Source organism: Acomys russatus, chromosome 22, assembly GCF_903995435.1.
Source record: "Acomys russatus chromosome 22, mAcoRus1.1, whole genome shotgun sequence".
NCBI lineage: Eukaryota > Metazoa > Chordata > Mammalia > Rodentia > Muridae > Acomys > Acomys russatus.
In genome coordinates this window covers 27286399-27573301 of record NC_067158.1, presented here as the reverse complement: position 1 = coordinate 27573301, position 286903 = coordinate 27286399, and the positions used below count along the sequence as shown (strand labels likewise).

The 286903-nt window shown below is 50.7% G+C and overlaps 3 protein-coding genes across 6 annotated transcripts in view; 1 reads left to right on the top strand and 2 right to left on the bottom strand.

Annotated features, from left to right (window-relative positions):
• Afap1 (actin filament associated protein 1) overlaps nucleotides 1-81940 on the bottom strand; it is a 111191-nt gene extending 29251 nt beyond the window's left edge. The window contains exons 1-10 of one of the 3 annotated variants that reach the window (XM_051165315.1): nucleotides 81782-81940; nucleotides 40941-41069; nucleotides 40501-40595; nucleotides 30740-30848; nucleotides 27701-27912; nucleotides 25032-25211; nucleotides 12937-13038; nucleotides 12173-12254; nucleotides 6882-7031; nucleotides 179-390 (exon numbers count right to left, since the gene is read on the bottom strand). In XM_051165315.1, the coding sequence (XP_051021272.1) occupies nucleotides 179-390; nucleotides 6882-7031; nucleotides 12173-12254; nucleotides 12937-13038; nucleotides 25032-25211; nucleotides 27701-27912; nucleotides 30740-30848; nucleotides 40501-40595; nucleotides 40941-41067 (1269 nt within the window). In that variant the 5' untranslated portion in view covers nucleotides 41068-41069; nucleotides 81782-81940. Of the gene's footprint in view, nucleotides 1-178; nucleotides 391-6881; nucleotides 7032-12172; nucleotides 12255-12936; nucleotides 13039-25031; nucleotides 25212-27700; nucleotides 27913-30739; nucleotides 30849-40500; nucleotides 40596-40940; nucleotides 41070-43939; nucleotides 44069-81781 lie in introns of those variants that run through there. The other 2 variants (XM_051165314.1, XM_051165316.1) reach the window with 2 other exon arrangements.
• A 6717-nt stretch (nucleotides 81941-88657) lies between these two features.
• Ablim2 (actin binding LIM protein family member 2) lies at nucleotides 88658-216031 on the bottom strand. Of its 2 annotated transcripts, XM_051165394.1 has the most exons (22): nucleotides 215862-216031; nucleotides 173553-173696; nucleotides 169875-170058; nucleotides 164630-164745; nucleotides 161921-162047; nucleotides 159093-159186; nucleotides 148794-148881; nucleotides 144769-144827; nucleotides 141210-141266; nucleotides 139742-139819; nucleotides 136233-136382; nucleotides 132338-132458; nucleotides 130543-130641; nucleotides 125249-125350; nucleotides 124601-124654; nucleotides 115550-115602; nucleotides 114785-114923; nucleotides 106529-106590; nucleotides 100456-100510; nucleotides 99063-99070; nucleotides 98789-98869; nucleotides 88658-89214 (listed from the first exon to the last, which is right to left on the bottom strand). In XM_051165394.1, the coding sequence occupies exons 1-22, from the start codon at nucleotides 215869-215871 to the stop codon at nucleotides 89101-89103; spliced, it is 1995 nt and encodes a 664-aa protein (XP_051021351.1). In that variant the 5' UTR covers nucleotides 215872-216031; the 3' UTR covers nucleotides 88658-89100. The 2 variants fall into 2 exon arrangements, with proteins under 2 accessions (XP_051021351.1, XP_051021350.1); XM_051165393.1 differs by lacking the exons at nucleotides 88658-89214; nucleotides 98789-98869; nucleotides 99063-99070; ... (4 more) ...; nucleotides 130543-130641; nucleotides 141210-141266 and adding an exon at nucleotides 133711-133743 and having other exon boundaries at nucleotides 114768-114923.
• A 32842-nt stretch (nucleotides 216032-248873) lies between these two features.
• Nucleotides 248874-284717, top strand: Sh3tc1 (SH3 domain and tetratricopeptide repeats 1). Its single transcript, XM_051164732.1, has 18 exons — nucleotides 248874-249271; nucleotides 253969-254211; nucleotides 256697-256771; nucleotides 259050-259177; nucleotides 260109-260214; nucleotides 261477-261623; nucleotides 262267-262477; nucleotides 263526-263602; nucleotides 264317-264512; nucleotides 268407-268540; nucleotides 269771-269815; nucleotides 273077-274756; nucleotides 278421-278601; nucleotides 280111-280261; nucleotides 281416-281538; nucleotides 282015-282165; nucleotides 282996-283192; nucleotides 284343-284717. The coding sequence occupies exons 2-18, from the start codon at nucleotides 254016-254018 to the stop codon at nucleotides 284598-284600; spliced, it is 4056 nt and encodes a 1351-aa protein (XP_051020689.1). The 5' UTR covers nucleotides 248874-249271; nucleotides 253969-254015; the 3' UTR covers nucleotides 284601-284717.
• Nucleotides 284718-286903: the final 2186 nt, after the last annotated feature.

Here is a 286903-nt window from a genome sequence, read left to right as displayed (position 1 = left end):
TGTCCAAAAGGGAAACCCAGAAGACAACACAAAACAGAGTCTGCCAAGAGAGGGAAGGGGCCAGATCAAAATCAGACCCCGCGGGGAGCTTGGGTCGGTCTTCTGTAGAGGACCTGATCATGGTGTTGACAGATCCTGTGCGCACCCCTCCAGACAGTGGCCCCAGGAATCCCCATACCTCTAGCACAGCCACCTCCTGTCCATTTCGAAGCAGCCGGAAAGTCAGCGGATGCTTGGAATCCAAGCCCGGGATCACCTCGCAGCCACGGAGAGGGATGGAGGCAATGTGGGTCTTCAGGTCAGCCCTGTCCTTGTGCAGAACGAGCTTGCTGTCCTTCACTCTACACCAGCGCTCTCGCCAGCGGCTGTTGGAGAGCACATTTAGGTAACCTACAAGGAGAGGATGCCACAGCTCAGCCTGCTGAGGAAACCAAGGTGCCAGTGGGACCTACCCATGTCCTTGTCCCAGGGAAGTGCCATGCATGAAACAGTGCTCACGTCCAGGTTTTAAATGCTCATAAGGAGAGAATAGTCACTATTACGCAGTTAGCCTTCAGCAGGCCCTGGAGGCTCTTCATGGGTGCAGAACCCATTTCCTGGTGTAAGAACCAGTGTCAGCAGTGTAATGTTTATGTGGGAACCTGGAAAGCACCCCGAGACAGTGACAGTGGATGTGGGATGGCTAGCAGGGACAGACAACTGCCTGCATGTAATGGATGAGAAATCGCATGCAGAAAGATCTAGCTGCAAACCCTGTGAAGACAGAGAAATAAACGTATCTGAAGATGAAAATTCTCCAGGAAGTGGGAGGGCTGGGGAGTGGTAAGCTCCCAGCCGGATGTGTTCCAGCAAGTGACGGAACATGGCTGGTATGAGCTCCCCACCCACAGGCCCAGGGCCGCCTCCTGGTCTCTATGTTCCATCCCTGCATGTGGAAGCCAGGACTTCATCTCACAGGAAGACTAACCCAGATGAGCCCTGACTGCCTAGCTCAGGGCCGGGGGGTGGGGGTCGTTCCTGGTGTGTCATAGAGAGGTGTGATGTCACATGTGACAGAATTACAGGGAGAATTATTCCCTAAGGGAGAGAGGAATCATCAAGCACAGGAAAATGACAATTTGGGGCTGTCGTAAACACAAAGCATGTTTTTCTAGAAGTACCAAGGCAGGAGTTGGAGGTTCCGTGGTGACGGCAGTGACTGTGACAGCTGTGGCCACTATGGCCTCCAACTGTCCCACACTACAGACACTAGCACGCAGAGATTAAGAAAGGATGAGACAGTGGGTAAGGGTGAGCAGCAGGTGAAAAGAACGGTGGTGAAGATGCTGGGTGTTACTCAGCCTCGGACAATTCCTGCACATGCACACTCACACATTCAGTGCCCGGATGAAGTTTCATACGTCTCTGATGAATATTTTCAAGATAGTCTCAATGACTACCCTCATCTGCAAAATGTGAGTCTTCATCTGGATGGAGGTCTCCTGGGCCCACACACCCTAAAGTGCATCTCTTGCCAAACACAGACTGCCACTGGCCACACTAGTTAAGGAATCTTTGAAGTCACAGACACAAAGACAGAAGCCTGTGGGCTCCAGAGCAGGGGACTCACCCCCTCTCTTGTGTTCAGGCAGCTTTTAAACTTTTTTTTTTTCTCCAAGGGCCACCTAGGAAGGAGAAAGCACCCTCAGACGTGGGGTGCCCTACAAAAGGCCACAGTCAGACCTGACGCCTGCATGAAATCAGAGACAGAAAGGAAGACTATTCCCAGGACAGCTGCAGGCCACGCCTGCTCTTCATCCTGTAGAACACTGCAGTTAAGTGATGTCGTTCTTTTCAAAAGGCTTTTAATGTACAGATGGAACCATTCTGATTTAGTATTACTTTAAAAGAAAAGGGAAAGTGCTGCTTCAAGCTGCGGTCAGATGAACATCTTACTGGAACTGTTCACTCTATCCTGAACGCCATCTACAGCAATCAATCACGCCAAAGACTCAAATGCTGGACCTCTGGGTAGACGTCACCTGTGTCAACAGAACCTAAGTGTTTTCTGAGCACAAGTCCACAAACAGGATAGTAGGAAGCCCTCGAGTAACTTGATATACTCCGTAGGCCGGGCTCACACATACACGGACTGTTTAACCACTGTTAAAGAGCCATCCTCGCTAGCGAGTGGAGGCACACGCCTGTGATCCCAGCATGCAGCAGGGAGGGGCAGGGGCAATCAAGAGTTTAAGGCCAGCCCAGGCTATATAATAAGATCCTATCTCAGCAGTAACAATGAAACAGAAACAAAGAAACTAACCAGTGTGGTAGCACACACATATATTTTCAGTTCTTGGGACTGGGAACTGGGGGTAAGAGTGTCCAAGATGAGCCTGCATGACACATGAGATCCTGCCTTGAAGAAAACAAAAACAAAAAACAAAAAACAAAAAACAAACCACTGAAGTCTAGGGCATCCTGGGCTTCATGGACCTACCAGACAGGGAAAGGACACGTCCAATGCTGGTCTGCAGAGCCAGCTGCTGAACTACCCTGGGCTGGGCCTGGGCAAGGATTAGAAGGTATCACAGGACCTCCAGTGACCACACTGTGGAGAGCCTCAGACACCAGGGCCAGGCAGACAGCCTCAGACACTGGCCTGAAACAATAACCCAGGGGCCAGAGCCAGGCAGATAGTCTCAGTCACCATCCTGGACAGATAGCCTCAGACACTAAAGCTGGCAGATAATCTCAGACCCCAGACCAGGAAGACAGCCTCAGACACCAGGCCAGGAAGATAGCCTCAGACACCAGGCCTGGAAGATATAGCCTCAGACACCAGGCCAGGAAGATAGCCTCAGACACTAAAGCAGGCAGGCAGCTTCAGCTAGCAGGCATTATGTCAGAGGTGAGAACAGCGAGAGACTAACACAGGCCTGGGGAGTTTAGCAGCAACACCCCTGAAGTGCCCATGACTCTGATTTAGGGCTCACAGTGGGGAGCTGCTTCACCACGTTGCACACAGCTGTCTCAGGACACCGTCCACCAACAGAGCAGACAGCACCCCGGCTCTGCAGTGCTCTCTCTCCAGACGGAGTCTGGCCACAGTCACCAGATTCTGCGGCTTTCCCAACATTTCAGCCACAGATGAGTGATTGCATGAGACAGGTCCTCCCTTAATTTAGAGCATGACTTCATGGGGCATTACCATATTTTAGTACATTCTTGGGATTTAAGTTTCAGAGAGAGAGAGGGAGGGAGGGAGGGAGGGAGGGAGGGAGGGAGAGAGAGAGAGAGAGAGAGAGAGAGAGAGAGAGAGAGAGAGAGAGAGAGAGAGAGTGAGTGAGTTTCCTGTTCACATAAACAGGAAGCTCACAGACATGTCCATGGTTCTATGTTTGTCACCTGGCCTCCATGGTTCCCCACTTTCTCAAGAAGGGGGTTCCTAAGTTTTCATCTTCTTGGGGGAGGAAATACTGAGATGGACGAGGCCAGGCAGGAAACGGCAGAGCGGCCCAGGCAGGGATCTAGATTCAAAGGATGAGTCCCACTCTTGGTACCAACACCAACACCCTTTGCCTTGCTGAGGGGGATCAGCCAGCTTTCTGAGCTGAAGCAGCCATCCGCCACCAGAGGGCACCAAAGTGCAGCCAGGACCTGAAGGCCTGGACTCCAGACTGGCGCAGAGACTGTGGTCTTCAGGGAACAGTTGTATGAGGGTTTTGTTGTTTGATTTTTCTATTTTTGTTTTGTTTTGTTTTGTTTTGTTTTGTTTTGTTTTGTTTTAAGACAGGGTTTCTCTATGTAACAGCCATGGCTGTCCTGGAGCTCACTCTGTAGACCAGGCTGGCCTTTAACTCACAGAGATCCACCTGCCTCTGCCTTCTGAGTGCTAGGATTAAAAGTGTGTGCTACCACTGCCCAGCTTGGTTTTTTTGTTTTGTTTTGTTTTTTATTTTGTGTTTTTTTTTTTAATCCCACTTACAGTAATGTGCTAACACATCTTTTAAAAACTGGGTAATATCAGTTAATATTTTAAGATTCTTTCCACTCCAAATGCTACAGAAAGGCAAGAATAAATAAGGTTTTGTTAGAATTGCAAAGTTAACTTTACAGGCCTGAGATTGTATGTTTTTCACTCGAAGAGCCTGGCAGGGCTGATGAGTGGGTATGTTTTGTTGACTTTAGAGCATGGCAGACAAGCAATGGATAGTGACAGCAACATAGCTCAGTTCACCTCCCACTCTCACAGAAACCATGCAACTGCTGCTGAAGCCCATGTCCCAGACAAGCAGCCTGAGTCCCCAAAGCAATGAGTGGCTTTGCCATAATGTGCTGGCCTCATGCTGGGTGATGGGGACACAGCAGCTCAGCGACATAATCTAGTAATGCCATGGGAGGTTTGGACAAGTCTGAGCTCCCAGGTGGGGAGCAAGAGGAGGTCTTTATGCTTGTGCCCAGGATGGTGTGACTAGTGTAAGGTGTCTGTGTAGGGCAGATGGGCGAGAGGACAGAAAGGAGGAGAGCTGGACGGAGGGTGCGTTTCCAGGGTGCACAGCTTTGCTTATAGAGTAACAAGAGCCCTGGGGCTTTGTCAGCCCTTGGAAGGCCAGATGAAAGCCACCATGGCTGTGGAGTCTGGGTATGTCTCTTGAGTATATCACCTGGAGGGCTGCAGAAAAAGCTGCCTAGCCCAACACTAATGCACCCCTCAAAGGCCTCTCAGGAAGATGGAGACAGCGTGTGAAACAGCCTAGCTCCCTCTGCAGGTCTGCTTCCCAGCCCATGAAAGCCCTGCAAGAGCACTCGCAGGAAACCATAGCACCTCATCCAGCATAAGTAGACTACAGTGCACAGACAGGCACCAAGCTCAGCTCAGTACCTCCAGGGAGACCTTTTCTGCCTGCTCAGCTGCTCTGCCCTTCTGGCCCATTTGCTCAGTTTTGTCTCCAGGCAGCTGCAGGGGCTCAGCTTGGCAGGGGAGGGGGAGAGGGGTGTCAGTCCCTCGGGCCTGAATCCAGCTCCTTTCCTCTGCCGAGATCCCTGCAGCTGCACTGAGGGGTTGAAATGGCCATTGTTCCCTGTCCCCCTGGTGAAGAGCTGTGGTGGCACTTTTAGAGCTGTGTGACAGAGGGCACCGTCTCAGCGGAGGCCAGAGCTGTGTGTGGCAGATGCCTCAGGCTCCTGCTCTCAGGGTCACCCATGCTCTCAGGAAAATGAGCAGCGTGGAGAAGAGCCACTGTGTGACAGCAACAGTGCCAAGAGAGCAGGCCTCTGACTCGCCTGCCTTGTGAATGCGCAACCATTCCTCCTAAAAAGCATCTCTACCTCTCACCAGGCCTTTAATCCCAGCGCTCTGAGACAAAGGCAGGCAGATCTCTGTGAGTTCAAGGTTAGCCTGGTCTACATGGTGAGACCTTGTCTAAAAAAAAAAAAAAAGTAATTTCTATTTCTATTTGCTCCACTGACCTTCAGCAGTTGGGGAGAGGGCGAGGGCAGAAGCAAAACTTACTTTAACTCCTGACTGCTGTCATCACAAGGGCTGATGACAAAAGCAGGGAAAAAGACCATGTCCCCAAGAGCTCCAGGAAGATAAAGGCTGGACAGGAGCAGTGTGGCAGTGTCCCCAGGCCCTCCCCCACTCTGTCTCTGGCTGTTACACAGCCAAGTTCTCTCCTCATGGAAAGGACCATGATAGGAAAACCAGCATTGCCAGCTGGCCGGATTCTGTGTCCTCCTGTCCCCAACAGCCACTTGATGGGAGACTGTCCAAGGATCTGGGGTGCACCTGGCTCCAGGTACCTACAGAGGCTAGGATTCTTTCTCGATTCAGGCCCCAAGGAGGGTGCTCAAGGGGTCAGAGGGGATTGTAAACAGAATAACTTTGAGTGAAGAAATCATGCGTTCACACTTACGGGAAGCAAGGCTTGTAACAGCAACACGCAAGGACAACTACAGCCCATTCCTGCTTTTGTTTTGTTCTGATATAGGGTCTTGCTATGTAGCCCTGGCTGGTTAGTACTCACCACATAGCCCAGGCTGGCCTCATTGGCAGCAAACCTCTATGTTTCTGCCTCCCCAGTACTAGGATTGCAGGCATGTACCCCCATGCCAGGCTCCAATCTTGATTTTTTTTTTTTTTAAGGAAGGAAAGGGTCAGGTGGTAGAACACTCACTAGCCTAGGACATCTCCAGTGCTACAAAATGAAACAAAGTCAAAAGGCCAACACTTCTTTCCACTTATGAAGTGAAAGAGCAACACAGTTCTCCTAAGTGTGGCTACTGGGATCATGACAGTATGATGTCACTTCCGCTCTCATGGAGGCTGTACCCAACAGCCTGACCACAGCCTGACTTAGATGCTATGCTAGCACCCTCCGCCTCTTTGCTTCAGGTTGTAGCTGACTGATACACATGCATTCCTCTGGTTCATTTCCTTGTCTGGTTCCTCTCTTTAGCCCCCTAGGCTAGACACCATGGTGTACAAGACTGGCTTGGTGGCTGCTACAGACCACATGCTTTGCCCAATCCCTGACAAAACAGCTACACACACACACACACACACACACACACACACACACACACCAGAAGATAACACTGTGACTGTGAGATGACCAGCTGTCTCTGGATCTGCAATTTAAATCCAAGGTATGGCTTGAAGGAGACTCGGTTCTAGAGCTTTGGCCTGTCTTGTTCCTGTGTTCTAGTCTGGAAACACTGGAGTGGACCTGGGGAAGGTGTTGTCATCCAACAGACAGCATTGGTTTTTTCTTGAATGAACCATGGAGAACATCACAAGGCCCTGAAGACTGCTATACTAAAGCGGAAACCACTTTCCACAACTCAGATGGTCCCAGAGCGCATCCAGGGACCATCTGCTAGCACACAGAGGGTCTTACCACAGGTGGGCACATCCTCCTCTGCTGATGACGTCTGCTCATCTGTGGATGGCTTCTTCTTTCCCAGACCAATGATCTTGGTAATTTTCTTCCCGGTGACCTTGGACACAGTTCCCTTGGCCTCTGACTTGGAGGTTTTCTTCCTCTTCACTGTCAACACAAAAGTGTGTCTTAATCATTCATGTCAAATGGGAAAATTACAGCATTAATCATCAGGCATTTCTTTCTCCCCAAACTGTTACCATTCACAGGAGCACCTGTGATGAGCTAGCTGGGGGTCCAGATGTTGGGGTGGTAGAAGGATATGGCTGCACTCATGAAGCGTGTACTCCAGGGAGGATCAGGTAATGCACACATGTGCATACAGGCACGTGTGCATTACCAGACATACATGACATGCTCACAGCAACAAAGGATGGCATATGATGACCAGAACCCTACGGAGATATAAGTTACTAGGAGAATAGCGGAGCGGTCTGATGGAGCCTGCCCAGCGTGGGCTTTTACTGACTGTTCAGACATAAAGAATGAGCTCTGTCTGTCTCAGAGGGGGCAACTCCCTGGCAGGAAGATAAGTTGACACATATCACCAATGTGGGAAAGATAGAGGGGCCCAAGGAACAAGGGCAGCTGGTCACATCTGACTGACTGACAAGGAAGAAAGGGGAAAAATGGGTCCTCGGTAGGGGTCTGTCTTGTCCATTTTGGACACTACTCTGAGCTTTGCTGTGCAGAGCTCTCAGACCAGCAGCCAATACTTTTCAAGCTGTCGTCTTCCATTTGGCCAGGACGGTGATGGCTAGGAATGAACTATCAACATATAAATCTAGGAACATTTTCTACAAAAAGAAGTTTTGGCTTCCCCTGAAAAAACAGAAGATCCTGGAGATCCTGAACTCGCCCCATGCAACCTCTTGGTATCGAGCCCACGCAGGGTGGAAATGGTTCCAAGTTCTGACATAGGGCTGTTCTCATCTCTCCACACCAGGTCATGGGGGTGGGAGCTGACTGACAACTGGTGTCCTGTATCTGCTCCTACTCAGGCTTGGGCTGGGACTCAGAGAAGCCAGGATGGATGTGTAAGGACACACTGGGAGCTGAGGGACCTGACCCTTCCACTCAAGAGCAGCTCTGGGCAAGGGCTGGCCAGCCGTCTCAGTCCTGTGAGAGAGCCATGCACTAGAGCCAGAGGCCAAGGCCCTCTCCCAAGGCTCTCCTCCACTGGGACACAGCCCTACTGAGGTGCAGGTTCCGCCTCAAGACCAATACAGCGTCACCCCGCTGGCTACACACAGCTAGCACAACTCTTTTTGTGTTGACCGTTTAGGCAATACAACCCTTTTAGAATGCAGGGGGCATCTAGGCTCCCTTCTCCTTTCTCGGGGACAACTGAGGCCCAGCACACCACATGGAATCATTTCAGAAACAAGCACCCCTCTCTAATCCTCTCTGGCGAAGAGGAGGAAACAACCCCTGTTCCTACTTCCACCCTGCCTACCCTGATAAGATCTGGGGAATTCCTGCCTCTGCTCTGGTGTAAAAGCAAGGAGCAGCGAATGAGGAAAGAGTTGTGATTCTGTAACGAGAAGATGAAGCCATGAAGAACTTGAGGGCAAACATAGCATTCTGTACTGAACGGGCCTGGCCTGGCCTCGCAATTCTGACCCCAAGAGTGACTGTATTTGGAGACAGGAGTCCTAATAAAGGTTAAATGAGGCCACACAGTATGAATGATCGATCCAAAAAGTGATGCCTTTTTATGGACTGTGTGTGCACAGAACATGTGAGGACACAAGCCAGGAAGAAAGGCCCCCAGGGACCAGCCATGCCTGTGGCCTTGATCTTGAGCCTCTGCTGTTTACATCCCAGCCTGTAACACGTGTCTTTACAACACAGACATTCTGACTTATTTTTAGTTAAACAAGATTAAGGCCTACTGAGATCTTGGGGAAAATAGCCCTGGGAACGTCTGTGCACCTCCCTTTTCCATGCTCCTAGACACACATCTACTTACTGAGTAGTGAGAACCCATTCAAAGCCTTGGAGGAAAGAACCAGTTCTTCCCCCTCCACCAGATAAAAGCCCAGGGCCAGAGAGCTGGGTCATTTCTACCAAGCTAGACACAGTGGGTGGAAGTGACAGTGTTTGACTCCATCAGAGGCTCACCAGGCACCTGCAGAGTGAGGTCATTGCCCCCATTCCCAGGTGAGCTGGAAGGGCAGTGGCTGGAGACACTCTCCTCAAGGCTCTGCCATGAGGTAACACCACCACATACACTCAGGCAGCAGGACTCAGTGAGGGTGGCATTCAGACTCAGCCTAATGGGGACCAGCTCCTGCCAGCAAAGGGCTTGCTGGATTCCAACCCCTAAAGCAGAGAGTAACCATACCCTAGGCCATCCTTGGAAGAAAGGTCCCTATGTAGAGACATGACAGAAAAGCCATCAAGGACATTTGGAGTCTATTCAGTGGGAAAGGGGCAGGAGTTAGCACAGTAGCAAGTTCAAAAGTCAATAGAGAACTCTCAAGTCAGTGAGGTTACACGCAGAACAATGGAAGGGTTCAGAGAGTATAGATGGCCAACACCAATGCCCTGGTCTCAGAGGCAGAAAGGGAGCGTTCAGTGTATGAACGTCACAAACCTAGGCAGCCCGCTTTCTCCTACAGAGATGGAAATGAAATGGTTTTCTGTCTAGTCTAGGGGAAGTAGGGGTGGGAGAGGTGGTGTCATCCGACCTCTGGCTCAACAAGTCCACCCACAGGCACCCCACATTGAGGACGATGTCTCAAAGGCACACAGCACTGGCTGGGGGCAGTGCAGTTTCTCCAGTCTAGGACGTCCGTCATCTCTCCCCACATCTGCTATAGGATGGTCACTGATTCCCCAGTGTCTACACGGGGGCTCATCTTGAAAGAAGAAATGGGTATCTCAGAGCAGAGCTTTGATCACTGCCTTCTCTGGTGAGGCCACAGCATGCAGGCAGAATGGAGATGCTCAGAGTTCCTCTGTGTCCACCATAAGCCCATCACAGAGGGCCAAGCTAAAGAGAGCTCAGCTCACATCTCTCCATCGCAAGTAGAGAACAGTAAGGATGGAGAACAAGGGTAAGAGGAGCTCACGGTGCATCTGGACCACGAAGCTACTTTGTGATCGTTGATGAGCAGCTATAATATACAAAGCACCATGTCTGACAAAAGGAAAATGTGTGAGCCAGGTCTCCTGCTCATCCCCAAACACACAAGGCTGTTTTTGTCAAACAGAACAGGAGGAGCTGCAGAGACAGCTTGGCGATTGAGAACATGTACTTCGCCTACAGAGGATCTGAGTTCAGATCCCAGCACTGACGTCATCACTCACTGACACTGATGTCATCACTCACTGACATCAGCATGCACCTCTAACTCCAGAAATCCAACACCATTTTCTGCCTTCCATAGGTACCTGCACACATGTGTGTATACACTCACACATAAGGGTGAAGGGACCATCTTGCAGCAAATAAATAAATAAATAAATAAAAACAAAAACAGCCCAAAAAAGGAAGGAGCTAAAGCAATAGTGGAGCAGGAGCCTGGAAACTGCAGGGTGTCCCACCTCAGAGCAGACATTAAAGATAGCTTCCGGCTCTGAGGTCTTCATTATGTATAACATGCAGACTGGTGGTAGCTTCCAAAGGGCAGGACAAAAATTACAGTCAGACCAGACTGTGTTGGAAAACCACAGAGAAGAAACAGACAGTGTGACCTTCCAGTGTTAACTGCCGCGGTGTCTGGGTTCCTGGATTCTCAGGCCTGGGACAACTGCGGGCACGGCGCGTGATTCATTCCCAGGTAGGAGCACTCATTCCACGGGAGCCACACAGATGAGGGCCCAGGCACCCTGAGCAAGGTCTGGGGTCCACAGAGCCCTAGCTCTCTCCGCATGCCCTCAAGTCACACTCCTCACTACAGTACACACTCAGGAATAAAATGGCCAGCCACACAATGGGGGACAATCTATGGGAAGGAGACATTTTATAAACAGCTCACAGGAAGAGTATGCAGAGCCTCCAAAAGGTCAATGACAACCCCATAGTCATATGGCCACAGGATCTGAGGTGACATCCTACCAGGGAGATGAACAGACAACGGGCATGTTAAACTGCTCACCCACTGGAGAGGCCACAGCTGCCTACCACCACACATCTGTGCAATACCAGGTGAAGACTGCAGGCCAGACAGGGACAGTGGTCCCATGAGAATGTATGATCTTGCAAGCCCATTCTGAATAGGTTCCCTGGGGGACATGGAGTCACATGGGACAAAGGTGACAGAGAAGAGTGTGAAGGAACACTGGGGTGACAGAAATGAGCTCTCATACTCTCCTTTCTCTCCTCTCTCCTTTCTCTCCCTCCTCCCCCTCTCTCTCTCTCTCTCTCTCTCTCTCTCTCCTCTCTCTCGTGATTGTGCTGATGGCTACATGCTGAAGGTGTACATTAAAGTTCACAGAACTGTTAAGTCAAAGTTGGTGGGTGTTACTGAACATCATCTGTTTTGCTATAAAGTCAAGCTTAAAAACAAGAGATTAAATCCCTGCATATCCGTGTTCACAGCAGTTCTGCTCTCAGTGGCCAAAGGTCAGAAGCAACACAAGTACCAGTGGTAGATGAATGGTCGGCATTCCATACGATGGAGTATTATTCAGTCTTAAAAAGGAAGGAAAGGCTGACACAGACCACAATATGGACAAACCTTGAAGACATCAGACTGGGTGAAGTAAGCCAGTTGCAAACGAGCAAGTGCCACAGGATTCCACTGGCACAAAGGCCCTCAGTGTGTGGAGTCCATATGATAGGGAGTAAGTAGCCTGCTGATTGCCATGGCTAGGGAAGGGGTGACAGAGTTGAGCTTTATGGAAACAAGGTTTTGATTTGTGAAGACAAAAAGTTCCAGAGATGGATGCAGGTGATGGCTACACAGTGCTGTGTGTGTGTGTGTGTGTGTGTGTGTGTGTGTGTGTGTGTGTGTGTGTGTGTGTGTGTGTGTGTTATCTACAGAACACTTTAAAGTGGTTGAAAATTATAAATTCTGTGGCATATGTATCTTTTATGGTTTAACAATAATTTAATTCAGGTGGGAGGAGCAGAAGGTTCTGGGCTGGTGCAAATCAAGTGACCTTCCTTGTGTTCCCGGAGAACAGAAGGTGGTGGCACCTGCACGGCTGAAGCACAAAGGCTTCACACACAGCCACACCTCTCACTGCACCTGGCTTTTTGAGCTCAGGTCATCTTGGCATGTGTGTTAGACTCTTACCTTGTTCTTTTCCATTACATGTAGTAACTCCATTTTCCACGGCACCTTCTCCATCAGAGCTGGGCCTTTCTGAAGACAGTTTCTATAAGGACACAAGGATCACGTTATTCCCACAGTGGTCATACAGGCCTGGGGAGGCATGGTAGAAAGTGAAATGTCATCTCAAAAGTCAAAGGACCCCTGGACCGCATTCTCGGCACTCTGCAGGCAGCACGCCGGCACGGAGCTGCTGAATGCTGCAAGTGGACACACCGCATTCAGACAGCACTCAACAGCCACAAGTGGACCAAGCCATTCACTCCTGTAAGTCCACATCTTCATCCACCGCTGGCAATAAAACAGGCCACGGAGTCTATGAGATGACTCCTTGGAGGTCAGCCCAAAGCAGGCACTGAAAATGGACAGATGTGCCCACTGAAGTGCTGTACCTCTCACAGCATGTCATAAAATGTTATTAAAACTAGCAATTATAAGTGAAAGGATGGGAGGGCTGGAGAGATGGCTCAGTGGTTAAGAGCACTGCCTGCTCTCCTAAAAGTCCTCAGTTCAATTCCCAGCAACCACATGGTGGTTCACAAATGAAAAGATCAGGCTTTGAGGTGGCAGACATGAAGGATACCCTGGCTAACCAATACATTGCATACATGTATTGAAATGAAATGTCTCACCAAGTCCCCATAAATATATATAATTAACTGTATGCACAGAAAATTTAAAAAAAAGCTAACAAAGAAAAGAGCTGCATGAAAGCTGGCATCCCTCACCTTCTCCAGTTCTGTCTTGTTCACGGGGGCGCTGGCACTGGGTGGTGGAGAAGACTCCGGATCCACGGGGCCGCTGCAGCCACTGTAGGCCTCTTTGATCACCTGTGGGAGTGAGACACAGTCTGAGCCTGCCCAGAGGCAGGGGTTCTCAGGTGCTGGGTTGAGTCCTACAGACAGGGGCCCTACAGTGTAGAGGGGGAACTAGAGGGATCAGCAGTACCCAGTGCTTAAACTTGCATGGACGTGAGCTTGTTTGTTGATTCACTCATTTGCTCTCCAAACCGTGTGTACAGTCCTGGCACTAACCAGGAAAATGCACTCCAGATTCTCTCTGAGGTTCTCTCCCACATTACTGAGATGTCATCAGAAGCAATAAGGGTTATCAAAAGACCGAGGGACTGGAGAGGTTCTCAGCAGTTAAGGAATATGCACTGCTCCTGAAGAGGACCTTAGTTTGGTTCCCTGTACCAGTACGGTGGCTCACAATGACCTGTAATTACAGCTGCAGGGGATTTGACTCCCACTTTTGGCCTCCTCAAGTGCCTGCATCCACATACACATACACATAATCATGGCTGACAAACGGAAGAGCTACAAGAATAAAGCATGGTCCTTTCACAGGAAGGTGTCAGCTACAGTAGAACAAAAGGAGTGGGTGCTGTCCCAGGCTGTGAGCTGAGTGCCACACGAATCTGGCCATGGCAACTGACAGAAAGGCTTCTAGGCAGAGGGGACAGGTGTTCAAAGGCCCTGCAGTAGGTGGCAAGTGTTTAAGGAAACCCCAGAGTGCTGAGTGTCTGAAGAGGAGAGGACGGCCATAGGGTATGGATGGCAGGTGTAGGAGCCCAGTTGCATGGCCCCCTCGGGTCTGGGGAGGAGACTAAACTTGGTCAGTGAAAGGAGAGATGGGGGCTGGAGAGATGGCTCAGAGGTTAAGAGCACTGGCTGCTCTTCCAAAGGTCCTGAGTTCAATTTCCAGCAACCACATGGTGGCTCACAACCACCTGTAATAAGATCTGGTGCCCTCTTCTGGTGTCCAGAAACACAGGCAGACAGAACACTGTATATATAATAAATAAATTAAAAAAAAAAAATTTAAAGGACAGATGGAAGGAGTGCAGCATGAGAAGAGAGGGACTTTCACCTTGGCAGAATAATGAACCATTCTGAGCCTGAGCTGCCGCCTCCTCCTCCCAAGAACACAAATGTTATGTTCTGGATATTTCTGGTCTTCCAAATTTGTGCTGAAAAGCAGCTTTGGCATGGGGAGGTTTTGGAAGGCAGCAAGATCAGGGGAGCACAGACCTCAGAGAAGAGCGTCCATGCCCTTTGTGTATAGGACACAGCAGCTAAGAATCTATGATCCAGATTTGACCCAAGGGCTCAGCAGACCTGTTCCAACCACTTTGCCACTCAGCTTTCCCAAGGGAAAATAACAATGCACACAGAGATGGGAAGAGCCTACAAGGCGCTAAAGCCTTGCTGCAAGGCATTCCTTCCACAACTTCTGAGGGACACTTCACACCCTGAAACCTTGCCTTCCCTAGGCAGCAAAAGGGAGAAAGATCAACTTCCCTCACTCCTACTAATGCTAAGTCCTTCAGGTTCCCCTTTCTTCTCCTGCCCCAGGCACTGACTAAATCTTCAAGTGACAAGTGCATTTGCACTACGGACAAGACCGTCCTTTCTCTGGGGAAGGAACAGACTGAAAGAGAAAAGTTCTGAGCTCCCTTGTTCAAGTCCCGCTCCCCCACTCATCATCTGAGCAATGCTGAACCTCTTACAAAGCCTAACTCTCTTTAGCTAACTCCCACAAAGCAACACCCAATGGTACTGGGAAAGGCTGTGGTGGGCACCCCTGTGGTGGGCAGCCTCCGAGAAGCATCCCAGCCAGCACTTCTCCTGTACCAGGCCCCCAGTAACCTCAGCCTGTAATTGTAGCTTTAACTAAGGAAGTTTGGCTACAATTACACAAACAACTCCTGAATTCGATGAGCTTTTCATTCTCACCAAAGCCTGCCCTCCAGACAGTGGCTGCAAAGGTGTGGTCTGGAACAGCTTTATTGTCCTCTGTTCTCTTTTTTTTTTTTTCCTGCCCATGGAAGAACCTTGTAGTAGCATGGTTTCACCCATTGCTGCCAGCCCTGGTGGAGGCAGGTGCTGTACGTATGCATATGTGTCTGCCTGTCTGGACGGCTATGTGTGCGTCTGCCTAGTGTGTGTGTGTGTGTGTGTGTGTGTGTGTGTGTGTGTGTGTGTGTGTGTGTGTGTGTGTGTGTGTACCTGTCTTTGTAAGTGTGCTGCTCTGACTCTGTGTTTTCCTGTCTGCGTATGTGTGTCTGTCTGTGTAAGTTTATGTGCCTGTGTCACTCTGTGTGTTGTCCCCTTAGGACACATGCATTCTCTTGACTCAGCATAGCTCATCCTCCAGAAGGCAGCCTCATCTCCCTGCTCCAGCCACCTGCTCCATACAGGCTGAGTCCTAAATGTCTCCAGATGCCATCTGTTGAAGCTTGGTCATCACCTAGGACTTGATTAGGGAGTGATGAAACCTTAGGAGGTGGCGCCTAGTAGGAGGAAACTGGGTCACTAACTTGAAGGGGCTGTTGTGACCCTTACCTCTACCCACTACTCTCTTCCTAACTGTACCAAAGTAAAAGGAGCTTCTTCCACCACTGGCTCCTGCTGTGACCATTGACCCTGCCATAAGCCTGAAAGCAATGGGGCCACCTAACCATGGTAAACTTGCCCTCTTTCAAAGTGTTTCACTCAGGCACTTTGTCACATTAGCTGACACACCCTCTAAGGTCTGGATACTTTAACATCTGACCAGAGGTAACCAGGTATTGGTGCATGAGAACAAGCTCACAGCATCTGTCGCTCATAGCAACAACTTTCTGTTTTGTTTTCAGACAGGGCCTCACTATGTAGCTCTGGCTGTCCCCGAACTCACTATGTAGACCAAGCTGGCCTCGAACTCATAGAGACACACTTGCCTCTGCCTCCTAAGTGCAGAGGTGGGTGCCATTAAAGGTATGTGTCCCTATGGCCAGCAGTGAGAACATCTGAAGGTCTTATTAAAAGGGAAAACATGCAATTAATACAAACTGGACCTGGTATTTTCTATAAATTTTTTAACTGAACCAATTTTAAAAAAAACATGGAAAGAAGAGACTACACTAAATAAAAGCCACATGGAAAAGTCCACTAGTCCTTTACCCTGATGTCAAAAATAACAAAAGTATAGAGAAAGAAGACAGCTGGCATCTTCACACCTCAACCTCTTTTTTCTAGACCAGGCCTTGTTTCCCGGAGGAGGAAGATGCTACTTGGCCACCAGAGCTGGCTTGTGACAACTCTTCCCAGGCTCCCATGGGTCCACCTCACACACTCACAATATTCAATGCTGTACCTGCTTCTCCCATGACTCATTTCACTCTCACCTAGAACTCAGGTCCCCCATGGAACCGAATCACGTGTTTCTCAGTGCAGGGATGGGCATGCAGCAACCCAGAGAGACCCAGACATCCCCCTGGGCCAGCCCAAGTGCACAGAAGGCAGCTTGGCATTGTGAGACTGTCTTTACCTAGTCTCAAGACCAACCTGGTCAGGCCACAGAGAAAGCACCCTAAGAGAAGGTGAACACAGCTGGTCTTGTTCTCATGGGGTTCTCACCAGTAAGGTTGCTTCATTCACTGTCCTTTGGGCATCTCCCAAAAGCCCCTGCAGGGTCCATTTCAAAATGAAAAGCAAAGGCCCTGCCACTCAAGGTGCTTGGTGACCTTTTAAGTATATGTCCAGGTAAAGGGTAGTATGAGAAGGTCGAAGTGTACTTATAAGAATGGGACTTGAATTGGAAAAGCACAACTCCTCCACACAGCAAAATACTCTGTGGTATTTTTGTTTGCTTTTAACTCAAGCCCTCCACCCCAAAAACACAGGCTCTGCACATTTTTATGGAAACCTGATCGTTCAGCTTCTGGGAACGCTGGCTCATGTCTTGTGTTTGACCTCTGCACAGAGGCTCGTGTCTGCAGCTTCTGTACACACATGTACATTCATGTGGATAGACACACACACACACACACACACACACACACACACACTTCTGGCAAGGGCTGTGGATGATGGCTGCAGCAGGCAGACAGGACACATGGTCTGCTCAGGCTTCCTGCAGAAGGATGAAGAGTGTCGCGTGCTGCTCAAATGCTGCCATGTGCTTATCCTACTTTGCAAAGGCAAGTAAGTTCTGACTGAAAGATTTATAATTGTCCTGTTAACTATTTCTAAATGTCTATGCCTGGGTCATAAACCCTGAATGAGCCTTGATAACAGCAGGCTTGGGTGGTGAGATACTTACTTTGGTTTATAAAATGACAATGGAAAAGCATTTCCATAGGAACTCACAGTGACAGGCTCACTCAGTGGGCAAGTGTCCCTACCCACTGTGAGGCCATGGTCTCAATGCCCAGGTAGAAAGAAGCCCTGGATCCTAAGGTGTGTTCCTGGGGCCCCAGGGTTACTTGCTAAGACACTGTATTTGAAGAAGAAGAAGAAGAAGAAGAAGAAAAGAAAAGAAGAAGAAGAAGAAGAAGAAGAAGAAGAAGAAAAGAAGAAGAGAGAAGAAGAAGAGAAGAGAGAAGAAGAAGAAGAAGAAGAGGAGGAGGAGGAGGAGGAGGAGGAGGAGGAAGAGGAGGAGGAGGAAGAAGAGGAGGAAGAGGAGGAGGAGGAGAAAGAGGAGGAAGAGGAAGAAAATTTTAAAAACTAAAATAATAAATAAAACGGAAAGTAAGTCATATTATTAAAAAAAATCAGCTGATCCAAAAGCTTATTTATTACATAACTGACAAAAACCAAGAAATTCTGCCAAGACAATGAAGAGGACACAGTATTTCATCGTTACCACACAGAACAGTACATAAAACCAACCACCACCCTTGCCCTGACAACACAAAACAAGCTAGAGACCAAAAAACCCAAAACCAAAAACACAGTCATAGCACTTTTCAAAGTCATCTGAGCACGGGCATGCTGAGAAGCCACAGTGAAGAAAACCCTACAGATGAAGGGGCCTTGGAGGAAAACGGCTCCTCCTGGCTGGAATAGGTGGTAGTGGTGGTGGGGGGTCCCAACCAAACTTAGGTGACCAAGGGCCTGCTGGAGCCAGTTCTCACCCTCAGGCCTCCCATCTCTCCTGAGAGGATAAAGAGGAAAGGCAGGCCGGAAGGAAGTAGCCAGAGTCCTGAGATGCAGGGCATGTCATTCAGTGAAGCTATCTGTTTTGCCAAGGAAGTTCAGACGCCCAGCCAGTGCCCATCAGGAAGGTTCCGGCTTCCAGGATCAAAGGAACACCAAAGTCACAAGCTGAGGCTGAGCCTAAAGCAGAGAGTCTGGCAGGCTAGATCTAAAAAGACCTGTAGGCTGCTCCAGAAAGCTGGCCACTTGTCTAAAGCACATGAGAGACCTCAGGCCTCTTGCCAGCTCTCCAGTCTCCTGCCGTGCCCCTGTGAACACCCAGCACTCGTTCTGAAGGCAAGAGTAGTGTGAAGCAAAGCAACATGGCCACAAGTCCATAGTGCCCAAAAGAGAGGAGCTGTCAGGGACACATCTGGCTCTGGAGAAATGACAGAGGCCCTCTCTGTGGTTTCCTTACACATATTCCAAAGCCTATGCAGACTCCTGGGGCAACACCAGAAACAAATCTAGAGATGACCCTAGTACCGGAATGACCAGACACTGAATCAGCTATGACAGATATGCTGAAACAGCCAATGAAGTGGAGGGTGACACAGACAGATGGAGTTTCAGACAGACATGATAATAGAGATCGATGGGAAAGTGACAGAATGGAAACTCGAGTCCAAGATTGGAGTGAGTAGGACAGCACACTGGGCCAGACGCTTCCAACACGGGAGGCAGGCACTGAGGAGCATGCAGCCAGAGGTGACGAGCTGGCCCTAATGCTTCCAAGCCAATGAAAGACAGAGGCTAGACAAAGACCAGGACGGCTTCCCTTCACACCAACACCACAGGGTCACCTGCTGAAAGCCTAAGAAGAAAGCAGCTTTAGACTTTCCAGTGACAGTGACATCAAACCTGGGAATAACGGCTGTGGACAGGGCTGGTTTCTCAGGGAGCAGAGGAAGATGGTGGCTTACACACTACCTGGAAGTCCACTTCCAGAAGGCCTGCACTATAGGAAGTGGAATTTCAAATTGTTCCTACTTGACTAAAAAACCTTTACTTTATGTTTAATTGTGTGCATTGTGTATGCAATGTGTGTGTATGCACATGAGTGCAGATGGCCGTGGAGGCCACAGGTATCATATCCCCCTGGAGCTGGAGTTACAGGCAGCGGTGCGTCCTCTCACATAAGTGCCTCCATCTGAACTTGCAAGAGCAGTATGTGTGCTTAACCACTGAGCCATCGTTCCAGCCCCTCCCATATAAACAAAACAAAACACCAACTTCTTTGATGTAAGAGGAAATGTCACAGGACAGAGGCTCACATCTGAGCGTGAATGAAGAGACCCAAAACACCAACATCTTTGACGTAAGAGGAAATGACGCAGGACGGAGGCTCACATCTAAGCATGGATGAAGAGACCCGGTACAGACCCAACTCTGTTTCCCGTCATCTCCTCCTTGGCAGGAGAATCAGGAAAGAGTTCACGGTTCTAGACACTAAAACAGAAGTTCCCCGAGAAGAGCGAGCTAAGCAGGGAGGCATGCCGCAATCCTATCGGCATAGGGCAGCATTTGGGGCATTAGAAAAAGAGAAAACGGCAAACAAACAAACAAAAAACCATACAGACCTTTAGGCTCCCAACCATTCTGAATTTTTCAGCATCTTGTTTTTTAAAATTTCCACCAGCTCCATGGTTCAGCAGGTAAAGGGACCCACTGCACAAGCCTGACAAACCTCCCAGAATCCCACGGTGGAAGAAGAGAAATGACGGCTGTCCTCTGACCTTCCACATGAACACCACAGCATATGGACACACACACACACACACACACACACACACACCACCACCACCACCACCATCACCACCACCACCACCACCACCACCACCACCACCCCACCATCACCACCATCATTAAAATCATGGTTCTGATTATTGTTTTTTTTTTAAATCATCTGTATTATTTGTAGGCCTGGCTAGTAATCAATCAAGACACAGACACTTGTTATATTTTAAAATAGCCTTAGTAAACCTGGGGCAGGGCAGATCTCAACCCTCTAATCTACCTCCCATAGTGGGGCAGGCATGGGATCCCTGCCTTAATCCATGCCATCTGCTTCTAATAACTTTTATCAAGCTGCCTCCCATCTATAATCCCAAATACTTGTTAATGTTCTTCATCTGGGCTGGATTCTCCATCCACGCCACGGGCCATGTGCTTCTCCTCCAACTAACCCATGGCGGCCTTCCTCTCTTCACTTCAGGTCTTTCTCCTCTCTTCTGGTGGCGGTCCTTCTTCTTCCCAGAATTCCTCTCTCTCCTAACCCCACCTAGCTCCTTTGTCCTGCCCAGGTGGGACGGCTTTTTATTAAGTAAAAGGTTGGTCTCAGAGACAGTAAGCACTAATTAGCACCAAAATACATCAGAACACCCCCCAACATCTGATAAGGTAACTGATCTAGCGATGGACTTGGAAGAAACTAAACTATCTTGGGCTCTGCTAGGCTAAGGCAGCTATGAACCTATGACTGAAACCCTTTTGTCACCAACTTTCATTGTTTTATTAGCATATGTTAATGTTAATTATACACAATAGATTTCTTAGTGAGCTGTCACACATGCATCTAATTTTTGCCATACTCCCCCTGCTGCCTCCTCTCCCTCTCTCCCCCTGCTGCCTCCTCTCCCTCTCTCCCCCTGCTGCCTCTCTCCCCCCTCCTGCTGCCCACTCATTTCCTAACTTGCCCCTTCTAATTCATGTCTGTTTTTTCTTGAGACCTAATGATTTTCATCAGAGTTAGCAACAGAAACCTAAGTAATACAAGAGCACAGGCGTGGGATCAGTGGTACACCACTGGAGAAAAATGCCCCTTTCTCCCCAGGTAACCATTAACTGCCCCTAGATCCTCAGAAAAAGCATGGAGCATCGCAGCCTCCCCACTGGGAGATCTTAACTATAAATCCTCAAGGAGCCACAGGGCTTTGTGAGCCCCTCCATCCTCCCTCTTGATCTTGCAGTCTTCTCGCCCCCTCTTCCACAATGTTCCCTGCATTTGAGGAGGTGATACAGATACCTCACTAGGGCTGAGTGACACTCAATCATTTGATTCTCATTTCTAGGGCTTCTTGTGTTCTGGTACTGCAGAAATAACAGCGCAAACATTAAATAAAGTAATCAATTCAAACTCCTCAGAAAAAAAAGATTTTCTGCCTTGTATTATTTACTTCCCTTGTAAGAAATGCACTAAAATTAAAATTCTTCCAATTAACTGCCATTCATGAGTGGAGTCATCACACTATAATTAGCTAAGTGCCTGAGTTTGTAAGTCGGATGTGAGGTTATTTCACTCCATCAGCATCTTGGAAGCACATTGTTTCGCTGGTCTGTTCACCAGATGCTCGAGGACTCAGGGTGACTTCATGTCAGATGTACAGCAGTTAGAGCTTGGCGTGCTGAGGACCTAACGCTGCAGAACAGAGGGCAAACAGGACCCAAGGAGGACCAGGGCATCTCACCTGGCTTTCCTTAGTGAACAGAGGGCACCCACCATAGAAAGTATCCAGCCAGCCAGGAGAGGAACCCAGAGAAAGAAACAGTCACCAGGAAAGTTGCTCACTCCACAACTGTTCTTTCTCCTTTAGGGGACGGACCAGCTAAGATTGCAGGAGGGGAGGGAGTGGGAGATGAACAGAATTAGGGTGCATGATGTGAAATTCACAAAAAATCAATTAAAAGTATTTTTATAAAATTAAAATTAAAAAAACACCTTAGTTGCTGGGAATGTGGCACACGCCTTTAATCCCAGCACTAGGGAGGCAGAGGCAGGCAATTCTGTGAATTTGAGGCCAGCTTGGTCTACAAAGTGAGTCCAGGACAGCCAGGGCTGCACATAGACACCTTGTCTCAAAAAAAAAAAAAAAAAGTTACAGAAAAATCACAGGGTGGGAGATAAGAGAAAAGTGCCAGCTGCCCATCATTCAAACAAGAGCAAAGCTCCAGTCAAACCAGAAAGCCGACCCTGATGGGTCCCCGAAGATCCTTGCAGCACGTGGCCTCAGATTCAACCTCTCAAGAGTCGGATGAAGCTGCTATAGTGGCAGGAGATTAGGAGGCCATGAGCACCTGTGGTGAGGAGTGTGAGGACCCACATTAACAAAAGCTGGGTGCAGCACTGTGTGCTTATGACTCCAATACTGAGGAGGCAGTGAGGTGGATCCCTAGGACTCACTGGCCAGCTAGGCTAACCGGCTCTGTGAGTTCCGGGCCAGTTACAAGTGGGAGGCCCTGTCTCAGAAAAGAAAAGAGGAAGGTGCCTGGGGAATGGGGTCTGGGCTTATCCTCTGTGGCCTCCACATGCACATGTTGCAAGTGTCTCTGTCTCTGTCTCTCTTCTCTGTCTCTGTCTCTGTCTCTCTCTCATACACACACATGTGCACACACACATGCATACACATGCACGCACGCATGCAGATGCAACATGAGTCAGTGAGATGGAGGAGCCTCTGTAAACCCTGAAGGCTCTGGAGCTCCTGGCCTGCAGCATTGTGAAGCTCTCGGCCTGGAAGGCTACACAAACTCTCAAGAGACATTCCTGGGCCTGAGGCTTGCAGAAGGGGAAACCCAGGGGGGAAAAAAAAGCTCTCTTCAACCTCAGTGTCACAAATTTCAGGCAAACCACAGGCGTTGCTGACAGAGTGAAACAGGCCACCTCTGTGTGATTCCCAGGGCAGCCAACAAAGCCTCATCATGGGCCTGGAGTCTGACCGTGTGCTCCTGGGAGCCACAGGGAGTGGAGGTGCACGGTTTCTGGGATACGGTGTGAGATAGTTGATCTTCACTGTCCCCTTGCCTGGTTTGGGCATGTGTGCTTGGGGATTTTTCCAGAGAGGGTTAGCTGAAGAGAGAAGACTCACCCTCTAGAGTAGGCTGAAGGCCTGACTGAATAAACAGGAGAAAGAGAGTTGAACACCCGCACTTGGCTCTGCTCCCTGCCTATGGATACACTGGACGCCTGTCACCACGCCTTCGCCACCATGACATGATGGATGAGAACATCAAACTGTGAGCCCTTCCTTCCTTCCTTCCTTCTTTCCTTCCTTCCTTCCTTCCTTAGGTCACTTTCGTCAGGTTATTTGGTTACAGCAGTGAGGAAAGTGGCCCATAAACTGCGTGTCACAAGCACCATGATCATAAATGCCCAAGAAGACCGCACCGCCTTGCAGCCCTGTCCTCACCACAGGCCGTGAAGAACTCAAACCTTGGCAAGACAATTAGGTGTGCACAGCTTCTTCCTAAAGGCAGGAGGAGCAGCTGTGGTTATGGAATCTCTTCCAAGGGCCATGGAGCGTGCAAACCCAAAGGAACCATGGGATCGTATTTGTTGTAAATGGGAGGGTTAGGGTTATGCGATCTATGCCCAATATTGCTATAAGGATTATCTCAATGTATTTTCTTTCCAAAGACCATGACCAGCAAGGGGAGAGAACAGACACAACAGATAAGGGGGTTCCAAGCTCCAGCAAAGACCAGGGTCAGAGCCACCATGCCCATGTCATCCAGAGGTAAAAGCCAGACCAGCATTTTAAGAGAAATCTAAAACTATAAACGAGACATTTCTAGATTGAAAAAGAAACAGTAGAAATTCTAGGGCTTAATACAGCAACACTATTGAGGCACAGCGTTTGGGCTGTGGTGGGGTGATGGAGTGGAGGCCTCATGGTTGAAATTAATGCCCATTGGTGCCTGCATCACAGAAACCACATGAGCACATTCTCACCAGAGACCAAATGCGAAGGCACCTTGACTACACTTTCCAGCCTCCAAAGCTCAGAAGTAATTGCTGCTATTTAAGCCACCCCAGCTGGGGCATCTCAGCAGGGCCGCCTGAGCAGAAAAAGCAAAATTACAACACAGTGGCAGAGCCCCCGCCCCCCCCCCCCCCCCCCGAACAGACCAGAAACAAGGAAGACACAGCAAATTGAAGCGGACCAAGAGAAGCCAGAACAAAGGGGAGATAAGGACAGAGCAGACGAAGTAGAAGACCTCCCATTGAAATAGTGTTCCTGGGGATGGAGGTTGGGTCAAAGCAATACTGAAAAAAAAAAAAAAAAAACCAAGAAGACAGATGGACAGCCTCTTGGGACAGACAGCCTCCTGCACAGGGGAGTTAGGCGAGTGGAGATTCTACCAATGAGTGTTCACTGTCTAAAACAAGACAAGGGCTGGAGGGACAGCTCCGCTGTTCAAGGCTGAGACTCACAACCAACCTTCCAAGCAAGCAGCACTAACAAAGGGATGGCTCAGCTCGGGGGGCAGGGGGGGTGGAAGTACTTAACACCAAGCCTAACTACTTAAGTTTGATCCTGGAGAGCCGCACAGTGGGTGGGGGATAAAGAATCAGTTCTCTGCTGGAGATGCCTTAGCGGTTAAGATCATTGACTGCTCTTCTAGGAGACCTGAGTTCAAATCTCAGCACTCCTACAGCAGCTCACACGTGAGAGATTTGACACTCACATAGACATGTATGCAGGCAAACAAAATAAAACAAAAACACCAATGCACATCACATGAAGGTAAACACATTTTTAAAAAGTCAGTTTTCACAAGTTGTCCTCTGATTTCCACATGCCTGCCATGCCAGGTGTGTATGCATGTGTGTGTATATGTGTGTGTGTGTGTGTGTGTGTGTGTGTGTGTGTGTGTGCATGTGCGTGCGTGTGCGCGTGTGTGCAAGTGCATGTATATATGGGAGGAGGGCAAAATTAAAATGTAACTTAATTTCTTAAAAAAGACAAAACTGTTGGATTAATTATCTATCCAGGCTTTCGACGAATTGTGAGTCAAATGAATAAGGGCCCAGGAAGAGGTCTGGGAGTGAAGGCGGCTCAGAGCCAAGGCACACGGCCTACCTTCAGCCACTGCTCAGCCTGCTCCTTGCTCTGGACAGCGAGAACCAGAGGGTCTGTGCCTTGCTGGGTGATCTTCAGCTCATGTTTCTTCTTCTTGCTGTCCCTGGGGAGGTACGTGATGCTGCAGCCTTGCAGTGGCAGCTCCATCTGAGGCTGCTGGTCCTTGGAACTTTTATAGCACTGCATGGAACACAACAGACCAATTAATGCCTTGAGGACATGCCACCAGAAACAGCCTGCAGTGCTGGCCAGGCTTCAGGAGGTGTTGGGACAGAGGGGATGGCTTAGCAGCCAGCTAACAGATGTGACGATTCCAGAGTCTGCTGCCTATTCACTCTCCTACATCTGGCACACACAGGTGTGTTCAGCTGAAGTCTATGGAGTGTCCAGGACATGACTGAGAAGACACTAATCAAGCCTGTGTTCCACTGGAGCATCTCCATAAAATTACACCTACCTTTATGTGAATATGAGATATATAAAAGGACAATTAGATCTGATGGAAGTGTGTAGACCTACTGTGGGCAGACAGTGTACTAATGAAGATGCTTGGAGCTGGAGAGATGGCTCAGCACTTAAGAACGCACACCGCTCTTGTAGAGAACCTAAGGTCCATCCTCAGCACCCACCTCAGTTGGCTCACAACCATCTGTGACTCCCGTACTGTCTGGAGATCCTGGGAGAGGCAAGGCTGGGCTGCCTCCAAACAGGACTCTTCCAAGACTGGCACTAAGAGCCTGAGAAAGGGAGAGCAGGCAGAACTCAGCTCAAGTGAAAAACATAGGGAGCCCACAGGCCCTGGAGCTGGAAGGCCCCACTGGATCTGCCCATGAGGCTAAGTGACTGACCTTGACTCAGCACTAGATTCAGGCGCCCTGGGGAAGAAAGGTGAGTTGACTTCAGGATTCCTTCAATGAAGGCAATTCTCTCAGTGCTATCCATCAGCTAGAGAAGTGGTACTTTCAGTCGGGGGGGGGGGGGGGGGGGGGGGGGGGGATGGGGGAGGCAGTGTCTGGGTGGGTGCAGAATTGCCTAGGCATGGAAATAAAGGCCTAGGTATGGAGTCAATAAAGTAGGTAGCACTGATATCCATAGGAGGCCAGGCAAGACGCTCAAAGAAGAAAAAGCATGCATTTTCTCATCTGAGTTGTTGACTCGTGGGTTATTTCTGAAGGAAAGTAATACACATACACACACACACACACACACACACACACACACACTACCACCACCACCAGCAGCAGCAGCACCAGCACCAGCACCAGCACCACCACCACCATGCCTGGCATCAGCAGCAACAACAAAGCAGCTGCTTTAAGCCAAATGTGGTAGTTCTTACCTATAATCCCATCCTTCAGGAGGTGGATGAGAAAGGGTTGAGAGCTCAGATCTAGTCTGAACTACATCAAGAGTCTGAGGCTAACCTGAGCTACCAAGTTTCATCTTGCATTTTTGCCTTGCATAGTGTTACTCTCATTTTCTATTTATTTTTCAACAATTAATCTAGTCTCTATGGAAGCCATTACCATCAGAGGACAGAGGTTAAACTGCAGAAAAAAAGCAGGAGAGAGGACAAACTGGTGTGGGAAAGGGACCAGGGTCCTGGGCCCCAAACTGCTGACTCTGTATCAGCCCCAAGGCTGCCTGCAGTGGGAAACAAGCTGCTCTTTTACATGAGACTTGAATGTATTTTAAAAACATTTTATATAGCATATTGCCATCTTGCAGCTATTGCATCAGATTATAAATAAGGGCTATGTTAATATTTTTCATGCTTTAAAGTCCCCAATGGCATCATTTTTGGCATATTCTGTATTTGGAAGAAATTCGGGCCACACATGTGGAAAAAATATGCACTTTGTTTTAAAAGGCTGAACAAAAAATGAAGTACATCCAATGTCCTAAGAGCCTACGCAAGTAAAATACCCATCATTCACTGGGGACATGTTCTCTCTCACAGTGTTATCTGCTCCACTAAATGTGAGGAAACAGAAACTCAGATTTTCTGCTTTACTGACTCACTTTTGAGTAATTGTTTCCTGAGGTTAATTTGGAAGACAAAAAGCAAAAAACATACAGTAAAGCTCCTGACCCAGTGACCAGCCATGGTTTCTAACGGAAGAGGGGGTGGGGCAAGAATGCAGTTGCCAAGGCTGCTTCTCCTTCTTAGAGCCCCCAAGGGGACAGCACGTGTGGCCCCAAGCTCAGACTCCTCTACACACTGCTACTGGATTGAATCCACCTTCCTGTTCTACCTAAACAACAACAAAACAAAACAAAACAAAACAAAAAAAACACTTGGAAAACTTCTGGCTTTCCTAAAGAATGTCCTTACCCTCTCCCCTCCCCTAGGCCCCCCCACAGGCTCCAGGCCTCCGCAGTGACCTGGCTGGGAGGAATTTACTGACTCACTACAAATGAGAAAGTCTATCTTGCAGTTTCTGGCAAGTCTCAACGCTGCTTGTTTCCACTGACACAAGCCACAGGCCCAGCAGGGTAGAAGGATTTGGGTGTGGGGAACTGTAAGCCATCCCTGAAAAAGTGCCAGCCTGGCTGGGCCGGGCAGGGACCCTGGCTCTCAACAAGGTCCTGGTAGCATCTGCATGTACCAGCTGCCATCCTGTACTTCAGACAGCCAAGGGTGGCGCAGCTCCCGCAGGTCCCCTCACCAGCAGTTTGGTGTCCTTGATGACGCAGAGCAGCTTGGTCCACTGGCCAAAGCGTTTCTTGCGCAGCAGGAAGGCACAGATCTTGGCGTCTTTCACCAGGTCCATGGAGGCCTCCTCTGAGGGCCACTGGTGCCGGGTTTTCTTCCCTTTTCCATCCTCCTCCTCTTCATCATATGACTCATAGGAACTGCTCATGGCCTCGGAGTCATAATCTGTGAAGGAGAAAAGGGCAGAGATGAGAGACCACCGACCTCCCAACTCATTTCACCTGGCCGCATTTCCAACCACTGTGGGCTTCAGTGAGGAACGTCTTCCCGCCCTGGCCCTGAGGATGAAAACAACAAGACTTGGGCAGTGGGAACTCAATGAAATGCTTCAAATGCAACAACTAAAACACTGAGATTTATTTTTAAAATCTCTAGAGTCTTTCACATGGACAGCATGATGTCACCCCCACGGCAGCATTAACTGCACTCCGCCTAGGTTGGCCACTCACAAACCTTGTCCACTCAGAGTCCCATGCACCTCTTTATCTGTCCTTGATTAAATACCCCGCCCCCAATCTTTCTGCTGACACTGCCATAGACCCTTTAGAATGCTTGGAATCCACTAGAGGTCACCTCTCCCCACTGGGTCACCTTGGATCTGTAGCAGGATTTGTCCCATCTTTCTGACAGAACAAATCTCACTCAAGGACACAAGAGCTCTCAGGTTACAGTTTCTCCACACATACCCTGCTCTTTCTTCCCTAGGGCTCTCTGCACATACCACAAGTGGTCCCCACCTTCTTCCTTGCTGCTGGGGTAATGTGTGCTCGTGTTTTAACAGTAAGAGAATGACTTCCTCTGGACAGTGTCATGGGCTCAAGAGTGATTCCCTGGTACTCACGTGCCGAGGTCCTCCAGCTAACATGGCTGCATCTGATAAAATCTGTTACCAATATGGCTAGGACCATTTTTTAAGTGTAGCATCCTAACCCAAATGGGAGTGGTGAGAGAGAAAGACAAAAGGAAAAGACAGGGGAAGAAAGGAGAAAGAGAGAAAGCTCACTGTCGAGACAGGACTGAGGGCATGGCCAGAGGGAACATCTCTGAGTTAGGCCACCTGTAAGATAAACCACTGGCAAGATGAGCCAAAAATTCCAGCATTTCCCAAGCATTTCAGCATTTGAGCCTCAGGGCCTGAGGGTGATTTGTGGCAGCAGCCTGAGCAGGACAACACAGCACACTGGATCAAAGGCCCTTGTGATGCCACACAGGGCCTAACAGACTCCTCACCATGCACAAAGGCCAGCTTTTCATGTTAAGCTGTGAGCCTGGAGAAGGGGAGACCATCTTGTTGCATGTGACAGCTTAATCCCAGCACCTAACAAAGGGTGGGAGGTGCGTGGCAGGTGCACAGTCAAGAGAAGCAAGATTCAACCACAGGCACAGACAGATCCTTCAGAGGGATGGTGGCACATTCAGGCCTGGAGCAGCAGGGAGCGGAGGTGACAGACACTGCACCTGAGGGAGCAGTATCAGGCCTGAGAGTGGAGGGCTGGGACTATGCTGAGGGTGAGAGACCAGATGCTCTGAGAAGTGCTAAGGATGCAGAAATGAGGGTTTGAGTTACACACTACGGAGACAGAATAACTGACAGGCCAGGCTCCTCCTGGCTCCCCAGACCAGCAGCTTTCTCCCCTCCTACACACCAGCATGTGACTGCTCCCAATGTCTGAACAATTCAACTTTCATTTTTATAAAAAAAAAAATTAAGGAACTAAGCCTTGAATTGCCCCATTTTCACATTCACTTCAAGGGCCCCAAAGCCCCAGTGACCGTGTGGAGGAGACCATAGGGCAAGGCAGAGACGAGATGGCCTCTGACCCAAACATGATGGAGGGAGCACACCACAGAGGCTCACGCAGCTGTGCCAGACCCTGGGAGAACGAGATTGTCATCCAGCCCCTGGAGAAGCCGCAGGCAGCCAGCCGGAAGTCTAAGAAGGGTGCTAGAAACAAATGCATCTGGGAAACACCACAGTTTCCAGAGCGTGTGGCCACTTGGTGTTGGCAACAGTGTGAAAGCCAGCGAGCAGCACAGGGCAGGCGGTGGAAGACAACACCGTTAGCCTGGGCTCTACTCTGCCCTAGGAGCCTGTTACAAAGGCAGCTTGCACTAGGACAGAGTGCTGGCTGTACGTTGACACTTAGAGTCTTAACCAAGAATTCTGCAGAGGAACAATGTGCCATGGTACACATATGGAGGCAGAGGACAACTTGGGGAGTTCATTCTCTCTTTCCACTACGTGGGTCGTGGGGATCACACTCGAGGGTCATCAGATTTGATGGCAGGTGCCCTACACTGACATCTTTTATACTCTTTTTAATGAGTAAGTACTTAACAATGAAAAAGAGTTTTAGAGCTGAGCACAGAAACACAGGATGCCATAGTTTAAAGCAGCATCCTGCTGAGAGGTCACAGGGCCTGACACTCGGAGGGAGGACAGTACAGCATCGGTAATGAAATCTGAATCCCAGGGGTAGTTAGAGAAGGTAACAGTGTGCATCGGGTTTAAAAGGACAATTACTGAGGTCAGCATCAGGAGCTGGAGGACCATGACTTGAGCAGAAATTGTCCAGTAAAATCTGCCCTCTCCACCACAGAGGAAAATCCTACACCCAACAGACCACCTGGCAGAAACCTCGACCTGCAGGGTGGTGTGCTCCGTAAAGACCAAGAAAAAACAGGATGGGGCACATATGGATGGCCTACACAACCACTTCTCTTCCAACCTCAGGGACCCACTTCATCTGCCCACACCCAGCTCTGGCACAAGGTACCTCTGACCTGACTCACCGGAAGCTGGAAGAAGGGACTCTGAGGGTCTTCCTTTCCCCAGGCCCGCCCTGTATTCATGCCCTTCCTTAGGTCCCAGAGCCATTGCCCCTACATTTCTGTGGTGGTGTTCGGGCCCCGCTTCCTCCATGCCCAGTGCCTTGGCTAGCCACCACTCCCGTGAATGAAGGGACCACCCGGACGGTCTGTTGCCACTCACTTGAGGTGATATACTCCGGAGCTTTTCCAGGACTCAGTGGCACGGCTTCCTCGTAGTAACCCTCCGGGAGAGAGGACGTGGGTAAGGGTGGAGGCCCACTGTCAGGAGGCTGAGGGTAGAAGGAAAACCGTGCTGGATTAGAGTGGCCACTGGAGATTCAAGGTCACCAGGACCTGTACCACTTTCCCTGCTCATGTCCAAGCCCCAGCCTCAGCCTTCCTGGTCATAGAACACTCAACTCTTCCCAGTACCTAGAGGGAGTCCCACCTTCCCATGAGGACATCCTACCTGATGTCCTACTATTGGCCTGCACTGCGAGCCATCAAAAGCCTGTCCCCAGATCCATCTGGGGATGACTCATACCTGCCCTCTGAGCTCCCCTCCAGCTGAGGCAGAGCCTGGGTGGCCCTCATCATCCTCATTATGACCCCTGGACACTCTATGGCTAAAGAATAAAGGAAGTGTGTACCCAATCCCAGGTATTCCTCGCAGTCCTGAGTAATGGGGATACAGCAGTGCGGCTCCATGAACCACTCCTGGCCTGCCACTCTTTGGAGGCCATGTCTGCTCTTTACTTAGGCCATCCATCAGAATTCCCTACCAACACAGGCTGTGCCACCATCTGCGCTACAACCACCAGAGACATAGGGGTCCCTCAGACTCAGCCCAAACCAGATTCTATCAGCCTGCAGGATGCAACTCAGATCTCCTCTTCCCAAACTTTCCTCAAGACTAATCCATACCAGCCTCTTCTCTGACATCCGTGGGACCCCGGTGGTCCTTGCCCTTCCTGGCTCTTCTGGCACAAGAAAAGGACAAGTGGAAGGAGATGTGATGTACCAGGGCCCCTGCTCCCTCCCTGCCTGGCAATGCACCACAGCTTCAGTGCTCACAGGTCCCAGCAGTGAGCCTGGATGGGAACCTGGCAGGGTGGCTAACAGGTAGCCTCACACTGCACAGATGCAGATAGCAAGGCCCAGAATCTAAAGCAAGCTGCTCAGAATCAGACTTGCTCTTGCCACGGCTGGGTTTTCAGACACCCGGAATCTACTAAAAACCACTTTTAAAATCCCCTCCTCCTATATGCAGCTAATTCACACTCTATGTTCTGTAAATAAGCAGAAGAAACAGAGTAGAAGTGACAAGCTCCATCCAGCTCTAGGTCGTGGGCTTTGTTTTTATTCTTATGCAAACCCTCCAGAATGTGACTCCATCGCTTTCCACTAACTCTGAATCCAAAAAGTCCTCTGTGAATGACTAATGGCCACTGCACACCCACCCTACTTCCTCCTCCTGCAGCTGGTGGGAGGATTGAGTCCCAGATCAGCTAGCTGATGCTATTACCCAACTGCCCAGGCCTGTTCCCTGCAGAAAACAGCTTCCATTCCCTCCTACCCCGACTTTGTTCCCTGGAAGGCCACCACCCTGCCATCTATCTGCAAGTTAAAGGACCACCTTTGTAGGCAGCCATCACTTGCTGGAGAGGATATACTCCAGAGCTGTCCCAGGGCCCAGGCTGGCTCATCTAAGGCCGTCCTGGCCTCTTTAGGGGACTGTCCTAAGAAGGGACCTGTCATGCTGGGCTTGGCACTGGGAGAAGCTAGCCATCCAGCCTGGAATCCGGGGGCTGCCTTGGGGAGGTGTTTTGAGTCACTGTGTTTTGTGCACGAGAAGGCAGGGATTCATTCCACCCTCCTCTGAGTGTGGTGAAACTGGCTGCTCATACCTTGAATTGTTCCAAAGAGCTGAGTCAAACTGATGTCTGTATGTATTCAGGTCAGGCCTCCCTCCAGGGAGTGTGCGTAGGGAAGAGGTGAAAAAGACCAGCAGATACTGGCTGGGGTGGGGAGGGCAAGGAGGTGGGAGGGAGAGGGGGAGGGTGGTGAACAGACACAGTCAAGCCAAGGACATAGCCTTCAGAGACACACTTTAGACCTCACAATTCTACCTCTAGAAACACACAGGAAGGTTCTTTTGGGCCAGTGAAAAAAAAAACAAGCTCAAGAAGTTCAGCAAAAGTTTCTGGAAAAACATAAACAACCATTACAAGAAGAACGCTGGCCAGTACGGTGGCCCGGCAGGTGAAAGCACTTCTCAGCTTGCCTGCTGTAGCGAGATAAACACCATAGCCAGAAGCCGCTTAGGGGGTTGCTTATTTCAACTGGCAGCCTACAGTTCACCAGGAAGAAAAGTCAGAGCCGGAACCTGGAGGCAGCACCTGATGCACAGGCCCTGGAGGAAAGCTGCTTCCTGGCTTGCTCCTCAGGGCTTGCTCAGTTTGCTGTCTTATACTTCCCAGAACTGCTTGCACAGGGGTAGCACCACCTGCAGTGAGCCAGAATCTTCCACATCAATCAATAAAGAAAATGCCCTTACAGACTTGCCTACAGGCTGATCTTATGGAGGCATTTTCTCAATGGAGGTTCGCTCTTCCCAGATGACCACAGCTGTGCCAAAGTAACAACAACAACAACAACCTAACCAGTACACTGTGTAAGCCTGACAGCCTGAGTATGATTCCCCAGAAGCCCCAGAGGCAGGGGAGAATCTGTCCTCTAGTCTCCCCATGCACACTGTGGCACTCACACACCAACAATAATGATAAGTAGAAATAGCTGGGCACGGTGGCACATGCCTTTAATCCCAGCACTTGTGAGGCAGAGGCAGGTGGATCGCTGTGAGTTCGAGGTCACCCTGGTCTACAAAGTGAGACCAGGACAAAAAAAGAAAGAAAGAAATTAATTTTAAACAAGAAGTTTAAACAGCAGGGCAGCCTGGCTTCACTGACTTGAAAACCCCAAGTCAACACTGGCCAATGAAAGACCATGGTAGGCCTGAGTGTCTCTGCTTAAGATGGCTGCTTACCAAAAGTGTTAACACAAAGTTGTCTTTCTTTCGTGTGTCTGAATAGAGTACATTCTTAATACTTATCACTTTAAAATATATATATTTCATTTTTTTATTCCGTGTGTGTGTGTGTGTGTGTGTGTGTGTGTGTGTGTGTACCCACCTATAAATGCCATAAATGCCAGTGCCTGCAGCGGGCAGACCAGGGCAACGGGCCCTCCTAGCTGGAGTTACAGATGGGTATGAGCTCTCACTATTATCATTGTGATATTGAGTGGAGAAAGGCTGGGGAGTGGGGGACACTGAGTGATCAGACTAAAACTCCAGAGTCCATACCACCACATCCAGACCCCAAAGGAGACATACCCTACACCCCATCTTACCTAACACCATTACCCCCACACACTCACCTCACAGCTGGAGCTCTGTGCCCCCCCCCCCCTGCCTATAGCATAACCTCATACCTCAGGTGGGTCTTCTTATGAGAAACACAAGAGAAGCCCCAAAACAGACTGTAGCTGAGAAAACATGTTCTGACCCCAATTCCACACATACAGGGATGCATCCATGTTGCTTTCCTGGTCCCAGAAAATCAAATCAAATCAGAGTTCTCCCGAGAGCTGTCCCACCCCAGCAATGGATATGCTTGGCAGCATAGAGCGCATGTCATAATCTGAGTTTCCCTGGCCAAGGGGATTAGAATGTGGGGATTAAAAAAATGGGTTAGAAAGGGCTGGAGGGATGGCTCAATGATTAAGAACACTAACTGCTCTTCCAGAGGACTTGGGTTCAATTCCCAGCAACCTACACAGCAGGTCACAACTGTCTGTAACTCCTGTTCCAGGGGATCTGACACCCTCACACAGAAATACTTGCAGGCAAAACAAAAAACAAAAAACAATGTACATAACACTAAACAGTTAGAAAACTGCAATCAATCAATCAATAAGTGTATGTTTCCATCCTAGAAAAGTACAATCAATCAATCGATCTCAGTCAGTAGAGCATGACTCAGACCACTGGACGGACTTGTCCCGACCTGCTGGGGTTCGACTAAAGTTCGGGAGGAGATTCACCTGTATGATAGGATAAAATACAAGACACAAAGAAGGAGAGCAAGTCTAAACATTGATCAAGCTCTCAAATTTTATTAGTCAGGCAGCAGTATTTATAAGGCAGAAGGCAGGGAAGCATATTGCTATAGCAACCCAGCTGTAGGCTATCCCAAAACTCAGGGAATTCCGGGCAGGGTCATGACGTCCTGCCACACAGAATTATCTTGCTCTATCTTTGTCTAGTCTAACTGCTGAACCATAACAGGGTCAGCTAGTTTCTGGTGAAAGGCAAGCTCTGGGAAAAACAGAAACAAAGGTGCAGGCTCTGAAAAGATGGCCGAACATTGGCCATATGGCCTATTGTCCCCAACAACTGATCAATCAATCAATCAATGTATGTTTCCATCCTAACACCAAGAATTCCAAGTGAGCACCCAGTCTTGTGAGATAGTCCTTAGAGTTGACCATTCCACCCGACTGCTCTCCGAACAGCTTCCCACGCAGCAGTGACTCCAGCAAGAGCCAGCACACATTTTCTTATGCTTCCTCAGCCTTAACCTGCAACAGTGAAGAAGCTGAGCCCCTGGGTCAGCAACCGCGTGGGAAAGCAGAGGGGACTGCAGAAGTGGAATCCAGCTGCACGCCTAGAATTCTGGAGTGAAAGCAAGAGAAACACTGGGCAACATGGGGACAACATGCTGGGATTCTTGGAAAACAAGAGATGAAAGGGAGCACGGGGTTCATATCCACTAAATGGTCTCATGTAGCTACACAGAGAGTCAGTAGCTCTGGGTCTGACTCTGTGACTTCCAGTGCCTAAGTTCAACACATCATCACAAAGCATCCCATAATACCATCTGTCAGACAATATAAGGGTGCCACAAGGATTGGGGGGGGGGGCAGTTTGGGGAGGGTAATGTGAAAGGCCCCAGGCTCAGTCAGAAAGACTGATTCAAAGCGTTGTTATTTTACAGAGCACAGAATGGTGGCTATCAATGGATGGGTGAGGAGCCGAGGATGGGTGGTACTTAGTGGGGACAGAGGCAATGTGGGAAGATGAAATAGATGGAGGGAAGGCCACAGAGCATGGATGTCACTAATGGCAACCAAGTGCACACTTAGGAATGGCTAAGAAAGTAAGGTGTGAGTGGCACACCCCAACACGTGGGGAATCCATGTCCAGTGAAGTGCCTGCCCTTCCAACTGTTCAGCACTCACTGCAAAGCAAGTACAACTAACTCAAGAGCTGCACACCTTGGGGAGAAGCAAACCCAAGAGCTGTCCAGAAAAGCCCAGCTCTTCACAGAACTGGTTCTATTACACGTATGCTTGCTTGGGTCTGTAGTACCCCTGAGGACATGGGCATGAGTGCCAACCATGCTGTACATGGCACTTGTGTTTCACGGGTCTTCAAGGGCCCCCATCCTCAGGCTACACCCCCCAATCTCTCAGGAGCACCTACACTGGCTGGTGGTGAGCACCCACACTGGAATCTCCAGTTCACACAGCCCGCCCTGGGCGACAGGCATGTTTACTTGGAGATAATTTGAGAGCCAGCGGATGCTCCCTTGGTTTCTGAGAGCAGCAGCTATGTAACAAAGCTGAGCCTTGGCTGGCATTAGTAAGCAGTGTGAAAAACAAAGAGAAGAAACCGGGTGCAGTGGCAGCACACACTTTTAATCCCAGCACTGGGGAGGCAGAGGCAGGCAGATTTCTGTAAATTTGAGGCCAGCCTGGTATGAGCCTGTCTGAAAAGGAAGGAAGGAAGGAAGGAAGGAAGGAAGGAAGGAAGGAAGGAAACATAAGCCATCTTCAAATGCTTTAATTTTAAGTTACTTAAAAACTGACAAGAGATACGAACTGCAGAAAGCTGATGTATTTAGGGTACGCCAAAGGGAACAAACAATTTAAAAAATAATAATCTTCTTAAGTAGTTTCATTTCTGTTGCTGTAGTAAAATATCATGGAAAACAACAACATCGAGAAGAAAGGGTTTTCATTTGACTTCACTTCCGGATTTCAGCCAAGGTCACCCATGTGCCTTCTTCAGCTCCAGCAGGACTGGCACACACAAATTCTAAGTCACCATATCACCCCACATGCCCCTGGTCCAATTCCTGATCAAGTCCTTGCTCGTCTCTGAAACACAGCTGGAACACTGTCCTCCTAACTCTCCCACCTTCTAGGTCCCCCACCCGCCCACCTCCACCAACACCCCTGCAAGAACGGCCCATTAAGCTCTGAGCATCCAATGGCTTTCCAGCCAAAAATTCCAAAGCCTTCCAGAGTCTTCCCGAAAAGCAACGTGGTCATTTTATCACAGCAGCAAGTATTTATAGCAACAGACAGAAGGCGGTATTTGGTGTTACAAGCCACAAAAAGGCAAAAACCAGAACACAATATCAGTTTGTGAACATGGGAAATAATTGCAGCTGGTATAAGTCACAGATGCTGTGCTGTGATTTTTGTGTTTTTCCCCCTCTGTGAGCAGGACACATAAGCCAGAGAAACCCGCCCCCCACTAAGTTGGCCATGGTGTTTATCACCACAACAGAAAGCAAACTAGGACAGACACCATGTTTTCTCATAATAAACTCACAGCTCCTGCTGTCAGCCTGCCCACCCATTACTGTGGCCTCCTCTGGGCATTACCCACCCAAATCCCAGGATCTACCACTCACGGGTACTGCATGGTTCTGGGCACGTCTGGCTCGCTCTAGGGTTTCTGCCTTCATCTGGGGGCCCCTCTGCCCACTATGGTCTCCTTCCCATTCCATTCTAACAAGAAGCAAACTCACCACAAAGTCAGTCTGTCAGGATCAATGGTGCCTGACCAAAAAGCTAGCCCAAGGGCAGACTGAGCTGAGTTTACTGACTGGCTAGCTCATTTGACAAACTCAGTTTTCACTGACAACCCTAAGAAAGACAGGCATGGTGGAGTATGTTTGTGATCCCAGCACTGGGGGGAGGCAGGAGGATTAGAAATACCAGCCCACCCTGGCATATACAATTAATTCCAAGTCAGCCTGGGAGAGAGAGAGAGAGAGACAGAGACAGAGAGAGACAGAGAGAGAGAGACAGAGACAGACAGAGACAGACAGAGACAGAGATAGACAGATAGTCAGAGAGACAGAGAGACAGAGACAGACAGAGAGACAGATAACCAGAAACAGTCAGAGAGACAGAGACAGACAGAGAGACAGAGACAGTCAGAAACAGTCAGAGAGACAGAGAGACAGAGACAGAGACAGAGGAACAGAGACAGAGAGCTGTCTCCCCACTAACCCCCCAAAACTCTCATAAAAACATACTAGAGTGCCTTGGCCAGTGCTGAACTGCCAGGTGTTGGCGCAGATATCCTCTAATCCCTCTGCAAAATGACCAGACTGGTGACCACACAATGTTAAACGCTCATGGCCGGCAGACTGTTCTCTACAAGTGCCGACCAACCTGTCACAGGGTGAACTGGATTAGAGGGGAAGTCCACAGAAATGCAATGGCACCAAGTGTTAACCCATCAGTGGGGAATAATTTTGAAACTGGCATCCCAAGGGCTCCTCTGTCCCTCAGGGTGGCCCAGCAGGACGTGCAGTCCAGGAGAGACCAGCTGGAGGCTACACAGGATAAACTGCACAACGCCTAGAACCACTGCTACTGTCCTGTCTGTTTCTAGGTGTTCATTTCTCCACGTTGATCCTGAGACACTCCCAAGACACAACATGTGACAATGGAATAGAAGGCACCACACGTTGGTCTGCCACAGAACATTACATGTTCAAGACTAGTCTAGAGTGAAAGATTTAAACCAGGAAATAGTGGAACACTGACTTTCATCCAGCTCATATTTCGGGAAAAACAATTTACCAGTAAAAAAGTACTGACATTGTTGGATGAAATACTTTTAGAATATACTTTCATGTAGCTAAAAATAACAAACAAAATAATAACAACAACAGCAACAATGATAACGAAACTTTTCTACAACAGGAGGGAAAAGAAAGCAATAATCAAAAATAAGCTTCTGGCCGGGTGGTGGTGGCGCACACGTTTAATCCCAGCACTCGGGAGGCAGAGGCAGGTGGATCACTGTGAGTTCGAGGCCAGCCTGGGTCTACAAAGCGAGTCCAGGATAGGCAAGATAACATAGAGAAACCCTGGCTCAAAAAAAAAAAAAAAAAAAAAAAAAAAAAAAAAAAAAAAAAGCTTCTGGTTGGTAAGATGGCTTCCAGATGAAAACAATGCCCTCAAGCCTGATGACGTGAGTCCCACATCCTGGAAGGAGAAAACTGACTCCTATAAGTTGTCCTCTGACCTCCACACCCTTCCCATGGCACAAGTCTGTACAGGAGCCCAAGAACAGGTCCAAGCCTGTCAGGCTCCCACCTGTAGGCCATGCCAGACAACAATTTCCACTTTCCCTGCTTATCAAGTAACCTTCAGTAAACCACACATCCTCAAGACCTTTTTTCAAAGATTGGTAGCCACAGCCTCACTTGCTGTAAAGCAGTGGTTTTCAACCTCCTAACATTGTTTCCTTTGCTTTGTAACTGTAATTTTGCTAGTGATATGAATTGTAATGTAATGTAATTATCTGTGTTTTCTGACGGTCCTGACCCACAGCTTGAGAACCACTGTTACAAAGTGTTTACCATTATTTTAAAACCACACTGTGGGCTGGAGAGATGGCTCAGAGGTTAAGAGCACTGTCTGCTCTTCCAAAGGTCCCGAGTTCAATTCCCAGCACCCATATGGTGGCTCACAACCATCTGTAATGAGATCTGGTGCCTTCTTGTAGTGGGGGCAGGCATACATGTGGGCAGAATGCTGTACAAATAATTAGTAAATCTTTTTAAAAAACACACCCTGAGGGCTACATAAAATAACAGCTGCCCCCTCCCTAATCTGTGGCTACCATATTCTATATAGTCTTAGTTGTCTATGGTCAATCAAAAGCATTATGTGGAAAGTGCTATAAACAGCCAACCAACAGCACGCTGCTATGACTACTGATTATTATTAGTATTCATTATTACCTTTAACATCTCACTCTGCACAATCATAAATTAAGCTTTTCTGATGTCTGCACAAACAGAAGAAAGCAAGGTCAGAGAAAGGTACAGTGCTGGGCAAGGGACACCGTGGGCAAGAGCCACACCGTGAGGAAGAAGCAGGGCTGTGGAGACAGATAAGGCATAATCCTGCCTCTTCCGACTCAGACCCCCCCTCCCCCACCACCTCCCACTCCCGCAGAAAGAATCCAATGACCGCATACCCGACAGCGCGAATGCAGAAAGAGCGCAGCGAAGTAGTCACTTTGCCCTCATTTGAATAAAGGCCAGATTCTCCTGATTAAGCAAGCTGTGGAATGTGGAGATAAAGAAAGACCTGAAGGGAGATGGCAGAGGTGCAGGAGGGCACCTCCAGTTTGGGAAATATAGCAAACAGAGAGCCCTGAACACATTGAAATGCATGAATTCAATTGAAATGTACATTTTTGGAATGTGCACATTTTTCTCTATTAAGAAAAAAAAATATTGCCCTGGAACACAGGAATGAACATCAGAGGTCACCCAGAAAGAGAGTCGAGTCCTCAAGCTCCTTGGACATGACACCGCCTGCTGAGTCTTCTGATTTCCCTTCACCTGGTTTAACAGATTGCCAAGAACCTGTGTTTCCAGGGTACCACACAGAAACAGGAGCTCCTTGTGTTAGCAGGCCCTCAGGCCCTAGAAACACACTCTAAGGAGCACCTCCAGCCAGCCGAGCTTCTGGCTTCCATCATAGGCCTGACAGGCACATGAGCTGCCCAGGCCTCCTCCAGTGGCAGTGCTGCGGATGGCTGGGTGGATGTCAACTCACCAGCCATGGCTGAGGGATCTCCGGCAGAGGCATCTGGGGAGGTGCCGGCAGGCTGTTGGCCTCTGTCTTCTGAGCATGGTCCTTCACTTCAAAGCCTGTAGGGATCAACCGAAAGCACAGATCTGGGTGCGGAGGAGACCAGCAGTGGCCTTTCTTGAGCCCTCTAGACAATAGTGCAAACATTTATTCTCTCTGATCCTTTACAGGAATCCTGAAAGGGGGTGGGGGTCATCATGGCTCTCCACTTAACTGTGAAGGTAGTGAGGCCAGACAGTGAGGAAGGGTTGGGAGAGCTGAGGGAAGAAATCATGGAGTGAATAATGTCAGAGGATATATGGGAAGAGAACAAATGAATACAGTTTTGAAACAAGGTGGAATTAAAGAGGATTTGGAAGCCTAGGAATCTGGACCAAGGATGCCCAGTGGCCTGTGAGACTCACCCTTGGATGACTGCATCCGCAGCAGGATGTTGGTGAGCACTGCCTTTTTCTCTCTGACAGTTGATGTGAGGTACTCATGGTCCAGGAGCTCCAGAAAGAGGCGGAGTTCAACTATTAACTCTTCCATTGCTGGAAAGAAAGGAGAGAGGAGGAAGGGGATGTCAGGCTGAGGGTTTGAGTGTGAGCTTCACTCCAGAGGCTCAGTCTGGTCATTGGATGAAGTATCCTACACTCTAACATGAGAAGCAAGCTTGCTACTCTGGGCCCACTGCAGATTCAAGATCTTCCAAACACACGCATGGCTCTTTCGCCCTTTACTTTGAGGCAGCCAGAATTCAACTGGAGAAGAGTCAGAGCCAAAGCCAGCAACAACTGGAGAGGCCCCAAAGTAGACATCACTCCATGCCAGTGCATGATGCTGAGTTCCAGTGTCCAGAAAGAGACCAACTTCCAAATAACCATCAGCACACGGGTTCCAAAGCTCAGCCCCAACCTGCTCCTCTGTGTCTATCACTGGGATGACAGGGGTACTGAACACACTATAGCAAGGATGCTAGGTGTCAGGGCAGCAGAGATTTGGGCTCAGGTGGTGACCTCCCCTCATGTCTTTCCTGCTAAAATGATGGCAGACTTTGACATTTTACAGAATGCTGGAACGCAGGGTTGTATCTGCAACTTTTAACTGATGATGTGGGCTCTAGGGCAGTCCAAAACCCTTTGCAAGGTTGGCAAGTTCACAGTAGTTTCACAACAGTGAGACCCTGTCTTCCTGCTGCTGTCACAATGGGGCAAATAAATCCAAGGGTGAAACTCCATGCATGCACATGTCAAGTACCGACACCTAGTCTCAAACACTGGCACCTAGCCTCAAGCACTGGCACCTAGCCTCAAGTATTGGCACCTAGTCTCACAGGTAGCATGGTGTTCTTCATAGCTGAGAGCCACTCTCCCTGAAGAGTGCCCTTGATACATCCTTGACATTGCTCAGGTAGTAAAAAATCACTGTTTTTATCAATGTCTCAACCCTTGAAACTGGCCCTTTCCCATGCTGTACCTCTGGAAGCCCTTCTGCAGAGGGCAGCATGCGAGTCCCAGAGCCTGGGCCATCTGTGTTACCTGACTTGAATGAACAATGGGCCAGCCTCAACTATTCATTCATGCTTTATTTTTGTCTCAGCCACTAGCTGGAGCTTCCTGTGTGCTAGGCATGCACAGAGCCACACCCCAGGCCTGCATAGTCAGCATTTCACAGCCACCTCTCACAAATAAGCTAAGTGGACTCATCACTTCTAAGGAAATAGCTGATAGAGTTTTTGCCCCCAATGACTTTTTTGAGGTTCCATTAAGAACTTTGGAGTCTGTGTCAGCCACTGTGAGCCCAACAGTGTCCAAGGCAACTCTGAGAAACATTGCTTTGGGGTGCCACATGATGTCACCTGTCCACAGTGAAAGATCTGTACAACTCAGGTGGCAACAGACCTAACATTGTCTCCTGGGCTCTGGAGTCAGACAGTGTCTGTCCCTTACACAGAAATGCATGACGGCAAAACACCAATGTACATTTAAAAAAAAAAAAAAAAAAAGACATTTTCCCCTAGCCGGGCAGTGGTGGCACACACCTTTAATCCCAGCACTTGGGAGGCAGAGGCAGCAGATCACTGAGCTCGAGGCCAGCCTGGTCTACAAAGCGAGTTCAGGATAGTCAAGGCTACACAGAAAAACCCTGTCTAGAGAGAGAGAGGAAAAAAAAAAAAAAAGACATTTCCCCTTAGTCTCAATGTAGAAGAGAAACCCAGCTGTCTTCACTGGGCCTGATATCAAACATGCCAGTAAAAGAGGCAAGCAATGTCTCCTTCTACTTGTGTTGTTTTGGTAATGAAAATATTTTTTGGGGGCTGGAGGAATGGCTCAGTGGTTAAGAGTACTGCCTGCTCTTTCAAAGGACCCGGGTTCAATTCCCAGTGCCCACATGGCAGCTCACAACTGTCTGTAATTCTAGTTCCAAGGGGTCTGACACCTTCACAATAATGCACACAAAGTAAAAAGTGAATAAATTATATAAAAAATATTTTTCATAAGCCTTTCTATTATGTGTTAATGTGTAATGTTGACTGTTGTTTAGTAAATTAAATTATCAAATATCTTCAAACTGCTAGCTATAGGCCAGTACATGGCAGAGCTGGTAAAGCCTCATTGACTGGTGAGAAAAGGCTTGCTCTTTGCTTGCCTCTGAAAACCTGAAGGACAGACCACACGGAAAGCCCTGGAATGTCACTGGAGGAATGGCATAGGACATTCACTGACAGCTCTTACAGAAAAGGCAACCCGTGCCTACCAACGTCACTATGAGGGCACTTGGCATCTTGCTTGGTTCACAGTAAGTACTTACTATGTCTGAGTTGTCTATAAGACACCAGGGCGTAGGGGGCACAGCACTTTACAGGGACAAAAGTCAGGGCTCAGCATGAAGGGAGACCTGGCTGGTGAAGCAAGCATCCCACAGTCACCTAGAGAAGCTACCTATGCATGACAGTGGGAAGGGAGAGTAATTGAGGTGATTGCTGGGCAAACCAGGAGAAGGCCTCTCTCAGAATTCAGATGCTAAACACCGTTGTGCCTGCAGACCACAAGGCCTGCCTGGTGCTCAGGGAAAGGGAATGGCTCTGGAGGGGTAGGGGAGTGGGAGCGCCTGTGCTTGCTGTGGCCACCACGCTTCAGCCCTGAGACAGGCTCTGCCTCAGCATCTATGAGTGGGAGAGAGTCCTGGCCAAAGCCACTGAGGTAGAGATAGGAGCCCAACCAGGAGTCCCAGCAGGCTGAGGAGGCACCCTTCCAATCCTCCCTTCATACTGTGACCCTGGATTCAGCTCTCCATGTAAGAAAGCATGGACTCCTCGGCGATAGCATTCTAGGACACCACCCCCCCCACACACACACACACCCCCCCATGGCTACAACACAGGAGTGCTAGCACCACAATCAAACCCTTCAAGACCGACCTGCCATGAGCTTTGCTCCAGTCCTAGCTTGCTTTCTGCTGTTGTGATAAACACATGACCATAAGGAGGTTGGGGAGGGGAGGGGCTTATTTCATCTTGTTCGTATTCATCCTTCTAGCCCATCACCAAGGGAAGCCAAGGCAAGAACTGAAGCAGAGACCATGGAGAAATGTTGGTTACTGGCTCACTCTCTTTAGCTTACCCAGCTACCTTTCTTACAGAGCCAGGGGGTCACCTTCTTAGATATGGCACCTCCCACAGTAGGCTGGGCCCTCCCATCTCAGTTAACAATTAAGGAAATGCCTCATTGACACTGCCAAGGGCCAATCTGATCAGGGCAACTAATTCTTCAGTTAAAAGTGTTTTGTTTTGTTTTGTTGTTCTTTCTTTCTTTCTTTCTTTTGGCTTTGGGTTTTTGGGTTTTTAAGACAGGGTTTCTTTGTGTAGCCCTGGCTATCCTGGACTTCCTTTGTAAACCAGGTTGGCCTCAAACTCACAGAGATCCATCTGCTTCTGCCTCCCCAGTTCTAGAATTAAAGGCGTGTGCCACCATGCCCAGTGAGAGTGTTTTTCTTAAACGAAGGAAAGCAAACATGGCTCAAGGCTGCAGCTCACTCTCCCTGCTGGACCCTGGTCTGAGGACTGGCCACACACCAACTAAGAGCCCCCTAATTACTGCCTGAGCAGTTTTCATGCTCTTTTCTCACTGGGCCTTCGTGATCGTAGCATCCTATCAACAGGTGGCAGAAATGAGATTACAAACTGGCATCAGGCCAAGGAGGAAATCTCTGCACAGGGCGCCCCTCCTCTGTCAGACATGCCAGCCCTGACATCCAACATTCTATGCTGGATAGAATGGCAATCACTGAACACGGGCTGGGGTCAAGGACACAAGAATTACTAAACTCCCCACAAAAAAATTCCCCCAGAATACCCTCATTCCATTCTACTTGACACTGTACCAAAGGGCTCTTGGTCTGTCTCTTCCCCTCGTTGGGAACCACCCAGCACGCATCTCTGCAGGAATTTCTAGCATGACGCCTGATAGACCCCTGCTCTGTGTGGTGTGAAGTCAATGCACCAGTGAATTCCTGGTCTCCATTACAGGCAGGATCCCTGAGGTGTGTCTTAAAGAGAAAATTCCAGAGGCGGGGAAATGTTGTCCCTGAATAGTAACTGCGTCTTCTGTGACATCTTGAGAACTGAAGAGAAGGCCAGCAGGAGGCCAGCTCAGACAGGGCCCCTTGGGCAGATCCCACACCTGGTAAGGGCCTCATCTGCTGGAGTGCACTCTCAGGCGTGGGCTGAAGGGACCCAGCAACTCCAGCAGCAGGAAAGCAAAGCAGCCGCCACCCAAGTGCGGCCATGCATATTTTCCCTTATAGGGTTACTGTTCAGACGCCTCCAGCAGATTCTTCCAAATATTTCCCCCAGGCCTCAGCAGATAATCTAAGGAGGCTGCTTAACTGTTGGCCCCTGGCTTCCGGGGAACAGCAGCCGAGCTTTCCCTCAGCAGGACAGCACCTGATGGCCTTTAATGACTGAGATGGCCATCTGAGAGGCTGGGTGACTTTATGATGTTGGAATCTGGATAGTCAGCCACCCAACTGCTTGCTGGGAAGAGTCCAGAGACTGTAGATAAGACCCTCAGCCCAGACACAGATGGGAACCCAACCTGAGTCTCTCCTTAGCAAGCCACTGTGTGAACAGATCCTCTGACAATTGGCTGGGTCTCCCCGCCTGGTAGCCCCACCTCGCTTACAGCTGTCCAGTTTAATTCATGTCAATTTAATTAACTAGCTGTCAAACACTATGTTCATGAGGTTGTATTCAAAATTTAAAGACCAATAAGATCCAATCCTGGATATCCAGGCTCCCACAATCCAGAGCTTTGCATAACACAGGGAACCACAGCACCAGGAGCAGGAGTGGCAAAGGGTTTTGGGAAAAGTGGTCTTGATTTCTCCCCATTTTGAAAAGGTAATTCCAGAAGGAGCACTGGGGCTGAGCTGGGGTGGTGAAAGGTTGGGATGGCGGCAGGCACAGCCCCGTGAGGGGAAGAGATGGCTACTGACAGTAACCTGAGGGTGGGGGGGGGGGTGCTTTGCTGTGTTTTTCTTTTTCTGTTTTCATGTGTCTATATGTTTGCATATATGTGGCACACATGTGTGTGCACATACGTGTGGGTTTATGAGCACATGGAGGTTGAGGTTCAGTCTCAACCTTGATCATTCTCCATCATATTCATTGCACCAGGGTCCGTTAATCAAACCCAGATGCACATAGCAGGACAGTCTACTTCAAGGGCTATGGCTGCCAGCCCTGCAGTTACTGGGGATAGCAGCGTGTGCACACCCTGGCAACAGCCCAGTTTCCCTGGCTTTTTAGACGCAGAGCGGCGTGTGTCATCTTTGGCTAGCATCGTTACAGTTGGATTCATCGTTACACTATTTGTTTATGCAAATAAAACGTAGTTATTACTTTCAGGAAAACTCCACTTTAATGAAAAAACTTTGAACTTTGAAAAAAATGAAGTTATGATCATCATAAGAATTAAGTTGTTAGCCGGGCACGGTGGCGCACGCCTTTAATCCCAGCACTCAGGAGGCAGAGGCAGGCAGATTGCTGTGAGTTCCAGGCCAGCCTGGTCTACAAAGTGAGTCCAGGACAGCCAAGGCTACACAGAGAAACCCTGTCTCAGAAAAAAACAAAACAAAAGAACAAGAATTAAGTTGTTTACCATAAAGGATTTACACTGTGGGTTACCTAAATGCACTAAGAACTTCCTATCATCAAATCCCCCCAAATCAGCCAAGGCTCCCAGGCAGCCTCATTCCTACATCCTACATGAAATCAGGCCCTGTCTGATCTGGCATGGATGCTGAGCCCCCCCCCCCCCCATCTTTCCAGTCTTAGCAACGAAAGAACATAACAGACCAGGCAGTGAGCCTGGGCTAGATGGGGGTGCATCACTTACAACCTCATGAGGCAGAATCCTGGAAAGACTTGCCAGAGGTAACAGGCAGTGTGGACCATAGCATGTCGGGGAGTCCAGCTCTCCTCTAATGACCCCTGTCAACTGTAGCAAAACCTTCACAAGTGAGTACACTAAAACACAAACTCTGCAAAGACTAAAGAGGGAAGCATAAAACACCTAGGAAAAGATTTCACAGTTTTAGGGTAGCCTCAGGTTTCCAAGAACACCAAAAGTACCATTATATGTTTAAAAAACAGAATTTTTGAAAGAGATTACTTTTAAAAATGAGAGAATACATAGAATAGATGTGTCTGACAAGGTGTTTCTGCCAGAACACTGAGCATCAAGAACGTAGCAAATAGCCTGGCAACGAGCAGACCAAGAGTTAGGACATTTTGCCATGAAAGGTAAAAAATGGCTGCTGAATGTACAGGGATGCACAAACCAAACTGTCACGGCAGAAACACATTTCCCCAGCGGGAGGGGACATGAAACTTTATCCCACCCTTAACCCTCATCGGACAGTGTGACAGCATCCTAAAGTTAAAGACGACCCTACCACGTGCCCAGAAACCTGTGCCCAGGGATTTACACAAGACACATTACTGTACACACTCACACAACAGTGTTGGTTACTTTATTCAAAATACCCAAAAACCTAAGCCCAAACTAAAGGACCGTTAAGAAGGCCAGGGATAAATATGTTACCACTCTGTTCAGTCTGAAATAATACTCAGCAATAAAAAGAAATAAAGTACGCATACATAAAGCTCTGCTATATAAAAAGAGCTATATGAAGGGATCACTCATCCATAATCAAACAAAATCCCGAGCCAACTATTGCACCCAGCCACAAAGCCAATCAGGGCTGGCCTAGATCAGGACTCAGGGAGGTTGGCCAGCGGACACCACCGCTGGGGGTAGAGCTGAATTCACAAACTGGGGCTCTGTGAGCTATGGTAGTAGAGTTCTGGAGAAACCGAACAGGTCAGGGTGATCAGGTTAAACAGGAAACACTATTTTATCTGGCAATAAGAGATCTGCATACATATAGTTTTAAAGGGAAGTCTACTGGCTGGCAGCAATAAATAAATGGGAGCAAGGATGGGGAGCTTGGGTGGCTTCCAAGGAAGCAAGGGCCCCTACCTGCCACCATTCAGTGCATGGATTCGGGACTGGGGTTCTTCCGAGCCAAAGGAGTGAGAAAACACACAAACACAAAGAAGTGGATGGAGCCAAATAAAACAACAGTAAGCTTACATCCTCATCTTGTTGGTGAGGAAAATGAAGTTTAGAAGGGCGAACAGCTCACACAGCTAGTACAGGGGCCATCAGGTCAAACCACTTCTGTCTTCATCCAAAGATTCCAGGAGCCTGATGAAGTGCAGCTGGCCAGGCCAGGGCAGGAATGCTGTCAGGAACGGATGCACAAAGCATTGGCCCACAGGGCACAGCATCTGGAGAGAGGAGTAACTGCCTAGCCTTGAGCATGGTGTGTGCCACAGGGGTCAGGTGCTAGGGTATTGCATCCTTTGTGATCCTCTCGAATCCCATAGACAGGCATCTGTCATAATGATGAGGCTTCTAAGGCACTGGGACAACCAGGAGGTATGCACCACTGCACCATGCTGCGGATGTAACCATGCAGACACAAAAGCCTAAGTAAAAGACATGTTTCAAGGGCACATGGCTCAACAGTGGCATAAAGAACTACTGCCACTCTATATTCCTGCAGGCCCAGGGCAGATGGGCGCAATGGCCCCAGGACCATCTCTAAAGAGAGGAAAATCACCTTCAAAAGCCACTAGGGAGACTCAGCTGAACAATCGTGCACCCTGTCAGACGGTACCACAGCCCTTGCACTAAACCCACACTACAGCTGGTGCCACCTGACCACTGGGACAGCAGGCTCTATGCTGGAGGGACCCTGGCTGGCAGTTTCCACAGACCCTCTGTCATCTCCAAGGGGGACATCCAGACAGCTAGCCGGTTCCAACCTGATCATGTGACTCTCCACTGCTTTATTAAATAAAGAGCCTGCCCTAATTAAGTTCTTACAGCTACAACTTTGGGGACTGGTGAAATGGCTCAGTGAATAACGGCATCTGTCACCAAGCTTAATAACCTAGGTTCCATGCCCAGGACCCAAATGCAGAGGGAGAAAACTAACTCCTGAAAGTTATGTTGACTTCCACATACATACGTGACACACATAACCCTCCCACTTACATACCATAAAATAAATGAATAAAAATATAATTTACCCAGGACAGCCAAGGCTACACAGAGAAACCCTGTCTCGAAAAATCAAAATATACAAAAAACTACAACCTACGATCTGAGGGATACAGTGGAAGCAGAACCTTCTAGAATCCTAAGACAGAAGGATTCTGGCTGAACAAGCCTTTGTCAGCTGAAACTCCCCCAACTATTTTCTGACACATTTTATACTGCACCCAGCTGGACAGGATGAAAGCATAGCCTGGCAGTCACAGAGTAGGTGGGTAAAGGTCACACACTCCCCAAATGGCAGAGGGAAGAAGGCACAATTGTGACCCACAAAGGCCTCAGCGTCATGTCACAGACCCCTTCCATAACACACACGAAGGGGAAGCATGGTCTGCCAGTCATACCACAAGAGACGGCAGGACACATGGGCTTTCTCTAGCACCCCTGATGAGTCCACACTTCTTCGCACCTCTTTGCACTGTCCCATGATCGTCTGAGGCATGTTCAAGGGTACAAGGGTCAACAAAGGCATAAAGGACCACTCACACTCTATATCCCGGTCAGGACAGGGCAGGTGAGCACAGTGGCCCTGGCAGCCCCCTTTCTATCAGGAAAATAACATCAGATCCTGATGGGAAGACACCAGCTGCCTTAGGAGCTCTGTGCAGGCTCAGTCACACTTCCACTGTAGGAAGGCCAAGGCGGGGCAGCATGGCGCCTAAGAGGGGTAGACCTGTTGCTGGGAGAGAAGGGGCCTTCAGAGAGGACCACTTCCCTTTTCATTCCACGCCCACCCAATGGAATATTCCACCAGCCCCAGGACAGCTGGGTTAGTTGCAAACCAGGGAAAGAGCTGACACAACATCAAAGTTTCTCTGCATGTGCTCTGAGTTCAGAGAAATAAACTCCACAAAAGAGAGCCTGAAACCCGAGGTACAGCACGCTTTTCTAACACCGTGGAAGCACTGGGAAGGTAGCACAGAAGCAAAGGGAAACACAGCCCAGGTGGCACTGGGGAGCCTGGCCAGCGCTGAGTGTGGTGGCTTTCTCAAAGAGCTGGCACCAAGGCCTTTACAGGAAGTCCATCCCTTATAAACGTCAGCAGCCTTCTCCTCACTGACTCCTGAAGTCCAGCTGTCCACAGAGCCTGCAGCTGGGCTTCTGGCTCCTGGCTCCTCTCATCCAGTTATGAGAAGGCACTGAGGCCAGGGACTGTGTCACCAAGTCTCTTCTGTCAGCTAGAATGAAAAGCCCAGGGGCTCCAGGCACCAGGCCTGAGGCAGCCTTGAAGCTCCAATAAGGAAGGGCATGGCTCTCCCGGGAGCAGAGGCTGAAAGGCTGGCATCTGTCTCTCCTCCTGGATCCCCAAGCAGATGGCTTCTCCCCCCCCCCCCCAAGCATGTGGGAACAGGAGGCAGGGCGGTGGGCACCTTGCTCTTGGTAACATATGCCAGGGTGTTAATGGAAGCAAATTAGAGGCAAGGCTCGTCTCACAGGCTGCGCTTCAGCAACTGGAGCTGCCGCACTCACAGGATGGGTGAGAGCCAGGTTCCTCGGGGATGTGAAACTCAGGGCCCTGGAAGTTCGGCTTACAGCTCTTTGGCCTTGAGTGTGCTCTGCAAAGCCAGGGTGGACAGACGCTTGACTGCAAATGTTATTGTTTTTATTTTTAATGTCCTATGTGGAGAGCTTGGCACAGTCTTGGACACAAATAAGCCCTCAACAAATCCTGGCAACTACCAACTTCATTATCAGTATAATCAGTAAATATATATACACAATACACACACACACACACACACACAGAGTATAATCTTCTACACTAAAGAAGTTTATCAAGGGTCTCTCTCCACCCCAAAAAGTGATTGGAAAGATAACATGGCAGATAACATGGACCCTCCCTGCTCCATGGCCGCCAGTCAGTGCTCAGCAAACCTTTGCTTTTGCTGCCCCTCCGAACCTCCCGTGTGATTTTCACAGGAGCTGTTCCTCCAAGCAAGTAACAGTAATGAATTGTGTTGAGAAGGACAATGGCTGTCAAGACAGTAAGGAAACATCATAAAGTATCCAGGCTCGACAGTGTTAGGAATATCAGAAATATATATATGCATATATATACATATATATATACCTAATATATTCTAATATATATGTTCCTGATATATATGTTTTATATATATATATATATATATATATGTATGTATGTATGTATGTATGTATGCGCAACACACACATGTTCAATACCATCTACACCATGGTACTTCCCAGATGTTTGGAGTCCTGCCATGGATCCAGCTTCTATTTCCAAGGGCCTTCTGTGGAGGACCTGGGCATAACTCTGTGAAATGCTGGTGGCAATGATTAACCACAGGGCCGAGACAAGCTGGGCAGCCTCCGGCAATGATAAAGAACTACAGAAATAAGACTTGAAAGGGATTAGAAGCTATCGGAAAAAGAGGGCCTTCAAGTGAGATAGCTCCTGGTTACTCAGAGCAGGAAGGTGGACAGTGACAGAGGCAAAGCAGAGCTCAGGGCAGCCTGGGACATTATAATGACCATTATCCACCCAGAAACAGCTGTTCCCTAGGTGCTCCTGACTCCCTCACCACTGCCCTAAGCTGTCCATCATATTTCTCTCTCTCTCTCTCTCTCTCTCTCTCGTCACTCTTGAAAATGTCCTCTTTTCCTCCCACCTCTGCACTGTGGCTCCACACTCAAACAGCTAAGAAAATACACACACAGAGAAAGGGGACACTGTTTGGGGACACTGCATGAAGGGCACACAGAAATCCTTTGTACTCCTTTGAGACCTTTCCAAATGTCTGGATTATTTCAAAATAAACAAAGAGGGGAACCCACCAGCCCTCTTCATGTGCCATCCTATTCTCCTGGCCAGGGCGCTCTGCATGAAGCTCATCCTTCCCCCCCGCCCATGAAACCCTAAGGAGCCTCTACCTTCTGCTCTAAGGGTGGCCCCAGGGGTCCGTGTGTTGGGAGCTCTATCTATCCTCTGCATGGCTGTGTAAAGAGGTGCTGGGACCTGTATGAAGTGGAACACAGTAGAAGGTCATTTCTGACCTCTCCCTGGTCTTTCCCTGGCGTCCTGGCTCACCCAAATTATCCTCCACATCCTCATGATGCCATTTGCTGGGAATTTGAGGCCACCTGATCACCAACTTTCAGCCAAGAAAAACTCCATAAAGGATAACATTGACAGTGTTAGCGATATGAGGGGAGGAGAGGGAGAGGGAGAGGGAGAGGGAGAGGGGAGAGAGAGAGAGAGAGAGAGAGAGAGAGAGAGAGAGAGAGAGAGAGAGAGAGAGAGAAAAGAGTTAGTTTAAGGATATATACCCCCCCCCCCCCGCAGTGTGTCCCTCATATGGTCTCAATTTCAGGGCACTAAAATACACATAAATGGAGACTTTCAAGGACACCTGTAGAGTACTCTAATGCTGGGATAGAGGGGGGAGCATGCTGAGAAGATGTGAGCCTCTCAGCCCTGGAAGGCATGAGTCCAGCTTTGCTGCTGGGAGGCTCCCCACTAATGCCCTCACAGGATTTCCACAGCGTGTGTATGTGCCTTCCCTGGACCCCACAGTCCATGAGGGTCAGTGCAGAGCTGAGCAAGATCCCACTGCAACAGGCTCACCCACAGCGCCTGATAACTTGCGTCTGAATGGAGAATGGCACCTCACTAGTCAAGCAGTCACAGAAAATGCACTACAGCAAGCCGGAATTTTCCTGCTGGAAACAGGATGGGAACAGAGATTATCTTTCTCCAAGGAGGTCAGACATCAAGAAGGTCTTCGTCCTATAGCCCAAGACTTAATCTTTATCAGCCTCTGCCTCTTCTGAATTTCACCCACAAGATCCCCACAAGATCCAAGAGCAGGCAGCAGAAGGTGGGCTAAGGATCAGGTAGCTGGGGTGGAGGGTGGGTAAGACAGCCTTGAAGCAAGGTGGTCGATAGATTTCAAATGGCCTGAAACACTAGCAGATTGGTAGTGGCCAACTGAGAGGCTGGGCTCTTCAGGGAAAGCAAAAGATGTGTGCTTGGGGGGGCCGAGCTCAAAAATTCATCATTACCCCCGTGATTGCCTCTGAGCACGGCAAAAAGCCCAGATGTGTTTTCACTTTCAAAGGTTGGAATGGTCTTCATGCTCACGTGCCTCCCTTAGACCAGCCAGTAGCCAGAGCCCCACAGACCTATTCGGCTGGAAGCTTAGCTGTCTCTAACAAAGTGACACTGGAAAAAAATCCTGCGAGAATAACATTCTCAGTGACACCCGTTATCACTAAGCCACGAAAACCTGAAGTCCCACAGAAGCGTGAGATAAGTCAGCCATACGCCCAGAATGCACCCATCTTGCCCACCATAGAAAGTGTTTGTTGGCAAATAGTCTTTCCTGCCCAAAATGGCCATTCCTTTTCGGAGCCTGAGGCTGAATGTTAAAATGGCCAAGGACACCAAATAAAGATGGAATGTGCAGATGCGAGGAAACGAACAGGCTGGAGAGGGGGTGGTGAGGACTGCAACACAGAGGCAGTCTCCACATGGAGAAGACAGCTGTCGCCAACTGCCACTGGCCCCTATACTTGACCCTAACCATGCCAGCCTAAAAAGCACCAAGTGTACATACCTCACACAAATGGCTTCTGAAACAAGACCTTCAACCAACAAGGGCCAGAGCCCAGCCTCTGAGAACAACTGAAAATCTCGGGAACAGGGGAGCTGTGGTTTCCCTTCCAGCTGCCGTAACCTGGCATTGGGGCAAGGAGTCACTGAAGCAAAGGAACGGCTGAGGGGGCCTGTGGTACATCAAGCCAGGAGAAACAGGAGTCCCGGGCAGAGAGAAGGACTATGGAGTAGCTTGGATCAAAAGCCAAGAACAGTACTCTGAGGAGTTCAAGTCTCTGCTCCCTAATGCTTTCATCCATCTACAGCTCTGCCTGGTTAGTAAGCCTTGCGGCAGTCAGCTCCCTAGCTGGGACTCCATCCCGGACCTTAGCAATGCCCTCCCCCTTGATAGTGAAAAGTATTCTCTTTATACCAGGAATAGTTTCTGAGAGGAATGCAGTTTGCCGCCCACTGCTGAGGAAGCCTGCTGGAAGCCAGCTCACAAGGTACCCTGACTGACTAGTAAGGATGCCCGCGCAGAGTGAGCCCAGCAGGGTGTAAAGTAAAACTTAATAAAGCTAGGAGGCCTTCCACCACGCCACATTCTCTAAATGCCTGTTGGTATCAAATGGTGGGTACCAGCACCTGTACTTTCCACCAGAACACTCAGACCAGGTCACCACTGGAATCATGACTTCCAGCTCTCCTTTGTACAACCACAGGCGGTGCCTCTCTGTGTCACTCACAGTCTCAGGGCTGCAGAAAAGCTCCTTTCTGGAGCCATGTGCCAGGATGCTGCCTGTGTGTGACAGAAGTGAGAAAGGGGTGAGAAGACCGTGCCAGCCAGGATAGACTTGGGGGACAGGGAGAGCTGAGTCATTCCAGGCAGGCAGCCTCCCCATGAGCCCCTGGGTGGCTGGACTGGACGAGCAAGAATGTTCCTCCAAGTTCCGTCATTTTCCTAGATACAACTGGGGCAACGGAGGCTGGGACTCTGAGATCGGAAATGTTCCCAGGCCCTAAATGTTCCAACTTTGGGCAACTCCACTGTGGAGATTGGCCAGTGAAGTCAAGGCAAATATTTCAAAATCCAAAACCAAACTACTACAATCTGAGGCACTGTGGCCCTAAGCACTTTCAGTCAAGAGAGGCTGCACCTATAAAGATGCACATTTTGAATTCTCAACATAAACAGACACTAATGTCCACAGAGCTCAGAATTGTGCAGGCACCATCTTTCTCCTGCCTCTCTTGTCCGAGCATGCTGGAGATGCTGCAACGGAAGCCACCTTTTCGTCCTAGTCAAAAACCACTTGGCTGGGCATGGAGGCATAACTCCGTGGTTAAGAGCACCTGCTGCTCTTGCAGAGGGACCCAAGTTTAGTTCCCAGCATCCATATCAGCTGGCCCATAACTACCTGTAACTGCAGACACAGGGGCTCTAGTACTCCTCCTGGCTTCCATAGGCACCTGCGAGCACATGCGCACGTGTGCACAAACACAAAATTTTTTAATTAACAAACTACTCGGCTGATCATAAATAATATCTCAACTTACTTATATACATAAAAAGAAAGTCCAGGTCCAGGACAGCCAAGGCTAACACACAGAGACCCTGTCTCGAAAAACCAAAACAAAACACATTAGGTCATCTTTGGACCACCAGCCTTACTTCTAAAGTGTGGGGTAGAATAAGCAAAATTCTCATGATTCCAAGATAATCAACAACACATCTTCGCCGACTGTAAAAAGGCCAATCTTTCTGAGCCAGGCATGAAAGAGAAGCCAGCTGGTTGGGGACAGATGATAATCAGTTCTCAGCGGGCTCTTGGTCCCAACTCCCAGGGCGATGCATGGAAGCAAAGAGCTATCAATGGTCCGACATCTGACCGCTTACTCACCACACCATCTGCTCCCCCTCATGCAAATTTAAAATTGGTGCACCCTGTCATGAGATAGAACAAGGGCTAAATCCGTCTTTCTAAGGCCACCAGTAACTGTTGCCCATACAATGGTGGCGAATACATTCAAGTTGAGCCTAAGATGGAAGCCTAATGCACCTCCATGCTAGACCGAGAATAAACAGCCACACTGAGACGCTCTGTTGATTAATTTCCTGTTTTCTAAAATTGTCATTTCCAAAACTACTTCTGTGTTTTATCTCTTGATAAAATGAACAAGAACATTGGGATTGAAGGGCTGAAAATAACTGCCTTCTTGAGACCCAAGACACGTGATCATTTCTAGCCGGTGGGTTTCCTTTCTGCATCTGGGGCCCACAGCACAGTGCCCCCCCCCTCGTTGCTGCATGTCCAGAGAAAAGACATTGGGAAGATCACTCCCTGAAGTCTTTGTAAGGTGACACCTTTCTCCCCTCCATCTTGTGCTCCCCCATAAGTGGCCGGAAGGGTTGGGGAGAGATCACAGTTACTGTTTCAAGACAGCTCAGGTTTCCAATGTCTGATAGGCACGCTCCTGCCCTTTTAGGATAAGGCTCTGAAAACCATCTGGCCAATGACAGAATGACTTTTTTTTTTTTTTTTTGAAGGAGGAAACGTAAATGCAGGCAAGTGTGCATGTTTATTTAAGTGCTTTGTACTCGCACACGAGCAGACTGCACTAACAGATTTCTCCATGTTTGGCTGACTTTGCCAGCTTGCCATAAACACGCTTCCGCATCTTTTCTTAATTGTTTATAAATAGCACCAACACCCGAAAATGTAAATCAAGGCAAGCTGTGCCTACACTTGGCTCTGCTGTGATGGCAGTACGTGACAACTGCCAAATCCCGGAGAGGGGAGCCAAGGCCTGCAGTGGATGCCACGAAGCTGCCTTGCATTCATTCCTATGACAGCCAAAGAGACAGAAGCAACTTGCTCCCCACAAAGACAGACGGGCCTTTTGTTTGGCACATAGACACTTGCTGGCTCCGTCTGGCTTGGTCTGCCCTGTCACATCCAGTAAGATCTTATGTTGTCTCGCATCCTAGAATCCGCCACAGCATCATAAGTGTGCTACCAAGCTCATCTTACAGACAAGGGACACAAGGAACAGAGAATTGCATACACTGCCCAAGATGTCAGCCCCAAAAGAGGCTCAAATCTACAGCAAAGGCAAATCCCCCCCAAACACCTACCCCATCACACTGTAGGGGGATTCAAGTCCCTTCCAAAAGCAAGCCTAGGGACACTGTCCAGGTGCTTTTTGTTGCTGTGATAAACACCATGACCAAAGGAAACTAGGTGGGGAAGAGTCCACTTCAGCTCACAGATCACAAGCCATCATGGGGGAGGCCAGAACGGGAGCTCAAGACAGAAACTGGAGCAGAGACCATTGAGGAACACAGCTTACTGACTTGCTCTGGCACTCACTCAGCCTGCTTTCTTACACACCCCAGGCCCACCAGCTCCAGCGTGGCACCACACACAGTGGGCTGGACCCTCCCACAGCAATTAGCAATTCAGAAAATGCCTCACAGACAATGGCCACAGGGTCCCTCTTCCCAAATGTGTAGAAATGACCACCAGGATTAGCCATTGCAGACACACTACTACATGAAGCATGGTCTTGAAGTCACAGAGACCAGCCAGTGCTCTGTCCCACTGACGACACTGAAATAATCGTGTCTGCTGGCCCTCAGGGTGCCAGGCTCAGCACCGCATCCTCCTTCATTCTCACTGAGATCCGTGACCGTGCTGCATTTCACTCCCCATATACAGATGAGAAAACTGAGGCCCATAGAGAAAGGAAGTCGTCTACGAACACCTGTTAGGAACTTCTGGAAAACATTCAAATGCAAATATTCCTTTACTTACAGATGTTAGGCAAATATAAAAGTAACTAACACCAGGGGCTAGAGCGATGGCTCAACAATGAGAGACATGATTTCTCTACTAGAGGACCAAGGCTCAATTCCAAGCATCCACATGCTGGTTCAAGATTCCCTTTAACTCCAGTTCCTGGGGATCCAACATCTTCTTTTGGCCCATAAGGGCACCAGGCATGCACCAACATACCCACAGGAAAAACTCCCATTGTTAGAATTCAAACCTGAGACAAACTACTAAGGTTTAACATATGAAAGTGGATGCTGGGTACCAGGTTCTCCCAGCATCCCTCAGTCCCTATCTGTTACATGGTATAGCTAGCATATGCCCCCTACCCTGAACTTACCAGCCCTTCCTCCAGCTGCCCTTCCCTTCCCTATATAATCCAGCCATTTTGGTTAGCTGGCCCGTTGTCTACCCTTCGCCCTGCTGGTCTCTTGGCCAGCCTCTCAGCCCAGGTCAGCCTTCTTGGTCAACAGGTCCTCTCTCTTCTCCCCTCCCCCATCTCCTCACACGGCCCAGCTCAGTCTGGCCATGTTCACTCTGGACCCTCCCAGATAGCTCTACCTCTGATTCCACTCTCCCTTTTATCTAAAATAAACTTTCTCCTCTGACACACCTAGGAGCAGTCATGGCTTTCCTTTTTTATTTCATTCACCCATATGCATAAAATAAGACACAAATAAAAAAATAAATTTAAAAAGTAATGAATATGAAATACTATAGTAACAATAAAAACTTGAAAGCACACAGTGAAACTGCCGTTCCCTATACTCTCTACCCACTCCTCGGAGGCAGCCGACGTGAACAGCATGCTGGGTTTTCCTCAGGAGCTTTTCTGTGCATTTAGAGATAACAACACACACCTAAGTTAAGAAGATCCAAACATGACCTGTTCTCTGCTTGCTGACTTCCACAATCCCCCGGACACTTCCTACAGTCCCGGAACAATGCAGAAAGATGAGGCTCCATGCCAGGACCCCTTCCCACCATCACTCACGTGGCTGCAGACGCTCTGTCCTATTTCCCTACAGTATCCAGAAGTAATTGTTGGTGGTGGCTGGTAAGGCTGTGCCATCCAGACTCTTTCACAAGGAAGGACGGGCTGCCCCAGAGAGCCACAGTGAGCACTGCATGGTGATACTCTCCTGAAGTCACCAGTTCCCTGTCCTGAGTGAAGAAGGGGTCAAGGCTAAGCCACGCTGGTCCACAGGGAACACTGTTGGGAACACAGCTTCCTAGACACAGATGCATGCTCAGGCTCTGGCAGGCCCATGGCATGAACCACAGATACCTCGGCCCCAGCTGCTTCCTCCTGCCTTCACATCCTGGAGATGATCCCTTCATCCCCTGCCTCCAAAGACTCTGCTTACGGCAGCTTCTCTCCTTGAAACACCTCTGACACTCTTCAAGCATCTCTGTCCCCCGATTACCATTTCCTGAGCCATAGCTGTAACTATGGAAGATTAGAAGGCTCTTTGTATATTTCAGTTTTTAAAAAATGTAAATACATCCTGAAGAGACAGCATAACATCCCAATGAGGAGCAAATGTGTTAGCAGGTGCACACAGAGGGGAAAATATCAGGGTCCCTAAGGCCATCCAGGACAGTGATCCACAGACATACCTCTGGTGAACACAGATGCTCAGATCACCCAGGCTATAATTCTTTACAATGAAGAGACTCAATGCAAAATCAGCAGAGGGTAGGTACAAGGTATGCTCAGGAAACCAGGAGTGAGCTTCTAGAACCTTCTCCCAAGGGAATCATACAAGATACACTTAAGACCCTCCAGCAAAGAGCTATGATAGCACACGTAAGATATTTCAGCAGGTCCCACAGTGACTCAGAGCTCAGGGTTATCATGGGGTCCAGTTCACATTAGTGCCCTCTGCACAACATGCACCAAAACCTCAGACTCCCAAAAGAAGGCAAGTATGGGCAAAAACTACATGTCTACACAGCCAGCAGAGGCCCTGGGAACCCCTCCCTCCAGTCAGATCAGGCACCACCCCCAACCCAGGTTTCCAGATACAGCCAGCAGCCCACCTCACACATAGGCCTGGCCTGGAGGGGGGTCCGCCGCTGTGGGGCCTCTCCATTGCTTGACCCCTGGCACCGTGTCAGCTTGTGCCTAGGGGCCCTGTCTTCCTTCCTCATCCATTCTTAGCCTTCCTGCGTATGTATGATCTTCCTTAATAACTAAGAAACAGTTCTTAGCCAATTCTTAGATTTTTTTTTTTTTTTTTTGGTACAGGAAAAAGATTGAACTCCTTACATTAAAAAAAAAAAAAAAAAAAAAAAAAAAAAAGACATCAGAGAAATGCAGAAGACAAGAGGTACAAAGTCAGAGGTGACCAGTGAACTGTCACAGAGGCTTCCAACTATGCCAAGGAAAAAGTCTAGGGTGCCATGGGGAGGAACCTTCAGTGATGGGACCTCCACTGGTGGGACCTAGGGTAGGCACGGCAACAAGTCCTGTTGTCAGCACGATTCTTCTTCCGTCTAAGGCACAAACCCCTTTCACCTGCACTTCCTCCTGACGACCTGAGTGAGAAAACAGGAAGGCCTTAAAGTTCAGGGGAAAGGTGGGTGCCGCTGGAGTCCAGAAGCCCCAAGAGTTTCAGCCATGAATCCACGCTCAGAGATAATCTTCTTCTCCGTGAGAGGGAGAGGAACACTGCCTGTCTCATGGCTGCAAGGGTCAAGTGAAGAAACGGACAGGTATGAATTCTGTTCAGGGACAAGAGTTGTCAATACGTGAAGTCGCTCCCATAACCTTTCAGCGGTGCTGACTATGTGCCAATTACCAGGTCAGAGCTTGGAGACACAGGAGATTTGAGAGTGGGTGAAGCAAATGGGTCCCGGGGCTCCAGGGCCTGCCATGGCTCAGAGGATCCGTGTGGAAGGGCTGGTAGGTAAGAAGGAGGCTGTTTCAGTGGTTGAGGCAGCTGAGGCCAGAAACATGGGTCTGAACCCCAGAACTGCCCTTTGCAGGCTCTGGGATTCCAACATTTGTAACAATCAACCTAGCATTTGAAAACAGAGCATTTGAATGTTTCCAGCACAAAGAAATGGTATGTCCATGGTGATAGACCAGCTGGCCACACAGATCTGACTATTATACTCACGTGCTGCAATGTCATTTTGCTACATTTGTACCTATAATTGCCATGGGTCCATTACAAATAAAACGGAAGGGCAGGTGTGGTGGCACCCGCCTGCAATCTCAGAGCTTGGGAGGTAGATGGTTAGGCAGGAAGATCAGGAGTTCAAGACCAGCCTTAGCTTCATAGCAAGTTGGAGGCCAAAACCTGTCTCTAAAATGTCAAATAAATGAACACATAATTGTTTTCTGTGGCCTTGGGCAAGGTGCTTAACTCTCCTGATCCTCTGGCTCCTTTACCTGTACAGCAAAGCTAATCACAGCAGAAAAAAGTTCTCACGACACAGAATGACATTAAACCACTTCAAACATCACTGTGTGGGGCTTGGCTGCACCTAAAAAAGGCTTCAAAAGGCACAAGCAGGTTTGGAATTTTCCAGAATGAAAAGTACAAAGCACTGCCACAGACATTATCTTTTTGACCCTTGGAACACCTCTCCTAAGAAAGCACAACAAAGACAGGACCCGGGAGACCCAGCGGCTTCCCGGCAGAGGGAGAGCCACCTCCTTCCTCCACGCCCTCGCCGCACACCAGTTTTGCTCCTAAATGTTGGAAGAAATGTCAAACCTAGACTCAGAATAATGACCTAGAACCACAGCCCACAGAACAGAACCACTTCATTCACGGCCCTAAGAGCCTTCTCTCCCCTGTACTGCCAAAGCAGGAGGAATCCAAGGCCGGGAGCCTGGAGCACACACCATGGTCGGCTGCTGGCAGGTCATCTTTTGAGAGATCATCCCATAAAATTCATGTCACACTTTTCAAAAAGACAGTGTGACTTTTATAGAACTGTCTACTCCACTTGGAAAGAAGGTCTAATAAAACCACAGAAGGGAAGCACACGCACAACACAACAACAAATTAGGTTCATCTGTCACAGGCTCACGTCCCAAAGCCCTCTGGGCACACAGCCGCTCTGCTGGGCTGAAATTGAATTGCAAGGGACAAACAGGTCAACTTATTGAAAGAGGTTGGCTCCACCCCCTCTGCCCCCCAAAAACAAGTCCCATGTAAAAATTCCTTTAACTCAGTTGTTGTCTTTGTTTTTTCTAGAGTGAATGCCACAGCTGGATCCTCAGACAGCACGCACTGATGACTCGCTCACCTTGGAGGGACCAAGCCAGGCACTACAGCAAGTGCAAATGGCACAGAGCCTGCCTCTATGAGGCTCACCCACTCTGGGAGGGCTGGGTAGGGTTGGATCCCTCAGTTACAATCCCAACCGCACAGGATCACTGCTTACAGCAGCGGTTCTCAACCTGTGGGTTGAGACTCTTTTGGAGGTTGAACAACCAACCCATTCACAGGGGTCGCATATCAGATATTCATATTATGGTTCATAACAGTAGCAAAATTACAGTTATGAAGTAGCAATGAGAATAATTTTCCGGTTGGGAGTCACCACAAGACGGAGAACAATATTAATGGTCGCAGCATTAGGAAGGTTGAGAGCCACTGGCTTACAGCAATACCACACTTGGCTCTCAAAAGCTGGGGCTCTAGGACTTCAGGCCAAAGTTAAGCCCTATTCCAAGCTCCCTCAGGACAGCTTCTGGCAGCTGCTGTGAGCCACGGGAAAAGCACGCAGAAAGGAGGTGAAGGAGGCCTGTGCTGCCCTTCTCACAGACCTCCTCGGGGCAGAAGATAAAATCTTGGGTTTTAAAAGCCTGTAAGAAATCACCACTGCCATTAATAGCAACAGGGTGAGATGAGATGAGGGTATTCTCCCAGGCGAAGGAAAGCAGCATGCGACCGCGCACGTAGCCAGGCCCAGGGGTCCGTGAGAGGCCTGGGTGACTCCAACACCCACTTCCGAGCCACTGCCTCACCTTCCGAGCAGCACTCAGAAAGGAGCGGTCAGTAGAAGAGGCATGTTTTCTGCTGGTTTTGACGTTGTAAGAAATGGACAGATACAGTGCATCTTCGATGTGGGGTGTGCTTAGAGCTCCCCAACACAGACAAGCGGGAGGAGCTGGCTCCCTCCCAACCTGGCTGGTGGGAGGGGCATGTCTCAGGACTGTGAGATGGGAAAGTTATAGGTCATCTGCCAACTGGCTGAGCCTGGATTCAGAGAAGAGAGAAATCCTGTGCCCTGCATTATTCATAAGACCAGGCTGCGTCCTAAGCCAACAGGATGTGGAATTTGGGGATGGAGCAAGTCCTGCCTGTGGGGGAAGAGTCAGTACTTCCGCCATATCAGCACACTGGCCATTTTTTTGCCCTTTTCTTTCAGCTGGTGTTTCTTTCTGCAGAATGGTGTGGTAAAAGCTGATTCATTTTCACGAGTCTCTTAAAGTTCTTATTGTATTTCCCATAGTGTCGCCCAAACTTGCCGCACTGTGAAGCAAGAAGAGGCTTTACACCATGGAAGGCTCCAGCTAGCCTGTGCACATGCTCCCAGCAAAGGTCAAAGAGCATCCCAACGTCACAAAATGGCATTCGATTTCCTTAGCGCAACCCAGAGAAATAGAGGGATGGACTCCTCAAAAAAATCTACCAGGAAAAGACTCAGTGACCTCACTTCAGATGCACTGGGTGTAAGCTGCAACAGTGTGCCCCTCTTTTCCAGATCATGCCACTCAACTGCACCCTCCAAAACCACTCTTAACTGACCCCAGGTGCCTTAGTTCAACCGCATACCACAACAGCTCAACAGACCGCCAACACCTGCCTCTGGCTTCCTGAAGATGACCTTACCCTAAGGTGGGCTCCCAAGTCCAGGAAGAAAATGCAGAAAATGCAAAGCTCTGGTTAGCCCTTCCTTTGTCCTTTCCCGAGCGAGATACAGCAGTCTCAGATCAAAAAGAGAGAAAGGGCTGGAAAAAAAATGGCTCAATGCTAAAGAGCACTTGCTGCTCTTTCCTAGGACCCAGGTTCAGTTCCCAGCACCCACATCAGGGCACTCACAGCCACCTGTAACTCCAGTTCCAGGAGACCAGATACCCTCTTCGGACTTCCGTAGTGTCTTAGTTAGGATTTCTACTGCTGTGATAAAACACAATAACCAAAAGCAACTTGGGAAGGAATGGGATTATTTCCGCTTACATGTCCTGATCACAGTCCAACATGAAGGGAAGTCAGGGCAGGAAGTCAGGGCAAGAACCTAGAGGCAAGAGCTAGAGCAGAGGTCAAGAGCAGTGCTGCTTGCTGGCTTGTGCTTTCACCAGCGGCCTCTCCTGGGCTCTCTTTATGGACTGCAGCCTACCACAGTGCCAAGCCTCAGCTCCCCATGACCCCTTGATGCTTTAAAAACCAGAACCATCGGGGTGACTTTTCCACAACCAGGCTTGGCTGCCAGCATGAGGTACAAGCAGTGGGCCACAGCTCCTGTGTGCTGACTCTAAGGAAACACTCCAGAGAAGATTTTCCCTCGGTGATGCCACTTCTTCTTGACCACAGCTGTTCTTCAGCCCTGGCTGGCCAGCAGAGCTTTCACTTTAGTGCTTCTTAATTCAAATTATTACATGAAATTTGTGAAAGGATCTTTGCTTCCCTCAGAAACGTCACGGGGTAGGCCTCCATTGTCTGTACGCGCCCAGCATTACCTTCCCACCCCAACAACAGCTTGTTAAGCTCTAATGTCTGGTGTCTTCTCTAGCTCTGGAACATTCCCAAGCTCTTCCACAATCCTCCCAAAACATGATCAGGTCTGTCACATCAATACCCCACTCCTGGTACCAGTTTATGTCTCAGTTAGGATTTCTGTTGCTATTACAAAACACCATAGCCAAAATCAACTTGGGGGGGGGGGGCTGGTGGTGGAAGGGTTTATTACAGCTTATAGTCTGTTATCCAGGGGAAGTCAAGGCAGAAACCTAGAGGCAGAAGCTGATAGAGAGGCCATGGCGGAGTGCAGCTTGTTGGCTTTGCTTAGCCTTCCTTCTTACATCACCCAAGCCTACCAGGCCAGGGATAGATAGCACTGGCCCCAGTGAGCAGGGGCTACCCACATCAATCATCAATCAAGAATATGTACTGCAGACTTGTGTATAGACAAACCTTAATAGATCTACTGTTCCAACGGGGAGGCTCTCTCCCCAAATGACTTGAGCTTGTGGTCAAACTAGCCAGGATACATGGGCAATAGGTACACACATGGTGAGTGCACATACATGCAGGCAAACACTCATATGCATGAAATATAAGTAAATCTTTAAAGGAGTAGGGGGAGGGCTAGAAAGATGGCTCAGCAGTTAAGAGTACTTGCTGTTCTTTTTTGCTTGTTTTTTGTTTGTTTGTTTTGTTTTGATTTGATTTCAATACAGGGTTTCTCTGTGTAGCACTGGATCTCCTGGACTTGCTTTGTAGACCAGGCTAGCCTCGAACTCACAAAGATCCACCTGCCTCTGCCTCAGAGTGGTGGGATTAAAGGCGTGAGCCACCACACTCAGCCCATACTTGCAGAGGACTTTGGTTGGTTCTAAGCGCCCACATGGTGGCTCACAACCATCTATAACTCCAGTTCCAGAGAGTTCCTCTAGCTTTCACAGGCACCAGACACACATTGTGTACATATGTGCAGGCAAAAACTCATACACAAAATATAAATATAAGTAAACCTTTAAAAAAAACAATAAAGAACAAAAGGAGCCTTGACTATCACGTAGGAGACTTGAATATCACATGCACAGCCTCTCCCTTCCCTGCTGAGCATACGTGCCCACATAATAAAAGGAACAGCCTGGCTTCCAGACAGAGCCAAACCCAACAGTGAGGCAGCAGCCTCTGACTTGGAGCCTGTGTCACAATGCTGTACTACTTCTAATGAAGGAGGGAGAGGCCAGGCTCAGGCCTTCCCACCCACACCACAGGCACTGAGCAGGTCACATGGCACCTGTGGAAAGACCTATGCTTCCCAAATCCCGTGACATTCTATCACTGTATATTTCACAGCAGAACTGGAGGCTTTTCCTACATCCCGCTAGACTATGATGCCAGATGTGTAGCGAGCATGTAACATATGCTGGCCATTGGTAGGTGCAGGGGACTCAGCAGTGACAAGAATAGTCCCTGTTCAAGAATAGGAGGCTAAGGAGGAATAGAAAGAGAAAGAGGCTGATGAAAGAGTTAATAGAGTGCAAGGGTGGAACTGCATGAGAGGCACTGATGCAGGTCAGCACCTAAAGAACACAGTCTGAGGGGTGCAGAGACGCATATACCCAAGGTAGTTGAGGATGCTACAGTCAGTTGACTCCCTTGGTTCCAGGAATCATGGCTGTGGTGGTTTGAATAAGAGCGGCCCCCATGGGCTCATAGATCTGAATGCTTGGTCATTAGGGAGTGGCATTACTTGATAGATATTAGGGAATGTGGCCTAGTTGGAGGAAGTGGGCTTTGGATGCGTTCTTCAGAACCCCCAGATGCAGCCAGGCTTGCAAGCCCTCATCACAGACACGCACACACTTGGCTCAGCTCAACACACTCATTAGGATTCTGAGCACTAGAAAATGGGCTCAGACAAGGCAGCCTCCACCCCAGGACTACAGTACAGAAGAGCCTTTGCTCTCTGCTTTAGGATAAAGAAACAGGGATCTCTGATTTATTCTAGTCCAAACCAAATAAACTCGCAGGTGAAGAGAGATTTGGGTGTAGGCTTCTACACAAAACACTTCCTCTGTTGCTCCCTGCCAGAAGCCTGCGGACTCAAAGCCTGAGCCCCGGGGAATTCTGAGAGGAAATTCATGTCTGAACCATAGTGAAAGTACACTGCCTACCCACACACACCTCAAAGCACACCAACGATTCAGATACTCCATTTTAGAAGGGGTAGAGATGGAAGACACAGCGGCACAAGAGGCCAGCTCTGCTAGCTAGTTCTTCTCCCTTGGTGTCACCACTGGCTCTGGTGTGAGCCCTTGAGACTAAAAGAGAGGGCACAGCCGAGGAACACTGAGGGTACAGCAGCTGGAGAATCCACCTCAGGATGGAGAAGCTATTGAAAGAATACCAGTAAACTAATAGTAAGGGCCCCGTTCTCCATTCTTAAAAGATGGAAAGGGAAGAGGAAACACACACACACACACACACACACATATGCCAGCTGAGGGAACATTTAAGGTGTTTCACACCTACACGCATTACACAAATAGTGACTCAAGCCTTCATTTCTTGCAAACCTTGCAATTTCTCCTGCATCACTGATCTTTCTAGAAGCCCTTTGCTGTCAGGGACTGTAATGGATGAGGCCTGAGTTGGCCAAGATGTGTATTAATATAAGAAGAGAGGGCTCTGGTGTCCCCCTGGATGCCACCCCACCCAACCCCCTGCTGCCAGCAGTCACTCTCAGCATAGTGAGGAGAAATGACCTGTGCTTCTTTCACTGTCAGCCTCTTGGCTGACCCAGCATTCCCCGAAAAGCTAGCAAGCTGGCAGCCCTGTCACTGACTGCTCTGAGGCCACAAAAGCCATAATGCACTAAACTGACACGGTCCATCTGTCTCTCATAGTCTTCTACTTGTCATGCAGGTCACTCTGTGAACAGACCAGCTGAGGAAAGATTTGGCAGGTTACCAGAAATTGACTCCTCACTCCTGCCCCCCCTCCTAGGAGTGCGGACTGTCTGGAGAGCAGGAAGATCCAAAGGCTTTTTTCTGCAGGGCATGATGTGCACTCTTGTCCCTCCCCACTGGAGGCACCCCACCACATGCAGGCAGGAGCCTGTGCCTCCTTCCCACAGTTGGGCAGGCGCCCCAGGTTAGTGCAGCCTGCCATGAAAACCTAAGTGGGCTATCTCAGGTTGGATCTTACCCAGGGGTCACAGCTATGACTACGTTGTACCTTTCAGGTCTTTGGGCAGAATTACAGATGTGCTTCCTTGAAGTTTCAGAAAAGTTGTTTACACAGCTGTATTCCCCATAGATGCAATGCCTTACAGGCTGCATAGTTATGGTGCCACAGTGTAGCTCACCTGCTCTCCCTATGGCCTCCCAGGAAACACTGCTTCATTTGCTCCAGTTTCATGGAAGAAGGAGGAGGAAGAGGAGGAGGAGAGGAAGGAAGGAAAGAAGAGAAGAGAAGAGAAAAAAAGAAAAGAAGGGGTGAAGAGCACTTCCTGCTTTTGTAGAAGACCCTCCCTGGTTCAGTGCCCAGCACCCACATCCAATGCCACACAACTGCTTGGAAGTCCAGCTCCAGGAGGACCTGATACCCTCTTCTTGCCTCTGAAGGCATTGTACTCACATGCAATGCTCCTACACACACACACACACACACACACACACACACACACACACACACACTTAAAAATAAGATAACCTTAAAAATAAAAACATTGAACTCACAAAATTCCAGTGAGTTTTCCAATACCCACCCCTTTACTAGAAGCAGAACATGAAAATCTTTTCACTCTGGAGCTAATACTTTTGCCATGTCCCGCACGAGCCTGTGGGGCTGGGAGTCTTCCCTGACCTTAGGGCTGCAAACAGAAACCTCTCACATCTTCCAGCTTCCTAACAGAAAGCAATTTATAAGTTCCCAACTGTATTTGGGGAAGTGCACAGGCCATTTTCCAAGGTTCCTTCATTTGTATGGACAGATCGTTCCAAGGCAGTGAGGAGAGGGGTGTGGGAGTTATTTGCTGAGGTGGAGAGGCAGTGATGTCAACTGTCACAGCCACATGCGTCCCTAAGGTGGTGTATTTACGGGAAGGTAACACAAAGTCCAAACACAGACGTAAAAAGGGAAAAAGGAATGGTGCGGCTTCCGGTGCTGGAGAGATGGCTTGGAGGGGAACGTACATGCCGCTCTGACAGGGGACCTGAGTTCAGTTCCCGGTACCCATGTCAGGAAGCTCACACCCATCTCTAACTCCAGCTCCAGGGGATCGGACAGCTCTGGCCTCCTCAAACAACACACACACACACACACACACACACACATACACACACACACACACACACGCGTCAACTCATCTCCCATCTACCATGTACACGAACTGTGGTTCCTTTGTCGCACCATCACCCTTGAATGTCATCCTGGATGCTTCCAGAATAAAACTACTGTGTACAGACATGAACAGGTCTTGAACGGCCATACCTTCTTTTCTCTGGGATAAATGCCCTCAAGGGCAATTGCCCATTCACACAACCCCTGCCTCTAAGAGCTAAGAGCTAAGAAACTGGAGGACTGCTCCATTTTCCTTTCCCACCTGTGCCTTTCACTCAACTTCCCACAGCATTTACTGTTATTATTTTTTCATTTTAATGCTCTCTAACTGTGGAGGGCTTTGTTGCTGTTGTTGTTGTAGTTGTTTTGGTTTTCCTGTAGTTTTAAACCCAGCGCCTCACACATACTAAAGAAGGACTCTCCCACTGAGACACAACCCCAACCCATAATGGGGGCATCCTGTGTGCTTATTGGTTACCTGCACATCCTCTCTGGTGAACCATCTCTCTGTGGTTTTGGTTTGTTTCACTGTTGAATGTTGGGAGTTCTTTATATAATGTACGAACTAACTCTCTATTCAATATGTTATTGGCACGTTTTCTCCTTCGAGGCTGTATCTTTCCCTGCATTCTCTTATCAAGCATGTCTGTTTTCTGGGGTTCACCTTCCCAAAGAAGTCATCACTCACTATAAGCTGCTGCAGGGTGGTCATATCTCTGCATCACACGGTGTCCAGCGGAACCCTGACCGTTCAGGTGCTTTGTGCTCTCTCAAGATAGAATGGCTTGGTGTCCACGTCGAAGAAGAAAAGGTCAGAGGGAGGCAGTGAACATCGCACAATTATCAACTGCTCAGGACGATGCGCATGTTTCACTCCAGCCTGCCTCCAAATGCGGGCTACCCCACAGCCAGTCCAGGCTCCACCTGAAAGGGTGAGAGAGCCCATCTTGGGTCAGAACCTATGCACTTCTACCCTTCTGTTTGGTCTACTGTGTCACTTGCTGACCACGGGGCTGGGGACTTCCTTTAACCGCAAGGGTACACTGCCCCAGCTGCTATCAGGATAAATGCCCCCTGCCTCAGGCGGACTAGATGACTGGCCACGAGAACAAGGCAGAGTGAGTATGCAGTCAGGGTCTAAACTGGAGACATAAAAGCCTCTTCATTTTCTGTCCACATAATCAGCAAAGAATAGCAAACATAACAGCCAAATGCTTGTTTGACTTTTAAGTGGGTTTTTTTTTTCCTTAAGCATGGAAAGAGATGGTTGGAGGGACAGCGGCCTTCACTATACCAGTCCTGGGCCCCTTGATTGGCATCACCTGTCCTACCTACCCTACCTACGGCAGAGCTTCCTCATAGCTAGCTTTACCTACCTTTGGCAATATACAAAATCAGGAACATCTTGAAGTGGGCATGTGGTTTGGACAGGAGAGTTGCTGGCAATATCCTCCGCTAGAAACCACAGCACAAAAGTGACCCACGGAGGAGGCTCCAGCTGCTATAAATACTTAGTGGCAAAAACTGATGTCATGCCTTTCATACAAAGGCTGCCACATGAAGCCAGCAGGGCAAGCAGCGCACATGACACCAGCACAGGCAAAACCCCATGTTTCAGAAAGGCTTGCCAGAGGTGGGGATCCCCAGGCACTGCTCCCCCTGCAACCGCACTCTCTAGTCATCAAAAGTGCATTTTCAGGTCTGTACCTAATGTTTGTTTTGCTTTGTTTGTTTGTTTTTTAATGTTCTCCAGAAGAGGAGCTGGGAAACAGCTCAGTGCTTGCTGTGCAAAGAGGAGGACACAGCTCCATCCCCAGCACCCACTTAAAAGGCCAGGTGATGCCCAGTTCTTACAATCCCAGTGCTTGGAGGACCCTGGGGCTTGAAGGTCAAACAGGCTGGCCAATAGAGTGAGCCCCACGTTCAATGAGAGGCCTTGTCTCGAAAAACAAATTGGATGACTCCTGAGAAACATCTGGAGCTGACCTCTGATCTCTACATGAGTACACGCGCACACACACATGAATCTGTGCATCCACATGCAATAAATAAATAAATAAATAAATAAATAAATAAATAAATAAATAAATAAAAACTCTAGGAGAGGAACTAAACTCAACCGTTCCTGACCCAGCACAGCAACACATCCACTTCACAACAGCGTGCACGAGGCAGGCAAATTCTGAAATCGTAAGATAAACCCGGTTCCTCATCTGACACTAGGAGACCCAGCAAATTATTGCATCATCTAATTTTTCCACCTGCCTGTGACGTGGCAAAGAATCTAACATTTGGCCAAGGACTAGAAAGCAGGCCGTCGCACATTCTGAGAATAAGATAGAACTTGATAAGGGGAAGCCAGCCACGCCAATCAACACTGTGCCCGTGTGCATCCTTTGATCAAACAGTTTCGTCCCTAGAAACTTGGTCCTCAAACATAGCCATGGAATTCCATGAGAACTAGGAACAGCACAGCCCAGCTTGCCATTCCAGACTAATAGGAATGAGCTTCCCAGGGACGAGCCATGGAGGCGGCTCGACTCCACGCTAAAGCTATGAATGAACATGCTTCTCCATGATGCTTGGCAGACCCCAGCCTCCTGGATGCATCCAAAAGGAAGCAGCAATGGTTCCAGAGCACCCTTGCAATGGCTACTGCATGGCTTAGCGTCAAGGCATTTGACATGAGAGTCGATGCTTTATTACAACTTCAAAACCTAACACCGCCTAACAGGCCCAAGCGCTGCACTCACTGGTCAAGGCCCAGGGTAAGTGCTGTCGATAGAGGCACAGTTGAAGATGAAAGGGTGTCTCAGAGACAGCTCTGACTTGGACAGCAGAGAGCAATGCTGAAAGATGACCCTTAGGGGCTTGAACAGTGGAAGAGGATGAAAGGGCAGAAGCAGCACATGCCAAGGCAGGGACACTGAAAAGAACAAGCTACTAAATGCTGCTCTCGGGCTGGGCTTGAGAAACAGGCTGAAGCTACTGGCTTGGTTACAAAGTTGATGACAGTGACTAAGAAGCTGAACGCTAACTTGGAGTCTGCACCCAGATTATAAAGTAGGCGAGAGACTCCACCCTGCACCTTAACATTGAAAAAGATGAGGATGCTAAAGGCACAAAAAAAAAAAAAAAAAAAAAAAAAAATCACACCACATATGACTTAGCTGTAGATCATAAATGGGAAAACGGAAGACAAGAAGCCATCAGACACAGCCGGCCTGGTTTCACTCTGCCATCTTCATAGACAAAGGAATGTAGAACTGTATCTATTTTAGGGCACTATCAATATTCTAGAGCCCTGTCTATACTCATCTGCCAGCTGCCACAGCAAAATCTCACACCCTGGGTGGCTTAGCAGCAAAAATATATTTCTCAGTCGCCTGAAAGCTGGGATGTCCAAGAACTGACTCCAGGCAAGGCCACTTTTTCTGCCCTGCAGACGCCACCATTCTCATATGTCAAGGACAGAGGCAGAGAATGCTCTCTGGTGTCTCTTCCTGTCAGGGAACTGACCTCATCAGAAACCCCTCCCTACCTCATCTAACCCTCCATTAGCAGAGGCGCCACCTATAAGTGAAACCACTGCCCTTGTGCCAAGATTCATCATGAGCATGAGGGAGGGCACAAGTCCCAGTCCCCTCCTTTCAGTAATGCCTAAAACAACAACAACAACAACAAAAGGATTAAAAACAACATACCCATAAATGAATAACACTCCAATCCTTTTATTATCCGATAACACACAAAGGCTGATCTACGACAAGTGTCTATGATTTAAAAGAGTTGGAATCAGAAATAAATGAAAAGTCAGTCTGGCAAGGTGGTGCAACCCACAACACCCCCCACTTGGGAAGTAGAGACACCAGGAATACCAGGAATCAAAGCCAGCATGGGCTGCATAATGACTTGGAGGCCTATCTGGCCTTTACAAGAGCCAGCTCAAGAAAAAAGAAAGAAAGCCCGTTGCAGACCCAGGTCACTCTCAGTCACATAATCATCTTCTCACAATCCCACTGTGATAGTGTCTATATTCTATTATTATTATTATTAGTAGTAGTAGTAGTAGTAGTAGTTTATTTTATATGTATGGGAGTTTTGCCTGTGTAATATTTTGAATGAGAAATGTTCCCCACAATAGGCTTGGGCATTTGAACATTTGGTCCCCAGTTGGTGACACTGTTTGCGTGCATTAACCTGAACAGCCTTGTGGAAGGAAGTATGTCACTGGGCCGGGCTTTAAGATTAAAGCCTCATGCCACTTCCAGTTCATGCTTTACTTGCAGTTGAGGGTGAGAGGTCTCAGCCTCCTGTCCCGGCCATTGTGCCTGCCACTTACTGCCATGCTTCCCAACTATAATGGTCTCTTATCCTTCTGGAACCTTGAGCCCAGACAAGCCTTTCTTCTATAAGTGGCCCTGGTTAAGGGCCTTAGCACAGCCACAGAAAAGTATTAAAACTGCCTGCATCATTTGTCTGTGCATTATGTGTGTGCCTGGTACTGGCAGAGTCTAGAACAGGTCCCCAAGAATTGTAGTTAGAGATGGTTGTGAGCCGCCTTAGGGGTGCGGAGACCTGAACCCGGGTTCTCTGCAAGAGCAGCAAGTGCTCTTAACCATTGGACCATCTCTCCAGCCCCACAGAACACTATGTTCTATTTCAAGCAGTTCTGAATCCCTATCTCTCTACATACACATCAACTAGATCCCTTCCAGGTCATAAACTTCACAGAAACCTTTGTGCCAACAGCAAAGGTCGCAGAAGGAGCTATACTGAAGAGATGACAATGCTAAGGCTGACACATAAAAGTTTAAGAATTCATACATTGACATGCAAATTAGAAAATGAAATAGCTTTTTAAAAAAAATCTCACTACATCCTTGAAGCCAGGATGGTGTGTGTGTGTTTGTGCATTTGTGTATGTGAGAGTATGTGAGTGTGCATATGTGTGTGAGATAGATAGATAGATAGATAGATAGATAGATAGATAGATAGATAGATATAATCACATATCTTCCCCTCTCAAATTTCATACAAGCATCTAGAGAAAAAGTTAGAAAATCTTCCCCAATAGGAGAACATGGTTTTCAAGGGCTCCCTGGGCACAGCTGCCTCCCTGTTACCTCCGACATCTCCATCAGGTGAGCTCAGTAAGCCCATTGTTTGTGGCCCTCCTGAAGCTTCCAGCATGGAGGCTTGACTGCTTACAACACTGGCCATAGCTTATTAGCTCAATCTCTGGCCCCCATGCTCCCCAGAGGCTGGGGGTGGGGCTGAGAGTCTCCACCCCCCATCCTGCCCCAAAGCTCCTGGCAGCCAGCCCTGGCCTGAAGCCACCGCTCATCTCACTGTTATACAATCCTATCACTTGGTGATGTCTGGGCTCTGAGGCAGGATATTAGAAGGGAAGATGCTCCTATCACCTCCGTCGTTTAGAGGACCATACGATTCAGACATACTGAACCAAGACCCAAAACAAGAACCAAGTCTTACTCCAAAGAACTAGTAGCACAAGACTGTTCTTAGGATAGAGGGCAAAGAAGTTGGGGCAGAGTGGGTGACCCCAATTCTCCCCTTCCACAGTCAAACTCTCTCAGCGCTCTTCCTCTCTCTCCTTGTTCCCACTTCCTGTTCCTCTCCTTCAGCTCTCCCACTTTTACTCCTCCCTTCTTCTCCTCTTCTCCTTTCCTCTCTCTTTCCCTCCCTCCCTCCCTCCCTCTCTCTCTCTCTCTCTCCCCCTCCCCCCTCCCTCTCTCCCTTTCTCTGTTAAAACATTCAGAGCAATGGCCCCCAGGGAGCAGAGCTGGAGTGGAGAAGAATAGGGTTGATTGCTATGTTTTTGTTTCAAGCTTTGAAGAACTTTTGACTCTTAAAACTGTGCGCTTGTGTAACTGTGTTTAAAATGGGTATTTTAATGTTTAAACAAAATCTGAGACTTGACCGACAAACAGGGCTGTACTAAGTGTGCATTCCTAAAACTTTAGGGAGCCCAGCCACTTTGAAGACGTGGAAAGCTGTAAAGCCTCTCCCAAGAAACACACACCCACACGCAAAAAGTCCGCACAGAGTTCAGGGCACTCCTAAGTCCAGCAGGCTTGGGTTCTATCTTAAAATGAGAGGTTCTAGGTTCTTTTTATTATTATTTTTTTCTTACAAGGTGAGGGTGAAATGCAGGGCATCCTGCACCCTTGGCAAGCACTCCACTGCTGAGTCACACCCCAGCCCGAGTTCTGGTTGATTCCTTTCAGAATAGAGCTGTCCTTTGCCATACGGGGGTGGGAGTGGACAGAAAACTGTGCTTAACTGAGAAACAATCAAAAGTGCCCATATGATAGGCAGGCCCGTGCTTAGTCTTACACTTGGTGGTCCTCCCAAATGTTCCCTTGGCCAGAGACAAACTGGTTCCCACTAAGGAGACCCCGGCTTTATTTATGGGCTTCCCTTCTGCCTTGAAACAGTGGATGTGCTAACGCTTGGCATGTGACTGACAGCTGAGCTGACTCAGCTGAGAAACAAGGGGTCCTCCATCTAAACCTCGAGAAAGCAACGTCTCAAATTCCCCACCTGGGTATTTCTTCCACCAGCAGAATCTCTAAGGACTTCTTGGCAAAACTCTGATCTCAGCAGGCCACTTCTGTGCTCCAAAACAAATTGCATGCAGCTGACCTGTCCCCCACCACAGCAAACTTCCACAGAGAGTCAGAATAATATGTCTTTGTTTTTGAAACAGGGTCTCCCTATGCAACCTGGCTTCCTACTCCCAATGTAGCCTAGGCTGGCCTGGAACTCATGACATCCTGCCTCTGTCTCCCAGGTAAAGAGTTTGCCACAAGAGCCGACATGCTGAATTTGGTCCTTACATCCCTATGTGGAAAGGGCATAACAACTTCTGAATTCCTAAAAGTTGTCCTCTGTGTGCACATGCATGCACACACACAGATACACACACACACACACACACACACACACACACACACTCAGATACAAACTCACACTACACACGCGCTCATACATACAAATACAATGGAACCTTCGTATCCCTGACAATGCGTTTCAAGTGTTGGTGTCCATGAATGGAGAGTAACAAAGCACCCTCACAGGATGTTGCAATAAGAGAACCAAGCGACTTCAGTGAGTAGAATGACTGACCCCCAGAAACACTCAGGCCCAAACTCCGGAACCTGTGACTGTCACATTACATGGCAAACTGGCTCTTCCTGGATAATCTTGGTGGTCAATTTTACACATCAGCCTTCAAATCGACTTTGGAACTTTCCCTTGGTAGAGAAGCAACATGCATGGGGGATATCACACAGCTTTGTCTGAGGGTCACACGTAGCAGCAAAGAAAAGGAAGGAAGGAAAGAAGAAGGAAAGAAGGAAGGAAGGAAGGAAGGGCCTTTCAGAGCATATGGTGGTCCCTAGTTGCTGGGATTTAAGGCATACACCATCACTGTCCTGCGTTCAGTCACACACACACACACACACACACACACACACACACACCCCACACCACAAAAGAAGAGTGGTATGGCCATATCCCATCCATAACAACAGATGCCAGTTTGATTACAGTCACTGATTTCAAGATTTTCTAATTTTCCCAGAACACTACAAAATTTAAGTTTCCTATAATGCACTGCCTTTCCTTTACCTTGTAAGTCCAGCAATAGCAGCGTTACGGGAAATTCAAGCATCAAAACCCCCATAGGGAACTCAGGCTGTGTCTGCTCTCCTGCTGGACTGAGCCTCGCTCTTCCTGGCTGAATCACTGGTCACAGCACTGTGCTTTCCCACACCACAGGAATTCTGTATGTCTGACAATGCCACATAGGATGGTGCATATTAATATTTGTAGTTTTAAACAGACATTCTTTGAGGGGCCCACTGCTGAATTTATGAGTCTCTGTGTTCTCCTGTTGCAACATTAGAGCAACAAAATATTCAGTAGAAGTTAGTGAGGGAATGGGGGCCGTACTGACAGCTGGGCCTGAGACACGCATAGCTTCCAAAATGGCGGGAAATGAGAAGATCCAAGAAACCTCCTGCTGCAAGAGCTGCGCTCTCCCCCAACACTTGTTCTCCCATAGTGGGATACTGAGTTGCAACAAGTGGCCGCTTTCCTGGCCTTGATCTCTGACTGCCCTGACCTTTGCCTTCCCCAGTCTCCAGTCAGGGCCTTCAGGAGCCAAACCATGAAGAAAGAAACCAGTGATTAAAGGAAGATGCTTGTGGCTCTGAATGTTACAGAAACCATCAGCAGCTCAGCCCTCCCCCCTGTCTCTCTCTCTCTCTCTCTCTCTCTCTCTCTCTCTCTCTCACACACACACACACACACACACACACACACACACACACACACAGTCACACTCGTTTTCATATAAACCATATAAAACTGGAATTCACATGTGTTGATTTCCCCAAAATGCCTATCAAACTATACTGGTCATTCAGGATGTAAAACAATGCTAAGTGCCCTGAAACTACATACAGGACACTGCATGTGCATAGAAAAGCAAAGGAACTCAATCCTTAATGCAGCATTGTTTTATAACTTTGGCAATATAGTATTTTTTAACTTTAAAATAAACCCTTTATATTTGTAATTGCGTCATCATCATCATCATCATCATCGTCGTCATCATCATCGTCATCATCATCATCGTCATTATCATCATCATCGTATTACTGAGAACTAATGCATCTGTGCAGATATCACAGCTCTTAAGCTGAGAGAACCTGACTTAAAAAGCCAAACCCTAAGTCAAGTCCCCTCCTGGGGAACTATAGAAAGCAACCTTTAACGCCACTGATAGCTCCATCCTGTCAACACACAGGAAGGTTCTGCGCCCAATTGCAATAACAGACACAGGAACCTGAGAGTGGAAAAGGTGTCCTGGGAAACCCTGGGTGGTAGTGACACCATAGACCTAGGCAGACAGTCTGCGAAAAATCACCCCTTCGCTGTTATGTGAGGACCACATGGTGACTTACAGAGGTATCAAACTCCAGAATAAGGGAAGTGACATCACGGCTGAAAACTCTCATGGCGGCCACAGAAATCTCCAAGACACTGTGCCGACAGATGGCACCTAACCAACCTGACTTGTTCAGTGGTGGGTGAACAAGGGAAAGGGGACAATACCGAAACTGTTGAGATCTACCCCTGTCCCTGTGCAGTCTCGTCACAGAGACCCCTGTGGCTCCATCTGGACAGAAATCAAGGCAGCTACAAATGAAAAATACCCATCACAATGAACCTGAGCAAGCTGGAGTTCAAGTAAAATATAAAAAGAAAGAAAGAAAGGGGAAAGGGAATAAAACCACAGAGAAAAATCCAGTAGAGTTTTAAAGGTGCCTCATAAAGTAAACTTCCCCAACACAGAAAATCACGTGGAGTACTGAACAGAGGGAAAGAAATTCAAATTAAAAGGGGGGAGGTACATCCTGAGTAAATGTTGCAGTGAGGAGCATCACCCCTAGACAGAATTTCCACCCTCTATTTTCAATCCCTGTCATTATCTAAATAGCAGAGAGAACTGTGTCCTTTCTGCAGCCGGACACCCGGCCAGAAGAAACTCTGCCCACTGAATTCCCACCTCACCACAAAGACGCACGGACCAGCACCAGAGGGTCGATTTCTCCTCCTCGGCACTGAGCTTCTCTACCAACCCCTTAACGTGTGACGTCCCTTTTTACACGTAACTAAGCTCAAACAAGGCTTTCAACATTTAGACAGAGCCCAGGACCCCATACTCAGGAGGCTCTCAAAATTCCATTCGTTTCGCAGTCTCTCAAATAAAATCCTGGCTATAGACTGGGACCGGGGAATGTACACAATTGGCAGGCTCTATGTGACAACAGACCGACAGATGCTCTTGAAAACAGATCTGTACCCAATGACTTCATCAAGGAAGGAATGTGACACAGTGGAGATGCAAACAGAGCACGATTATAAAGGGTTCGCGAAGGGCTGGAGTGATGCTTTGTGGGTAAGAGTGCTGCAAAGGGCTGAGAGACAGCTCATGGTCAAGGATGCTTGCTGCTCTGGCCCTTTGAGTCTCAGCACCCACATCAAGGGGCTCGCTCGCATCTGCCTGCAACTCCAGATCCAGAAGATCCGATGCCCTTTTCTGACCTCCAAAATCATTACATCATGTGTGTATGTACACACACACACACACACACACACAGAGAGAGAGAGAGAGAGAGAGAGAGAGAGAGAGAGAGAGAGAGAGAGAGAGAGAGAGAGAGTAAATCTTTTAAAAGTCCCCAAAACAAATTTTAACTCTAATTTTTATAAAAGCGTTCAAGACAACACCAAAAGTGCAAGCTTCCACCACAGACACTCGTCCTGTGCACTGATTATCTACCCAAACTTTAAAAAATTTAAGTGCTTTTGTTTATTTTTACTTAATATTTCTGGGTTTTGCCTCCATGTGTCTGTGTCCCACATGCAAGCGGTGCCCACTGAGGCCAGAGATTGCGTCAGATGCCCTGGAGCTGGGCCATTTGGGTGTAGGGACTCAAACCCAGGTCCCCTGCAAGAGCAGCCAGCACCCTTCATGAACCATCTCTCAGGCTTTGCGCAACCTTTGTGAAAAGAAACTAAAAAGCAAGGAAGCAACTTGCTCTTTAGACTGCATTTTTCAAATATCTTCATTTATACCTTTGCCGTAGGCCAACTTCCCTTGCTATATTTGGTTAAAAGAATGAAGGGTTTAGGGCCAAGAATGTTCTTTAAAATTGTCTAGTTTAAGACCCTCAAAGGTGAGAAGGCTAAAACCTAGGGAAGAAACTACCCAGGAACAGACAGTAAATCAACTTCAGGGCCAAAATTAGACTCAATAAACTCTGTTCAAGTGCTCTACACCATAAAACAAACCCCATTGAGACAGGGGGAAAAATTAATGACTTTGGAGAGTCGAGGCTTTAAAACAACACGGAAATACCTGGATTCGTGGTGTAGACAAAGGCTTCTCCTTTGGCCCCACCTCCTGCCTGTTCTGGGTACGGACTGGCTCTGTGTCTATCAGAGCATTTTTCAAGCTATGATAGGGAACCACTTTGGGCCCAAACTCACTATGCCCCTGAAGTTCATAAGGTAAGTCCTGAAGGACAGGACTAACACAAGAAGACTCAGAGAGACAAGGCAGAGGCTTGCCAGAGCTGAGATGGTGGAAGGGCAGAGATTAAGTGTGGATCTTAAAGCAGGAGATTAAGTGTGGATCTTAAAGCAGGCCGAGGATGGCTCCCAGCTTGGTTCTGTAGTGCATCCCTGCTGTCAGACGCAGGCGCTCTTTTAGGACAAACTGTAGGTTGCGTTTTGAAACTCCTTGCTCCAACTGCAGCCTGACCTCCCCCCCCCACACACAAAACCCCCGTCCTACAACACACGCACATACACACACACACACACACACACACACACACACACACACACACACACACCATCCCTGAGACATGACAAGTGAATTTTAAAATGCTCGAAGAAGCAGTAACGAATGAATGGCTTCCTTCCACTTTAGTTAGCAGCCGAGGAGGGCCCAGCCTGAGGGGCAGCATCAGGTCCCCTCACTGGACCTCACCCCAGGGCCGCCTTCATAAATCTGATCTCCAACTCTGACTGCTTTGGCTTGATTCCCTGGGTGTGGATTTTCTCGATTCAAACGCATTCTGCAGCCGGCCAAGTTCTTGGGAGAGTTTCCTTCACTTGCCAGGCGCTGGCTGGGAGCTACAAAGTCAACTCTGTCTTTCCAGATTTTTTTTTTCTCCCTTCCCAACGGAAGAAATCAAGAAGCAGTGGGCAGAGAAGACTCTACTCCTTCCTATCAGCACCAGGCCTAGGGTTGGAGTCCGTGGCTGGGACTCGCAGCTCCCAGGACAATGACAGCCCTACTCTCCCCAAGGACCCCCAGGGTGAGGGGCACATCAGTAGGCAGGCTATTCCAGAACCCGCCATCCCCCTCTGCGCCTCAGCTCACTAGGCAAGGACAATACCAACACATCGAAGAGCGGGTGGCACTCGGTCCACCTTAGGCCAGCTGCCCCCAGCACACCCAGGGCTTTGCTCATCTAACCACAAGACCCGTGCTCAATGTATATCCAAGTCGCGGGCCAGCTCAGAGAGGGCAAAGCCTAAAGTCGACAAGCCATGGGGCACAGGGCAGACCCCTCCCCCCCTCTCTCGGGGAGCCAGGATCCCACGCGTGTGTGTCCACGCTGTCACCCTTGGTGACACACAAAATCATACCAATACAGAAACAGAAACAGCCTTCCCACCTTCAAGCTTCCCCACACACTGGGTCCACGTAGTTACCTCCGGAGCCATCCACACCACATAGGGGACCAGGAAGGCGGCCTCCCAGAAGGATCTCCCAAGTCCCTCGCAGTGACAGTCAACTAGCTACACCCAAGGGTGTGTGTGTGTGTGTGTGTGTGTGTGTGTGTGTGTGTGTGTGTGTGTGTAGAAAGAGCCCATCCGTAGGGTGACCAGGACCTGGAGGCGCAGAGCCCTGGGTGTCACCCGGCGGCGAGACAATGCCAAGGGCGCACGGACTCGCTAGTGCTCGGTCCATCCTTGCCGGTCCCCTCGAGGTTTCTGTCCCTCCAAAGGACAAGGCGGAGGGCACTAACCCCGGCAGCGCACGCTCTGACCGGCTTCCGCCGACTGCGAGCAGGGGACCACAGTTCAGCCTTAACGACTGTCCTGTGAGTCCTAAGATGTGGTCTGCCCTTTGGGTCTCCTATGCCGGGATTTTCGCCCAGTTCCTGCAAACCCATCCCTGCCCTCCGGCTCTGCCAAGCCTTGTCTGAGGACCCTGCAGGGCCTCGGGGGAACCTACCTGGCCCTGGGGACTCTGACCTGTCCAGGCACCCAACTTAACCCTGGAGACACTGTCCAGACCTGTAAAGGGACCCTGCCCTGTCCGGAGACACTGCCCTGCCAGGAGTCCCTGGTCAGCCCTGCCTAGCACCCTAAAGGGCCTCAGGGACCCTAGCCGGCCATGGAGACCCTGGCCAGCTCTGTCTGGGGACCCTGCCTGGCCCAGGGCACCCTGCCTGGGGACCTTGCCCAGGGACACTGTGGAACACCTGGCCCCCGCTCCCGGGTTCCAAGCCGCCGCAGCCGCCTCACCTCAGTATCCAATGGCTCTTGCCCGCAGGATGGCCGAGAGGAGCGCAGCCCGCGGAGCGCCCGCAACCTCAACAATGGAGCCCGGGGCGGGGCCCTGCGCTGCTCAGCCTTCTCGCAGTCAGGGCCAGGCACAGAGACGCTGCCAGTAGGAGCTGTGGCCCGAGGACTCTGCGCAGGCGCGCCAGGGCCCCGCCCGCCTACAGAACTCCGCCCCTGGAGCAGCTAGAACCCGCCCTCTAGCCAATAGCGAAGAAGCTGCGCGGAGGGGGCGGGACCGGGAGGAACAAAGAGAGGCTGGGCGGGGCAGTGGGTCCGGGACCCTGCGTTGACCTGGTTTTGCTGCCGGGATCAGCGCCCAAGTGAACTCTGCTCAGCTGTGCTCAGTATCATCCTAAACCTAGAATACTGGCTTCTAAAGCTCTGAGATCCAGAGACAGGCCTGCTTGACAGAAAGGGAAACTGAGTCTCAAGGAGCAAGCTCTCCTGCCATTTGAATTACGATCCTTGTCTGGCTTGTCACTCAACAAACATAGCGAAGAGTGGGAAGAATGAGAAAGCTCCCTTTAGGAACTGTGCCAAGCAGGACCCTTTCTTTGTCGCACTTCAGGAGCCCAGTATTGATCTCGTCCCTTTCCTTCTTAGAGCTTTGTCTTTTCGGTTTTGTTCTGTTTTCAATCCCCACCAGGCATGACCCCTCTCTACCTACGATCTTCATTATCCACGTCTCAATTATTTTAAAATCCGCCCACGCCTTAGAGGACTCTTCTGGAAGGTATGCCTATAACATTCATAGATTTCCCTCTACCTCGCAACCTTCCCCCTCCTCTCCTCCAGGATTTCCCCTCTGCCTCTGACACAAGGCAGAGAAACCAGGGCTGGAGTCAGCTTCCTTCTCCTGGCACAGATTCCTTCACCAGGAGCCCCCACCCATATACATGATCACTTCAGGATCCAATCCACCCAGCAGCCGCCTACACTAGACCCCAGTTGGACTGCTCAAAAGTCACAAACTGCTTACTTACTTCCGGAGACAACTCGGCCTGCCGCTTCTCGATGAGCCGCCTCTGTGCACACTGGAGTCCACGCAGAGAGCTTCAGTCATCCTGTCCGACTCCCCGAGCCAACAAGTGGTCTGATTGGCCAGGCACTGAGGCCTTTCCATATGACCCCTTATGAGAGAAGACAAGCTATCCGGGGAGGTGGGTTTGATTGGTGTGGTGCTAAGTGTTGACTTGATGGGACAGCCTATGAAGGATTAGCTCATCTCTGGGCGTGCCTGTACAGAGCAATTACCTATATTTGGTTGAGGTGAGAAGACAGACACTAAAAGTGGGTAGTATCATTCACTGGGCCTGGGGCCTGGTCCACTGAGCACAGGTGTCCATTGCCTCTGCTTCTTGGTGGTAGGTGTGATGTGGCCAGCTGTCTCCTGCTCCTGACATTGTGACTTCCTCATAGTGATGGGCTGAGCAGTCTGGTTGTGGGCGAAAATAAGCTTTTCTTTCCTAAATTTGTTTTTGCATGGGTATTTTATCACAGCAACAGAAAAATAACCCAGACCCTTGGGAACATCATCCTGCTCTAAAAGCCTGAGTTGAGCAGAATGCTGAATTGCCATGCTCAAGAATGGGGACAGCTGTGTTTGGGGAAAGCCAAAGAGGGAGAAAAAACAGAGTCAAGGAAGAGGAGAGGGGAGGTTAATACGGCCTGGAACATTTAGAACAGGAATGTCTAAAGGCCGGTCACTCCAGCCTGCGTCACTCTATCCACTCTGTCATCCAGAGGTGTCCTCCAGTGGCCTCAGGCCTGTTTTATGTGAGCTGACAGGAGGATGGCTAATTCAGGCTGGAGTTGAGAAAGGGATTGGCTATAAAGGAGTCCTCTAGAACATCATGCACTGCAATGCAGCCCAAGTTTTAGAGTTGGCTTTTTCTAAAATGACAGATAGGGTTGGCATTTGCATAGATTTCTGGCTAGTTTGCTCCACAGCAATAGTATGTAGATATGGGCGGCAGTCCCAGGCTCCAAACATAACCGCAGCCATTTCCTTCTAAAGTGAATCACAGTCCACTTGTGCAAAATACCTTTACTTATTTATTTTGAGCCCTCTGCACTGACTCTGGGTCTTTACCGCACTGAGCTGGAGAGGGAGGGCATTGATCTCTGTCCTGGCTCTGGGCTCAGGTCATCTCCCTTTCCTGCTCAGCCTTCGTCCTTCAGAACCTGAGGAAGGGACCAGGAGGCCTCTGCGGCCCACCCCATGCACGTGCCATGGCTTCTCTGAGGACCACGATGATTTCAGTTAAGCTCTCCGCCCTTCCTCTGTCTCACACCCATTTGGCCAAGGTTGATCTGCACTGGCAGGTGAGCTGTGCTTCCTGACAGATGCACAGATACTTGTGATGACTAGGGGTTCACTTATGGCTAGTCCCCACCACCCACCCCAAACGATGGCCACCACAAGCATCAGTCTGTGTTGCTGACTTTGACCTCTGTCTGAAAGGTAGAGAAGAGGAGAGTGCCAGGAACGGAGGGCAGGGCTTAGAGTGCCTCTGTCCCAACTGGAGCCTCATGACTCCCCTAAGCTGCAACACTGTCATTCCTGCTGTTTGGTGTGTGTGTGTGTGTGTGTGTGTGTGTGTGTGTGTGTGTGTGTGTGTGTGTGTGTGTGTGTTTATATATATACACACACATACACATACAGAGAGAGGGGGTGTGTGAATGATAACTGGCATGGAATTCTTAATCTTCCTATCTCAACTTCTTGTTGAGATGTTGTGATGCTAGGTCACAATTTCTGTTGTTGATGTTGGGTTTTGTATTTGAAACAGGTTCTCAGGTGTACCTAAAACTGGCTTTGAACTCTATATTTATCAGGGATAACCCTGAACTCCCAATCCTCCTGCCCCAGGCTGCCGGGAGCCAGGATTAGAGATGATAGAGGTATGAGCTGTCATGCCCAGCTTAGTTTCTCTCTCTCTTTCCCACTTCCACCCCAGGACTCATTTATTTTGTGTATGAGTGCTCTATTTGCATGTACACCTGCATGGCAGAAGAGGGCAGCAGATTCCATTACAGATGGTTGTGAGCCACCATGTGGTTGCTGGGAATCAAACTCGAAGATTTGGCTGGAAGAACAGCCAGTGCTCTTAACTGCTGAGCCATCCCAGCTTAGTTTCTTGAAGATAGCTTTGTAGGTTCTGATTCTTTTCAAATTTGAATGCAATATGCGTATTATCTAACACATTTCAGATGACACACCCCCTCCAAATCCAACAGGGCTCCTGTGAATACTGGCAAAGCCATGACATCATGCTTCAGTGCTCCCAGGAACAGATGGCTGTTTGTCTAACTCAAGTAATATGTGTGTTGTGTTCATTTACACAGTCCGATTTTTCTTTTTTTAAGTTTAGTGATTCCCCCAGGAGCTGGAGAGATGGGTCAGTGGTTAGGAATGCTTGCTGTTCTATCAGAGGATCAGAGTTCAGTTGGGGCAGCTTACAAACACCTGTAACTCCAGCTCAGTAGTCCTCAACCTTCCTAATGATGTGTGAGCCTTTAATATGGTTTCTCATGTTGTGGCGACCCTCAACCATAAGATTATTTTGTTGCTACTTCATAACGTAGTTTTGCTGTGGTTATGAATCATGATGTAAATGTCTGATATGCAGGCATGTATCATCATGTCTGGCTGCACTGTAAGAGGATCCTTAGGATGCAGGGACCCGGAGTTCAGATGGCAAATGTCACCATTGCTAAAGGATGAAGTCCTCGCCACACATTCTCACGTGGCCAGACGAGGATGTTCAGCAGGTATACTACAGAGTCTGCTGAAGGACCAGCAGCTCCAAGTACTTACTGCTAAACAGGAGCCCTGTCCCAAGAGAGGGCAATAGCAACCCTGAATCCTCTGGGGGCTGCCCAGCCACAAGCCTCACATGGCTACTTAGCTTCGCACTGATTGACAATTGAACTCAGCTACAATGGCCAGATTTCATATTGGTAGGTGGCGAGGAAGATAGCATGGCTCTAGAATATTCCCATCATTATACATGGCAATGGGGACCATGCTGGTCCAGGAATACCACTCTTTGGGACAGTTTGGAATGGGCATAAAATGTATTTGGGTGCTAACCTGGTCATAAAACACTCTAGGACAGCTGGGCATGGTGGCTCACGTCTTTAATCCCAGCATCCGGGAGGCAGAAGCAGTGGGTCTCTGTGAGTTGGAAACCAGCGTGGTCTACAAAGCAGGTCCAGGACAGCCAGGGCTCAAATCCTGTCTTGAAACAACCGCCCCCACCCCCACCCCTGCCCCCCAAAAACCACTCTAGGGCAGTTGTGTATGTCAGCTTAGTGATGCCCAAGTCTGCTCCTGCCAGTTTAGAGCTACATGGAGGGATGTAGTCAGTGAAAGAGAATAGGCATAGCTTCAATCTGCCTTCCAAATAGTAGTGTTTATACCCATAGATTAGTGCCGCTCTCGGCCTACATCGGAGAAGATGTTTGTAGTGGGTTACCATTAATGCATAGACTCAGAACTGGTTAAAGTACTAGCAATAAGTGACTGTTGAGTGCTCAGCCACAAGGAGACAGCAATATCACTTCCTCTAAGGCCCTGGGATCATTGTGGAAGGAAGAATGTAAGAGCCATAGGATGGGGAGGAATGCTAAGAAATACTGCCTTCTGGACATGCTGTGACTGCTGCAGCCAAAGGCTCATGGCAGCACTGGCTGCTTAACATTTACAGAAGTCTGAGTCCATCAACACTCCAGCATGGATGGGGGAGGAGCTCTTAATGCCCCACCCCTCCCTGAGTAGCTAGAGGCAGTTAATGGTTGCTGCGGGAGAGAGGGTTCCTATTCCTCAGTGGTGTAGCCATTGGCAAGTTGCTTTCACTCAAGTAAACATGACCACACATATACACACTCCCATCAACACAGAGGGCAATGCAAACAACACTAATTAAATGCAGTGGGGCGGGCACACGCGCACGCACACACACACACACACACACACACACACACAGAGACTTAAAGTAGACCCAGAAAGATGGTTTCACTGGAAAGAGCATTAGCTGCTGAGCCAAATGACCTGAGTTCAATCCCAGGGACCCCCATGGCAGAAACACACACACACACATACACACACACACACACACACACACACACACACACACGTACAATTATATTAAAAAAGAATTGAAAGTAGAAGGGAGATGCTTCAGTGGAGGGAAAAGTAGAGATTTGGGAGGAAGGGAAGGACATGAGAGAACATTTGGGAACATATATAAATTGTGTGTGTGTGTGTGTGTGTGTGTGTGTACACGTATAGGCACACATGTGACTGAGGTATGATAACAAATTCAATTTTTAAAAGTAACAAGGTAGAGAGTAACCAAGGAAGACACCCACTGTCAACCTCTGGTCTCCACAATCAAATGCACCTGTGCATTCACACACACACGTACACACGTACACATATACACACAACACAAATGAGACTGTAGGACACATGGGGTATGGGGAACAATGAGGCTGGCCCGTGGCTCAAGGTTGCTAGCAGTTTGGCACAACTGGATTGCTGTTTGAGTTTTGCTCTTGGCTGTGGGGTGACAATAGGGCACTTAGAAAATGAGTTGTGAGTAACGAGTGTGGCCTGGAACTATGCTGGCTCCCTAAGGCTGACCAAACCAAGGCTCCAGTCCTCACGGCCACCTCTGGATGGGGCAAGAGGCCCTCCCCAGTAGCCTGGCCTGCTCCACGCACACACCCCTGCCCATGCCTCCAAAACCAAGCATGCTTGAACACACGTTGTCCTTCCATAAGTTCCAGTGCGTCACTGTTTATTTTCCCACGTGTTTCAGGGATCAGGTATGACATGACACCTCACGCGTGAGGAGGTGGGGGTTTCCAGTTGCACAGGTCCTGACTGCTAAGTGGCAGGAAGTAGATTAAGTACCAAAAGTTCCCCTCCACGGCCCAGCCAGGCACAAAACAAGACTCAACATATTCTGGGATGTGAGAAAGCGAGAGAGACAACCCAGAGGAGGGCGTCAGCTAGAGTCACCCAGGGATGCTCTTTTGTACCTGTCATTGGGGCACCAGTTAGCCCCCACTTCTGGACACCCAGGTTGGAAGAGGCACTGTCTCTCACGCCACATTCAGTGCCTGTGTCAGGGCTGCATGTGACGGCATGGTCCCTGGGCATGCATGTTTTGTGTTGTGTGTGTGTGGGGGTGGGGCTACAGTCAATGTCTTTATCAGGAAGACTGGTCAGGTTCATGTGAGACTAGGCCACAATTGGGGGGAAAACCTTTATACCAGGGATTTGGCCGCCAGGGGACGCGCTTCTCTTTGGGACTTGGGGAAATGACAGTGAGGAAAAAGGAGACAGATACGTTTCACATGTATTTACAAACAGCACTACTGATCGAGTCTGTCTTTGAGACTATCTGTGTGTGACACATACAAAGGAGCAGGGACAAAAGGAAACAGATGGGCTCCTGCCTCCGAGGAGCGCCCAGGACTAGAAGCACAGAGGCCTGCACGGTGGGGGTGTAAGGCGGTGGCGCTCCCCTTCTGAGGGACTGTGAAACTAAACTCTGCATATATGTCTTCTTATGTGTAAGGAAGCGATACTTTTTTAATAAAATAAAAACTTCTGTGTAACTTGAAAGATATCATTTAGGCAACTAAGGGGGTGATTTGGAAGAAGGGCACAGTACACAGCACTGTTTGCGGGGGGTGAGGGGGAGGGGGTGCACCCTGTCAGGTCAACATTCATTCCCCAGAAAAGATCCGTCACAAAAACTGCAAAAAAACACAGTCCCACTGCCTCTCAGACATCGGCCTGGTTCCCCTGCCTCAGCCTGCCTGCCTGTGTACTGCTCTGTGATCTGAGGAGACTCACACTTACCACCCTTATCTCCGAGACACTCTGTGCCCTGGCGCCTAGCACAGGTGTGGGCACACCAGGTGCACTGGGGAGGTGCTGGGCTGCCTGAATGTTCTCTGCCATCTCCTATGATAGCTGGTTGCAGCACTGCCCTAATGCCAAGTTGTGGTGGGAAGGAGTAGGTCAAGCTGGCACCTGGCCCTAAACTACGGGCGGGAGCATCCTTGCTACACAAGGGACCATGCTTGCGGGATGCTCCTCAGGGCCCGGCCCCACCCTGCCTCCCGCAGGCACCCTGCCTGCCCCACTGACACAGAAAAAGCAGAGCAAGGTACAGGAGAGGATTTTTTGAGGTGAGGGGGCCAGTGGGGGTCCTTCAGCTCTGCCTCCCAACAGGCTCCTGGTAAGACATTGGCAGCTGTCAGAACAGCAAGGCTTTCTTCTTGAGGTCGTTCCTCTTCCAGAGGGCCAGGCGGTCAAACTCCTCAATGCTCATCCCGAACACTTCTTGGAACTCCTCAGGCGACAGGTGTCTCTTCAGACAAAGAAAAACAGGGGGAAGTGGGGGTGGGGCAGTCAGTGGCTTTTGAAACAGGTCCTGAGAAGCTGTCTTTGCTTTGAGAAATTCTGGCTCCTCACCTGGGTCCCCTTGTGGTGATGGCAGCGCAGAGGCCTGGGACCTCTGCCTGCATTTTGGGTCTGTCCCTTGGTTCCAATTCCTACTTAACTCGGTACATGAGCTTAACCATGTACAGATACCCAGCCTATCTCTGTCCCTTTGAGGCTGACCCATGCAGAGAGAAAAGCGAGGCATTTCAGTCAGTGTTTACAGTGTCCCATTCCAGACACAAGGGGAGCCTGAATGTCTGCAGCCCTTATTCTCAACTTGCCGGAATAACAGACTCATAGCCACACCCCCACGATGAAATCACACCCTCCCCTGACCCCCAACATTGCCTCATGGGAAACCTTCTTGTTCCTTGAGCGATAAGAATTTCTGACCACCTCTTAGAGCTAGGAGTGAGACAGTGACCAGCCAGGCCACCGCCAAACCAGGGCTGAATAACTCTGCACCCCTCTAGCCATGGACCCCCATTCTTCCTTTCTTTGCAGCTAAAGCTCGGGTCAGGGCCTGAGATAGCTGGAGTATTCCTCTCCATCTTCCCAAGGCAGCTGCAAACTGACCTTTGTCTCATTCCACCATAGTACTAGGGCCAAGAGCCAAGCCTGGCCTCTTCTGACTGTGGGCTCTGGGGCTTTTGACCTAGAAATCTGCTGACAGCTTTGCAGTAAGGCTCTCCACTGAAGCAGGACTGCTACTGAGGGTGAGTGACCTCCTTGGTGTGTCCAGGGCCTCTTTGCAGTGAAAGAAACAAGCCTAGGGACAGATTCTTGGTAGGGATACACAAGGGGCTGGCATGGAGCTGCCACAGCACCCTTAACTCCTGACTACCCCTGGCCAAGTTCAATAATCATGCCTTGTGACCACCTCTTGCCTGCCCAGAGCCTTCTGTAGACTCCTGCAGGTTCCCTCATTTACCACTTACTTAAACTGTGACGAGAAAATAGAGGAAAAAAAAAAAAAAAAAAAAAAAGAAATCACTTCTCATTCCTTGAGGCAAACTCAGAGGACCGCAGGTATTCTCCCAGGCCTCTCCCTTCCCCTCAGCTCACCAGGGAGACAGAAGGGAGGCTGAGGGTAGATTGAAATAGCAGGAAGGCAGAGAGGGTAGGCCTGGCTAGGACAACCTGCTGCCATTTCCTTCCCAAGCAGGGTGTCTTAGCTGTTCTGTGGGGAAAAGGCAGATAGGCCCTCAACAAGATGACAGTGAGGGATGGCAGCTCTCCTGCTCAAAGCTGACACCCAGAACAGAGATAGGGACTCCCACGGTGTCCCAAGTACCCACATTCACTGCATTCTCCCCAAGGGCCAAAGGCAGAACAAGCCTGCTGATGGACAGTGGGAAAACAAGATGCATTTGGGAATCATTCAACCCCAAAGTGCATGAAACTCTAGGCCTCAAAAACAGCAGGCCGAGTGCAAAGAGCCAAACATACCGCACACTGCATGACTCCGCTGAATGTAAGGTCCAGAGCAGGCCTTGAAGGGACAGAAGTGGATCAGAACTGCCAGGGGTGAGAATGGGGTGGGGGTGGGGGTAAGAGTGGTGGTGGGTGGGTAGTGTGGCTGATGAAGGGTGTAAGGTTTCCTTTCTGGGTGATGAAAATGTTCTGGACCCAAACAGTGATGATGGTTGTGAAACTGAAAAAGTGCAGACAGACACATGAGTTGCATACTTCAAAATGGTAAAAACAGTGAATTTTACCACAATTTTATAAAAAAATATGTTAGAAAAAAAAAGGAGTACAGTTTCCACACTTTAAGGCAACGGCATGAAATTAAAGGTTGCAGTAATAGTCGAGAGAAAAATGGATGAGAGCTGTGTGTGAGGGCACACATGGGGCAATCTCAGCATTTGGCAGGCAGAGATGGAAGAATCAGGAGTTTGAGGCCAGCCTGGGCTACAGGAGATCGTGCCTTAGAATGGAATAGTGAAGGTGACAATCACTGAAAAGCATAAATACAAATCTTGTTACTGACTGTGTTGTGCGCTTTGAGTTCCAGAGCCCCAACAGGAGGTGACCTGGAGTCACACACGTATGCACACAGCCATGCTCACCACGGAACCATGCTCATAGCCTTCGGTAAGTCCTGCCTAGGTGGAGACCCTCAGCCCATGAACTGTCTTATGTTTGCAAACAGGAAAGCATTTTAGGCTAGAAATGAGCACTGGCACGGTGAGACCAGGGTGACCTGCTAGGCTAAGAAGTCCAGTGCTAGCCCACAGAGAGTTAGAAGCTATCGTGTTGTCTTGCCATAACCCTTTAAGGCCCGCTCCTATTTTTTCAACTTACTGTAAGATGCTCTTAGAGAGGCCAAGGACACAATAAGACAAAAAAAATTCTTGGGCGCCATTACTCAGCCAATACTGGCCATGTGCCTATAAGACACAGACTAACTCTAACCCTGGAAAGCCAGGAAAGGGTACTTGGTAGGGTAGAATGAGACTAGCTTATCAGGGCCACCAGAGATGGAAGTCCTGAGTAGATGGCTCGAGGCACTGTCGTCAGTTTTGTTGGCATTTGAGACAAGGTCTCACTGTGCCTTCTTGAGCTGACTATGTAGCCCAGGCTGGCTCCAAATGCCCATCATACTCTGTGGGATACTCTGGGCACAGCCTAGGAGAGCTGGCTGCGAATGAGACCATGGAAGGGGCACACATGTAACGGCTGGTATTGAGAGGTTGCATTGACTGAGGTGCTGGGGGTGGCAAGACTGCTGGTAGAGAAAGACCCAAGGCCCGTGACCCCAGCCCCACCACAGCCCCAACTCCTGACAGATTTGTCCATTGTGGAGGGGGGAAGGACCTGGCTGTCCAAGAGTGAGCAAAGGTCAGAAGGGCCATTTCCTGCCAGAGGATCTGCTAGTGACTCCTCATAGGAAAGGCCTCTGGATCCCTGGGTGCTCTACCCAGGAGGAAGAATTATAGGGTATAACTGAATACAGGGGCCCACATAGCTGTTTGAGCTTAGCTACTCCTCGGCTCCTGACTCCTCAGGTGCCAGTCAAGGCCTAGAGCTCCAAGCTTCTTCCATAGCCACAGGAAGGAAGCCAGAATAGTGCCTTTCCAGAGAGCGAGCCAGTCCCACTCCTGAGGGACATCGCTGCATGGTGGAAAGTCCTAACCCTTCCCCCTATGTCACCAGCAACACCTCCTAATTCTATAGGCCCTGACTCTAATGTCACCTCTTCCAGAGGTGAGGCTGCCTGGGTTGTGGTAGCCAAAAGGGCCCCCCTAAACCACACCAAGTCCTTTGCTCTGAATTCCAGCTGACCTGGGTGACTCTCAGCTCCAGAAAGGCAGCAGGCCTCTGCTCATGGTATCCCCTCTTCTTTCCTCAGGGACCATATGTATGGCTGTTGTCATCCAGCAGCCCTGCTGCCACCAGCCTCTGCCCACTGCAGCTCCACAGTGAGCTGCCAGCTGGGGTATTCACTAAGCCCCTCCCCAGTTCCATCAGTCCTCCTGCCACACAGCACTCAAGTACTTCTCCACCTGCATCAGGAAGGGACCCCTCACAGTCACCCTTGGTCATCAGGGGCCAGGGTGCACTGTTTTCACCATAGTAGTTGCACAAGTGTGAGCACAGAAAGGACCCTTGAGCCTCGGGTTCCTCACTTCCCAGGTGCAGTCCCCTTGGGTTTACTGCACCAGCAAGCAGACACACAGACTCGGTGTGTGAGGACCACCAGGGAAACCACAGGCCCTCTGCTGCCCCTTCCCTGTCAGCAGGCCCTGCCTTCTGCCCCAGGAAGAGCTCAGAGCCCCAACCCAGGAGCCACGAACCTTTGGGTGACCCATCAACCTGGCCATATAGCCTCCTGCAAACAGGAGCCTCTCCAGCACCTCACCAGCCTTTCTTGATATCTCCGTTGGATATACCAATTCTCCCAAGCCCCAGGGCTGGGGGTTTGGTCAAACATCGGTTATATATGCTGCTGCAATGGTGTTTTGTGGGCATTGTTACCACCAATAACTGTCTATGAGAAAATGATTACTTTAGAAAATGTAGGTGGGCCTCAGTCAAGGGAGTGAAGTCTGGAAGAACCAAAGGAGAAGAGGTAAGCCTGCCTCAGGGCTCAGCCTCCCAAGTCACCCCATTTCAGAAGTACCCGCCCCAAGATTTATGGAGCTCTCCTCTGTACATGCCTTGGCATGTGTTATGCACCTACACAGGCGTATTTATATATGTTCCTGTGTTTGTGCACGTGTGTGTATAAATGCAGTCTTCATAGTTGTGGGAAAAAATATGAGAAGAGCAATTTAAAGACAGGTGCTTTGGCAATTCATACCGCAGTTGATCTAGAAGGCAGGCCAACAGAGTCCCGTATCTACCCCATGGGAGTCACGGGGTCCTGGAAGACATCTGGATGGCTCACGGAGTTGTAAAAGAAGTGTTAAATATGTGGTGTGCTCAGAATGGAGCCGGCCACACAGGAGGGACAGCAGTGCCACGTGCCTCTTAGCCATGTCCGTGCTGTCTGTGACTATGTGCTGCCACACGAGGCACTATGAAAGCACTATTTCCTGCTGCTGACGGCACCGCCCTGCATCCATGTACACACTATCACCACCTCTTCCTGTTTCCAGTAATCATCATTTTGGACTACATCCATGGCCCCTCTCCATGGCAAGCTCAAGTCTCTGCAGGGCTATCAGTCATGTTGGTGGAAGGGGTGCATACAGGTAGCTACCTGCTGCTTAACACAGTAGGTGCTCGATTAAGTATGTCTGAGCCCCTATTCGAATGCTTGCAATTGTCCAGAGGACGGGTGCAAGCCTTGTCACCTAACCGGTGAGAGACCAGGCTCAGACTGGTCAAGTTACTTGTCCACAGCCACACAGGTAGACACTGCAGTGAATAGAGTCACATCAGCTCACACTGACTCCGAGTGCTCAGCCCCTCCCATGACACCATCAGGGATGGCAGAAGACAATCTTGGAAGCAAGACAATGCCACCTTTGATGAGCACAGGGCAGAACATGTGGGGAATGGCTCATGTAGGGCATGTCATAACATCTGGGGCCAACAGAGTTCCCATTCCTTGGCCTGGGACTGGGAACTCTGGGCCCAGTGGGCAAAAGCACTCAGAACACACAGGGGCCTGGCTCCCTCTGGGAAGGAGGCACTCGGGGTACTATGGCCAAGGACTGAGATTTAGATCTTCCAGGACCAAGAGCCCATCATCTGAGTATAGAAACCTGGTCTTTGCTTCATGTGTGGACACCTTGTGATGCATCTGACCCCCTGCGGAGTCAAAGAGGACCTTCACAACAGGAACACAAGTCACCGGCCTACACTACATGTAAAGCTGGGCCCTGTGCGGCACCCTGCTAGGCTGCGCCCAAATGCCATCACCTCTGGCCCCAGGGCACCCCACTCTTCCAGGAGACCACCACATCCCATCTACCCAGGCTGATCAAAGTCAAGCCTGGAACGCCCGGCCTACAGGACATGCTCCACCTTTAATTTAAGATCTGTTACCTTGACTGTTGAAACAACTGCCTGAATGCATCCACTTCTCACCCACTGTCATGCTACCCCTATCCAAGTTACCAGCGGGCTTTCTAGATGACTCACATGGCCCCTAAATGCTTCCTGTTGATCCACAGCCACCCTAAGCTCCACAATACAGCCACAGGGCATGTCAGAAACCGCAAACCTACCTGAGATGTCACTGGGCTAAAAGCCAAACTGCTGAGCACAGATCAGGGCCCTGCGAGGCCTGGTTTATCCTTCCCTCCCTCTACCTGCTCAGGGCCAGTCTCATAGGTTCCTTCTGGGTCTGCTTCCTCAAGCTTCCTTCTGCTTCCTGGCCTTTGCACATGTAGCTTCCTGACAAAACCCTCACACACTCAGGCACACACATAGAAGTATGCTTACTGCACCATTACCATGTACTCATTTGAAACAAGTGGCCCAAGTTCCTGTCCTTCAGCGCACTAATGCTGGCTCGGGGCTATGAATGCTCATTTGAATATTCAGCTGATGGACCGCTCTGTCCCATATCAGACTGACTCTCCCAGGGCAGAGCTTGTGCCTGTTTTTTGCTCAAAGACCTCCATTGGGGTCCAGTCAGCCCCCATGTCTATAAATGACTGGGATACTTGACCAAGAACAATGACACTGATGCTGATGACATCATCAACTGTGACACTGATGATGATAGTCAGTAGTCAGGGACAAACCCTGCGGAGCTACAGAGGACACCATCAGCTGCCCACTACGCCCACAGCCTCTTCCTGCACATGATTAACTTGACTTCCCAGTCTGCCTTGCAGCAAGTGATGCCACATGACAAGCTCAGCCAATGAGCCTGTGAGTGACAACCCCGTCCTTAAACCGGGCAGGCATGGTGGTGCACTCCTTTAATCCCAGCACTCAGGAGACAGAGGTAGGGAAATCATGGGGTTCGAGGCCAGCCTGGTCTACAAAGAGAATTCTAGGACAGCCAGAGCTATTACACAGAGAAACCCTGTCTCAAAAAACCAAAACAAAAAACCCAAAAACCCCTGTCCTTAGAGTCTGCAGGAAGCCATCCTGCCTGTGGCTACTTGGCCATGTGGAAACACAATGCTGTAAATTGGCACAAAAAAGGCGGGGGGCCCAGGGGGAACGTGGGCGTTGAGTTGAGTATACAGTGATCCCTCCTTACAGGAAAAACAACTCGGTTACTGCCAGAGTTGTACAAGAGGGATTGTCCACCGTGAAGAGATGGCCCAGGGGACTTCCAGAAGGCTTTCCCACTTCCATTCCTTTCTGTGGCACACTGGATTTTTTCAAGTTTTAAACTAGTTTCACTGTGAAACTAAAGTTTCCTCCCATGACACAAAGTGTTGGGGAAGGGCTGCTCTTTCAAGAAAGCCCCATGCCACTCCCTCCAGGGGCCACAGCCCTGTTCCCAAGCTGATAAGGAAGAAAGGACATGCGCTCTACTGTGGTAACTGTTCCAATCCCTGGGGGCTAGCTGAGCTTGAAGGAGAAGAATAGCTGAGCATCACCATCTTGGGTGTGTTCACCTCAATGCGAAATCCCCTCCCCAGACTACAGCTGACTTCCACAGGCACACGCTCACAAGCAAAGCAGAAGTCACTTGAGACACGCTCCATCCCCAAAGGGAAGTAGGGAGCCCTGGCAGGCTCTCAGTGGGGGGGGGGGGAGCTGCAGGAGATGCTGCTGATGTCATCTGAGCTCTGAGCAGCATCTCAGGTTGAAGCTTTTAGTCCAAGAACCCTCAGTAACCAGCAAGGACACACCTTAAACAGATCCAAGACACACAGCAAATGGGAGCCCTCTAGGGCTGTCCTGACCAGTGAGCTGCCAATGGCCGGCAGCACCCCCTGTATACAGCAGCTGTGTTCTTGGCCATGACCCCACCATTTAGAAGCCCAGTTCAGCCAGAGCCCAAGAAACCCCACTGTGAGCCATTGGTGCTGCTGTCACCTGCAGAGAACGCCAATGTCACATTTGACACTCGGGCAAAGGACTCCTATGGTCCAGTCTCCAAGACCACAGGCAAAGCCCTGTTCCTGTGTGGCCTCTGGACTTCCCTTACCCTGTCAATCTCACATAGCTTCCTAGCCAGCCTGGTTACTGTCCCTTCCCATGGATGATACACACATCAAAACACACAAGAGCGCTTCAGTAGCCTTTCCTCATTTGCAGTGAGCTCCAAGCATCCTTCTTTGATTCTGTGGATTCTTGTCTGGTCCAATAGGTATGTACCAGGCATAGACCGGCTGCATAGACAACTTGTTTGAGATCTTGCTATGCTCTGTTCTGCTGAACTGCCTCCTCCCTGACCCTCCCTGCAGTGGACACTTGCCACCTGCCTGTTGCCCAGCAGCCCTCTTTCCATCTCAGGTAGCAGGTCTCAGTTTCTACCAGGAACTACCTGGACCTCTCCAGCTCAGGTGGCACCAGTGCCCTGCCCCCCCCCCCCCACAACTCTGGGTAAGCTCAGGACATTTTATGCCCTGGGTAGAACTGATCGATTTAGGAGTGGGGTGGGGGAATGACCACCCAGAAAGTCAGTGTGGGTTGTATGAGGACAGATAATAAACATGGCTTTTTCCCCCTGAGACCCTGAGCTCTGGAAGAGAGCTCCCCGTAGAGCCAGTGAGAGGAAACTCAGTCACTGGGTGTGTGAAATAGTGCTTAGTCCCTTATCCAGCCATACCTGAGGAGGCCATCCAGTCATGGGAATCCATTGATTTCCAGGGCAAGTCCCTATGGGTCAAGTACCTGTTGGTTTAAGGAGTGCCACCTCCCCACACAGAGCTGCCTCATGTCCTTCCTGTTGCCACCCCCCTGTGCAGAGGGACTGCTGCTTTCCAGGCCCTGAGACAGGGCCTTCATATGAGTTCTGACTGCATAATGACTCTCTCAAGCAGCTCTGGGCTCTCATCTTAAGAGACGAAGGCTCAGGTACACTCGCAAGCCCAGGAAAGCCAGTCCACTGCTATGACACCGTCCCTGGCAGTGTCACATCTCGAAGGCTCTGAATAGATGCCTCATTCACACTATCCTGCTCGGTGGCCTGCGAAAGCCCTGGTTGGCCTTCGGGCCATCCTGAACACATTCTCTGTAACACAGACAGGACCTCCACAATCTGTGCCCAAGCACAGGTCCCTGCCAGGCCCATCTGTCCCGCCTTGGAGGTCACTTCTTTGTGAATCTACATGAGTCTCTGCTTTGCTAACTTCCCAAAGCCCCAGCTCTGCTGGGGTCCCTTGGCTCTGTCCGTTTTCTCTTGCTCCTGTTCCTGGCCACATATGAAGCCACTGCCTCATGAGAAGGTCAGAAGGGGTCTAGTACCTCCCCAGGGCACAGGCTGGAGATAGCCTCTGCCTCAGGAGCCCTCAATGCAGCAAGAGACATGGAAAGGCAGCACCTATATGCGAGGTTCAAGAGGAGACTCCATCCCTCCCTGCCCCAACTGATGCTGCTGACTGCTGGGTGGTTTTGAAGGAACAGAGAGGCAGAGCACAGGGCACTTTAGCCTTAACATAGAATGAGTGCTTAACCAAGTCTGTTTTCCGGGCCAGAGTGTACAACCTGACACTTTCTGCTGCAACTGCATGGACCTTTCAGACGCACACTTGTCTTCTTTGGATGAACTCCCTGCTCTAGATCAGCAGAGAAGCCAGGAAGTCTCTCTTCAAGCTGGCCCATCATTGGGACGGGACCACCATGGGCCCCTTAGTGCACCGTGCTACCCAGACCTCCCCACCCCATTCACAAGTCAGGTGCCCTCTGCAAAGCCAGCATCACTGGGTCTGTGACCCTGTTCCTTTGCCTTGGAGGATTCTAGATCCTTGGTTCTGAGCCGTGTGTTGTCACCACAGTGGCACCCTCTCCTGGTGTGTGTGTGTGTGTGTGTGTGTGTGTGTGTGTGTGTGTGTGTGTGTGTGTGTAAACCTGATCTTGTGGCTGAGTTCTGAGGTCTGTAGAGTCTCAGCAGATACCTCCCTACCTTGCCTTACCTCCAGCCGCGTCCGGTCCACATCTTTGGGCAGTTTCACACGGATTCGGTTTGTTACGATGAGGGAGTCATAGGGGTATATCTGCAGGGAAGACGCCACAGGGTTATCTTGAGAGGCAAGTACCCCTGGGATGACCAAAAGGCAAACCCAGATACATACTTGTGTGGGCTGTGGACATGTGTATTTCATAGAGAAAATGCAATAAAAAAGAAACTTTTAACCTGGGCAGGTGCAGCGTGGTGGGCGAGGTCAGTTAGGGCAGGTGGCCCCTTACCTTGTACTCTGTAAAAGAAGAGCAGAGACCACAGGGCTGGTTTAGGAACACAAGAATCCTTGCCCAGGATGAGAACAATCCTCTTCCTGGGCACGCCCCCACCCCCCTGAGTCAGCTGGGCCATGCTTGGTCTCTGGTCCCCTGAGCAGACTTCATGGGGCTCTGAGAGTCTTGGGTTTCAAGGTTGGTACCAAGGCTCTCCCACAGCAAACTGAGAGCAGAAGGCATGGCCAGGAGGCTGGAGGCCACACTGGAAGCTGGGTAGCGGCACTGTGCTCCTAGGCTGGGAGATGTCTCTCCTGCTGTTCTGGGCTACTCTGAGCCAGTCTCACTTTACCCAGATGTGCAATGGGTTCTCCAGGAAAACATGAGAGGTGTTGTGGAGTCTGACACCTTTACCGATATGTATCTCGCCATCCCAGTCCCCTACCACCCCCCCCACCTCAACAAGATCTCATTGACCTTAGGCTAGCCTTGAACTTACTATATAGCTGAGGATGATCTTGAACTCCTTAATCTCCTGCCTTCCCATGCCAAGTGCTGGACTTACAGTATGTACTACCATGCATGGTTTATGTGGCACTGGGGATCAAACCCAGGGTTTTGCGTATGCAAGGCAAGCCCTCTGCCACCCAAGCCACATCCCAGGCCCTCCTCATCATGCTCCGCTCTGTACCTTAGACTTAAGGTATCATCACACAGAAGAAGGTAACGCGGCGTGGATGGCAGGGGCTCTACACATACATACATACACCGGAAAGGTCACTAGAATCCCGGCATCAAATCATTCCGGAAGGAAGATGCCTGTATGAGGCAGATCCTTGGTCTTCCCACTTGGGACTCTGAAGTGCCAGGTCTGTGGCTGGAGACTGGGACAACCACTTTAATGGCAGGCTGAGAAGCCCTGGAGCTGCCATCTATATATTTGAGAGCAAGGTTCTCCTGGCATTCCAGAGGGTCGCAGGAAGGCAAGCATGGTCAAGTGCATGACCCTGTTCAGAGCTGGGAGACCAGGCCTTAGTGGAGTACCTGCCCCGCGAGTGGCTGCCCATTCACACGCATGCCAGCAGGCATAGTGAATGAGGGTGAAAATGGGGTTTGATTCTGTTCAACTCAAACGGTTCAGCTCAGACCCTGGAAGCTGTGTCCTTGTGGCTCTGTGCTCTACTCCACGAGATTCACAGCACTAAAAAAACACGACAGGCCCCTGCAGTGCAGGATGAGAGAGCTGAGGGGTCAACAGGCACCCCCCCAACACCAGGGGACCCTGCATCTATGGTGCAGCACCTTCTGCCAGCAGGTCTCGGAGGGGTGGTCTCAGAAGGAGACTGGTAGACATGTGCTAATGATTCTGGCCTAGCCAGAGACCCACAGGGGTCCCCATTGTGTGTACCTCGCGTGCCCCAGCTGGCATCCGGGTCTGCTCCACAAGGGGCCAGGTTGGCATTCTGGAAGAGAGAAAGAGAGAGAGGCCGGCAAGAGGCAGGTTGCATGGGGCAGGCTGTAAGGGGCTGGGAGACAGCCCCCTGTGCATCCTGGGTCTTCACACAGCTGTAGAAGGATGGTGTTTGACAGGTTTAGGTGGCAGACAGATGGCAAAGCTGGGCCTTGGAAGGTGACTTGAAGGCTACTGGCTTTCAAACCTACCTCAGAAGCCTTTGGACCCTGCCTGTCTGATCAGCTCTGCCCTACCTTTAATGATGAGCTCTGGAGCCTGGGTCCTGCTCTGGAACTAGCATGGTGGCATGGCCTACAGGGCAGCTCAGTGCCCTTTTCTGTATTCATACTGTGATGGGTATAACCTGTGGTGTCTCTGTTCCTCCTTGTGAAAAGTAGCTACAATCTGCTGTCCCTGTGCTCTAGGTAGACCCAAGTCACCCAGTCTCACTGTGTCTACAAGACTGCAAAGGGGCACTCACCGGCCATGGCCTCTGGCTATGCATCACGCCACTGTATTCCCAAAGTCCCCAGTGTCTAGCTAGCCACTCAGTCCAGAGGGCCGATGTCTGTGCACCACGAAGCTCCAAGACAAGAGGGTCCTCAGTTTCCCTCTGGAAGCCATAGGCACCCCCACAGTTCTAGGTTCACAAAAGGATCCTGGTGTTCAGAACCCCCTAGCATCCTGGACAGAGTGGCCTTGCTCTGACATTAATACTCAAGAAGTGACATTCTAAGGAGGAGGGGGACAGCTGACTGTCACCTGATTTGGGTAACGTTCTCAAGTGCTGTGGCTGTCAGTGACAAATTGTCATTTCAGCCCCATCATGGTCATTAAAGATTTTCTTTCTCTTCTGCTCACTTGGAAAAACCCCATATGTACAATCTACCTCTGTCTATAGGGTCCATGCCATTGCAAAGTGCACTGAGCCCCGACAGGGCTACACCATCCCTGCCTGCCTGACTCCTACCACTGCCATGCATGTTGCCTTCACCAGAGTGGTGGGGGTGAGCTGAGCTCCCTAAAGAATGCTTGACATGTCCCAGTCCCAGTCCCAGCACACTCCAGAGGCTGAAACAGGGTCAGGGCTATATGGGCACAGCTTCTGAAACTGGGCCCAGGGATTGCATTTCAGCAGAGTGCTGCTCGTGGAGGCACCATGTGCTCCGCCTGCAGATACAGTTACAAGGAAAGCTGCTTCCTGTGAACCTTACAGCAGAAGACAAGTCGGGGACAGGCTAGGAGCAGGCTACACACCCCAGAGAACGTGGAAGCAGGCAGAGCTTGCACACTGAAAGCCTTCACCTGAAACAGAGAAACGGAGGCTTAGAGATTTTACTGCTGCTACCTCCTGCCTGCCTCAGAGCTGGATCCATCAGGCTGCGACCGGCTGATGAGAGGGTGAGTGTGAAAAGCAGAAGGTTGGAGAGGGCCTTTACTAACATTTCTGATATTTGGCTTATCACAAACTTTTGGACATGAATTTGGATCCACCCAATCCTTTGTTTGCTTTTTGAGATGGCTTGACTGGCCTGGAACTTGCTATGCAGACAAAGACTGGCCTCAAATTCATAGAGGTCTGCATGGCTCTCTGTCTCCCCAGTGCTAGGATTAAAAGTGTGCACCACCAAGTCCAGCAGTCTGGGGTTTCTAACACTTCAGTAACTTACGATGCCCTTCAATGATTCCTTCCGTCTTAAGGTTCCACCCTAGTTTGTCCTACTGGGTCCTAAGACACGCATCCTTAACCAGGGGTTTCGTGTCAGTCAGGGACTCTCCATGACCTCTCACCTTCACCATTTCCCCTTAGAAGTTTTCAAAAACAGCTTTGAGGAACATTTTCTCAGCCTCAGGCAGACCAGCATCTCAGGCACACCTGATGCCTTGGCCCCACCTTTATAGCCAGGAGTGCCTGACGCTAAGGAGAAATGGTGCCACCTAGTGGTTGAAATCTTGTATCACAAGCAGCCAAATCAATCAGGTCAACATCTCCAAGGAAACCAGCTTCCTCCAGGGTTCTAGGTCAGAGGAAAAAGAGGAAGGATGGGAAGTGACCATTCCCCAAATGGAGGAACAGGTCTGGGAGCAAGAAGAATAGGGTCTTTGCTCTACATGGCTCTACAGACCACTCAGTGCAAGCAAGTCTTAGGTTAACCTGTAAGTGTGGACCAGCAGCAGAGCTGAGAGGCAAGAACCAGCCCAAGGCTGCACCGCCTGGCCCGTCTGGCTAGTTCCTCTGCAGTTATCAATGAGGTGCCAGGATTTTTAAAGGCAATGTGTTATTTATCTTCCTCATCAGGGCACTAATAAGCTCTATGGACACAATCTCCGATCTTTCTGGGAAACAACCTCAGGCTTTATAGACAAGGCTCAGAGCGGTCAAGCATCTTGCTGGATTCACACAGAAAATCTGCAGGCCCATAGGAGTCTGAATCCATGTGCTTTGCTTTCCCAAGATTACACTATGGCTTCTAGTAGGAATGAGATCATGGCTGCCCACACTGGCTGCTGTGATTTATTTTTTTTCCTGCTAAAGCCACATAGCAATGAGCTGCATGACTCAGCAGACATTGGTGTGGAAAAGGGAGAGAGGGCTTGCTTTTAATGTCGTGACTCATGTGGAAAGCATATGCTCCAGAGCTCAGGAAAAGATGCACAGCCATATCTGTTCTCATAATCAGGCAGATATCAGAATCACTTCCCCCACCCTCATTAATTCTAGCAAATAAAGACCCCAAAAGCCACAGAGTTTGCCTCAAGATGGTTGTGGATTCAAGGCTGGCTAACTCAAATGCATGCTTTCCCCAGGATTGCAGCTGGAGATATAAAGTCACAGATCACTCCCATGCTTCTTTCAGAGATAGGTCTTATGGAGCCCAGGTTACCCTTGAACTCACTATATAGCTGAGACTGGCTTTAAACTCCTGGTCCTCTTGTCTCTGCCTCCTGACATAAACACTTTAAAAGTACACATTTACATGTTTTGAGACAGGGTCTCACTATGTAGCCTAGGTTGTTCTGGAATTTTCTATACAGACCAGGCTGGCCTTGAACCCACTGCCTGCCTCTGCCTCGTAAATGCTGGGATTAAAGGTATGCACCACCATGCTCAGCTGACATAAAATATTTTTAGAGTTTTATGAACCCATGGAAACTGGAGTTGAAAAGTATGCTTTTTTTTTTTTTTTCATTTATCTATTGGGTTAAGCTTGCAAGTGAATTACTTTATAGTTTTGGTGACTCTTACTTATTTACTATGTCTGACTTCAAGAACATGCAAGGCACCTACATAAATTGTGATTGCTGTGTTGTTTGGTGCATTTAAGTTTCTGGGTTCTGTTGTTGTTTCATTAAGCCTGGGACACTGGCACTCTGCATTCCTGCTTCCTCTCCATATAGTATATTTTGAAATTTAATTTCACTGACACAATGTCACAATCCCCACCTCCCATTGGTGATTTTTGCATCTTTTTCTTGTTATTTCTAACAGTTTATGAATACATTTCCAATGTGTGCCATTACAAGTAATGGCACAATATAAGAATGCTATTTTTTTAACCCAACCTGACAGCCCATTTTTTATGTTGAGATTTGGTCTGTTCACAGGTTAACGTCTTTCTCCAAGTGGGACTTCTTCCTGGGAGCAAGCACAGGACCTGCAGGTGGCAAGACACTAGTCTCTTACTGACGGGGCGCACGGCATCTGGTGTTAATCATTACTGCCTCATTCACTGGGAGACCTGCCACAGGTGACAGCTAGTCAGCTAGGCTGTGGCCATCTTCCTCCTGTGGCAGATTTGGACACCAGGACATTCTCATGACCTTTGGTATGTACAATGCTAGGGTTCACTGGGTCCTTGTGGCAAACTCTTCTTGGACAAAGACTCAGGAGAATTTCTGCCCCTTCAGATGAGGAAAGCTCTAAAAAGGTAACAACCATGACTATCTACCCTTCACTGCCAGAACACCTAAGCCTTTCTCAGACAGTGTCTTTGTTTTTCATAGAACATTCTCCTGAGGTCCCCTTCTCCTTTGGATTTTGGTCTCACTGAACCTGTTCTTCGACTTAGCGCTGCCCCCCTCAAAATCCTTCATGGTATCAATGCACCCAGTGAATGGTTTGGGGCCACTATATGTCCCTGGCAAAGGTTTGTGGGCAAGCACCTGCAGGGACTCCAGAGAGAAGAGGCAGGTCTGCACTGCTGGGCATGGCTGCAAAAGGCTGCTGGGATCACCGACTAGCCAGCCTTCTGCTGAGGAGGCATGGAAGTGTAGATGGGTATTGGAGGGAGTGAGAGTGGGCGGAAGATATAGAACCCCAGAGGCAAGAGGCAAGTCAGAACTTCCCTTGTGAAGAGGGACCTCACCTTTGGGAGCTCTCAGAGTTCAAGCCCACAGCACTTATGACTGCTCGCTACTGCGCCCCCCCCCTCCCACCATCTCCCACGTTCACACAAGGTCTGCCTCTCGGGCTCACAGACAGTTAAGAGGAGGCTCGCAATAGTTCCAGGAGGAAGATGGACCCACCAGGGTCCAGACCACCTATTCTCAACTGGACTAGGAGGAGCTGGTGGAGACCATGAACCTCTGCATACACGGAAGCTCGTCGATGCCACAGGCAAGCTGAGACTCTCCCAGGGGACTGCCTTCTATGTGTCCTCATAGAGGGCTGACTGGACACAGGCTGGACATGCAGACAGCCCAGTGTCCTTACTTTTCTCTCATTCACCAAGCACATACCAAGGAACCTGACTTGAATGGGGGGTGGGGATTAACTAGTCAAGCTGAGACACTGGCCCCTGTGGGCCCCTTGCTTAGAGAGCAACTGCTCTAGGTATAAAAGAGGCAGACAGGGTTCCCACAGCCCCTAGATAGCTGGCTCTAAGTGGAGGGTTTTTGCATCTGTTGTTAGAGGAGTTCTGTTTCTACACCCCTTGCTTGCCCTGTGGAAGACAAATCCCGTTGCAGAAAAGTCAAGGAAGCATGCAACGTGCAAGGTCCATTCCAGAGCAGGAAGGAAAGTTAATGCGAGGGAAAGGCCCTGATCATCTAGATTTTTCCATCCGTGCAGAGATGCGTGTATGGGGGACACCCTAAAGCTGGGTCCTGGATAGAAACACAGTGAATGAGAGCCTGAGAAGGTGAAGAAGACAATGGCTAGTCCCCAAGGATGCCTGCCAGCCCTGGAAATGCCTCCCTGGTCATAGGAGTGTCCCATAGAGCGAAGGATAATTTAGGCAGTTGGCCCTGAGTTTGAACTTGGATAAGGCCAATTCAGCAGCGCACACACACACACACACACACACACACACACACATCTCATTTCATTCTCTTGAGAAATAAATTGTCTTGATTTATATACAAACTTCCTGACACTGGGAAAGTCTTCCTGGGTGATGGAGGTTCTCCTGGGGTTGTGTGCTTAGATGAGGCTTATGGGTTCTGGATCGTTAGGACACCCCAGCCTAGAGCTCTTCATTGACAGCCAACACACCTATAGGCTCATAACGAGCCCAGGACCAGCACAGGCCAGGCTTTCTTTGCAGAGTCAGGCTGAAGGCCATTGCCCTTACATTCATGTGTCTTGAGATTGGAAAGGGGATGAGGCCAAAGTCCTTGAGACCACAGACCATACCATAGTGGCATGAAGTGGGTATGGCTCTATGGACACAGGAACATTTCATACTTGGCTGGCACTAGCCACAGGGAAGGGTGTGGGGCTGAAAAGCATCTTATAGCATCCCTAGTCACTCTGGATGACCTGTATCTCCCCTGCCATACACACTGGGGACTCTGGCTTCTAGGGCACAGTGGAAAGGAACTGGAGTATGGTCAGGTGTGGTCTGTTCACTCTTGACATGGAAAAGGCTACAGCATCAGCATCTGGAGCACAGCATCAGGCAGAGGCAGGTGGGCAAGCAGGATGGATGCCTCTTCCGGCTATAAGGTCATAAAGCTACGGGACCAGTGCAGGTAGGCAGCAAGTAATGGTTAGTGTCCCACAGGTAGGGAGGGTCCAAGTACCTACCCGGAGGTCCAGGCCATCCTTCCTGGGTCCTGGGAGAGTGTCAGGTTTGGAATAAGGGAAGCCTGTAACAGACACAGCATAGCCTTGTCACGCACTCAGCCAGGCCAGGGGAGGGCATGGCCCATGTACAGAACTAGGCAGGTGACCACAAGCAGAGGTTCCTAAAGATAATCTGCCAGCTTTGCTTGTGGCCTTCTATCCCCAGGAAACAGAGTATAACATACAAGCCAGGGATTTATACCAGGAATATCATAGGAATGGTGGGCCTAGCCCAGCCGGTACTCATGTTTAGGATAAGCCTTGGTATCACATCACCCACGCTAACTCCTCTCCCAGAGTGGTGTCCTCCTAGGACTGTGTCATCCTATGTTGTGATGGCCACCACAGGCCATCACCAGCCACATGAGGTTGCGGGAATGTCAAATTCAAATCGCCTCTCATGAAATGAAATGAGTTGGGCAGAGACTCAGGGCTCCTTGATGCTCTAGCATGGGACCAAATGCCATGGAGATGCTGGGCCAGGGGAGGGCTCAGAGGGGCCATGGGCCACACTACCCACCATTCACACCAAGGACGATTGAGTACCAGGGTACAGAGCTCCCCACCAACCCTGGGCATGCTGGGCTAGGCATTACAATTGAGGTCCTTCAAGGCTCCCTGAACCTCCCAAGGGACCTGCTGTAGAAACCCTGGAGCCCGTCAGCTGAAGGTTCTAGAAGCAGTTCTGAAAAAGGAGGCCAGCAGCAACAAAGAACTTGCTGCTTGGGAAGATTCCACCCAGACCCTAATCTATGATTCTGCAAGCTTTCCAGGCCTTTCAGATGAATAAGAACAGCAAATGTTTCAACTGTATTTCTGGCCCACTAGTCAGGGGGCTGCACACAGCCTTGCCAGGCTCCATGTTCAATCTCTCACACAGAGTGGCAAAACTTTATTTCCACAGGCCACACAATGTCTTCGCATTTCCCAACAACTGTCCCAGACAGGGTTGGTCAATTAAAAAAAAAAAAAAGATTCATTTATTTTTAATTATGTGTATGTGTGTGGGAGAGGGGGGTGGGTATGGCATTTCAGTGCTGGTGCCCATAGCTCAGCAGAGGAGGTCAGATCCCCTGGAGCTGGAGTTATAGGCAGTTGTGGGCTACCCAACATAGGTGCTGGCACCTGAGCTCTGGCCTTCCTCAGGAGAATCAGTGTTCTTAACTACTGAGCCATCTCTCTATCCCTGGACATACTTTTTCCTTTAAGAAAGTCAAGATGGGGCCGAAGAGATGGCTCAGCAGTTAAGAGCACTTGAGTTTGATTCCCAGTACCCCATGGTGGCTCCCAGCTGTATATAATACCCTTTTTTTGGACTCCATGGGCACTGCATGCACATGGTGCACAGACATACATGAAGGTGAAACACTCATGCACATAAAATAATTTAAAAAGAAAGAAAGAATCTTGAGAAGAGAAGGACTATATGGCTGTGGCACCCCATCCCCCTATCCCTAGGCTCTTCTCCTTTGGAGGTTCCAGGCCTGTGCAGTTACCACACACTTTTTCTCTGGAGACGGTCCCTTAAGGTCACCCTCTTAAAGGTGAAAGCTTCCCTCAGCTTTTCTCATCTAGGAAGGTCCCTGTCCCTCCCACCCAGAAGCATATTCTAACCAAATGTAGAACTCGTGGGCAGGACTTCCCTTCAGCTCAGGAAGACATGCCACTCACTGTTGGTGGTCTGTCTGGTGCTCTCTGTATATAAATGCTGAGTTCTGGGCCTGCTGCAGTCCAGACAAGTGCGTTGTCACATACTCTGTTCAATGTTGTGTAAACTTTACTCCCCAAGTATTTGATTGGTTAGTTAAAAAGCTAGACAGCCTGCAGGTAGAAGAGAGGTAGGCAAAGCTTCTATTCTTGGGCTCAAGTAAGGACCACCAGGTGAAGTGGGGAGAAGAAGGTGGTGAGGAAGGATGTGGCCAGATGGAGCAGATGCAGCCCAGACAGGCCCGATATTGACAACTAATTTGGGGGGTGTGGCTGGAAAGGAACCAGACTAGCTTAGAGGTTTAATATAAAAGGAGATCTGCCCAGTTATTAAGCCTAAAGCTTATTAATAAATCTAATAAGTCTGTGTCTTTTATTTGGGAGTAGAGCAGATAGATAGAAAATCCATCTGAATTAGTAAATTTTCTATAGGAACTCGCTTCCCACCCATGCAGTTTCCATGAGGAGTCAGCTGCCACCAATTCTAAGATGACATTGATCCTGCAGGTGACATTGCTCTCCTCACTGTGTACTTTCAAGAAGTTTTTTTAAACCTTAATGTTCAGAAGTTTAATAGCGCATCTTGGTGTGGACTTCTGGTTGATCTTCGGGGCTCACTCGATTTCTTGATCTTGCAGGCTTCTGTCTTCTGCTGAGACTGGGAGGTTTTCAGCCACTGTTCCTTTGAATGCTTCCAACCTGTTCTTTCTCCTTTCTGGGCATTCAAAGACATAAACACAGTTTCCCAGGTCCCTGGTGCTTGTTTTCCTTCTCTCCGATGTTCAGCCTGGAACGAAGATTCTGATGCCCTCTGTCTGAGTGGGTCATTCTGTCCCTGAACCCACACAACAGATTGTTAACATTGTTTTACTTTTTGGTTCAAGGTCAGTTTTCAGTTGATTCTTCTTTTTCAAAGTAATGTGTGTTTCTTTGCTTAGACTTTCTCTCTGTCCCAGTTTTGACACAAATGCTCGGTGAAGCATCTTTATGATGCATATCTTAGCATCCTTTCCAATGACATCAACGCTAATTCTTTCCAGTGTTCAAATCTGTTGGCCCTTTCTCATTATAATGCTCCTGTCACAGTTCTGGGGGCAGCAAGTCATGTTTTGGTTGAATCCTGGATATCCAAATGCTGTGATAAGAGATGGGATCTTACGCAGTCTTCCATTTTATCAGGCCACAGGTTTGTTGGGCCCATGTGTAGGGCCTGGCATACAGACCAATTCCCACGGCCATTGTTTCTCGGGGTGCTGATTGATAACCTACACCACTCTTCTAGACTTGCCTAGGGTTGCTGGTGCACCCCCACAATCCCTGCCAGAGCTGCCTGTGTGCTTGTCCCACCAATTAGGAGGCAGAAGAAGCTAGCTGTATGTAAACACCATCTCCTTGGGCTTCCTCTCTGCTGCCCCATACCCATTCCCTGCCCCTACAGGGCTGGCCAGCCTCCTACTCCTTCCCACACTGTGGCTTCTTGCTCTCCTATAGGCCCCCTTCTTTTGGGTGTGCTTAGCAGGGAGAGCTAGAGAGGGGCATCTATGGCGGTCTTGTCCTCGGAGTTGCTATTTCATTCTTGCTACAGTCAAACTCCTTTAAAGAGAGACCTGCCATTGTGTGATTTTAAAAGGTCCCAGAGTCCTGTGTGCAGCAGAGCAGGTAACTTTTGTATTTAAATCCCTTTACGCATCCAAAGATCCAATCCCATGTTCAAGGACCTCTGTGCCTTGAACACAAAGGAGCTGGAGCCTGGGGGAATCGGGTGATCTGTATAAGACCAAATGGCTCTATCAGGTCTTCTAGGGACCTGCTTAGCTGATAAGTTAAGATGACCTTCAAGAGTATGTGACCAGGTGTGGACATGAGAGAGAGGTGGGCACACACAGGAAGAGGCAGGTACAGAGGAGAGAAGACCCTGGGCAAGTTCACAGCTGTGTGCTCATGACCCTAGGTTACATCAGGCCCTACAGGCACTGGACAAGCCCAGCTCCTGGGCCTGGCCCAGGCTTGGCCTAACCACATGCCCCTGCGCCAGCACTCAGGAGCTCACCCCTAGCCACTAGGAAGCACGCTGCTGACTGCTCCAGGAGTTCACCTGGTCTTCAGCTCTGTTCTCCTCTAGGATGGCTCGTCAGAGGTTGGGGAGGCCACTGGGCACTCAGGACGTGTGACTGAAAGGGTCTCTGGTGCAGTCGGGGAGGCCACTGGGCACTCAGGACGTGTGACTGAAAGGTTCTCTGGTGCAATCGGGGATGCAAGCTTGTCACAGCATCCTAGGACATTCTTCTGACAACTGCCTGGCAGGCCATCGCTGGTCACCATCCCTTCACTGGAGTCCAGCATGCGACAGCCGTTGCCTGCTCTGTGCAGGAGAGTTCCTCTCAGCTCTGAACAGCTCAGCCCAGTGTTCCTGAGCAGCATGAGTGTCAGGCTGTGGAAGTCAGTGGGACAGGCTTGAGCTGGCTGCTCCAGGGCCACTGCAGTCTGGCATGTGAGCCTGAGGGCTCCAACTAGATGGCCTCACAGAACTGCATGCCCTGGTGTTAGCCCCTCATTCTACAGGTTTCTGGATCATTCTCATTGTTGTAGGTGAGAGGATTTCATACCAGAGAGGCTTGTTAGAGTACCCAAAGTCACAGAGCAGTGACTCTCTGGGGTGCTACCAGCTCGACAGTGCTCTGCGTCAAGCCCTGCCATGGTTTCCTGGATACATTTGTAGACCTCAGATCTTTTCTGAAAGCTCTGCCTGTCCCCATCTTGTGCCTGGCCAGCCTTCTCCCACGATACCATTGTATCTGACTCCCTGTGGCTCTGAAGAAGCCAAACTCCAAATCTGCATACACGTTGTGTAGAATACCTCTCTAACCCAGATGCTGGCAGCCACCTCCTGTCACCTTCCAGCCAACTTGGTCCCAGCTCATGGGAGAAGTAAAGTCCTTTGAGGCCATCATTGCACAGGGTAGGGTAGGGGCTGGCACAGTGACCTGGCCACACAGTTTGCTGGCCCTGTCTCTACCCTTGGCTGGATCATTTCTTTTCAGGCATCGACTGCTTCCAGGTCCATATCTGAAGGCCTGCTGGGCACTGGCCTCCTCCCTGAGGACTTCTTATATTTCCATGGTACCTTTCCCAGCATGCCCTAGTTGCCAACCTGCATATAACACCTGACTAGTTCCACCTCCATGCTGCTCCACAGGCTGCATGCCCAGCTCTGGTCCCACACCTAGAACAGGCTGGGACACAAAGAATGTTCAAAGACTGAGCTAGGTGGCTGCACTGCTCCTGCCTGCCTAGACCCCGATTTGGCACTGGAAGTGGCACCAGATCTTCTAGTTCTGATACCTGTGGACTCTGTCATCCAGGGATATCAATCACAACCCTACCTGGGTGCTCGGCCACCACCCTCAGTACTTCCAGGACACTGACAGGTCAGGAGGAGCCTGCTCTTCATAACCATAAATAAGGCCACTAGAGAAACCTTTTTCTCATGGTGAACTCTGCGGGGGTCAAAGGGTAGAGGGGGAAAGTCTGGCCCTCCTTCCTTCAATCCTTCCATCCTGCAGCTGGCTGGTGCTGAGTGGATCGAGGGAAAGGCAATGAGGCAATGAGCTAATCCACAGAGACTGGTACATCCTCCATTCCATACTCCACAGGGGCCTCAGGCTGGAGGATGCCGAGGTGATGTCAATGTTAAAGGCACAGGGCTGCCATCTGGGGTGAAGTGGTCCCTGCTGGGAGTCTCTCCCTTGCACTTCCTGAATTACTAAGTCAGAGAGACCCCTCATCTGTCTTCAAGCCCCAAGCCACCTTGAGCCCACTCCTCCCACCTTCCTCTCATCCTGGTGATGGAAAGCAGGGGTTTTATCCCTCTGAAAAATGTGGGGCCTCACTAAGGGCCACTGAGACCCCTAGCTAGTATCTCATGTGTCTTTTGAATTGTACCACCAGATCTCTGACTACCACACCTGTGCCGGTGCAGGCACGCTGTACTAACACATGTGAGTAAGGGACCTCAAAAGAGAAGGCATGAAAAACCAGGGATGTGGGACGCAGAGAACTTGTGTTCACAGGATGCAAGCTAGGGGAAGGGACTTGGGGCATCAAGTCTCACCCTACCAGGCCTTCAAGGCTCTCTTCTTATAACAAAAGCCAGCCCTGTCCCCTTTTGTGCAGACTCGGGCAGTTATTAATGACCACTTGCACAGAGTCAGGAAGTGCCCACATGTGATAAAGAATGGAAGTAAACACACGTACAATAAAATGTACACCCCATGGATCGGATAGCAGTGTCTGGCAGAGAACTGCTGCCCTGTGGGACGTGGCAGCATCCTTTGGATGGGGTTAAAGGCACAGGTGCAATGCTAGACCCTATGGGCTTCCTGCTGGGAAGATCTGAAGTCGGGACACTAGGGAAAAAGCAGAGGCAGAGGGGTGTAGTCATGCCTGTTGGCACACAACAAGTGGAGTATCCCAACCCTCACAAATGGTGTCCTTGGTGTGCAGGTCCCTCCTCGGCTGTGGTACAGGTCCCAGCACAGGTGGCTGGGTCTCTAGAGGCCAGGTGCACCCACATAACAGCTGTTTCCTCTCTACACCACTCATGCAGGTTTGCTGCAGGGATGCAATAGAGGAACGGGCTGACAGGGAAGCCCTGTCACCGTGGGAGCAACAAAAGAAGAAGACACCTAGACAGCCTGCCTCACAGGGACCACCACACTCAAAGGTGCTTGGGGTGAACGCCCTCAGCCTTGCATCTGCAGATGAGAAAGTACTACAGGGAGAAATAGGACACATGCATAGGCCACACAGCATAGTGACAGCAGAAGCAGGACCCCGAGAGGTAACTTCTACAGCTAGGCTTCTTCCCATGCTGTGTCCTGAGTCACAGGCAGGAACTGCTGAGGGCACAGTCTGACAGTCATGAGGAAAGTCTGGATGAGGTCATACAGAATGGAACCAGGCACTCCCCTAACAAAGCAAAGTCCAAAAACTGAAAAAGGAAAAAAAAAAATAGCATCTTGAAATACCAATACTAATGTTTTGGCCCCCAGCTAATGCCTGGATGCCATAACATCACACAAGGCAGTGAGGGTTGTGGGAAACCACTACACTCTGTTCTGTGGAGGAGCCTCCGTTGCCCAAACTCAGGCACCACAAAGTACATGTGCACACCCAGCACAAGGGCACCACCTGGGGCAAGGATCCTTGGGATGAAGGGCTGCGGGATGGTATTGTAGCTACCCCAGTAGACACGGGCATGCACGTGGGATCTCCAGTTCTTCTCGCCACGCTTTCAGATAACTCTTCCCCAAAAGAACCTACAGGAGTCCCAGACCTGTGAGGCCACTGGATAAACCATCTCATGTTGACATCAGCCTTGTGTGCATGCTCTGCTATCCCAAGGAACCTCATCTGTGCACAAAGACTCCACACGGAACAACATCGCCGGTTCCAGTTTGTCACAATGCCCAGCTGTCTGCATCTCCACTCCTCCCTCCCCTGCAGGGCACTTCCAGGGTTCAGGGGTCAGATAGCACCATCCATGGTCAGGATGGAGGGTGGGTTGAGAGCAGTCAGGCCTGGCTACTATTGGCCAGGCAAAGCACTCTTGTATGCCCAGTGCCTAATGGCCCAAGAGTGAGTATTACTGTGCTGGATTCTATCATGACCCAGATACCAGGGAGTCCAGATTTCACCCAGCATCAGCGCCACAGTGATGCCAGAGGCTTCCTCTGCTTTCTCATACCGCATAGATTCCCATGACCTCCACTTCCAACCACAGCCACAGAAAACAACCTTATGCCCAGCTTAGGACCAGAGGCTGCTCTGGGCGAGCCTGAGTGTGCCTGCAGCCTGTGCTGCCTCTACCTGTGATCTACAGCATCTTCAGTGAACGATGTGAAGGGAATTTACTCCATACCGGAAAGCCACTCCCAAGCCAGACTTCACAACACCCCCAAGGCTAGGCAGATGTCAGCTTTGTTGCCCAGGACGTCAGACCATATCTCCCTAGGAATCCTCAAGTGCCTTGCTCAGGATGTCACAGGGATCAGGACAGTGCCTTGTACCAGCTCCAGGTCTGAACTTGCCCCCTGACCATGACCACATCTGCCCCCAGGAAAAGAGGTGCTGGTAGCCTCTTTGCTTTCTTGTCTGCTCTGAGAGAGCCATGAGGTGGCGCTGTGCGCACACTAGCTAGCTACGTCACTGCAGAGAGATGGTGGGTGAGGCCAGGGCTCAAATCTTTACTTGGCTTGATTCACATTAGAATGCTCTTTGGATTTTTTTTTTTTAATTTTATTTTTGAGAGAGAGTCTCACAATGTAGCTCAGGCTGGCCTCAAAACTCACGGCAATCCTTCTGCCAATCCTATCTTCCAAATGTGGGGACTACATGCTGTCTCTTGCTTTTAGTTAGTTTTTTTTAAGGGAAGAAACCTGAAATTTGGGGGCCCATTCAGTAGGGGCCCCTCGCTGGCAGTCTCTGGTGCGCATCAGAAGAGCCACTCACGTGAGTAGAAGCTGTCCCCCGGCATCCTTGAAAGAGGTTCTCGCTCAGCCCCGCTGCTAAGGGACAGAGATTGACTGTCCAGGTCCGGGGAGTTAGTTCTGGTGTCTGCATCCCCCTTGAGGAGCAGCCAGGTGGTCTTCTGCAGAGGAACAGGAGGAATGGGGACACTGAGGTCATCTTCAGTGGTGAAGGCATCTCACCAGAACCTTCTAGTAGCCTTTACCCACAAGCTGGCCCCACTGAGAGAAACCAAGCTTTTAGTATGAGTCTCGCCATAAAAGGTGTCTGATAGTTCATGAAGCAGTTGGAGAAATGGCCAAATGCTGTCTGCAGCCTGCTGTTGTGACGCATCCCCTCCTCACCCCAATCCTCTTGAGGTGCTTTCAAAGTTTGGTTGCATCCAAGAGGTATACCAGTAAAGTCTACTACATTCCAGTCTCTGCCATTTATTAAAAACAAACAAACAAACAAACAAACAAAACACCTGACAAACTGTTCTAGAGCCCTCCTGGTCAAGTATTCCAGAATGCACTGGGTTTATTTCCTTGTCATTGTCTGCATCTCCTCAGTCCTAGAACTATGACTTGGATGCATGGCAGAACCCGGACACTGGTGAAGCACGTACCCATAAATGAGTGTAGAAGGAGACAGGTGGGTGTAGCTCCCACCAGGAGCCTCCCAGAACCCCAGGAGCAGAGTGAGAGAAGGACTGGAGAACCCCTGGAGTAGCCATCCCACCCCTCAGGACCATGTTCCCCTTGTTACCTTCCTGCTATCCTGATCGAAACTGCTGTCCTCCACGTCCAGTCGTCTGGCGGCTGAAAAGGAAAAAAAAAAAAAAAATCAGTTTGTAAAGGCAGCTCACCCTGTCTGTCCTGGGGTCCCTACTTTACATAGTGCTCAAAAGTTGGGGGGGTGGTGGTGGGGAATCAGAGAAAGGGACAACAGACTGAATGCCTTTCACAGACTGGAAGACTGATACACTGGGATGCGACCCAGGAGGTGGACGTGCCCTGAGCAAAGTGACATGCCTCTTCAGGTCCAGCCACACCTCCAACCTAGAGAACCGGAGTCACATTTTCAGGTGTGTAGCCATGTGGCATTTGATGGACATACTTTTGCCCTTTGGAGGGGCACCCTGAAGGGACAGAAGGTCTCAGTCTCAGAAGCCTCGGTGTCAGGCGCAGGTGTGAGCTTCTTAGGCATCACTGCTTCTTTCCCATCATGAACTCTTCAAATCTGGGATTCACCCCATTTCACAGACCAAGAGACTGAGGCTCAGGCAATACCTTGCTTTGAGGTCATAGACCAACATAAGCTGAGAGGGACATGAACTCAGGCAGTCAAAGTCCAAAGTCTCCCCTGCCTGCCTATCCCACTGAGCTGCCTGCTGCCTGCTGAGTCCTGAACCATGCCCCTGGAAAGAGTCCCTGAGAAACAACAAAGAACAACAGTGTACCCAGAGATGAGCTCACTTGGAGCAGCAGTTCATGCCACAGCAGCTTATTTACCAAGAAAACTCTTGGCAGCATTTTGTCATCCCACCGGGCTGACTTTTCCCAGGAGTAAACAAAGAAACCATGCAAGGCATGCTGGTCTGGTTCAGGACCCACTCACTGCAGGGAGACCTACCCCAACCCTGTGCACACAGTGATTGCTGGAAGCCCTGGGGTCCTCCCCAGCTGGGGCTCAGCTTGGGGAGGAGTGCAGGCAAAACTTACCTGCAGCCTGCGGTGGGCTCAGCCCTGCCCGTCTCTTGGAGCGCCCTGCCTCCTGCACCACCAAGGACAAAACTGACACCAGGCCAGAGAGCTTGGACATTGGGGACTGGGCTACAGGACCTTGACAAGATAGGGCCAAAATAGAAGACTTTTTATTCTAGACATGGCGACTCTGTGTCTCCCCCGGTGGCTGCCCATCGCTCCCAGTGCGAGAAATTGATTTTTTTTTTTTTTTTTTTTTTTAAGATGAAAATAAACCCTCTGCTCTCTGTACATAGAGAGGCCAATTAACTACAGGCCTGCTGGGGAGGCTCAATGGAGGGACACAGAGAGGTGGGTGGTGTGGCTCCTGTTGCTCAGACAATGGCTGTCACTGGGCAGTGGCACAGAATGCGCCTAACACGCCAGCGCTGGCTCTCGGCAGCTGACTAAGGGCACAGGGACAAGCGTGTTATGGCCGCTGTGAGCTCTGCTAGTTCTGCTCCAGCATGTGTGCCAGCGGCTTCAGCCCAGGCCTTTTCAGGATGTGAAACCCCAGGATGTGGTAGACCAGGCCATGGGTTCTCAAGATTTTGTGTGGCCATGGATGACACACTAGGCAGACACACTGTAGTATAATCCTCCCCGGGGCTCCAGGGTCCAAATCCACTTGCTGAGGGGAATGTCCTTTGGAGACCTAACAAGGGTCCTCTGCAAACACCACAAGCTGTGACAGGTGTGCAGTTTGCCAGGCCAGAGGCAAATACAGCAGGCATTTTGCATTTTGGTAGGTCGCTTCCATAACACCTCTGAGCCTCAGGTTCCTGATCCGTGAAATGGGAAAATGTCGCTCTACCCCTCTAATTCACGAGGACCAGATGAGATAATGTCTGAGAATATGAAGACCAGCTTACAGGTCTGCAATGCTGGAAATAGGCAAGAAGTCAACCCTGAAGGGAGTTTGCAGGCAGCTCTTCCTGCCTTCCTTCACTCCCTCCTATAGTTCCCTTCAATGTGAACACACTCATGTGCCGCGTTGTGTCCCTTGCTGTTAATCTATTCACTTCTATCTACTTACTCTCTTAAAACTCCACTCACCCACCCACCTGCTCATCTACCTACCCACCCAGACACTAACCCTTGCACACATGTGTCTATCCACCTATCCACTAACCCACCCAGAAATTGATCCAATTTAGCCACCCACCCACTAAGCTATCTACCTATCTGTCTGTCTGTCTGTCTACCTACCTACCTACCTACCTACTTTCTATGTATTCATGTACCTACCAGTCATCAATTACTCATGCACTGACATCTTCCCCTACTTTAACTAATATAGTGATGGGCGGGCAATTGCCAATTAACATAGTTTAGTTTTTTGTCAATTAAGGTTTTAACCCGGAGAGCGTTTGCCATTGGGATGGCGGAAGGCAGAAACCAGCGCTAAGTTAGGGCATGGTATTTTGCAGCTTTTTGTATTTTGCTCATGTTTGATGAAACGGGTGAGAGTAGAGGTTTGATTTTTAGAGGGCACTGATATATGCAGGGCTGTTAATTTTGTGAGTGGCCCCTATATGGCCACTGATATATTTAGAGCTTAACTGGGTGCTTGGCCTCAGCCTGGCTTTGGATTTGACCGACACCTTTTGTTTGGAGGTGGGATATTGGGTGTTAACCCACATGCAGTTAGACATGCTTTTTAGGAGGCCATTAACAGCAGGCAATGTATTTTCTGTGCAGTGCTTTGCCTTGCACCCTGAATGTGATGAGGATTAGGGCTTAAAGGCTGTTAGCCAAGCCTAAGGAGGCTACCTGGCCTTAATGGCAAGAAGGCATGAGTAATAAGGGCATGGTCTTCGTTTGTGTGGACACCAGCCTGTATTAGAAAACCCGACTGTACAGTAGAATGAGGGGAGATTTTAGGGAGGAGTCACTAAGAGGTGTTTTTGCGGAGCCCTGCCAGCCAGCGGCCTTCTAGCCACTGCTTTTTGTTTAGGGCCCTGAAATTGAGGGGGCGGCCAAACGAGATTGGCCCAGGGTTGGAGGAAGTCCTGGGCGTAAAGTCAGCTGGGGGGTCTTTGGTGTTTAAGCGATGATAATGGCCCTGAACAGGGTTGGTAGCCGCATTTACCTGTGTTTTAACAAAACTGGAAAGGCGGTTAAGGGCCCAAGGACCAAAGGAGAGGAGGAGAATAATGCCCACAAGGGGTCCCAGAAGGCTGGGCAAGAGGGTGGTGAGCCAGGGGGAGGAGGAGAACCAGTTTTGATACCAGGACTTCTGTTTGTTTTTTGTTTTTTGTTTTTTGTTTTTTGTTTTTGTTTTTTTTTTTTTTTGGCTCGCTGGCATTTTTTCAGGGCCTTGGAAACTTTGTTAAGGGTCTTTTGTGCTAAGCCTGTTTAACTGACATAGAAGCAACATTCCTCTTTAAGAGCAGCACAGAGCACCCCCTCCTTGAGGAAAAGGAGGCTGAAGCCTCTGCGGTTTTGAAGAATTACCTTTGTAAGGGAATCGAGGGAGTTTTTTATTTTTTGAATCCCATTTCTTATATTAGAAATATTTTTATTAATAACTGTCTGGAGCTCAGCAAAACCTTGTTTGGAGGTCACCAAGGAGGCAATTCCTGTACCTCATGCACTAACTTACTCATCTATTTACCCATCCATTCACCCACTCAACCACTAAGCCATCTGTCTGTCTGTCTGTCTGTCTACCCATCTTCCATACATCCATGCACTCACTAACCTACTCACCCATCCCTGTATCCACAGGTGTCCAGTTATTCACCCACCCACCCACCTATGTCCTCTTCAGTCTGTTCCTCTGTTCACTGATGCATCCATCATCCATGCAGCCTTTTTAATCTATACCTGTCCCTCACCGTGTTGGGCTTCTACCACTTAGCCCTTCAGCATTCACCACCCCACCCCACCTCCATTCCCCTCTGCACAGTATGCACCTGCCCTGTCCTGAGCACAGATACACAAGAAACAGAGCTGACCCTTCTCAGCCTCAGCTGGGCTTTGCTCTCCTTACAAAGGGTATAAATTACAAGGCCTCACCTTTGTGCACAGGGACCTGGGTACAAATCTGCTTCCCCACTGAGCAACTGGTATGAGACGCTCAGTGTCACAGCAGCATCTGGTTGATGTGCCCAGTGCCTCTTCCAGTACAAAAATGGACACAGGAAGTAGACAGATGGACACAGCACAGTGGGCCCAGAGCGAGGCGCTTGCCATTGCTGGCACCTACACTTCCACAGCTCTGGCTTCCAGGGTGCTCAGGGGGTAGTCTGTGGCCTTCAGATAGTCTCATCTCTGGCCTCCACTGAGGTCTGTCTGCCACCAGTACAGGGCCACCCCTGCCAAGCTCTGTGAGCGTCCAAGCCCAGGCTTTGACAGCTGGCACACCTGGCTGATGCTGTCTCCATTAGGGGAAGGAGTTTCTGAACACATGGGAGGTGCTCAGGGGCTTGATGTCTCTCCTCAGCCCTCGGGGTTCCAGAAGGGTGGGGGTGGGGTCTCTATTGGGGTCCAGATGGGTCTCTAAGAGCCATACCAATGAGCAAGACTTCTTTTGCACAGCACACACCAACCAGTATAGTTTAAACCATCTTGGAGTCATGCTGAGAGAGAATGAAAGTGTGTGTGTGTGTGTGTGTGTGTGTGTGTGCGTGCGCGTGCACATGTGCGTGCACATGCATGTGTGTACTGGAAGCAATTCTATGGGCTCTTTGCTTCACAAGACAGGATGTACTTGGCCATCCATGCTGGGGGCAATTCTGTGGATCTCTGTTTCACAGAGCAGGCTGTGCTTGGCTATCCTTATGTCTCCAGCCATGAAGTGGAGGCAAACACACAGTGGATGCTCACAAACTACCCTTTGGTTAAAGTAGTGACAGCCCCTGGCATCTCTCTGCACTTGGCTCCCTTCTATGAAGTTAGGGGAATGGTATCTGTTTGCTGATTGCTGCCAGAACTGACGGTAACGTCAGAGGGAAGGATGGTGAGTCAGCACCTCTGTCTGCTGGCTTCTCTCCAACCCACTTCCAGAGAAAGGGGTTTATCATGTCCTTCCAACCACACAGAGAAGCTCCGCTAAGCCCCACAGGCCTATGCCAAAAGCCCTCTCTGGGAAGACTGACTTCCTACCATGCATGCCTCCAGGTCCCTTGAGAACTGCTGCTAGAAACGCCCCATGGGGGTGCCAAGTTTCTGATGCTCTTTGTGGACACAGAGCCAACCTGATACCTGGCCTTTCATCACATCCCAGTAGAGGATCCCAAAACTAAAGTGAGGATTGATCTTTTAGGAAAGAAATCCCTGAGAGGCACAGTAAGCGAGATGCCAAAGAACTGGGAATACTCGGATGCTGATCCTCACTCAGATGGTGGCCCTGAGAAGACAGGTGGCCATATGACCATCTTCTGCCTGTAGCTGTGGTACAAGGAGAGCTGCAGGAGGGGCCTCTGCCTACCAGGCCCCCATGCTCACTCATTCTGTCTCAGGCTCACACTTGCTTAGAAATCAAATGCAAACCTGGTGAAATGGCAGCTCTGTTGTGCACCTCAGAGACTGCTCAGGAAGTCTCTGAGGAAGCACTATTTTGCCTCAGACTGTTGTGATGGTCACTGTAAAGAATCACTTCTCGGGAATCTGCAATCACCTAGAAGTGAACCTCCAGCCCTGCCTTTGAGGAGTCATCAAGTCTGGGCCCATGAGGGAAGGACTATGCTGATTAGGTTAACTGAAGTGGGAAGACCCATAGTAAAAGTGGGTGACCATTTCCAGAGCTGTATAAAAGGAGAGATCAAGCTGAGCACTGGCCTCCCACGCCTTCAGCTTCCTGATTGTGCCTGTGATGCGTCTAGGTGCTTCAAGCTTCTGCCATACTTTTGAACTAGGAGCCGGAATAAACCCATAACCTCTTCCTCTCTTCAGCTGCTTTAGTTGGGGGCCTGTCACAGCAACAGGAAAACAAACTAAACAACAGTCTAAAAACAAATGCCTTCCTTCCTTTGAGAGACCACCTCCAGAGAGGCCCTGCTGTCCAAGCAGCTCTGCCATTTTCAGAATCTGTCTGAAATCCCTATGAGGTACAAGGCGTAGCCTGGACGAGGATGAACTCTGAGGAAGGAAGTACTTCTTTCTTCTAAATAGTGGATATGGACAGCTGTGGTTTTCCCTATGATTGCCTCCTGGAGGTGACATGGTTGGATACTGCATGTATCTGCAGGCATGTGTGCACACAAGTGTGTGTGTGTGTGTGTGTGTGTGTGTGTGTGTGTGTGTGTGTCTGTGTGTGTGTGCAGGCACATGTGAATGCAGGTGTATGTGAGCACATGTGTGCATGTGTGTGTGTGCATACAGGTATGCGTGTGCAGATATGTGTGTGCATGAGCAAGCATGTGACTTCCACTTTCACATGAAACATGAACAGCCTGCAGCTGTTCCTGAGGGGCAGACCATCTTGAAGCTTCTGTCTGCAACAGCTGCTGAGCCTCCTGGTGCCTCCTACCTGGCAAACAGTGCAGGCCCCTCTTCAATGTCTGGTGGGACAGGGGTGTTCCTGATCTTTCTCACCTCTGCTTCCCCCGTTTTCATTACTTCCTATGTTTCTTGCTCTCTCTCCTCTGTCTCTGTCTGTCTCTCTGTCTCTGTCTCTCTCTCTCTCTCTCTGTCTGTCTCTGTCTCTCTCTCTCCTTTAACACAACAAGTAAACAATAAGCAAGTAGAACTGGATCTGATATAGGAATAGTCAAAGTCCCAAAATGCCAAAAAAAAAAAAAAAAAAAAAAAGACAGCTGCAGGTGATGAGGTCAGAGGTCAGCTGCACATTAATGATTGCTCCATGGATTCCAAAGCATCAAGCATCACTTCCACCCAGTGGGCACAGAGGCCTGGCCATCCTCACGGCTCCCAGAAGCAGAAATAAGACACAGGCATCAGAGAAGATTAACACTGACACCAGCAGTATCCATGGCCTGTGACTTCATGGTGAACTGCTGTGAGCAAACGCATCAGGGGAAAGGCATGGTTGAGTTAATATGTTAAATGTAGGATCTTAAGCTAAAGAAGCAGTCTGGTGATTGATTCACGGTAGTTAGTCCCCCGGGGGTTGTTCTGAGCTGGAGTGAGGATCAGAATAATGTTGCTCATGTATCAGGCTCCAGAGCTCCTTGGGGGAAGGCCTGGGGTCAGGTTGCCTTGATGGAGCCAGCACTTGGTGGAGGTAGGGCTACACACACACACACACACACACACACACACACACACACACACACACACACACTCACACCTGAAGTTGGGGGTGGGGAGGCCTTGTGAATACCAACGGTCTCAAATGCATGAACCAGAAAGCAAAGGCACCCTGCACATCTGTATTTCCCAAGGGATTTTCAAGGAGCTTCTGTGCTGCTAAAGCTTTCTAGCTGCTTGCAGTTTGCATGGCTTCTTGCGCTCCTCTATTGTGAGTTTGCATTGCTGTATGCCTGGCAGAGGCAGTAACTCTTAGATCTGATTTTTTACAGAATCCTGGGCTTGGGTAACTGCTCAGGGCTCCTTCAAGCCAGAGTTGCCTATAGACAGGCGACTGTTTTATGTCTAGATTACAAGGCTGGTGGCTGCTAACTATGAGCCTGACCTTTCTGGGGTACTCAGGTAAAGGATTTGAACCCCAAGATTGTCTCAGTGTAACACCATCAGATGCTGGTGGCCAATCTCATAAGGTGATTTTCTAATGTTGGCCCCTGCCAAGGCCAGCTCTGCCTTGACCATGGAGATTAGCCACCCTGTTAAGGTGCCATGTGGAGATGCAGAGGCAGCAGTGGGTAATTAAGGCACCATAAGCCAAGCTTCATCTGGGACTTTGGGGCGCATAGAGTCCATAGTTCTCCCTAAAGACTGTCTAGCATGGTGCTGTAGGGGTCACCTAATGGGGTGCTCCTTCCTTTTGCTTGACCTCAGTTTCCCACACTTGTAAGACTATTGTGCTGTGGTGCTGTTCCTGGTAAAAAGGTGTTATCATTTAATTGCCCCCAGCCACCCCTTGGGGAGATGTGTGCTCTCTGCTTCGATTCTGAAAACCGGAACTTCAATTCCCTTCTGTTTGGAAGGAGGAAAGACACAAAGCACAGGGCCTCTCGCCACCACTGAGGAACAAAATCTAACATGGCAGCCCTCCGATGAGCTGGCTACCACTTGTCAGTGTGGCAAGAGGGTGCTTTCCTTGGGCACATCTGAACAAGAGCTATCCATACAGGAATCTCCCATCTATCCCATCTCTAATGATGGCGTAAGTCTCCACTGGGCACAGATGTTTACAGCTTAGAACTCTTCCCGCACTCATTGTCCTATGTTCATCTTACGCCCAGTCCCAGAGGAATGAGGGCAAAGGGGACAGAAAGGGCAAGAGGTAGGAAAGAGAGGTGAGGAGATGGAGGCAGAGCGGGAGGGGAGTCTGGTTTGCAGATGAGGAGGCTTATGGCGGCGCGGCCACCCAGAAATCAAAACCCTGACTCCTTTAGAGTCCCGCTCCACAGCTCAAGAAATCTTTTTCTTGCACATCTGTCCCAGGCAGGTTCATTGGGGAGAAGATGTGGAAGGTCAGAGGGATAGGACACGCCCTTGTGGCCAACATCTCTTAGATTCTACACATTGCAAGGAACCCCATTAGCTGAGGACAAGGCAAACCATCATATTGCAGATATGCTCAAAAGACAGGGGTCTAAAATCTCCCTAAGTTGTGGCTGGTTCCAAGTTATTATTTTCCAAAGATCAGGCCTGTGTCGGGGCATGGATAAGAAGCCCCTAGCCCCTTATCATCTCGACTGGGGCCCTCACCGTAGCATCAAAAACACCAAACAAAGGTTCTTACTTCTAGCACACACCTCCCAGCCCCAGCCCCAGATGCCATGCATTAAGCCTCTCCACACATCTCCTCTCTTATGAAGAGAGGCCTCCCAGGAGCCTACTAGTGAGTGTGCATTTAACATTCAGCAAGCAGGACCTTCTGGAGCTTCGAATCAGGACACAGCAAAAGGAGCATTCAGAAGCAAGAGGGTGCAACGGGCATGCAGGCAAAGCACGGCAGCAGAGTCCGTCAGACTGACCGTACCGTGCTGTTTGTAGATAGGGGGTTTCCTATAGATGTTATCTTTTACGCCAGTGTCTGGGGAAGAAGAAGAAAAGAGAAGGGGAAAAAAAAAAAAAAAACGTGAGGGGGAACAAGGAAGCAGCTGTGGCACTCTCCACCCAGTGGCTTCTGTCAGCAACCGGCTCACCCTGCCCCGAACCACCAGAAAGATCCAAACATTGCAAGTGGCCAAGGCTGAAGCCCCAGACATCCATCGAGCATTCCCCAGTTCAGACACCACTGCATATCAGAAGGGGACAGGAAGGTGACAAGCAAGAACCTTGGGTTACTGGGGTGCAGCTAACTCACTCTTTTCTCCTTGGCCCAGGAAACATTTTCTCAGTATTTATGAAACTAGGAGAGACACCCCAATATATGTCAGTTTGGGGAAGGAACATGCAAACGCATTGCATTAGGAGTTTTGTGTTGTTTATTTGGAAAGAGAATCTTACTTTCTATTCCAGGTTGGCCTTGAGCTTGTAATCCTCCTACCTCCACCTGCTGGGTTGCACCACTACCCCCCTACTCCACGGAGCACCTTTTAAGGACACTCAGTTTTTGGGGATGCTCTGACAACTCGGGTGTGGCCGAGATGGTGCATGAGGAGGCAACAAGCATGCAGGGACCTACCTGGGACGTGGAAGTGTCGCGGCGCTTGCTGATAGGTAGAGGAAGGAGGCCTGCTGTCGGAGTGCACCGAGAGACTCGGGGTGCTACGGCCACTTTCGCTGCCTCCAGACAGAAGAGCAGAGACAGCAGGTGAGGGGCAGAAAAGCAAAGCAGAAGGCAAAAAGAGCTGGTCTATGGCAAACCCTCTCTCTCCTGCCTGGAGGAAGCCCACACCTGAGCCTTCCAGCTTGGTCCCTATGGCTTCTGTTCCATCCTGGAGTGTGCCTGGCTCCAGGGGATGGAAAGGAGGAAGGAGTGTTTATTGGAGGGTCAAGAGCATGTTAGTGCATGGGCAATGGGCAAAGCACAGGATCCTGGAGTGTGAACACACACTGCAGGTTCTCCATTCCTGCCTCCCTGATGTAGCTGGTGCAGGAAGGTCCTGCTTGCTTAGAGATTCAACCGATTAATGGTGAGATTAGGACTAAGGTGTGGGGAATGGGTCAAAAGCATCCCTCACAACCACAGAGGAGGCCTTGCTATTATAGGGGACTGGGGATCAGTATCCAGCGACATACACAGTCCTAGATATGGCTGCTTCTGGCAAGCAAAAATGAGAAGGGTACTCTGCTGCCTCCAATGTCTCTCAGCTGGAGCTCTGTGAAGAAGGCTGGATGATCAAATCGCCCATCAAAGACATCTGGTGATGTGGGTGGATGCCCCGCCTCCCGCCAATACAGGATGTGATGGACAGAACACAGTGGCTTTGGACATATGATGAGGAGCATGGCTCACAGCAGGACAACCCAAGGCACAACTGCTCCCTGCCATCAGACTTGGGGAACTCTGCAGGGCAGTAGCTGATAGGGCTACTGGCAAGGAAAGGGCTCTCTAGATCTGAGAACTATGCCTTTGAATGGCAAGGTCATGCAGCCAGACTCCAAAGCCAATGAGACAGAAGCCAGGCCTGGATGGATTGGAGACAGCAAGGGACATCACAGGCAGGCTGGAATGGCCTGGCTGCAGGAGGGCTCAACCCAGTGGCTACCAAATGAGACTGATGACTCCTTTTTTGGGTGTCTTCTCCTGCCTGTGCATGGTCACTTATTTCACCTGTAAACACTGGTAGAGCATTGGAGACTAAACGATTTTGTCCTAGAACTATGTGTAGAGCCTTCTGCCTTTGGCTGCATCAGCCGAGCTTCTGCTCTTTCTAGCAGTAGCAGAGACCCCACCCCAGGAAGATAGGAGCCACAGGCACCTTCTATGCATGATGCCATAACTTAGTGTGTCACATAAGTCATAACAGACACAACTGCTGGCACTCCGCCCTGGCTGAAGACTGTCCCTACTGGGTGTCATCCATGAGTTGAGGGTCTGTGGCTTGGTCTGCTGAATGTAAGAACCTCATATGACTTGACCCTTCTTTTTCTATCTAGACTTTATGGTTATTTCAGTCACCCTCATCCAGGTGACTGACGGTTCAAAAATGGTCCAACATTCCTGTCTTCTCCAGAGCTTGGCCTACAGTGCGAAGTCCCCTGAAGTGACAAGTGGAATTCCCACACGTGTGTGCATGCACTGGAGAAGGGGCTACAGTTTCTCGGTTGTTCAGAGGGGCCAAGACCAAGGAAGTCCAGGTGCAGTGAGGTGGCCTTGCTGATCCACAAGGACTCTGTGACACTAAAGGAGCCTTCAACACCAGCTACCTTGGTCCTTACCTGGGACACTGCCGCCAAGTCTTCCCCGCTCCCCGTCTGACCTGCAAGGTCCTTCCCAGGGTCCATACTGTCTAGACTTTCCTTAATTTAACTCACAATCCACCTGGCTGACAAAAACCTCAGGAGGGCAAGGCCACCTTGGGGCTCCTTCCTTTTCTGCAAGCATGCTTGCCTGTCTCATGTGGCGGAGAAAACACCCTGCTGACCTGGACCCCACAGACCTGACTGGAGCATTGCTATGTGCTTTCACAGTATACCACGTCAGCCACACACAGTGGGCATCTATGTTAACTCCTGTGGAGGGCAAGGGACCATGCCGTGTGGGCTGGGCACACTGACTACTTGGAAGCCAGCTTCCCTCGCTGGCCCTCAAGGCCCCTAGGCCTCCAGTGTTACCCAAGAACAGGCATGGAGGCTTCCCTGTCCAGGCTCATGGCTCTTTTTGAAGGGTCCAAATCCAGGTGCTTCTGACATTCTCCGGGGAAAGGCCCTGTACAGGGCTGGGTGGCCCAGGCTCTGACTTCTGTTCCGTTCAAGTTAATAGTTTTCTTTGGAATGGTTTTAGATGGTTCCAGAAGGTGCCACTCTCCTTACTCAGGGCCCACCTCTTTTTAAAGGACCCTTCCAGGACCTAAAACAATTGTCATGCTAACTATACGTTTTCTGAGTTTCACCCGCTTTCACTTGAGATGTTTCCTGTCTCAGGACCTGTCTAGAACATCACACTCTACCCACTGTCATATCTTAGCTTTCTCCCAGCTGTGACCAGCATTCCTTGTCGCTGAACATCCTGACAGTTCCTAGAATGCTGGCAGGGGAAGGGGGCGCTATAGAGTATCCCTCAGCTGGGATTATGAGAGACAGGGGTTGGTTATGAGTTTAGGAGAAAGGTACAGAGGTGACATCTCATCCCTGTCACATTGCCCCCAGGGCACTTCCTGTCTGCATGACCTGGGTGTGGCACCTCTAAAGAGCTCAAGTAAGCACATACTTGGTTATGCAGTGGAGGGAGTCCTGCCTATATCTGTGACCCACTATCTCTACAAATTCTGAGGTGTTCTATGTAGAAGTTGTTCCCCCATGCTCTTATTTAGCTGGTCTTTTTCGAATCGATTTGTGGACATTGTGTCACCTATGAATCCAATGACTCATTATTTATTCTCTTGCTCCAACTATGGCTTCAATTGGCTCTGGCCTTGAAGATGCCGTAGTTGGCTATGGCCAAGATGCCATTGCTGGCTCTGGTTGAACTTTCCATCAGAACAAGTTGTTTCACAACCACATGTCACGGCCCTTTGAGGATAGTAGCCAAGGCATGTGTAGTGTCTGCCAGGAGTCTTCTCTGAGGCATCAACCACAACTCCTGAGGTTGAGGGAGCAGGGCTTAGGGATCTGTTTTAGAGCTGCGGGGAGGGACCCTTGGCAAGATGAGAATCACCTACTGGGTACAGTGCATGCTGGAGCTTTGACCTGAGGCTCCGCCCCTAAGATCCTCTGTCTCCCTTCCTTCTCATGCCACTAGTGCTATGGAAGATCCTCCTGTCAGCTCCCAGAAAAGTGACTTCAGCAGCATAGAGTCCCCTTATCAACCTACATCTCCCATCCTTGCAGCCTGCCCTTTATCAAGTGAGAGTCAGGCTTAAACCTTACATCACCCCAACCACGGTCTGAAATTTACACTAATGTGCCAATACCTTTATCAGCCCCTCCACAACTGTAGGTCCTGGGACACAGTGGGATGCTATGATGTCCGGGCAGAGGGTGGAAAGAGGGAAGAAAGTGAGGAGACCTGCCATTAGCTAGCGAGGTCCAGAGTGCTGGAACAGGAGGGCTTGTCTACCTAGAATCCCTCACCCAGCATCAGACAGGTGTCTCCATTGTATCCTAAATACTGAAAAGCACCCATGGGGGCAAGAAGGAATTTCCCAGACACTGGGCAGCCAGCACAGCTATGACTGTGCCCTGTAGACAGGGATAAGCTGGGTGCCCAGAGACTAGGAACAGGTTGGTCCTCAGGAGGCTCTAGGGAAGGACCTGTGCCTGGCCTTTGCTCTGAACATCAAGCAGGCACCTAACTCAGGTCTCTACCTCCCCAAGGCATGTTCTGAAGAGATGCTGGAGAAGCCAAGGTCAAAGCCCGCCATGGAAGTCAACTGGAGGGCAGCACTGTTGGGTCCTGCTTCCTCCACCCCATTAAGAAGAGGAGCAGTAACAGCCAATGTCTAGCATGTCTTTGGCCCACCAGAGGCAGGGCCTCAGAGGCAGGAGGAAAACCATGCCCAGGGACATTGAGCAAAGGGAAGATATCAGACTATGAGGCCCGTCTGACCCCCCAGAGTTGTCCGGTTCCCTTCAGCTTCTGGGAGAATCCGTCATTCTGAGATTCCCAGAGACATGGAACACACATGTATCATGGCTACAGAAGCCACGCAGATGCTCTGGGTTTATAGCATTTGGGGCCGCACATCCCCACTGGAACTCAAGCTCTGCTTGAGACTGGGATGTGTGGAAAGGAAGATATGACAGGACCAAGGGCTCTTCTGAGTGGATCAAGAGTGGGACGAAGGGTGAGAATAAAGATGGAGGAAAAGTGACCATTTACTGCCTGCTAGTGATGGCAGCTGCTGGCTGCACCTGCACCCATGGGAAGGAGCTTTCCAATGGGTACCCATTGCACTGCCATAAGAGACAGGGAGCTTAGTGCATCACCCAGGGACTCTTGAGAAAATCATTGCTATGTTCTCTAAAACCCTAAGTATTATCTGCTGTGTCTTTATAAGCTAGGCTGGGTAACAAAACTCACAGCTCAGAGCCTTCAGCAATAGCCTCTCAATTCTCACACTTCCGGAGTCATGATCAAACCCAGGAGTGCTTTGTGGCTGTTGCTTTGTTTTATTTGTTTTGTTTTGCTTTAGTGGTATTTCACCATGTCCTGTCAACAGTCTCTCCACTGATCTTAAATGTGTGGGCAGTGCTCAGGGTTTCCTCTTCACCTTAGAAGGCCACCAGCCCCAATAGAGGAGAGTCCCACCTTGTGACCTCACTCTACCTCCATCACTGCCTTGGCACTGTTTCTTCAAACACTGTATGGAGACTCGACCATCAATATGTGAACTTGGGGCACTCACAACTCAGTTCTTAGCATAGAGGAAATCACAGGGGTGGGAATCCATGTGTGTGGGTTATGGGTCATGGCTGAGTCTTGAAAGAGCCAGTGGTTGGAGCCACCTGGATTGAGTCTGGGCCTAGACAGCATGGGTCTGAGGCTGTGAACATCACCACCTCTCCATATCTCAGCTCCTGCTCCTGAAAGCTGACACCAACAGCATACCACCACATAGGGTTGACAGGGAAACGTGTATAATGACTCTGGCGAGGCTGTGAGTCTGGAGCAAGGTATTCATTGAGAGACTCCCTCAAGCTGTACTCTTAGTGACAAATCACCCTGCTTTCCTTCCAGGAACACTGGACACACTGACAAGAACACAGCCAGACACACACAACACAGGAAGAACACAGGCATGAGACACAGGGCTCTGGAAGCCATGCGGAGACATGGGACGAGCACCCCCCACTGTGCACTGCACACCTTACCTCGGAAGTAGGGGATGTAATGATGTCTGAACACGGATGTAGGGCTTGGGTGTTGGGACAGGGACAGACAGCTACTGGTACCAACACTCACAGTACCAGCTGCGGGCAACAGAGAGCAGTCAGTAACCCTGGGCTCCTCCACCCCAGAGCCACCAAACTTGTCCTAGTCCCCACTTGGCCAGGGACAGTGCTCCTCTGCTCTCCTGGGGCACCTGAAGAGGGTCACCCAGCAGGCTGTGGGTCATTCCTATTCAGGTGGGGTCAGGAGATGCTGACTCTGAGACTCAGGGTGGCAGCCAGAGCTTGGGACACAGCCTCTGGCCCTGCCTGTGGCTCACTTTGGGGTGTCCTTGAGATCAAGGACAGTGGGAGGGCAGCTTCCAGAGGTCAGGGAGTGGTCTGTCACCAGCACCCTCATGACACTTGCCAGTCCAGATACAAAGCTTGGCCCTTTGGGCTTTACCCCTGACCAGGCAGTCAGTAGCCACGCCTTGCTGGTGATGCAAAGTCAAGGGTCAAGTCACAAAGGGACCTGGGGGGAAGGGCTTGAAAAGTCACTGTTGTACACATGCCTGCTCTCCTGTTCATCTTCTCACTCACTCAGTTCACTGACTCACACATCTCCATTCACTTACTCAATCATTAACTCACTCACTAATTCATTCATTTACTCACTTATACATCTACTGATGTATTCGTTTACTTGTTGACTAACCCATTCACTCATTCATTCATTCACTTACTCATTCTCTCACTAGTCCACTTACTTATTCACTCACTCGCTCATCCACTAGCCCACTCATTCATTCATTCAGCCATTCATTCATTCATTCATTGCCTCACTCATTCACTTACACCATACACATACACCAGCCCACTCCTTCAGACACATTCACTTACTCTCTCATGCACACACTCACTCAACCTCTTTCTTTGCACTCATTGAGCAGGATGGACCAGGCATATTGTAAGGAATCAATGAAAATGACTGCAAACAACTAAGTTGATTTTTCCACAAAGTTTTTGGGGAAAAAATAATATAAGCTATGGTCCGCAGGTGTGAAAATGAGTCATGCACAGCTGGAAGGAAGAAAGCAGCCTGGAAAAAAATCCCTCCAAAAAGCAGTGCTTTTGTGCATGGTCCCCGGTGGCTTTCACATGCCAGCTCAAAGCTGAGGAACACAATACACACTGGGAGCTGGGTGGGAGGGATGGGGGTGGGTGGGATGAGGCAACAGGATGGGAGGCCCTGCCCAGGGTTCTCTCCCAGCTGGAAGGACATAGGGGCCTTTTGCCAATTTCTTTATTAGGATGGCTGTCTTTAGGGTTATTGAGTGACAGGTACAGCATTAGACATTCTGACTGGGTGTTGTGGCCACTGACTCTGACCCCTCAACTCAAGTGGTCCCAGAAGGCTCACAGCAGGCTGTGGCTTGGTCTCCTGCCTCAGGTGCTATTTCACACCCTGACAGTTCTATCACTGCCCCCTCCAAAAGCTCACTCTGGCTGTTCTGTGCGGGCCTTGGGGCTGTGTGCAGCTCAGGATGTGTGCTGTGGATGTAGACAGACCCCCCGCGCCCCACCCCAGGGTGACCAGCTGCCTCACAGCTGCCTGCTCCTAAGCTTGAGACAGTCCTTCTCATTATAGCTGGGTGGCCAGACTCTCCATTGCTCACCCCACCACCCCCATCTCTGCCACTTTACTCAATGAATAAAGAAGCTACTTTCTACCAGCAAACTTACTGAGGAGTAAAACCTCATTGGGGGTCAAGGGAAGCAGGATGGGGATAAATACCTGGACGACTGTAGTGCTGGGGTGACCGTGAGGTTGGGGTGTAGTGCCCGAGGCTGACAGAGCCAGCAGAGCTGGGGCTGGAGGTTCGGCACTGCTTGTAGGACCGGTCATCCTGATCCCCCTGAGTGAGAGAACAGTGTGAGAGCATCCAGATCAGGAGCGCTGCATGCCCTTCACTCACCCCACTGTATTTGCCCTCCGGATCACAGGGCCAGAAACAACATAACTCTAAAACAGTGTCTCAGAGCATAAACAGAGCACATCTGGACAGCAAGGTGGCTCTGAGTCATAACAAGCCCTTTGGCCTGAACATGGACCCACCCTTTCCTATCCATCTGATCCTCCTTGGTGCTCAAATGCTCTGTAGCCCCTTCTGAGGTGCGAAGGTGCCCTCTGAGGCTCAGAAGGCAGCCACTGAGACCCACAACCCCTATCTGAGCAGGAAGAGGGGCTTCTGGGAGCAGCCAGAGCAGACGACAGCAGCATGAGATGGCATGGCACCACGGTTTGAGAATCAGACTGCCCATCCCTCTGTAATGTAGCCTGGTGGCCTGGGTCATGCCAGCCCTCCAAGCCTCATGTCAACCCCAAGCACCCCACAGTGCCCCAAGCAGTGTTTCTAAGAAGACGGGCTGAGGAGGTGGTGAAAGGACCAGGCAGGGCCTCTTGTCATGGATGCTACAAGAAGTGAGACGAGGAAGAGATCCTCGCTCTTGGGACCAACTCTAAGGGCTGGAATGGGATGGGGAGGGCAGGAAGCAAATGGCCCATTACTTGACATATGGGCCTCAGTTTCTCCATTGGTAAATGGGAAACTTTTGGAAACTACCTCTGGCTGTTGTTCTGGGTAAAGGAGTTAGGTCTAAAGTGGTTGCAACAGTGCCCAGCCCAGAGAGAGGGCTCAAGAGTGTGTCTTGCTCTATGTCTTCCTCAGGCCTGGGCTCTGCCACACAGACCAGAGTCTGAGGGGCCACAATATGCAGCTCTGATTCTGAGGAAAAGAAGAAGCCCAGGGGTGCCATTGAGAAGCTTATTTGATAGCACAACTCTCAGAGAACTCAGCCTCAAGGGCCCAGAGCTTCCTGTCTATCTAGTTCAGGGCAAGAAGTAGACCACAGCTCACCCACGAAAGCCATGACCCAGGCCAGGATCTGCTGGGCAACACCACATTCCCAGGGTCGGTGAAGACCTGTCTGTACACACATGGGGGAACATGCAGATGAGATGCGATTATAAAAACAACCAGCAGGGAGGAGCCCCAGAGATGTGGCTAGGGCCCTGTGGCCCTCGGGGGTACCACGCTGGTCATCTCTATAACCCTGCAGGCAATTAGCACCATGAGCACACAGGGCGCAGGCATAGGTGGTGGTTACCTCAGTCGGCGTTGGTGAGAGCAACTGAGGTGACTGTGGACACAACAGAGCCATCTGTTAGTGCGCTATGCCAGGGGTGCTTTGGGGGTAAGAGGGCTGTTCGGTAACCACAGGCAACATAGGCACCTACATTCATGTAATGACCTAAGGCTCTACCTAAGAAAGAGTTCCACCACAAGAGATGGCCATTGGTGGCTCATGAACCATTGTGGCAATATCTGCTAGGCTCATCCCTTTGGAGAGGACAGATTGGGTGGAACTCAGCAGAAAGAGAGTGGCTGGGGCCACAGGCTGGGAGAAAATAGGGTGACAAAGGCTCAGAGAGGCAGCTCCAATCCTTGTGTTTCTAGCCAATGGCTTTTCTCCGCTAGAAGGACTCCATGTCACTCAGGTCACCCAGAGAGTATGAGCCAGAGCCACCTTATCTGGGCCCATGTGAGTCCTAGCTGAGTCTCATTTGACCCTGGCTTTTTAAAGGTACAACTGAGAAAAATCATTCCCAAGGGCTGGGCTATGATACAGGACAGAAATAAAGCCCCTGCTCATGAGCTTGGCCCAGTGAGGTGAGGCAGAGAGACAGCAATGAAGCCATCAGCTACTCCGTGGGTAACACACCTGACAAGGGCCCTGAGCTTTTCTCTGTTGTGCTGCCCCAGTCCTCACCATGGAGGGGAGGTAGTATTTTTGTGGGAACACCCCTTCTCCAGGACAGCCTCGCACTGACCTCTGCTGAGGCAGGTCTCACAGGCAGTATAGACAGAAGGTACAAGCTTGTGGCAGGTCAGATACTGGAGAGGGTGACTTCTGCATCACATACACATCTTCCCTTACTGTCCCGATGTCCTCTAAGGGACAGAGGGACTATGAAGGCCACATGGATCATCTTTCAAAGGTGTGGGCTCAGATGCTCGGGGGGAAAATGCTCAGAGGTTTCTAGACCCTGCGTCCATACTCTGTGCCACACACATGAGCGGTAACATTGGGTGACCACGGATATAGGGCAACGCTGTGAAAGATCTTGCACATCACTGCAGCTCACTGCAGTCTTCCCTACTACGGCTTCCTGAGGCCAGTGCAGGAATGACAATGCTCCATTCAGGGAGGGCCCTGGTGGCATCCTGAGGCTGAATACAGTGGGACCTGAACCCAACCCTGAGGCCTGTATTTCATTTCCCTTAGGATCAGCCAGGGAAATCACTAGTGCATGGTCTTTAGGGGAAGAAAAGCCAGGCATTGGATCTCAGAGGGGTACAGTCAAGTTGCTTGACCTCTGGCCCTCTTCAGTGGCCTGCTGCCCAAAGGCTAGAGGTAGGATGGTGAAGCCCACACACAGTTCAGGTACACAGTGGGTGTTGCAGAAGTCACCCCCCCCAAGCCCCTACATCTCAGGCATGCACACCAGGAGGGCCACCTGCTGGTCCCTTTGCTCTTCTCCATCCCTAAGTGGCCCTCAGAGCCTGGCAGCTATGATCTATGCAGGGCCAAGCTGAGCAACTCAACACTGTTATGTCTATACAATCTCCTAGGTCTTGACACTCATGCCCCCACAAGGCCCTGCTGAAGCCCCAGAATGGAGTCAAAGGGGCATATGCTGTTAGGAATGACCATTTCCCTGCTCCAGGTAAGCATTTGCCCTGAGCTCCACACACAGCCAAAGCCACACTAAGACCTCCTGACAGAAGGAGAGGAGACGTAGTCGGAGCCGTGTCTGATTTAAACAGGCAGCCTGAATAAAATCATCATCAATAGATGCCGCAATAGTTTGAACAGGAAAGGCCCCTATAGACTCATGTGTTTAAATGCTTGACCATAGGGAGTGGCACTATTAGAAGGTGTGACCTTGTTGGAGAAAATATGTCACTGTGGAAACAGGCTTCGAGGTCATATATATTCAATCTACACCCAGTGTGGCACACAGTGGCTTCTGTTGCCTGCCAATCAAGAAGTAAAGCTCTCGGTTCCTTCTCCAGCACCATGTCTGCCAGCAGGGCGCCATGTCTCCCACCATGATGATAGTGGACTAAACCTCTAAAACTGTAAAGCCAGCCTCAGTTAAAATGGTTTTCTTTATCAGAGTTGCCATGGTCATGGTGTCTTTTCACAGCAATGAAACCCTAACTAAGACAGATGCCATCCACCTTGGGAAACACTGGGGAATCATGACCCACACTTCAACAAGGAACCCACGGAGGAGGCGCTGGCCCGGAAATGTGGGCTCAAGGCTGTATGGTCCAGAGAGGGATGACGACGACATACTTCATGTGTCATGAAAACCCTCAGTAGTTAAGAAAATGCAGACATTTTCAGTGTGTGCTTCTTTTTCCCCAGCTCTGCCCGCCCCCACTTCACTTGGAGACTCACTTTTTCCCTGAGGGGGCATGGTGGAGTGGAAGTGCCTTAAATAAGATGGACATGTTATCCGGAGGCGAAGGCACAGAGACTGGTGACAATGACTAAACTGTCCACAAGAGCCAGCACTGGGGGGCGGGGGGCAGCATGCAACACATGGTGAAGGCCCCTACCTCGCCATAGCTCTGCCTGTCCCCCATGGCTGAGTGGCTGATGTAGGGCGAATAGGAGATCATGTCGGGGCGGTCGATGTTATAGATCGCTTTACTCTTGGGAAGAGCAGCCAGGTCCCTGTAGTCCAGGATCTCATCGCCAAGCTTTGCCTGATGGAGGAGAGAGAACAGGAAAGGGTACTGATGTCACATGTGAGGCCAGAGTCACTCCACCACCAATAGTGAAGATGACCTGGGCTTTCAGGGCTCCAGCAGAGTCTGGGCCACACCCAGGCCCCAGTGAAGGTGGGACAGGGCAGCAAGGCCAAGGGCCTGATCACAGGGATAGCCCTGGAGTCAGACACCGAGGCCATTGGTTGTGCTCGTAATGTATTGATGCAGGGCCTGAAAGTAAGACTCAGGCTATGACCTAAAACTAAACATGGTTGGGCTAGAGAGATGGTTAAGTGGTTAAGAGCACTATCTGCTCTTTCAGAGGTCCTGGGTTCAATTCCCAGAAACCACATGGTGGCTCAGAACAATCCATAATGAGATCTGTTGCCCTCTTCTGGTGAGCAGGTGTACACTGCAAGCAGAGCACTGTCTATGTAATAAATAAATAAATCTCTTTCTTAAAAAAACATGGTTACGAGTATATAGCATGAACTATATCACAGATGTACCCCACACAACCCCCTGCTCACATCCATACATGCACACACAAGTGAACCTACACACACAGAGCGTGCCTGTCTAAGGTCATGAGAGGATGCACAAACGACCACACCCATTCCACATGATAGCACACACCTGCTGATTCACAACACATTCTCATATGTTGGCATATCTACTTGCTCACCAGGTCCCTCTCTCCCCCCCGCCACACACTAGCATAGCTCACCCCACCCCACACCAAATGAGCACACACAACCACATCTGCACACTCATCTCGTTCTCTCTCCCCTCTCCTCAGCACTTTTGAGCAAGTATGGAATAGCATCAAGATGGCTGCTCAGCCAGCATTTGACAGGGTGCCAGGATATGGCCCACAGGTACTCACTGCCTGTGAGATGCCTTGAGCCACCATGCTGGCTCAGGTGAGGTCCACCTGGTGGCTGCTGCTCCTGCCTATTCTGCCCAAGCCTCCTCAAACAGTATGTGTCCCCCCCCCCCCCCCCACCGCCCACCCAGGCCCATATTCACTCCATAGTCCCACCTAGCCTTTCTCGCTCCAGGAGCACCCTAGTCCTTTCCAACCCCCAGCCCAGCGCTAGTCCCTCCCTGTTCAAGCCTAATTTCTGCCTCAGCCTTTTTGAGGTCTCCCCTGCTGGGATTCTGACACAAAGCCTCAAGAGCCACAGCAGATACTGAGCTGGATCCGACACAGAAACTCACAGCCGCCTGTGATGAGGACACTCACAGCGCTCCCATTTACAGATGTAGAGCCCAGAGCTCAGAGAATTGGGCAGTTTCCCCAGAGCCCCTCATCTAGGATGGCATGGTAGCTGTCATGCCCTAGAGTCCTTCCCCTCCCTGGCACTCCCTTCTGTAGGCCCCACCCTAGTTGCAGGGTCAAGTGGCTCTCCTGATGGCACCTCCAGGCAGCTCCCACGTCAGGCAATCCACACCTTTGCTAATTGTCTGTCCAGAACCCATCAGGCTCTGCAGAGCCCGGCAGGCCTTCCCCGGCTCCTCTAGGAAGACTTCTTGACTACTAGGCTCACTCCAGGACTCCCTTGGCACATCTGGCAGACAGATGTGCACTAAGACTGGAGGCCTAGTGCTTCACATTTCTAGCTGTTCCTTCTGGAGTCCAGGGTAAGACTCAAAAGATTTAAGATCAAATCCTAAGCTGAGGTGTGTGATCAGCATGGGCCATCCCATTGGGATTTTCTATGTCTGGGTGATGAAAAAGCCCAGGGGATCTTTCCTGGGCCACCAATGGATCTTGGCTTCCTTCTCTGTCTTCATTCTGTACTTCCTGGCCCTCAGCTCCTATAGTTTCCATTCTTCATCTGAGGGCTTTACACATGCTAGTCCCACTTGTGGAGGTCTCTCTTCCATCCAGGTCAGATTCTCTCTTGGAAAAGGGCTGATCTGTACACTGTACGTCCTCTCCCACATACCCAGGTCAGGACTAGAGCTGTCCAAACTCCCCACTGGCTTTGTCACCCTCTGTCTAATGCTGAGCAACCAGGCATCTGCCCAGACTGAGTGGGTACCCCAGCCTCTGTCTCCTGTTGTACTGGGCCATCAACTGAGCTTCATGCACTGCTGGACTGCTATGAGCATCTAACTCAAATGTTCTGCAGAGGGTCCTGCAGGCTGCAGTGGGACACCCCCAGAGATGTGCATTTCCCAGGTACGATGTACCCTTCCCAACTCACCTGTCTCCCTGGCTATCTTCACCCAGCCTACAGGGCTGGGTGGGAGGCCACCTGGCCCAGGGTAGTCCCCTCTTTCCTTAGGCTCCTGTACACCTGGGCCCTGACAACCTAGCAGATTCCAGGTGAAAACAGTGGTTGCCAAGTAGCTTGTGGAGTTAGTTACTTTCTCTGTGCAAAGACCTTGGAATGGTTACCCTGGCAACAGGTTAAGCTTTATAACTGGTGAAGGCTATTGGCGTGCACGAGTGTGTGTGTGTGTGTGTGTGTGTGTGTGTGTGTGTGTGTGTGTGTGTGTAAGTGGTTTCATTTTCGCTTTCTTCACGTTCTGTGGAGCAAATTAGAGACGGCCATATAGGACACTGCAAATGTATCCTCTCCGCTTCAGTCAAGGGTGATACACAGTGTGGTGACTGTGTTTTCACCTCATGTCCATGGCCACCACCCAGAAAGAGGTGCCAAAACTGTTCACTGTGGTTTCCCATGGCTGAACAATAGGTTACACTTATTTGGCAAAAAGCAACTGCATGTTGCAGTCCCCAGAGCCCCATCTGCCGAGCTCACTGGAGGGACAGTAAGGAGGACCACTTTGTTCTTCCTGCTGGCCACTGTTATTTTGTATAAACAACAGACTGGAGCTAGAAGTGTGGCTCAGTTGGTAGGGGGCTTGCTTAACATGTACAAAGGCCTGGATTCCATCCCTGGCAATACATTTGCCAGCCACAGTGGCACACACCTGTAATCCCAGTCCTCAGGGGGTGGAGGTAGGACAACCACACGTTCAAGATGGTGCTTGGCTAAACAGTAAGTTGGAGGTGAACATGGGCTTCATGGGGCCCCTTCTCCAGGATGAAAGGAAAGAGTGGAGGTGGGGACAGAAAGGAAGAAAAAAGGCAGTAAACTGGATGGTTCTAAGGCAATTAAATGGATGATTCAAGGGCAGTTAAATGGATGGTTCTAGAATGGCTGCTGCTTGATGCTTGCCTCTAATACTATATGAAGGAGCAAAACACAGGCATACTCTATGAGGACACAGAGAGAAGATTCTATCCACAAACCAAAGAGAGAGATCTCAGGAGGAATCAGCATTGGCCCAATAGTGACCCCACCCCCAGCCCCACGGCACTCTCTGTAGCCCTCACTTACGTAGATCACACGGCTCGGGGACCCAGAGGTGCTGGAGGCCGGCACTGAGACAATGCTCTCCGAGGATGTCCTGGTTTCCTAGAACAGAGTTGTACAGGTTGACCTGAAGTGGTGCTGTCGGGAACCTCCTGGAGGCATCTTCAGGATGCAGGCAGGGATGCCAGTGAGTTCAGGTAGAATTTTTTCCCCTTTTTGTGGGTTAAAGAATATCTCAGAACAAACACACAGGTTCGGGTGAACAACTGATGCTACAATGAACACAGCAGGCCACGGATGAGGGTGACATGTCCACACCCGACACTGAAAGCTTAGGTTGTCCCAAGGGATGCTGGGATGAGGTGCTCCTGTGTCTGAAGATGGAGGCGGCGGGCACATCTAGCAACCACTTCATCTCCATGGCACAGGGAGCCTCCGTTGCTCATTGGTACTCTACTCCTCCCTTTGGATGAGCTTCCATCCTCTAGGCACACCCTGCACACACACCCTGCAGCCCCCTGACCTGACCTCGGGCCCTTCTCAGCTGCTCCTTCCTCACTTAACTAGGCTCAGCTCTGCGGGTACCAAGTCATGTGTGATGTCACTCACAGCACATCCAGCCTCTTCCCAGGCTCTGCTGCCGACAGTGGCCCAGCCCTTCTTAGACAGCCCACTCAAGGTTCTGCATCGCTAGCTCTAGCTCCTCCTTCCACTCCAGCACTCCCCACATCTGGCTTCCATCCTCACAGGCAGGACATGCACCTGGCTACTCTACACCCCTTCTCCTGGTCTGGTGCCCCATCCTATGCCCAGCTCCCCCATGGCTCCTATTCACCTCTTGTGAGAGGAACATATTTTCCACCAGGTATTGCTGCCTCTCAGAAGGCAAGAGCTCCGACCCCTCCACCTTTAGCCTCATGTCTGCCACTGTGCATCTTCAGTGGCCCGCACCACCACCACCCTTGCCTCTGGAGTCTGCCATGTTCCCACTCCTTAGGCAGCTGATATCTGTTAAGTTCCAAGTTTGTTACCTCAAATTTCTTATGTTGAAGTCCTACCCCAGGACCTCAGAGCATGACCCTCTGGAGACAGGGATCCTCACAGAGCTCACAAAGGTAAAATGGACCACTGGGTGGATCTAAGTCAATCTGTTTAGGGTCATCATAAAAAGAGTTCAGAACATGGACACACACACACACTCACACACACGCGCGCGCGCATGCGCGCGCGCACATGTGAAAAAACAAGAAAATACTGCCACTAAATCCAAGTATAGAGGTCTCAGGAGGAGCCAGCCTGGCTGGCCAGGCCCTGGGACTCTGACTTCTGCCACAGTGAAGCAGGAAAGTGTTGAAGCCTCCAGGTTGAAGAACCAAACCACACTTGGAGGAGGCCTCCCCTCCTGAGCTCCTCCTACACTCAACATGACACCAGCAGGGACAGGCAGACACCAGAACCAGACATGCCACACAGGGCAGCAGGAGGCACAAACCTGTAAGGCACAGGGCAGGGTGCCGGGGCAGGGCTGGTTGTAAACAGAGCTGTGCATCTAGAAGGGAGAGAGGAAGGACGGCGTGAAGCTTGCTCTCTAGATCACAGCCATCCCCTCCGCAGGCCCTGTGACTCTGCACCCCTCAGCACCAAGCTCTGCCTCTCCTGTAGCCCTCACTTCCTCAGAGCCTCAGCTTGGGGCAACACTGACAGGTGCCAGCTCAGGGTTGAGGCTGATCAATTCCCTAGGACCACAGGTTTTTGAGGCTGACAGGGATGAGATCACCTCAAGGCACTGGCTTAACAGCACCTGGCACCACACACCTTAACACTGCTACATGCAGAGAAGGCGGCCCCTTCATGCCTGCAGTCGGTGCCTGTAAGACAGAGCCTGCTCCTCTCATAATGTGAGGTCAGATGGCTAGTGTGTTCTACCGACCCTGGATGAGACTTGCCTGGAGTCTGTGCTTTGAAAATGCCCCCTTCTCTGTAAAGTGGTAAAATACCCAGATAGGGCCTGCTGTTCCTGGCGTGCACTGCAGACCAGTATGGCATTCAGAGCAAAAATCCCTCATTGGTCCTGCCAGAGGAATATCTGAGGCAGCCCCTGGAGAGCAGGCAGAGATGACCACTCTCAGCTCTTTATGCCTTGGGCTCCAGCCACTCTGAGGTGATGTGAGCCTTCCCGGTGCTCAATGCCCAGCTATGTAGGGAAGGGCAGAGGACAGAACCTTGACTCACTGCCAGCGGAGGAGACAGGGAAAAGAGCTGAGGTGACTGGCAGCAGGTTGAGAAGATGGGCACTATGCTGTTCCTGCCCCTGCCACTCCTGATCCGAAGTCTGTCCCACAAAAGACCCACAGTCAACCTCAGCCCCGCATTCCCTAGGGCCATGTGGCACTGTCTGGTTTCCACACAGAGATAAGAATAGGATCCAGAACTTGCAGGGACTCCATGGGCCTCATTCACCCCTTAGTTTCAGGTACAGAATTTCTCAAACACATGGTGGGTGCCAGGTGCTGTGCTAAGGATGCCATAATGTCTATGGGCATTGGTGTATCGCACTAAAGATGCCATGATGCTAGTGGATGCAAGGTGCTGTGCTAAGGATACCATACTGCCTGTGTGTGAGTCTGGGTAGTCATGACTGCATCTCCCAATGTCTGATGTACATACTCCAGATGCTCAGGACCCTGTAACCTGTGGTTGTTGTCCACAACATACTCCCTGCATGGGTGGGAGAGAGATAGCTATACAATTGAGGTAGCTTTCCAGACAGCAAGGAAGGCCTGTGTTTCTTTCTGCTGTCCTGGTCCTGCATGGATAGACCAATCAAGAGCTAGAGTCTTACTGGAGAATTAATCCTGTGAGTGTCTGGAGATGTCCAAGGGCCCACACCAAGGGACACTTGTTATGGTAACTACTAAGTCCAGGACAGGCAAGCTATTTTTTTCAGTGCTAAGTGAAGGCGCTTCCTCCACACGGTGGCAGGATTCAAGGGTCAGTAACACAGGTGCTACTTCCATGCTATGTTTCTCAGGGACAGGAATCTTCTTAAGCCAACCAGGCTGGCCTGACTATACTTACTTACTCCCATGGAGCATAACAGAGGGCAGGAGTCTGTCCCCTCCATGCCCAGGCCAGACCAGACAGCAGACAGCCCTGCGGAGCCTGGGCTTAACACCAAAAAGGCAGCTGTTTTCTGGCTGCCCAGCCTCTGGCCCAGATGTTGGCTGAAGGAAACAGCCTTCATTTCTAAACTACACCCTTCAATAGCCTGTACAGACCAGAGAGCCATGGAAGCAGAGACCTCCTGCACAGGCCCAGGAAAACAAGGCTGCCTTCTTCCCTGGCCTGGCAGCACTCAGTTCTCAGGGCTTTCCATCTGGCCAGGGACCAGAGAGAGTGAGGAAGGCTGTTGTCTCCTGCAGCTGCTGTGGGGCACGGGCCACCCTATGCTGTCCTTGAGCCTGGCTGGGGGAAGGGAGGGGAGCAGGGTATCAGCTGCCTTTCCTAGCTCTGCTCAGTCTCAGGTCAGGATGCTTCCCTGAGCACACGCATGTGTGAGAGTGTTGCCTGGGGCCCCTGGGCATGCCAAGTTCCTGCCTTCTGCTGAGCTGTTGGGGCAGCACAGGGTACCCAGCCAACAAGATGGAGTCAGACTCTCTGGTCATGACTGAGGGCAGGGATGCCCTGGGTGACAGATGCACAGTTTGCAGAGAGAGTCAGCCATTGGGGAAAACAGAGCATCGATGTGCTGTTGCTCATTGACTTCCTCAGCAAACACTTAATAGAGCAGTGAGGCAGAGGGAGTGGGGGGAGTATGGGGTGTATAAGCTCCTCCCAGCCAAAGGCAGAGCTGCTGAGAGGATCCTGGAGAGGCCCTGCTGCCCACTGCCTTCCTGGCCTCTCAGCTCCTCCCTGCTGCCTGCCTATCCTCCTGTTACTGTTATAGCCAGACTTCCTCCTCTTTCTTCCTGGATTCCTCCTCTTCTTCCTCCTCCTCCTCCATCACCGCCTTCTCTTCCTTCTGCTTCTCCCCCTCCCCCCACTCCTCTTCATTTCCCCCTCCCCCTCCCTGTGGTCTGTACCTTAACTACCTAAGAAGGAAGGCACCACCCTGGAACTCACTCCTGGGCCTCACTCCCAGGGCCTGAGTTTGAGCTCTGTTTAGGCTGTTGCTCACCTTCAGAACGCTGTGTTTCCTTCCCTTCTAGGGTCCCTCCTTCTCTCAGCCATAACCCTGCTCCCTGGCACAAGTAGGGCATCTGAGGAATTCAGGATCTGGCCCTCTCTAGAGGCTGACCTTTGCTCTCAGCTTCTGAGAGGTCATACTTGTATCACCTCAGCAGCACCTGAGGGCTCATGGAGAGCTGGCCACAGCTGATCAGAGGCAGGGTATGGATGGCCACATTAAGAAGATCAGCCTGTGCCCTAAGGCAAGAGCCTCAGGCCACAGGGGAACAGCTGACCTGATGTGGTGGGCTCAGTGAGCCCCACACCTCTCTTGTCAAAGGCCCCATGAAAGCTCAGGTACAGAGCTTGCCTGGTTGGCAGCACGCTGCATGCCCTGTCCTGCATCTGTGCAGGAAGGTCAAGTGCCCATCTTCACAGGGAGAAGCCAGTGGAAGCTTTGCATTGGAACTTACTGGGTGTTCTGAACAGCCTACCCTCAAGAACTTGCCTTATGGCAGGCAGGCCAGCCATTAATGCAGGCTGGAAACTGTCAGGCCAAAGTGCAGTTTGGACCCTCAGATTTTCTAATAGCCATAGGGATTATCTGGGGTCCCCCCAAACTGTCATGGCTATCTTTGTTCACTGACGGGACAAGGAAGTCGGCAGGACTAGGCCATCTGGTCTCCTTAGGGCCCCACTAGGCGCACATGATGGCTCATTGACCTATGTGCTCCTTCACCTGGCAGTCCTCTGTTCCCTGAGCCTGGCTATCCCATGATGCCTCTGAGGCCTGGCTGAGAAGCATGAGTAGGCTGGCCTGTGTCTCTCGCTCTCTAACCTGCATGTGGAGAAGGACACGCAGGGACGCCACAAATCTCACCAACCTTGCTCTTGTCTTCAGTCCTGGCTGCTTGTCGACATGCCGGATGCCAGATGGAGGAGCCTGTGGACAGATTTCCAAGAGGAGGAGATCAGAGGGTAGATGTGGATGTGGAGTCCATGCATGAACACCTGCTCAATGCCCCTTGAGCAGGCCCCATGCCTCCCCTCTGTGACACTGAGACCACAGCACCTGCACTGAAGCAGCCTGGCTTATGTGGAGTAATAACATGAGGGAAAAGAGGAGAACCTCTCAACATGGGCCAGTTGCTCCTGTGGGCAGCAGCATGGGTTCCAGCCAGCCTAGGGGGGCCAGAGGGGTGCTCTCAGAGGTAGCATCAAGTACAGAGCAGGCACCGGGAAGAAGTTCCCATGGCTAGGACACCATGAGAGTCACAGCATCTAAGCTAGGCAGTGTGGCCTTTAATCCTAATACTTGGGAAGCAGAGACAGGCGGATCTGAGTTCGAGACCAGCCTGGTCTACAGCACCCACACTTGCCAGAGCTCTAATCAGAGCATCAGCAACATGCCAGACACCAACTCTATGGAGAGCAGGTGTGATGGGCCAAACAGAGGGCCTTGGGGTGTCCAGGAATGATGGGGTTCCACACAAGGCCTTGGCCATAGGCTTCAGCACCCCCAGAGAGCACAAATAAGTGCCACTAACCTGACCAAACCCTCAATGCAGTGTGGGAAACCCACGCCTGAGACTCCATGCCCACAGAAAGCACTGGCACGTTCCACTGCAATGATTGGACCAGTCCAGACTCTTGAAGGGAGTCTTTGTTTCCTGAGATGTGGGCATCTTCATGTGAGCATGTGTTCCCCAAGCCACTGTCCCAGTGAGCCGTGCTTGGCACTGGCCGTCCCTCTGTCCAAAAGCTTAATTTACATTTACAGCGGAGCCTCTGCAGAGGGCTTCCCACTGGGCAGCCACAGAGGCTTGGCCTGATTCTCAGGATCTTGCCTCGGGAACAACAGGCGACAGTAGAGGGATGAGACTGTCACATCTGACATCATCCCAGGGCTTGCCTCAGAGAAGGGAGGCCTGTCTGACACAGAGATCAGAATGCCTCTCTGTGGCTACCCAGAACTGGTCTGTGGGCAGTATGCAACAGCTGCAGCTGCTACCAGCTCTGTCCCTTACCTAGGCCTGCTCAGCTGTCCCCTCAAACCCAGGGGAAAGAGTAAGTGGCCATCCTCACTTAGCCCATTGATCATGCCCACTTATTGCTAGTCCTCGGCCAACTACTCATGCCAGTGTCCCTTGGTCACCTGCCCTGGGGTGAAACCAAGCCTCTCAACCCACCTGGGCAGGGCTTGAGGGGTGATCTCTCTCCTCTTGATGCATCTAGCCTGGTTAAGGACCAGCTCGCCAGGCTTAGCCAGTCCTTAGTCCGCCTCAGCTTGGATGCAGGCTCCTGACAGGTTCTCTGCCTTCCTATTCACCCACTCATGCATGGCCAAGCCAAGTCTTGCCTACACCTCCTCCCAGCAGCACCAGCACTCCCAGGCTTGCTGCTGGTGCATCTGGATCTCCTGGCCTCACATCTGCTCCCCTCTGGCTTGCTGCCCTGGAGGGTGTGCTGGCCTGCCTCACTTAACCATCCCAGAACTCTGTAGGAACTGGGAGACACAGGCTTCTTGCTCCTTAATTTAACTCCAGTCTAGACTAGGCTGTGACCTCTGTCCAGTCCTTGACCTCCACTCCCATGTTCTAGACCATCCTTGCTGTCTGGTGGCCTTCCTTGTTCCCCTCTGGTGAGCGAGATTTGCCCTGCTTTCAGTAAGAGTTGCCATCCTAGACATGTGTTCTGGTTTGCTTTCACTGTCAACACGACACAACCAAGGATCAACTGAGAAGAGAGATCCACTTGAGGAATGATCTTTCTAGGAATTATCTTGGTGTTACACTTTAACTGATACAAGATGACTCAGCCTATGGTGGGGGGCGCCATCCCCTAGCTTTGTATCCTGGACTGTATAAGAACAGAGATGGCTAGCTGAGTACTAAGCAGGCAGGTGACATGCATAGATTCATGTCTCTCTGACCCTGACTGTGGGTGTGATTGGCGGCTCTAAGTTTCTGCCTCGACTTCCCTGCAATAACAGACCAACCTGGCATCATGAGCCATTAACCCTTTCCTCCTCTATGACCAGGACATTTTATCACAACAGCAGATATGAGACCAGGATAACATGGTTTCCTCCTTGAGATGGAGGGGCTTAAGAAGGTGCTATCCCGAAACGTGACCAAGCAGCAGCATGTGACACCCATGGTCTCTGTGATAGAAGGATCACTTTGAGCTGGTCACCTGGGGACACAGAAAACTCAGGAGTGATACAACAGAAAGGATGCCACTGCAGAGGGGGAAAGTCAGATATGTGTAGAGGTCTCTGTGCGTGAGTGAGGGTACACCCTCACTTGTGCATGGGGAGACAGAGTCAGCAGGGGTCCCGGCACTGGGGAAGTGCAATTAGCACCTGCAATGAAAAGACTCCACACACACCCAAGGCCTCCTTCCTCTATTTGGCTGAGAATGTGATCTCCGAGATCCACCCTAGAGATGTACTGTCGGCCACCCTGCTTTCCTGTGCACACACAAGGGACACTTATTCATATGCTTCCCTCTGCCCTTGTTTCCTTCACCTGCCCTCCATCACAGGGGTCCCCAAGGGTGAAGAGAGAACTGTTCTTAATCCCCTACAAGGACCCCATCCCCAACCACACTCTGCTTTCAACCAACAGGAAAGCAATGAGTGAACACCCAGTGCTCCGTTAGAATTTAATAGCAACCGCAAGACACTCTGTCTGAACGGGCTTGTCTGGGAGGAGAAGCCAGATGGCTGTGCAGCCTGGCTTGGTCTCCAGCTCCAGGAGTCCTAAGGACACCGCTCCTTTACTACACTGTGATGTCCAATGAAGACAGTTGCCGAGGCTATGACTTCCCACCAAACTCTTGCACCAGGCCCCTACTGAACACCCTAACCCAGATGACGTCATTCCCAGTTGAGTTGTAAGATGAAACCATGCTGTTTGACTTTCCAAAAGCTAGGACTGGTATGAGAAAGCCATAATCTCCCACTCAGGCCTGCTAGGCTGGCAAGCTCCTAAGCAGCTGTGTGACCTGGTGTTAATCCACCAACCACCTTTAAGTTGGTTGCTCTGTCTCCTATACTGCCTTGCAGTGGCAGGAGGTGGGGGTGAGGGTGGGGGGAGTGACCTAGCAATGCCATCACCTCTCTGCCACTCCTGCCATCTATGGCCTCACTAGGTCTACACGACCATGGCCTCTACTCAGCGGTGCGACATTCATTCTGTTTTAGAGAATGGAACATTTCCTGGTTTTAGAATAAGACATATAGCCGTGAAGGTGGCTAAGCTGTGTCACTGTCATTTTCCATTTTGATGCTATCATTGTGGTTTGTTTTCATTTTATTGGTGGTGTGTGTGTGTGGGCACATGTGCCGTGGCATATGGGTGGAGGTCAGAGGACAGCTTTGTGGAGTCAGTTCTCTCTTTCTGACTTTACTCAGGTCCCAGGGTTGGAGCTCAGGTCATCAGGTTTGCTGTAGCCTCTAGTCACTGAGCCACCTCCCTGTCCCTGTTAACATGATTTTTTTAAAGGCTAGTTGGTGGGTTTCCCATGAACCCACTAGGGGGCTCCTTTCTCCCAATTTCCCTCTGCTGTCAATGTTATAAAAGCTGCTTCTCTCCTCATTACAGGAAGGAAGCATGGTCTCAAGGCAGTGTGACAGAGACACCACAAGCCAAGGCTCAGGCGGGGCACAACTAAAAGTCTGTAAGGCCTTGAGTAGGGATGAGGCCTGACAGGCAGTGGCGGGGCCTCATGGGCTGCTCTTCAGCGGCCTGATGTCACTCACTCGGGTTCACTAATACCCTCAGTGGTGATGTGGCTAGGCAGAGACCACAGTCTCTGTGTGTGTGACAGTGCTGGCTTCCAGTAGCACCATGACCAATTTCACCCCCCAGAATGGTGCGCACTAGGAAGCATCCAAAAGACTTACCTTGCAAGTACATCTCCTCGCCCTCTGAGAACATCTGGCCGCACCTGACGCATAGCGCGCACGAAGGGTGGTAGTGCTTCTCCCCGGCCTGGGAGAAAGCGCAAAGCTGGGTAAGTGTTGCCATGGCAGTGGGTACCCACCTCTCCATAGCATGCAGGCTGGGCATCCGCCCTGTACACACATCTGGGGAGGCTTGATGGTGAGCACATCAAAGGCCCAGCAGCCACTGGGATCAAAGATCTGCACAAGCTAGACAGGGGACACTCAGGGCATCTTAGGGGGGTCAAAGGCTGGGAGACCTAACTCTGTCTGCCTTATCCTTGACCTCTGAAGACCGGTTGTGCAGCCAACCATCCCTGTGTGTGGCTGTGGACAGGTAAGTATCAAAGGAGGGCCTGGTCCCTTCACCTCTGCGTGACCTGAAGGGCAAGAGGTGGAAGCTATGATTGGAGGGTAAGAAGAGGCAACTTCATTTCTCTGGTGATGGGATCAGGGAGGACAGTTTTTGGGTTTTTTGCTTTTTGTTTTGTTTTGCTTGTTTTGTTTTATTTTATTTTATCTCTGCACTCCTCAATTTGCTTAACTGACACTTTCTAGTTGAGCAATTCTTAACCATTAAATTAGATCACAAATTTTAATCCAGAAACAATAGATTACACTAATTATAACTTCTCGCCTCTTGCTTACTTCTACAAGGTGCCCCACACTCCTCCTGCCCCCAAAAGTCCTAAAATGCTGTTTTCACCATCCTCAAGAGTGAACACTGTTCCCGGGGTGCGGCAGGTGGGCCTGTTGCTAACTGTGCAAGATCAAGCCAGCGTCTCACACATCCTAAATTGGGAAGAGGCCCCACGCCTGCTCCTGAACTTGAATCCTAATTGGCACCTTCCTGAAGGGGTGGGGCTTAAGAACACCTTACCTCACCCCCTTCCCCTGCCTGTGTTTTCCCTTAAAAAAAAAAAAAAAAGTAGGCCACAGCCTCTGAATATGAAAAAGAAGAACCTAGAATGTGTTCCTCTCCTGTGTGGGCCTTGACAGCTGCTCTGCAACGTTCCTCCCAGCTTTCAGCTCATCCCATACCCGCGCTCATGTCTTGGGCAAAAGGATCCTTATGGCAGAGAGGGCAGATCCTGCCCGGGGCGCTGACCCCAAACCTGGCCCTTGTTAATCCTGCCACCTGGGTGTGCTCTGGGCCTTCCAGCCTCACCAAATGGCCTTGTCTCCTCCCAAAGCCACCTTCCTCACAGGAATCTCCCCGAAGCCTCCTAGTCTCAACTCTTCTGATCCATTTCTCACTGCTTGGTGAATGTCTTGGCTTCTCCCTCCCAGAACACACTGAGTTTTGCTGGAAGGGCTGGGTACCTGGGCCTTTTCAGGACTGAAGTGCTTCATGGACAGCGATCATACCCAATGCCAGCCTGAACAACAACAGGCTAAGGATCTGAGTCACTTTGGCATTTATAATAGTATAGTGAGTGGACAGAGGGTACTATGTTTTGGGCTCTGGGCAAAGGTTGAAAACTGCTCTGTGTTTTTAGAAAAGCCATCTTACTGCCAGAACTGATGTTCCTCAGTTTGTGATCTTTCTGCCTGCCTCCCTCAACCCCCAACAAATTCTCCCTTACTGTCTGTGACAGTACCAAGGGTTAATAAGCCCTGTGTTTCCATCTGTGTCCATGTGTGAGTTGAGAGGGACAGAGAATGCAAGTGGGAAAGGTTTTGAAAACACTAGGCTCAAGGCTGGAGAGCTGTCTCAGTGGTTAGGAGAGCTTGAGGATCTTCCAGAGGACCTGAGTTCGGTTCCCAGCACCAGAGTCAGGCAGCTCACAATTATCTATAACTCCATCTCCAGGCTGACTGACGTCCTCTTGGCACACCAGGTATGCAGCATACACAGAGATATAAACACATTGGGGGGGGGGGGAGAGAGAGACAGACAGACAGAGATAGAGAAATAGAGATACAGCGATAGAGAGATCAGGGAGACAGAGAGAGACAAAGACAGAGAGATATAGTCAGAGAGACAGACAGAGACAGAGACACAGAGAAAGTGAGACAGAGAGACTAGAGATATAGAGAAACAGAGAGACAGAGCCTGAGATAGAAAGATAGAGAGACAGACAGAGAGAGATGCAGAGGGATAGGGAGACAGAGACAGACAGAGATAGAGACACAGAGAGACCAGAGAGAGAGAGAGAGACAAAGAGACAGAGATACAGAGAGAGAGAGAGAGAGAGAGAGCTATAGAGAAAGAGAGAGAGCTATAGAGAAAGAGAGAGACAGAGAGGCAGAGACAGAGACAGAGAGAGACAGGGTAAGAGAGACAGAGACAACAGATTGGATTTCCCTCTATATGAGTTACTGCCGGTTGGGAGTGGTAGTGCACACCTTTAATCCCAGCACTCGGGAGGCAAAGGCAGGTGGATTGCTGTGAGTTCAAGGCCAGAGTGGTCTACAAAGCAAGTCCAGGACAGCCAAAGCTAGAGAAAAACCTGTCTTGGAAAAAAAAAAAAAAAGAGTTGCTGCCATCTTTGTGACTTGCTACACCGCACACTCACCACTCAGCCACCTTCAGCTCTGTGTCAGTCCTTTATATAACGCACTGTGGGTGCATTATAGCCTTCACTGTCATAGGAAACATGGGTGTTGGGGGTAGTGCTTGAGCAAGGTCAATCTGTGGGCAGATGACAGAGCCAAGATAGAATCCCAGTGCTCCCACCCCCTGCAAGGCAATACATTTCAGACTGGGCCTGTGGGTCCCAACCCTACCTGGACTGGCGGGTACAGATGACATGGTCACATGCCCCTTCGACCCCTCATGCCCTGAACATAGAACAGAGGATGCAGACAGTCTGAACAGCATGGAAGAGAAGCCAGCACAGAAGAGCCTGACCTTCGCTTATCAGGATCCAAGTGAGAGGGACTGTTAGAGGGCGGTGGCTATCCTGCAATGACGAGAAGTCCACAGAGGCTGGGTGTGTTGTTCTTGGTCCTAGCTCGGGTGTGTCTGATTTGTGGAAGTGTATCCAGGTGCACATGGCCACTCCCCTCTGCATGTCACACCCAAGTGCAAGAGTTCCATAAACATATGGAAGACCTGTTTATAAGGTCCAAAACAGCAAAGCCATCAAAAGAAAACCCTGTAGAAGGTCCACATTAGCCTGGATAGAGACTCAGATTGGACAGTAAAACCAGGAGCAACAGAAGAAGCATCAGAAACCAGACTTCAGCGAGACCTATCAAAAGCTCCCATTCAGCAACGGGCACTGGCAGAAGGCTAAGAAGACACGCTGAAGAAGGGGAGGATGCCTTTGCAAGTCATAGATCCAGTAAGGGCGTGGGATACAGAATGTGCAAAGAACCAATGGTGCTCAACAAGACACAGCCCAGAGGAGAAAGAAGCAGCACTTTCTGCCTGTGGATGAGGCCGGGAGGTGTCATTGAAAGCTCCCATCTCCCTGCTGTCAGGTCAACCTCAGGTTCCTGAAGAGGCTGGGCAGATATGAAAACAAGCTCTTATGGAGGGCAGGGCCTCTAAACCACTTCCAAATGGCTAAGCAATCGCAAGGAACACTCACGGCGGCCACGAGGCAGGGGGCAGATGAAGCCGTGAATGCAAGGCCACTCAATGTGTATAAATGAATAGTGAGACCAAAGACAGCTGAAAGAAGATTCTCAGAGACTAGGTGCCCACTGAACTGTGAAAAAGAGCTTTCCACAGCCAGAGCCACCTCTACCGCCTGTCATTACAACTGTCAGGACTACCCCAGCCACTGACCTGGCTAGCATCACCCTGGCTGCCACAGAGGAAAGCTCCAGCAAGGGAAAGTGAGGTGGCTGCAATCATGACTGACAGCAGGGGAAGGAACAGCTTTGCTCATCACCTCTGAGGACCACGACTCTGTGCATAAGGCTGCCACTCAGAAATGCCATGCTGAATAGCCACCTTGAGAGTGGCGGCCACCACACTGAGGAGTGGTCCCTGTTAACCCCTGAGATGGCCAGGGCTTCATGGTTCTGGACACTCTGGCGGCGGCAGGACAGGTGGCTTGGGTGGCAATGGCAATCTTGTGGTCATGGAGGAGACTTCTGTGGCCACAGTATTAGTAAGTATGGTGGCAGTATTGATGGCTCTAATGAGTTTGGTAACAACAGTGGTTATGGGGGAGGTGGTCCTGGCTACTCAGGAAAAGGCAATGGCTATGGTAGTGATGGGTGGGGCTATCTCAAGAGTGGCTAGGACAGCTATTACAACGAGGGACAAGGAGGACATTTTGCAATGGCAGTAGCAGCAACTGCGTAGGTGGTGACAACCTACAGAGGTTGAAAATCATTAAATAAAAAAATTTTTTAAATCAACCTTCAGATTTTTGACCCATGAAGGGAGGAATTCAGGAGCAGAAGCTCTAGCCCTGTGTTGTGGAGGCTCCTAACCCTTAGCCAAACCATGAAACCACGGGGCCTTGGTGGAGCCCGGCAGCAGCGATGCTAGAGCAGGGAAGGTTCCAACCACTGCCAGAAGACAAAGCCTAGCCAGACAGGGCAGCCAGAGATGTGACAGGGAAGCCACAAGTGACAACAGACTGAACTTAGAACAGTACCTGTGACTGTCTAACAGGAGAGTTTCTTTTGGGGGATGGGAAAGCTATGGAACTAGTGAGCAGTGGTTTGCTCTAACTAACTAACTACCTAACTACCTACCTAACTAACTAACTTATAGAAGCTTGGGATGTGTTACTTCATTCCCAGTTCTTAACTGCACAGTCTGGCTCCCTTTGCACATGGAAGAGGTTGGTCCCTGGTGGTGTTCTTGTCACTGTCAGCCGTGCAGCTCTGCTGATGATGCCATGGCCCACTACCACTGTGTCTCCCTCCCAGTGAGGGGTCTTCTGGTCATCTGCTCAAACAGAGTTTTCCCACAGAAAAACTAAAGCAGCAAAAGTAGTTTGCTTCAGCACTAAACCTCTGTGTCACCACTCCTGGCCTAGCCCCTCACCTCCTTGGGGCTCAAGGTGGCTTAGATCTGACTAGTAGCCCAAGATCAGGAGCCCAAGAGGATTTGGCAGTGTGTGGTTTTAGAAAAAAAAAATTGTATGCCTTCCAGAAAGCAACTGTCATCTTTGATAGCAAAACAGACCAGAGCCTGCAATGGAGACTGAGCAGCCCACAAGGACACAGAGGCCCTGCAACCCCAGCAGGGCTAGGCCAGCAGGCAGGCCTCCAAGGATAGACCCCAACAGCTCTGCAGAAAGGGTCCTAAGACACAGCCTCTCCTCCTCTGTAGGCTGGAGCAAGGGACCACTCCTCCCCTGACCAGCAGAAATCCAGGCCTTTCTAACTGAGCCTCTCACACCCGAGGCCAGACCCAACCATAGGGTCTGATAGAGCAGGCTACCTGAACATGCCTCCTGCTGCCCCTGGCTTCTCCTTTGGTTGTCTCCTGGAAAGAAGAGCTGGGCCTGCAAGTGGCTGCTTGAAGCCTGGGGCATCTCTTCGCCAGTCTCGAAAGTATATGTGCCTTTATTCTTGTTTATTTTTGTAGTGTTGGGTTCAAACTCAGATGCCTTTGCTGGGCAACAGCTCTCCCACTGAGCTATATCACAGCCTTTGGTCTGTCGAGACAATCTCACTTTGCAGCACAGGCTAGCCTTGGACTTGCAAGTCCCCTGCCTCCATCTCCTGGATACTGGAATTCCAGGTGGGTGCCACCATGCTTGGTTTACAAATTCCTTGTGAATGTCCAAAACTGAATCCAGACCTTTAAAGTCCTAATTTCCATGATGCAGTGAGGAAATAAAATTTACAAGGCAAGAAATCAAAGTCTACGAGCAGGTACCAGGCAGCCCAAGAGGATCTGATGGCTGCAGCAGCACTGGGTCCCCTGCAATCTTCCACCTGAGACCTTGTGAGAACCACTTGTTCCCAAAGGGAGAGCCAAGTTAGTGCATGCCCAGAAAAGCCCTGGAGGCCTAGAGGCCCCTCCCAGACTCTGGCTCTCTCCCTATGATCATCCCCCTTATCACTGGTCCCTCCTTCCTCAGGATCCGTTACTGACATACCAAGCCCACTGGGTGCCCCAATCTCCATCTCCCCTCTTCATCCTCACCATCAGCTCCACTTAGGAAGTCATCTTGGGCAGCTGTGCCATCTACCCATCCATCCACTCTTAGGGCCCACCCAGGGATGCACCCAAGAAAGGTGCTCTGAGAGGGAACGCAAGGCCATGGTCAAGCATATGTACTCCCTGGGAACAGAAAGTTCTGGCGTAACACATGTGGAAACAGTTGAGAATCCCAGCCTACAGTGGTACACACACTCATGCCTGTATCCGTGTGTGTGTGAGTGAGTGTGTGTTGTGTATGCCTATGTGTGTTGTCTGTATACAAAATATGTCTATGTTTCAGTATATGCGTGCTTGTATGTGGCATGCTGTGTATCTGTGACCTGTGTGTCTCTAGGTATTGTATGCATGTATAAGTGTGTAGGTTGCCTCTATGTTTGTGAGTGAGTGTGTGTGTGTGTGTGTGTGTGTGTGTGTGTGTGTGTGTGTAGGTGAAATACAAAAATATCATTTCTAAATGCTGAATAGTTTAGGTGTTGCATTCACTAAGAGCAATTTTTGTTTATTTTACAAAAGCCAGCTTGCCTTTTAAAAAATAAGCACACAGGTTTTCAGGGCTTGAGATGCATCTTCATTGCAGTCCTCAGCTTTCAAATGCACCCAACTAGTTAGAAACACGGTTTGTCCTCTGCCAGTAGTAAAGAGCGCATGCATGTGGGGTGGCAAGGAACATGCCCAGGGGAATATGGAAGTTGGCAACTGAAAGTAACATCATGTCATGACAGGAGATGGCATTCGAAAACAGAAATGTCTGTGCGGGTCCCTGACCCAGGGCACAGCAGCTCCGATAGCCTCCTGTCCTGCAGACATCCTTCATGGCACGGAGCCAGTTACCTCATTTCTGTGAAGCCATCCCCTCATCTTACAGTGGGACACAGTGAGTCCCATAGGAGTTAATACCATTAATGGAGAAGGAAAGAAGAGCGGGATGGAGGGAGGGAGGAAATGAGGAAGGAATTAATTAGTGGTCCTAGAGGGACCTGGGCTTCATGGTACCATGGCAATAGCCATAGGTACAAAACTGCACTGGAAGTGGGACCTAAATCATGCTGCCATCAGGGTTAAGAGTGTGGGGCCAAGCTATACCCCCATACCATGCTCATCCACACCTACGTAGTGAGAGGAAATAGGGCTTAAGGGGTGGCTAGCTAAGGACTAGGTTCTGAGCACTGCCAGGGACAACCCCTTCTTCCACACCTCTCTCCTATACCCAGCTCCAAAGCGCTCCCTAAGGGTGCGCCTCACGAACCCTCCGGCTAACTGCATCTCTCTGCATGTTGACTTCAGCCTCTTCAGGGCTGCAGCCTTGTAGCCAGTTGTGAGCGCTGCCTCATCACCCACATAGCTCCTCTGCTCTCACTCGCCCATCTCTGCTAATGCCCCTCCTGTGCTCCCATAGGTCCCCATGAAACAGGCTCCTCAGAGCTGCTGTCAGCGACAGGAGTGACAAAGGACAAGAAGAGGGAGGAGAACCCTCCATCACCAGGAACACACATTTCCCAAGCAGTGCTGCTGGCACCAAAAGCTTAAGGTGGCATCGTGCCGGCCTCATGCAGTCACAGCACAAATGAGCCTCTGTGGGGGAGCACAGGAGACTCCCACTTGGCCTTCACAGAGAGGACAACTGGGGGCTGAAAATTATCTTAGGGGCAAGAGGGACTGCAGGGACCTCCAGCAGCCCACCCACCTGGCTCAGCACAGCTCCTGCCAGCTCTGCCAGGCTTCCTACCTGCACGGGATCTCTCCCCAGCCCTTCTCAGCAGCACGAGCCTGGACCACCTGCCCTGAGGGTGTCACCCTTGCCCTCAGCCAGCCTCCGTACTCTTGTCCATTTTTTTTTCTTTCTTCCAATAAGTCACTCGTTCCTGCAGCTCCCCAAGAGCCCAGTATCACTAGCCAGGCACCAGCCCGCCTGGCCCAGCTTCAGGCAGTGCCACTGCAGCGTTGCTCCCTTCTGCAGAGCTGGCTGTCTCCACCCGCAGCTCCCACCTCACACCCGCCAGGAGGATGCTCAGAGCTGTGCAGAGAGCCCGCAGCACAGCAACTCAGTTGCGCCACCTCCACTAACCACCACCGCAGCACACTCGCCCCCAGAGAAGGCAAAGCTAAAAGCATGCACCTCCTGGGAAGCCCTTTCTCCTCCACTGTAGACTGTAGAGGAAAAGTGGGACTGTCCAGGTTCTGTCAGCTAGGACAGCCCCTTTCCACAGTCCCTTTATACTAGGTGCTTCCCAGCATCTAGTCCCAACTTCTGCACTTGGCCCAGCGATACACAATAAGGATGCTCACTCTAGAAATGTGGCTGTGTGCTTGCCTTGCTCTCACCATCCATGGCCTCACAGGAAGGTCCCATGCATTAACCTGGAGCAACTCAGATCTGGGACATAGGATGTCCCAACTCTCTTATAGCTCTGCTTTAAGTATTGTGCCAGGTCTGCCTACCCTGGCTAGCTTTTCTAGGTGAGGGTGTGCTGGCCTCTGCAGTGAAGTGGGCCAGGGTCTCAGACTGTGCTTTGAGTAGCAGCAACAATGGTAGAGAAAGAGCCCACATGCTCCCATATCAGCCCACAATGTCACAACTTGGGGCAGAGGACGATGTTAGGTTACCCTGCCACCCAAGGTCTGCTCTCTAGCAGAGGTCAGGAGATTTAGGGCAGCCTGTGTTCAAGGGAGGCTCCACTGGGGAATCCCCTACACCTGGCTGAGCTCATGCCTTCTTTACCCCAAAGAGGGACAGCTGTGTAGTTGGCCAGGCACACAGGTGCCAAGGTACAAGGAAGAGGCAGGAGCCCAAGTATGTAAGGGAAGACAGACAGGGAAGACAGACACGTTTTCCTGAGTTTGAGATCTTTGGTGGGATGGCACAGTGCAGGCTTCGGTGTGCTTTGGGGAGGGATGCTGAGAGTCAGGGAGGCCAGGTGCACTGTCGAAGGAGGCGAAATCACACAGTTGTCACAGCTGCAGCCATCCTAGGGACCTCTGCCCAGGCTGATCCTGGCAGATGCTTTTTTTTAATAGGTGCCACTTAAGCCGTTTCAAAAGCTCCTGGGGCCACATGGCACTCTGGAGCAGGAGGATAAGGAATTCAATGTCAGCCTCAACTATGCAAGAAGTTCAGAGCTGGGCATGGTGGCGTACACCTTTAATCCCAGCACTCGGGAGGCAGAGGCAGGCAGATCGCTGTGAGTTCAAGGCCTGGTCTACAAAGTGAGTCCAGGACAGTCAAGGCTAACACAGAGAGACCCTGTCTCAAAAAACCAGAAGTTCAAGGTCAGCCTTGGGCTACATGAGACCCTGATTCAATAACAATAACAACAACAACAAAAGCAGCCAGAGAGGAACTTTTGTTCAGGGAGGGAAATGGGAAGGATTCTGGGCAGAGTGACACTCCAGAGGAAGTAGAAAGAGCAAGCAGGCTTATGTGAGATGGGACAGGTTGTTTTTTTTTTTGTCCTAATCCAGGATATGCCAGTGTGAATACCAGCTGTGCTCCCCACCCAGGACAAGACTCACAGGACCCACAGGGGATAAAACTCATAACCTTACTGCACATCCCACTCAAACAACTTGAAGACACCAGGGCAGAAGCAAGCAATACTTATGGGGAAAGGGTGAAGTAGCCAGCCTGTCTTAGGGCTAGGGGAAGACAGAGCCTTATCAGAGCCAGGTCAGCAAAGGCTGGGGTGGGAGAGGGTCAGAACGAACCAAAAAGCAAGCGATTTAGAGTGACTGCTGCGAACTGTACAAGCATTTGCCATTCTGACCCGGCATCCATGTTTCTGTGAACGTATCTGAAGGAAGATTAGAAGCACGAACGGAGCCTTGCAAAAAGATGTTCACTGCGATCTTAGTTACCACAGTCTATCAGAGCAGACCCTACCTAACAAAAAGACCATTCTAGCACATGCCAGATCCCATGTAAGGAGGGGCGTGATACATGTTGGTACGCTCTTACATCTCAGAGAGCTATGAGCAAGCGTCAGGCTGTGGAATAGATGCAGGTCTCGAGAGGTTTGCACCCAGTGTGGCATCATCAACATGAACACTATATGGGTAGGAGAAGGCTTAGAGTGTGTTCATGGTTCTGGGCACCGGGAAGGGACAGCTAGAGGGTTGAGGGCTCTTTCTGAGATGCCTTAGCCCTCAGAGGGTGCCAGCCCCAGCCACAGACTTCTCACCTCCAGTACGCGGCCTGTGATGTATTTCTCACAGCCATCGCAGCGGATGCCGAACTTGGTGTGATAGTCAGCCTCGCAGTAGGGCAGCCCGTCCCTGCAATGAGACAGGCCATCAGGAAGGCATGGAGTCACCCACTTGGGCCCCCCCATAACATGCAGCAAAACTCATAAGAGAACTTTCTGTCAACATGTGGGTGGGGCAGCTTTCTCCTACTCTGAACAGCAGCAATTCCTGGGCAGGTAGTATTCCTTCGCCACCAGCTTTGCCACTGCACGATAAATATGAAGACCACCCACATCCCAGATATATACTCAGAGGACCAGGGGCCAGGCCACCTGCCTGCTGGGTGTGAGAGGGGAGAGGGATGGCTCCAGAGACTGAGCTAAGGAACAGAGGCAGCCTCTAGTAAGTGAAAGGTGCTAAGCCACAGACCTGGCTCGTTCCGGGTCCTTCTGACCAGGGCCCAGAGATGGTATAAAACTAGGACAATGATGCAGGAGGGGAGCTGAAGGCCAGTAGCAAGTGCAATACAACAGAAGGACACAGGGTGCCTCTGGCTGCAGGTGGAGGTTCCTGGGGTGAATCCTGCCTTCTGCCTGTGTTTTCAAGTGCGGCTGTATACCCAGTGCTGTTCACAGCAGCATAGAGGGAGATTGTTCCAGAACCTGCACTCAGGAGAGTGGCTGACCCTGTTCTGTGTTAAATGGGCTAGCCATCAGCCCAGTATCATTGGGAGATGGTACAGACAGGATATCCCTAACTTACCACCCTTTTCCCTTGGCACTGTGAGCCTAGCAATAGATGAAAGGCCACAAAGGCAGGGAGAGAGGGCTCGGGGAAGGGAAGGCTTGGGGAGGCGTGGAGATTGCTGGGAGCCACACTCAAGATGTGAAGGGGTTGCTGGGAGGAGACAAACAAACAGCCTTAGACTCAAATGCCCTGTCCGAAGTGTGTCACTTAACATCACTTGACCTCAGCCCCTCCCACAGTAAAACAGGAGAATTTAGAGTGAGGTCATCAAATGACAAAGTGATGCTGGGCACCAGCGTAAGGAAAGCATTTGTCACTGTCCAAGACGACTGGTGCTGCTACCCGCAGTTGTCTCCAGCCATGGGCCACAGCCCAGTAGAAGCTGGTGTGTAGGTGACAGGAGGATGGGTACCTGCCACTCTAAAGCACACCCACTGCTGGAGCTGTAGCTATTGTGAACTCCATCTAGATTTCCCACAGCTATGACAAGCATATCCAGGCTGCTGGGGTTTCGACTGAGTGCCAACACTCCTTCCCTTAGTGCCTGGACCCCGACAAGGCCCCAGAATGAGGGCTGGTGGCTCTGTTACTGTCCTCCCCTGATCTCAACTCTCAGAAGTACCTCCCAGAGGGAGGAAGCATGCAGACCTGGAGACCCCACAAGCCCATGGATCTCCAGCAAACCCAGGAAGTTCTTAGATACCATCTCCATGGCAACACCAATGTAATCTCCCCCTCAGTTCTAGGATGGCTCTGGAGGCTGCTAAGTAACATGCTGGTGTGGGTGAGCCACCAACGCCCTGGGTGGGGGGTGGCACCTGATCAGGGGAGGGGGAGCAATGCTACCATTTTCTTCAGAGCCCTGCACACCAGGGCTCTGTCTGCCTGAGTCACTCCCCACAGTATGGTCGTGTTGGAGGCCCAGGGACTCAAGCTCTACAGAGTCATTCATCTGAATGGAAGCTCACTTTGGGTTGGGGACATCACTTTAGACAATGTTTCATTTTGTGATCAGTTGGTCAAACGGTATTGTAATCAGGAACACGGAGAGGTCCCTGGTACTCTCCATTCAGTCTCCTTGTGGCAGAGCGTACTGTCAACCTGGGTGCCAGAATGTGCATATTGGCAGCTGAGCCTCTGAACATGTACTCCTGAACATTTGTGTGTGTGTACATGTGTACACACGTACATGTATGTGTGGTTCATTTTTGTGCGTATACATGGAGGTATGCATGTGCACATGTGAGTATGTATGCGTGTGTGTGTGTGTGTGTGTATGTGCATGTGTACATCAATTATATGTGTGCGTGCATGTGTAGGTGCAAGTCTGTGCATGCAGTTGTGCATATTAACTCTGTGCAATCTTGCCAGTGGACCTTTTTCAACTATCAATCCCAACTTGGATTCCAATTTTGGAGCGTTGAAGAGGACCTTCCTGTGCTGGGGGTGGGAGACTCTGTCAACCCCTAGCTCCAGCTCACTTCACCTGCGCTATAGGGATTTTCTGCCTCATCTCCCTGATCCCAGGGTTAAAATATACCCTGGCATCAAGATGTGATCCCACAGCCTCTGGCGAATGCTCTGTCCCCTTCAGGCAGGTTCATCCACTTAACAGCTAGCTGGGGGAGCAATGACTAGGAGATTTACCAAAGCCCATCTCTGCAGATCAGAGCATATAGCTATAGGCTTGCATGTTCCCATGGGTATAGGCAGACCTAGTGAGTCCTTGCAGCTGGCGTTTATCAGCTGTTATGTGCTCCACAGGGCATGCAGTGCCAGGAATGTCCAGGCACCAAGCAGGTGGCAACATCCTGGAACAGGGAGGCAGGTATTTTGTGAAGTCAGAGCTGGCAGCCCCACTCCTCTGCCTCTAGCCATAGGTCAGAGCTGGAGCCTGCAACCCACTTCATCAGGACTTCTAGGAAGGAGGATGAAGGCTGTGGGGACCAGGGCAAATTTTGGCCCCTGCTCTTTATCCAGCATCAGGACCAGCTAGCACACCAGCACTGGACGCCCCTGCCCCACCTGCAGTATCAGGCAAGGCCTTCCTGGGTCTGGCTCTGCCCACCACACTCACTTGCTGATATACTCTGCATTGAGGAGTTTCCCACAGGTCTTGCACTTGAAGCAGCCCAGGTGCCAGTGCTTGTCCAGAGCCACCAGGGCCTGGCCATTCTTGATTTCTAAGCCACAGCCCCCACAACCTGGAACAGAGAATAAACACAGGTATCTTCATTGTAGGCCCAGGGGTCTTCAGTCTCAGCAACCCATTCAGGGGCACTCAGGGTGACCGGGACTCACTCCCTCAGAGCAGCCATAGAGGAGACAGACAGACACAGTAACATGCTAAAGGGACCTCGTCTTGCAGCTAAAGGGAGCCCTTGCTCAGCCCATGGGGAGGCTTGACCCTGTGTAAGGAGCACTGACAATATGCAGCCTGGACAAACCAAGGTGGAGATGAGACCTAGCCTTCTAAAAGATGGGGTCTGTCATGATGTAGAACCATAATGTCACACCAGGGTGTACTGAGGTGTAGGCTGGCCTGGGACCAGGCTACAGCCTGCTTGATGAGGTGCACCAGAAACTTCTGGTGGCTGTACCGCCATTGTCTGCTGGAGGCTGAATGTTGAACCTGACCATAATATGCCGTCTCACCAGAGGGGCGCCACCTTCCTGAAGAGTTCTGAGTCCCAGCCTTCACCTCCACTCCTTGCCCCACATCTCACCTGCTTGGAGCCCCATCCTGGGGAGTCCTTTTGATTTACACATCTTCAGCTCTTCCTCTGGCTGTCTAAGGCCCCTGCATTTGGTATTCTCTTCCTCCTCTGCTGTCTGTTCTGACCCCCTAGTCTGCTGGGGCCACCCCAGGCCCAGGTAGCTTCTTCTGCACCTGCCCTGCTCATCTCTACTTCCTCTCTCTGAGCCCTGCCCCCCACCCCTGCCATGAAGGCCAGCATTCTTCATTGTGTGCTAGTACCCTGCTCTGAGCCCCTGACCAGACTCCCCAGATGCCTCTTCCTTCCCAGCTGTGCCTGCCCACGTTCCGTGTTCCTGGGCTCTGCTAAGCCGTCACTCACTGAAGGATTGTGAGAGCTATGAGCAAAGCAGAATGGGCAGGAGGTATAGGGTGAACATGCAGGGGTGACTGTGGGGACATGTGCATCATGTATGCATGTATTTGGGTAAGGATGTATAGGTATATTACATGCTGTGTGCAGCCTTGTGGGCACACTGCCTCTTAGTATCCAGGGCTGGGTTCCAAGACCCCAGGGACACTGAAGTCTTGTCTAGGAAGAGGCATAGCCTTTGCATATCAGTGCACACCTCCCACAGGCTTAAGGCTTCATTGACCAGTGCTATCTGGAGCACCCAGACTGCAAGTGAACAGTCACTACACTGTGCCCAATGGGACTAAGGACAGGGGAGATGTCTGCACATGCACAGTACAGACACAGTTTTGGGTTTTGTTTATTGATGCAGAGTAGTGCATGCTGAACTCAAACTCACTATACAATTGAGGATGACCTTGAACTCTTGATCTTCCTGCCTCTACCCTGCAAGTACTGGGATTACAGGGACACTTAACTGCTCAAGGTTTTATGTAGTGCTGGGCCACATTCTGTGAGCACCACACTAGCGGCTCCCAGGCATGGATGATTTGTTCCCAGAGGAATTTTAACAAGATCTGGAGACACTTTTGATGGATCCACATGGGGGCAGGCCTCTGTGTATGCAGTGCATGCCATGGGGGAGAAGCTAAGCCTCCTGCCTAGCCCCACATAGTTGCCACCAGAGAAACATGGCCCCAAACACCCATAGTGTTGGGACTGAGCAGCCGCTCCGAGCAATGGCTGGTCTGTGAGTGACACCACACCAGACTGCTGTGAAGGCCAGGAGAGGGGCCTCCTGCAGAGGTGTCAGAGAAGCAGCCTCCAGGTGAGGCTGCTGAGGCTAACTGCCTCCCGCCTGTTGCATAACCACCGCAAGTCACTTGTGTATGCTCAGGAAAGGGAGACACTCCTGTGGACTAATAATAGCTCTGATCCACTAAATGAAAAACCAAGCACAGAGCCTGGGTGTGAAGGCTGGGACCTCATGTATGAATAAAGGCGGGTACAGATGCCATCTACCAGAGAGCCTGGCTCTGCGCTAACTACTGCTGAGGTCAGAGCTGGGGCTGCTGCAAAGGGCCAAGGCATGACGGAAACCCTGTTGCCACCAGCCTACCTGATGGTCTAGAAGAACAGGTGGATGACTGTCTGGGTTCCCATGCCTGGGCCCTGCAGGAGCAATCTGTGGCTCTGAGCCACTGTCAAGTTGCTCTCAACAACTTCCCCATCCCTGTCCCCTGAAGGGTACATAAGGAGTGTTGTCATGGGAATGCAGTGCTCACTGCCAATGCCTCTGGTGCCCTGGTAGTCCTGCATGGCTCTGCCAGTGACATAGAAGTTGTATGACAGTTACTGTCACCAAGATGGACTTGGTCTTGTGCCAGCACCAAAAGGGAGGGCAGAGAAGAGACTGGGAAGGCTTCCTGGCGGAAGAGACCTGGAGCTGAGTGACGACAGAAGGGACATGGCATGGAAAAGCCGAGGTGGCTGTGACCGGCATAGCCTGTGCAAAGGTTTAGTGGCAGGAGTGGGGGTGGGGGGATTTCTTACTAGGTCCCCAGTGTTCAGTGCTCAGTGTGCTGGTCCCACAATGTTAGGCTCCACCCCAGGTCCTATAGAGGCCACCCCAGCTTGTAGCACAGCATCCACCCTTACAGAGGCCTAGCAGCACTTACTTCGGAGGCCCTGGGCCAGGTGAGCACTGCTGCCCAGCGACGTGGGCGGAGAACACTTCTGGCACATGCACTCCTTCCCGTTGAAGGTCACACGGTCCCCAGGAGGGAAGGGCAGCCTGAAATGAGAGTGGACATCCTGTCGGCCACTTCCGGCCCTTTTCTCCTGCTGTCTCTTCAGGGCATGGCTTACTGCCTTAACAGACAGTCCTCTTTCTGGGCGACCAAGAACCTATGCAGACTAGGCTGGGCACAGATCCCAGCCTTGCTGGCTGGTCCTGCAACCTTCTTGGCTCTTGGCTCTCCTGGGTCCCCTGCAGCTCACAGATGCCTGCACTTGTCACCTGCTAGTGCTGTGGTCTGAAAGATGCCATGTCTTAACATGAACATGATGTACCTCCCCAGGTAAAGGGGACTTTTGGAGTGCGTGGGAGTCTGTGACAATCTCTAGTGTGCGCTGAGTCATACACCAGCTGTGCCACGTACAGTGCATTATTCAGCATTTCCATGTTCCTGCTTCTCACCTACAAGAGAAGAGTAATGGCACACACCACAGGCTTCCATCCCTTGTGGGACATGCTAGCCTAGATAGACGCCAGGGTTATAAATGCCCAGCAGCCATTCCCCTACAAGCTTAGAGATATATTCTGGAAAATGCACAGCAAGTATAATTAGTATCACTGGGCCATGGGACACCTGGCTAGTACAAAACATCCCCAGGGCTCTCCCCCACGACCCCGCTTCCCATATTCCAGACAACAGAACCATATACAAGTGTTTTGTTCAGTACCACACAGCCAAGATCTGCTCGTGTTGCCACTCCTCGTGTCACCAGTCTATCCTTTTTCATGGCTGAGTCTTACTCCAACGCATCAGTTAAAGGGCACCTGGGTTGTTCCCACTTGGAACTAATGGCACCTGCATCGCAGGACCTCCTTCCCAAAGTGGTCACACCTACTATGTGACTCTGTCTCCAAGGAAACGGTACCACTTCGTGCCTTTTTGCTTCATGACCACACCAGCCCTTGCGATCACCCACCGTACGTTGTGTCTATATCAGCAGGTACAGATAGCATTTCACAGTAGTCCTGGGTGATGCCCCCCGGCAGCCAATGGTCTTAGTGTAAGCGTGTTTTCTGTATCTTTTGGTCATTTGTGTATGCTCTAGTGAGGCATCTGTTAAACCACCTTGCTCATGTTGGACGCTCTTATTGGGTTGTAAAAGTTCTTTACGTATTCAGTCTGTATTGGTTATTTCCTGGTTGCTATGACAAAATGCCCAACAAGAAGCAACTTAAGAGAGGAAGAGCTTCCCTTGGATCGCAGTTCAAGGGCAGAAGCCCATCATGTCGGGGAGGGTGTGGAGACAGGACGGGAGGCTGCTGTTCACACTGTTCCCAGCCAGGAGGTGAGAGTGACTAGGTAATGGGGCCAGGCTATAAACCCTAATGCCATGGCCCCATGACCCACATCTTCAGGGCTCCACAACTTTCCCAAATGGCACTCTGAGCTGGCGACCAAGTGTTCAATCACATGAGCCTGTGTGGGGACATTTTTACTCAGGCCACATCAGGGTCTATCCTCAGACCCCTGGCTCTCTACCTGCTTTAGAGTTTATATTCGCCGCTTCTGATGCAGAACTTCAGTCTGTAGCCGAGGCTAGCCCCAACGTCAGGATCCTCTTGCCTCAAGCTCCTGAGTAGTGGGGTTGCAGGTTGTGCGCTGACATGCGTGGCTGTTTTGAGATTCTGTTGATATCCTTTGACATTATTTCCCTCCAGGCTACAAAACCATTATTCGGTGGCAGGGCAAGCCAACTGGAGCCAAATTCAACTTAGCTCTTGTGTGTCCAATAAAGATTTTGTCTTCATCTTTTTTTTTTTTTTATAGTGCCTGTTTATCGATGTTCACTATTTTCATGCCTCACTGTACCATCCAATGAGGTTAGTGTATCCAGAGCTACAGCACCACTATGGTCAATTCTGGGATATTTCAATCACCATTTAAAATGACATTTTCATCAGCAAGGTCATCTTTGGATCAGTTTAATCATCCCTCAGAGTGGCCTTGGGCTCTGAGTCGGCCTTTGTCAGAAAAAAAAAAAAAATTGGCTAAGTACAGCACTGTGTAGAGGATTTTATTTTCCTTTTGGCACTTACAGACATCTTCTTATCACCTCCCAGCATGCATAACTCCTGGTGGAGGTCTGAGTTCATCCCCGCTCCTCTGCAGACGCGATGGTTTCGAGGCGATTTCTGCTGTGGTAGTTGTATGTTTCCTGTGTTTTTAGGTTTCTTTTTTTTCCCCCCTTGCAATCTTTAGCAGTGCAGCTGTGAACACCTGGTGAGGTCTTTCTGGGAATGTTGTACATAGGGTTGGCTGTGCACATCTGGGAACTCTCTTTTTATGGTCACTGAGATGTTTGGGGCTGTAGGCTTCCGGTTTTCATCAACTCTAGACAGTTTTCATCCATTATTTCAAAATGATTGATTTTGGTTTTGATTTTTGTTTTTGTTTCCACTACCTTCAGAGGTAGTCAAACAGACATACAGACAGACCAATGGAGAGACAGACAGTGGCTCTACATCCAGTCCCCTGTGTGCCAGTGTGGACGCTTCTACTGCCATTGTTGGGTTTCCAGCCATTTCTTGCGTGTGCCTGATCACTTCAGGAGCTGCATGTTTGGCATCTAGGTGGCCAACGGCTTCTTTCTGCACCTCCATAGCTCTCCCACTCCTGGACACAGAGTGGACATGGCTGTCTCCATGCCAGTGTCTGCTGGTGTCACCCATGGTGTTCTCCGCTAACCTTTCTTCAGGCTTGGGTTGGCATCTCCTCTTGGGGTCATTACTTATGACTAAAAGGATGTTGTAGATTTTACGCGGTTGGGTGCAGAGTTCTCACACCTTCCTGTAAGGAGGGTGGGCTCAGGAGGCTGCCAGCTTCTAGGGACATGTCAAGGAGGCTCACCTTTCACCTGCAGAGTTGGTGCACAGCAGCCCCTGCTCTGGGGCTGACTGAACCCCATCAATAAGGGCTACCCCTGCAGTGCACAACAAGGACCTCAGTGCTCAGAACTCAGTGTCCCCCGGGAACTGTGCATCGCACAACAGCCTTGGCAGCCCTCATCCATCACCCACTGATGAGTGTTCACTGTCAGCTTGACTGGATTAAGAAACATCTGGCAACCATCACAGTTCACCTCTGGGTATGTCTGAGAGTGTCTCTAGAAAGGAAGCCCATCTTGAATGTAAGCAGCAGCACCACCATTGTGAGCCCACACCAGCTTGGGTCTGGTCTTCTGAGGCCATGGGGCAGGGCAAAGAGGGGGCATGGTGAAGAGAGGGAAGGGCAAAGAAGGGGCGTGGTGAAGAGGGGTGGGGGGTGGGGCTTCCTCCACGTTTCATGTGGGCATTTGTCACCAGGGCATGAAGTCCTCTTGATGGAGACATGGCTAGATATTTGGCCTGAGACTCACAGGCTCATATATCCTGCCAGAGCTACCTTTCCATTCATCTCCTCACTCTGGCCAAGAAACACATCACTCTAGTCTCAGCTGTCCCTCCAGATTCAACCTCCATCAGGAAGCAAGAGTCTGCCCTGTGCTTTGCTGCCCTTGAACCCGGACTCCGGCTCCAGAGTGTGCTTGCTGGCAGCCAACTCTGTGTGTGCCAGCTGCATGTGTGGTGGCAGAGCCCCACCCCGACCTACAACCTGCTGTCTGTTGTCACTTGTAATTTGGTAGGTTTCCCAAGGTGAGCTCTCAGGCTAGCCGTGGCTGGGCCCACCTCATAAGGATTCCACATAGAAACCACTATGGTGTCTCTGGACACTTCTGATCCAGCCACACTAGGAAGCACACAGCAACTCTTCCATGGGAAACATCCACCGCTGAGCTTCCTCCCACCCCCACCCGCACCCCCCTTGGTGTCATCTGGTCAAAGGCTCCATTCCGGCCTTGGGTACATGCCATGACCATAGATGTCTGTTTAGAAAGGACGTGGGAAACACCATATGAGAATGACACAATGACTCCGGGAAATACCAAAGCTCGCTCTGCTCTTTACTCGGCCTGTGTTTGCTGTCCAGGGACCCCAGGAAAGCTACCATTGGTCAGCAGGCACAGGTAACCACAGGCCTTGCTGCCAGGGTGGCATCCAGACTCCCCATAGGGAGCTCACTTGCTCTACGCCAGGCACCTGGGACCAGAGCCAAGTCTCCCAGTCCCAGCCATCTCCCAGTCACCTGTGATGAGATCATACCATGGTATTGAGCAGGACACAGCCCCAGGAAGGGTGAGGATGCAGGGGAATAGGACATGAGGAGAGAGGGAGGAGGGACTTACTGGGTGGGAGGGAGGGAAACGGGAGAGGAGCTACCCAGTGAGGCCTCCTTAGGGTCTGCTTCCCATGTCTGGAGGAATCTAAGAACCTGAGATTACAGGGCCGGAGCCAGTGCTGTTGGAGCCCTGGGGCCCAGCACCCATGGATTGAATGAATGATGGGAAAAATATGGATATAAAGGGCTAAGAGACCTTCTGGGGCAGTATCAGGAGCTTGGGGATGGGGCTGGGGGCTCCAGGGGTGCTGGGAACAGACAGCAGTGGGTGAGGATCAGGCAAAGGGCAGGTGTCACATGTGGAGTCCTGAGCTAGGACAGTGACCATGTGGATCTGAGGACAGTAATGTATGAGATTTCTATGAATAGTGTCATGTCATCTGCAGGTTGGGGCACAGGGTGTAGAGCCTGGGCCTGTGGGTGTGGGTGGGCATGGACAGACTACCACCTAGGCAGGCAGGGCAGGAAGTAATGTAGAAAAGGGCAGAGCTGAGAACAAGGACAGGACGGACTAGGGATGCCACTTTGAAGACCACGGGTAGCCAGGATGTATTACAGGGTTGGATGGAGGCAACTGGGGCCTGCCAGGAGTCAAAAGATGGTTGAGGGCAGGAGGGCAGGAAGGCAGGAAGGTAGGACGGCAGGAGGGCAGGAGGCTAGAGCTCAGGCTGGGGCTGGGTAAGGGGCTGTGGTGAGGCTGAGCTTGGGAGGTTAGAAGGCTTGACGAAGGTGCCAAGAGATGGCGTGCTTTTGTTCACAGCCAGCTCTGCCTTGAGCCCACTCTGCGAGACCTCCAGACAAACTGCCATACCTCCTGGTGCCTGATGCACGAAGATGGAGTCGGGCCAGGGCTTGGGGTGGATGTAGCAGGGAGGAGGGTGCAGAGGCCGGCAGGGCAGAGGCCGCTCACCTGCAGACAGCGCACACGAAGCAGTCTGGGTGGTAGGTCTTGCCAAGCGCTGACACCACTTCGCCTTCAATGAAGCGGTCACAGCTGAAGCAGCGAGTGCCATAGAGCCGCTGGTAGTCACGCGTGCAGATGTGCTCGCCCTGTCGCACAAAGAAGCCACCCTCGGCCAGGTCACAGCCGCACGCTGGGAAGAAGATCAAAGGCTAGGTCAGTGAAGTGAACAATTCGTGCCTCGGAGACAGGTGATCCGACCCAAGCCCACCTGATGCAAGTTTCTACAAATCCAAGTGGCTAGTGATACCTGGGACAGGGCTCCATGGACAGACACAAGCTCTCCTGCTAGTCTAGAGTCAAATATATTTTTCTTGTGGAAGCTTCCAGAAAGAGACACTGAGAAGCTAAGGGTAGGACCAGCTTCTCACTCTTGCTAGGACATAATGAGGTCCTTTGGCCTCTGAGATCCTTTGAGCCCCTCCAAGCTGTTCCAGTACTGGAGAACAGGTGAGGTGTGTGTGTGTGTGTGTGTGTGTGTGTGTGTGTGTGTGTGTGTGTGTGTGTGTGTGTGTGCGCGCGCGCGCGCGCGGATCAGAGACAGAGAGATAGAGACAGGTTGGGTAACTTTATTTTCTATGTTCAGCTCTGGGCTGAAGGTCCCAGTGGAAGACAAATAGGCTAATACTTGGTCCCCCAGTCCACAGGGAAACTTCCCAGTGCCTCCCTGTTTCATCTGGGTTCCCACAGTCCTTAACCTCTGACCCTCACTGTATGGCAAAGCCAGATCCAGAGCAGAAGGAGCAGCCTCAGACTCACTCTGAGTCACTCATCCCTTCTCCTAACACACGCTTCAGGGGGCAGAGACTGCTGAGGCCAGTGGAAGAGCAGAGAGGACCTGCAGGCTGTGGGCTGCAGTATCCATCCTGGGACTCCTGGTCATCAATAGCTGGCAAGCCCGAAGTCAACTTCTGAGGACTCCTACGCTCCTCCCTCATAACCCACTAGCCCCAGAAGCACATGCTAGTCAGTGTCTCAGATGGAATAACCTAGAAGTTTCCACAACAATGCTGTTTGCAGGGCTGTGGCTGCTGGTATAAAATTAGAAGGGCCCTCCATGCCATGCACATGCACAGAGGAATGCCAGTGTCAGAGTTACATGGTGACACCCCTTCCAGCCCACTGTCTCAGCCTACGGCTCTTGTCACCTTTGCTAGCCTGGAGCCGTGCTGGGTCCCTTCTCCACTCCCAGTCTGGGAATGAACCCAAGGTCTAATCATGTCCCCACTATAGATCAAACAAATGTCCCTTTTGTATGAACAGGCCATGGGGATGACAGATCTGCACAAGATTGTATTGCCAGAGCCTTGGAGACAAGATTGTCACAAGTATTCAAGGCGCTGACTCTGGCTGTGTCTGCTTGTCACAGCTGTGACAACACTGGTGAGTTCTCCAAGGGGGAATGTATGCAGGGGGCAAAGACACGGAATCAAGTGAGCCACACTGTAACATAGGAGGAGGGACAAAGACACCCTGAGAGCCTCCACCGGCTCCTGGCCCTGCTGTCGCCATTGCCTCCTGGTTTCCAGCTGACGTAAGGATTCCAAGGTCACCCCAAGGCAGTGACATCCCAGACTCTGCTCCTAAAAATAAAAAGTCCAAATTCACCGTAACTCAAGTCCCTCGCCGAGACAATGTGTCTCTATCACATTACAGTTTGAGAAGGATCAGGTTAGCAGAGGCCCGTCAAGTTGGGGAGGTACACATCTTTGGGTACCACAGGGTTTGGCAGCAGCTGGTGAGAAGCAGGGCTGGGATCACTTCCTGGAATAATTCTTCTTCTTCTTCTTCTTCTTCTTCTTCTTCTTCTTTTTCTTCTTCTTCTTCTTCTTCTTCTTCTTCTTCTTCTTCTTCTTCTTCTTCTTCTTGTATATGTTCATGTGTGTATGGAGGCCAGAGGTCAGCATCAGGTGTCTTCCCCCAGTTGCTCTCTGTTTTTGAGACAGGGTCCCTTGGCTTCCAGTGAGCCTTTTCCATCACATCTAGGTTAAGCATACCCACACCTAGATTTTTCTGTAGCTGTTAGAGTTCTGGGTTCAGGCAGCAGATAGTGGCTGCTGCTCTCTGTAGCAAAGTCTCCCCAGAGCCAACGTGTCCTTTCCTCTGGTTAGGCTGGGAGTAAGGCGCCCACACTATCATCCCAGGGTTGCTATTACAAAGGATTCTGGTTACTTTTGACATGTGTGGTAGATGGGGAAGGGGCTAGAAAGATGGGGTGTCATTGTGAGAATTCATCTTGGTTAAGGAGCTTGTCATGCTAGGCCTCCCTCAATTCTGGTGGCTCCGAGACATCACTAAAGCCCAACCAGCTGCCCATGCCCTAGGATGAGGCCTCTGAAGGCAAACACCAGCTTACCTCAGCAGAAGGCAGATCCCTTGGGGGTCCCAGAATGAGGTAAGAGCTAAGTCAGGCTGTCCTTGTCACTACCCCCATAGGCCACGTTCTCCTGTGGAGGCTGACCACCTAGAGCTGACAGCACCAGGGGTGTTTTGGGGTGGCCCTTTCTGCAGAAAATTCTCTTTCCAAACACCAGGACTGTATACACTGTAGTTAAGCCAGAGGATCAGAGTGGAGCTGGTGGAGTTCCATAGACAAAAAGGCCCGGGAACATCTCTAGATTCAGGGGCCACAGAAGGATGTGGAATCAAAAACCCTAGAAGATTCTTGCTCCCTCGCCCCCTCCCCACAGTTGGTCCCCTCGGGTCACCTCCCACCTGGGGTGGCCTTGTTCCTGCCTGGCAGTATCTATCTTCACATCACAGGCGAATGCATCTCCTCTGTGCACTGCCTTCTGGAAGCCTCTGGACCCTCCTGTGGACCCCTGTATCCTAAGGACCTGACTCCTACTCTTTCTATCCAAACAGCGAACTTAACATTTTCTCCCTTCATTGGGGGCCACAGTGGCAAAGGCAATGCCCATCTCCAGTCAGCCCAGGAGAACACCACTGCATAACCAGGGGCACATGAATAGGGCTCCTTTCACATTGTCAGCTCTACAAGTCTGGATGCCATGTCCAGTGGGTGGGTCCTGCCCACTGTGCCCTGTGGGTTCTTTTTGTCATGTTTCTGGGGAGTTGGATGGAGGTGTGTGTGCTTGGTACCCTGCATGCTGGTGAAGAGAGCGCTCCAAACCTGATCACATTCACGGAGATGCTGCACTCACAACTTTAGCCCCTCTTCTCACTTTATTTAAAATTATATTAGGCTACTTTTCATAAGTGACAAAAAATGAATGATTTTCATTTAGAATGCTTTCAGTGCTACCACAAGAGGGATGCGGTATTTGATGTAGTGAGAGCTGGCCCCCCCCCCAAACCCCGCTACTGATTTTGCACAGCCAGGAAAGGTCATTGACTCTCTGTGCAGTGCCCCAGCAGCTCCAGGATTGGCTTCTCTAATTCTGGGCCAGCCTCACGCATCCATCTCTGCAGACCCAGAGTCCCCCCACCTCCACCCCCACCCCTACCCCACTTCCCACTTCCCACAAGCCCCACTGAGGTTTCCTTCGTCCCACCAGATGGCATGACACAGAAGCTCAGGTGTGACCAGCCAGAGCAAGAAGAGTGGCTGGGAGCCCCAGGTTCGGGACACTATGTGGCCAAGCACACGGCCAAGTACACACCCACCTTTGCACACGAAGCACCTGATGTGGAAGTACTTGTTCTGCACACGCAGTACCTCGCCCTTGCACACATTCCCACAGGTGTTGCACAGGATAGCAGTGCTGGCAGGCTTCTCCAGGGGGGCATGAGCAGCCTGGGGCTCCGACACTGCAGGGAGAAGGGAGCCAGGTTAAAGCGAGGGGCACCCAGCACAGTCAGAGCAAGCAGAAAGCCTCCCAGCATACCCTCACCCGTAGCCCTAGTCCCATAGGGCATGAGGTGATGATCTGCCCCCTCCTTCCATCTCAGGTCAAGTGACACTCAGGTTGCATGACAGGTGACAGTTCTGAGGGTCAAGACCATCTGATAAACCCGTTGTGGGCTCTGTGACTAACTGCTCTACTCAGTGAGCCACCATAACCCTATCTTTGCACACATATCTATGATGTCCCAACATATCTTTGTGCATTGCTGAAGTGACAAAGCCACCCCTGTTCCCTACTGAAGAGCATCTGCCTGGTACAACTTTGACACCCAGAGTCTCAGAGGGGCCTCACTTCCAGACAGCTTAGCAGCCCTGGGCCCTAGGCCTCTTCTTCAAAAACAGCTACAGCCCTCAGAGAGTTGGTTTCATATTTCCTTTGGGTCCAAAAACATGAGAGTAAACATGGTTAGTATCCCCTGAGAGTCAGCCACAGCCAGGTAGACAGTTGAAGGAGGCATTAGAAACTGCAAGTTCAAGGACCAGGGTTATGGTCCCAGGACCAGGCATGACCATGTACCCCTCCCCTATGGCCTGCAAAGCATCTGCAGATGTCAGCTCACATGATACTGGGTTGTGATGTGAAAGCCTTGTATGCCTCAACTGTCCTGTAGCTAGGAAAACATCCAGAAACTCTCAAGTTTTTAGGCTGAAGGAAAAGTGAGTTGATGGAGAAACTAGAGAGCCACAAGCCCCAAGTTGCCACACAGGGATCACATGGGTCTGTGACCATGGCCTAGAGAGGTCACATAGTTTGGGCAATGCGTAGATGTTGCCACCCCAACAGTGTACCAAGATGTATGTTAGGACATTACGGCCATGTATGGGACTTGGGGTCTCTGAATCTCAGACAAAGGCTGAGGAGGCCGAGGAAAGGCCTTTGCCTGTCTAGCATGGCTCGATTTCATCAAAGGGCACTTCCTGGAGTCAGTGGAGATGTTATTAAGGAAGATGTCAGAGAGGCACAGTGTTGCGCTTTGATCTGGATCTACTGTGTATTCAAATGTTAATTGCCCCGCCCCCCAAGATCCTTACAAGCAAATTCTCTCATGCATCCAAACTGATGTGGTATAAACCTTGGCTCTCAAATTAGCCCTGACTGGCACTTAAAGTTACCTCCACCTGGGATGGGCAGAAGAGGAGTAGGTTCATTGGCTTTTGGGGGGTCCGAGAGAGACCACAAGGAGAGAGGAAGAAGGAGAAAGGAGCACGTTGCCATGGGTTGCCGTAACCAGAAGCACATGGCCTAGAACAGCTTGTACTGAGGGCTAGTCTAATGGAGCAAAGGACGACTCATTGGGTTGTATAGCTCAGAGAAAACCAGATAACTTAGAGGGTTACTATCTGCCCAGCCCCAATGCATTAAGGCTTATGAAATTTTTAAAACAAGTTTCTGTGTCTTTCATTTGGAAGGCAGCAAATTAAGGAATAACTGCCGCCTTGATAATTATATAAATCAATATTAAATATTGACAATCCTTCTGCAGCACAGTATAGCTAGTCTTGACAAGGAAGGACCATGAGCCATGAGAGCTGGCATCTCCAGAAGCTGGCAAAGGTGAGATGAGAGTTCCATCCACAGCTACAGACACATGACAGCCACAGCCACAGCCTCAGCTCACAACCTGCTCCATGCTTCCGCACTGCTCACCACACACACAGCGGTAGTGATGGAGGCGATAGAACGGAGCACACTGGCCATCTGCCCTTCTCCCTGCATAGTGGGCAGGACCCACCACTAACAACAGCAGCCAATAGGAGTAATCTTAGTCAATCACTGTCTAACCCATCATTCTTAGAACAAACACACAGCCATGCCCAGGGACCACGGATACAGGGTGGGGACATATGGCCTTCAGTCACATGCCAGGGAGCTCAGTTCCATCTAGCTACCACACATCCAGAGGCCATTGTGCCACAACCAGCCATACAGAAGGCAGGTGCTATCTCCAGTAACGGCCCCGGGGGCTACACCACAGTTCAGTAGCGTCATCCAACAAGGCCAGGATGTGATTGTTCGCCTACAGTTGCTGCCTGAGCTTTGCCTTTGCCTCCCAACTAGAACCAGCCATAGAAGCCAAACCTTCCCTAATGTGTAACTCAGACATCTGCCTCGAGTTGACGCTTCAGCTTACCCAGGCTGACAGCCTCTGTGGGGCTCACTTCATCCTCCCTCTTTCACAGGACTTTTCCCACCTCTGTGACCTATGCCACTCTGATGACCACGGTGACAGTGGCTGCCCCTCAGCAACAGTATGATGCATCCCACAGCCCTTGCTATTACATGCAGCCACTCTCCCCTCACCCCCACAGCCTCCTAGCACCTTAGCCTGGCCATGGTGGGACTTCTATCACACTTATTTAATGTCCCTTCCCTACTAAATTGGACCAGAAACACTCATTCATACTATAGAAAGCTGGTGGGAGAGCAGAGAGCCAGAGCCTCTGGCTCAGCTCGATTTTGAGAAGCTCAGTGTGCCCAGGCCTTTCAGCTATAGGTAGGAAGCACAGCTGGAGCCAACGTTCACAGCTGTGCATGGTTGGGTCACTGGGGGCTCTTGTGAGTGATGTCCTTGTGAGTCACCCTGGTCCTGTGTGGCTCAGAGATGCAGGGTGGGGTGGCTCTCCAGAACTTTTATGTCCATCCAGTTTGGGACACAAAGAACAATTGGCAGCATCTTCTCATGGTCAGACAAGGCAGGGATTATATGGCTGGAGTCTGGCTCAAGGCCAGGATGAGTAAGAAGTCATTTTCAGATTTGGGGGTTCCATAGGCTGTGGGGTAAGTTGGGTTGGGATACAGTCTCAGGCCTGCCTCTTGTGGGGTTGTGACTTTGAGAGAGTTTTGGTCCACGCCACTCCTCCGCCCCACCACCAGGCCTTCTAGCTGCCTTTCCATCTGTCCTGCGTATACGCCCACCCTCTGCCTTTGCTCTGTCCTTCCATCTGTCTTTTCCATCCACCCACCCTCTGCTCACATCCCCTGGTCCTGGGGGGGGGGGGGGAAATCAGGATCAAGGGCAAAGTGGTCTGCTTAGCAACCAGCCCAGCGAACACTTTAGTGTTCCATAACAACAACCACCTCGTTGTTTGTTTTGTTTGCTTGTTTGTTTTTTCAGTAATACTGGGGGCTGGGTGCAGCTCAGTAGCAGGGTGCTTGCCTAGCATGCAAACAGCCTGGGTTTCATCCCTAGCACCAGTTCCCAAGCTACTGGAAATGCACTTGGTTTGAGAAAAGAGCTATATTAAGACCGTGGATTTGCTGGCCAGACCCCACCCTGCCCACTAGAATAGCTTGGAGCTGCGGGCATGGTCGTGGTGCTGCCCTCTGGTGGTCAGAGGAAGATCTGTGCCGTGAATGGGCCTCCCAAGAGAAGACGCTGGGAAAACCCTAACTAGCTTCCCTCCAGGATGGTGAACTACTTGCAAACTTGACATGCGGGCCTTTTGCCCCTAGTGGAACTCAATCCTAGAACACGAGGCAGTTGTGGAATAGTGAGGCCAAGTGTACCCATGGAGAAGCAACAGCAAGCCTGCCTAACCTGCTTGCTTTCTTCTCCCTCCTCAGTGCTTCCCAGAGGGGACTGTGTTTCTCACAGCAGCAGGCATGAATGCTGTTACTCCTGGATCACTTGAGGCTCTGAGACAAGACAGGGTGGGATGGGAAGGAAGGCATCAGGAAAGCAGAGTCCCCAGCTGCCCTACATTGCTTGAGGCATCTATGGGGGGTTGGGGAGCTCAATGCTGGCAGAGGAGGGCTACTCGGCATGCAGGAGTTTGGTGTGGCTCATCCAGTGACCCCCACCTCCCTAAAACCACCCCAAATATAGAAAGTGCCCAGAGCAAAGCTGAACAAGCTGTCCTTGAAGGTCAAAGACAGTCTGGCAGCCAGGGGCACACAACTGTTAAGAAAAGCGTTTTTTTCCAACTAATAAATTACCCAAACAAAGCCAACAAAGGCCCAGGCGCCTCTGAGGCAGGCGTCTCCTGTCCTCCTTGCTTGGCTTAAGCTAGGCACAGATCCCCCCTCCCTGGCTCCAGCCCAGACTTCATGAAGTAAGGCACCAGGGAACACAATAGTGTAACCTGCTGACTTGTTTTCAACATTCTGCTTAGCTTCAGACCTACTGAGTGCAAAGGCGCCCATTGAGTGCTCCCGAATCCCACCCCCCAACATGGTACTCACCTCACAAGAGAGGCCAAGAACAGCTGAATGGGCCAAGGCCAGCATGCATGCCAAAGCTTGGAAGCACCAATCCAGAGTGAGGTGGGAGAGTCTACACAGAGGAACCCTGAGACTCATACCAGGGCCTGTGATTCAGGGAGACCCAGGGTTTGTTTTCTTCATGTCTTTGGTGATTCTAAATCATCCCCAGAGATGCTTATCCCAGTGATTCTGGCTAGGTACATGCCAGGCACCTGACAATGGCTGTCCCAACAGAGGGCCACTCTCTGGGCTGCATTTGGGAGAGAAGACATCACATAAGACCCAAAACCCACATCCTGCACCACTGGAGTCTGATTTGGGAGGAAAGGGCTTCACGGGGCTGTTCTAGAGTCTGGGGTCAGTGGGACCCACAGGCTGCATCTTCCAGAAAGGCAGCTGACTAGGCACCAGTACTCCCAGTGTCACCAGATGCCAGCTTCATATCTGGGCATCTATGTTCACTTTTCAGTGCCTGTTAATCTCCAGTGTCCCCTACTACTTCCAGTTCCAGTTCACAGGGTCACAGCTGCTGGCTACTTCTGAGTTTTCTTGTCATTCCTGGGCACAGGCTCCTTGGAGCCTGAGCTGAGGGCCTCTCTGTCTCCTCCATCTCCTTAAGAATAAATCCCTGTGCCTCTGCCTCTGGAAAGTCCTCTGGGATTTCCTCCAGGCTGACACACCTGTGGCAGGCACCTGTGCATGAGGAGGTCTGCAAGCTGGAGGGTCAATGACATCTGTCTGTCAACTACCCCGGACAGGGAGGGCCTTAGAAGGAGTCAGGTGAGATTAGTCACAGCCTCTGAGGCCCTGGCTCAAAGCCGGCTATGATTGGCTTGAGGGCCTGAGCTGAAGAAGAAGATGCTTCGCCTGTGTGCCTCCATCAGGGGAGTAGAGAAACTCTCAGGTATGGAAGGTGATTTAGCATTAAGCAGAACTCAATGCCGATCCCTAAAGACTGCAGAGGGACCTTAAACAGATATCACTAAGGGAAAGCAGCCAATCTGGAAATTTGGCAGCCCATGGCTTCCACCATGGCTCTCTGGAAAAGGCAAACTTGGTGAAAGTTGGTGAGAGGCTGCCGCGTGAGGTGGCACATGCCTTTAAAGGAAGCCCTCAAGGACGGGCAGGCAGATCTCTGTGAGTTCAAGGCCAACTTGGTCTAAATAGCCAGTTTAGGATTGGGAGAAAGGAATGAACTGGGATGGTGGAGACATGTCCTTGTGTCTGTCCAAACCCACAGAGCCCACAACACTAGGCTGGACCCTGATACAGCCATGCACTTGTTAATGACGTATGCCAATGCTGTCCTAGCGGGTCCTAATGCACAAATTACAGCATTGCAAGATGTGACAATAGCGGAAATCCATGCTGGGAACTCTGTCCTTTCTGTCAATCAAAAGGAACGGCTCCACCCAAGACCTAAACACAAGTGTGCGGGATTGCTGCTCCATAATTTCTAGATGGGCTTTAATAGGTGGTTATCAACCTCTTGCTGTGATAATAACAGAAGGCGTCAACTCAAGTGGTAAGGATCAGTCACACTGGGCCGTGACTACTTATACTTAGGCCCTATAACAATGAAGCCCCAGTGCCAGGGAGCCTTGGCAGGGGAAAGAAAACAGGTTGTGGGGACCCTCAACTTTAACTCCGTCTGTGGGGGCAACACCCACAGGAATTCACTGTAAGCCACACCTCTTGTCCCCTCAGCTGGCCTCCTGCTGGGCAGCTGCATGATACTGGAGAAATGGGCCAGCTCTGAGTTTCTGTTTGCACACCTGCATGCTGGGGCTAATCTGAGGAGTTCTGAAGGGCCCACTGAGGTAGAAAAAGGCCCTGTGGTGTCTGCCCTGGGGTAGCAGCTGGGAGCCAAGCTTCCTCTTGGACTCAGAGGCCAGAGTTGCCATAGGCTGGGTCAGCGGGTGGTGCCAAGAAAAGGAAACACACCTCCTGAGACCTGCAATGCTTGCAGCAGGCCTCACAAACATTCTTTGAAAGGCTAGCATGAATATTTTAGGTGCTAACAGCCCTGAGGTTTCTCATCATCAAACCTGGAGGTGGCCCCATGTGTCGCTCCTGTATGTGTTACCTCCAGCCTCTTCCGTGTGGTCCCAAGCAGGACAGGTATCTGAAAGCCCTGCCTCACCATTCCCATCGTCCCAGAGTCACCCCACCCAGGGCCATCCTCCGAGATGATCTAAGTCATTGGGAACTCTGCAAAGAACCGGCATCCCTGTGGGAGGCAGGACTGCAAGGCTAATTCCGGGCCCTAAGGACATCAGGAGTATGCCCCTTCCTTCCTTCCTTCCTCCATTCCTTCCTTCCTTCCTTCCTTCCTTCTTTCCTTCCTTCCTTAATTCCCCTAGCCTATCCTGTGCACTGCAGTGCACTGGGCACTGGAAAACCACAGTGAGCAAGACAAAAGGTCCTGGCCCTGGACATGCTCCAGTGTGGACCCCACCTCACCAGAAATGGCCAATCACCTCATACAGAAGAGGAGATGGAGGATGGAGGTAGTCACAACAAGGAGAAAGGCTCAGTGTGGGTCCGATCCTGGTCTGGAACTCGCTGGCAAAAACAGATGTGCCAGCTGGACCCACCCCCACACACACACATATACACATGTAGCAGGAGGGAGCTATGGGGCAGTCAAACTCCTGACTCACTATCTGGGTGGCTGAGCACTCACCATGCTGAAGTCCCTGGGCCTTTTTAATTATTTATTCCCTCTCATGGCCTGGTTTCCAAACTCAGTTCCATTTTTGTCTAAGCACCAGTGCAGTGGTCCTGGACACCTGAATGGGGCCATAGCTTGGCTAGAGGCCAGAAGCCCATGTTGATTGTGTTTTCTATTTTCCAGGGTAGAAAGAAAAGTAGGGGGTAGGGGAGGTGGGGGTCATCCCAGGCTAGGGTTCTAACTGGCTGTCACACTCCTGCAGCTAAGCAGTGTTGGAGAGCCTCCCAGCTGCTGTGGTGTTACACAAATGGCCTGTTTAGGATTCCTGAATTGCCTATGTTCTAAAGCTATGATGTAAGTTTTTTCTGTGACCTTCCTGCAGCTTCAGTTCACCCACAGTGTGGAGTGATGGCTAAGTCCATCTCTCCCTTCCAGATGCTTCTGTGACAATGAGCTGGGAGGAGGCCCTGGGCTGAAGGCAGACAGCAGCGTGATGAACCTGCGGCAGGCAGGAGAGCCACTGAAAGTGGCATGAGCTAGAGGCTCTGGGGCAGGAGCTTCTGGGACAGAAGCAAGCACGCTTTCCATGCTTGTCTTGGTTGCTGCATGTCCCTGTGAATAGCTGCCCTCCACCGGCCTATCTGTGTCCCATTTCTGCCACCATACCCATTCCCTTCCAGGAGCATATGATGTCAACCAGTGAGTGTCCCAGGCTCTCAGGGGACTCAGAAGGAGCCCTGAAGACAGCCAAACCCAATGATAACCTGCAGAAGACAGCTTCATCTATGTTGGAGGTCATGGACGGCAGGTTGCCATTGTGTGCGGATGCTCATGGACAGGGTTGGAAGACTGCAGGGTCTCCAGGGATTGTAGCAAACTGCCCCCCCCAGGTGTGGGTAGTGGAGGAAGCCCTGAGTGTGTGAAGTCTTGAGTGAATATGTCTGATTAACATAGGAACAGCCATGTACCACAGCCTCTGCCTCATGGGAAAATGGCAACCCAGGCTTTTTGTTCACCTGTATGTAATAACCTGTCTGCTTGTTCATCTGTATATAATAACCTGTCTCCTGCTTCATCTGTACATAATAACCTGTCTCCTTGTTCATCTGAATGTAAAAAACTGCCTCCTTGTTCATCTGTATTAATAACCTGCTTCCTGGTTCAGCTGTATGTAAAAACCTGCCTCTCTGGTCAATTCTATAATAAATACACTGAGTTTCTATGGTGCTGAGGGTTCTCTATGACAAAGTCCAGTTCACCCAAACCCAGAATTTCTATCTCTGTATGTGTTTGTCTTTTTCCATTCCTTCACAGTCCCAGCCAAGTCAAGCCACTGGGAACTGTGCAAGGATTCTGCCCCAGAGGCATCTGTGGCTGAATGTGTCCCTAAGATACATGGATGAGCAAACACAAGACCTAGGTGCTGCTTCATTGAAAGGAGCATCTGTCCCCCTGCCAGATCATCAAAGTCCAGGCCGTGCAGAAGGTCTGTGGTGGCTTCAGCCCAGTGTGTGTCCCCATGTCACGCCATCTTTTGCTTCAACAGCAGCAGATGCCCGCAGATGCTCCTCAAATCTAATAGGAATCAGGAAGTGCATCTGGGCCAATCAATCATCTCATAACAACCAGACCCAATACTGGCTCATTCCACCACGACCTAGCCCAGGGCTGCAGAGGGTAGGGCCAGCCAGACATCTGATGAAACCAGTTCTCAGTTTCCCCGGATGGGCCCATCCTAGAGTAGGACCTGCCAACACGCTTCTGTAGACGGGTGACTAGCAGACACCTCCCAGCCTTGTGGGAGCAGCAGACTGTCTGTGAGCCTTCATGTAGTCCAAATGGCCCCAGACACCTTGGCTTTGAGTCCAACACAAAGCAATGTGGGGCACGAGGGGCCCCAACTCAGGGTGCATCTGAATCAGTAGCACTAAAATCATCAGCTCAGGTCTGGAGAGGATGCTCAGTTGGTTGAGTGCTCAACTAGTATGCCTGAAACCCTGGGTTCAAACTCCCAGCTCTGCCTAAATTGGGTTCAGTGGCTCACACCTATAATCTGAGCACTCAGAAGGATCAGAAGTTCTAGGTCATCTTCCAATACAGGACAAGTTCAAGGCCAGCCTGGGCTATGTGAGAACTGATGTGTAAACAAATAAATACAATTAATTGAAGCAAACAGTTCATCACTGGTGCAGACCGTTTCAGGTCATGTGATGACACCTGGGTTCCAAATGTGCCTGCTGGGTATGAACACACAATTGGCACTCATCTTGGCTCACCACCAGCTAGTGTTAAGAGGCATTGTTACCAGTAGGCCACCTACGGGACGTAAGGCTCAGAGGGGCTCTGGAGCCCAGGATACACAGCATGAGCCAGGCAGGGCAGGGGTGGGCCTTGTATCACTGAAGAAGCTGGTTCCCTGTCCCTTAGACTTCCTCCCCTTGACCTCTTGGCTCTTCTCATGTCCTCCTCAGAGGGTCCAAAGAAGATGAGTGTTGGGAAGGCATTTCCTGAACAACTAACTGCTGGCTGGGAACCTGGAAAGCTGATCCATAACCGGGCTGAGAGTCTGACAGGCCGTGCCCAAGAAGCAGGCTTCCGGGCAACTCACTCATGCCAGCAGAGTCCAGTCACAGAGGACGAGGATGATAAAGGGTGGACAGGGTGTGCCAATACCCCCATCATGGTCTGCCAGCCTGCTGTGACCAGTCCTGGCCAGGCTAGTTTCCGGAGGAGACACAGAGACAAAAATACCTTATAATTTACATGAGTTCACCATTGTTAGAGAAGCAAAGAGCAGCAAAAGCTGAGGGACATGAAGTCCCGATGCCTTAGGCAGCTCACAGCCATTCTAGCTCTGGGTGCCATAGTAAGGTAAGAGTGCACAGTGATGTCCTCTCCCAACATAGAGGCCATGCCCTGCAAGGCCCTGTCTGCACAGTCAATGTTCTGGGTGCCTGCAGACCTCTGACAAAGGGCTTTATGCAGTTCAAATTGCTTCGGGGCATGGCCTCTTCTCAACTGGATCCTAAGATCCACTTTCATCTCCAATCCTGAGGACCCCCAAACTCCTTTCTTTCGACATCCTGGTGGAGGTGAAGTGCTACCTCATCTTGATTGGCCTGTCCCCAGTTGGTAGTGCTAAATATGTTTAGATGTCTTTCTTGGAGACACAGGCTTATCCGCCTGGCTTTGAGCTGGCTGTCATCTGGGACATTTTTGAGAGCTGTGCATCTACTCTAGCTGTAAGCTTCCCTCACACCCTTGACCGGCAGGTCCCCTGTCATCCTCTGAGCTGTACTGTCTCTTCCTCCCAGTGTTCTTTGCAGCACAAATGGTTTCGAGCCCCCTGATGAAAGCCTGATTTCTCTGGTTTTTCTTCCATAGTTTATGTTCTTGGAGTCATTTCTAAGAAACTGTTGCCCGATCCAAGATAATGAATATTTATCCAGTTTTTTTATCTCAGCCTTTTACATCTCAGCTCTTTCTATAACTTCCCATAAATAGAACAGTCCCCTCCCCGCCGCTGTGTGCCTCAGCAGATGACGCCAGATCTCCAACAGTCTTCTCCTGGTTTCTTCATCCGGCGAGTGGCGGTGTGGTTTGCAGTTGTGGGATGTGTGGTACCGTGTCCTCGCTATTGCTGTCTGCCCTTTGCCATGGATGAGCTGAGTCCACAGAGGAAACAGCCCTTTAGGAAGCAGACATGGTCACATGTCCCCAGCTCCAGCATCCACAGTATCTTCACAATAGCAGGGAAGTAAGGGCCTAAGGATCCAGGCATCAGCCCTTTTCCAGTCAGCCCTGTGGCCAGCAGTGAGGTCTCCTTCTGTGAGCCATCCAGTGGCAGGATAACCACTGCTCTCCCTTTGGGGGGTGCAGGATTGTGGTGAATAGCTTTATGTCAACTTGACACAACAAGCTATAGGGGGGGGAACCTCAGTTGAGAAAATGCCTCCATAATTTTGGTCTGTGGGGCATTTTCTTAATTAGTGATTGATGGGGGAGGGCCCAGCCCATTGTGAGTGGTGCCATCCCTGTGCTGCTCCTGGGTTCTATATGAAAGCAGGCTGAGCAAGCCATGGGGAGCAAGCCAATAACCAGCACCCTTCCATGGCCTCTGCATCAGCTCCTACCTCCAGGTTCCTGTCCCGTTTGACTTTCTGCCCTGACTTCCATGATGAATAGTGATATGAAAGTGTAAGCCAAATAAACTCTTTCCTCCCCAAGTTGCTTTTTGGTCATGGTGTTTCCTCACAGCCATAGAAACCCTAACTAAGACAAATATCAAGTGTATTTTGTTTGCACCAACATCCAGGGAACAAGGATGTGGCCTATGGTCCTTACTGCTGCAGAGACCCTACAGGCCAGGCAGGGATGCCTGAGAGGGATGCCTGGATCCTATTCCCTGGAGAACTGCCAGGGAGGGTGGGAGAACTGTGAGTGGAGGCAGGAACGTGGCCGGAGCTGGCTACCCTGAAGCCTGTACAACTCCAGGCCATCTCAATCTTCTGTTTTGGGTCCAGCTCCTTTCCCAGCATCCCCTATCTCTGGGCCCTCAAGCCTGTCTCTTCCCATCATGCTTACCCTGCAAGCCATCCTACCTACATAGCCCCCCTAGACTGAATGCTTTTATCTTGGGGTCACGGCATGGCCCGTTCTCCATGTCCATACCAGAAGGGACATCCCTATTATATTCCTTAGTGGCTGGCTTCCTTGGTGCGACTAGCAATGCAGTGGAGCCTGTATACTACAGGACAGTCACTAGAGCCCTGGCCCCTCCTCCCATATGCTAGCTATCCCTCCACCAGCTGAGATCATCACAGATGCTTCCAGACATTGCTAAATGTTCCCTGGGGGACGGTAAGACCCCTTTGGCAACCATCATTTTAAAGAAAAGAAAGAATGAGGGAGGACAGACATGGAGGAAGGAGGGGGCAAGCACAGAGAGCCTACAATAAAGCAACTCCATCCCAAACGCAGGTCAAAGGTGCTGGGGTCCAGGGTCTGTGTGCCTCAGTTTCCACATCTATAATATGGAGTCACCCACCTCACCCCACACACTGTTTGCGACAGTCCCTGAAGCCTGTATATGATTGGCATCTATAGATGTTGGCATTCACCCTAACCATAAGAGAGCAAGCTGGACAGCACCCCCTTCATTCAGGCCCCACCCCCCAAACTTATCCATGGGTCTCAAGATTTTCCTGTCTAGCTAGAAGCTGAGTTCTCCTTCCTGGCTGCTGTGAACAAAGAGCTATTCTGAGCTTTACCTGTCCCTCCTCCAGGCATCCCCATAGAATGGCTTCCTCCTGAAGTGCCAGTAGCTTTCCTTCCAAGGCTGGGCCCACCACTGTGGAGGCTTCAGGTGGCAGCTGGGAAAGTGGAGAGTCTCTGTAGCCTCTGTGGTTGACACATCTCCCAGTGACATGCCCAAGGGTCACGTGGCAGCTACCACTCCCCCCAAAGGCCAACACAGGGCAGGGCCAAGCCCTTCCTGGAACACTGAAATAGCATCCTGCCACACTGCCGCTCCAGAGATGCACCTGTTTTCCAGCATCTGGAAAGGGAACTCTGACAAGGCACTGGCAGGGTGGGGCAACTGCTAGCTCTGAGGTTTGTGCCAGGGGCGGTGAGCTTACAACCCCTCAGTGTTCCAGGGAGTAGGGGTCACAGCCGGTCCCAGTGCTCCCAGATGCCCTAACCGCACCCTCAAGGGGTGCACACGGATGATTACAGCCTTGCTTTCCAGAGCTGTTGGACTGTTGGAATACAGAGAACGCCAAGTGGAAAGATGGATACCCTAGGCATAGTGAAGCTGACCTCCGGTGCCCTGTATGCCGGGAATGCCAAGTGGAAAGAGCAATGCCCTGGGTGTGCTGAGGCCAGTGCCCTGTGGACAGGCTGTCCCAGAGATGCTGCAGAATAAACTCGGCCCACCCATCCTCTCTGCATGAGCAACACATGCCAAGAGAAGGAGTACATAGAGGATGCATGATCATTGCACTTGCTGTTCCCTTTCTATACTGTTTGCATCTCCTCCCATCGTAGGACTAACTGCCAGTGGCTGGTGGCCTCGGGGACAGGAACAGGGGCACAGGGACAGAAGGGAGGCAAAAGTTGTCACTAGTCACCTTCCTATGGAGTCTGGACCCCTGGGAATCAGTGTGACTCACACCTGGAATGGGGATGAGCCCCTGAAGGAGGAGTTGTGAGGAAAGAGGAGGAGGAGAGGAGAGCGAAATCTCCCCGCTTTAGAGCTAAGTCCTGCCTGCGGATGCAGTTACATGTCTACACCCTGCCCCATGCACCTTGGTGCTGGAGGGAACAGGGGCAGTGGGCTAGCATTCCTCTGGAAGGTGAACCCTAGCTCTACCTTGCTGGGAGATTCTCCAGCTGCCCCCACCCCCACCCCCAGCTCTCTGAACAGGACAGCAGATGGTATGGTATAGACCCACGAGCATCTTTAAGCCACTCATGTGCTGAAGCACCTTGTCCCCATCAGTCACTCTGCTCCCCAGTAGGGCGGTGGGGCCCCAGGAGTTGACAGCAACTGCCTCCTCAGCCCTCCCTACTGGGGTGCTTTTAACAAGGTCTCCTGCCTGTCCATCCTCAGTAGTGTGAGTGGGCAAGAGAAGCCCCGCCTCTAGCTCCAGGCTAAGACCTGATTGGCTTAAGCTAATGTACAATCTGCATATTCCATCCAGAGGGAAGTGTTTGCTTGAAGGATGAGGAACCTTGGTCTGGGCCTGGGAGAAGAGTACTCCCCTACCCCAGATCCTCCAGGATGTGGCCCCATTTTCTTCCTGAGGGTCTGGGATGAGGATGTGAGGGGGAAGTGCTGAGGCACTATTCCTGCCCTTCATAGAACCTTCCGTGCAGGTGCAGGAGGACTTAGAGAGAGGAAGTACCTCTGAATTCTGAGGGTGAGAGGCCAGAGCCTCATATACCATGTCCATTGTCATTGACCACTGGCTTCCAAACTGCTTGCATAACGGCCCTGTGCATTACAAACAGCACTCACACACACACAAAGGTATATTTACCTGCAATGGGTGGTGTCTTAGGGTTTTATTGCTGAGAAGAGACACCATGACCACAGCAGCCCTTATAAAGGGAAGCATTTCATTGGGGCTGGCTTACAGTTTCAGAGGCTTAGTCCTTTATCTTCATGGTAAGAAACATGGAGGCACACAGGCAGCCATGGTGCTGGGAGGGGGGGTAGCTGAGAGTTCTACATCTTGATCCACAGGCAGCAGTGTCACGACCCCTCCAGTGGAGTCTGTGTGACAAACATTACCATAGAACCCAAGGCAACAACCCCTACCCAAGGGAGAGCCTCCTGGAAACGGGTCTGATGTCCCTGCCAGGAGTAACTGATTACAACTCTACTTTTTCTCATTGTTTTGAAACATCTTGACTGTTTCTGCCTTTGTTTTTACTTTCTTATCAAGAACTTTTAAGACATAACTGTGTTGCTAGGAGACCCTTAACTTGAAATTGCAACCAAGGGTCATTCACACAAGTTTACCACTAAGTTCCGTTCCACTTGTTAATAAAAACATGGCTAAGAATTAATCATAATTCATATTATGACTTACAAATAAAGTGTTTAAGTAAGCTCTAGATAGTGGTGGAAGAGCTAAGAAAAAAAAAGCCATCCTAACTCACAGATGTTTGGCATAATGAGAGAACATTGACCTTTGATAAAGAGGGCATATACACTGATACCAATTTAATGACTTATGAATGATTGTTCAAGATTGATGACAACATTATTAAACTGCATCCTGTATTATTAATTGTATGGGGAAAAAATATAACCATGAAAATACACCCGCGTTTCAAAATGTGTATAAAAACCTACAAAATACACCCAGATTCAAACAGCACCTCTAGGCTTGTCTCCGTTTGTCACTCACCTATCTTCTGCCCACTGACTTTTCAAACACTCCTGGCCCCAAAGACCTATACCCATCTGAGACGGTCCGGGACACAGCAGAGGTGACTGTGAACCACACTGGGTATAGCTTGAGCTTATGAGACCTCAAAGCCCACCCCCACAGTGACATACCTCCTCCAGCAAAGCCACACCTACACCAACAAGGCCACACCTCCTAATACTGCCCCTCCCTATGGGCGAAACATAAGTCTATGGGGGGCATTCCTATTCAAACCACTACAGGTGATATTTGCCCCTCTAGAATCCACAGCCTCTTGCCATTAGGAGTGCTTTCCTGACCCATGACAGGCAAGGTCAGGTGGTTAGTTTGGACCACTGGCTGCTCATGGGTAGAAGTGACCATGGGATCCCTTCCCATTCCAAACCTGAGCAAGCAAGCCTGGCCACCCCTGCTTCCTCTGTGCCTCTGCTTGTGTGGCAAGACATGTGTGGCAGCCTGTGGGCCCAGGAGAGGGGAGAAAAAAGGAACCATACCCAGTGAGGGCAGCTGTCTCCAGCCCACTGCAGACCTTCACCATGTGATAAGAACTCCTTGTTAGGGCTGAAGAAGTGTCTCATCAGTTTAGAAGAGAGCACTAGCAGCTCTTAGAGATTACCTGGGTTGGGTTCCCAGCACCCACATGGTAGCTCAAAACCATCTGTAAATCTAGTTTCAGGGGATCTGACACCCTCTTCTGACCTCTGTGGGCACCAGGCATATACACGATGCACATACATACATGTAGGCAATACACTCATACATGTAAAGCAAATAAATAAAACTAAAAAAAAAAAAAAAGAAGAAGAAGAATTTGTTGTCAATGGATGCCTGAGACCTAGGGCTGCTCTGCTGTGGGTGTGTTAGTGGCCTGGGTCACCGGGGACTAGGTACTTAGTAAACAGTTCCAGGGATCAGAGATCAAGTGAGGGGGTACTGGGAAGGTCAGTCAGGGCAGGGCCAGGCTTCTCTGGAGGCTCAAGGAGAGAGAGCAGCCTTGCCTCTGCTGCAGCTCTGCCTGCTGACTTCCTTCTCTGCCTCTGGAATGCTGCTCCTCCCCTGTGGGGCTGTTTGCCCTCTCCCTCTCCCTCCGTTCTCTCCCCTTTCTTGTAAAAAATGTCTGTGATAGCACCAGGGGCTCAGTCTCATGATCCTGGTCAGTCTCCTGTCTCAGCAATCTTACCATAATCTCACCTACAATACTTCTGTTTTCCAACTAAGGCAGCAATCTCGGGGGAGGTTTTGTTTTGTTTTGTTTCTTGGTTTTGGTTTTTGTTTGTTTGTTTGTTTTTGGGTTTTGTTTTGTTTTGTTTTGTGGAGGGTTTGTTTGGTTGTCTGTTTTTGTTTTTGTTTTCCTCAACCATACTTAGCAATGATTTGGCTACTGTGACATTAAGTATGTGCCAGGCCTCCCCTAAGCCTTGCTCGCCCTTATTGTGAGGGATGTGCACTGGCCGTTCCTATTCAGTTCAGCTTCTTATGTAAAGCATGCAGCACCCGACCCACTAAACTGATTTCATGCTGAAGAACAGGTCGCCACCTGCAGTGCAGAAAATTCTATCCCAGCCCCCCACAGCTGTCCTGGCCAGGAGGGTATAGGCAGAAAAGCAAGGTTTAAAGGGAGGAGTCAAGCTGTTTGCACACACCCCTGAAGTAGGACCCTCCACGTACCCCACCCCACCTGGACACTTCACCTCCTCTCTTTGTCTCATGACAACTCCTAAGGCTGCTGCCTGCACCCCAGCAGCACAAAGGAGCCAGCTTAGACCCAGAGGAGCCTGGAAGTTTCTGGGAAGGAGGCATTTGCTGGAGGAATCAAAGGTTTGGGTATGATGGTGCAGTTTATCCAACCCATCTCTCTTTTAGCTCTACTGAGGGCTTGGGAGGTGCCCCACCCTGGAGAGCCCCCATGTTCCCATTTTCACACAGTTCACCACAACCTGACACCCCAGTGTCACAATTTCCACTGACCACAGCAGTATTAGCGGTTGAGATTACAAGTGAGCCTCTGTGATCCGAGATGTCCAGGCCCACAAGTGTTTTTTGTTTTTTGTTTTTTTTTTTTTTGTTTGTTTTTTCTAACTTTTGAAAGCACTCAGACTTCCGGAAGTATGTCTGAGCTCAGGATATCTCATATGCACAATGGAATCTTAGGATATTTGCATATGCATGACGGGATTGCAGAGACCCTGGCCTAATCCTCACACTCATTTACCTCATGTCGATCTTCTGCAGTCTATAAAGGTAACTTGACATCATATTTTAAGTAATTCGGTGCATGAAAATGAAGATTCGTGCTATGGAAATTTCCATTTGTGGCATTGTGCTGGAGCACCAAAAGTTCAGGGTTTGGAGCCTTTTGAATTTTATATTTTCAGCTGAGGGATGCTCCATCTAGACTAACAGCATGCTCGTTTTTGAACAAGGAAACTCAGGTACCAGAAACACTTATGACACGACGAAGATTTTCAGTGTGAATTTAAAGTAAGCAAGACATCAATACCTCTTCAAGGACATACAAACTCAGGCTTCGAGGGGCAGGAGACCTTGCCTAGCTGCTGTCAGTCCTACTCTCTCCTAAGCACCTGCCCCCCCCCCACCCCACGCCCCGACTCAGCGGCATGCTGGGTGCCTCCCTGGGAGACCCACATACCCTGTCACAGCCAGGAAATGGCTCACTACTGTCTTTTCAATCACCACAGCAAACCTTGTCCTTACCGAGATGCCTCAGTGCTGCCACTTAGTTCTCTTACCCAGCACCCTGTGACCTTGACCCAGAGACCTTTACTTGGGGGCCTGTCTGTCCACCTGTAAATAGGGAATGTATCTCACCTAGGCTGCAGGAGGCTGAGGAGATGTGCTAGGGCATGGCTGGCCCTCAGGGCAGGCCTTCTTTGCCAGTTCCTGTCAATATCCAGGCCAACTGGCACAAAGTCCCGTGAATAACAGGCATTGATTCCCCCACAGTTACAGAGAGCAGAGGCCCCACGTAGATGAATACCAGGGTCGCATCCTTTCTGGGATGTAAGGAGGGCCTTTCCCCACCTCCTTCCTGCCTTGTTGGTCATGGGCCATCAGGCTGTCATTGGCCTGTAGTGGTACCACTCCCAAGGCCCTCTCATGGCCTCCTGGTCCTGTTTACCATCTGTCTTTCCTCTCCTAAGCACAACAGTCAGACTAGATGGGGCCGCCCTACTCTTGCTTCATGAGCTCATATTGACTAGATGTCTGCAGCAGGCTGAGGTTGGAGATTGGGCATGTCTCTGAAACATGTCCCTCCCTCCTAATACCCTTCTGGTCACTCTCATCAAGGTGACCTTCAGGCTTGGGTCAACCAGAGGCAGACATCAGCAGCTACATCACTCTCTCCTCATCCCTTACAGGGTACCCCATTCTCTCTGCTGTCACTGATCCCAATCCCTGCCCTCCTGGCCTGGGGCTCCCTGCACAAAGGGCCATCTATGGAGGTTCATGAGCCCTCCCAGATTAAGAGGAAATCCCTCAGCTCTGCATTCTGAGACAGCTCAGCATGGTCCAAAGCCTTCCCTCAGACGCACCCCTCTGGTAGTCCTCATGTTTCTTTGCTGTGCATGTGCTGGCAGCCAGTCCACCTGTGCTCACTCACACAGTAACCCATGCTACCATGGGACAGTGCACCCCACCGCTCCTCAGACAGTAGTGCCCAGGGCCCCTAAGGAACCCACAGGTCTTGGCCTCAGTGAAATACAACCCTGATGCTGGACAGTGGAGCCCTTTAGGCGGATGGTCTCTATGCAGAACGTACACTACTGCTCTCATCGCCCTTGGGAGGGCCTACAGAGCTAGGCATAGTGCCACAGGCAAGGTATGCATGGTCTCACCCTACATATCACTCAGGGGCAAGGGGGCACTGTGGCAGATGATTAGACAGGCAAGCAACCTACCAGGCTGACTCTGGTTAGTATAGTATGGAGAGGGTAGAGGGTGAGCTCCCAACTGCTTGAAGGCACAGGGTACAGGGGCAGAGGACCTCTCTAGAGGGCAGTGACAGTCACATCAATCTTCAAATGATAATAAGAAGCTGAAGAGGGCAAGGGCAGGTTCCCATAGAGGGGATGGGAGGGCCCTGAAGCCAGGAGACAGCAGAGGCGGAAAGAGCTACGGTGAGCCTTAAATATAGGATATGGTGTGTGTGTGTGTGTGTGTGTGTGTGTGTGTGTGTGTGTGTGTGTGTGTGTGTGTTCCATAGGTGCATCGCAGTAATCAGATGAGTAACAGCTCTGAAGGGCCAGGCTCTGCACTCCCCCTTCAGAGGCCCTCTCTCTACCACACCCTGCCTTTGAGTCCAGCAACAGTCTGCTCCAGGCAGGAAGCCACCACCCTGCTACCCGTCCCCCCAGACCCTTCCCAGACCCATGAGCCAGACTAAAACCAGAAGCAACTCCTCTCCGTGTGTGATAAGACGCAGTCAACTCAGCAGCTGCCATGACAACACAGTCCACACTCCAGCTACCTCCCGAATCAACAAGGACATGACAAACAACTGGACAAAAGACAAACAAGGAGTGGATGGGAAATCCACAGATGCACATAAAGGTCACTCAGCATCCCAGGGCTAGGACATTGGCACGCCCCCCTTCCATCAGACTGGTGTCCTGTCCAGTCAGGGCTTGGATGAAGCCCGCAGGCTACTGGTCACTGCATATAAAGTACAATTAGGCAGGCTCCAAATGGGATCAGGCATCACCAGAGCCATGGCTTCCAGCTCAGAGGCGAGTACCCAGCAGGCCACTCTGCCTCCTGATGCCCCTTTCTCTGTGGGCATCCACTGAACTACTACTGGGGAGGGCAGTTTGGCAGAAGAGACTCTTGTGTGGCCATCCCACCTACAGGATGGCCTCTTCTACCTCAGGGGAATTTTTCACAGGTGCAGAGTGCACACAGGTGCGTTCACCTGAAGCAAACCTGTGGTTCCCAGCCAATGCAAGCCCTACAGACTCAGACCAACTGATGCAGGACATGACTCAAGCAAACAGGTCTGGACTCTTCAAGGACATCAGTAACATGAAACAAAAGCAAAAAGACAAAAGGTGGAGAATGTTCCAGAATAAAGGCCAGAGGCCAGAGAAATATGACAGCCAGCCATAGTGTGAACCTAGCCAGGATCTCCAAGGGAAAAGGGAAACACACCTAAGGACATCCATGAGTGGCCCGCCCTGTGATGAGCGATCACTTCCCAATTAATAGTATCAAGGTGGTGGAAGCTTCATGAAGAGGGGTCCATGGGAAATGAATGGATCATGGGGACTCGGACCTGGAAAGGATTGATGCAGGTCTCATGAGACTGACTGGGCCCCATGAGATGGATGAATTAGCAGGAGAGCAGGCTGCTATGATACCAGGCCATCCCACGTGGCCAGATGCTAATGCATTTGACCCGCTCCTAGCTTCCTTTCTGCTTCAGCGCCATGCTGTGACACAGCTGGGGCCCTCACTAGGTACCTCCTGAACTTTCCTGCCACTGGAACTGTGAGCCCAATCATCTGCCTCCATTCAGAGCAGGCAGGAGCAAACGGTAACAAGATGTCAGCAGTCAGTATGCCCAAGGAAATGGTCTCGGGGTGTTCGCCATACTTTTTTTTTTTTTTTTTTTTTTTTTTGTAATTTCTCGGCATGCTTAAATTCTTTTTCCAAAAATACATATTTTGTTAAAGCTAGCAGAAAGTTGATGGAGCAGAAGCGAATTCCACAAGCAATAAGATGGATCCCAGCTTACTTGCTTGCCCTTCAAAGACCTCTGCAGAAACACAGATGGTGCAGGAGCTCAGAACTGGCTTCGCAGCTGTGCAAACTATCCCTTGCCTTAATTTCCCCATCTGTCATAGAACTGGAAAGTATGCTTTAGAGTCTACCTTCCTCTCTTGTCCTACCACTGCCGGTACCCTTGGCAAACATGGCCAGACAATCATCTATCTATCTTACCCATCTTCCCCCAACACAGACACACACACACATCACACACAAATGCACACATATCACACACCACATACACACATCATGCAAATCTGCAAACACACACAGAGAGAGACAGAGACAGAGACAGAAAGAAAGATACACACACATCATAAACATACACAAAGACACATACATACAGAGAAAGACAGATACACACAGAGACAGACAGACACACACACACACACACACACACACACACATCCCTGCCCACCTGTGAGTTCTGGCTCAGCCAGGGGTAGAGTGGGGAGCAGAACCAATCAGTGCTGGCTGAACTAGCCTGTGGTTGGAGTATGGACAAAGCACAGCATTGGATGCTGAACAGGAAATATGAGGAGAATGAGGCAGGCTCCAAAGGGAAGTAAGTATCACTAAAGCCCCAGGGCCCATCTCAGAGGCTGGTGCCTTGACGGGTTCCATCACCTACCTTCAGACTTATCAACTGCACACTGGGACACTGAGACTCGCAGGCAGATGTGGAGAGGAACAGCATCTAGTCTTAAAAAAGAAGGGCATTCTGACATGTTACCACATGGGCAAGCCCTGAGGGCATTAGGAGGACAGGATGGTATGGTTCCACTCAGATGAGGGCCCCAGTGGAAAGAACTCATGCTGAGAGAAAGAATGGTGAGGGCCAGGCCAAAGTGGGAAACAGAGCACCACTTCCAGTTTTTTTTTTTAAGTGGGTCTTACTATGCACCCATAGAGCTAAGTATGTAGACCAGACTAGACTAACTCACAGATACTCACCAGAGAGCTGGGGTGAGAGGCATGAACCACCATATGCGATGGACTTCCATTATAAGATGGAAAGTTCTGGAGGTGGGAGGTAATAATGGCAGTGCACTCAGTGCCCCTGAGATATGCTCCTAAAATGGTTCAGTGGCTAAATAACAAACCAACATAAAGCTGCCTACAGTCACCCTCTGTACCTGGGGTAATGAAGCTCACTCACAGGAGGTGGATAGGGCTCTGGCAGGGCTAATTAGATAGATGTCCCATGCCACCCTGAGGCTAGTCTGTAGGTCAGCAATCCATCATCCCATCCCCCAGAGTCCCTGGGCTTCCACACAATATGGTGGCCATGGACTCTGACAACAATATCCACTCTCTAAGATATGAAGGTGCCAGGGACAGAACATGCAAGAAGGTAGCACAGGGCACTTGCTCCCAAACCACTGAGCCACACTACATGGCCCCAAGAAGTATGGCCATGGGTCCAACTGGACTCTCAAGAACCAGCAGCTCAGTCCTAGGCCACCCCAGGCTGCAGAGTGCTCAGATGTCTCCTAGAGTCTATCATACCGAGGCTAGTCATCACAGCCTATAGACTGAACATCTGGTGACCTGTCCCCAAGGTGACTCTTATGTGGAATGGTGATGAGGTTGGGGCAGAGCCCTCAGGTTGAGATCAATGTCCTCATAAAACATACCTAGAAAGCTTGGCAAGAGGGCACCAGGCGGGAACCCAACATGGGCCCTCACCAGACAGAGTCTGCCTGGGCCTTGGAGCCCTGGTCTCTGGGTGGGGAGAATCCACGTTAGGTCTCCAGACTCTCCTGCAGCCTGGTGCTGCCATCCCCAGATGCCTGCACACTTGGCCCAGAACAGCCATGCAGTTTCCAGAAGGTACACATGCGCCCCCCCCCAACCCGCTTCCCCACATTCCATGCCTCAGAAGCTGGAGGATCAGAGCGTCAAGAGCTGGTGGAGGCATCCCCTTGCCAGGAGCGCCTGGTTAAAGTGCATAGACAGAGAGGACATGAGAGAGACCCTGGACAGACAGATAGTACTGTGTCCGCCAAAACAGGACAGCAAGGGGCAACCAATAGCTGAGCCCACCCTACCCAGCTCCAGCACCCTCCCAGAACAGCCCAGCAGGGAGTCACCAGATGGGGAATCATAAGGGGGTGGGTGGCAGGGACAGGGAGGGAAGGCTACCCAAGACAGGGAACAGCCTGTGCAAAGGCGTGGCTGTGAGAAGAGACCTGGGCGGAGAGCTCCACAACTCAGCGTGGTGGGGCCAGGGAATGTGAGGTGAAGGGGAGGTCAGAGAGGGGAAGCTGGAAGGCAGCCCTCAACCAAACTACTGTGAGGCAACCATCCAAGAAACAACCACACCACGTGCCCAACAGTGTAGATGATCCAGAAAACAACATGGCAGTCCACAAAACAGCTAAGCACCACATGATACATCCATCCTACCTCTGACACGCACACAAAATCAGGGACATCAAATAGGTATCCCATACCAGGTTCCCTGTAGCACAGTGACCACGTCTAGCAGTAGCTACCCACTGTCCATCCTCATGAACAAACACAGCGCAGTCCAAACCATTAACTCAGGCTTCAAAGGAAATGGCAGCCAGGCGTGGTGCCACCCTCCTGTAATCTCAGCATTTGGGTGATCGAGGCAAGAGAATTGCATCTTTCAGGCCACTCTGGACTATATATCAAGACTCCATCTCAGAGAGAGAGAGAGAGAGAGAGAGAGAGAGAGAGATTCTCCATCTGCTGTGACATGGATGACGCTTGAGGACAGTGAACTAGTGAGAAAGGCTAGTTGCTGAGAGACAAAACCAGAAGGAATTCTATTCATATGAGGTCTCAGAGGCATACACCAAGTACACAGAGACAGAGCAGAGAATGCTGGAACAGACAGGGAGCGGGGCTGGGGTCAGTGAGGACAGAGTTTTGGATGGAAGTGTTCTGGAAATGGGTGGCTTACTATGGTCACTCAACTGAGCACTTAAATATAGTATAAATAGTAAATTTTATGTTGTGAATATTTACAATTAATAAAAATCAAACATAACACACTAAACCCAAAGCTGCTCCCCACCTGGAGGCTGGAAGACAGTCCGGCTGAGCCATGCGTGGCGTAGGCAGTCACAATCTGCCTCAGCCAGCCTAAGAAGGAGGTTTGATGCTGGTGGAGGCTCAGGAAATGAGGCCATGAGGAGAGCAGGTGCGTACCCAAGCCAGAGGAGATCCAGGGACCACAGAGAAAAGCTGGAGGAAGCAGACTGTAGCACCCAGGTGGCAAGAACCCATATGCTCTTTCCAAAACCAATCTCCCTCTTGAGAGCCTTGTCCCACCTCCCTGGCCCTACGCTGGTACTAAAGATGAAAACAAAACAAAAAGCCTCGAAAACAAGCAGACAATGGCACAGCCATAGCAGAGGTTGGCCTCCTTCGTGATGTTACTTTGGCCAGCTGAAGGAACAACCTGATTTCCCTGTCCTCCAGGGTCAAGGGCAGGGGAGCAGCAGCCAAGAATTGCTTTGGAAGCTGAAAAAGCAGAGGAGGCCTCGGCAAATAGACAGTACCTTTAGAAACCCTACAATGGCCGGGTGGTGGTGGTGCACACCTTTAATTCCAGAACTCGGGAGGCAAAGGCAGGCGGATCTCTGTGAGTTGGAGGCCAGCCTGATATACAGAGTGATTCCAGGACAGCCAAGGGTACACACAGAGAAAGCTTGTCTCAAAAAAACCAAAAAGAAAGAAAGAAAGAAAGAAAGAAAGAAAGAAAGAAAAGAAAGAAAGAAAGAAAGAAAACCTACAATAGGCCAGGAGTGGTGGAGAGCACCTTTAATCCCAGCACTTGGGAGGCAGAGGCAGGTGGATCACTGTGAGTTCGAGGCCAGCCTGGTCTACAAATCAAGTCCAGGACAGCCAAGGCGACACAGAGAAACCCTGTCTTGAAAAACAAACAAACAAAAAAAAAAAAAAAAAAAAAAAAAAAAAAAAAAAAAAAAAAAAAAAAAAGAAAGAAAGAAAGAAAAGAAAAGAAAAAGAAAAAGAAAGAAAGAAAGAAAAGAAACTCAAACTCTACAATGGACAGCAGAGCCAGTGGCCCTCAGGACTCCTCTCTGAGCTCACTCAGACAATGCCACCTCCCCTGAGCCTTCCTCTGCCTGACTTTGCCCTGTCTACACAAGTCACTCAAGTCCTGACAGACCAGATATCACAAAACATCAGAAGGTAGTGGAAAAGGCCCAGGGCTTGGGCCTCTGATCACAGCTTGGCCTCTTTCTGGCCATGCGGCTTTGGTTTTCCCTTCCCTCATCTCCCAGAGCCCTGTGTGTTTCTGAGGATGTTCAGTGAAGTCTAATAGATCTCCAATCTCTGTTCTGAGCTGTGCACAGCCCTGTGCAAACGGAAACAGTAATCATGGTTCATAAACCCACAGGCACAGGCCCCAGACTCGACCTGCTTTAATTGGTGGCTTCTTCCTGCCCTGCCAACCGCAGCATCCCTGCAGAGTTCAGAGCTCTCCCTGCAATTCATTTCTGCCCACTAGAGTTCATGGGCACCTGGGGAAAATAACTCTTGCCAGACACACACACACGCGCGCGCGCAAGTGCGTTGATGTGGGTCAGGTGGCTGATTTCTAAACGATCCAGTCTCCCAAGTGGGAGAAGAAGGCTGTTCAGTGCTGGACCCTGGCCCTCAGCCTGCAAATGGGGAGCCAGAGGTAACCAACCACTCCTCTCAGCTTTGAGCAGCTGCAGCCCTAGGACAAGGTGGCCCTCAGGAAGCAGGCTCTGTTCACGACCTGACTAACCCCCTTTTACAGAACTGAAAGCAAGGGCTGGTGGTGTCAGAGTCTCTATGCAATTCTGGCCCCTCCATGCATCTGTGGCTCTCATGGTCTATGTGGCTCTGGACATCTTGGTCACCTGTCCCTAGCCAGGAACTTCCCCCCACTGCGTTATGCCCTAGCTGGGGACAACATAGAAGCACCCTTCCCCCCAACACCCAGGAAGAAAACTGGTGATGTGTTTGCAATGGCCTTCCACTTCTGGGGCGGAGGGTATGTATCTCAGTCTCCAGACCTCACAATGGCCTTCAATGGTCCTGAGCCTGAAGGACCAAGCCTTGAGACCACAGCTTCTTACCTAAGCCTTACTTGGCAGATTGGCACAGTTCCCAGACTGCTTGCAGAGGCTGCAGTGCTTGTGGCTGGCTTTGGCTCCTGGCAACCCCAGGGCATGGCTGTGGTCACAATGTGGGCAGGAAAGGGACCCAGGGTTTCCCAACCAGAAGCCTTGCCCATGAGAAGTCGTGCAGCCCTGGGCTCATGGTCCCCTGCCCTAGCATGCCCTTCAATTGGCGTCCCTTGCTAGAGTCATGAGGAACCCTTACCCCACAGCAGAGAGCCAGCCTGTGTGGCCTTCAACAAGACTCAGTGTGAGGGGCAGAAAGAAAGGGCTAAGAGGAGATACCCCATGAGGCACCTGTTCCCCTCCCATCTGTAATGGCTAGCACCCAGGTCCTCCCTTAGTCACACCAGCTCCTGGTACTTTCCTCCCCTCCCTCTGTGGAAAAACATCTTAAACAGGATGTCACCACGGTAGTCCTTTTGGCCAGATCAGCAGAACCCTTTGCAAATAAGGGGTAGAGCTTGTGGAAAGTGCAGATCCTGGACTGGCCAGCTGTATCAGCACATCCTAGGGAGCCCAGGAATCTGCATTACTGGTGCTTGGGGTATTTGGTTTCTGCTTGTCATCTTCACCTCCACCCACACTCCAGGGTTGGCCCTGGCCACAGCCTCACAGCATCCTCAGAGCTGGGAGGTCTCACAGTGGCCCATACAAGTGTGGTACCCAGGAGCACAAGAAGCAGATGGCACAAATGAAGCTACTCCAGGACATCCTCCTGCAAGGGATCCTTCTCTCACTCCCTTGTCTGTCAAGCTCTTATTTAACCATATACCACCTTCTCCAGGCAACATGCCAGGATTTCATGAGGTCAGGTTCTACCCACAGCCTCCTTGAGAAGTTCTTTCTCACCATGTGTCGTCAACATCTTGTCTGTCTTCCTCATTGCATGGGACTTCTTAGGGAGGAATGACATCAGGGGCAACACGGCCAGGGGTTGACACAAAAGTGACACTACTAGCATGTCTCAAGCCACTCTACTATACCAGTTGCCTAAAGAATAATGGGATGGGGGTGGGTGGGAGGTAATGGGGAACAGGAATCGCCTCTGTAGAATGCTGAGATCTAAGAGACATGTCTCCTGGTACCTGCTACATCAGCAAGTGGCATCTCCTTCTTAGGTACATGGACTCCACTGAAGGGGAGATGCCATATCCAGCTGGCCACCCATATCAGAGAAGTGCCCTGCTAGCTGGAGCTGCCCCTAGTCCCAGATCTGAGCAGACCCTCTAAGCCTAGGGGTATGGGGGTGCTCAGAGTCAGGAAGAGAGGCTGCTCTGGCTTAGAGCAGATTAACGGTGGTAAAAAAAAAAAAAAAAAAAAAAAAAAAAAAAAAAAAAAAAAAAAAAAAAAAGAGAGAGAGAGAGAGAGAGCCCCAGAGACCCTGATGTGGGACAAAATTCACCCCAAGATTCCATCTAGATGCACTTTTCAAGGTGCCAGGCATGGAGCCACGGGTCCCATTTCAAGTAAAAGGGAGGCTTCATCTTTCCACGGTGAAGGTACCTTTCAGTGTGAACCAGTACCACAACATACCAGCACCACAATGGCGGAAGAATAGGAGCCCCGGCTCTGTCTGTGGGGAAGGGTAGCTGGAGAGGGGAAGGGATCTTACAGAAGGATAGGCTGATGCCAAGTGTCACTGGAAAGATTCCTCCATGACTCAGTGTGCCCACCTTGATGACACCTAAGGGAGGTGAGGCCGCTACACTGCTACTGATGGCCCCTATGCCATCAGTTCACAGAGCAGTTTGCTCCGTCCATGAGAGAGGCACTGTTAATTACTTTTAACCTGGTACCTAGCCTGTATTTCTCATTTATTTCATCTGAGACCCGAGCCCATGAGGTTGCCCCATGTTAAAGATGGGCCCTCCCTTCCTCATTAATCCAATCACAAACTCCCTCCCAGGTATGCCCCCAGCTGCATCTGCTGGGTCTTTCTAGGTCCTACTAAGCTGGCAGTCAATATTAACCATCACAGACAGTTTCTATCAGACACAGGCCCGCCACCTTCACTGGCTCAGAACCGAAAAAAGTGTTATGGGAGAACACATGTTCCTGGCCTGCACTACCCAGCCCTACCCTCCACATGACCCTAGGCAGGCCACACTTCATGTCCAATTGGAGCACAGTGCTTGCCAATGGGAGCAATGACATCACACCACTGGGATTTGTAGGGGTTGCAGGTCATGCCCACATGTGTCCCCAGAGTACCCAGGTCCCTCAGATGCTATAAAACACAGACATTGATTGCTGTGAGATAAAACAATGGCTCCCCAAGGATCTGCTGGGTCAGCAGCCAGGGTTTCTGAGGTTGCCACACCCGGAGTATATTTAGCTCTCTGCTGAGCCCCTGCCAGGTGCAAGCATTCCATCTGACCAAGGACGCAGAATTTCAGAACAGCAACTAATTTCTCATCGGCGACGTGAAATTTGCTCTTGCGCAGTAGTTCCCCCTTTCATTTATAACAGCAGATGAGATCATCACCAGAGATGCCATCACACATGTGTTTGAGTCCCTGGGTTGGCAGCAGGCCAGGTGTCACTCAGAGCCTGAGCTCTGTAGTGGGTAGAGAATGCCAGCCAGGGGGAGGGAGGCCAACAGCTGCTCTCTAGGGGAGCATCCTTGAGGTCAGTCTGAGCAAAGCTGTCACTCACACAGCCTTGCACTGAATCAGCTCTGAGACCCTGAGGAGCAGTGAGCTCGGAGTAAAGGAAGGGTTGCCTTTACTCCTTACTGGATTTCTCTCTAACATGCTTGTTTTAAACACCTAAGACACCACTGTATACAAACGTATTCTGAAGTCTTCATTCTGCTAATCCCTCTTTACCATTTTAATGAGTGCATAATATTCCATCATTGATCAGATGTTCTCAGAGCGGTCCAGAGATTCCTGGTAGTCTCCCATAACGTCTTGGGGCTTAGTGAGGTCAAGACTGTTTTGCTACCAAGACTAGAATGTTCTGGCCATCGGTTGATCCTATGATTTGGATACTGTGGTGGTTTGAATGAAAACAGCCCATGGAGAGTGGCCCTATTGTGATGTAGGACCTTGTTGGAGTAGGTGTGGCCTTGTTGGAGCAAATGAGCCACTGGGGGTGGGCTTTGAGGTCTCAGAAGCTCCAGGCAGGCCTAGTGGCTCTTTGTCTTCCTGCTGCCTGCGGATCCAGATACAGAACTCTCAGCTCCTTCTCCAGTACCGTCTGCCTGCATACCACTGTGCTTGCTGCCATGACGAGACTGGACTAAACCTGTGAACTGTAAGGCAGCCCCAAATCAAATGCTTTCCTTTGCAAGGGTTGATGTGGTCACGGCGTCTCTTCACAGCAATAGAAACCCTAACTAAGACAGATACTGTGTGCTCTCAAAAGGGGCATGTGTTGAAGGCTTGATTCCCCAGGGTGGGTGATCGGATGGGGAGGAAGAATCCTTATGAGACGGGGCCTAGGAGGAGGTCCTTGGGTCACGAGAATTAATCTCCTGTCTCCATCTCTTATCCTATGGATGTGATGAAATTCTCTGACAAAGCAGCTTAAGGGTTTAGTTCTGTTCACAGCTCAAGGCACAGTCATTAGGGCGGAAGGTCAAGGCAGCAGGAGCTCAACCACAATTATAGAGAGGTGAGCGAGTGTTAGCGCTCATCTCACTTGCTCCACTTTATACAGACCAAGACCTCCATGTCTAAGGTGGGTTTTCCCACATCTGCTGGCACAGATGATTCCCCCCACAGGCCCATGACCCAGATGCATTTAGACAATTCACACTAACCATCCAGGCTTCTGAAGTAGACAGTGAGGTCCCAGCCTCTCCCCGCCCTCTTGCTTCACTTACTGTGAGGTGAACAGTGTCACTGCCACACATGCCCAGCTGTCACCATGGACATCATCAGACGACTAAAAGCAATGGATCGGCCCAGTGAGGCATTGGTACCCCTAAAACTCCAAATTGAGATAGCTGCCTTCTCTTCGGAAGTTAAATGCCCTTGGGCATTTTGTGATAGCCCCAGAAAGCCAACAGAAGATTGTACTGAGAAGCTGATTTGTTGACTACAACTGTGCTGATGCAGGAGGAAGGGTTCGTGGGCTGATGAAGGGGTTTGGAGGCATCTGGAAGTATGGAGCAGGCTAGAGGAAACCTGCGAAGCTGTTAGGGGAGCTCAGGGGGCCATCCTGGGGAGCTGGGAAGATCAGAATGCTATTGGAAATGTGCAGAGTGGAGTCTGCTGAGGAGGATTCAGATGGAATGGAGATTCTAGCAGGAACTGGGTAAGCAGGCTGTCCTTTTCAATGGCATGACAGACACCACGTGGGAGAAAGAGCAGGAGGCAGACAGGCTAGTTTCTCTGAAATAGTCTATCTCATAGCAACATGGCAGTCAGGCTTTGGCATGGGCATCACTAGCTGTAGTGTGGTAACTAGTGGCTACGTTTAGCCAGAATTACAAGGATGAGGAGCAAAACAGAAAGATTTGGAAACTTCAGCTTGGGCAGATGGAGCCCGTGTAAAGTTGTAGCTGGAGGGTGTGGTTGCTAGCTCTGAGGCATATGATGCTTGGGGCTCCTGGGGAAGGACAGGCAAGTGCACACAGTGACACCACCAGCACAGAGACCAGAGACAAACAAGGCAAATCTGTCTCAGAGAACTTCCAGGACAGAATTCTTTCTTGAAAGAGCACCAGGGTACCCTGTGTGCCCCAGGCCACCTAAGTTGAGCTAACAAGCCACCCAGAAGACACTGTGGCAGATGTGGTACAAGCCAGATCCACAACACAACCCCTCCTGCCCACAGACTGTCCATCGGATGCTGGCTTCACGGGGTGCAGAATCTGGGATTAGGGGCCTTGCTGGCTTTCACTGGGATGACAAAGGAAGGCCCCAAAGGGCAGGCTAGTGCTACAGGATTAGAATTCATGCAAAGGGTCCCTAACAGAGTGCTGCATAGAATCAAAAGACTGAAGCTATAGCCTGTGGCGTCCACTCCAGGACCTTAAGGATGAATAGATGCTGAGGGAAGCTCCAATAGCATACAAATCCATCAGAAAGATGCCATGGGTGCTATGGCCAACAAGGCTGAAGTGGCAGGGTTGCCTAAGCCCTGGGCAGGGGGTGGGGGGAAACTGCATCCTTCCTTCTACAGTGTACCTCAGATGTTAGTCAAGCAGGTTTAGGATTCTGTGCCTGTCCTGCTGTATTCTGATGTTTGGGGCCAATACCTCCTATTTTTCTATTCCTCAGTTTCAAATAAGAATGTTTGCCTCAGAAAGTATATTTTCTTTAATTTTTTTTTTTAACAGGGGGCTCACAGCTTAAGAGTTTTTGAGTCTTGAAAGCTTTGAACTTGGGACTTTTTGTTTGGCCTTGTTGTTTTTATTTTGAATTTGGACTTCCAAGAAGCACTAGGATATGAGAGACATTTGGGTCTTGGGAATAGAGGACCACAGTCTACACCCTGAGATGGACATGAGGTTTTGCATCATGCAGGGAAGTTACAGTTTGGGTTTTTGTTTTGTTTTGTTTTTACATTTCCCTAAGGCTAGGTCCTCAAGTGGCACTGTTGGGAGGGTGGTGGCATAATGTTTAGGAGGGTGGCCAGGGAAAGTCCCAGGCCACTGGAAGTGTGTCCTCAAAGCACACAGTGGGGGCCCCAGCCTCTTCCTAAACGTCTTTTGCTTCCCTGCCACAAGGTGAGCAGAATTACTCTGCTACCTGCTCCTCACCATTGCACCCACACCTAAGCACCCAAACCCCAGCACCCACACCCCAGAACCCACACCCCAGCAGAGGCCTGAAAGCCCTGGGAAACCCATGGAAGGGAGCTCATAAAAGCATTTTCTGTTTATAAGTGACTGCTACAGATCCGTTCCGGTGGTGACAGAAGCTGACATTTGCCCTCACTGTGTCCAGACTGCAGTGGAGTTTTGCAGTGGCCACACATGTGATACCACAACCAGATCCTCGTGGAACCAGAAATCAGAGTGTGGTCACTGTGAATCCGGTGCTAATGAGATTCACAAATTGTCCCAGCAGCTCTACACTCACTCACTATGCTCACGGGCTCACACGAGAGCTGTTGACTGCACTTTTAATTTAACAACTTTAAAAAAATCCTGTATTTTAATTTCTAGCTGAGCAACTATCCTTAAGGGCAACCCACATAAAAGCACTTCAGGGTCCTCAGCAATGCTTGGTTCTAGGGCCCTGGAAGCCTGTGACATGCTGCTGGAGTGGACAGTGGCTCTTTTGGCCTGTGATCTCTGCCTGAAGGCATCAGCAGATGACAGAGCCCTCCATTTATTGTGGCTTCTCATGCCCAGCCCCTAGACATACTCAGAGCCACACCGAGGCAGCACCCTGCTCTCAGGAGTCCTGGGTACTTAAGGCTCAGTCTGTCCCCCAGCTATGGCAGTGGCAAGCTCAAGGCACATGGGGTGTTTACATTTAGTGAATTTAGGGAAACAGTCTTCACCCTACGAAAAGCTATCCGCCCACTCTCAGGTGATAGGTATAGAGAAGAGTCTGCCCCAGCCACAGACTGTTCTAGAAGCAGCTGTACTGACCGACTAGTGGTCTTCCAAAGATGTCATTTTCCTCTTCAAAATAACTGGGAATATGCTTCTCATGTGGGTATGAGGATTTTGCAGTGTGACTAAGGTGCCATGAAGTTAAAACCCGTGTCACCCAGGATTGTCTGGGTGACATAACAGCTGTCCTTATGAGAAGAAAGCAGAGGGAATTTACATACACAGGTCACCATGGGAAGATGGAAGAGAGGGTTGCAGGCCGTGGCTTTAGAGATTGAAGTGATGTGGCTACAAGCCATGGAATGCAGGCAGCCACCAAAGCAAGAAGAGCCATGTCCTAACTATTCTAGAGACCAGGAGGAAGAACTACACACTGATGTCAGCCAGGCCTGACCACTGGTCTCCCAGGCTCCTAGTGGACACATCTCTACTATTCTGCTTGTCTATATGGCTACTAGGGACAACAGCCAGAACACTCCCCTGGTCCTCAGCTCTGTGTTACAGTTTGCAGGTGATCAGGACAAGCAGGAGAAACCCTGGCTATATAGATCATCTCCCTAGGCTGTGAGCATCTAGAGCCAGCCAGGTCCCACAGTCGAGAGAGGAGAGCCCAGGCCCAAACCCAGGGTGTCAGGGGCGAGAGACAAGGGCCTCCTCAGCTCCAGCTGTGCCCCACCCACCCTAGGAACACAGAACCGTGGTGAAGAATTTCATGTGGCTTCTATCCTCAGAGGTGCCAGGGACACATCCAGCCCCACAGGGGTGTCGGAAGGGTTTCCTGGCCGAAGGATGTTCAAATGAACACTATGGGTATGCAAGGGTTAAACTCCATCAAAGCAAGATCCCCTCTGCAAAGGATATGGTCTGGGGTGGCTAGAAGAGGATTTGGGGGGCAGCACAGCTGGTTTTCAGACATCTGGAGAGAATCTGCTTGCCCTGTTGGCCTCCTGCATCCTGTGGCTCATGACCCTTCCTCCATATTTGGAGCCAGCAGCCCGGAAGGTCCCCTCCTGGCTTTCTTTTGAATGTCACCTTTCCATCTCTTCTGACCTGCCTCTCATCAGTGAAGACCCACCTGGGTAACCCAGAATCACATCCCCACGGTGAGGTCCTCATTCAGTCCCATCTGAACACTCTCTCTGCCCATGTAAAGCTGACACAGTGACAAGTTCCAAAAATTAGGACAGGAGGCCCCCGGGGGCTGGTATCTAGCCCTCACATTGTCGGAGAAGCAGCATATCAGAGAGGGTCAGTAGCAGCCCCAGGCTGCACAGCAGACAGGACCTGACCTGGAGCCCTCAGCAGGGAACCCTGTGGGGTCAAAGGCAAGGAGGGAGGTGATGGTGTGAAAGAGCTGGGAGGCTCCGTGGTCAGGTGCAGCTGGAGCGGGCCAGGACTTGAGTGGAAAAGTAGGCAGAGGCCAGATTAATGGGTGGAGGGAGCCAGGCGTTGACGGTGCACTCCTTTAATCCCAGCACTCAGGAGGCAGAGGCAGGCGGATCGCCATGAGTTCAAGGCCAGCTGGGTCTACAAAAGCGAGTCCAGGACAGTCAAGGCTACACAGAGAAACCCTGTCTCGGAAAAAAAAAATGTGGAGGGGCAGGGAGAAGGCAATCTGGGGTAGCAGTGAGGACAGAGGAGCTGGTGACTGAAGACTTCCAGGACATTCTGGAATAGCTCTGAGCTTAAGTAGGGGCAGAATTTGTTTCCTGGAACAACGGAAGCTTCAAACAGGATAAGGCTAGACCACACCTGGCTCCACCAGAAACACTAGGTGGCAACAGCCTCAGGGTGATGTTTCCCTTTCCTCTTCATACCTCTCTGTTCCTTCTCTCCCTCTTCTTCATCCATTTCACCCCTTCCTTCTTCCTTTCCCTTCTCCTCCCATTCCTTCTTCTTCTTCCCTCTCCTCCTCCCTCCATGTTCTTCCCACTCCTGTAACTCTTTGACCTGTCCTTCCCCACCACCACCACCACTACCACCACCACCACCCCATTCTCCCAGAACACTGCCCTGCTCCTTCCTTCCTGCCCTTCCTGCTCCTACACCTGCTCCTTCCTTCACCTCTGGGAGTTTTGCTCCCCTAACCCAGGGCAGTGTGGGATTTAAGCTCCCCAAACAAGCCCTGTTCCTAGAGAAGGCATAGTCAAGAATGGTGGTTCTCAACCTGTGGGCCGTGACCCTTTGACAGGGGTCACCTAAGACCATCAGAAAATACAGGTATTTATATTATGATTCATAACAGTGGCAAAATTAGCTCTGAGGTAGCAACAAAAATAATACACTTCCACAACATGAGGAAGTATATTAAAGGGTCCCAGCATTAGGTAGGTTGAGAACTGTTGGTCTAGGAGAAAGACCCCAGTTTCCTCATGGGATTGTGAGGATATTAACATGCTCCCAGTGGGCTGCAGAAAAAATCAAGCCTGTCACTTGTCACCTGTGGTGATGCCCACCCATCCAGAGGCTCCCTCCTGCCTCTACCCCCAACATTCTCTCCCTCCAGCTCCCCAGGGTCCCCTTCTAATTAACCAACAGCAGCATCTCCCTCCTGTATCCACTCATAACTGAAGCCAAGACCACCAAGGACAAAGGACTGGAATGTCACAAGTAATCTTGGCAACCGTGAAGGCAGTCCTTGGGGGCTCTGCTGGCATTTTGTGCCTACTAAAGCACCAGTCGGGTGGGGTGGGGGCTCGAAGATGTCATTTGCCGTGTCATATCTGGGAGACACTGAAGTCTCAGAGGAGCATATGTATTTTGAGTGACAGAGGGGCCAAGTATGAGGCAGGACCCAGGTGCACCCATTCACTCTTCCAGGACAAGTATCAAGAAGCTACCTTCTCTGTCGTGAGGCTCAGAGGCTCTGGGAAGGAGTCTGAGGCCCTCTGTGCCCTGAGTACAGACTTCTTCAGGGACAGTAGCTTCAATGGCAGCATGCTGACTCCACTCACAGTGCTGCCTCACTGTCTATGTGACCGCAAACAGCACACCGTGCCTCTGCCTCTGAGGATAAACGCTGATGAACCAACTGGGCAATCCCTAGAGATCAGAGGTGTAAACAGGTCTGAGATGCTGCTGGGCCCAAAAGGGGGGGTGGGGACCACAACGCAGAGTGGCTTAGGAGATAATCTGACTTCAAGCAGAGGACAACTTTGGGTGTCCCTAGGTGGTGCAGGGTGGTCCAGATGCCCCTATATTCCTACTTCTAAGTGCCTACCAGGTCTTGAAGAATCCCCCAAAACAGGTGCTAGCACTGTTTCACAGGTGGGCAAACTGAGGCAAGGGGCGGTTGGAGGAGCATATTTAACAATGAGTCCTGGAACCCTATGGTACCAAAAGACCCCTGTGCTTTCCACAAACTACAACCTGCCCTCAGGCTGGGTGCGGAGCATGGAGCAGGTGGCAATGCTCTTAGTATAGCGCCCACTTAGAGTCTGCTTGGGACACACCGACCGGTTCACTACCAGCCAAAAGCCCCCAGGCAGAGGGCTCAGCTCCTATGCTGGGCCAGGCAGCAAAAGTGAGGGTCTTAGAATGAAAGCTCACCCCACACCTGCCCTAATCCTTCCTGTGAGCCAAAGAGGCAGCTAATGTGCATGCCACTCAAGTACCTCCACCCTGGCAGGCTGCCAGCCAGCCCCTCCACTTCTGAACCCCAATCCTAACCAAGGTGTGAAAGGCAAAACACTTCCCCCAGAAGGTGACATGGTGACAATGTCAGGTGAGGAAGGCTGGCAGGCATATTTACCAGAAATGATATCAGCCTCAGAATCAGACGCCATGGTCAGGCAGTTCACACACTCCAAGGTGGCACCGTTCTTACACATAGGTACACTAAGGAGGGACAATAACAGGACAGAGCTGTGGGATCCAGAAGAGACATGGGCATTGTGACTGCCCCTTCAAGCAGATAATGGGCTCTGGAGGACCAAGGCCCTGCACACATGTTGGGGGTTATCTGAGACAGACAGGTCAGGCATTGCGTATCAAAGGTGCCGCAAGTTGAGGTTACCTATAGGTGAGCTGCCCATAGTAATAATCCCTCTGTGATCAGAGTTGTCAAAGTGTGTGATCGATGACCCCAGAGGCAGAATTTGAAGAAGGCAGAGGAGGGCCCTGGAGGTGAGTGCCAACATGCCCTGTCTGTAACTAGGAGATTGGAGCAAGGATCTGTGATTCAGGTGAGAAGCCACGGACAAATCCCTCTAAGAAACTCTGAGGTAAAGTCCCAGGGTGGAGCTTGTGCACACAGAGCACGCACCCACATCTCACCAGTCGACAGAAACCGCCCCAGCTGTTGGCCAGACACAACCCACATCATCATTGGGGAGACACGGGCCACCTGAGGCTGAGCCAGGCTCCTTGAGGTTCAAGTTCCCCTGCCCTACTTACCAATCTTGTGATACCAGGTAAGTGCTGGGACCTGCAAGGCCTGTTACCCCCTCTGTGCAGGGAACCCCAGCACTAGACCTGTGAGGTATGAGGAGGCTACAGGAGAAAGCAGATCCTGTCTGGCCCAGGGCCCTGAGGAAGCGCCCCATGAACATGACTGCTGAGGTGACATATAAGCCTGTCTATCCTGCCTAGGTGCTGAAGATACCCTAGAAGCACTGAGCTGTGTGGCGGTGGAAATATTCCCGGAGTAAACAGAGATGCAGCACTCAAATTACTCTGCCATGGACTGGCAGCCTTGGGGCTCTAAGCAGCAACTTGGTCCTAGCCCAGCGTGCTACAAGCCCCCATCACAGCACATGACACTGACTAGATCCAGAAGCTGACACTGCCTGTCATAATCCCTTTCTGCTGTGACTATTTTACCTGCCTTCGAGGCTCTGCCAGGTGGCTGGCAAGGGGTACTGAGTGTCTAGCACTCTTGGTCCCCCAAGGACCTGACACATGATCAGAGAAATACAAAGGATAGCAGAGACAAGAAGCCATCCCAGGAGCCCTGACGCCAGGGAAGGTCTTACTATACTTCCTATGAGGCTGGTAGGAGCTGCAGGAGAAGACAAAGAAGGGTATGAGGCATCTGTGCAGAAGACTGCCACAGACTCTTGCTCAGGGTGGGCATGGGGCCAGCATCCCTGAATCCCAGCAGCTGCCAGTGTCAGCAACTGTGGCCTGGGCTGTCCCTGAGAGTAGCCAGTGCCCCTTTTTAAAGGGCCAGTAACAACAGGAGGATGGGACCTTCCTCAGGGCTGACTCTCCTCCCTCTCACCTCCTCAGAGCTCTCCAGTGTATGAGAACAGGTGGTTTAGGAACACTTAGCAGGTCAGGGGGTACTCCCTTTCCTGGGATGTCAGAATGGACTTCCCAAGAGTTCATTAACTTAAAACCCAATTCTAGAACATACTAAACTACCTCATTATCAGAAACTTAATTTGGGGTAGCTAGCTTAGAAATTAACCTTGATCATCACAGGGAAAACAGAGTTTGGAGACACAAGGCGTATGGAACCAGAGAGTGACAGTCCATGGCCCTCAGAGTCCTAGCCAGAGGTGAGTCTTGACACATTTCAGGCCTAGGGAAGCTTGTTCATTTGTTTGTTTTCCGAGACAGGGTTTTCATGTGTAGCCTTGGCTGTCCTGGACTCACATTGTAGACCAGGCTGGCCTCGAACTCATAGAGATCCGCCTGCCTCTGCCTCCCGAGTGCTAGGATTAAAGGCAAGCGCACCGCCAGCACCTGCGAGGTTCTTCTCTGTTATACATTAGCCACAGTGGAGGTGTTAGGGGAGGTGGACACAGTGTGCCTTCCTGCACTTGCTTGGCTCTACCCAGCCGGGGACAATGTGCTCTATGTGAAGCGCAGTGACTCCTACAGAACGGAACATCCCTTTTCTCCGCAGTCATGGCTTTCCAAGCCCAAGTACATTATTTGAGAGCCAAAACAACACGGCCTCCTGCTTTTGACTCTGCATCTCATTATAAAGAAGAGCGGGGCTGGAGAGATGGCTCAGTGGTTAAGAACACTGCCTGCTCTTCCAAAGGAGCCAGGTTCAATTCCCAGCACCCACATGGCAGCTCACAACTGTCTGTGATTCCAGTTCCAGTGGCTCTGACACTGGAGGAGGAGGAGGAGGAGGAAGAGGAGGAGGAGGAGGAAGAAGGGGAGGAGGAGGGGCAGCCAGCAACTGGCTGTCAGAGTCGCCTCCTCCAGCATGCCAGCGATTTCCCTTCTAAGTCTCTTCCTTGTGTGCTAGACCTGAGGTCACATGAGATATGTGGTTTCTCCCTCCACTGTTTCTTTTTATTTCTTTTTTGCATTTCTTTATTTCATGTGTACAAGTATTTTATCTGCATGTTTGCCTGTGCACCACCTGTGCACCTGGTGCCTGAGGAGGCCAGAAGAGGGCATCAGATTCCCCTGAACGGGAATTACAGTTGGTTATAATCCACTATGTGGATACCAGGAATCAAACCCCCGTCCTCTGGAAGAGCAGCCAGTGCTCTTCACCATTTGGCCATCTCTCCAGCTCCTCGCTTCCTTAAACATTTTCTGCTAACACTGAGAAGTCATCATATCAATCGTTAATGCCTCCCACACCCACCTAGGATACATGTTTCAAGAAACTGATAATTAACTCAAGTTCTTGTTTGCTGTGAAGTTTCAGAGCCTAGGGTAGAGCTGACACACAGTGGGCACTTAGTAAATATTTCCAGGGTAAAGGTATGATGGCCAGCATCTGTCATCTCCCACTGTGGCCGTTGACCTGCTCTGCTGTATTAGTGTTGCCTAGGCAGACAGCTTGCGGCCACATGCTGCCCACCCCTGGGCTAGGAAGAATGAGTGCCACATTCCAAGTGTATTAGAATGACAGGCTGCTTCTGGCTGTACAGCGCTTTCCTTGACCCTGGATGGGTGCCTGTCCTTCTCCAGGCCTCGTTGTCCTGTGTGGGGGTGGGTACATCCGGAGTATCCTCGGGTCCCTTCCAGCTGATTACCCAGCAACCATGGGAGTAAATGGTAGCTAAGCCAGGCTCCCAGGCCTCCACCTGTTATGAGCTGAATTCACACAGTGCAGTCCTGCCCCCAACACCATAGACAGTGGCTGTGTGTGGAGACAGGGCTTTGGCAGGGGTCATCAAAATAAAATGAGGTCACTTATGTGCCCTCATCCAATCAGCAATGGTGTTCTTAGAAGAGGAGGCTATCAGGGCACAGGGACACACAGGGACAACTCTGTGAGGACACAGGAAGGGGATGCTGTCCACAAGCCACGGAGAGAGACAAGTCTGCAGATTCCTTGATCTTGGTTGTTTGGGATCCAAGATTTTCCAAAAATAAATCTTTCCCATAAAGCCTCCTGGTTTGTGGCACTTAACAGAATAAAACACACACGTATACACACACACACACCACTACCTCATCTCAGCCAGGCTTATAGCCACCTCCAGAGACATCTAGGCTTAGCAGTAAACAGGCCTTACTCAAGACCCAGTGCCTGGTGGCAGAGCCAGCACAAGGTTCACCATGTCTGCTTCCGGTTCAGGTGCTTCCCAGGCCCTTAACTCACTGTGGCCACATGGGCTGCAGTGCTCTGAACACCACCTCACAGGCTCACTGTGTGGAGGCTGACAAAGCACACACAACTATAGAGATCCCCTCCATACAGATGGGGCTGCTGAGGCACAGAGACCTGCATGGCTAGAACAAGACGCATCTGCCATGGAACGCCATCTCCTTCTACCTTGCTGTGGCACTCTGTAAGCCTTTCCCTGGTCACTTGAAATCAACAGGTGACCACAGCCAGGGTGGTGTCCACAGGCCTCAATGGCACACCAGAGCCAGCATGGCACAGCTCTGTGTTGTCATCCCCAGCAGCACCTATGCTGTCCTTACCACAATCGGGAAGGAGCTTCTAGCCAAGGACATAGTACAAATTGCCAGGGGTTCCCATCACCTGCCTACCTGGGCATGGTCAGAACCGGTATTACCCTATGACACCTGTCTGTGCCAGGTTCCAGAATGATGCCAGCCTTTTCTAGGGGGAGGCGCAGGGGAGTCTTTCTCTGTTGGAAATGAAAGCTCCTGACCTGCCACATGTACCTTATATCCCAGTCACACACTAGAACCCATGTGCCTCTGTCCACTCTCCTCCTGTAGATGAAGATGAATCACTGTTGTGCATGCAATAGGCTGGCCAAAGCTAAGGCATGCTCGACAGGTGGGCCAGACAACACTAGGGCTCTGTCTCCAAAAGGAACCCAGGTCACTGAGCAGTGACAATGACTAGCCACGCTCCTAAGGGGGCTTCTCTATGTAGATTTTTCCTGCTTAGAGGGGAAACTGAAGTTCCAGGTAAGAAGGCCAAGATTGAGGAGGGGTCCCAGTGCAAAGACCACTGGGCATACACCATAGTTCAAAGCCTAGCCTCCTTGCCACAATAACTCCAGCCCGCCTCCCCTGGGGACAAAAACTACAGATGGAGGGAGTGGGTACCTGCGCTCCGTCTGAGGGCTCTTGATTACAGGGGGACCAGAGGTATCAATTATGGTCTGAAGGTATAAAATTAACCCACACACACCCAGCCATTATCCCCACCGCCATTAGATAAGTGTCTGAAGGTCCTGCCAGATCTGAGGGTGCCCTTCCCGTACACTCACAGGTAACAGGTTGGCCACCTCAGGAGGGATCCCATCTCCCATGCACTTGTTCCTGGTCACTCTCAACATCCACTGCAGAAATCCCTCCTTCCTTGCTTAGGAGGGAGAGGGGACAGCGCCTCCCCACCAGGGAGTAGGTGCTCCAGGCTGGGAGCCTACAGTGAGCTGTCCCCAAGCTCATTCTCTCCCTGTCACTTTCTTCCAGAGGAAGCAGTTGTACCTATTGGTTTATGCAATGTGGCCAAAGGCCAAACTGCTGTCAGTAGCAACTTGGGCTTGGGGGAGAGGGGGGTCGGGGAGCAGCCTGGAATCAGGGAGCCTTGAGTTCGAATCCCTATCACTTGCCAGAACTCAAGTCCTTGAAGCCTGGCCAGCCTGTGGTTCCTGAAAATGGAAGCCAGCCCTTCTCTCTTCTGGGGAATGCAAAGATCAGCCCTCCCCACAGGCCGACCTCTTAAGGCTGTCAGATGGGTGCATCCTGAGGCAATGTACAGATGCTCCCTGAACCAAGGCCTTCCAGCTCTAGGTCTCAGTTTCCCTCTGAGCACAGGCGCTGCCCGGTTGCAGGGACATGGGATTTTCCAGCATCGCACCGAGGCGGTCAGATCCCTGTGGGTGGGTGCGGCGAGGGAGGCAGGGCTGAAACGCTCAGCACTGAAGGGCCTGGAAGGACAACGCCGGGACTGACACACATACAGGCTCTGGCACTCAGATCTGCAGCAGCGAACCTGGGGCGCTCAGGGTCTGCCGGACGCCACCACCCCAGCGATGAGAGAACGGGAACCGCGCAAGGGTGGAGTCCCCTGCTGCAAAGCTCCGCCTGTCATCACACCTCCCTCCACGGTTAAGATTGCGGTGACCCAGGGCCCCTTACCAGTACACAAGTCCCTTTACGGAAGCAATCTGGGACCAAACGAGAAGCAAGGAGTGGCGTCTGCCAGACAGCTCTGCGCAGCCACCCTAGCTGGCACGGTGGGAAGGGATCCCGACGCACGCCAGCACCGCGCCCCCGGCTCAGGGACAGGGGCTGCCAGAGAGCCTTTCCGGGCTGTATGCCCTGGAGAAAAAGTTGGGTGGAGCCCCTGGGCTCAGGGCTCCGCACTGCAGGTGCAGCCTGATTGCCACCCAATCCTTGAGACCTTGCCGGGGCTGCTGCTTTGAACCCGCGAGTCCCCGGTCGCAGCTCTCACCTGCACTCATGTCAGCGGCAGCTCCCGGTAGGATGGTCCCCGCGCTGCGACAGCCCGACAACCAGGCCCGCAGGTGCGGCGCTCTCACGGTCCTCAGCACGCCTGAGGCCAGCGGCTCCGCGCTCAGTACTGGCTGCCCGCAGAGCCACCACAGCTCAGCGCTCCTGCCCCGCCCCCTCTCCCAGCCCCGCCCCTTATCTAGGCCCCTCCCCCTGTCGAGCCGAGGAAGGGTCGCACCCTGGGAAGTGTAGGCGCCTCGCCCCCGCTGCCCGCCTGTGACCCACTGCAGTTGGACATGCGAACTACAAGTCCCGACAGGCTGTGTGTTTCGCGCAGACGCATTCAGGCGGCAGCTCAGGTGCCCTCCGGCACCTGATCCTAGCGCTCTGCAGAGCTGTCAACTAGGTTTGACAACGAAGGGCTCATTTCAGCACTGGGATTGCAGAAAGAGAGGCACAAGAAAACGCGATCTTAGAGCAACTCCACTAGCATGAGGAAATAGAAGGCTTCGGAATCAGACTTTCCGTTCCTTCCCAACAGAAAAGGGAAACTGAGGCGGAGGTTGGGGAGCCGGTGAGGAGGCGGAGAGAGTAGCAGGAGCAGGATTTAACGGCACAAACACCCGGAACGAGATCTGAATGGTCTGGGATCAAGGCACAGGTGTCCCGCCTCTGGGCTAGGCTGTTGGCTACCTCGCCTTACGCCCCAGGAACCGCTCCTACGGCTCAGCTGACGCTGGGTGGTGCACATTGAGGAGGCGGTGGCACATCCTGCCCTCTCGCCATCCTGCCCACTTGGTGAGCGATTCCCTTGTGACGTCAGACGTCCAGCGCAGGGCGTGGAAACACAGACTGAAAGGAGTCATGCTAGTGAGGCGCAGGTGGATTCTGCAGTGTGTTGGTGGTGACAACAGGTGGGCACCAGAGCCTGGAAGAAGACAAGCTAGAGAGGAGAGAACACGGATGCATAGGGCCCAGTATGAGAACGCACAGGACCCGTCACTGCATGGAGAGGCACAGACCAAGGACGTGTGGTCCCGGTCAGGGCTGTTCCAAGTAGTACTGACGCAAGAGAAGAAATTCCTCCCCAGCGATCAATATCATCCTTCTGTGATGGATCAGGGGGTCAGAGTCCCGGGAGAGCAAGCACATTTCTTCACATCCTGTAAGCCCGGGGAGACTGCTGGCAACTGTGCTTGCAGAAGCTGCTGCCCACAAAAAGCGGCACTCTCTGGGATCTCTCACCCAGAAAACCTATTGACGGAAACTGGGCTCTACCTGCTCCAGAAATGCGTTTTGACGTCACCTGCCTCCATCATTTAGAGCTTAGGACAGGACCTTGTGAGCGCATGCTTATGTTTCCTACCATCACCTGAGACTCATGAGTGTTTGGATACTATGCCATAGTGCCATCCCCAAAGCCTCCCACAGGCATGAAACTGGCACTAGAGGGATGAGTTCTCTAAGAAGTTATCCATTTCTCTTGTCCCTCACCTGGGGCCAAAGTACCAGCACCTGCTCCAGGCTCCACAGGCTGGTAAAGAATTCAGGGGTGCTGACTGTAATATCTCCCTCTCTTGTGGGGGCTGCTGTGACACCTCTTGGCAGAAGCCCTACAAATAGTCAGCCAGTGCTTGTAGGCTGGTCTTGAAACTCACCATGCTGTGGCCTGTGACTCCTAGAGGAATTGGCATGTCCCTCTGAGCAAGCATTTTCCAACACACAGGAGCTGAATGACCCTGCACATTCTTTTGTTATTTTTTGCTTTTTTTTTTTTTTTTTTTTTTTTTTTTTTTTTTTTTTTTTTTTTTTTAGGCAGGGTTTCTCTGTGTAGCCTTGGCTGTCCTGGACTCACTCTGTAGACGAGGCTGGCCTTGAACTTCACCTTGAGCTGCCTGCCTCTGCCTCCCAAGTGCTGGGATTAAAGGAATGCACCACCATACCCAGCTTGATCCAGCATTTTTTTTTAACAAGGGCAGGAATGAAGACCCAGAGGTCCTGGTCCAAGTCACCCAGGAAGTTGGTAAGCACGGTAGGGCTGACCCAGCTGCAGCTTTTTCATAGACAGAACACTGCAGAGCTGGATTTGACTTGTTGAGTAGATTACACCAGACCTTTGTTCTGAGTCTTCAGAGCAGTGTGTGATGCATGGGTGACCCCAGCCACTTGCTTTCTCTCAGTGCCTTGATTTTCTCACCTTCCCAGTCACAGGGAATACCCTTGGGTTAAATTAGTAGTACAAGGAAAACTATTCGAAGCTGCTAGCCTACAGCCAATGCTGAATAAACAATAGTCAGAGGCTACTGACCAAGGGATAGATATGGGCCATCACCCCCTCCAAGGATGGTCCAGTCTCACACAGATCCATTCATGGATTGCAGTCAAGAATGACTTAGGAAAATCAAGTCCCTTGATTCACTATTGCTCAGTCCCACTGTTGCTGTTTGAGCAACCTGCCTGGAGAGGGCGCCAGAGGCTTCAAATAGGGCACAGGAGGCTCTCTGCACCCTTAACAGCCAGACTATATAGCTCTCTCATTGACTCAGAGGCAGATGCTGACTCGATATGGGAGACACAGTCTTGAACATACAGAAACATGCGCCATAGGATCTCTAGTTTTAATAACTTACCTGAATCAGATGTATTGTCACAGCAACACAATGTGGCTTAAGATAGGGCATTCAACTCGGCCAGTCTGTCTTTCTGGAAAATCCTAGAGGGAGTAGAGCTTTCCTAGGCACTGAGCACCAGGGAAGGGATGGGTATGGCCCAACTCCCTGGGACTGCTGGCAACCTCAGGGTGCATTACTGGCCTGTGCCCTTCCAGGGAGGATCTCTCTGTGCCTGGCTGCCTCTCATGGGATCTGCCTTCTTTGTGATTAGGAAACATTTAAAGACAAGAGCGTCCACATGCCCTTTGTTCTGACCCAGTGTTCTCCTAGCATTGAGCTGGAGCTCTGGAAAGATCTGTTGTATTATCAGGCCAAGATGCGCAAAATCATGCGCAAAGCTAGGAAGCAAGGGACAGGTGCACAGGAGACATGTTCCCCAGAGGGCTTTGGAGACATTCAAGGGTGCTATGTCACCTCTACCCTTAGGAGAGTATCCTAACAGTTGGCTATGGAATGTAGGTTACTGCGGGATGAGGCACAGAACAAAATAGACAGCCCCTGACCTGTGGCCTAGTTAGTTCTGAGTACCATGAGCCAATCCCTGCTTTCTCTCGGGCATCAGGTTATAAACTTGTGTGTGCTCTTGGAGGCATGGAGATAAAACATGAAGGAAACGGATGAAGCCAATGCTTACATCTGAATCCTACAGTGCCGATGAGCTCAGCCCATTCTTCTGTGTCTTGGAGGCAGTTTCTTCATGGTTGTGGTCTGGGAGGCTTCCTGAGCTGTGCCTAGGATGTGGGCTCTCTCTCTTTTTTCCATCAAAGCCCAGGGGCCAACCCAGCCCCATGCCATGCTGCGTGGCCTTTGCGTTGCTTCAAAATGAAGAGCATTTGCCTTGAAAGTATTCACTTCCTTTTGAGGACACAAGGTCCCCAGAAGTATGAAAGGACATCGAGTGGAGCCCCTAGTGTCAGCCTCATGCTCCACGGATAGGATGATGGCAGGTTTATGGAGAATGAGATAGGAGAGCTGAGGCTGTTTGTAGGGCTGAGGGGCCTCAGTGGCAGCCAGGGTTGAATGGACCTCACATGGGGTTTGGCTCAGGGCAGAGAAAAGGAGTATGGGTGTAAAACTGTACCTGAGGGGCCAAGCCAGACAAGGCAGTGACAGCCAGGGCTGTTGTGCCTCTGTGCCAAATCGTATGGTCTTTATGCACTATCTCAAAGGTCCCATTATCCCCATTTTACAGAAAGACAAACTGAGGCAACTCACTATCACTAAGTGTAGCCACTAGAATGTACCCAGAGTGAACCACAGGTCATTGGTACTATGCCCTCCCAAATTTGTCATTGCCTAAAAAGGATGTAAGAATCTAAGAGCCCGTAGGGCATGATGATGCACTCGGAAGACTGAGGCAGGTGAATCCCTATGAGTTTGAGGTCAGCCTGGTCTACAAAGAGAGTTCTAGGACAGCTAGTGCTATGACACAGAGAAACCCAGTCTCAAAAACAGAAGAAAAACCCAAGGCCAGCCTGGTCCACAAAATGAGTCCAGGACAGCCAGTCTCAAAACAACAACAAAAAAACAAAACAAACAAACAAAGAAGAATTTAAGAACCACACATGAAGTAAACAGTCAGAGCAGGAGTCCTGTCCCACTGGACCTCACCTTATCATGCTCAGCCTCTGGCTGTCAGGAATGCCCTCTCTGGAAAGCGCATGCTCACTCTGTGGGCTCTAGTTGAGCTTCCTCCTTGTAGCATCCTCTCCTGAACCCTGTTTAGTCAGAACTTTGCCAATCACTGCTATTTCACTCCATAGCCTCAACTTCCATCACGTGCCTGGCTCTGTCACCAGCACCAGAACTGTCGGGTGACACCAAATCTTCCTTATATTAAGGTTCATGCTACACTTTCTGGTTTCCAGAGACCCCTGGGTTCTCTAGCCCAGAAGAAAAGCCCCCCCCCCCACTGAACTGTGGGGTCAATGTATGCCCCACATTGCCACTCTGTAAAGGAAAGGGGCCAGACCTTTCCAGCCTCCTGGCCTGCAGAAGTCTCCCTTAAAGTAATTCTAGGGAGGGTGCCACGAAACAGTGAGGCTTGCCTGAGACCTGGTCTAGAAAGGTATGGGTCTGGAAATAAGGCTGGGCTCCTGCCTGAAAGACAGCCACGGCAGAGGGAGACTTGCTCTTCAGGGAGAAGTCCAGCCTAAGCTGCGGTCCCCACGTACAGCTGAGGCATTGATCTGCTTCACAGCCAGGAAAGAAACAAATGAAATAGGCTGTCTTTGTGGGCCTTTCCAACCACTCAATTATTTAAAGTCATGCCATATGAAACCAGGAGCGAACAGGAGACAACTTGCTGCTCCACATTACTCTCTGAAAGATATCTCTACAGCTAGGCAGTGGTGGCACACGCCTTTAATCCCAGCACTGGCAAGCCAGAGGCAGGTGGACCTCTGTGAGTTCAAGGCCAGCCTGGTCTACACAGCTAGTTCTAGGACCTCCAGGGCTACACAGAGAAACCTTGTCTTGAGGGCGGGGAAAGAAGCCTCCACACTGGGCGGGCAGCTGAGGCAAGGCTTGGCTCACTCGAGTTCTACCTGGAAGACAGATAAAAGGCAGAATACAGGGATAACAGCCATCAGTCCAGGGGGTTCCAACTTCGCCTATAGATACAATAGAATGTTGGAGATACAATAAAATATGTAATTACAATAGAATGTAGCTACAATAGGATGTTGTAGGCACAATAGACTGTGCAGCTGTAACAGAATGTATTAGCTACAATAGATACATTAGAATGTGTAGATACAATAGAATGTTGCACCTTCCTTCACTGAGTAATCATGACTTTCGGTTGATCTAAGTGCCAGAAAGAAGCAAAGCATAAGGCAGCATCTGAGAAATAGCACACACATGAAGCCCCAACCTACTAGGTGCTGGATGAACTGGACCCATGTGGCAGAGGCAGGGCCTGTGGGAGGGAGGGCACATAGCGAGCTCTGGATGAACTGGTCAGTGAGAGCTGTGTAACAAATACCACAAGCTGTGCTGCTGATGGCTTGAGCCCCTTAGAAATGTGTCTTCTCCCAAACCTAAAGAATGGAGAAGTTCAAGGTCAAGGTGGCAAGAGGGTTGTCATGTCTGAGGCTGGTGATACTTTGCTCTGGGCCCTTGTCCCTGGTATGTCAGGAGGACACCTTCCTCTTCATGCCTTGTTCTACTCCTGTGCATCTCTCTTCACATTTTTCTTTCTCAGGATTTAGCTGTGCTAGGCTGAGGCCTATCCTAGTCACCTCATCTTAACTCTGCCATCCTCGACAACCCCATCAAAGCCATATGCTAATACTGATTGTCAACTTGAAAGAGTCTAGATACACCTCAGAGACAAGCCCCTGGGCATGAGAGGGAGCCTTTAGGGGTTTAACTGAGGTAGGAAGAACCACCCCGAGTGTGGGCAATGGCAGAACCAGGCAGAAGGCTGGAGCAGCCCTGCCATTGCCACAAGGTAAGCTGAGGACCTGCAGTGGCGAAAGGAACACCCTTCCGGAGCTGAGAAGCTAAGAAGCCAGGCCCAGGCTGAAAAGGCCTCTGAACTGGTATAATATGCTTGAAAAACGTGTTTTTGTGCTAAAGAAAGAAAAAAAACTGGGTATAGACAGTCATAAAAAATATTTAATTTGAAAATAATAAAATGGAATCTCCAAAGGAAAGATAGAGAATAAAAAGAAAATTTTTTTTGTGTGTTAAAACATTGAAAAACACAATGGCAGAAGAGATTTGGACCCAATATAATTTTCTATTATCAATGTAAAAATAATTATGTGTTCAATAATGGTTGCAATTTTATATGTCCTCCAAAAACAATCAAAATTAGCCAGGCATGGTGGAGCACGCCTTTAATACCAACACTTGAAGCAGGCAGATCACTGTGAGCTCAAGGCCAGCCTGGTCTATAAAGTGAGTCCAGGACAGCCAAGGCTACACAGAGAAACCCTGTCTCGAAAAACAAACAAAGAACAATCAAAATAAAGCACTTAGATAAAGAGAGGACTAAAATATGGAATCCTAGGTTACAAACAATAGAACAAAAATTAGAGAATCTTTTGAATCAGAATACTCTTCAGAGGGATCCAATCTGCAACCTACAGCGCCACCTTATGACAAGACTGCAAAATGACAGTCCAGGCCCATTAGGAAACCCACAGTGATTTTTCCAGTTACAATAAAAGAAATAGTTCCGGATGAGAAAAATCCACAAGGACTTGAGGAATTTGGGTGGCAGCTCATAGAGACACTAGACTTAAGAGATTTAAAGAAGCAGTGACATCTTATGGCTTGAATTTACCCATGTAAGACAGACATTTAATAATTGGGCTACACAAAATCATATAATTCCAAAAAATGGAGAGGTTTGATGTCTGCCATATTTTTGTTTGTTTATTTTGTTGTTTATTTGGCTTTTTTTTTTTTTTAGACCAGGTTTTTCTGCGTAGCCTTGCCTGTCCTGGACTCACTTTGTAGACCAGGCTGGCCTCAAACTCACAGTTATCCTCCAGCCTCTGCCTCCCAAGTGCTAGGATTAAAGGCATGCACCACCACCCTCGGCCTGATGTCAGCCATCTTAAAAATATGGCTCTCAACTATAGTGGTTAACATGGTGGAAAGATGAGGCTTGAGCTATGGAGCAATGAAATCTAACTAAAGAGATTAATACTGTCAAGAAGCAGTTGCTAGAAGGACAATATTCTGAATTAAGAGTACAGATTAGGCTTGATGACGCTATCTTAGAACAATGTTGTACAGCAGCCTCAAGTGCTTGGAACAAGGGTAAACAACAGGAGCAACTATCTGGATCATTTACAAAGATGAATCTTTCACTGGCTTTTTATAAAGATTAATTTCAACTTTAAATAGAGCAATATAAGATCCAGATGCTAGAAAATTTTTAATTGAATAGTTAGCTTCTGAGAGTTCTAATGCTGAATTTTAAAAAAAAAAGGCTATTAGACCTTTAAAAGCCAGATCCAACCTATCTATGAATGGATTAAAACTTCTGTGGCTATTGAGCCTAAGATTCACAATTCAGTTGTGGTTGGATAGACTATTAGAAAATATATAAGAGCTCAAAGTGTCCAAAGCTGTGGCTGTGAAAGATCAGGTCATTTACTAAAGGACTGTAGACAGACAGTTCCTAAGGATAGATTTTCCTCTAATGACAGCCCAGGGAAGAAGTTTCCTGGAATTCATAGAAGATGCGGAAGGAGCAAACACAGGGATTATGAATGTAGATTATCCAGAGATAGTCAAGGAAATTCCTTACTGTCAGAAAATTGACCAGGGGGCTTTTCTTGGACCCAAGCAAAAAAAAAAAAAAACAACATGAGCCCTTGTTTCTGTCAGCCAAGGAGAAACTGTTCTAGACAGGGACTAAAATTTTAAAGCCTGATAGGACAATGTTGCTCAGAACTTAACTAAACCATTGAACAGAGATAGAGCAGCTCCTGGGGATAAAACAAGAGATATGAAAAAACAAGTATTTTGGCAAATCAATGACAAAGCACTGGCTGTTCTTCCAGAGGACCTGAGTTCAATTCCCAACAACCACATAGTGGCTCACAACCATCTATAATGGAATCTGATTCCCTCTTCTGGTATGCATAAAAAGACACACACACACACACACACACACACACACACACACACACACATTTAAAAAAAATTGAAAAATAGAGGATGCTGACAGATTTAGAGGAACCAATCAAGTCATTCGGCCTGTGGGTTCCTTACAACCTGGAATCACTTTTACTTTTTTGTTAGAAAGATTTGCTTTCACTGAACCTACTAAGAGATACCAGTGGAGGGCCTTTCCATAAGGAATGTTAAACAATTGTGCCTTCTGTCAATTTTTTGTATAACAGCCATTAGAAATAATTTGTAAACTATGTCCTTAATACACAATTTGTCATTATATGGATGTCATCTTGCTGGCCAATTCAGATGGAGATACCTTAAAATCTAGCCACAGCAAGTAAAGATCAAAAGAGACTAAATAAAAAAACTTAAATATCAAAAGTTGCTGGGAGATATTAATTGGCTAAAGTCCATAATTGGATTAACTACTCAAGAGATAAGTGGTTTATTTCAAGCCTTACAAAGTGATTCAGACTTAACTAGTCCAAGAAAAGTATCAGCTGAAACTGAAAGAGCATTAGCTCTGATCAAAAAGAGATTACAGGATGAACATGTGGATCACTTGCATCCAAAGCTGGACTGTGTTTAAGTTTCTTTTTTTTAACCTTCTACACATTTTCCCACAGGAATTCTTATGCAAATAAAATATCTTAGAATGGATCCATACATACGTGCACACATGCATGCATGTACGTCCAAATGTGATACACACACACAGTGTTTTTTTTTTTTCAAGACAGTTTTTCTGTGTAGCCTTGGCTGTCCTGGGCTCACTTTGTAGACCAGGCTAGCCTTGAACTCACAGAGATTCACCTGACTCTGCCTCCCTGAGTGCTGAGATTAAAAGCATGTCCACCATGCCTGGCTCTAGAATGGATATTTTTAACACATAAACAGAGATTTCTGGTTTGATTGTGAAAAGCATGCACCACCACTGCCTCATGAAAAATAACAATTTCTAAAGCTCCTACCTTTTATACAAATGGCAATAAATCAGGAATGACCAATTATAACTCAGAAGATATAAGCAGTTATTCAAAGTCCATATGATTCAGTTCAGAAATCAGAACTATATACTATTTTCGTAGTTCTATTAGATTTTCCAAAACCTCTTAATATAGTTACTGACTCTCAATATGCAAAGAAAGTTGTTTTGCATATAGAAACATATTTGCATATTCCAGATGATTCAGAATTAACTTTGTTATTTATACAACTGCAATAAGTAGTTCAAAACAGAGATCATCCAATATATATAACTCATATTCAATCTCACACAGGTTTGCCAGAACCATTGACATTTAGAAATGAGGGGATAGACCAATTATTAATAAAAATGTATTAGAGACTTCAGTTTTTCATGAAAGTTATCATGTAAATATTTAGTAGAGGTTTTAAGAAAAAAAATTTAGAACCTAGTGACAAACCAAGGAAATTATAAAAAAATTATCCTACATGTTCTTGATATAACTAAGCTCCATTGCCTGCCAGAAGTAATCCTGTAGGTACCCAAAGAAATGAAATTTGGCAGATGTATGTGTTTTGTTTTGCAGAGTTTGGAAAATTAACATATGTGCATCGTGCGTTTGATACCTATTCAGGAGTCAATGGGCTTCTGACTTTAGTTCTGAAAAGGCTGATTATATAATGACGCATTTGTTAGAAGTGATTGGCTATCTTAGGGACACCCTTTCAGATTTAATCTGATAATTCTCCAGCATATGTACCCAGTAAAATGCAACAACTCTTTAAGTATTATAACATAAAAATGTTATTGGCATACCTTACAGTCTTACAGGTGCAGCAATTATAAAAGATCTAACTACACTTTAAAGAAATGCTCATAAAACAGAAGGGGGGGATATGGGAATCTCCCAGAGATATATTAAATAATCCTCTACTGACTTTAAATGTTTTAAATGTTAATAAGACAGATAGCACAGCTGCTGAAAAACACTGGGTTTTTAAAAGATCTGCTGGGCCAGGTGGTGGTGGCTCATGCCTTTAATCCCACCACAAAGCGAGTCCAGGGCAGCCAAGGCTACACAGAAAAACCCTGTCTCGAAGAACCAAAATAAAATAAAAATAAAAAGATCTGCTGAATTAAAACACCCCACGTAAGGATGTGATAAGTTCCGAGTGGAAGGCAGAAAGTGTGTTGCACTGGGAAGGCTGTTATGCCTTTGTTTCAACAGGAAACAAAATGCTGTGGATTCACGCCAGGTGTGATGGCTCACACCTGTAATCCCAGAACTCAGGAGGCAGAGGCAAGCAGATCTCTCTAAGTTTGAGGCCAGCCTGGTCTACAAAGTGAGTCCAGGACAGCCAGGGCTATTACACAGAGAAATCCTTTCTCAAAACAACAACAACAACAAACAAAAACAAGCAAACAAACAAACAAAAAGCAAAGCTGTGGATTCCTTCAAAATTAATAAAAACTAGATTTGACCAGGGGATGACCTCCTAAAAATCTTGGCTGCAGACATAAAGGAAGAGACTCCAAAAGCATCAAAACAGGTGACATAAATTGCATGGGAACAGCTCTGACACTGGCTGAGACATCAATGTCTCTGCAGTAGCCAATAAATTCTGTTGGCTACAGAATCCTCATGACTTATTATTACAAGCTATTCTTTTATATGACATGGATGGAGATTATATTACAATTTGGTTCTGTGGTCCAAATCACTTATAAAGTTGACAGATGCCTTTCACCTGCTCAAACATAGAGAAGAAAATCATCTTTAGCTGACTTATGCACACTGCACATTACACTCTTGTGTTTATGCAGAAATGTCTGTTACCTTTAAAAATCTGTGTGTTTTCCAAAGCAAAAGGACCAGACCCCAAAGAAGACAAAGCAAGTAGCCAGGTGATCCAGCCTCACAGACTGCCTAAGTTGTAGCTGTTTCCTCAAAATTCTGCATCCAGGACCACATCAAAGAAGCTAGTTCAAATGGTTCAGCCTCACAAACAGCTTCAGTTAGGACTTCAGCTAAGCTCTGCACTTTCATATCTCACAGAGACTGAAGAACAAATGAAACAGCTAGCTCTCCCAGGACTTGACCATTACCCCAATTTTCTTAGGGTCCCCAAATGATGCATTTGCCCCCCACCCCAGACAACAAGAAGCAATTTTAAGAACACGACACTCTCACTCCCAAGAAGTGGGGTGGATGGTTTTTTGGCTGTTCGGTGGATTAGGGATGTTTGCTTTTATTTAGAGGGGTCAGTTACAAGTTGTTCTTGGTCATGGCTATGAACAAGGCCAGTCTCCTTTAGTGACATCACTGGGCCATCTCCATCAGGATTTCCTTTACTTATTCTAGCCAGGTCATGTAGTTCCATGATAATGTCAAATGTCCTGCCAGGGAAAAGTCAAGATAAATGATCTGGTTTCAGTATATGAAAACAAAGCCAGAACAACGCAAGGCCAAAGCCTGTCCAGCTGGGCTGCGTGTCTCCCAGGGTCTCCATGCTCTAGAGAGCCATCCACACCCACTGTGGTCCCCGCGCGGCTCCCGTCATCTGAATGCCATTCATCTGCCTTCTGCTCTACCCGGCCCAAGTGCCCTGCCATACGCTGGGAACCCTGTGTGGCTCTGCATAGTGGCGATGTTTCTACATTTATCTGAGTTGTAGTCCCAGTGGGCTCCTGGTTCTCCCTCTGTTCTCACCCTCTCTCATCTCTGTCATCTGGTTCTCCAGCACTGACGTCTCTTCTCACTCTGCCCTCATACTCGGGCAAATGCACTGAACCCACCCATTGATCCATCCATCTATCACCCAGCCGTCTATCACCCAGCTATCCAGCTACCCAGGTACTCAGGTACCCAGCTATCTAACTATCATCCATCTATCCATCTACTCTAACCCACCATCCATCCATCCACCTATCTGATTTCCATCCACCCTTCCAACCCCATTCATGTATCTATCCATCCACACACCCATCTGCCCTTATACCTCCTATCTGTCCACCCTCCCACCACCCAACTATTCATCCACCCACCCAATACCATCTGCCTGTCCTTACGCACAGCCATCTATTCCTCCACCACCCACCCAACCTTCTGCATCCATCAACTGGGTTCTCTTGAGAGCCCAGATTAACATCTCTTTGACTTCCAAGTGCCACGGCTTAGATCCGGCTGAGCACAGCCTGTTTTCAGCTCCTCACACCTCATCCTAGCACTGGCTGTCATTTTGCTCCCCTGACACCTGAGAATTCATTTTGGCACAAGCTCAGGTTCTTCCTCCATCTCCTTTCTCTGGGCCTGCTCCTGCTTAGGCCTGGCCCAAGTTCTGTCTTTTCTGGGTGACCACAGTCACCTCCTCTTGGTCTCTTTGTTGCTGGTCTTTCCATCCCTCCTCCAGAAAGCCAAAGACATCCATTAACAATACATATCAGCCCCTGATGCTGCCCTTCTGGAGGCCCCCACCTGCCTCTTCCTTGCCCTGCATGTGGCTACTCCTTGTTGTTCAGGACTAAGACCAGCTGTCACCGTCTCCTGGAACCTTCAACCTGAGTAGCAGAGTTGGGTGTCTCCTGGGTTTCCACATGTCCTGGGTTCCCACATGTCCTGGGCTCCCACATGTCCTGGGCTTCCACATGTCCTGGGCTTCCACATGTCCTGGGTTTTCACATGTCCTCGGTTCTCACATGTCCTGGATTCTCACATGTCCTGGATTCTCACATGTCCTGGGTTCCCACATGTCCTGGGTTCCCACATGTCCTGGGTTCCCCTTTCACAGGTAGTAAGTTTCTTCATATTTTGGCATATTTTGACAAAGCAGAAGCTAAGTTAGGTAAGGAGCCAGGTGAAGAATGGAGCCAAAGGACCAAGACAGGGGCCTGCCTCATTTGGCTTGTCAATTCCAGAAACAAAATGCTAACACCCCCAACTTGTTCTCAAGAGTGCTTGGTGTGTCCTCCCAGGAAATCTTTCTGTAGAAAGATCTTAAGAGCAGCACTAAGAACATTGGAGTTGCCAGGCATAGTGGCACATGCCTTTAATCCCAGCCCTTGGGAGGCAGAGGCAAGTGGATCACTGTGAGTTCAAGGCTGTCCTGCTCTACAAAGAGAGTCCCAGGACAGCCAAGGCTACACAGAGAAACCTTGTCTTGAAAAAACAAAAACAAAAGGACATTCAGGTTAAAGAATAGTATGAAAACAGTGCTCCTAGCCTCTCTCAGAGACCAGAGTCCAAACTCTGAGCCCATGCAGTGTGGTGGGTGAAGGCACAGCCGAGCACATCCCCCATGTCTGTGTGCTCAGGCACCGGGGTGTACTTTTGGTCACACCAGTCTTTTTGTGTCTGTGGGATTAAGACCATCGGTGTGGGGCTCACACTTCCACCCAAGAAACTGGGGAAACTGTGCAGATCAGAGGGGAAAGCTAGCCTGGCCTTCACCCACAGTGACAATCAGTGCAGCGTATGTCCCACAGAGCTCCTTCTCCTAGCCAGTCTTCCTTTTATGATGATGGAAACAGAAGTCTGAAAACTTGCTATAGACCCCCAAAGTGTTATACATGTATACATACATACACACATACTTAAAATATTGTGTGTGTGTGTGTGTGTGTGTGTGTGTGTGTGTGTGTGTGTTGGTATGGTGCATATGCGAAGAGGTGCCCTAGGAGGCAAGAGGCATTGGGTCCCCTCTGGAGCTGGATTTACAGGTGGTTGTGAGCTGACCAGCATGGGTGCTGGGAACCAAACTCAGATCTTCCAGAACAGTTTGTGTTCCTTCCTGCTACATTATCTTTCCAGCCCCTCTATACACAGTTCTAACAGTATGCATACAGTACAGAAGAACAGCATTTTAGTATCTCTAAATAAAAAAACGTACTTTAAAACTGAAGTTACATATAATTTTACAGGGACAAAATGCGGCAACTTCGGTTTCCAGGGAGACTTGATGAAGCATCTCTTATCAGTAAGGCCAGCACGTTTATTTACTGTACTGCCCCTTGGTGGCGGGTGTGCCCCACTGCAGCCTGCTATCTCTTGGTCTCCCACCCGGCCCCATTCAGCTTCTGAGCAGGTATTTCCACTGCCAAACAGCACCCAGATCTCTGCTCTCCAGCTACGGAGGAGGAACAGAACAGAAAGGACAATTTCCTGCTAGGTTACTTCCCGATTCTGAGGTCTTGGTGCCTAAGTGTTCCTAGCCTGTGATCAGTGTGTGAGTCGGCTCAGGATGGTGAGGGGACTTCCTTAGTCTCTGCTAGTATCCTAGTGGGTTACCTAGTTTCCTGACTCCCAGTTCCTTTTTTTTTTTTTTTTTTTTTTTGGTGGTGCCCCACCAGACACACAGGAAGTCAAACCTATGTCTAGCTCAGACTGTTCTGGATGTCACAGGCTGGAACCAGACCATGGAGAGAGCACTCAGCCACATGCCCCAGCACCCAGGGTTCCCAGGTCCCCTATGTGTCCCCTAGACACACAGGATTCTATCCAGGAGGATGAGGGGCCCAAGCTGGGTAGCTGGGAGGCCAGCTAGTCAAAGACAAGTGACTCTTACCTTCCAGGTGATTCCAACGGTGCCACTCTTGGTCAGGATATTTTAGGAGTAAGAGGTGCACACCTGTGACAACCATGGCCATGGTTGTCCCATTATGGGAACTCAGCCTGAGAAGGAAGTCACACTCAGGACATCCTAGAAGAGTGAGTCCAGGGCCCGTGCATCGAGCCAGTTCTAAGACCTAACTTTGGACTTGTAGGGCCAGAGCCAATGGAAATCTTTCTGTTTGAGCCTTGTGGACTTGAGCTTTCCTTGTTGCTAATGCCCTCCCTGAGCTCCCAGATGATCTGGGCTTTTTTACGTCACTGAAATGAATAAATGCCCATGAGCTTAGCATAGCCTCCCTCCAACAGCTTGAGGTTTGGATTGCTTCTGCCTCAGTGCAGAACATCCCCAGGTCCCCACCTCTTGCCTGTTTCTTCTTCTGTCAGATATATTCAGGGAACTCCTGGACCTCTGGATGGCCTCACCCTTCTCTAGAGCTAGAAGAAAAGATGAAAGGCCCTATTCCAGGAGGGATTCAGAGGGAACAAAAGGCAGGAAGTGAGCCGGGCAGCGGTTAGTTCGGGCTCACTGTGAGTTCGAGGCCAGCCTGGTCTACAAAGTGAGTCCAGGACAGCCAAGGATACACAGAGAACCCCTGCTTGAAAACCAAAACCAGGCTGGGCGTGGTGGCGCACGCCTTTAATCCCAGCACTCAGGAGGCAGAGGCAGGTGGATCGCTGTGAATTCGAGGCCAGCCTGGTCTATAAAGCGAGTCCAAGGCAGCCAAGACTACACAGAGAGACCCTGTCTTGAAAAACCAAAAAAAAAAAAAAAAAAAAAAAAAAAAAAGAGAGAGAGAAAGAAAAAGAAAACCAAAACCAAACCAACAAACAAAAGGCAGTAAGTGCCAGATAGCACTACTGGCACCCCACCACGAAGAAAAAAAAAAAAGGAGGGGGCTGGAGAGATGCCTCAGAGGTTAAGAGCTCTGTCTGATCTTCTAGAGGTCCTGAGTTCAATTCCCAGCAACAACATGGTGGTTCACAACTATCTATAATAAGACTGATGCCCTCTTCTGGTGGTCAGGCACACACAAACAATATAAATAAATAAATAGTTTTATTTATTTTTTTTTTTAAGAAAGAAAGAAAAGGAGGACACATCCACAATAAGATAGACCCCAGACTCCAGTTCCCATACACACACACCGTGCTTTTTAAAAAATCCCCACAGAGCCCCCACAATCTTCCCTTCATTGCTAATATACTCCATGCATGCCCATGCAGGTGCTGGAGAAGGAGGAACCTCAGACCAGGTCCCCATTTTGCAGCAAAGAAGATCAAACCTTTTGCTCCAGACCAGGGCATCCATTTGTCCTTCCACCTGCTTCACCTACAGGAAGATACAGCTATTAGAAGGTCCACATCAGGCTCAGACCTCTTGGCCAGACTCCTCTGGTGGGACAGTGACAGGAGTTTTGGGGCCTTTGGGCATGGATGTAACAGAAGTGAAACTGAGTGTGATAGGACTGCCGCAGGCTCTAGTGAGCTTCAGCCTGGCAGCCTGGGTGTGGCTATCAGCAGGGCCTCATCTGGCTGCTCTCAGGACCGAAATCTTTGGTCTGCTGTAGGCACTGGGGTTTCAGGCGCATAGGAGCGGGTGACAGAGGCTGCAAGGCCTCCGTGGCCCACCCTGTTTCAGGACTTAAAAGGTTTAGGGATAACCAGCTCCAGCAGTCAGCAGGTGACCTTCAGGTCCCCAGAAAGTCACCAAGGCAACAACTAACATAGTCAGAGATGCCCTCTGTAGTAAGCTATGAGACATTTGTGGTCTAGCAAGTGACGTGAAGAGTCTTGTCTGGATGGCCACAGCCTAGTTTCTCATGTGTCACACACACATGTACTGAGCCAGAGCAAGGTCCCTGTCACCATCACGTAGAGCGATCCTGTGCTGCTGTCCCTATAGCTGGACCCTCGTTCAGATGATGTACGGTAAGGCTTCCACCAGAGGACAGAGGGGAGAGAGACACAGAGACAGAACAAACAGGGACAGACAAGGCACTAGACCTGAAGAACCACAGGGGGAAAGGCTGGGGCTGTGTAGGGAGAAGCCAAGTGCTTTCCCTTCCTGGGCTCCGGATCACAGGACATCAGGACATGGCTGAGGAGCTTTTCAGTCAGAGGCACGATGGATCTTATGTTAATTCCTTTTCTGTTGCTGGGATATAACATCACCACCATAAGCAATTTATGGAAGGAACGGTTTAGTTTGGCTCACAGATCCATAGGGATAAAAGTCTATCGTGGCAAGGCAACATGGCAGCTGGAGCAGGGAACTGAAAGCTCATACCTCCAATGGCAAGCACAAAGCAGAGAGAGGGAATTGTACTGGATGTGAGGCTGCCTCCCTGTGTCACCTTCTCCAGCAAAACTATATCGCCTCTCCAATAATGGGAGACCAAACAATCAAACATTTGAGCTCATGGGATGGACAGATGGGAGAGTCGGCATTAATTACAGTGATGGAAGAGGTGGAGGGTCTCTTGGTGAGAAAATTGGAGAGAAGCAAAGTAGGGAGGGTAATATTAGAGCCATGCTGCTAGATTCTTTTGGTCCCCCCCCCCCTTTGTTTGTTTGCTTGTCCTCTTTACATATGTGAGTGTGCACATGAGCAAGTGAGCAGGTCAGCTAACAACTTGGAGGAGTCGGTTCTTTCCCTCCACCATGTGGGCCCCAGGGCCTGAACTCACTTGCCAGGCTTGGCAGCACCCTCCTTTACTCGCTGAGCCATCTCATGGGCCCCTCCTGAAGCTGGATTGTTTTTTGTTTTGTTTTGTTTTGTTTTTCGAGACAGGGTCTCTCTGTGTAACCCTGGCTGTCCTGGACTTGCTTTGTCAACCAGGCTGGCCTCGAACTCACAGAGATCTGCCTGCCTCTGCCTCCTGAGCACTGGAATTAAAGGCTTGTGCCACCACCACGCCCAGCTTGCAGCTAGATTCTTGCTCTCACCTCCTAAGCCCGACCCTGAGGGAAATAGGAAGCAGATGTGGGCATGGGGGTGCTGGGTCTCTGGCTGTTAAAGAGCGGTCTCACCTTTCCAAGAGCAAACTAAGGACTTCCTTGCAAGGGGAGATAGGGCAGACACTAGAGGGCCCTGCACTTTTGAGTCTTAAGGTCACAGGCCCATCTATTTTCTATGCAACCTGCCTCTAGTGTGGGACTCTCAGGATCCTGATATTCCATCTGGGCCTCATCCTTCTCATCACTAAAATGTAGCATGTTCCCCTGCCCCGACAGTCCAGCTATGAGAGCTGCGAAAGCAGGTGCTGAAGAAATGTTCTCCAGCACCTGTGAATGGCAGGCCACAGCCTCCAGTTCTGTGCCAGGATAATGGAGAAGTACCTAGAAGCCTTGCATGCTCCCCATCTGTTCCTGTCCTGAACACAGCACAGAGGGCTGCCCACTTGGGGTAGGTCCCAAGAGCACCTCAAACGATACAGTCCCACCAGGGCTGCTCTCCAACCTAACAAGTTTGACCACAGCCCATGAAGACATAGGATTCATGGGGGCCTATTGAAGAGAGGGTGGGTGGATTTTATTGTTGCAGAGATACTATGTGTGGTTTAAACCAGAGAACGGAAGAGCTGGGTGCTGCATCCCACATCTGTGGTCGGTGTACTCAGGAAACAGAGGCAGGAGGCTTCCTTGAGCCTAGGGGTTCAAGGCTAGTCTGGGAAATATAGTGATACCCTGTCTCCAGAAATGGGAGACATATAACCCATCACTGACCCTGTGAACAAATAGCTGGCCCAAGGGAGAGAACTTGTGGGGCAACATGCTATGAGTGACAGCACTGGGGCCCAACAGAAAACTCCTTAGAGACAGGGCTGCAGCCTTCAGTTAGAGGGCTTGATTGTCCCTCAGAGAAGCAAGCTGTCTAGAGATAAGGAAACAGAGGTGGTTGGGGGAGGATCTTGTACCTAGCCATAAAGGACATATGTGGTTCTCTGGATCAATAACGCAGGTGTTTATGATACAGGCAGTGTCAGGGTTCACCTCAGGTGGGTGACAACATCTGAAAGGCTGTCCCCAGGAGAACATGGATAATTTGGGATGTCCTGACCAAAACTTTGGGGGCAAAGGCTAGACAGAAAGAAGTGAGCTTGGTTTTACTTTTTTTGGTTTGTTGTTTGAGACAGGGTATCTCTACACAGCCCTGGATGTCCTTAACTCATTATGTAGACCAGGCTGGCCGTGAACTCACAGAAATCCACCTGCCTCTAGCCTCTGGAATGCTGGGATTAAAGGCATGTGCTGCCACACCCATCTCTTGGCTTTATTTTAAATGTCAGGTGTCTAATATGTTCTTTAAAGGCTAAGACAGCAGCTTTTGCATTTGTATAATGGATTTATGTTTTTTTTAAAGTATTAATTTATTTAATGTATTTGAAAGCTCTATTTGCATGTGCATTTCATACCAGATGAGGGCATCAGATCACATTTTAGATGGTTGTGATCCACCATGTGGTCACTGAGAACTGAACTCAGGACCTCTGGAAGAGCAGCCAGTGCTCTTAACTGTGGAGCCATCTCTCAGTCCCTGGATCCATGTTTTAAATGAAGTCAGGCTCCACAGAGCCTGTCCTCATTGGTGGATTGATTATGTTTGTATCCCATGCCCTGGTTCTTTCCTGCAAATTCTGAGCCCAGCGAAGTTAGCTTACAGGAGGCAGGTGCGGTGTGAGGCTGCTGCAAGCTCATAGCCAGAGCCCTGAAGCGCGAGAAGGAGTGGAGGTTCACGGTGTGCACCCTGTGCTGTGCCCCTCAGCACACAGTGACCTGGGGACAAGGTAGGGAGCATTACACAGTGCTGTCACAATCTGGAAGGTAAGGAGGGGCACCTGCTCCAGTGCCAGGAATTCCACAGGGCTGTGGAAGGGTGCTTTAGACTCAATCCCTCCCACTGTACAGAGTGGCGCCTGTCACCTGCCATGGAACTGGCTGTGAAGGTGTGGGGTACACTGATGAGCTCGGGCCCTGTGAAAGAGTCAGAGGGCTGAACTTCTAAGCACAACTGAGCCTCCTGGTCCTGCCTTCTGAGGGAGGTGGGGGTGGGCGGCTGTCTTTGTGTGATGTTGGAGCCATGAAAACTGCTCAGCTGCAGTTCCCTTATTACCATTTGGGGCCTCCCAGGATGGCATTCCCTCAGGCAATTTCACTGCTCAAGCCAAGCTGTGAGCCTGGAAAAGGGACAGCTTTGGAGACCTTGTCAGTCAGGGGACACCTGAACTGAAGGCACGGAGGGAGGCACCCAGAAAGGTGTCTGGTGTTACAAGGCCTTGGAAAGGCGGCAGCGAGAATAGATTGGACTAAGCTTTTCTAAGACCCACCCCAAACCCTGCCCAAGGCTTGGCCACTTTGTTTTTTGTTTTTGTTTTTGTTTTTTTTAAAGGTTTATTTATTTATTATTATATATGTTCTGCCTGCATGTGGGCCAGAAGATGACTCCAGATCATATTACAGATGGTTGTGAACCACCATGTGGTTGCTGGGAATTGAACTCAGGACCTTTGGAAGAGGAGCAGTCCTCTTAACCTCTGAGCCATCTCTCCAGTCCCTGTTTTTGTTTTTTCAAGACAGGTTTTTCTGTGTATCCTTGACTGTCCTGGACTCGCTTTGTAGACCAGGCTGGCCTCAAACTCAGTGATCCACTTGCCTCTGCCTCCCAGGTGCTGGGATTAAAGGTATGCACCACCAATGCCTGGCTTGGCCACTCTGTTAATGATAGTGAGATAGTGCGCACCCTGGGGCCACCAGTTCCTATCAGTCAGCCTCCCTAGGGGGAGGGGGGGAATGATCTCCAAGTCACGTGGGTTCTGCCGTACCTGTCTATAAGTGCCCTGCCTAATCTAGGTGGTGATGGATAAGTGTGAGAGGTCTCTAGCATTGCACTGCTGAGCTGGAGACCTGATGGCTAGGGTTGGCAGAGTCCCAGGACCTGGAGCAGCTTTGGAACCCTGGGTGTGTCCACAAAGAGTGCGGCACTGGGGGGAAGGCAAAGCCTGGACAGAGGGACAGTGTCTGGGGGTCCATGGGAGGAGGGCAAATCTCATGCAAATCCTAAATAAAAGCAAAGAGAATTGCCACATAGCTGGAATCTCATTGGTTCATTCGTCCATTCACAGAGGTGAATGGTGGCCAGCTCCTGCCTAGCCCTGAGCCTTGCTGGCCTGGCTTCCTTGTTTCCTGCCTCCCTGCTGAGCTGGCTCTGCCCCCTCCCCCCACCCCCTGCCAGTACAAACAACAGTAAATAGAGAGTCAGGATCTGCAGGATGACTGATTAAAAACAAAACAAAACAAAAAAAACCACCAAGTTAGGGGCTGTGTGCTTGTGCACACCCACATGTGCAGGCCTAAGGTTCCTTGGGATCTTCCGTTCCAAACAGGAAGAGACTGAAGCACAAAATGGTTGAGGTACATTCTTGGGGTCACCCAGCCATCCAGCAGGCAGCAGCTCCATCCTGGCAACTAGGGAGCCCCAGAGGACAGAGATGCCCCAGCTGATGGCAACGGATGATTATCCCATGGCAAGAGTGCTATTTAGGGTAGGGATTCACAGACTCACCTGATGACAAGGATCATTTAGCACCTCTTAAAAGGAATCCAAACTTGTCACCCTCACCAAGCAAGTGTAGGGTCGGGGACATCCATATTTGGGAATAGTTTCAATGGACAACACCTGGGAGATCTGCTCACCTTCACTGTTGCCTTGTTGGCTCTACATGGGGCCTGGAAACATAGTAAGTGCTTGCTAAACTCCTGGGTCAGTCATCTCAGCTCCAGCTTTAATCACCAGGTGCAGGCATGAGAGAGTGGCTGAGCTGTTCCTTCTGTCTACCTCTACTCTCTGATGTGTGGGCCCCTCTCACATCCCCCAAAGCCTGGACAGAGCTCCTCAATGGCTTTGCACCCTGCAGGGGAATGCTGACCAGGAGCTGACATTCTGATGGCTGATAAGGAGGAGGAAGGTCAGAAGGAGGCTGGCCCCTTCCCAGCAGGGCGGGCCCAGCCTTCTGATGACTCAGGTTGTCTGATTGGAGCCTAGTAGCTTGGGCAGGGCCTGTTCTGCAGCCTGCCAGGGGCTGAGACAGTCCTCCTGTGCAGGTAAAGGAGGCCCACTACCGACCCCCTCACCTTCCACCTTGGCAGTGGCTGTTTTGCTGGCAAGGTAAGTTTTAGACGTCTCTGCTGGGTTGGCCCAGGGAGAGACCTACAGTCGGCTCACCTGTGAGGACAGGTGAGGACTAGAGAGGCTGTGTTTGTGGTGAGCACTTGAACAGGTCTCGTCTGGAGCAGCAGGGAGGACAGGCTTTGGGTGGCTGTGGCCGAGGAAAGGGACCCTGATATCCCCCAGCCTGAAAAGTGGGTGAACCTGGGCCTCTGCCAGGCCTGACAGAGATATGACCACAGAGGGTGTGGCCTCCCCCACAACACTGCCAAGGACACAAGGATAGTCCTGCTGAGTGAGTCTGTTGGCCCTTGCATTTTAAGGCTGGCCGGGCCGGGGCTGATGAGTGTATGGACTTTGTACGGAAGCTGAGGAGGCCGGCTCAGGCCCTGGAGAAACAGATAGATAGGCCTCCTGAGAATCTGTTTGTTGTTGGGTGCCATAAGTCCAAGGAGGACTGGAGTCTGTGTGGCCTGTGTGAATTTTGTTGTAGCTAGCTGGCCTCCCCCGAGCTTTGTGCGAGGTGAAGGGTGTGTCTCCAATCCTCTGGGAACCCAGCAGGGTGGAAACTCACAGTACCACACATTTGGAGCAAGGTGCTGTTTGTTGTAAAAGCCCACCTCAATTTCCCCTAGCCTCCCCTAGCCCTAGGCTCTGCCCCAAGGTGTAGTTAACAGCCTGAGAGGGTGTGACCCAAAGCCACGGGCAGGCCATGCCGTAAGAGGGCTGGGGTGCAACTCTGAGTAGATAGACCCTTCAGCAGGGTCGCATCCACTGGGCCCAGCTTCCGGCCTCTGCCATTCCATCCCCAGATGCATCTAGCCTTGTCCTGTGACTGGGACTCTATAGACTCCAGTATTTGGAACTTGTCAGATGAAGCCAGGACAGAGAGTCTCTGAATAGCTCTCTGTGCCCTGTTGCTGGTATCTCCTGGCAGGATGGTGCAGGATGATGCTGGGTGGGGCTGGGGTAAAAGTATTTCCATTGCTGTGATAGACACCTGGACCAGAGGGAACACATTACTTCATCTTAAAGTCTATCATGCATGGAAGCCCAGGCCGAAACTAAAACTCTCTCTCCCTCCCTCCCTCCCTCCCTCTCCCTCCTTTCCCCACCGCCACCCCCCGACGCAAATTCTCACTATGTAGCTCAGATTGTCCAGGAACTCACTATATATATAGACCAAGCCAGCCTTGAACTCACAGAGATCTGCTTGGCTGCCTCTACTTCCCGAGGGCTGCGATTCAAGGCATGTGCTATCACACCCAGCCTGCTTTTTCTTTTTCTTTTTTTAAAAAACAGAATCTTACTATGTAGCCCTGGCTGTCCTGGAACTCACTATGTAGACTGGGTTGGCTTCAAACTCAAAGAGATCCTGACTCTGCCTCCCATGTGCTGGGACTAAAGGCGTGCGCCACCGTGCCTAACCGGCTTGCTTTTTTAAATATCCCAGGACCACCTGCCGAGAGCTGGTACCACCCACATCAATGATTAATCAACAAAATGCCCCACACAATCACCTATGGCCAATCTTACGGAGAAATGTTCTCAATACGGGTTCTTTCTTCCTAGATGACACTAGCTCATGTTGAACTGATGGGGTCATCCACTTAGGAGCTAGTGCAGATATTTTTTTTTTTTTCCGAGACAGGGTTTCTCTGTGTAGCCTTGGCCATCCTGGACTCACTTTGTAGACCAGGCTGGCCTCGAACTCACAGCGATCCGCCTGTCTCTGCCTCCTGAGTGATGGGATTAAAGGCGTGCGCCACCACGCCTGGCTGCTAGTGCAGATATTAATACAGCTGGAAGCCTCCCCACATTCAAATCCCTGAATGTTCTCCTCTGTCCCAGGACACCCTCCCCCTATGCCCCCACCTCCTTTCAGCTTTAATAAGATCTACCATGCATTTGTAACCCATTGGATTGGTGTTTTTGCCTACATGTCCTGGGGTGCTCCCTGTCCTCTTAGTTTGAGCGTCCATTAAGTTTCACTCTTTGTGCTGCAATGGATGGTCAGCATCTCCTGAGAACGTTGAAGTGCCACGCCCTCCTCCACAATGTCATTATATGGTTTCATTCCAAAGTCCCCTCAGCTCTCCTGTGACAGACAGACAGCCCCTCTGCTGGCCCCAGGCTCTGCTTCCTAGGTTGGCCTTTTCTCCCATGCAGAGGATCGGAGTGTGCTTGAGTGTCCAAGTGGCACTCGGCTGCTCCTGCCTCTCGCTTCCTGCCCGATGTGTGTGTCTCCTGACGCATGCCTCGTGGGCACACAGGGAAAGCCCTGGTTCTTAATCATTGCACTTGCTATGCTGTGTGACTGATCTGACACCCAGGCTATTTCCAAGGTGCCGGTGTTGTAAACAGCTGGCTTGGCACCTGTGCCCACACCAGAGGCAGCAGTCTGAAAATGAGTACCCAGGAATGGGGCTACTGGCCAAAGGTGAATGCAATTGTGATCCAAGTGTTGGTGACCTAGTGGCACTCTGATCCTGGCTGCCGGCCAAGGACGTCAGTGTGGCTGATCTAACCTTGGAGGTATCAAAGGGAGTCTTGGGGAATCAGACTGCATCGTGTCATGTTTTAAGGTAAGAGATAGGAATGGGGACGTCAGTCCTCTTTTGACTACAGTTGCTCAAATGTGGGTATTTGGTGAGGTCTGTTATCTACCTAGTTTCCATGCCCACTGTGGGCCAAAGGACCACAGCCTTTCCCTCAGGGGTAAAAGAGAACTGGAGCTGGCGTTGCAGTTGCTTCTCACCATGATATCTGCTCACCTCCACCTCACTCCTGTCAGGTTCACACAGGACCTGTCCACCTCACGTTGCCCAGCACTCTGACACCCACCCAGCCTCCAAGACCGTGCTCAAGTGTCACTGAATGGAGTCCTCAAAGCCTTCCCTGACTGCCAAGCAGAGTGAGGGCCCCCACTTGTTCCCTCCCACGTTGCACATACACAGTAGGATTACCCTGGGTCTGTGGCATTGGGCAGTGAGTTGCCAGGACTCTGCTTTTGGCCCCTCGCTCTGCTGGCCATGAGTCTGTGTGGTAAGGTTGCTCTGATGCCCTCTGCACTGTCTCGAAGAGGTCATGTGTGGTGCACTTAGGGAATAATTTTCAGGTTTCTTGCTGTCGGGGTGGGAGGGAGTGGGGGAGGGGGAGGGGAGTAACATTTATGGAATGCACTGGGTGGCAGGGGCCTCTTCTCCCCCGTTTACTTAGTGTCATGGTTACTTTCCTATTGCTGTGAAGAGACATCATGACCAAGGCAAATTACAAATGAAACCATCTAATTGTGGGGCTTGCTTACAGGGTCAGAGGGTAAGTCAATTACAATCATGACAGGGAACATGGGGGCAAACAAGTGGGCATGGCACTGAGCAGTATCGGAAAGCTTGCATTCTGATCCACAGCCCGGAGGCAGAGAGAGCTTGACATTGGGCCCAGGGTGGGCACACCTCCTTCAAGGCAACACCTCCTAATCCTGCCTAAACAGTCCACCAAGTAGGAACCAAACATTGGAATACACAAACCTGCGGCCTGACAGTGCTGCCGCATACCTTTAATCCCAGCACTGAAGAGGCAGAGGCCGATGGAGTACAAGGCCAGCCTGGTCTACAGAGTGAATTCTAGGACTGCCAAGGCTACACAGGCAAACCCTGTCTTGAAAAAAAAAAAGAAAACACAAACAAAAACAAAACCACAAAATCAAATATATATATATATAGGCCTATGAAAGCCATTCTTTTTTTTTTTTTCCTTCCCCAAGACAGGGTTTCTCTGTGTAATAGGTCTTGCTGTCCTGAACTTGCTTTGTAGAGGAGGCTGGCCTCCATCTCACAAACTTCTGCCTCCCTAGTGCTGGGATTTAAGGTGTGCGCCACCACACTCAGCTCGCCCAGGTCTTTTTGTATTTTGGGTTTGTTTTGTTGTTGTTGGTGGTGGTGGTTTGTTTGTTTGAGACAGGGTTTCTCTGTGTAGCCTTGGCTGTCCTGGACTCGCTTTGTAGATGAAGCTGGCCTCGAACTTTGAAGACCATTCTTATTCAAAGCACCACTTTGTTTAGTCCATGTTGGATGTAGACATTATTTCACACCTTGTGTATTAATCAGGGTTCTCTAGAGGTACAGAACTAATAGAATGGATATAAAAATCTCAAATATATATATACATATATATATATATATATGATTTATTAGAGTGGTTCACAATCTACGGTCCAGCTAGTCCAACAATGTCTAGAGGTAGTTTTTCAGTCCACATGGCTGGATGTCTCAATGTCTTCGGTATAAGCTGGAATCCCAAAGAAATAGGTGCCAGTGCCCTGAAGGGAATGGGCTTGCCAGTGAAAACAAGAGCAAACAGGCAAAGAGAGCGAGCTTCCTTCTTTCAGGTCCTTTAGATAGATGGACATCAGAAGATGTGGCCCAGGATAAAGGTGGGTCTCCCGCCTCAAAAAATGCAGATTAGAAACGGGTCTTTCCACTGGGCGTGGTGGTACACACCTTTAATCCTAGCACTGGGGAGGCAGAGGCAGGTGGATCGCTGTTTGAGGCCAGCCTCTTCTACAAAGTGAGTCCAAGATGGCCAAAGCTACCCAGAGAAACCCTGTCTCAAAACAAAACAAAACAAAACAAAAAACCAAAAATAAAAAAAAAGAGAGAAAGAAAGAAATGGATCTTTCCACTTCAAATGACTTAAATAAGAAAGAAATCCTTCACAGGTGTCCCTAGCCACTTGGGTTTAGCTCACATCCAAGAACAAGTATCATACCTTGGGTTGTTATCCGATGCTGCTTCATCTTCTGACTCAAAGCTGAGCCCGTTGGGACCTTGTTCAGTTAGTTCTTGTGTCTTCTTGGCATAGTCACATCATAGGGGGACTTGTTGAGCCACCAATCATTCATTCATCTATGTATCATCTATCTATTGTTCTATCATTTATCTGTCTGTCTCTCTATCCATCTATCTGTCTATCTATCTATCCACCTACCTATCCATGGTTGGTTGGTCAGTCCAGCATTTGTACTCTCTAACCTCTGGGCACCATCTGTATATGTCCCACCCTTTCAGAAAAATGTATTCCAGCACCTTTCATGAGCCACAGCTGTCTGGACACCCCACCTTCAGGCCACTTTCTACACATTTACAGTCAAGATTTAGTCACTTGACACCCTGGCCTTCTGCCTGCCTTGTCCCAAGCCTTGTGGGTGTGTCTGTCTGGCCCCCATGGTTATCACTGCCATGTGACTGTGAGCTCCGGTGGGTGGTCTAGACTATGTAGCTCAGCAGTATCTCTGATGCTCAGTACTGGTCCATCCCCTCTGACAGTAGTGATAACGGCTTTCTTTGTGGGCCCCTCCTTCATGCTTAGCAGGCACTGAGCCAGGCAGACCTAGAGCCTGAGTTAAAAGTAGCTACCTAGAGGACTCACCTGAGCTGTTGACCCCAGAGGCTGTTCATCCTCAGTCACCTCTGAGGAGAGCTCTGCAGGGTGACTAGTGGAAGACGGGTGTCTGTCACTAGGTTGCCTTTTGTGGGTGTCTGTCACTAGGTTGCATTTTGTGTGCCAATAGCACTCTACAGAGGAAAGAGCATACCCCTCCCTGTGGCAGATGAGAGGAGACCCCACAGAACACACCTGGCATGGCATCAAAGCAGTGATCCCTCTGGCCACTCCCCCATTACATCACTTGGGAAACACCACAGCTGGGCTCCTGGGTTGTGAAGGATGCAGGTGTGGCTGTCACCTTGGGGCTTGCTGCTCAGAGCGTGCAGGGAGGACTTGCTAGCAGATGTCACTCAGTTTTTTTCTCTCCAGCACCACACCCCATCATGCCACCACACAAGAGGCAGGAGAGAACATAGCAGCCAGGCCTGGCTCCAGGCTTCCACTAAGCAACCTCTTCCCACCTACCTGTCACTAGAGCAGGACCAAAAGAAGACTTGTACATGCAGTTTGCTTGGTTGGAGAGACCAGGAAGGGGACCTCTGGCATCCACAGCTGGCACTGGGCTGATGGCTGGAGCAAAGGCAGCTGAGGTATGTGGCTGACAGGTATATAGCACTTGAGGTCTAATCAGGAGTGGAGAGATCAGACAAGGCCAGCCTGGTTTATAAAGGGAGTCCAGGACAGCCAAGGTTACACAGAGAAACCCTGTCTGGGGGGCTTGCGGGGGGGGGGGGGTGGAGAACAAAAAACAAAAAACACAACAAACCAGCCAGAGTTGTCGGAGAGCTGTTGCCTAAAAACCCCTTTTAATAGCCTGAGCCTGGCACTGAGGGGCTGAGAGGCAGGGCTGCAGAAATCCCCACCTTAGAGGACAGTGATGTAGCGTGGAGGGCCTCAGTTTCCAGGAAGAGGTCTTGGCTGATACAATTTTGTTCCTCACCGAGGTGCTTGGGAAGTGTGTGCTTGGCTGGTTAATGTTTGCATAAACCATGGTCAAGATCATCCCAGGGGTGACTGGGCTCTAGGAAATGCCAGGAATTCCAGGCAAGGCCTGTACCCTGGGTCAGGTGCACAGGGTGGGGCTCTAGGAAGGGAGAGCCCGTGGAGTTTGGGGTCTGGTGTCCTGGCGTGGAATCTACCATTTGGGACAAAGCTGTCTGGGAAGGTGGCAGCCGTGAAGGACCCACATGATCCCGGTCTAGAACTTTCTTTCTTTTCTTTTTTCACATTTTGCTTTTTGCTTGTCCAAGACAGAGTTTCTCTGTGTAGCCCTGGCTGTCTTGGAACTCTCTCTATAGACCAGGCTGGCATCAAACTCAGAGATCCACCTGACTCTTGTCTCTCAAGTGCTGGGATTAAAGGCGTGCGCCACCGCTGCCTAGCCAGTCTAGAACTTTCTACTCTCGCACCTCTGTGCACTGAGGACCTGTAAGTCAGACTGTCTAAAATCCGGCCCTTCCCAGCTCTGTGGCTTATCCCATGAAACCTCCACTCTGCATTGTTGAAGCATGGACTGCTGGGGTTTGCCTGTGCTACCAGGCTGGTTAGGTGCACAGGTCTGGCATAGCAACCCGGACACAGTGAGATGAAGGGCTGTCTTTACTCACCTCCTTTTCTGCAGTGTGATGACCCTCATCCTTCTTCTGACTGCCTTGCCCCAAGATGGAGAGCACTATTCACGGAAGTCATTGTCACACATATGTGGGACCTGGCCTACTGTGCCTCACCCAAGGGAGAGAAGTGACTGTGGACTTTCTAAGTTCCAGGTTGGAGGGTGATGCTTCTGACAGAGCTGGACATCACTGCCCCAGGTCTGAGGTATCGCAGAAGCGCCCTTTCCCAGGAGCAGGTGTCTTTGGTCTGGCAAAGGCAAGGGAACTGCTTCCTGTAAACTTCCACCTGGGTGGCCTGGCTGCCTGTTCATCTGGCCTGAGTGGCCCTCAGTTACCTGAGGGCCCGTTTCCCCCTTCTGTTGTTTTGTAAAGAGCAGTGACTGCAGTTCAGGGCTGGAGTACATTTTTACTCAGGGCCTGCTCTAGTGGCCAGAGCCAACAATAACAAACAGATGAGCACCTGTTGCGCAGACAGGGTTCTGGACACTTGTGCAGATGCACAGAAGCTGCTCTCTGGCACCAGACCCATGCTGCCCCAGCTAGTGGTGTTTAAGCAGACATTGAGAGACAGGTTGAATAGGACGCCACCCTGCAAGGACACTCCAGCCCCACCAGCCTGTCCTTCAAGGTGGGTGGGGGTTAGGGATGAGCTTGCCCTAGAGGTGTGGTTGGAATCTGCCATTCTGTTGACATATAGAACATTTTGCTGGGCCGGGCATGGTGGTACACACCTTTAATCCCAGCACTTGGGAGGCATAGGCAGGCAGATTGATGTGAGTTTGAGGCCAGCCTCGCTACAAGTGAGTCCAGGACAGCCAAGGGTGCACAGAGAAACCCTGTCTTGGAAAACCAACCAAACAAACAAACAAATAAAAGTAGAACATTTTGCTGAGCTATAAACTGGTTTCAGGGCTAGGCAGCCTTGGTGTGGAGAGGGTCAGGTTAGGGTGCATCCCCAAGGCTGTACCTGGGTATAGGCAGGGCTGATCCCTAAGAATCCCCCTTGAAATGAAAGTTCTCGTTCCTGTGCAAGGGGCTGAGGGCAGCTCTCTCCACAAGCCTCAGTTTCCTCATGTGCAATCCTGAAGGATGTCAACCGCTGCCTTGTCATCCAACCATCTTCATTTGGAGTCCACTACCCATGAGAGAACCAGTGGTTCACTGTCTTTCTTTTCTGTGTGACTGCTTCTCACCCCATGCGGAGCAGAGAATGTTTGTATTTGTACAGCCTACTCAAGTCAGCTGCTCCCAGCATCGCTTTAGCAGTCATTCCATATCCTAAGCAGGTATCTTCCCCACATCGAGCCTTTGCGTGCTCAGTCTGTCACAGGGGTCTCTCCATGTAATTCACTGGTATTCAGGCCAAATGACACTAACAGGCCAGACCTGGTCTCCTGCTGTGTAAAGTGGTGGTGGAAGGTGGCTATGCCTGCCCTTGGCTATTTCCCCAGTGCCCTGTTATGATGGCAGAGTCACGTCAGAGCCGATAGTCAGCAGAGCTGTCCTCACCTTCTAGAATGACCTTAAGGCTCTGCTGGAGGCCTCTGCTCTCCTGAGGTCAACATTTGCAGTCTGTTGCAGATTAACCACAGGGCAGATACTTAGCCTCTCCTTGCAAGAGGCTCAGCCCTTGGGGTACAGGGGGCTTAAGTGGTTTTTCTGTACCTATCTGTTCTGTCAGAGATGCCTCATGATCCACCCTTCCCTCCAGAATTTGGCCCAGGGTCTTCCCTTTCCAGGGAGTCCTGCCTCTGTTGTCTTCCTTGCCTGCCATCTGAAGCCTTTCCATCACTGTCCAAGTCAGCCATGGCATCCTGGTGTCAGAGTTGGTACAGTGGGCTACCACGACTTTGGAGCTTCAAGCCATGGCTGTATCTTGGTGGACAGGATGTGGACTCTCATAGACCTGGAACAGATGCCCCTGCAATGGCATGCTTGTCCTCAAGGAGGCCTTGGAGTGTACCCCACAGGCGATGCTCTGCAGAGGGATGGAATCAGGGCTTTAGAGTCTGTTTGGGAAGAACAAGGGTGCTGGGTACCAGCTCAAAGCCTACAGTCTACTGAGGGGACCAGGCCAGGACCCTTTCTTTGTCCCTATTGTGGTGTAATGCCACCTTAGCCTCCAGGGGATGGTTCTACCCTGTGTCTTAGATGCTTTCTGCTTCTTGAATTTTACAAGTACAGGGACAGTCCACAATAGTAGTTGTGCTATGACTTCATTCAGTGTGTACCTCTGGCCTCATTGGCCTGGACCCTGAGCAGCCCGTATGATGGGCAGGGAACACCTGCCTCAGAAGGCTGGCTTCTGTCATGGAGTCCTCCTTGAGGAGGATAGTATGCTTTCCGTGTAGCTCCATGTGGCTTCCCTTCCTGGAGCAGGTGAGAAAATGAGGAAAGGTAGGGCAGGGTGAGGAGCAACTGGCCACTGGTCACTCACGCACCTAATGCATGTCAGTAGCACCTGTGAACTTCCGTGATGAAGAGGGATAAACAGGAAGTGGGGCCACTGCTTGCCTTTTGGGTTAATGCTTAAAGCATGAGCGTAAGATGATCTGGAGACCTCACCTCTTGGGGTAGGATCTGATTGTTGGTGTTCCTAGGAACTGGGCCTGCTGCTTCTGTCTACACACAGACACCCAAGAGTGAGGAGATAAGGAGGCGAGGACCCTGTTGTCAGTGCTGGCCTGAGTTGAGGGACCCTGGGAAAACACCTCTCTAGGTCTGTTTGGTATGGAGCCTGAGAGGGACACAAAGGACAGTTTCATTGGGCTGTCACGAACCCCCTGGCATGATATACCCAAGGGACTAGCATCATGGCAATGACAACTTGAACATACGACAGCCATGTCATGGATCAGAGCTGTGAGGACCGAATGCCTCCCAACTCTGCATTTTGCAATGGGGACATTGAAGCTCAGAAAGTGACAGGTCTTTCCAGAGGGCTCTCAGTCCAGTCAGGCTGGGGTTTAGGTAGCTCTCTGGGATTCAGAGACATGTGGCCTCTGCTTTGTACCCCACAACTTCAGGAGGATCCTGCTGAAGAGCCCTGCACCAGAACAGTACTTGCCCTTGCTGAATGGCTGGAGTGCGCTGCATACATTGCAGGAGGTTCTCAGAAAAATCCCCCTGGCCTTGGGCCAAGAGAGCAGCTTCTGAGACAAACAGGATACTGGTTTGGGCCACAGTGGGGACAATAGCCGGGAAAGGAAATGCCTCCAGACCCATGTATGGGTGTGGGCTTGCAGGGGCCTCTATTGACACAGCTTCTAGAAAAAAAAAAAAGAATAGGGCTGGTGGAAGGCTAGCTAGCATCCCAGGGGCCTGAATTCTCTAGGGAGACAGGGGTGGGGGTGGAAGAGAGACAGAGAGAGAGAGAGAGAGAGAGAGAGAGAGAGAGAGAGAGAGAGAGAGAGGGAGAGAGGGAGAGAGGGAGAGGGAGAGGGAGAGAATGAATCACATTACAAATGGAGACAGGCAGGAGATAGCCAAAGCATATAGCGAGTATTGGGAGCAAATCAGCCCCATCTTTCAGGGTGGACACTGTAAGGGCCTGAGAACATTAGACAGGCCTGCATCTGGGCCATGGGGAAGCTCTCATGGCAGGCTACAGCCTCTGGGAAGATAAAGTGTGTGTCCCCCACAGGCTTGGCTCCAAGGACACGGGACTTGGGAGCTGAGAAGGGGACTGGCTCTTCTTCTAGAATGCCCCGGTTGGAGTCAGTGGGCTGAGATGTGCCAGTGACAGAGAAGCAGAGCATGTGTATTTTGTGTGTATGCATGCAGACATGTGTGCTAGATCTGTGTACCCATACATGTCACCATGGCCACCCACATGTCTGCATTGCATGTGTATGCACATGTGTAAAAGGGAAAAGGGAACAGAAAGCTGAAGCTAGGGTTAGCAGGCCCTGAGGCTCGGCCACCCTTGGACTTCCCCAATCTCAGCCCCAAGGGTGTCCCCAGCCTTTACCACAGAGCACGGGGCTAGGAGTGGGCAGGCAGGGACACAGCCTGGCTCTGGTCCACAAGGAGCTAATGATCAACTGGCCAGTGGAGTTCTTGCCACAGTGCTGGCCCTGCCTTGGGTCTACAGGCCCCTAGGCTCAGGGAGGAAGTGAGGCAGGAAGCAGGGGGTGGTGGCTGTACAGAGCAGTCAGCCGGCTGTGGGCGGACCCTGCCTGTCCAGGCCAGCTGGAGGCAGCCTGTAGGCCAGTCAGCAAGGAGCTGCGCCAAGAGTGGTCACCTGGCACCTGCCTCCCTGGGCCTGGGAGGAAGTTCTCCGGAAGAGAGGAGTGCAGGTAAGGGGGCTCTTGGAAGGAGGGTACCGGCTTTGCCACAGTTGTGATCGATAGAGCCAGGCTTTGCCACACTTGTATCTAAGAATAGTATTCCACCTTCCTCTTTCTTCTGGCTTGATTGGGGTTAGGCTGGGGCAGAACCCCACCAGGGAGCTGGTGGAGACTGATACTGGGCCCTCCAGGGTTCTGCTAGACTGTCAGATAAAGACCAACTGCTAATTGTGATTTGTGACCTGGCCTTCACACTGACCCTTTGCAAATGTGTCCCTGAGATCTGGGCAAGACCATGGGAGTTGAGCTACAGCATGGGATTCAAAGGCCGGTGGGTCCCAAGTGATGAACTCTAGCCTTGGTTCATTCCGGGCCATGACAAGCACGGCTGTGCTAGCCTAGTGCTTCATGGCACCCCGTGCCTGTGACAACCTGGCCACTCTGAGTCTCTTTGGGTCTTTTTAGTTAACCAATGAAATGTGTAACTTGACTAGGGTCATGGACTGCTGTCTCTGGAGATCTCAGCAGGAGCAGCCTGCTCCAGGGCTCCAGGCCCTCCCTCCTCGCCCTAGGGTAGAAGAATAGCTACCTGTAGGTGGGACAAGGATACAAGTAAAGTGTGCTCGGATTGAGGGACGAGACTCCCACCACCCAACTTACAGTCACATGGGTGGAGTGGGGGGTCATCCTCCAAGTTGAGGTTAATGGTGAAGACTGAGGAAGATGCCGAACTGTCACCTCTATGTGACTGTCAACATGTTCCTGATCTCACAAAATGCCTTGCAACAGGCAGGGTGCCAGCGTCTCCAGTATGTGGAATTACAAATGGCGTGAGGTGGGCATGTGAAGCCCATTTCCCAGAAGTGGAAACTTCAGGGCATCACCATGTTCTATGGCTGCCATAACAAACTAGGACAGAAATTGTTCTCTTAGGGTTGGAAGGCCAGGAGTCAGAGACAAGGGTGTGCCCCCCCCCCCCCCCAGAGTTCCCCAAGGCAGGATCCTTTCTGTTTCTTCCAGCCTTTGCTTCTGGATGAAAGGCCTCTTGCTCTGTGTCACATGCCCTCCTCTCCTATGTGCCTTGTTCCCTGTAGAGAACCCAGGCACCACCCTAATCTGGCATGACTGCCTAGTGTCCTGAGACCATTCTAATCCAATATCCCTCAGGACCACACCCTATTGAGGTCCCCATCTGAAACCACCTGTTTCCAGTCAAGTTCCCATCCTGGTTAGTACGGCTGTGGAGAACACTGCCACCTCCAGGCAAAGTGGCAACAGTCCTGCAAAGCATAGGCTCAGGTATACCTTGGTGGGTCTCTGGCCAGACCTTTTGGAACACAGGCAGGGTCAACCACAGAGGCCCCTCCCTCCAGCCTACAGTATGTATGGGCTGTAAGCCAGCATGGTCTGTCTGCTTGATCCTCCTAACATGCTACAAGTAGGTGTTTTTGTTCTCATTTTATGGGTGGATAAACTGAGGCATAGAATAGTCTCCTCTACCCCCACCGCCCCCACTCCATCACTGAGATTGGCCCTAGGTCTCTGTGTTCCAGCAGTCAACTAGGTGGGTGTTGGAGGTCAGAGCTGGGTGGCTTACCTGGGGTTAACTGATGCTTCTGCCACCTGAGCAGAAGACAAAGACTGGAGGGAGACTCTGCAGGCCACTCTTAGTTGCTTGAGCTCTGGACACTACTTAGAGCTGAGCTGGCTGGGCTCTGTGCTGCTGCTGGAGCAGGCCTAGAAAGCCTTTGGAGGCCTGTGCAGAGAGGAGGAGGCTCCATGCAAGCAAGGGAACCAGGGTGGATTTGGGCAGGAAGGACACAAGGCCTGGATTTAGGCTGGGGAGGGGGTCAGGCTGACAGGACCAAAACCTGAAGGGTGCCCTGGAGGATGACCAGCATGACCAGCTGGAACAGTGCCTTAGGACAGGGGAGCAGGGGGGCAGACTTGGTACGTACTTCTGTCCCTGTGTTGTTGAGAACTAGACCATGCCAGGCTCCCGGTGCCTGCGTTTCGTTTTGTTTTGCTGTTTTCCTTCCGGATTGCGTGCTGAGGTGAATGGTTGTTTGCAGGGATCCAGGATCCCCTTGGTGTTTCTGGTATGAGATACCTCCTTCCTAGCTGCCTATCCCAGATTTTAGCCTTCAGGCACAGGTGGAGAATGAGAAGGATTTGACCACAGCCCAATCAATTGGATTCCATGAAAGGCAAGTGGCTAGGTGGGTGGGTGGCCAGATTGGTAGGTCAGGGACTCACTGAGGCCACTTCCAAGGGTGGGGTTGCAGCTGCCATAAACCCTTATCTCCAGATCTCTTCTCTATGAGTCTCCCTCCCTTTCCAGTCACCATTCTGCCACCACCACCATCCCCGCACCAGGGCTAAGTGACCCTGTGTTCACATCACATTGCCTGTATCCATCACTGCCTGCTGGGTGCCTGACATCCCAAATGCTCACAGGCCTGGTACAGAGCCTGGCACAGGGTGTTAGGAAGCAGTGCTTGTTGCAACAACAGAAAGCTTCAGAATGGCAGTCCTACCACTCCCACCCTTCAGAAGAGGAGATGCCCTGAGTTAGCCCAGGGCCAGTCCTCATGGTCCCCGCAGCACCCATGGGGGCTGGTCTGATCCCCCTCCCTTACCTATCGAGGGTTCTATCACTCTGTGCCAAATCTCTGCTGGGGTCCCTGTGGGCAGTTCCCAGGGAAAGTCCTTCCCCCAAGATGACCAGAGTCCTGAAAGTAACAGGGCACAGCAGGCCGGAGGCTCAGCATCGGGCAGTGTGACTGCCGTTGCATGTGCCTCCCTGTCACTAGAAATGGGCACCAATGGAAGTGTGTTCACATGGTAATTCTATACCCTCAGCCTCAGTTTCCCCATCTGTGAAGTGAGGGGTTGCATGAGCCTTGGGGTCCAACAGCCTGTCTGAGGCCCCTGGCAGTACATGACTGATGGTGAGCAGGTATGTTGTCTTTGTCACTCAAGGAACCCCCTTGAAGGCAAGCCTGGCTGGAAGGCTGGCTGAGTCAGTTCACATACCTGGGCAGTTCTTGGGAGAGGGAGCAGAAATTGGGCCAGGTGGTTCTGATGCACCTGGTGTACAGTGAATCTCACAAAGGTACTATTGTCCTAGTTTGGGCGGGAAACCAGCCCGGCTACCCTGGCCTCTACCTCTAGCCTCTCCTCCTCACCACACTCTGCACAAATGTTGAATGAAGCCCCAGCCATGGCAGGAAACCCTCTAGTCCTGGGTAAAGGTATTAATGGCCCCTCTGCTTTGTGCATCATAGGCCTGGGCTCCTGTCCTAGTCCCATGGCCTGCATCTGGTTAGAGCCCAGGTGACCCTACTTTCCTGTCTACCCGTGCTGGGAAGTTCCTCACCAGAGATCAGTAGAGATGGCCCATTCAGGTGGTGGTACTGGCTTGGTAGCAGTTGGTGGCACATGTGGGCGCTGTTCTTATTCTGGCAGCTGGGGTTCTGGGTCTGTATTTGGGCACCCAACTCCTTAGTATGTGACAAGAAAGGGTCAGACTGTGGACTCGGTACAGAGCATCTCTATGGCTTCTCTGTATACAGAGATGAAACCCCCAACCATAGGCAGATAATCTGACCTGAAGCAAGTCGGGCTTGCGGGCTGGAGTGTTCAGAACTTTATTCAGCCAACCTCTGCCTAGAGCCTTCTGTCCTCTCTGAGGGTGACACAGTTACCAAAGCTGAGGGTCTAGCCTGTGCTCCATTAGCTCCACCAGTGACCCTGCAGTTGGCTTACCTGTATTTGGTGCTCTGTGTCCTCTGGTAGCCGAGAGAGCAATGCAGGAACATGGACTGTCGGGTTACACCGCTCCTCTCTCCCTTCTGATACGAGGGAAGAGTGAGGCACAATGACAGATCCTGGGGCCACCAGTAAAGCTGAGGTTATGTGGACTGGAACCATATAGCCTACAAAACCAAGATCCCTTCCTCTGCTCACAGTGAGACCCTTTCTCTCAACATCTCTTCTACCCCTCCCTCTCCCCTCTTCTCTCCCCTTTTCTCTCTGCCTCCCCTTAAGTTGATTCCCTCAGCCCTACCTAGATGGGGTGTGTGGTCATGCACCTCAAAACCAGGATCCGCAGGTGTCTGATGGAGACCTGAGCTTGTTTCTGTCCCCACAGCTTCCTGTACATGTGTTGAGTCATCTGCAAGAATGTTTGAGCAGCTGTCTCGGGTCAGACTCTGAGCCATGTCTCAGGGACCTCCAGGAGAGCAAGAAGGGAGCCCCCCCAGTCCCTATCCCCATCCTCATCCCCATCCCCCGTGTCTCCAAGGACCTCGGATTAACAGATGAGATGACTTTAATTTGATGTCCATGTTGGTGCGGGCCTCTGAAGAAGCCTGATTCAGATACTTGACTGAGTTATGGAGGAAGTTGCCGACCTCTGAAAAATTGCATGAAGGGTTTGGATTATCTGGGTAGAAATATCAGCCTCTGTACAAAGGCCCTGCCACAGTGAAAACATGGCAGACATGAAGGAGACTGAAGATGTGGGTGAAAAGGCCTGAGGTGTGGAAAGAAAGTGCAGAAGCCTGTGGGTCTGGTCCCCAGACTGTCCTGTGATGCTGGGTACCCTGTCATGTCAGTCTCCTCTCCTCTTTACCTGGCTCTGATGGCAACATCATGTCTGTCACTAGGAGGCCTCTCGGCTGATCACTGTCCTCTCTCCACAGATGGCCAGCATCATGTCCAGCTCTTGGCCTTGAGACCACAGTGTGTCATGAGGAGCTCCAGGGAGGAGGAAGAGGAGGAGGAGAAGAAGGCAACATCTGAGGAGCTGCCCACTATGGGGCGGGGCCCTGAGGAGCCTCCAGGAGGCTATAGCCACGAGGACCAGATCCAGAGTGTATCCATGGGCTTGTCCACTGGCCAAGAGAGAATGGGGCCTGAGGAGGCTGAGGCAACAGTCAGAGGTGGTGAGTACTGCAGCCGAATCTCACTGTATTCTTGTGTCTACATGTCCATTCACTCATCTTTCTAATCCTCCATGCTGACAAGGTTGGCATGGGTACCCTGGCACTGTTCACTGGGCCCACTGAATTAGCCACACTGTGGGCTCGGTATAGAGGCCCATTCTCTGCCATTTGGGACCAAGCCCCTCGCCCCCATCCCCAACAGATGATCAGCCTTGAAATAAGCTAGGCTTCTAGGCTGGGTGCAGTGCAGCTAGGCTCAGTGAGTCCTCAGCTGACCAGGGGTCTCTCTGGGAGCCTAGGGATAGCAAAGTTTCCTGGAGGCATCTGGAGAATGTTCTAGAAAAATCCTCTGGATAATGGATAAGGCAGCCCCTACCCTACCTTGTCCTCATTGACCCTCTATTACTCAGGGTGGAGTGCCCTCCCACAAGGCAAACTAAGGCCCCTGTAGTGATCACACCAGGAGCTGGAGTCTCTTCCTGAGATCTGGGTGGCAACACTTGGTATGTGGCCACCCAGGCAAGCAGCTGAGTGTGTGATGCGGAAGTTAGATGGGCTGTACCCCAGGAGGCCTGGTTCTCATTCATGGTTGTCCACAGGCTACTGCTAGACTTAGGCCTCAGTTTCCTCCCCACTTGGAAAACCTGAGAGGCAACTTTAGCAACCCCCAGGGCTCCATCACCCTTGGGTCCTGGTGATAAGAGGAGGAGGGGCCTTCGCCCTTTTAAAGCTTCCTCACATTGTATGTGTGACTCTTGTCACTTGCTCAGCTGTCCTATCTCTGGTTTCCACGCATAGCCAAATGCTACATGCTCAGTGACTCCTGATTGACACAGAATCAATGACATACTAGGAGAAGGGTGTCCTCACCTTCCAGGCAGGCCTGGCTCAGGCCCTGCTGTGAGGAGGCTGCTGGGCACCTGCAGATTTTAGACCTTTCCTTTGGTGCTTCTGCCCCTGGGTGAAGAGGAGGAGGAGCCTGGTGGTCTAGTACTGACTCACAAACAGGAAATGGTCCTCCCAGGAAGGGAGGGCTAGGTGGGGCCAAGGGCTAGGGAACCCAAAACTCACTATGGCTGCCCTTCCAGAGAGATCTGGCCAGGAAACCAGAAGGGAACACACAGATAAGAAGGGAAATCCTGACAGTCAGCCCCGGAATCGGCCACCCAGGGAAGAGACTGCCAGTCTCCGAGCTGGGAGAGGGCTTGGGATGCATTTGGGGACCATGTGGCAAGATCTTCCCCTCAGTGGGTCTCAGAGATTAAATGCGAATTGTCAGGCTCAGAGGCAAGTCATTTGCCAGGGGAGATATCTCATCTGCCCTTTTCTGTTGTTGGGACCCTCTACACAGCACTGCCAAGCACAAAAGACTCCGCTCTATTGTTTTATCTTAGGAATTGGAATTGCTGGCTTATAAAGTAACCCCTACATGGGCTGGAGAGATGGCTCAGAGATTAAGAGCACTATCTGCTCTTCCAGAGGTCCTGAGGTCAATTCCCAGCAAGCACTTGGTGGCTCACAACCATCTATAATGTGATATGATGCCCTCTTCTGGCTTGCAGATGTACATGCAGGCAGAGCACTATACACATAATAAAAAAAATCTTAAAAAATAAAATAAAATAAAATAACCCCTACACACACACACACACACACGCACACACACACACCGTGGCACCAGAATGACTATAGCCAGGCCCATCCAGCCTATAGACTTCTACCTTAGGAGGCTCAAATGGCCGCCAGCAGCAAGGCTGCTCAGTGGGTGGGACATCCTCAGCTCCGAGTCTTGGAGGGCAGGGATGGGGGTGAGGAACATAGCAGAAGTCGAGAGAAACAGAGCAAGATGACTCTGGTCTCTTCCAGTGAATGTGAATGCTTCCAATGTGGCTTTTCTCCATGTTTGCTGCATTGCACTCTATGTGTATATATAGACAAGCTCATTTTTCTGAATTGTTTGAGAGCAGATTTTAGACATTGCACCCTTGCATCTGGAAAGACATCTGGTAAAGGGGACAGATTTGGAGGACTGAACTTGGAGGGTGTGCAGGGCACTGTCTTGAAGCTGAAAGGGAAAGTCAGCCCGGAGCTGTGTACACTGACTGACTGCACCTTGACCCATTCTGAGGCCAGAATTAGGCTACTGGGTTTGAGGGGGTTTCTTAGAGCATACTGTTAGGCCAACCGCCTATCCCATCTGGCTTTTTTGTTTGTTTGTTTTTGAGACAGGGTTTCTCTGTGCTATCTTGGCTGTCCTGGACTCATTTTGTAGACCAGGCTGGCCTCAAACTCACAGTGATCCACCTGCCTCTGCCTCCCGAGTGCTGGGATTAAAGGCGTGCGCCACCACTGCCCGGCTGCATCTGGAGGTTTTTGTGAAGCATCCTAGTTGGCTTATGAGAAAGGAGTCCAATGGCTTCCAACCCTTCTACCTGAGGGACCAGGTTGTTTGTCCCTCTGATCACAATCACCTGGTGTGTTGCAGATGTGGCTCCTCCCCGCAGCATGGCTGGGCAGGCTGCCGAAACCCCTTCTGGCCAAATGGCAGTGTATCCCACAGGTGAGTGTCAGAGCCAAGCCTGTTGTCTGTGTCACTGGCTGTTACTGTAACAGCACAGAGGTAGGCTTGTCGAGTGGGCCTCCTGCTTACCATGGGTGGCTGGACCCTTGCTTGGGATCTGGGGCAGCAAGGCACAGTGGGAGCACGCCAGGAAACAGCGCATGCCCTGTGGCTTGGGATTGAAAGAGAGAAAAGAGACAGGTCCTGCCATCTCTCTCTATTCTCTGCTGACCCAAAAGCCCCATCTTTTTATTTTGTTTTCATATTTCTGAAACAGGGTCTCATTCTATAAACCAGGCTGGCCTCAAACTCAAGGCAATCCTCCTGCCGTAGCCTCCTGTATGCTGGGATTAAAGGGGGGGCACCACCACTGCCCAGAAAGCCCTACTTCTTAAAGGTCCCATCACCTCCCAACCTCACAAGCTAAGGACCAAGGCATCAACACATGGGCCTAGGGGAGTGGTCACTCCAAGTCACATGATGAGCCAGTGTAGAAGGTCTAGAGCATCTACTAGCATCCACTAAGGGCTTTCCCTTTGGACTTATGGTGTCCCTCATTAACGTTATCTAGAACAAGTCAAATGCAGACCCCTGCTTCTGAGTGCTGAGGAAATGCACTAAGTGTCTCCACACACACAAAGACTGGAAGGTCAGGGTCAGTCTGTGTTTGCCTCTGTATCCTTACCCTTCCATTTATTGAGGACAGTTGGGGATCACTGCATACAATATTGCGGTAGGAAGCTCCCCTCATCCTTGGAGCCTCATTGTTGTCCCCAGCTGTGGAGAGCCTGAGCTCCCAGCTCTGTGGTTGAACTTAACTTTCACTTTTGCTGTTACACCTATGGTCCTCCGTCTCTCCTTTGGGATGGTCAGTGCTGGCCACTGTCACTGGGGGTGTGCAGGAACCATTGTGGGATTGCAAATGCAGAGCCTGCCTTTTATGAAGAAGGGCTTCACAAGTGACCATAGCTCAGGATCCTTGCAAAATGTGAGAGTCTAGAAGCGTCCACACTGCTCAGCCTCTGGACCTTCCCAACCTGGGGTGAGAATGTTGACATCAGAATCCCCTGGGCCAGAAGATGCAGGCGTGTGCTCTGAGATTGTCCCAGGGATTGGGGACGCCAGCATCTCTCTCTCCTTCCTTCCTTCCTTCCTTCTCTCCTCCACTCCTTGGTATGGAGAGAACAGCCCATGAGACGGCTACTGCCAGCAATTGGCAGTTTCACTTTGACCTTGAGGGCCAATGGGCCAATTCTCTTAGCATTTCCAAACACTGGGACTGACAAATTGGATGCCCAGGAGCCTGGATTCTGGGACAAGAGGCATTAGAGAAGATAAGTGCAGTGGGAGGGAGGCCTAACCCAGGATAGGGCCCAGGCAAGGCCAGCCAGCAAGGACTCGATATGGTAAAGAGCTGAGATGCACTGAAGTCTTGAAGCAGCCGAGAAGACCACACAGGACCAACAGATTTTCTTTTGGGTGGGGGGTTAGAGACATTGACTCCATGGACAACTTGTATTTAATGGTCTATATGCCCACACTGGGCAGCTCTCAAGAGCCCTGCAGCCCCAAATGGCTGGTAGCCCCTACATACAATGTGCAGACAAATGGTGTATCCACCATAAAGAAAGACCCACTGGACCGTGCTACCCTGCAGTGCTGGGAGCCAGGCCAAGTTATAATGTACAAGGTTCAGGCTGTGTGGAGATCAAAACACTGAGGAAAGCCCAGTCAAGCTAGCTGCAGCTCAGCTGCCCCTCCCCCAGCCAATGCATCTTAAGGGTAGACAGGGGTAAGCGTTGGCGGAACTGGTGGTAGATAGATCAGGTGTGAGGGTGGGGTCCTTCCGAGTTAGTATGGAGTCAGTATGGAGGCTTCAGAGTACCTGGCATGCCTATAGTAGTTGTCTGAGTTGAACCCACGTCTGAATCTGGGGTTGTGGGAGTGGGAGGCGGAAGATTACAGTTACTGAGGGGCCCTTGCTGAATGGGTGCTCTTCTCTGGTCCATGGGAGTGGGGATGGAGCATGAATCCCCTTCTTGTACAGGGCAGGCACAGTTAGGGAAACTGAGGCTGGAGAGGTAACAGTAGCCAGGGTCCTGTCTCCTATTGGATGACACAAACAGCTGAGGAAGTAGCTATTCGTGCCTTTATAGGCATGGTGAAGCTCATTGGATTATAAACCTCTGTTGAGGGGTGGAAGATGGTGGGGGGCATTTCCTGCCTCCCCTCCAGTTGGGGCCAGACAAGCTGCCTGACACACCTCCTGCTCCTCCAGACCTGACCCTGCAACTATTGGCAGTGAGGCGGAAGAGCGGGCTCCGGAGCCCCAGCCTGCAGCAGGCCCTGCGGAACCGACTCCGCCTGCTGGAGAATGACAGCCGGGAAGTGGCTCGTGTGCTTGGAGTGAGTCAACCCTCAGGGGCCTGGGGAGCAAGTGGGGACACTTCACAGCAAGGACGGAGGGGGAAGGCAATAGAACTGGAAGAGAGGACAGTGAGGGGCAGGGCTTAGTGCTTGTCTGTGCCACCTTTCGAGGTCCTTGAGCTTAGAGTCTGGGCTGTGTGTCATTATCACAGACTTGGGGCAGAGTGTCCATGCTTTGGTGTTGGCCTGACCTGTGTGAAACCAGCTTCTTCCTCATTTTCATTGTCTTTTTCTTCTTCTTCTTCTTCTTCTTCTTCTTCTTCTTCTTCTTTTTCTTCTTCCTCCTCCTCCTCCTCCTCCTCCTCCTCCTCCTCCTCCTCCTTTTCTTTCTTTCTTTTTTTATTTTTGTTTTGTTTTGTTTGAGATAGGGTTTCTCTGTGAAGCCTTGATTGTCCTGGACAATCTTTGTAGACCAAGCTGGCCTTGAACTCACAGAGATCCACCTGCCTCTGCCTCCTAAATTCTGGGATTAAAGGCGTGCGCCACCACACCCAGCTTGAAACCAGTTTCTCTTTGGTTACACTGAAAATGCTTAGAATATTGCCTCCAGTGAGCCGCTGTATCAGATAACCGACACTAAGTTCCTAGTTCGGTCCCTGGCCCTCAAGCAGTGGCTCAACAAATGGTGCCTCTGGGCTGCAGGTTCTAGGGTTTGGATCCCACCTGACTGCCTGACTGCTTACAGGAAGTTGGCTCTAAATAAGTAGCCTTGGGTTTCTGTTTGTTTGTTTGTTTCCTGTCAGGCAGATAAAGATAATCAGTTTTTGAAATGTAAGGGAATGAGCCCTGTGCTTGTCACCCCAACCAGGGCCGTTCTGCAAGTTCCCTCCAGGGCCACACACCTGTTCTCTAATGGCTGGATACACTGGACGAGGAATATTGTCATCACTCATTGTCTCTTCCTGTTAAGGAACTGTCAGCCAGGCTGCTGTCCATCCACAGTGACCAGGACCGGATCGTGGTGACATTCAAGACTTTTGAAGAAATCTGGAAGTTTTCCACCTACCATGCTCTTGGTAAGACAGCCTTTCCACAGTGGATTGTGGCTCCCCCTACCACCCCCTTTCTTGGAGGAACCTGGCATTACACCATCCTAGACTCTTCAGAAAAAAAACAGAAACAAAAACATGTGGGCCAGGCTCCGGGAGGTCAGGACTTTGCTGCAGGATATGGCACTGAGATTTGCGGTCCCTCTCTACCATTTCTCAGAGAAAGGCTGGACTCTTGCATCAGTGCACACCCTGATATGCCTGCTGTCTCGATCTTGGCCTGCTTCCAGGCCCGCCTAACCTGCAGCCTCTAAGCTACATGCAGTCCAGGAATGTGGGCCAACACAGACTCATACATTTACTTACAACATGAGATTTTAGCTGGGCTGTGGTAGCTCACCCTTTAATCCCAGCACTCAGGAGGAAGAGGCAGGTGAATCTCTGAGTTCAAGGCTAGCCTGGACTACAGAGCAAGTTCCAGGATGGCCAGGGCTACCCAAAGAGACCCTGTTTTGAAAATATAAGCCAAACCAACCAACCAAACAACCAAACAAACAAACAAACTATGAGATCTTAAGAAATCAGTTACACAGTTGTTTTCCAGTGTTGTTTGTTAGACCTTTTAGATGACAGTGATGTGGTCACACCTGCGGCCATGCTGTCTTTGCGAAGGCTTCTGTGAGTCACCATTTCTTAGCACTCCAGGCAGGCAGGGGAGGAGCCACCAGAAGTCGGTTCATTGTTCAGTGTCGTATGAGTCAGCTTGTCCTTTGTCCACCCTCTAGGCACCAGTAGGGGACTGTGTCATCCAGAAGACAGTAGTAGCCTTTTGAGTTTCTGTTCTCAATGTCCACCACGTTTGTTGTAAATGAAGGGTTCTCTCGCCATTCTTCCTAACTTTATAAAGGGAGTAAGGCTATGCCTCCCAGCTAAGACAGTACTTGATAAAGGGATGGTCCCTATGCAGGTGGTGACAGTGTCCCACAGGCCTATGAAGGACTGATGGAAATGGTCATAGAGGGCACTCGCCATGACACTGGGCATGGACATCACAGTGTGCCTTCAAAGCTCCACACCCTTGACATTTCTGAATCCCAAGGCACAACAAGGCCAGATGATGTAGTGGGTGGGCAGGTGTCACCTTAACAGCCAGGACAGTGAGATGGGGACCCACAGGGTATGGATAGAGGTGCTGGGAGATTCCCAGGGTCCTCTCCAGGTCTGATATTTGAGGTCTTGGGATTCCCTGATCCTCCTGGAGCTTATCAGTGACAAGCCTTGCCTTGTAGGCTTCACACACCACTGCCTGGAGAACCTGCTGGTAGACCAGACCTTCTGGCTGCTCTCACCCAGTGAGGAGGAGGAGACGGCCATTCTTGTGTATGTCAACAAGGATGCCCTGAAGCAGACACACAAGAGCCTCCTCGCCCAGGAAGGTAGGCAGCAACGGTGACCTTGGTTAGATCATACAGTGCTGGGGACACTGTGGGGGTCAGCTCTAGACACAGGAGTCTGTTGGGTGAGGGGCATGATGTAGCTAGCATAAGATGCCCTACACATGGTCACTGGTTTAAAAAAATGTCCCAATAAGGGACTGTCCCACCTATAAGCCCCAAAACGTGAGGTGTGAGGAGAATGGTGAGAAAGGGTTTGCTTACAGCTTCTTACCCCTGATTTGAGCTTGTTGGCCTCGTAGAGGGAGGACCTTGAATCCCCAGGAAGGAACCTCAATGCTGCTTTACCTCCCTGGCCATGGGTGAACACCCAGATAAGGCCGAGCTCCTTGGTAGCTATCCAAGCACAAAGGAACATGGGAATCCCATGTCTATCCCTGAATAGTGCTTGTGAGAAACTGAGGCCCAGAATGAGTCTGAGTCTGACTCAGCATTTAGGTGTGGCTGGGACCTCCTTTGGGCCCCCAGAGATGGGTATGCTGGGAAGAACAGGGTGGGACAGGTTCCTGCCAAGGTCCTGTTCTCCTCACTGTGGGTCTTGGGGCTGGGACTGGCAGCTTTCCTGTTTGACAGAGCCATGGCTGCCCGGCTGGACCCTCTGATGACTGTCTCTATCCTTTTAAAGGGCCCTTCTTTGTCCTGTGTCCCGACCACCATGTGAGAATGACGATGGGACCCCAGGGTGCAGGGAAGGGCCGCCAGACCCTCAGGCGGGCTTCAGGGATCCCTCTGGGAGTGGCAATCCTGGAACCAGACTCCTCATGCCCCACGCCCAGCACGTCCTCCAAGGTGGAAGCCACAGAATCCGAGCCAGAACTCTTGACTCCATTTCATCAGTAGGTACCAAGCTGGAATTCCATCCTGAGGCCCTCGTTGGTGTGGGGCCTCGTAGATCCTACTCCATCTGGAGATTCTGGGTGTACAGAGAGACATGAGACAGGCAGATGGCAGACCACTCCATGCCCTCCTACTGCTTCCTGTACGTGGTGTGGCTGGAAGTGCAGTCACATGGCTGCCTGTTTGGAGGAATGATGGCATCTCCTAGGCAATACTACCCAGAAGGAGAGGGGAGAGTTGAACGTAGCACGTTGCTACTTGTCATGATCACTCTGGAGAGCATTTCAAAGTCACATTTGAGGCACAGACAGTAATCTGCACAAATAAAGACTAAAGGAAGGTAGAGCTGGAGGTCCTGAGAAGAGGGAACTTGGAAAGCCCTGTTCACTGCAGTGCATGGCCTCCTGTTCACTGCAATGCACAGAGTGCAAGCTCGCTAGGAGCCTCCTGGCCAGCAAAGCGAAAGAAAAAACTCTACCTCCTGATTTACCAGGCCCTTGAAGGAACAGCCATGGCTGGAGGTCTCTCCTGAGGAGAGGGAGGAGTTTCTGCCCGGAAAACACCCTATGCACTGGTAGCCCCATCAGGGACAAAGTGTGCCCTTGGGTGTCAAGTTCTCAATAGAGAAGGAGCTGCAGCGGTCAGCCAAGATTTCCGGAGAAGCTGAGGCCCAAAGTAGGCCACACAGCAGATGAGAATCTAGGAGACCCAGAGTTGAAATTCAGGCCCTTGCCTGGGCTACAGGCCTTTACATTCTTCTGGCCCAGGCTGCTCCAGGAGAGTGGCAGGGCAAAGCCTTGGGAAGGTGGGGTATGATCTGTAGGGCCCACGGTAACTGGGGTGGCAGTATCCCTTAGGGTGATATGCCCAGTTACGGGCTGCACCACACACACCAGCTTCAGGGCCGTACAGCTGGGCACGTATGTTGAAGCAGGGGTGGGTAGGACTTATGTGTGTTCCCAAGGGCTGTTGCTTCTGAGCAGTCTACAGAACACTCCTGTTCCCCATTCGAGACTCCACAGCATGGACCTCTTCACCCCACTCCAGGTGGACTCTCAGGGTCCCTTGGGATCCCATTGATGAATCCATGAGTGGACCTGGGACACCTGATGCTCAGCCGATGGGTAAGTGTCAGACTTCACTCTCTGGGGGAGAGGCAGCCAAAAAAAGATGTCAGGGACTAGTATTCTGGATGTTTCTGCATTTGTACGAAGTGTTCCCTAAGCCAGAAAAGGAGGCTGGAAACCCTGCTATGTACTCAGGATTATCTGATGGTCAGAGTGGTTCAGGGCCTAACTAAATAGCCCAGCACCTACAGAAATGGGCTGGGACTCTTCTCACACACCACAGAACCAAGAATGTGACATCACGGGATACTTCACTAAAACTGGTTCATTGGGAGCCCCTAGGATTGCTGGACTCTGGAAGAATCTGTGGGGCAAGATGGAGACTGAATACGCAGCTAGGCCTTCCCTGTGAGGAGCTTTAGGCTGCCCTTCAGCTTGGAGGAGGGGGAGGCAGATTACTCTGCCCCTTGTGAAGCCAGCCAGTGTTTGGCTGGTCCCTGCGTCTGCTAAGTGCACACACAGCCCTGTGAGTGATGGGAGAGACTAAGGTCTAAGCTGCATGAGGCAGAGATCTGTGCCTGGAGGCTGGTGGCCAAGGACATGTGTTCATCAGTATCTCAGCCTCAGTGGCCCTTATGGTATGAGGATCAAAGTGCCCCATCTGAGGACCGCAGACAGTCTCGGAAGTCAGGGACATTGGCATGTGTCTGAGGCCTACCCTGGCTGCCCACAGGACCTCAGCTTTCTGACCACATGGCCTTCCTCCTACAGGGCTTGGCCTGGCCTCGGCAGTAGCTGACTTCCAGGGCTCAGGACCTGAAGAGATGTCCTTCTGCGTTGGTGATATCATCGAGATCGTCGGCGCCCAGGTGCCAGGCCTGCCCTGGTGTGTGGGCCGGCACGTGGCCTCTGGCCAGGTGGGCTTTGTGAGGACTGGCCTCGTCAGCATGCAGGGCTCGGCATCTGAGTGAGTGGCAGAGGCCCCTTCCTGAACCCCACACCGCTCCTGCAGGGACCCTGCCACCCTCCATTAGCCTCTTAGGAACCACCTGGGCACTGTCCTGGGCAGCTCCTTTCTTCCCTCCTCCACAGGGCTTGATTTAGCCCTTCCAGGGTGCCACCAGAGGGCACTGTGTGGCTGGCCTGTGTGCCCATCCAGAATTTCAGTTCTACAGGCTTTAGTGGTGGCACACGCCTTTTATCCCAGCACTTGGGAGGCAGAGGCAGGCAAATCACTGTGAGTTCGAGGCCAGCCTAGTCTGCAAAGTGAGTCCAGGATAGCCAGGGCTACACAGAGAAACATTGTGTCAAAAACAAAAACAAAAGAGAGAGAGAGAGAGAGAAAGAAAGAAAGAAAGAAAGAAAGAAAGAAAGAAAGAAAGAAAGAAAGAAAGAAAGAAAGAAAAGTGCCACATGCTGTGTATAAATAACTTCCATGACAAGAACCTGAGGCCAAAGTATAGGAGCTGAGCTGTTGTGCCCCTTGGAAGTGCCCTTCCGGTTGTACCTTGCTCCTACTGGCCAGCTTCTCTCTGGCTTCTGGCTGAATCTTTAAAGTTCCTGGTGGCTCCTCACTCGTGTCTGTTTCCTCCTGTGAGACACTTAGCGACATACTATTACATCCAGTCAGCTCCAGCTGCCTCAGCTTAGCTAGTAACAGCCACAGAGACCCAATTTCCAAAACCAGTTCCCTTCCAGGTTCCAGGGGGAAAGACATGTTGAAGGTTCTCCACATCTCCCCTTCAACATTAAGGCCTGTGAAGCTTCTGGACCCGTCTTCATGGCCTCAGATCCCACTTGCCATCAGTTCCCCTGAGGCCAGCTGCAAGACAGCTCACCCTTTCTTGGCTCTGAATAGATGTGGGTGAATCTTCACAGTCACCTGGTTCTCAGGGGCCCTGCCAGCCTATAATCCCATGCATAATCATTAACCCCCAGGCCAGCCCTGTTCTGTCCCTGGGAGAGCACTGTCTGTACCTGCTCCAAGTGAGGGGCCCTCCCGGTGAGTGCTCTAGTCATTTCAGGGCTAACTTCCTACAGCCTTGGTCAATGATGGGTGTGGAGTATTTAGGGAGTGGCCAGTGACTCTAGCTGAGCCTGTCCTTGGTCAGCTCCTGGTTTCCCTGGTCTTGGCCTGGTTAAGACCTCAGCCAAGGAGCCTGGAGACATGGGTGTATGCAGAGAACCCTGTCCTCTAACCCTGTCCCCTTTGTAGCCATGCCTCCCTCAAACTGGGCATGTTACAGTGGCCTTGCTGGGGACTGGATGCCATAGGCAACTCTCAGATGCAGTCTCTACAGCTGCCACCATTGGTATGAATCTTCTTCTTCTGTCTCCTGATCTAAAGCATTCCATCTGTCAGAGCGGGCAGACACTGCCTGGACCTGTGTGCTGATCATAGCATCTCCTGGTACCCCATCAAAACATCACCATGCACATGGGATGGGGGCACAGTCTGTCTACACTCTTTGTGGGAGGCCTCCACAGACTCTCCACTCAGCTCCAGTGACAGAATTCTGGGCTTGTCATGTCACATGATAACCTAATTAGCTCAGCTGTTGCTGGTTTTGTTTGTTTTTGTTTTTTTGTTTTTTGAGACAGGGTTTCTTTCTTTCTTTCTTTCTTTTTTTTTTAAGATTTATTTATTATTATGTATACAGTACTCTGCCTGCATGTACATCTGCAGGCAGAGGAGGACATCAGATCACATTATAGATGGCTGTGAGCCACCAAGTAGCTGCTGGGAATTGAACTCATGACCTCTGGAAGAGCAGACAGTGCTCTTAACCACTGAGCCATCTCTCCAGCCCCAGGGTTTCTCTATATAGCCTTAGCTGTCCTGGACTCGCTTTGTAGACCAGGCTGGCCTCAAACTCACAGAGATCTGCCTGGCTCTGCCTCCTGAGTGCTAGCTTTAAAGGCATGCACTACCACACCCAGCCTCTCAGCTGGGTTCTTGAAACGACAGTGTGGCTCGTGCCCCATATTTTGAGGTCTCTCCTTACAGACATGGCACAGCTCTACAGGGAATACAACCTCTGGTCCTAGGCCTTTTGGCAGTTGTGGGATTCTTGTGGCTTCATCAGTTCCGAACAAGAGTCAGGGCTGGGGTCTGGCCCATTTTCTTCCCAGCCTCCCCAGAGTGTTGGGGGTGGCAGCATCAGCAAGAGACTGTACCCACTTCTGTCACACCAGTATTTTCTGGTATCTCTCTTGTCTTGAACTGGGAGCTCCCAGCTTGGGAATGGCCCAGGGATTCTTTTCTTCTCTCCCCCTCCTCTTCTTCTTTCTCTCAGTCTCTCTATCTCTCTTTGTGTCTCTGTCTCTGGTTTTTTTCAAGACAGAGTTTCTCTGTTTATCCCTGGCTGTCCTAGAACTCACTCTGTAGAGCAGGCTGGTCTCAACCGCAGAGATCGACCTGCCTCTGCCTCCCAAATGCTGGGACTTAAGGCATGTGCCACCACAGCTCGGCCTTCTCTTTTCTCTTGATGTAATCTCAGACTTACCTAGAAGGTAGGAGAAGGCAACAACATCCCATCCCTCGCCTGCTGATGGCTCAAGCTTTCTCTCTCTCTCTCTCTCTCTCTCTCTCTCTCTCTCTCTCTCTCTCTCTCTCTCTCTCTCTCTCTCTCTCACTTCCATTTGTTCTCAGATCCTTTGGGTATAAGTTATGCAAGTCAAGGTCCTTTACCCGATTGCTGTAGTTAGTGGCTTCTGGCGCCAGGATCTCAGGTGGAACCCCAGGGCCAGTGTCAGAAATCAAGACACTCACCATGCTGTTTACAGCTAGAGATAAACCCAGAACACGTGTCACACTCACTGGTCCACCTGCTCCATCCAACAGCCTTTCATCCACCTTTTCCTCTTCCATTTCTGAAGCAGCGCCTCCTAGCGAGGAGGCTGAGAGCTGTGCTGTGGCTGTGGTTTCTTCCTTGATTGGTGTAGGATGCGCTTTAAAATTTCATGTTGCCCTCCTGGTTTCCTCCTATAGGCAACTCTGCCTCTGTCCTTATTCCCTTTGCTCCTCAGTCCCCTCCCCAGCCCCCACACCCCCCACCACCACCCTGTTTCCTCTGCCTGACGTCATGGCTCCAGGAGCCATGTCCTTGTGTTGGGTACTGTGGGAAAAATGGTAGTTCACAGGGGACAGTTCAAGTGGTGCTTGAGAATCTGCCTGGCGCTCACCTTCCCAGGACCTTTAAAATCTAAATATCCCTTTAAAAAAAATAGAGATTATTTTATTGTGTGTGTATGAGTGTTTTGCCTGCATATATATATGTCTGTACACCAAGTGGGTGCTTCAATACCCCTGGACCTCTGTCTGGGAACCAAACTCAGATCTACAAGAGTAACAAGAACTGTTAACTCTTGAGCCGTTTCTCCAGCCCACTCACGGTCTTTCTCCATCCCAGACCCACCACGGGTCCTCTCCAGGGCAGGCTTTGTTTATATGTAGTGTCTTCACTGAGGGTGAGTGGGGCCAGCCATGGGATGAGGGAGAAGAACCGGGTCTTACTGTGGAACTTTGTCAAAAGAGACAAAAAGTACAAGGTGAGCTGTAGAAGTCATTGGTTGCTCTACAAAAGAAAACACAGCTGGGCGGGGGGGGGGGGCGGTGGCAGAGGGGGGAGGTAAGGGGGGTAGTGTCCCTTCTGTGAGATAGGAGCAAGGCAGTGCAACGGACTCACCTGGCTCACACAGGAAGGAGCGGATTGGGACAGTAAACTCAGTTAACCTGAAGACATGTCTTGACCAGACTCCACTCTGCCCACCCACCCTGGGCCTCCTGGGCTCTGAGAGAATTAATTCTTCTAAACAATATGGGGTTTGTTTGTTTGTTTGTTTGTTTTTGTCTTTCCAGGCTGGAAAGTGTGATTTTCCTCAGTGAAGAAGAAAGGTCATTCTTTAGTAGTGAGGGTCACTTCTCCGATGAGGATGCCCGGCGACTCCTGAGCAGGACATCTGGCACAGATGTGTGCACCACATGCAGCCTGGGTAGGTGCCGGGATATGTGTAGCTGGCCCCTCTGTGAGCCCCTCTGTGAGCTGTGGGAACATCAAGGTCGAGCTGGCTGAGTCGTGTTAAGCTAGAGACTTCCTAGGCAGATTCCTGGAAGAGCAGGAACTGAGCTGAAGGGCGTGGGCCAAATGCTTCGCAACTGGGTGGAGCCCAGTGGTCTGGTTGAGGCCACACATGACTTATCACACTCCGCTGTCCCTGCCAGTGCTGGATTGATGCTTCTAGCTCTTTGCAAGCTCCCCAGGGGCTCTCTTCCCCTCCCTTTCCAACTATTCATCCTCCCTCAGGCCATGCCCCAATGAAGTAGTGAAAGCCCCACCAGGAAGCAGGGGAAAGCAAGCCAAGAATGTGCCCTCAGGGCCGGGTGCAGACAACCAGGCTCCTAGGAATCCAAAGACATCAGGAGTAGGTGACACAAGAAAGCAGCCCTGGGCCCTGGCTGCTTAGGGAGCCTATCTCCACTGTCAGGAAGCACTAGATGCTGACGCACTGGGCCCTCAGCTTCTGAGGACAGGGAAACCTGCCCCCCCACCCCACTCCACCCTCCTGCTTTGTGATGTGACCAGCACCCTTACCAGAGGCTGGCCCCTCTGCCTGTCACTTTTCCCAGCCCTGGGCAGAAATGGCTCCATGGCTGGTGGTTGGCCTGAGGTAGTCTAGAATCCTTGGCCTCTAGAATCCCAGGACTAGAACCATCAATTGTAGTCGTGCAATTCCTCTCCACACAACATGCCTCAAAGCTTTGCTTGCACTCATAAATTCCTGTTCTTTACACATCTTCTTCAGCTCTTTTCCTTATTTGGTTGTCATGGCAATCCAGCAGGCAGTTAGTGCCACCAAGGAGGTGGGAATGAGGCTCCAGCACCACTCTGGGAGAAAAGCAACGGGGGGGGGGGGGGGGAGGGTGAATGGGGCAGGACAGATGGGGGGGGCGGGAGGGGCTCAGCCTAGTTTGTTCTGCTGCTTGCCATCTGTGTCCCTGCTTGTCATGGGGCTGACAAAGATCACCGGCACTGTTAGGAGTATGGAGGACACCAGAGGTATCCATGTGCTCCATCCTAGCCTGGAGACATCCGAGAACATGGCTTCTCTGGCTCTGGTCATCATAGGGGCTGGTAACTACAGAGCTTGCATTCACAGGGCCACATGAGACAGGGCGCAGGGCCCAGGTGGAGGAGTGACTGGCTTCTCTTTTCCCTTTCTCAGACTGCTTAGAAGAAGAAGCTGAGGGGGAGCAGCTGGATCAACGAGGTAGGCACTGCCCTGTGGCTCAGGTCTTCTACTCATGGCTGAGTCTCAGGTCCCAGCTGTGAACACACAGAACAGGCAGCAGCAGTGGGTTGCCATGGTCACTGGCCATCAATGCCACTCCTCTGCAGGGTGTGGGGGCTGTGGGATGAGCAGCCTGGAGCTCACGTATTGCACCTGTGGAAGCCTTGGGACCCCCAGATGCATAGCCTCAGCAGGGCCTCCCAAGAAGGCAAGGCCTTCCTCCCTCTGCACCAGCCCACACTGCTGTGGGCTCCTTTTCAAGCCCAAATATAACTACCCAGATTTCCCACAGAGGGCCTGGCCACACTGTAAGGGGAGTGAAGCAGTTGGATTTAGGGGTTGGAGAGACAGCCCCTTCCCCCCAACTAATCTTAGCCGTCCCTCCCTCCCTCCTGGGGCCTGTCTGAGAAAGCCTTTTCCAGTGTTCCTCTGCAGCTCTCTCCTTCCCCCAGAGGGTCTCTGCAGGGGACCTAGAATTGTGAGCCTCTGAGGACCCTGGGATATTCCCTGGGACCACTGGACCCATCTAAGTTCAACTGGTATTCAAGGAAGAGGGCCAGGAGGAGGCTGGCACTGCTGGGATGGACCCCAGGCCTCCTGCTCTGGGAGCAGTGAGCACAGACAACCCAGGAGGGAGCTGCTTTCTCCTGGGTGGTCTATCCAAAGCCCCTGGGGTCCCTCCATCCATCTAGGCAGGAAGGCAGCTGAAGGCCTCTGTGGCTAGGGATTTCTTTTTTGTTTGTTTGTTTTTGTTTTTCAAGACAGTATTTCTCTTGTAGTCCTGGCTGCCCCGACTAGATTTGTAAACTCACAGAGATCCACCTCTCTCTCTGCCTCCCAAGTGCTGCGATTAAAGGTGTGTGTCACCATGCCCAGCAGCTGGGGATTTCTTTTTTTTTTTAAGTTTTTTTTTTTTTTTTTTGAGACAGGGTTTCTCTGTGTAATAGACCTGGTTATCCTGGACTCCCTTTTGTAGACCAGGCTGGCCTCAAACTCATAGCAATCCACCTGCCTCTGCCTCCTGAGTGCTGGCATTTCTTAACCAATCTGATAGGCTAAGGTCCTCTGTAAGGCTGGCCTCAAACATGCTATGTAGCAAAGGAGAACCTTGAACACCGATCTTCCTCCTGTGCTGGGACCGTGTGTGTGTGTGTGTGTGTGTGTGTGTGTGTGTGTGTGTTACCACACCTGGCTTTAGACTGTCTGAAGTGCATGTTTTTTTTCCTCTGTGTGTATGTTTGCCTGCATTTGTGTATGTGCATGACATGTGTGCCTGGTGTCTGTGGGCATTGGATCCCCACTGGAGCTAGAATTAAAGATGGCTGTGGGCTGCCATCCCCTGCACACACAGGGAACCAAACCTATGTGCTCTGGAACAGCATGGTTCCATTTTCAAACTTGAGAGCAAAGAGGCTGTTTAGTCCCAGTGCAGGAGCCCCAGAGGCTTTGTTCATTTGTTTCCTTCCAAATAATTCCATCTTAGGCCTGTGTTTTCCTAGTAGGAAATACATGTCTGTTTGCTCTGCCCCATGGGAGAGTGTGGCTTTGGATCTGTGCCCAGCTGAGGCCAACGTCCCGCTAGCAGGTGGCTCAATGGCCAATCTAGAAACCTTCCCCGGGGTAATTTCCTAAGAAGACTATCAGTGTCCCACGATACGGATAAGGCCAAGGACCACAGCATTCCAGTCCTCATTGTCATCGTCTGTTTTCCCTTTGTGGTGTTGGCGTTGGTGTTGGTGCTGGTGTGTGTGTGTGTGTGTGTGTGTGTGTGGTGTGTGTGTGTGGTGTATATGTGGGTGTATGTGTGTGTGTGTGTGTGGTGTGTGTGTGTGGTGTGTATGTGTGTTCTGGTGTGTGTGTGTAGTGTGTATGTGTGGTGTGATGTCTGTGTGATGTGTGTGTGTGGTGTGTATGTGTGTTCTGGTGTGTGTGTGTAGTGTGTATGTGTGGTGTGATGTCTGTGTGATGTGTGTGTGTGGTGTGTATGTGTGTTCTGGTGTGGTGTTGTAGTGTGTATGTGTGGTGTGATGTGTGTGATGTGTGTGTGTGGTTGTATGTGTGTTCTGGTGTGTGTGTGTAGTGTGTATGTGTGGTGTGATGTCTGTGTGATGTGTGTGTGTGGTGTGGTATGTGGTATGTATGTGTGGTGTGCTGTGGAGGTGTAGTGTGGTGTGTGGTGTGTATGTGTGTTCTGGTGTGTGTGTGTAGTGTGTATGTGTGGTGCGGTTCTGTGTGTGTGGTGTGTATGTGTGGTGTGGTGTGATGTATATGTGTGGTGTGGTGTGTGTGTGTATATGTGTGGTGTGGTGTGTGTGTGTATATGTGTGGTGTGTATGGGTGGTGTGGTGTGTGATATATATGCATGTTGTGGTGTGGTGTGTGGTGTGTGTGGTGTGTGTGGTGTGTATGTGTGGTGTGTATGTGTGTTCTGGTGTGTGTGTGTAGTGTGTATGTGTGGTGTGATGTCTGTGTGATGTGTGTGTGTGGTGTGTATGGGTGGTGTGGTGTGTGTGTGTAGTGTGTATGTGTGGTGCGGTTCTGTGTGTGTAGTGTGTATGTGTGGTGTGGTGTGATGTGTGGTGTGTATGTGTGGTGTGGTGTGTGATATATATGCGTGTTGTGGTGTGGTGTGTGTGTGTGTGTGGTGTGTGTGGTGTGTATGTGTGGTGTGGTATGTGTGGTGTGTGTGTGGTATGTGTGTGTGCGTGTGTGTGGTGTGTGTGTGATGTGTGTTGCTGAGTGCTGAGCCCAGGCCATGTATATGCTAGGTACCCTGTCACTGAGCATGTTCCCACCCCTGGTTACGTGGTTATGTGGAAGCCTTCGAGGCCCTGCTGATTAGTCGTGCTGATTGGCTGTCAGTGAATTCATGCCTTCTAGAGTCTGAGGGGCCTGCAGAGTCACACAGCTGTGCTTGCACTTTGACTGTGGGCCAGATGGCTAGGGGGCTTTCGGTTCTTTCTGAAGAGCAGCCATCTGCAAACCACCCCTATGCTCCAACATTCAGGGTCTCTGAAAACTCTGGGAGCTGCTGGGTAGGAAAGTTAACAAAAGCAATCAGGACTGACCCTGATTCAGCCTCCAACACTCTAGAATCAGAAAGTGTCATCCAGAAAGTGGGGTGCTAGGAACATGCAGCGAGGGCAACAGTGGGTGGGGGACAGTGATAGGGAATACTGCACAGGTCAAGCTGGGGCTCAGGTCCTCAGCTGAACCAACCTGACCTCCTGTGACTTCTAGAAATACCTCTGCCTCGACTGAACGCAGAACCACACAAGACTCTGCACATGGTAAAGGACATTCTAGAACGGTGCAAGGCCTGCCCTGACCAGCCGGAAGACGCGGTATCCTGGAGCCTTGGAGGAGTGTCCAGCAGAGTGTGTTCACCAGACCCTGAGGAGCCCCCCTTCTGCTTGGATCCTGAGGATGACTGGACAGACCCCGAGCCTCTGGACTCACTGCTACAGGTCCTGAATGCCCCTGGTTATGAGGCCCAGTTCCAGGGCTTCTATGACATCTCACTTCCTTGGCTGAGCTCTGCACTCTGTGGTTTTGATGATGAAGAGGAGTTGGCCGGACGCTTGGCACAGGCCCGAGGAGTTGCCAAGAAAGTCAATTTGGGCATGGCCCTGGCCAGGCTCTGCCTCCTGCTGGGGAGGCTGTGTGCCCGAAAGCTCAAGCTATCCCAGGCCCGGGTGTACTTTGAAGAAGCACTGGGTGCTCTGGAGGGAAGTTTTGGGGACCTCTCCCTGGTGGCAGCAGTGTATGCCAGCCTGGCTACCGTGTATCTGAAGCAGAAGAACGGGGAGAAGTGCGTGCAGGTTGCACCCAAAGCCGCAGCGTTGCTCCTGGGGACGCCAGGCCATGCGTGCAGCACAGATGCTGAGCTTCTAAAGTATGCACTGCGCAGGGCCATCTGTGGCCTCAGCCCACAGGCTGAGGCCCGGGCCTGCTTCCTGCTGGCCAGGCACTACACCCACCTCAAGCAGCCCGAGGAGGCACTGCCCTACCTGGAGAGGCTGCTTCGCCTCAACAGGGATGTGGGGACCCCACAGGCCTCGTGGCCTGAGGACTGTTACCTGCTCCTGGCAGACATCTATGGCCGGAAGTGCCTGCCCCACCTGGCGCTGAGCTGCCTCAGGGTGTCCTCCCTGTGGACTGGCTGCTCACTGGCTGGCTCCTTGAAGAGTGTGGACCTGGTACTCCAGAATGCTCCTGGGCCAAACAGCCAAAGGAAGGCAGGTCACAGCCTTCCCTCCCAGATTGCTTACTACCTCAGGCAGGCGTTGGCCTCTCTGGCTCCTGGCATGGGACAGGCACTGTGTGGGCCCCTCTATGCCAGTCTAGCTCATCTATACAGCCACCATCAACAGCATAGCCAGGCCATTGCTTTCATGTCTCAGGCTGCAGAAGCTGACATTGCAGCTGGGGTCCATCCTGTCGTGGACCGATTGGTGGCCCTTGCCTGGCTGCACATGCTTTGCGGGAAAAGCTTAGTAGCCATGGATATCCTGAAATCCATCTCAGATGCGGCCGTGGCCAACAAGGATCAGGAATGTGTGATGACCAACATGGCAGCCATGGCCCTGAAGAGAATGGGCAGGACCCGGCAAGCTGCGGAAGGCTACTTCCGAGCTCTGCACATGGCCTACAGCCAGGGCCACCTGCGGAGCCAGGCAGTAGTCCTGGCTAACTTTGGGGCCCTGTGTCTGCAAGCTGGTGCCCGCAGCTTGGCCCAGCACTATCTGCGTGAGGCTGTGGGGCTCTTCTCCCAGCTGCCCAGCGGTCTGTGTGGCCGGGACTTCACCCAGGTGCTCCTGTGGTTGGGCCAACTGTGCACCCGCCGGGCCCTCCCCCAGCAGGCCAAGTGCTACTACGAGTGGGCCTTTCTGGTTGCTGTGGAGACAGAGCATCTGGAGAGTAAGTACTGCCTTCATCCCCCCTCCACACCTCCCGGGGTCTGCTTCAGCCATGCTGGCTTCCTTACTCAGAGCACTCTGGGGTGGGAGGCAGAGGACAGAGGCTGCTCATCCACTGAGTGTTTGCCACCACCACCTTTGAGGCAAGCCTCTTCCACTTCTTCCTATGCTGAGCTGCATATAATGACAAACGGGCGTTTGCTGACAGTACCTTACTCTGGGGCAGTGCGTCTGAGCCTGTGAGTCCTGCCCCTTTGAGGGGCCGAACAGCCATTTCACAGGGGTTGCCTAAGACTACTGGAAAACACAGATATTTACATTATGATTCACAACAGTAGCAAAATTACAGTTATGAAGTACCAAGGAAAATATTTTTTTTGGTTGGAGGTCACCACAACAGAAGGAACTGATATTAATGGGCTGCAGTGTTAGGAAGGTTGAGAACTACTGCTCTAGGAACTCCCTCCATCCCCACCCCCACCCCCACCCCCATCCCCACCCCCACCCCCATCTCCACCCCCATCCCCACCCCCACCCCCATCCCCACCCCCATCCCCACTCCCTGGATGGAGATCATCCTTGACATTACGTGGGGATTTGGGGCCCCACTGAGCTTACACTGCTTGGGGCTCTGAGAACTGGACCTCCAGTTCTGTCTTCTGCAGCCCTGAGCACCTTCACAGGGCCTCTTCATAAAAGTCACCAGAGTCTCAGAGCAGATCCAGTTCACCCACAGGGACCTTGCACAGGTGTAATCCAGGCTCCATCCACAGACTGAGACCATGTTTTACTGGGGCCTGGAGCTGGACAGGAAACAGATGGCCAAGTCAGAATAGCCCTGGAGAGGGTTACCAGTGTGCTCATAGGCAGCTCTCCAGCCTGCGGCCTGGGGACACTTCTTTGACTAGGGGACTAAGGAAAGGTTAGCCAAGTAGGAAGTGCTGGGGGAGCTGCGGGCAGGGGTGACTGAGCCCATGCACTTTGCAGTATTGGAGGGTACGTCTCAGCTGGGGAGCTAAGCATAATCAGGAACCCCTGCCTATGGTTTGCCCTTTTCCCCATGTGGACTGGAGAGCCATCAAGTCTATAGAGCATGCACTATGGCTAGAGAACGTGGTGGGTCTGGCTGGGGTCTGTTCTCCAGCGAAGACCTAACACACACTTGAGGTCTCATGGACTTGATTGTGTGGAGGTAGCGAAGGGGGAAATCCCCCCAAGGATGATGCCCAGGGTCCAGCAGGTAAGGACTTGGCAGGCCAGCCTCTGCCATGAAAGGGACCCAGGAAGCCTCAGGTTACATCCTCACTCTAGAGGCCAGAGTTCCGCAACCTCAGCCACCTGGTCACAAAGCCACCAGCCCATGCCTGCCAGGCCTCTCAAGATGCAAGGCTTCAGACTCAGACAGTATCAGCAGAGGACCGAGCCATATGTGTCCCTCCTTCCCCAGGGCAGCAGGCCAGGTCAGTATTGAGCCAGGGTGGGTGCAGTGTGTGTTTCTGGAAAGTGCTCTGATGTGTTGATGGTCCATCATTTCTATGAGACTGCCAGCTGCTCTCCCCTCGTTTCTGGTTTTAGGAATCTGCAACCTCCTTTCCTTGGCTGGTGAAAGGTTTATAATTCTGTTGATGTTTTCAAAGCACCAGACTTTGGTTTCACGGGTTTCCTCTGTCATTCTGTCACCTCCTCTCGCCAGCATCACAGTTGTTCCTTCTTAGTTCATTAAGATGAAAGTTGAGGATTGGGATTCTCCCTCCTCCCTTTCCCTACCCCCTTCTCTCCTACCTGTCTCTCCCCCACCTCTCCTTCTCATTCCCTTCCTCCCATTGCGCCTTCCCCTCTTCTCCATCTCTTGTCCTCCCTCCCATGTCCATCAAAAGCACTCAAAGATATCAGCTCCCTCCAGCCTTGCTTTTTGACATCCCTTAAGTTTTTATTATTATTTTATTATTATTATTATTATATTTTATGTGTGTGGGCATTTTGCCTTCATGTATACCTGTGTATAATGGGTGTGCCCGGTACCCATAGAGGCATCAGATCCCCACTTTAGATGCCCAGGGACTGGAGTTACAGATGGTTATGAGGCGCCAGGTGGGTGCTAGGAATCAAACCCAGGTCTTCTGCAAGAGAAGCCCACGCTCTTGACCACTAAGCCATATCTCCAACCCAGTCATCCCTTACAGTCCTATGCTCCTGTTTCCTTTGTGTCTCTTCCTTTATCCTGGCTATTCAGAAATGGGCAACTTAACCTTCGTAGACCTGTGAACTTACTAAACTTTCTACTATTGCTGATTTCTGTCTGTCTGTCTGTCTGTCTGTCTAGGGGGGCTTGGAACCATCCTAAGGCCTCACACTTGCTGGACAAATGTTCTGTAATCGTTCTGCAGCCCCAGCCTTCTTTTTGCTTTTTTTTTTTTTTTTTTTTTTTAATAAAAGCTGAGATAAAGTCTTATTAAGTTGTCCACCTGGCACTGAACTCATTCTGTAGTTCCATTTTGCTGCTGTGTGGTTGAAGAACACATCCTCTATGACTTCCGTCCTTTTGCATTTCCTGAGACTGGGTCAGTGGCCTGGAGTGTGTCTTTAGAGACGACCCTTGAGCCCTTGAGAAGACCTGAGCCCTCAAGATCTGGTTGGCTTGTGGCACAGCTAAGCTTTCTGCTTCTGCGTTGACTTCCGGGTTGTCTTGACAGTTGGGGATGCCTCAGGGCTCCCAGGCCCTGGCTTTTGGATAACCCAGCGAGCCGTGGTTTGGAGCCTGGCCTCCTGGATGGAGCACAGGCTTATGGTTACCTGATGTAGGCAGAATCCATTATCTTACGTGGCTGGCTCCAGGCAGGATGCTGACTGTGGACTGTCCATGTGTTCAACTATAGTGAGCTGTTATTTCCCTGACCATCAGGCTAGGGTGGAGATGGGGGGAGCGTGGTAAGACAGAAATAAAAGTTGTGGAACAGGGCAAGAGCTTGGCAGGACTCTCCGCTGGATTGGCTGAAATGGTGCGCACTATCCACGGCATTCTCTGGTATGTTGATGAGTGGAAACCTCACGGTGTGCTGTTCTATAGAGATTGTAGCCTGGTTCTGGGCTTGGTATCCCTATTTTATTTTGTTTTTTTAAAGACTTTTTTTTTTTCCTGAGACAGGGTATTTCTGTATAGCCTTGGCTCTCCTGAGTAAGGAGTAGCTGCTTACTGGCTTGCTCAGCTATCCTGGACTCGCTTTGTAGACCAGGCTATCCTTGGCTTTGTAGACTGGGCTGGCCTCAAACTCACAGCCATCTACCTACCTCTACCTCCCGAGTGCTAGGATTAGAGACATGCGCCACCACGCCCGGCTTTTTAAAAAAAGATTTGTTTATTAAGTATAAGTTTTGTCTGCATGTACACCTGCACATCAGAAGAGGGCACCAGATCTCATTATAGATGGTTGTGAGCCACCGTGTAGTTGCTGGGAATTGAACTCAGGACCTTTGGAAGAGTAGGCAGTGCTCTTAACCTCCTGGCCATCTATCTCTCCAGTGCTCCCACCCCCCAGTATCCCCCATTTTTGAAGGCATGATTCGTGGAAGTGAAGAAGAAGCAGTCATATCATGGAGCCTTCAACTGGGTTGCCTCCGAGGTGATGGAGCCAGGAGGGTTACATCCTCCTTCTGTCCCCACCCAGGTCAGTTACAGGCTGTGCAGAAGCTGTGCCACTTCTACAGCAAGGTCATGCCCAATGAGGTTCGATGTGTCATCTACCACGAGTTCCAACTGGCACTGGCACGCAGGACAGCTGACAAGGTGCTGGAAGGGCAGCTCCTGGAGGCCATCAGCCAGCTCTACCTGTCGCTTGGCACCGAACGGTAAGAGCAGAAGTTAAGGGGCACAGAAATCTTGGGGAACCCCATCCCCTCAGGAACCAGCCAAGCCCCAACACCCCCAGGGCCAGATGTCATTCCATTTATTTTTCATGACATGTGACTCCCAGCAGGGGCCACACTAATAAGGGACATCCCCCTGTTGTTACACAGGGCCATCTCTCCAGGCATTTCAAAGCCAACCATGCCATGGTTGCTGCTGTGAGCTAGCCCTACCTTCCCCTAGTCTTTAGTTCTCAGCCTGGGACTAGGGCAAGTTGGGTGTCATTCACCCACCAGATATATGGTGGTGGCTGTATGTTCCCCAGGCTTCTCACCACAGAGGACAGAGCCAACTTCCCTGGAGCCAGGTCTTGGCTCGTATTTGAGGCACGACCTACACTGAAGCTCTGGCTAGCCTGCAAGCTGGTAAAATCCTCAGTGTGACAACTCCTCTAAGGCAGGGACACTGGAGCACGGATGAGCCTGTGTGGACACAGGAGAGGCTCCCATCCCAGTACAGAACACAGCAGCAGTGGGCCCATGGCCTAGAACTCCTTGGATATGTTACTGTTCATTTCCTGGAAGCTTGCTGGAGATGCTCAGCCCTGCCCAGGCCTCAGGTCAGAAACTTAAGAGCAGGGACAGCAGCTGCTGAGAGCAGTCCTCTGTGACAGGGCAATATATTCAAGTTTGAGACGCCTTGGCCTAGGATCTGAATTCTGCCCTGTGTGAAAGCCTTCCTAGTTGCCAGATAATGCAGAGGCTATGTGTTAGCTAGGGTTTCTATTGCCGTGATAAAAACACCATGACCACAAGCAACCTGAGGGGGAAAGGCTTTATTTCCGTTTACACTTCCGTATCAGCAGATCACTGAGAAAAGTCAGGGCTGCAACACAGAACAGAAAGCTGGAGTCAGGAGTTGGCGCAGAGGCCTCGGAGGAGTAGCTGCTTACTGTCTTGCTCAGCTGTCCTGGACTCACTTTGTAGACCAGGCTGGCCTCGAACTCACAGCAATCCACCTGCCTCTGCCTCCCGAGTGCTGGGACTAAAGGTGTGCGCCACCACCGCCTGGCTCAGCCTGCTTTCTTATAGAGCCCAGGACCACCATCTCGGAAGTAACTCTGCTTACAGTGGGCTGGGCCCTCACGTATCAGTCAAGAGAACACAAGGCAGGTTTGCCCGTTGCCCAGGCTGCTGGAAACATTTTCTCAAATGAGACTCTCCCTCTTCTCACATGACTCTAGCTTGTGTCAAGTTAACATAAAACTAGCTATTACTGGCTGGATTCAGCATGTCGGGGTTGCCAGAAGTTAAGAGAGTTCCTTACACAGGGCTTCCCCCTCTGAAGAATCCTCTTTGTCTTTCATGCTGTGACAGGGTGCCTGGGGAAGGGGGGGGGGTGGGGGAGGGGCAGGACAGGATGCTGCCCACGAGGCTTCCTTCAGGTCCTGACCGTCCAGAGAGAGCATTCTGTAGGCAGATCCTCTTTCTGATGCCTGTGTCTGACCCCAGGGCCTACAAGTCTGCTCTGGAGTATACCAAACGCAGCCTGGGGATTTTCATCGACCTGCAGCAGAAGGAGAAGGAGGCACGTGCCTGGCTGCAGGCGGGGAAGATCTACTATATCCTGCGCCAGAACGAGCTAGTGGACTTGTACATCCAGGTGCGTTCAGTGCTGGCAGGGTGCTCACTTACCACTGGCTCACTCACCACCCACCCCACCCAACGACCTACTTATCTGACCTGCTCACCTACCCCCACCCACCCGTCTACCCACTCCCCCATCCCATCCACTCACCTACTCACCGACCCACAACCACCAAGCCATCCGTCTATCTACCCATCCATCCTTTCAACCACCTATGCACTCATCCACTCATCGCATCTCTCTGTTCACCCATCCATTCATCTGTCCATCCATCCACCTGTCCATTCCCTCATCTACCCATATGTCCATCCACTTGTTCATCTCACCCATCAATCCCTGTCGAGTACCACTGTTGAGTGCCTACTGTATCCCAGGGACCTGCCTCTCTTCCCACTCTGGCTCCCTCAACCTCCCCCAATGCTCTGAGCTCCCTGGACAGAGGGTGGGCTCCACATGGTACCCACCTCTTGTCAGTACATAGCAAGTGCTCAGTGTATGTGGGAGTGCTGTGAACATTCAGTTTGTATACAGAAGAGTATGTGAGGCGCTCAGGAACAGCACTGTGAGCTGAGGGTCTAGGGTTAAGGAGCCTAGGGCTCAGGGAGCACAGGGAGGGCCAGCTGAGCCTGAAATCAAGCTGCTTTGAGTCAGGGTGGGGAGCTAGCGCCACCTGCTGGGAGAGAATATAAAGGTCCAGCCTAGATTCTAAAGAGTGGATAAGGTTTATTCTCTCATCGCTGAGCAGATGGTTCTTGGGCATTTACGATGCACCAGATATTATAGGCATCCCTGGACACAGCAGAGAAGCCACAGCCCCAGGCCGTGGCTTGGGTTACTGATGAGAACGGAGGTGAGTATAGATGGGTCAGGAGGAAATTAGACATGGTGGGAGCCACAGGTGATGTTAGGACAGGGAGCTGTGTGGTTTGAACAAGGTGGGCAGACCAGAGGCCAGTTCGAGTTCTTCCCTGCTCACCTGGGCAGCCTGCACCTGCTGTGCTCTGGGACTGCAGTCAGACTAGCTCTCGGGTCCTGAAAGCTACTCTCCCCAGAGCCACAAACCCACAGGAGCAGAACGGAGGCTGGTGTCTTCAAGTGTGAGGACACACATCTCAGAGGCATGGCCTCTCCAGGGGGTGCTGTCACCAGAGAACTTCTGGTCCTTACAGGTGGCACAGAATGCAGCCCTGTATACTGGGGACCCTAAGCTGGGACTGGAGCTGTTTGAGGCAGCCGGGGACATCTTCTTCAATGGGACCTGGGAGCGGGAGAAAGCTGTGTCCTTCTACCGGGTGAGTGGCCACCGTAGGCAGGTAATGTGTGCTTCACGTGGGTCTCCCTCAGTGGGCACAGGTGTGGCAGGCAGAGGCTTCCCACCTGGTGGTAAAGAGCTTCCATGTAGTTGGTTTTCCTGGAGTGACCTTTGACCCCTCTGTGAGACACAGCTGAGGAAGCTGAGTTCAGAGGGACATGGGCTTCTCTGTCCTCATGGCTGTGGGCTCACATAGCATGCATTTTAGTAGAGTCCTTGATTGTTCCACTCAGTCCTTGCCACATGGAGCAGAGGAACAGGCTGGTCTGAGGCTGAAGGTGTAGTTGACGAAGCAGCTATGACCCAGGTTCCCTGTCTGGGTTGTCAGTACAGAACCATCCTCTGTCCTCTGAAAAGAATATACAATGAGGGATGGCGGTTCCTTGCACACATGTGGGCTCAGGAGGTATTTTGCATGGTGGGCACTGCAGAAGCCTAACCTCAATATGTGAACAGGACCGGGCACTGCCTCTGGCTGTGACTGTAGGAAACCGAGAGGCAGAGTTGCGCCTGTGCAACAAGCTGGTGGCCCTTCTGTCTACACTGGAGGCACCCCAGGAGGGCCTAGAGTTCGCCCACGAGGCCCTAGCACTCAGCATCACCCTAGGTGAGTCCCCAGCCCGGTGCCCTGTCTACACCCCACCCAACTAGACCTCCAGCCCCAGGTCTGCAGAGCAGACGTTGCTCAGCTTCTCTTATCTCCTGTGAAGGCTGGCTGAGCCAGCAATGCTGGCCATGGCTGAGCACAGAGCAGACAAGGGACACAAAGAGAGCAAAGCTTGCAGCCTTTCTCTGCCCCTTTTTCTTGCTCAACTGAGCACTAGCCAGCTTGCCCTGCCTTCCACACAAGTGGATGTGTGTATGCCATCCTCTCCCATGTCCCTTTCCCACCTCTCCTGTCCCCTCACCTACTGTCTGCAGCCTGTTTCTTACTGTCAAGCTACCTCCTGTCCAGCACTGAATCACTGTCTGGGTGTATGTGTGTTCTTCCTGCGAGGGAGCCCTGAGTGGGCAGGCTGGGCCCTCAGGCCTGCAGGAGGTGTACAGCTGAACTCAAAGCACTGAGCACTGGCCCCTTGAACTGGCAGTTGAGCCCACCCATGCTGGTTGGCTGTTTGCATGGGAAAGCCCCGGGCTCTGGTGAGCGTGGCTCCCTGAGGTGAAAGACTGTGGTGAGCATACAAGGCAAGGCGGCAGCCTTGTGTCTGAGACTGCGTAGATCATGGGCTTAACGAAAGGCACCCCATGTGTGCAGACATGAAGTGTGGGCAGCTTTGCCTACAGGAGGAAGGGGAATTGCTGTCCATTAGCTAAGGCTGTCAATGTTCACCGCTCACGAGCCAGTGCTGCATTTGCACGCTCTCTCCTGATTGGCTTGTGCCCTGCCTGCCCCACTGGGCAGTGTTCTCACACCTGCCCCTCCACCCGCACCCCTAGGGGACCGCCTGAATGAGCGAGTGGCCTACCACCGCCTAGCCACCCTGCACCACCAGCTGGGCCAAGGGGAACTGGCTGAGCATTTCTTCCTCAAGGCTCTGTCACTCTGTAACTCCCCCTTGGAATTCGATGAAGAGACCCTGTACTATGTGAAGGTGTACCTGGTGCTGGGTGACATCATCTTCTACGATCTGAAGGTAGGCAAGAAAGGGCTCGGTCTGGAGCAGAGTCATTGCTCTGCCTGAGTGTGTGGGGTCCTTGCCTCCCAGCAATGGCCTCACGTTTTCCTGGAGCAAGGCCTGGCTGTGAGAAGCCAGTGAGATCAGCACAGTGCTACCCTTTTGCTGGTCAGGCTTGGCCCTCTCGTGTGACAAATAGAAGGCACATGGTACCAGGTACCAGCAATGGGAAAGTAGCTATGGAGCTTCCTGGATGTGGCGATCCACCAAAAGAACATAAAGGGCCAAGCACAAATGCGCTTGGCTTGGAAGTGGCTGGAGATGGTGGTAGTGGGGAGGGCAGGTGTGTCACACTTCATCTCAGTTCCCAGTGACATGGACTACTTGTACAACCACCCAACAACAGGGGGCCAGGACACCCCCAGAGCTGATGAGGCCTATAGCCCCAGAGGACCCACCTTCCCAAGGAAGGCATCATGCACTCCTGGAATGACTAGGGGTGAGGCAAGGTCAGATCCAGACAACTGGGAGGCTCAGGGGAAAAGAAGCAGAGGCCATGACAGGTCAAGGCATTCAGAAGGGAGAGGGAGCTTCAGGGAAGGGGCACAGACAGATGTATGTTGAGGAAGGACCTGAGGAGTAGCCACAATGCTTGTCCAGGTCACCTGGATCTCTGGATCACACCTGGGGTGAGCTTGGAGCTGCTCCGAGCTATCTCCCAAGCTGGAGGTGCCCCTAGCTGGGACTTTTTTTTTTTTTTTTAAATAGTGTCCAGGTGGCACACCTTTAATTCCAGCAGTTGGGAGGCAGAAGCAGGTGGATCTTTGAGTTTGAGGCCAGCCTGGTCTACAGAGCAAGTTTCAGGACAATCAGGGCTACACAGAGAAACCCTGTCTCCAAAAAACCAAAAGAGGAGCAAACCCCAACTCTACCAAACGGTGTCTGAACACAAGGACCAGGAAGCCTTGTTGGGAAGAGGCTAAGCTGTGACTGATGGGGCAAAACGGGATGTCCTCATCATATGCTGATGTGGCCCTGTGGGTCAGCCATTATGAGGATGGGCATGAGAGTACCCCTGGGACTGTGTAGCCCTTGGGGGGATGCTCCAGGTACCCCTCCCCCACTCCAATGACTCAACTGAACCCAGTTCAAACACATCTACCCGCAGGACCCCTTTGATGCAGCGGGGTATTACCAGCTGGCCCTGGCAGCGGCTGTGGACCTAGGCCATAAGAAGGCTCAGTTGAAGATCTACACCCGCCTGGCCACCATCTACCACCACTTCCTCATGGACCGTGAGATGTCCCTCTTCTTCTACCAAAAAGCAAGGACCTTTGCCTCAGAACTGAACCTCCGCAGGACCCACCTGGTGCCCCAGCGCTTCTGTGGCCGGGCACCTTGGCTAGCTCCTGGCCACCCATCCTGACAGCCTGAGAAGGGCCCGTGCAAGGGGATGCCTCCTCTTCTTGGGTGCAGACAACTTTTTGGGGGGGAGGGGGGTTAAGGGGTGCTGAAGGACCAAAGAGCAGTAAATATTTTTCAGCAACTGTGGTCTCTTCTAGGTGTATGATATGCCTGCCCTTGGATGCAGGCCCTGTCCCTCCTGGCTCCCTGATCCATCCTTTTTCTGGGCCCACACTGTAGCCTAGCCTCACCTTGTCTGCAGTGAGGACTGAATCCAGCAGCTGTTGGCAAGGCCTCCTGCTGGCTCTCTCATGGTGTGGCCCTAGCAAATCATCTCCCTCAAACTTGCATCACCTTATCTATCAAAAGCTAAGGTGGTGATGAGAGTCCCTCAGCAGGGTCTAAGGTGGCCTTTCCCTGTCTCTGCTCTCTTCTGTATATGATATAAGCCTGCATTGTTCAGCCTCACAGTAGCTGCCTGAGAGGAGTTCAGGACATGAAGGCTCTTGCTGGCAGTGGGAGATGTAAGGAGACAGATTACCCATTGTCACACGGCAGGGAGGAACTGAGCCTCAGAGTCAACCAAATACAGCGGCCACCCTGCCAGCTTGCCTGGAAGGACGAGGCTCCTTATGCCTTGAGAGCAGCCTTTGGACCTCTCCACCCCTGATAGTGTCAAGAGAGCCACAGGCTAGAGGAGGAAGATCCTTCCTGCTCAGTGTCCCCTGCTCCAAGACTTGTCTGGACTGCAGAGTGCTGCAGTCTGCTGCCTGGGAAATGTGATGACCTTATGGCCACACTCCTTAGCACTGCTATTGCCTGATCCCCTTTGGCCTCTGATGTCACCTAGTCCCCAAGCCCTCTAGAGGCTCCAGCCCAGGAAAATTGATTCATTCAGACAGATTCTCTCTCTCTCTCTCTCTCTCTCTCTCTCTCTCTCTCTCTCTCTCTCTCTCTCTCTCTCTCTGTTTTGTTTTTGAGACAAGGTTTCTCTGTGTAGCCTTGGCTGTCCTGGACTCACTTTGTAGACCAGGCTGGCCTTGAACTTACAGGGATCTGCCTGCCTCTGCCTCCCGAGTGCTGGGAGACAGTTCCTTTACAAAGCAGAGACACCATGCCATGGGGAGGCTATAAAGTGGCCTGCAGTGCTCCAGGCCCCTCCTTCGGTCATGTTTAAATTAGTGAAATTTGTCACTTTAATGGTTTCTGATGGTACTGAGAATGTCACAGTGTCCTGCAGCCCCTGTGTATCCCAGAACACTATGCTCTCCCCAAACCCCCCTTTAAAACAGACAATGCAAGCAGGAACCGGGGTGTCCACTCCATACAATCTTGCTGAACAGGATGCAGTAGAGAACTTTCCAGAACTTTTCCCCCACCCAAGTCCTTTGCCAGCTGCTGGCAGACCCACTCTTGGGTGCACTGGGCCACAGTGGGAGGGGAGGCAGCCTAAGTGAAGATGGAAGGTAGTGGTGACCCACTCTGGGAACAGCCAGAGTTGTCATGGTAACTAAGGACACCTAGCTGAGGTCATCACCTGCGTGCTGTCCAGCAAGGAGTTGTCTGTTGGGCAGCCTCAGCTGCCAGCTATCTCAGGGTGCAGGGCCTTTGGGGGTAGATTTCTCTGAGCCCAGGTTGGTCAGCCCTGAAAAAATGTGTCTACCTTGGGGCTGAGGTGAGACCTGGGTAGCAGGGTGCTTGGGCTGGTCCTGCTACAGTGCTGGCTTCTGTTAGGATGCTCATGAGGCCAGGACGCCACACCCGCCATACCATGCTGCACCAAGGTTGAGTAAGCAAGAGTGGCCACTGTCAACCTCTCAGACCCTCTTTCTCATCATCTGTAACCAAGAAGCCCAGCCTTGAGTTTCCGTGAGTGACAAGAGGAAGACAACATGCGCACAGAGCAGCCTGCAGAATCTCTGCCCAGGCAGGCGTGGATGGTGGAGGCTGGGCTCTCAGGCTCAGTCTGAGCATGGGGCACTCTTTAGTCATCTCCGTCATCCCTGTGGGCTGTTGAAGGCTGCAGCAGCCAGCAGGCCCATTGCCCAGGTCTAGGTAACTACCTTCCTTTACACATGGCCTGAATGTGAGGCCATAGGTCCCACCCCAGCAGGGCTCTGTCCACGCTCTTGGGAGCACAGTCACTCTCTGCACCAGCTTTGTCCAAGGGCAGATAGGTGCAAACGTTGAGAAAGTTGAGCAGGTGTCAGGGCAGCATCGCTAGGATAGTCTGATGACCTAGGCCAGAGCTTCAGGTTGTATTAATGTGCAAACGACATCCACTCTGCCCTTCCCTGCCCACTGTGACATCTCTGCAGAGCCAGT

What these genes read in the sequence shown, in the direction of transcription:
- Sh3tc1 (XM_051164732.1), top strand. Translation starts at nt 254,016, where the DNA reads ATGAGGAGCTCCAGGGAGGAGGAAGAGGAGGAGGAGAAGAAGGCAACA. An exon ending in CTGTCGCTTGGCACCGAACG is followed by an intron (nt 278,602 to 280,110) that starts GTAAGAGCAGAA and finishes GTCTGACCCCAG; the next exon opens with GGCCTACAAGTCTGCTCTGG. An exon ending in AGCACTCAGCATCACCCTAG is followed by an intron (nt 282,166 to 282,995) that starts GTGAGTCCCCAG and finishes CCGCACCCCTAG; the next exon opens with GGGACCGCCTGAATGAGCGA.
- Ablim2 (XM_051165394.1), bottom strand. An exon ending in GGACTGAAGACAAGAGCAAG is followed by an intron (nt 141,267 to 144,768) that starts GTTGGTGAGATT and finishes TCTCCCTTCTAG; the next exon opens with ATGCACAGCTCTGTTTACAA. An exon ending in TGGACCGGACGCGGCTGGAG is followed by an intron (nt 89,215 to 98,788) that starts GTAAGGCAAGGT and finishes CTTTGTCTGAAG; the next exon opens with AGACACCTGTCGCCTGAGGA.